At 42.0% G+C, this 288,358-nt stretch overlaps 1 long non-coding RNA gene across 2 annotated transcripts; it reads left to right on the forward strand.

Moving 5' to 3' along the window:
• The first annotated feature begins 34,727 nt into the window (after positions 1–34,727).
• Positions 34,728–241,908, forward strand: LOC117362335. Of its 2 annotated transcripts, XR_004539867.1 has the most exons (5): positions 34,728–35,028; positions 35,250–35,473; positions 79,403–79,494; positions 197,743–197,803; positions 241,768–241,908. It is a non-coding gene; the product is annotated as an uncharacterized LOC117362335 (long non-coding RNA). The 2 variants fall into 2 exon arrangements; XR_004539869.1 differs by lacking the exon at positions 35,250–35,473.
• The last annotated feature ends 46,450 nt before the right edge of the window (positions 241,909–288,358 follow it).

Raw genomic sequence — 288,358 nt, forward strand, 5'->3', positions numbered from 1 at the left:
TATATATATATAGATATAGATATATAGATATAGATATATATATATATATACTATGTACTGAATATAAAATATTCCTTAGACTTTAAACCATTTGGACAAGAAGATATTCTATATGCTATATTATTGTGTAATGTAACTCCTTTACCAAAGCTAATGTATTGTAACACCTTAACTGAAGCTCATGCAAACTGCTCTGAATTGACTCCCCAGTCATTAGTAATGGTATAGAAGCTTCCATAAACATAAACATCATCTCTGTAACATAACATAACATAAAATCAGCTTATAGACCGCATAACCTTGAGGATATAAGTGGTTTACAAAAGAATAACTTGTGATTATAAATGGAACAATTAAAAAAATTTAATCACCCCCAAATCTAGAAAATAGATGAGTCTTCAAATGTCTCCTGAACTCCAGGTATGAAATAGATACAAAGAATAGTTGTCTAACATCTTTGTCCCATAAAGCAGCCTGATATGATAATGTATCTTCATGATGTTTTTTAAATTTGTAACCCTTCACTGATGGATAACTGAAAAAAGCACGAGCTTTGCGAGAGTATTTTGGGTTAGGGATTGTAAATATGTCTAACATGTAAGAGGGAGCTTGGCCAATTATGACTCTATAGTAAATACAGATGAATATGAAAATAATACGGCCTTCCATGGGGAGCCAATGCAATTCATGGTAAAGTAGAGATACGTGATCATATTTTTTCAAATCATAGATCAATCTTACCGCAGTATTCTTCTGTATGAGTCTCAATCTGGTAATATTCTTCTTTACCCTTGCTAGATAGATTATATTACAATAATCTAGATGTCCCAAAACCAATAACTGAACTAATGACTTAAATCAAAATAAGCTCTGCCAGTCCGTAATTTCCATAAAATATGGAAGACCTTGTGAACTACCATGTCAATGTGGAGCATAAGTGGATTACTGAGAAAATAAATGGTTCCACTCAGGCTTATCTCTCTTATGGATGAAGTTGCCTCATCTGGCACGCTGGTGGCAAAAAAAAGTACAACTGAGGACCTGCACTCCAGATACAAAATCCAAAGTAAATTTTATTATGCTAAGGTCTCGAAGAGCACATCAATAGAAAACTCTCAGAGGCTAGAAATAATCCTCATACTACTTATTTAAAATTGTTTACAATCTATCTAGTTTTTCTTCAAGGAAATCAGTATGGGTAATGTCCTGATTGCAGCAGTTTGGGTTTTTGTTGATTTGTTTTTTTGATGAAAAAAAGTCTTCTCTGTGTAGTGATCACTTTGGCCCTGATTCTCCAAAAGTGCGTCCCGATTTTAGGCAGCTGTAGGCGTCCTACAGCTGTCTAATCAGCCAATCGGGATGCACGTTTTTTTTAAAAAAATGCTCCCCAGGCAGGCCGCCTATATTGAAGGCGAGGCCCGCAAGACACCTAGGCCCTGATTCTGTATAGGACGCCCGGGAGAGGCGTCCTATTCAGAATTGGCCTAAACTAAACCCCGATTCTGTAACCGGCGTCCATGTTACAGACGCTGGTTAGAGAATCGGGTTAGATTAGACACAGCCCGCTGCACTTATCGCGGCAAGGGATTTCTCTGCCGCTATAAGTATAGCGGGCCGCGGCCCCCTGACCGATCGCTGGCAGGAGGGTGCCCAAACCCTCCTGCCAGAAGATCCCACCCCCCCGACACTACCGACCGCCCCCCCCCCGACACTACCGACCGCCCCCCCGACATTACCGATCTCCCCCCCCGACAATATCGATCGCTGGCAGGAGGGTGCCCAATCCCTCCTGCCCGAAGACGCACCCCCCCAGCGCTAATAACCCCCAAACCTCCACTCCACCAAACCTGTTCTTACGGCCAGATGGGTTTTGCACGTCCAGCCGGCAGGCACGCCTCATCGAAATGAGGCAGGCCCGCCCATTCCCGGCCCATCCCGCCGAAGCCTAAGGCCTGATTGGCCCAGGCTCTAGAAGCCTGGACCAATCAGGCCTTAGGCATAGCGGGTCCGCCCATCCCCACTTAATCTAGACCTTAGACTTAGTGGGGATAGGCGGACCCGCTATGCCTAAGGCCTGATTGGTCCAGGCTTCTAGAGCCTGGACCAATCAGGCCTTAGGCTTCGGCAGGATGGGCAGGGAAGGGGCGGGCCCGCCTCACTTCGACGAGGCATGCCTGCCGGCTGGATGTGCAAGACCCATCTGGCCAAAAGAACAGGTTTGGTGGAGTGGAGGTTTGGGGGTTGTTAGCGCCGGGGGGGTGCGTCTTCTGGCAGGAGGGATTGGGCACCCTCCTGCCAGCGATCGATATTGTCGGGGGGGGAGATCGGTAATGTCGGGGGGGGGGCGGTCGGTAGTGTCGGGGGGGGGCGGTCGGTAGTGTCGGGGGGGTGCGTCTTCGGGCAGGAGGGATTGGGCACCCTCCTGCCAGCGATCGGACAGGCAGCGGCCCGCTATACTTATAGCGGCAGAGAGATCCCTTGCCGCAATAAGTATAGCGGCCGCGTCTACTTACAATGTAGGCCAGCATTTTGCTGGCCTACATTTTAAGCTTCTCCTCTACTAGGGAAAGGCGTAGGGTCGCCTAGGGTTGCCTAAGGCCCTTAGACGAGCTTAGGCATCTTGCGGATCTCCCTAGGCTCCCGGAGGTGCCTTCAGGCCTGTCTGGGGAGCATTTTTTTTTAAAAAAAGTGCATCCCGATTGGCTGATTAGACAGCTGTAGGACGCCTACAGCTGCCTAAAATCGGGACGGTACTTTGGAGAATCAGGGCCTTTATGTCTTTAACAGATATAGGTTCTTTGTTGCCTAGAGATGTGATTAACTCTCAAGAACAGACTTCTGAAGTTACCTGAAAATGGGATTAGTTTAAGTTTCAATTACTGACGTAGAACAGATTGTATACTCTATAAATTCATAAGCTCTTCAGTTAGATGTTCCCTTTCAAATTCTTTCTTTCAGCAGGAGGGTAGTGGCTCCCTTCATCAGCCATATTGTTAATTTATCCCTGAGTACAGGAATTGCTCCAAACTTAAGGAGACCATTAGTACTCCTATATATAAAAAGGGAAAGTCAGATTGTGATGAATATGCAGATATTAGACCCATTTCTAATACTGTATGTCACTATTAGCGAAGAGTGGAAAAGACTGTTTTGGGATAGTTAGTTGATTTGTTTGGAGGAAAATAAGATTCTTCACTCTTAGCAATTGGGTTAAAGAAGTAACCATAATACAGAATCATTGCTGTTAGAGATGACAGATGAAATTATGTATAAAACTGAGTTGGGTTTGGCTGCTCTATGGGTACAATTTGACAAAATTACTGCAAAGACTTAAAGAAATGGACCTAATTTCTATTGTAATAAATTGGTTTGTTTCTTATTTGACTAATTGGTCATATTCTTTTTTGGGAAGAGTGAGTTGTTATCTAAGGGTTCTATAAGGTCTGCTTGAGACCTGAAGTATCAAGTTTCATCTTTTTGCAGATGCCATTCAGTTGCTTGTTTTCATTGGTAAAAATCAAGGATTGGTGGTTTCTGATCATATGCGAAATTGAATCAGTTGTGTACCTGTCTCACTGACAACCATTTGATTTTGAATGCTGAGAAATCTTCAGTAATATGGATTTCTTGTAGTCACTCAGATTTGAGAATTATGCCAGAGATAGGTGGCAAATCGCTGCTGCTTCTCTCTCAAATCACAATTTTGGAGATTCATTCTGATTCAGAATTAAACTTTAAACCTCAAATCAGTCATGTTGTGAAATCATGTTTTTTCCATCTATGATTTTTGCCTGTGAGAAAGAAGTCAAGCAAAGCAGGCCATGTCTACATAATTGAAGCAATGTCTACATTTTAATGCTCCCTACAGTCATATCTAGTGTTTCTATGAAATATAACTCCTGTCTTATCGGTAAAGGGTTACATAACACTTTTATCTTCAGCACTAGAACAGATAAACATGGATTCCTGGGCTTTCAACATTAAGAACAGATATCTTGCCATAATGGGACAGACCAAAGGTCCATCAAACCCAGAATCCTGTTTGCAACAGTGGCCAATCCAGATCTCAAGTAACCGGCAGAATATCAAAAGATTAACACAGGTTTTATTTAGGCCCTTCAAGTTTCAAGTTTTTATTAGACTTTGATGAATAGCTTATTTAGTTTTAATAAGCGAAATACACTGGGCGGGGGCAAGACACTGCCATTTTGAAGAGGTGGGCCCTGAAGGAGGAGGGATTAAGCATCCTTTCTGACGCTCTTCAGAACAAGGTGCGGGGGGAGGGGGGGTTGGCAGGGGGTCATGGCCCATTTGGCCCCTACAGATAGCTGGGGGGAGGGTTCTTGAGTTGGGGGGGTTTGCCTGACCTGGCTATTAGACCACCAGATAATGCATGATCTCAACACAATTCACCCCTTTAGTCTCAATACAGAAATTGATTATAGTGTGTTTTTATGATAAGTAACATCCAGTTCATAAAACCATATCTATTTATATATTGTGCAGGAATGGTCATTTTATTTCTCATTCTCTATGTACAGTGCTCCCCCATTAATTCACAGTCTGCGATTCATGGTCCCGGTCATTCGTGGTATTTTCTGACCATGACTGACTGGGCAGGAGAGGGCAGCCGGAGAGGCAGGAGAGGGCAACCAGAGCATCAGTGAGTGAAGGAAATCACTAGCGGTATGCTTCAACCGCCTCTTCCTGTACTAAAGTTGGGCCTTACCAATCAGGAGCTGCTTTGACACGTAGCTCCTGATTGGTGAGGCCCGACTTTAGTACAGGAAGAGGCGGTCGGGGCATACCGCGAGTGATTTCCTTCACTCGCCAGTGCTCTGGCTGCCCTCTTCTGTCTCCCCTGCTAAAAAATGTATTCACGGTTTTCCAGTATTCACGGGGGTTCCTGGAATGGAACCCCTGCGAATATTAGGGGAGTACTATATTACTTTTTGATGTATATTATTTGTTAACATTATAATGTGTATAGATATTTATCAGTGCCTTACCAAGGGAGGGGGCAGTCCGCCCCGGATGCACGCCCCAAGGGGTTGTACAACTGGCCACCCACCGGGGAATAGGCTGTCGCCGGGGAATAGGCTGCCACTGCCGCCATTGGGAACAAGCTGACGCCGAGTTCTCCCTGCTTTTCTTCCCCGCGGGGCCGACCAACTCTCGCCATCCGACGTCAATTCTGACGTTGGAGAGGACGTTCTGGGCCAGCCAATCACTACCTGGCTGGCCCGGAACGTCCTCTCCAATTTTAGAATTGTGTCGGCCCTACAGGAAAGAAAAGTAGGGAGGGAGAACTCGGCGCCGGCCTGTTCCCGATGGCTGCAGGGAGAGAACGGAAACCCGAAGGCCTTGAGCATGTGCAGATGCTCATGGCCCAGCAAAAAGAAGGCAGATCTTCTGGCACCAGCACCGGCATGTCCTGTGCATTGGTGCCGGTGCCAAATGGGGATAAGGAACGTGATCGGATGGGTGGGTGGGTGCCTGTGGGATGCCGGATCACGGCGGGAGGGGTGGCGACGTGAGTTGCTGGATCGCAGGGTGGGGCGCCATAAGCGGGGGGATGGTGGATCACTCGAGGGGGGGGCGACACGAGCGGGGGGATGGCGGATCACGCAGGGGGGGCCTTCATGAGCGGGGAGAGCAATGCTGGTTCTTGGGGGGGTAAAGCAGCGCCGCTGGCCTCGGGGGTGGGGGTGGGTGGGAATGAATCAATCGAGTTTCTCTTAGTTCCTATGGGGAAACTCGCTTTGATATACGAGTACTTTGGTTTACGAGCATGCTTCTGGAACGAATTATGCTCGAATTCAAGCAGACCACAAATAGTGCATTTTCATGATCCAGCTCTCTAGTTTATATAATTTGTATTTCCATGGGGATATACACAATGACAGAGATTGAGTGAATTATGGGTGGGGGCTCAATTGCATGTGTAATTTATAGAATACTGTAAATCAGATGGGTATCTCAGAGCTTAGGCCAGGGTTGGGCAACAAAGGCCAGAATCTAGTTGGGTTTTCAGGATTTTCCCAATGAATATGCATGAGAACTATTTGCATGCACTGCCTCCCATTGTATGCAAATTAATCTCATGCATATTCATTGGGAAAATCCTAAAAAACCTGACTGGATTCCAGCCCTCATTGCCTATCCCTGGCTTAGGCTCTAAGAATATGTCAGCCTTTAAATCCTTAAATCTTACCTGTATAGAGAAGTCTGTGATTTGGATAGTTCGGTTCTATTTGCACATAGGATAACTAAACCCTTTCTTAAGCTGATGCCTCTTTTTAGATGATACCAAAATCTGCAATAGAGTAGACACCCCAGATGGTGTAAATAACATGAAGAAAGACCTAGCACATCTTGAAGAATGGTCTGAAATTTGGCAGCTAAAATATAATGCTAAGAAATGCAAGGTCATGCTTTTGGGCTGCAAAATCCCAAGGGAACAGTACAATTTAGGGAATAAAAAACTTATGTGCACGACAGAAGAGCAGGACTTGGGTGTGATTGTAAGTGATGATATTAAGGTGGCCAAACATATTGAAAAGGTGACAGCGAAAGTTAGAAGGATGCTAGGTTATAGGAAGAGGTATGGCCAGTAGGAAAAAGGAGGTATTGATGCCCCTGAATAAGACTTTGGTGAAACCTCATTTAGAGTACTGTCTACAATTTTGGAGACTGCACCTTCAAAAAGATATAAAAAGGATGGAGTTGGTCCAGAGGAAAGCTACTGAAATGGTGCATGGTCTTCGTCATAAGGCAAATGGGGACAAACTTAAAGATCTCAATATGTATACTTTGAAGGAAAGGCGGGCGAGGGGAGATATTGGCGAAAATGTGCATGAGTTGAATCTCTTTCATTTGTTGCATTACAGTAAGGGTCATGCTTCTCCCCTTTTCATTAGATTTCTTTACACATCCAGGGAGGGTGGGTGGGGAGAGGGAAATGTAGGTTGAGGAGTTAAATTATTTAATTATAATATTGAAATGATATCATATGTATCATTGTATTAATAATTAAGATGAGAATGAGAGTAAATGATTGTTTAATGTAATAATTGTATAGTTAGTGTGTTTTATGCAGTATTTATGATTTACCAATTGTATTGCACTATCAAAGTTTGAAAATCAATAAAGATTTAAACATGAAAGGAAGCTCTTATGAGAGGGAATATGATGAAGTTAAGAGGTGATAGGCTCAGGAGTAATCTAAGGAAATACTTTTTTACAGAAAGGGTGGTAGATGCATGGAACAGTCTCCTGGAAGAGGTGGTGGAGACGGAGACTGTGTATGAATTCAAGAAAACATGGGATAGGCACATGGGATCTCATAGAGAGAGGAAGAAATAACACAGGCCAACAACAAAAAAATGTTTTTGATGCCTTGGGTTTTTTTGACCTGTTCCTGGGGTTATTTTGGTGCTGATTCAGAAAATTGCATTGGATAGACCGCATCAGCTCTAGTTTCTTAGATATGGTTGAATTTATGGCTCTATTCCAATCGGTTATGCCACCAGGATGAAATAAGAGTACAAGGCCATCTCTTTAGTCTTGGAAAAGATAAATTACCAAGAACCTCAATGGATGATTTGTGAAGACTTGAAGATGGTTAATTTTCTTCTTGTTCAACAAAGTTGCTACACAAAGTATCCTTGCTTTTTATGCCTTTGGGATAGCAGAGCCAAATATGAACATGGGGGGGGGGGAAAGATTAGCCTCCGAGGGAATATATGATGGTTGGAGAACAAAATGTAATCAATGAACCTTTGGTAACATGAGAGAAAATTATACTGCCAACACTACGTATAAAGCTAGGTCCGATGAAACAATTTGTAAAGGCTTTGAATAATGATGGTTCGTGCATTGAATATGTGGAGGGGCATAATCAAAAGAAACATCTAAGTCTGATTTGCACATATGAATCTAGTTGTTCAAAGTCGTCAGCGGCAAAATGTCAATTTTTGAAAAATACGTCCAAATGTAGTTTTTTCCCCAAAAAATCATCTACCTGAACGTCTAGGTTTTTAATCACCCAGACTGCAACTACGTCTATCTTTATACCACATTTTGAACCAAAAATATGTCCATGTCCCAAATGCCCTGAACAAGATCTTTTACACATGGGATGCCCAGTCCCTCCTGCCATAACCCCCGAAGCTGGCCCCCCACCCTTGAATATACATGGAAAGAGTGTCCAATTCCTCCTGCCGCCACCTTGCCAAGGCATCCACTGGCAGGAGGGATGCACAGTCCCTCCTGCTGGTACCTCCCCTCCCCCACAGAAGGGTATGCTCCCCGACCCCTCCCCAAGCCCACCACAGTACCTTTTTTAAATTGGCCAGCCTGAAGGATGCTTTCTCCATCCATCTGGAAAGCCCACCTCCACTGAATGGTGGGCCTGCCCCTTCCCAGTGCATTGTGGGATGTACCAGGGAGGGGGGTCTAAGGATCCTAGGGGGTGACCTAACAGAGCTGACCAATCAGAATCTTAGGTCACTCCTAGTGCATCCCACTCCTTCTGCTGCTGCTACTCCTAGCACATCCCAAAATGCATTGGGAGAGAGGCCTAAGATTCTAGTTGGCCCAGATGCCTAAGGCCCCTCCTATAGGAGGGGCCTTAAGTACTTGGGCCAATCAGGCCCTTAGGCCCCTCTGTGGTGCATCCCATGATGCACCAGGAAGGGACAGGCCTGCCATTCAGTGGAGGCTGGCCGGAGGAAGGAAGCATCCATCTGGCCGGCCAACTTAATAAAAGGTACTCTGGAGTCTAGGTAGGTTTGGGGGAGTTTGGAGATCAAGCCCTTTGGTTGGGGGAGGGGAGATACCAGCAGGAAGGACAAAGCATCCCTCCTGCTGATGATCTTAAGGGGGTTGGGAGGTACCAGCAGGAGGGACTGAGCATCCCTCCTTCCAATGATCTTAAAGGGGGATGGTGGTTCCGGCAGGAGGGACTGGTCATCCCTCCTTCTTTTGGATGTCTCAAAGAGATGGTGGCAGGAGGACTTGGGCACTCCTTCTGTGGACATTCGGGGATGGGGGGATGTCTTGGGGGGGTAGGAAGGACTATGTATCCCTCCTGCTGGGGTTGTGTTGGGGGTGTGGCAGCAGGATGGACTAGGCATCCCTCCTGCTGGGGGGGATGGGTTCCTGCTGCAGCTGCTAAACTGATCACAGCAGGGAGATTCCCTTGCTGTAATCAGCTCAGGGACAACCCAATTTTCTAACTGACGCTTATGACATAGACATTTGTTAGAGAATCATGGTGTTAGGTGATTCTATATAGGACATCTGTGAGCTAATCTTAAAAGCTGCTTAGGCGGCATCTGTGACTGGGTGTCCTATACAGAATCTGGCCCTTAGACCTGGTTTTACATTGTCTAAATCACAACATATAAGTTCTGTCCAGGCAGCCTCATCAAACTTTCAGTTATCCCTGCAGTACGACTAACTGAAGGTTGGCCCACATCCTGCCCATCTCCTACCCTCACCACTCCTTCAAAAATGCCCCTTTCTGCTCTGGGCGCAGAGCAGGATTCAGAGGCCTAAAAAGTCTCTGGATACATATAAAATCCTATTTGAGAGGGTTTTTAGACGTATTTTTGTTTTGATTATGAGCCCCATAGCGCATATGTTACCTGGGCTTACCATGGAAATACTGAAGGCAGGAATTTTCGATGGTCAACAGATCAGATGATCCACATTTCTTAGCATCACTGAATGAAATCAAATCATGTGCCTGGTCTTTATTTGTTCTTGTTGTGAAAATCTTTCTTGGCAACAAGAACACAGACAACTATACACAATTAGTAGAGGATATGCTCTTTCATTTTAACAGGCTTGGCTGGAATTTGAGTGTTAAAGTCCATTATCTGCACAGCCACATCACTTTCCAGAGACCCTTGATGAGTTAAGCAAAGAGCAAGGTGAAAGATTTCACCAAGACATAAAAACAATGGAAGCCAGATACCAAGGAAGATAGGATGCACACATGATGGTAGACTATTGTAGGAATCTTATGCGGGATTTTCCTGGCAGATCCCACTCTCGGAAGTCTTACAAAAGGAACTTCTTGTGTGTTGAATGACTGGAAAGTTTGTATCATAAACTTGTGTTTTCAGTATGAAATAAGTATATTTTCATGTTGTACACTTTTCTTTTAGTTTTTAATATGTTTCATTCATGCTTAAAAGATATTAATTTAAACACTACATTAAAATATCCTGATTTTTTAATGGGCAAGCAGAGTGAAGAGTGGTACATGGCGCATGTTCTGTATCTCAAAAACTAGAGCTGGGGTTATAGTGTCCGAAGATCTAAAGGCGAAAAAACAGTGTGACAAAGCAGTGGCTGCTGCCAGAAGGATGCTGGGCTGTATAAAGAGAGGTGTAGTCAGTAGAAGGAAGAAGGTGTTGATGCCTCTGCACTGGTGAGGCCCCACTTGGAGTATTGTGTTCAGTTTTGGAGACCGTATCTGGCGAAAGACGTAAGAAGACTTGAGGCGGTCCAGAGGAGGGTGACGAAAATGATAGGAGGCTTGCGCCAGAAGACATATGAGGAGAGACTGGAAGCCCTGAATATGTATACCCTAGAGGAAAGGAGAGACAGGGGAGATATGATTCAGACGTTCAAATACTTGAAGGGTATTAACGTAGAACAAAATCTTTTCCAGAGAAAGGAAAATGGTAAAACCAGAGGACATAATTTGAGGTTGAGGGGTGGTAGATTCAGGGGCAATGTTAGGAAATTCTACTTTACGGAGAGGGTAGTGGATGCCTGGAATGCGCTCCCGAGAGAGGTGGTGGAGAGTAAAACTGTGACTGAGTTCAAAGAAGCGTGGGATGAACACAGAAGATTTAGAATCAGAAAATAATATTAAATATTGAACTAGGCCAGTTACTAGGCAGACTTGCATGGTCTGTGTCTGTGTATGGCCGTTTGGTGGAGGATGGGCAGGGGAGGGCTTCAATGGCTGGGAGGGTGTAGATGGGCTGGAGTAAGTCTTAACAGAGATTTCGGCAGTTGGAACCCAAGCACAGTACCGGGTAAAGCTTTGGATTCTTGCCCAGAAATAGCTAAGAAGAAAAAATTTTTTAAAAAATAAAATTTAAATTGAATCAGGTTGGGCAGACTGGATGGACCATTCGGGTCTTTATCTGCCGTCATCTACTATGTTACTATGATAGGAGAAAACTGGTACAATTTTTGGAATCAGCAGGTCAAGTATACCCAGAAACAGGTCTAACATTTGAGGCATCAAAATGAGTGTTGGCCAGTGTAATGGTTACTGCTAATGGGCAGACTGGATGGGCCATTTGGCCTTTATTTGTCATCATGTTTCTTTGTTTCTAAGATAGGCCATTAGTGGGTCCTATCTGAAATCCTTAAGCCCAGTAAAGACTGTAAGGAATACAGAAAATGCATAGTAGGTCGTACCATTTTAATCTGGAGAGTCTTTTATAAATAATGTTTTTTTGTTTATTTCGGGGGGGAGGGGGGAGGATATTTTGCATCAGTTTCTATCCAAATATGAATAATTTTTTTCCCCCTTGTCTTGGCCAAATTCCTTTGCAAACCTGGGCAGCCTATGTTTCACAATGTTGAAAAGAAGCTTTTGTTAAGTAGCCTACTTGAAATGATTGTACCTGTTATATAAATAACGCATATAGAGATGATTAACTTAATGACATCTTGCATAACCATTCATAGTTGCCTACAAGGCATAAAACTAAAACATGCAAACCAATGGAAAACAAACAATCAAGAAAAGAAGTCTTTCAAGTTTCTACTTATGAAATAAAGCATTATTCATTCTCTGGTTTGATGTGTTTGCAAAGCATTCATGGTTCACTAGATACATTTTCTGTGGTCTTTTGTTCCGGTTTTGTTTACAGTAATTACAAAATGGCTTTCTATTTTTTTTGTTTTTTTCACTGTAGATCCCCTCCCATCTTAGGTGTTTGAGCCAGGCCTGCTTCCTTGACAGGTATTTGATTTCAAATGCATCTCCGAGGTCAGTGTAGGATAAAGTTCTAAGATTCTGCTGGTACATATGACAGCTGTGTTTAAGTGGGCGTGAGATGCTAGTATGATAAGAGATATGAAATGAGCAACTAGATTGAAGAAGGTTGTTACATTGTGTAATAATGTAGGAAGTACTGATTCTTTATATTGGATAAAAATAAGCTTCCAAAAGGCCCTACAAGCATTGAAATAGATTTTATATGTATTTGCACACAAGTGCCAGTGAGTGCTGCATAATGATCACCAGTATTACTTGTATCCTTCCCAGTGTCTGGTTGCTTTTAAGCTACACTCAGCAGTGGTGACCTACAGGTAGGCCTGGGTGGGAGCAGAAGCAATCTGTGGGTGGATCTGAAATTGGGGCTTATTATGTTTTGTGGGGAGGAAGGAAGTGTGAATTCCTTCATTAAGGGGGGTGGGGAGGAGGAGAACCACAGAACAGAGAACAAAGGCACAGATTCACTAAAGATAGCGATTCAATTGCTGTTGGCCGATTTTGAAAGGGCGATTGATTCACTATCTTTTTTGCATGCAAACTCCCCCGACTCAGTCGCTCAGTGAGCGATTGAGTCGGGGCAGAGCCCTGACAGTAGTGACAGGAGAAGCAGCCTCCTGTCATTGCCGTCAGGGCTTCTGCTGACTTTTTTTTTTTTTTTTAAAAGAGCAAGGATTAATTGTGGCTTACAATAAGATTAATGGATTTTCATTACTGTTACATTAAGAATCATAGATCATATTGAGTTTGCTTCCTGATTAATAAATGTGGATCAGTTTAGACATTAACAAAATGTTTTTACTAAGCCGTGATAGAGGTTTCTATAGTGGCCTGGAACGCTAAATGCTCTGACGCTGCTTCAACGCTCATAGCATCAGAGCATTTAGGGCTCCTTTTACTAAGCTGTGATAGCGTTTTTAGCACACGCAGGATTTTAGCGTGTGCTAAACCCACGCTACGCAGCTAGAACTAATGCCAGCTCAATGCTGGTCTTAAAGTCTAGCGCACGGGATAATTCAGCGTGCGTTAAGTGCGCACTAAAACCGCTATCGCAGCTTAGTAAAAGGAGCCCTTAGTGCGCTGGGTCATGGTAGAAACCTTTACTTTGCCTTAGTAAAAGATAGTCTTAGTCTGAGTAATTTGGACTACAAGATTTATGCTAAAATAAAGAGCAAAGTTGGTCTTGAATGACAAGGGAATCTCTCCTTAGTTTTTTCCCCCCAAATTACTATTACAGACTGAAAAATTACCAGTTGATGATTCAGGCAGTTCCATAGATTAGCATAACCATGTAAAGAAAGGGAGAGGGACTTATGAAAAATTCCATAAAATACTACAGTTAGACCATGTGGGCTAATAGCAGCGAGTCTGTGGTTGATCTGTTATTATTGATGTGTTATTATAGATTGGAATTTATATATTATTATCAGCCTGATTCAACATCAGAGTTTTCACTGTTGATAGAAAATTGATTACTACCCCCCCCTCCCTTTTACAAAACCATAGTGCGATTTTTTTTAGCGCCAGCGATGGTAGTAACATCTCTGACACTCACAGGAATTCCATGAACATCGGAGTTGTTTCCACCGTGACTAGAGCTAAAAATTTGAGCTCAATTTTGTAAAAAGGGGAAAGGGGGGTAAATTTGTCATTGTGTGAGTACCACAGATGAATACAATTTTAATTTTGAATAATCTTCTCAAAAAAAGAGGGACTTTTACTAAACTTTGTGCTAACACACACCTAACACAGCTTAAAATGGTATATTGCACAATGCGCTCAGGCATCCTATGGTAAGTGCTAGCAATGAGCTAAAAAGTATATCATTTTTTAAGGGGGATGTGGCTGGGGGATGGAAAGTGGGCATTCCTATGCTAATCGGTTAGAACAGGTGGTAGATGCGTAAAATAGTCTCCCAGTCGAGGTGGTGGAGACAAAGAGCTAGATTCACAAAGGGCATGGATCGGATCAGATCCGTGAGGGATCCGATCTGTGTCTGGGGGGGGGGCTGATTCACAAATTGCCCTCATGCAAATGAGGGGGCTCAGAATCACGCCCCCCCCATCTGACTGTCAGAATCGCTTTCTAGCAATCCCGATACATGCGCAGACCATCTGTAGATGGTCTGCGCATGCTTAAGAGCTCCAGTCCAGTTTTTTTCAGGAGATCCTGCTCTCCGCCTGCTCTCCCCAACCTTTGGGCAGGTGAGGTTAGCCAATCAGATTGTTCTTGCCAGGTACCGGATTCTTTCTGGAGACCGAAGCGGGGCTTCTGTTGAACCCACAGTATCTTTTCCAAACTACACACACACGAGCACAAAAAAAAAGAGAGAAAAGAAAAGCCAGCTTGCATGGAGCTCTGCGGTTTTCTTCTCTTTTCCCTGGAATAGAGTACAGGGCGTTCAGCTCTGGCTCTCATTTTGGGGTTTTTTTTCTTTTGGATAGTCTTTGCGCACAAGGACAGCTCGAAAACATCCTAAAACCATGTTTCAACCAGCAGCACCCTTTTTTAAAAAAAACAAAACAAAAAACAAACAAACTGGTTTTAAAACTTTTCTGCGAACCCGTGGTTTTAACCTGCTTTAAACCCGCGGGTTAAAACCACAGGCTTGCACTGCGGAAAGGGCAGGAGAGATTTGGGGTGAGTTGGGGTGGTGAGTTAGGGTGGCATGAAAGAGCAGGAGATCGGGGCAGGGCAGGGCAGAGAGCAGGGCAGTTGGAAAAGGCTTGAGCGACTGGTCCTCAGTAATCGCTTGTTTGTGATTGGCCAACCCAGTCTTTGTTGCAGGGTTTTGATTAGTGAATCGCGTCCCTGCCTACGTTGCATGCCATTCCCCTCATTTGCATGTGCGAATCATGGTCGGCAGAGAGGTAAGTGAAATGGGCTGGATTCAAATAGGGTCACAAAGGGGTCACAATCCGTTCGGTACACAATCAGTTTGCTTAGTGAATCTAGCCTAAAGACTGTCTGAATTCAAGAAAGTGTGGAACAGTGTGGAACGTGGGATCTCTTAAGCAGTGGAGGAGAAAATGGATGCTGTGGATGGGCAGACTGGATGGGCCATTTATCTGCCATCATGTTTCTATGTTTCTAATAGCTGCATGCCTGTATTCTAACTGATTAGCACAGGAACGGCACATGAGCCCTTACCCTTATAGAGGCTCAGTGCTGATAACAAAATACAGAAATAAAGCCATTTTTATGACTGTGAAAAAATGGCTCTAGAGTGCAGGAAAAACCTTTGTGAGTGTGTAGTAAGTCTATTTTTTAGTAAAAGGTCACAGCTTAGTAAAAGGATCCCATAGTTAGTTGTACTGGCTGCTGTGGTTATCATTCCATCCTCATCAGTTTTTATTGCATGTATTTTATTCTTAATTCTTTTCTTTCTTTAAATAGTTGGTAAATAATGTCTCCTTTATTGCCAATGAAGTAATATTGGGCTCTTTTACTAAAACACACTAAAATCTGTCATAGCATATATTAATGTATGATATTGTCCTGCTCTAAGCCCATATTTAGGGTGCTAGTATTTTAATTTTTTTAGTTTGTTTTTTTTTGTTTGCATATCTATGCTAATTATTCCTTCTGTTAAGGAGTTGCTAAATGCTGCCTGTGTTATCCAGTTAGTATTTATGCACTAATGTGAATGCACTAGATGGGTAACACTTCCATGTCCATTTGCCATCCCTGCCAGACTATGTTTTCCAAAACAAATTTCAAAAAAATAAATAACAGGTAATTAGTGTGCACTGATAGGCAAGTTCCACAAAATGCTTTAATGTCTTTAGTAGTAAAACGTTTTTTCCTGCATTAGGAGCATCTTAGCACCTAAAGGAGTTTGGTATAAGAGTCCCATTGCACTTTTAGAACAAAGATATGTTTTCCCACTCTCAATAATTTATTGTACTCAAATTGTATCAAGAACTTGCTGTCCGGATTTCATAGGCAAGAGCCTCTATACTTTTTTTTTAAAGGACTCGTTTGCCTAGATCTTTCTCTATTTTTAAAAGCTGTTCACCTTAATCTGAGATTCCAGTAGATAGAAACGAAAATTATGGCATGATCAGAAACCAGGATGGGATATATCTTTGATATTGGAATAGATGGGAGTAAAATACTGGTAATTAAGACATAAGCATTCCTAGATATGTTAAGAGAATGAAAGTGGAAAAAAAAAGTGTGAAAAGCAATTCTGTAACCTGGCACAAACATTAAGGTTCCAAATGTGCATTTACCTGTGTGTTTGGCACTAATAATTGGCAGTTACAGTTACACACATACAAGGGGGTGCTGAAAAGATCTCAGCCCAAACAACCAACTTCCTAAATTCTGAATGTTATTTTGCCACTGTAGCAAAAACAGAGTGTTATCTTATTTCATTGTATCAATGCGCAGAAACAAAATTCTATGTTTTGACATTTTCTTCTTGGTTAGGCCAGAACTTTTCAGCACTCCCTCGTAAATGCCAGGCACTATTCTATAAACAGTGCATCAATATTACAGGGCTAATAACGAGTTCCATTTTTAAAACTGTTCTTAAGTTTAATTTGTATGTAACTCAGATCCTGTTTCTCTTCACAAAGCTGCGGATGTCTGATCTGGAAGCCTTCCTAAAATATCAGAGGGAAGGTTCCGGGTTGGCCATGGGCCACATGTAGGAACCGCTGTCCGTGGCTTTGTGAAGAGAAATGAGTGCAGCCGGAAGGAGGAGGAGGGAGCCAGCCACAGCAGGCAAACACTCACTGGAAGGAGGCACAGAATTGGGACACAGAATGGAGGGAGGGAGAGGGGTGAGATGGGACACATGGGAGAAGGACTCTTATTTGTTAACTACAAGTCCAATGTAACTCAGATGTCCGTAATCCAGGGACTGCCTGTATTTAGCACTCAACTATCAGTGGGCATACGTGTGGGTGGAACATGGGCGTGTCACTGACACGGACAATAAAACTTAAAAGGGATGAGGCAAAAAACTTACTTGGTAATTTTTCTGCCTCATCCCTTTTAACTTTTATTGTCCGTGTCAATTGGAAGTTATATTTTTTGTACTTATACTGTATTTCATCATTGTATTTAGTTGGATTCAATTGGACCAGGTTTTATCTGTTTAGGCTATTAGGTTAACAACTTTTTGAGCCTAATCATCAGTTATTTTGTCCACAAAGAAAGGAATTTTCACTGCCAAAACCTGGACCTTTGTTGGGACTATAGGATTATCATATTTATAAAATGAAGCTTGTTTGAATTGTGTTGAACATCACACTTGCCTTTTTTTTGTTCTGTCTAGAATATCTGAAAACATATTGATAGGTAATATATGCACAAAAATGCCTCTATATAATTAATTCTTTAATGATATGATGCTCAAATTATGCTAGTCGGTCACTAAGATAAAAAAAACCCACCCAAAAAACAATCAACTGGGGTTGCAGGGAGTTGAGGTGATATCATTATGGAGGCAGTGTTGAAGTAAAAATTTCCAAAAAGATTATAAACTACTATGTAACATCCAAACAGTTAAACATTTTACTTGAGAGGTATAAGCTAATAGACAACACAACTAAAACATAGGCAAACCTTATAACAACTTAAATAAGGACAGTGTTCAAAGACCTACAATTCCAAGGAGACCACTCTGAATAAGATGAACTGTACATACAGTATGAAAAGGAAGGAAAGAGGAAGAAAAATTTAATTTTTCCCTTTTTTTTAATAAGGGAAAGAGGAGAAGGAATGGTGGACAATGGTTTTATTTAGTGATAGCTGTTATTAATGTATAAGCGGATGCTGCGAGATTCCAACCTCTGACTATTCTTCCATTCCTCATGTCATCGCCATGCAGACTTTTCATCCAAGAATGTTTGCAATGCTTCAGGTGAATCAACCAACTTAGATGGATTGTTCTCTTATCTGATCCAGACAGAAGTAGAGCAAATTGAGCCCTTTCATTGTGCCCGCATGGTCAGAAACTTTTTTTCTTTTAATGGGTGTTAAATATAGGTAGATCAGGCACAATATGAATCTTCTTCCCATCATGCTACAGAGAAGCACTATGTTTTTCATTGCCAACAAAATTTATAATGTTTAAAGATAGTAGATTAGTATCACAACTATTAGTTTGGGAAAATGTGCATTTTTAATTAAGAGAGCATTCTGTGTATGTTCTCAATTTTCAAGTCCCTTTCGAAACATTGATTAAAGGTTTGTGGAATCCAGTTGCCTAAGTATACAATCATATCAGCTGCTTCAACACCCTCACAGAGATGCTTGTTCTCATGACATTTAACCTCAAACAAGTAGACATGTTCTGGTGCATCTTGGCCATGTTACCTCCTGAAACCTGTCTAACTCCTCTTCCTGGGATGGCCTCCCTCCCCTTGTTACTTGTCTCTCTCCCAAAGCATCGTTTCATATTCTTCCTAAATAAATATGGTCATACTGATAGACAGCTCCTATTCTACAGTATAAAAAAGTTCATTGAAAATAAGATAGTTGTTATCGAAGATTTTTGTACAGAACAAAAGAAAACATATGGATAACATGTGATCTTAAAGATAGTTGTTATCCAGCCCTCTCCAATGTGGTCACACAGGCTGTACAGTGCAGCCCTTAACTCAGTCTCACCTCTGCCAAGGGTCACATAAATCTGTGACAAAAAACAAACAAACCTTTGTTCCCTCTCTGATGCAATCTGTTTTATTAAACCATTGTATGTGGTTCATGGACAGATGGATTATGAAGTATTTACCCCGTAAGAACACGTGGAGGGGCATAATCGAAAGAAATGTCTAAGTCTGTTTTTGTCTAAGTCACAAGTCATCCAAAGTAAAAAAACAGCCTAGGACACAGTTTTGAAAAATACATCCACATTTTTTTTCATTTCAAATATCGTCTAAGTATACGTCCTGCCGATCTGATCGTCCATCTTTGTGACTTAGACCATGTTTTAAATGGTCTAAGTCACAACGTCCCAGTTCTGTCTATGCTGTGCTGTATAACTTTCAGTTATACATACAGTATGACTAAGTCTAAGCCTGTCCATGTCCCGCCCAAATCCCGCCCTTGACACTCCTCCTGAAACGCCCCATTTAGCTATGGTCGTTCAGCAGCACTGTGAAGGCCGGTGAGCTTGATTTCGGTTCCAGGTAAGATGATGAAAGCACTGATTAATAATAATAATAATAATAACTTTACTTTTCTATACCACCATAGTCTTGCGACTTCTAGGCAGTTCACAATAAAGAAAACCTGTACAGTCAGCAAATTACAATGTATAAATAGATAAGAGGACATTGAGCGGTAAATGATTACAAGGTGCAAATTGGTTAGAAGAAAAATATACATAGGTTACAGAATAAGAATTAACTTGTTTTCATATTACATTGAAAATGATCGGGCACCAGCGAGAAGCTGGGTACAATTGTAAGGAGGACATTATAGCAGACAGAGAGTAAGGGGTGCCTATATTGAGGAATAAAGATTAAGGACAGCATCTGTGAGCACATAGAAATAAATGGGCAGCTGAGGGCGAGCCAGCATGGCTTCTGCAAAGGAAGGTCATGCCTCACAAACTTACTATACTTCTTTGAGAGAATAAACAGCCAGATGAACAAAGGGGAACCCATATACATCATTTACCTCGACTTCCAAAAAGCCTTTGACAAGGTACCCCACGAACGGCTGCTTAAGAAGCTGTGGAACCACGGGGTGGAGGGGGATGTTCACCAATGGATTAAACACTGGTTGGCCTGCAGAAAACAGAGGGTTGGAATGAAGGGCCAATACTCAGACTGGCAATGGGTTACGAGCGGAGTTCCGCAGGGGTCGGTGTTGGGACCGCTCCTGTTCAATATATTTATAAATGATCTGGAGATGGGGACGAAATGTGAGGTTATCAAATTTGCAGATGACACCAAACTCTGCAGCAGGGTTAGAACCACGGAAGACTGTGAAGACCTGCAAAGGGACCTAACGAAACTGGAAGAGTGGGTGAAAAAGTGGCAGATGCGTTTTAATATAGACATATGCAAGGTCATGCATGTTGGGAAAAAGAACCCGATGTTCAATGGGGGGATCATTGCTAGGGATAAGTAACCTTGAAAGAGACCTGGGTGTGCTGGTGGATACAACAATGAAAGTATCGGTGCAATGTGCGACAGGCTCCAAGAAAGTGAACAGAATGCTGGGTATCATCAAGAAGGGCATCATGACCAGGACGAAGGAAGTCATCATGCCACTATATCGTGCAATGGTACGCCCGCATCTGGAGTACTGTGTCCAGTATTGGTCACCGTACCTCAAGAAGGACGTGGCAATACTTGAGTGGGTCCAGAGAAGAGCGACGAAAATGATAAGAGGTATGGAAAACTTTTCATATGCTGACAGGCTAGAAAAGCTGGGGCTGTTCTCCCTGGAAAAGCGGAGACTTAGAGGAGACATGATAGAAACTTTTAAGATCCTGAAAGGCATAGATAAGGTAGACAGGGACAGATTCTTCAGGCTGTGGGGAACAAGTACTAGGGGCCACTCGGAGAAATTGAAAGGGGACAGGTTTAGAACCAATGCCAGGAAGTTCTTTTTCACCCAGAGAGTAGTGGACACATGGAACGCACTCCTGGAGGTTGTGATTGGGCAGAACACACTGCAGGGATTCAAAGAAGGTTTGGATAAATTCCTGAAGGATACGGGGATTGAGGGGTACGGATAGAAGTAGTGATAGGTTATAGGGTGAGTCAGGGACCACTTGACAGGTCATGGACCTGATGGGCCGCCGCGGTTGTGGATTGCTAGGCGCGATGGACCTCTGGTCTGACCCAGCAGAGGCAACTTCTTATGCTCTTATGTTGTTTTTAAATACATCCAAAACACGGCTTTATTATCAGCACTTGGACATTTTTGACTGAGGATCGTCAAAGTGCCGACTTATGCCGGTTTTTGGACGTTTTTCCCCACAGTATCCAGATGAAACAACAAAAATTTATTATAGAAAAAAAAAATCTTCATTGTAGCTATCAATCTATGCACAAGAATAGATGAGAATAAGTGATGTGAATAGGAACCAATACAGTCAGTACTTTGGCAATCAGTACCTTCCTCAGGAGTTCGGTCTTCTAAAGTATCGTATCAAACCAATTTAAAACAGTTTATCTTTTTAGGGGTTTGATGATCTGAAATTTGTTGACTCATGAACAAAAACCAAAGGGAATTAGGGAGAACACCTTGTTAAAGATCATAGAACTCATTCAGTTTTTGTAAGCGTGTTGTTAGCTTTGCTTTAAAATTTGGGGGGTATAAGATAAATTGGTGTAAATCAGAGGTTCTTCAATTGGATTCTACAAAAGGTTTATTTGAAGCGTTCCCTTTCCTTTGGAAGGAGGAAGGAATAAAATATTTAGGCATTATGATTCAAAAAACAATAGAAGACACTATGACAGTAAATGAAAAATCTTTATTGCAAAAAGTCAAGGAAATGTGTGAGCAATGGAACCCTTTACATCTTTCTTGGTGGGGGAGAGTTCAGACTGTAAAAATGATGATTCTTCCTGTGGTCTGTTACCAAATGAGCATGTTGCCAGTTTACTTTCAGGGGTCCTTTTATAAAAAGTTAAATAGTATCCTGATAACATTTATTTGGCAAGGTAAAAAGGCTACAGAAACCAATTGCGGCAGGAGGGGTAAATTTTCCAAACTTCTATAGATATCATCAAGCTTTTATCATGAGACAGGGTATATATTGGATCCTTCCTGATGTCTTGGAACATCTTCCAGATTGGCTATATTTGGAATGACAACTCCTGTCCCCATTGCGTTTGGGACATGTTTTGAGTATCAAGATGCCTAGGCTTTATAAGGACAACAAAATATTAGTTTCCACATGGCAAACAATAAAATCTTTAAATGATTTGACACCGATTTCAATTCATCAGTCCACTTGTCAGTCCCTATGGTTGAACTCCAAGATCCAAAATGGTGGATATAAAGTTATTTGGAAGCATTGGATGCAGGCGGGAATACGTATGCTTGATGATGTGATATCAAATGGAAAGATGCTTGAGTTTTCACAACTGCAACAATCTTTTGGTATTTCAAAGTTTCAAACATTTAAATGAAGCAGGCAATTCAGAAAGTGTTCCCTGAATGGCGGAATTTAAAAGATCAGTATAGTTTGCCGGTTCTATGCTTCCAGATAGATTTCCTGGGACATCAGGCTGCCCAGTGGCATAAATTAATATCTGAATTTGTGAATAAAAAGCCAAAAAATAGTCTTAAAGACATTTGGAGCATTGAGACAAAGCAGCAGATTTCATGCTTCTCAATGGCCATGAATTTGGAATTGGAGAATGAGATGTACAGCTTCAGCATCTATGAGACAGACCTGTTTTTTCTTGCTGCATAGATCTTTTTGGACACCTGTTAGGTTACAAAGGTTAGACAGTTCTAAATCTAATTAATGCTGATACTGTCATCTTGATGTAGGGACATTGGATCATTTGCTCTATCATTGTCCTTTGATACTCAAATTCTGGAAATCCATTTGGGGTCAAATTATCACAATATTGGATGTTCCACTAGCATTTTATTACCCAAAAAACCCAATTAATGCAAATCAAAACAAATTGACAGGAGTATCCATGCAATTGATAATGAAAAACTGAAAAAGTTGGGATAACTTAAATTATAGTTTCTGGTGGGAATCCCAATGCCAGATTTATAAGTTTGAAAATATTAATTCTTTACAGTTGGGACCTCATTTCCAAAAGGTTAAGAACATAAATGGAAATACACTACTTACACAACAGTTATCCTTCAAGTAAATGGGCATGCCTGGTGCACAATCTTGATATCACTGTGACATCATCAATATGCACCTTCATGCAGACTGTCATAAAAAAGGGGAAAAAGCAACAACAATTTAGAAGCTCTTACTTAGGCGTAAGCATCTGTGGCTCTGTGGTTAAAGGCACCTCTTCCATTTTTCAAAGGTCATGGGGTCAAATCCAACCCCACCTATCCAGTACCTTCACAGCTTCTTATTTGCTCTCATTGGAGCCTTAAGCAACCTGGGCCAGTTAGAGCCTTTGGCCCTTGCTGGCGCAGGGGCCTAAGGCTCTGATTGGTAGGTGGCATCCCTCTGGCCAGCCTTTGTAAACAAGGTAAGTGGGCAAAGGGTCATCGGGGGTACAATGGCAGTGGGGGGAGGGAGTGGATATCCCTCCTGCTGCTGTGGAATGTTAGGGGGTTGCTTGTTGGCAGGAGGGAGTGGGCATCCCTCCTTCTGCTGGATGTTGGGGGAGAGGGGTTGCTTAGCATTATCCTGCACATGTGACAGTCACTATCACCTGCGATTGGCATATGCAAATTTAGCAACCCTTCATGACTCTTCAGAAAGCTCGTTTGCATGTGTGCATTTTTTAAAGAATGATTCGCCTTGTTGAAATCATTACAGTAGTGGCCATGGCAACAGCCTGTCAGATTTTACTACAAACATTTGAGAATCTTCCCCTTAGTTGATATGGTTTTCAGGCATTCAGTTCCATAAAGTTTCCTCCATTCTTAGCGAAATTAGATTATCATATGAAACAGAATCAATCAACAAAGATGAGTTCTGTCTCATTAAGAATGCAGTGTGATAGCCGTGAAAACTGGGGAAGTTAACACCTCCATTTGACTTATCTGCTTGAGCTTGTTGAGGGAGATACAAGGTTGTTTTTTGTTCCATAAAATGTTTACTAACATAGACTCATTTAACTTTAAGTTGTAGCTTTAAATAGAACAGGCAGCAGAGCAGAGAGATTAAATGAATTATTTGCTTTAATCTTTACTGAGGAAAATGAGAAGGAGCTACGAGTGCCAGAAATGGTATCCAATTCTGATGAACCAGAGAAACTCAAACAATTCTCTGTAACACTGATGATGTAATGGGTCATTTTGACAAACTGAACAGTGGCAAATCACCTGAACTGGATAGTATACATCCCAGAGTGCTGATAGATTTGAAAAATGAACTCACAGAGCTATTGCTAGTAATTTGTAATATTTCTTTAAAATCCAGCATAATGCTGGAAGACTGGAGGGTGGCCAACATGATGCCAATTTTAAAAAAGGGTTGCAGAGGTGATCCAGGAAATTATAGACTGGTGAGACTGATGTTGGTGCTGGGCAAAATGGTAGAGACTATTATAAAGAACAAAATGACAGAACATATACATAAGCATGGATTAATGAGAGAAAGCCAACATGGATTTAGTCAAGGGAAATCTTGCCTTACCAATCTATTGCATTTCTTTGAAGGGGTGAATCAACATGTGGATAAAGGTAAGCTGGTTGATATTGTATATTTGGATTTTCAAAAGGCATTTGACAAGTACCTCATGAAAAACTTCTGAGAAAATTAGAACATCGTGAGATAGAAGATAATGTCCTATTATTGATTAAAAACTGGTTAAAAAACAGAAAACAGAGAGTAGGTTTAAATGGTCAATATTTCAATGGAGAAGGGTAAATAGTGGGACAGTTGAAGAAACAAAAAGAATGAATATTTGTTGGTGTCCATTTAATATGCAATGTCAACATAAACGTTAATATAAATATAAACAAACTTGATTGAAGGTAATTAAGAAAGTGGAGGCAGGAGGATTTTTGAACTGATGCGGTTTGTTCCTTCTCTAATCTGCATGCAAGATTAGCTCTGGTGGCAGATGGGGATCTGAGGTTTTTTCCTTCTTTGGAAGCAGCTGTCCTTCCAGTTTCAAGTATTTTCGCCAAGAGGGCTTAAAACCTATGGGATATAAAGAATTTTGAAGGTTATATTGAGGTTGTATGATATAGTAGTAAATAGTGGGATTCCCCAGGAGTCTTTGCTGGGACCGCTGCTTTACTACATATTTATCAATGATCTAGAGATGGGAATAATTAATTAATAATTTAATTTTGCTGATGACATAAAGTTGTTAAATCACAAGAGGATTGGGAGACTGGGAAATTGGGCGTCAAAATGGCATATGATGTTTAATGTGAGCAAGTACAAAGTGATGCATGTGGGAAAGAGGAAACTGAACTATAGCTATGTGATGATGGGTTCTATGGTACGAGTCACTGCCCAGGAAAAGGATCTAGATGCCATTGTTGAGGATACATTAAAACCCTCAGCTTAATGTGTGGCTTCGGCTAAGAAAGCAAATAGAATGTTAGAAATTATCAGGAAATGAATGGATAGCAAAGATGAAAATGTTGTAATGTCTTTGTAATCGCTCTGTAGTATGGCCACACCTCAAATACTTTGTGCAATTCTAGCCACTGTATCTCTAACCTGTAACCTGTCACTAAAATCGTCTGTAGTGCCTAAAGTTTGGAGGGTGGCCAATGTTATGCTGATTTTTTTAAATGGTTTTGGGGAGATTTGGAAAATTACAGTCCAGTTAGCCTGACTTTAGTACCAGTCAAAATGGTGGAAACAATTATAAGAAAAGAGAAAGCAAAGCAACAAACTTTCCTCAGTAAACCACACAACAAAAGAGGCAAGTAATATGGCTTAAACCAGCCAAACATAAAGTTTATTAGTCCATAAAACAGTTCAATGGATAGAGAAGCCTCTCTTCTATATGTGGTCCCAACTAGGATTCCAGTTTCGGCAAAAGTGACGGTTGTTTTTCGGCAATTGTAATGCTCATCAGTACCTTACTAGTCCCCTGAGGAAGGCTTTTCCCGAAACTGGGATCCTAATTGGGACCACTTATAGAAGAGAGGCTTCTCCATTGAACTGTTTTAAGGACCAATAAACTCTGTGATTGGCTGGTTTAAGACATCTCGCCTACCACTTTTGTTGTATTTGCTATGTTGGAAACAATGATAAAAAATAAAATTGTGGAACACGTAGACAAACATGATTTAATAAGACAGAGTCAGCTTGGGCTCAGCCGAGGGAGATCTTACCTCACCAATTTGCTTGTTTTATTTGAAGGTGTGAATAAACATGTGGATAAAGGTGAGCCAGTTGATATAGTGTATCTAGAGTTTCAGAAAGCTTTTGACAAAGTACCATATGAGAGGCTTCTGAGAAAATTAAAGTCATGGAATAGGTAGAAAAGTTCAGTTGTGAATTAGGGATTGGTTATTAGATAGAAAACAGATGGTAAAGTTAAATGGTCATTTTTCTCAATGGAGGAAAGTAAACAGTGGAGTGCTACAGGGATCTATACTGGGACCGGTGCTATTTAACTTATTTATATATGATCTGGAATTTGGAATGACAAGTGAGGTTATTAAATTTGCAGATGGCACTAAACTGTTCAAAGTTGTTAAATGCATGCAGATTGTGAAAAATTGCAGGCAGACCTAAGGATATTGGAAGACTGGACATCCAAGTGGCAGATGAAATTTAATGTGGACAAATGCAAAGTGATGCACATTGGGAAGAATAACATGAATCACAGTTACTGGATGCTAGGGTCCACCTTGGGGGTTAGTGCCCAAGAAAAGGATCTGAGTGTCATCATAGACAACATGATGAAACCTTCTGCCCAATGTACAGCGGCAACCAAAAAAGCAAACAGGATGCTAGGAATTATTTTAATAAAGGAATGGTTAACAAGACTAAGAATGTTATAATGTCCCTGTATCGCTCCATGGCGTGACCTCACCTTGAGAATAGCATTCAATTCTGGTCTCATTATCTCAAGAAAGATATAGCAGCAATAGAAAAGGTTCAAAGAGCAACCAAGATGATAAAGGGAATGGAACTCCTCTCATATGAGGAAAAACTAAAAGGTTAGGGCTTTTCAGCTTGGAAAAGAGATGGCTGAGGGGAGATATGATTGAAGTCTACAAAGTCCTGCGTGGAGTAGAACGGGTACAAGTGGATCTATTTTTCACTCTGTCAAAAATGACAAAGACTAGGGGACACTCGAAAGCAATAGGAGAAAATATTTTTTTCACTCAGAGAATAGTTAAGCTCTGGAATACACTGCCAGAGGTTGTGGTAAGAGCAGATAGCGTAGCTTGTTTTAAGAAAAGCTTAGACAATTTCCTGGAGGAAAGTTCCATAGTCTGTTATTTCAGAGACATGGAGGAAGCTACTGCTTGCCCTGGGTCGGTAGCATGGAATGTTGCTATTCCTTGGGTTTTGACCAGGTAGTAGGTGAGGACGGGCTACTGGGCACTGGGCTTGATAGAACATTGGTCTGGCCCAGTAAGGCTATTCTTATGTACATAGAAGGGTGACAAAAATGATAAAAGGTATGGGTTGACTTCCCTATGAGGAATTGCTAAAGCAGCTAGGGCTCTTCATCTTGGAGAAGAAACAGCTCAGGGATGATATTATAGAGGTATATTAAATACTGAGTGGAGTGGAAAGGGTAGATGTAAATCACTTGTTCACTCTTTCCAAAAATACAAGGACTAGGGGGACATGCAATGAAGCTACTAAGTAGAATATTTAAAACAAACTAGAGAAAATATTTCTTTACACAGGGGAAATTCTCACTTAAAATGTAGGCATTGCAAAAGCAGATCTACATTTGAGCGTTAGTTGGGTGTGAGTTAGGTGGACATGACTTAGACGTCACTTAGATGTGCCAGAGGCGTCCACATATAGGTGAGCAGGGCTTCTTCTATTTTTGGGAGTATAGAGGACTCCAGTTTGATATTAAAGTCAAAAGATGTTTAATAATGCATTACTTAAACATAGCACATGAATATATATACAGTGGAACCTTGGTTTATGAGCATAATTCGTTCCAGAAGCATGCTCGTAAACCAAAATACTCGTATATCAAAGCGAGTTTCCCCATAGGAAATAATGGAAACTCGCTTTGATACGTTCCCACCCCCCCGAGGCCAGCGGCGCTGCTCCCCCCTCCACTCGCAAAGGCCTCCCACCACTGCGTGAACTGGCACTCCCCGCCCAAACAACTTGAACTTATCCCCCTGTCTGGCACCGGCACACAACCCACAGGATGTGCCGGTGCCGCTAGAATATCTTCCTGCCTCTGCCGGGCCTTGAGCATGCGTCTGCACATGCTTAAGGCCTTCTAATTCTCCCTCTCACTGAGATTCTCGGAGATCTCTGAGAATCTCGGCGAGAGGGAGAATTAGAAGGCCTTGAGCATGCGCAGATGTATGCTCAAGGCTCAGCAGAGGCAGGAAGATCTTCTAGCGGCACTTTCACGTCCTGTGGGTTGTGTGCCGGTGCCAGACCGGGGGGGGGGGTAAGTTCATGTTGTTCAGGCGGGGGATGGCGGTTCACGCGGGTGGAAGGGGTTTCGGTTCGAACGGGGGGGGGGGCCTTTGCAAGCGGGGGAGGGGGAGTGATGCCGGTTATCGGGGGGGTGCTCGCAAATCGAGTAACACTCGGTTTGCGAGACAAGTTTTGCAAGAATGTTTTGCTCGTCTTGCAAAACACTCGCAAACCGGGTTACTCGCAAACCGAGGTTTGACTATATATAGCATACTAAACCTATTTGGGGGGGTAAAGAAAACTCTACTTTGATAATAATAGAAAAAGATGTTTAATAATTCATTTCTCAAGCAAAGCACATGAAATATATAAATATAAATATATTTATAAAAGGTTATGAAAATAAAAAGAGAAACCCTACTCACAATGGCTGTCATTCAGAGCAAGTGGACATGTCTGAAGCACAATCTTGATATCATTGTGACATCATCAATATGCACCTAGATGGCAGAATATCACAAAAAAATAATACCTTTGTCTCAAAGGAAGCACCTGTGGCTCAGTGGTTAAACCTTCTATGGTTTATGGATTCAAATCCACACAACACCCCCCCCCCACCCCTCCCTACCCCAGTACCTTAACAGCTTCTTTTTGGTCTCATAAGAGAGTATGGGTTATGGACTTTGCCATTTACATTTGCACTCTGCCCTTTCCAGTGTCCAGAGTACGGAACACCCCTGTGAGACCCTCCATCATTGGACTCTAAATTCTCTGTAAAGAATCAGGCTTGGGTAAAGGAAAAACAGGCCGAGCATAAGGACATGGAAATTATGTACAACATGGACTCTGTGTATCTGCAAACTTCTAACAACCTTGTCTTACTGACAGTTTCTAAGCCACAGATGAGGCAATTTTAGAGTAAGCACTAGGACATTTCTACAACCTCACTGGACATCAGATAACACTTGAAAACAGCACAGAAAAACAGAAATAACTACATTTGCCTTGACCTATGGAAACTTGCACACCAGCTGGCCTGCACGTACTCACCCACAGCACTTTGCAGAAGAATGAGGAACTAGGAGAGGGTGGGGGCCGCTTAGGAAGATTGAGGTCATGCTTAGATGATCTTTTGTGGACAGCCCCAGAGACAGGCTGTTGGGGACAGATAAGATAGGTGCTTTTCAACCACCACCCCAATTTTGATAATGGCATACGTCAATGGTAATGACATACGTCAATAAAGGACAAAGCCAATTAAGAAAGTAAATATATATCTATAGCCAATCAATTAAATATCAATTAAGATGTCAAGGTAACTGCCAATCATATTAGCTTAGCATCATTGTAATGGATTTATAAAAGATAAAAGTAGGCGATCGAGGAACTTTTGGGAGCCTGTGGTTTTAACCCTCTTAAGCCTGCAGGTTAAAACCACAGGCTTGCAGTGCGGGGAAGGGTGGGAGAGTCAGGGCAGGCAGGCAGGGTGTTCAGGTTTGGGGCTGGAAGGAAGCACTTTTACGTTCTCTGGCTGGTGTTAAAAAATAAAAGAAGAAAAAAAACAAAAAACAGCTCCGACGGTCTACACATTTATCTCCTGCAAACAATCAGAAAAACTAGAAGCTAAAGAAGATTATCTGGCCAAGTCTAGAGCTGTCAAAACAGTAGACAGAGAGGCCAAACTCCAGATGGAAGAGAATCTAGTAAAGAACATTAAAAAGGGGGATAAATCCTTCTTCAGGTATATTAGTGACAGAAAAAGAAACACAGATGGGATAGTGCGTCTTAGGAAACCAGACGGGAACTATGTAGAATAGGTCTCCGATAAAGCCAAACTACTAAATGAATACTTCTGCTCAGTCTTTATCTGCGAGGCGCCAGGATCCGGTCAACAGTTGCAGAAAAGGGAAAGCTCGGAAGACCCGTTTCAAAATTTTGAGATTACAGCCAGCAGCATCTACTATGAACTATCAAGGCTTAAAGTGAACAAAGCCATGTGACCAGACAAACTACATCCCAGGGTGCTTAGGGAGTTGAGAGATGTCCTGGTGGAACCGTTATCCGTGCTCTTCAATCTTTCCCTAAGGACTGGAAGAGTCCCATTAGACTGGAAAACAGCTAACGTCATTCCACTCCACAAAAAAGGATGCAGGACGGAGGCCGCAAATTGCAGACTGGTGAGTCTCACATCGATAGTGAGTAAACTTATGGAAACACTAATCAAACACAAATTAGATATGATCCTGGACGATGAAAATCTACGAAATCCCCATCAACATGGAATTACAAAGGGAAGGTCCTGCCAATCCAATCTAATCAGCTTCTTTGACTGGGTAACGATAAAGCTGAATATGGGGGAGTCCCTGGATGTCGTGTACTTGGACTTCAGTAAGGCTTTTGATAGTGTCCCACACCTCAGGTTATTAATCAAGATGAGCTCGATGGGATTAGGAGGAACATTAACTGCATGGGTTGAAGACTGGCTCAGGGGTAGACTTCAGAGGGTGGTGGTGAATGGTACTCTCTCCGAAACGTCGGAAGTAATCAGTGGAGTGCTGTAACATAGAAACATAGAAACATAGAAATAGACGGCAGATAAGGGCCCATGGCCCATCTAGTCTGCCCACCTTAATGTCCCTCCCCTACCTTTGCCCTGTGAAGAGATCCCATGTGCCGATCCCATTTGGCCTTAAAATCAGGCACGCTGCTGGCCTCAATCACCTGTAGTGGAAGACTATTCCAGCGATCAACCACCCTTTCAGTGAAAAAGAATTTCCTGGTGTCACCTCGTAGTTTCCCGCCCCTGATTTTCAACGGATGCCCTCTTGTTGTCGTGGGACCCTTGAAAAAGAAGATATCTTCCTCCGCCTCGATGCGGCCCGTAAGATACTTGAACGTCTCGATCATGTCCCCCCTCTCTCTGCGCTCCTCGAGCGAGTATAGCTGTAATTTGTCAAGCCGTTTTTCGTATGGTAGATCCTTGAGTCCCGAGACCATCCGGGTGGCCATTCTTTGCACCGACTCCAGTCTCAGCACATCCTTGCGATAATGCGGCCTCCAGAATTGCTGAACCAGAACGTATGCAGGTAGGGTAGCCTCAGTTAGGGCACTGGTCTTTGACCAGAGGGCCACCGCGTGAGCGGACTGCTGGGCACGATGGACCACTGGTCTGACCCAGCAGCGGCAATTCTTATGTTCTTATGTATTCCAGGTGGGGCCTCACCATGGATCTATACAATGGCATAATGACTTCCGCCTTACGACTGACGAAACCCCTTCGTATGCAGCCCATGATTTGTCTTGCCTTGGACGAAGCCTGCTCCACTTGATTGGCAGACTTCATGTCCTCACTGACGATTACCCCCAAGTCTCGTTCTGCTACCGTTTTTGCTAGGATCTCACCATTAAGGGTATAAGACTTGCATGGATTCTGGCTGCCCAGGTGCATAACTTTGCATTTTTTGGCATTGAAGTTGAGTTGCCATGTCCTAGACCATCGCTCCAGTAGGAGTAGGTCGTGCATCATGTTGTCGGGCACTGAATCTTCGTCTGTTGTGCATTTGCCCACTACATTACTCAGTTTGGCGTCATCGGCGAATAATGTTATTTTACCTCGAAGCCCTTCTGCCAAGTCTCTTATAAAGAAGTTGAATAGGATTGGGCCCAAGACTGAGCCCTGTGGTACTCCACTAATCACCTCCGTCATTTCGGAGGGGGTGCCGTTCACCACCACCCTTTGGAGCCTACCTCCAAGCCAGCTCCCAACCCATTTCGTCAATGTGTTACCTAATCCTATAGAACTCATCTTGCTCAGTAACCTGCGGTGTGGTACGCTATCGAATGCTTTGCTAAAGTCCAGGTACACGATGTCCAGGGACTCCCCAATATCCAGCTTCCCCGTTACCCAGTCAAAGAAGCTGATCAGGTTGGATTGGCAGGATCTCCCCTTAGTAAATCCATGTTGTCGGGGATCCCGTAGATTCTCTTCATCCAGGATCTTATCTAATTGGTGTTTGATTAGAGTTTCCATTAGTTTGCTCACTATCGATGTTAGACTCACTGGTCTGTAGTTTGCTGTCTCCATCTTTGAGCCTTTCTTGTGGAGTGGAATGACGTTAGCCGTCCTCCAGTCCAACGGGACGCTGCCTGTACTAAGGGAGAGGTTGAAGAGCGCGGACAGTGGCTCCGCCAAGACATCACTCAGCTCCCTAAGCACCCTGGGGTGCAGGTTGTCTGGCCCCATTGCTTTGTTAACCTTGAGCTTTGACAGCTCACCGTAGACACTGCTGGGCGTAAACTCAAAGTTACTAAACGGGTCAACTGAGCCAACCCTTGTCTGTAGCTGAGGGCCGAGCCCTGGCGCTTCTCGGGTGAAGACTGAGCAGAAGTATTCATTTAATAGTTGGGCTTTTTCTGAATCCTTTTCCACATAGTCTCCGTCTGGTTTCCTAAGACGTACAATCCCGCCTGAGTTTTTTCTTCTATCACTGATATACCTGAAGAAGGATTTATCTCCCTTCTGGATGTTCTTTGCTAGAGACTCCTCCATGAGGAATTTAGCCTCCCTGACTGCTGTTTTGACGGCTTTTGATTTGGCCAGGTAGTCTGCTCTAGAGTCCTGCTTCCCTGATTGTTTGTAAGAGATGAATGCTTTTTTCTTCTCCTTGATCAGGTCTGAGATCTCCGCAGTAAACCAATGTGGCTTATTGTTCCTTCGCCGTTTACTTACTGATTTTACATAGCGGTTTGTTGCTTCTTGTATGGTTGCTTTCAAAGTCGACCACATGTCTTCCACGTTATCGGTTTCTTCTTGGCTTTGTAGCGCCTGGTGAACGAAGTCTCCCATTTCTTTGAAATTTGTGTCCTTGAATTTGAGGACTTTGGTTAGTGTAGTAGATTTAGTGAAACCTTTCCTGATATTGAACCATACCATGTTGTGGTCACTGGAGGCCAATGTGTCGCCCACCGAGACCTCTGTGACACTTTCTCCATTGGTAGAGCTCGGTCCTGGATCTGATCCTATTTAATATCTTCGTAAGAGACCTGGCTCAGGGGCTTTGAGATAAAATTACATTATTCGCCGATGACGACAAACTATGCAACATAGTAGGCAAAAGCACAGTGCCCCGACTGTATGATGCAGGACCTACTCTTACTGGAACAATGGTCCATAACTTGGCAACTAAGTTTTAATGCCAAAAAGTGTAAGGTCATGCACCTTGGCAGCAGAAATCCATGCAGAACTTACACCCTAAATGGTGAGACCTTAGCAAGAACTGCAGCAGTTCGAGACTTGGGAGTGATCATTAGTGAAGACATGAAGACTGCCAATCAAGTGGAGAAAGCTTCATCCAAGGCTAGACAAATGGGTTGTATCCGAAGAAGTTTCGTCAACTGGAAGCCCGAAGTTATAATGCTGTTGTACAGATCCATGGTGAGACCTCATCTGGAATATTGTGTACAATTCTGGAGGCCACATTATCAAAAAGATATACTGAGAGTTGAGTCGGTTCAATGAAAGGCCACTAGGATGGTCTCAGGACTCAAGGATCTCCCATATGAGGAACGGCTGGGTAAGTTGCGCTTGAGGAGCGCAGAGAGAGGGGAGACATGATTGAGACATTCAAATATGTCACGGGCCGTATTGAGGTAGAGGAAAATATATTTTTTCTTAAAGGACCTACGGCGACAAGAGGGCATCCATTGAAAATCAGGGGAGGGAGATTTCATTGGGACACCAGGAAGTATTTCTTCACCGAAAGAGTCGTTGATCATTGGAATGATCTTCCACTGCAGGTAATTGAAGCCAGCAGTGTGCTAGATTTTAAGAAAAAATGGGATAAGCATTTGGGATCACTTCAAGGAAGAAATTAGGGGGGTGGATCATTGAAGTGGGCAGACTTGTTGGGCTGTGGCCCTTTTTCTGCCGTCATTTTCTATGTTTCTATGCATGGAGATTGCCCTCATCTGCATGTTAGAGTTTGCAGAATTTGTCGGACCTGCCTGGATCGGGCCCTATCGGGCAGGTTAGTGAATCCTGGCTTTAGTCAGAGCAGAGAGAAAGCTCCACAGTCTGCAGTTGTGGTTAGATTTTTCTCTGCTTCACAGAGATTGCTGTACCAGTATCTGTTTCCAATTTTGTATGCTGCTACTTGCTTTATAATAAATTCATATATCTGAAGAAACAGCAACTGTGTGAGGTCTGTGTCATTGTAGAACATTAACAGGGGTTTGCAGCGCCCTTATTAAGAGGGAAGCTTATTTTTAGCCTGAGATGGATATGATCTCCTAAGGTATCATCGCACACTAAAAAATAGGTTTAGTATGCTATTTATATATTGTCACAAGCCCGACTCCTGTTACGGCCTTGTGCCAGTTAAGAGCCCCAGAAATCGCCTGGTGAAAATGATTAGAGCCGACCAGTATGTTCTTGATGTGCAGGAACAGGACCAGCAAGCTCAGGCTGAATTTAGACAGGACTGAGTACATAGCCCTGGAAAAAACAGTTTTGTACCCTTTAAATCCTCCATCTTGGAAACCGTTGACCAAACAGGTTAGAAGGCAGCCTCAGATGCAGAAAGCCCTTCCCCCGTGGAGGGCTGGGCGTGGCACAGCAGCTCTTGAGCACTTAGAGAGCTGGCAGTCTGGAAGGAGAGGGCAGTCAAAGGAAGCTCTCATGTTGGAAGAGCCTGCACCTCCTCCAGAGCCCGCTGATGTGGAAATGTTAAACCCAGAGTCAGAAGAAGCAGTCCTGATAAATCAGGAACCTGAGGAAATGGACTAGAGTGCTTTGCCAGAATTTGTGCTTGCTGAAGAGATGGAAGTAAGCTGATTGAATTGTGGGCTTGTGTTTTTGAAAAGTTTTGTTTTTGTGAACTTTTTGGGTTTTTGGATGTCTGATTGCTGGGACACTAATTTAACTACTGTGATGTTTTGAAGGAAGTCACTGCTGAATAAGTGAATTCTCTGTGTATGCTAGCAGAGGGAAGTGTGCTAGTAATTTATTCTGCTTGTCTGACAGTTGTTGTTTTTTTTTGGGCCAAGATGGCTACTGCAAGCTGAGGCTTGGCTGCAGTGAGGAAATACTAGCAGTGTCCTGCTTAGAGTTGGAAAACCCTGAAGGCTGAGCCAGGATCTGCCCAACATCTGTGCGAAGGGATTTAAGGGTTCATTTTTCTCCTTGTCCTGATAAGGAGCCATTTTTGGCAAATCCACCAACCTTCTGCTCTGGAACTCTGAGGAGAAGGGAAGATCTATGACATTGCAAGGTAATAAGGTTTTTTTTTTCTGTTTGCATTGAGGACTACAAGAGACTGAATTAAGTTTTGTTGCAGTACTGTTACAAGGAAGTAAGACTTACCTGGGACATAAGTTGAACACTGAGAATTAATCAGACCAGGCTGATGAGTGCAGCATTATTGAACTGTCAGTTGATGTTACTGTTATTTTTGCACTTTTGTTTTTTCCTTGCATTCTTTTTTTGGTCCTGATTGGATAATAAATAAATTTAAGTTTATCCTTTCGATACTTACCAGTGAGAGGCCATTCTGTTCAGTGTGCACAGTGTAAGCTATCCACCACAGGACTTCCTTCCATTTGAGGAAGCACGCATGGGCTATTTAGTGGTTGTGTGCCGGTCCCAAAGGGACGGCCACGCTACTATATATATATATATATTTTTTTTTTTTCATGTTTTTTGATTGAGGAACACAGAGGTCAAAAGAGGAAATGGACAAGTGTTAATGGTACATGTTTGATATTTATCCTAGAGAAATTACTGCTTATGAATCAAGATGATATAAGCTTGGCTTTTGAATTGACATGTGGCTTCATGTCTGAGCATGTGTAGTGCAGTAGTTAGAGGTACAGCCTCAGTACCCAGAGGTTATGGGTATAAACCCTTCACTGCTTCTGTGATCCTGGGCAAGTCACTTAATTCCCTTGAGCTCACCAGGACATAAGGGAAATATGATAAAGTAGCTGCAAGCCATTTTACTGCATACAATTTTAATGAAAACCAGCATAAAATTGCTGTTCTAATGATATCATAATGCTAAAATGTGATAACGTTATAGATGTTGTGAAGACATCTATGTGATGCCTAAAACATGATTCTATAAAGCACACCCAACTATATAGACACACTTACATTCATTGAGCACCGCTGAGAGCAATTCTCTATTGTGTGTATATGCTAGAATTGCGCTCAGCATTGTGCTGCTGGACATCTAAATGCTGCCTAACTTTTAGATGTCCTATACAGAATTTGCCCCACAATGTATAATTAAACTCTGGAATTCATTGCTGGAGAATGTGGTGAAATCAGTTAGCTTAGCAGGGTGTAAAAAAGATCTGGATAATTTCCTAAAAGAGAAGTCCATAAGCCATTACTGAGATAGCTTGGGGAAATTCACTGCTTATTCCTAGGATAAGCAGCATAACATTTGTTTTACTATTTGGGATCTAGCTAGGTACTTGGGACCTGGGTTTTAGCCATTGTTGGAAACAGCATACTGGGCTTGATGGACCTTCGGTCTGTCCCAGTATGGCAATTCTTATGTTCTTATGTTCATATTAAGAATGTGATTTATTTTTTGGAGTGCTCTTCATTTTGATGGTATCTAAATTACTCCACCATGATAAATTTAATGGTGACCATCTCTGTGTTAATTCTTTCATAAATTTTAAGATGTAATCAGTTGTATTGCACACTTTTCTTCACCCTTTTCATTTCAATGGTATGAAATGAAACAAAAAGTGTCAAGAAAAGTGTGGAACAACTTGTAAGTTTCATGGCTCTACATCATTCTCTTCTTAGTTGGGCTAAGTTTTAAGCAGCCTCTCATAGTAGTAGGTTTTAAGTACAAGACTTAATAATATTAATGAAAGAGGTAAACAATCCAAATCATTGTAATACTCAGAATAGAAAAGGTCATTCAATACAAACACTTTCTCAGTGTTAAGACCGATGGCCACCAGTTTTTGATTATTGTGTACAAGGTATGTTATTATATAACAAATATTCTTGTGTTGTTATTTGAATATCTGTTATACTGTATATAAAACCACATTGATCAGGAGCTATTATTTTGGGAATTACTTTTTGTAAATGGGTCGCCAACAATTTTGCTTTTATTTTGTATCAACATTTATCAATGAAGATTGTCTATAATTTTCTATTTCTTGAGTGCTTTTCCAGGGTTTAGGTGGAACTATTATAGTGGCTTCTTTAAAAGTACCTATAACTTGATTTTGATCAATGATATGAGTAAAAAATTGTAGAAGGTGAGGAATAAGCTCTTTATTGGAATCATGGTAAAATTCAACTGTAAGACCATCTGGTCCAGGAGCTTTGTTTGGGACCATGCTTTTAATGGTAGAATAAAGTTCAGCAGCAGTAACTGAGGAGTCTAATAATGAGTTGTCTTCTTGTGAAATAGCTGGAGGAACAATGTTGTACAAAAAGTCAAATATTAGTTTGTTTTATTGATTCCAGATGTATATAATTGTTGGAAAATGGTTTGAAGCTGTGTTAAGATATCTGTGGATTTTGTTACAATTTTTCCATCATTGTTCTTAATATACGTAATTGTTTTTAATACACATAATTGAATTATGTTCTCTGTTTTTAAGAAGGATGCCAATAAATGACCACATTTGTTATTTTCAGCATAATAATTAGCAGATTGGATAAAAATCGACTTAGCTGCTTGTTTACTCAATAGTGAATTATATCTGTAACGTAATTTCTTTAGTTCATCTAGTAATAACATGCTTGATGAGTTATTCAGATGACATAATTCTTTCTGTTTTATTAAAGTTTCCAGTATAGTAATTTCAGCTTTGTTTTGTTTATACAGTTCGCTGAGAAAGATATAATTATTCCTCTAATATAGGCCTTAAAGAATCTCACAAGATGAACCAATTAGTATGTTCTGTTTTTTATATATCAAAAAACTCAGTTATAGCAGTTGTTATATGTTCTTTAAAACCTTTTTCATTGAGTAGCGCATAATTAAATCTCCATTATTTTATATTAGGTGGGATTAAGAGGCTTTCTGTTTTTAAAGTTATAGCCACATGGTCTGATATGGATATTTCTTTTATGTCTGAATGGACTTAGGGTTATGCTTATTAAGAAGTCCAATCTAGGGTATGAAGAATGTGGAGGAGAAAAGAATGAGTATTCTTTGGAATTTGGATGTGGTGTTCTCCAAATTAAACTGATTAATTAATCTTTCAATGTACACCAGTGGCAACACCAGAGAACATTATCTCCGATGCTTTGGACTTTGACTAATTTTAATGTTGTTGAGACCACACTTGGACCCCTGAGGAAGACACAGAGGTTTAAACACGGACCATTTTGGGTTCCCTTTTCCAAGTGGTGGATACAATTTATTGACTCTTCTAATTGGAATAAAAGATCTTCCAGGTTCATTATTTGTTTCAGTTCCTCTGTATCATCATCATCATTAAATACCATTTCAGGAGGGGAGAAAAGATAGCGTCTTGAGCAGTGCACATATTGGAGTGCTCTCCATCTAAGGGACAACTTTTTCGGAATAAATACAACTTTCTAAATACCATTTCAGACATGAGTGTTTCTGTTACATCTTCCTCAGCAAAGACTGAAGAAAATAATTAACTTATTCTCTTTGCTACAGGCTTGTTTTCTAGAGTGTTCCTTTTACCAGGTGATCATCTAATGGTCCAACAGACTCCTTCAAAACTTCCTGCTCAAATATACCTGAAAAAGTTTATATATTTTTTAATCTCTTTGGCAAACAACATCCATTGTTATTCAGCACTATCTACAAGATATAGAAAAAAGGAGAAAAGACCTCAGTGTCTATTAGGGGTTCCAAAAAAACTGCCAACATAGACAAGCTAATCTCAAAATCACCACTTTGAGACAGCAGACACATCTTCGGTCAAAAACTCCAAGATAAGTGGAATTACATAAACTAACACAGTCTTTCAATGTCTTTCAATATCATCACTTATCTGAAAATGTCATCTTCCAAATGTTCTTTGATGTAGTTCTTTTCAATACGTTTATTTGTGCTTTCTTTTCTTTCACATATTTATATATATCTTTAAATAATGTAGTAGATTGGTGAAGCAAGACTTCCTTGATTAAATTAACCTTGACTATCTAGTGTATATTTATTTATTTGGTTAGTTTTATATCCCGTCCTCCCCAACAAGCTCAGCATGGGTACATAAAGCATAAACAAACAAATTATGAATTTATGGGCTCCTTTTATGAAGGTGTGCTAAGCATTTTGGCACACGTAACAGATTAGCGCATGCTATAGCGTGCGCTAGCCAAAAATCTGCTACCGCTTGCTTAAAAGGAGGCGGTAGCGGCTAGTATGCGTGGCAATTTAACGCGCGCTATTCCGCGGCTTTGTAAAAGGAGCCCTAAATTTGTACAGTAATGTTAGATGTTGCAAAGTAATTTTCTTCACAATAATTTATACTGGAATTGATTGATCGTTTTGGTAAATTTTCTGGTTACAAGATAAATTGAAGTAAATCAGAGGTTCTTCAATTGAATGTACAATGTGTAAAGGCTTTATTTGATCCATTCCCATTCCTTTGGAAGGAATATTCCTTTGGTATAAAATATTTAGGGATAACAATTCAAAAAACATTGGAAGATACCATGAAAATAAATGAAAAATCCTTATTATTGAAAGTCAAAGAAATAATAATAATAATAATTTTATTCTTATATACCGCCATGCCCATCGAGTTCTAGGCGGTTCACAACAATTACATTAGGATCCGCATTGACATGCCGATTTACAAACAATGTACTGGATTTACAACACCTTCCGCCGAACATGGCTGAAGAAGCGGAAGTGGGAAGAAGAGAAGGAGGAAAGCGGTCAATAGAGGGGGGGCAGGGCCGAACGGGCCAATTTACCACAATTTATTGGATTTACAACAACTTTAGCCGAACTTGGCTGATGAAGAAGGAGGCGGAAGCCAGCGATCAATAAAGGGGGGAAAAGGGTCGAACGTGTGGCCGGGTGATTCAGAAGAGGGGGCGTTACGGGGCTTGTTTGTTGAATGTGTGAGCATTGGAACCCATTACATCTTTATTGGTGGGGGAGAGTCCAAACCATCAAAATGATGATCTTGCCTATAGTTTGCTACCAAATGAGTATGTTTCCAGTTTATTTCCAAGGTTCCTTTTATTAAAAAAAACTGAATGGGATTCTTACAAAATTCCTTTGGCTTGGTAAAACTGCTAGAATAACCTTAGGGCGGTTTAACGCGTGTAATAGCGCGCGCTAATTTTTCAGCTGAGCTAGCTGCTACTGCCTCCTCTTGAGCAGGCAGTAGTTTTTCAGCTAGCACGGGGGTTAGTGTGCGCTAAAAAGCTGCATGCGATAAAGCTGCTAATGCGGCTTCGTAAAAGGAGCCCTTAGTATCTTTACAAAAATCACAATCGGCAGGAGGGGTACATTTTCCAAATTTCTACAGGTATCATCAAGCCTTTATTTTACATCAGGGGATAGTAATAATAATAATTTATTTTTATATACCGCCTAACATAGCGGTTTACACAATAGGTACTCAGCATACAATATAATAATAACATCATACATAATAAAATTCAAAGTAACTAATACAAGCATTAAAACTAATGAATAAGGAAAACACAATATAAACTAAAATAAGTATGGATAAAAAGATAAAAAGTACATTATAACTTAGTAACATAGTAACATAGTAGATGACGGCAGATAAAGACCCGAATGGTCCATCCAGTCTGCCCAACCTGATTCAATTTAAATTTTTTTTTTTTTCTTCTTAGCTATTTCTGGGCGAGAATCCAAAGCTTTACCCGGTACTGTGCTTGGGTTCCAACTGCCGAAATCTCTGTTAAGACTTACTCCAGCCCATCTACACCCTCCCAGCCATTGAAACCCTCCCCTGCCCATCCTCCTCCAAACGGCCATACACAGACACAGACCGTACAAGTCTGCCCAGTAACTGGCCTAGTTCAATCTTTAATATTATTTTCTGATTCTAAATCTTCTGTGTTCATCCCACGCTTCTTTGAACTCAGTCACAGTTTTACTCTCCACCACCTCTCTTGGGAGCGCATTCCAGGCATCCACCACCCTCTCCGTAAAGTAGAATTTCCTAACATTGCCCCTGAATCTACCACCCCTCAACCTCAAATTATGTCCTCTGGTTTTACCATTTTCCTTTCTCTGGAAAAGATTTTGTTCTACGTTAATACCCTTTAAGTATTTGAACGTCTGAATCATATCTCCCCTGTCTCTCCTTTCCTCTAGGGTATACATATTCAGGGCTTCCAGTCTCTCCTCATACGTCTTCTGACGCAAGCCTCCTATCATTTTCGTCGCCCTCCTCTGGACCGCCTCAAGTCTTCTTACATCTTTCGCCAGATACGGTCTCCAAAACTGAACACAATACTCCAAGTGGGGCCTCACCAATGACCTGTACAGGGGCATCAACACCTTCTTCCTTCTACTGACTACGCCTCTCTTTATACAGCCCAGAATCCTTCTGGCAGCAGCCACTGCCTTGTCACACTGTTTCTTCGCCTTTAGATCTTCGGACACTATCACCCCAAGGTCCCTCTCCCCGTCCATGCATATCAGCTTCTCTCCTCCCAGCATATATGATAATATGAAAATCAATAATGTATATTATATTGTTTAAACTAGCTGATGCCCCGGCGTTGCACGGGTATTTAATTATAGCAATAACACAGTAAATGGATTCAAATAAAGATACTTTATAGTGGTGAATGAAATTATATTTTTACAGCTTTATCAAAAGTACAATATTCAAATTATAACGTGAAATATTTGACAAAATGATTACAATACAACAAACACAAAACTTGATTATAAACAATATTTTTAGTTTCACCTCCAGGAGCAAGAACATATAAATTCTTGGGTGAAGAGACCCCCAGAACATATCACCCCAGGTAGTGAGGGATCTGCATACCAAGTTTCGTTCAAATCGGTCAAGCCGTTTTTGAAGTACTGTGAGAATGGCAGCTTTTTACTTTTTTTCCATTGACATGAATGGGTGAAATCTGATGTTCTATTTGTAGCTCTGCCCACGTGTGCAGGTGGGCCGAGAGACCCCCAGAACATATCACCCCAGGTAGTTGGAATTACTGTGAGAATGGCAGCTTTTTACATTTTTTCCATTGACATGAATGGGTGAAATCTGATGTTCTGTTTGTAGCTCTGCCCACGTGTGCAGGTGGGCTGAGAGACCCCCAGAACATATCACCCCAGGTAGTTGGAATTACTGTGAGAATGGCAGCTTTTTACATTTTTTCCATTGACATGAATGGGTGAAATCCGATTTTGTGTTTGTAGCTCCGCCCATGTGTGCAGGTGGGCCGCGAGACCCCCAGAACATATCACCCCAGGTAGTGAGGGATCTGCATACCAAGTTTCGTTCAAATCGGTCAAGCCGTTTTTGCGTGATCGCGGCACATACATACCTCCGATTTTATATAGATAGATAGATAGATAGATAGATAGATAGATAGATAGATAGATATAGATAAGTGGGTTTTAAAATCTTTTTGAAATTGATAGTAAGTAAGAAATGGAGAAACAAGAAGATTCAAACATAAATTCATTAATCCTTCTTGGAATGACATGCATTTGCTGAAGGAAAATAAAATCGACCAGATCTACGAATATTTTTCTTAGAAATAAAAAAAAAACTAAAATGAGAAACAAGGTAAGCCAGTGCTAAACCAAATAAAACTTTAAAACAAATGCATCCAAATTTAAATGACACTCTAGCCTCAAACGGTAGCCAGTGAAGCTTTTGATAATATACACTGATATGATTGTGTTTTTTCAAATTAAAAATCAAACAAATAGCTGTATTTTGTATGATTTTTAGTCTGCTATTGGATCCTTCCTGAACTCATGGAGAATCTGCCGGATTGGCTGATATTGGAAAATCATCTTATGCACTATGACATCTTATCTTTCTAGAATAGATAAGGACAATAGTATTCTTCTTTCCACCTGGAATATATTAAAATTTATTAATACTTTAACTCCTACTCCAATACAATAATCCACGTGTCAATCCCTATGGTTAAAATCCAAGATTCAAATTGGCGAGTCTAAAATCCTCTGGAAACATTGGCTGCAGGCAGGCATATGTACTCTAGATCAGTGGTTCCCAACCCTGTCCTGGAGGAACACCAGGCCAATTGGGTTTTCAGGCTAGCCCTAATGAATATGCATGAAGCAAATTTGCATGCCTATCACTTCCATCCTATGCAAATCTCTTTCATGCATATTCATTAGGGCTAGCCTGAAAACCCGATTGGCCTGGTGTTCCTCCAGGACAGGGTTGGGAACCACTGCTCTAGATGATGTAATTCAGAATGGGAAAATGGCAAATTTATTACAATTGCAACAATCATTTGGCATTTCAAAATCTCAGGGTTATAAATGGTTGCAATTGAAACAGGCCATTCAGAAAGGGTTCCCTGAATGGAGTAACTTAAAAAAAATCAATACAGCTTGCCGGGCCTATGTTTCCAGACAGATTTGCAAGGGCATCAGGCCGCCAAGTGGTACAAATTAATATCTGAATAAAAAACCAAAAACAAGCTTAAAAGATATTTGGAGTATAGAAACAAAGCAGCATATTTCTGCTACAGAATGGCCACGGATTTGGACTTGGAGGATGAGATGTACAGCGTCAACATCTATGAGACAAACTTGGGTTTTTTTGTTACAAAAGTTGGATAGTTCAAAGTCTAATAGATGCTGGCACTGTCATCTTGAAGTAGGGACACTGGAACATTTGTTGTTTTATTGTCCCTTGATACTCAATTTTTGGAAATCACTATGGGGAAAAAAGAACATGGTGCTCGGCATATCCATACTATTATTTTATCATGTGGTTATTTTTGGGACATTGTTAAACCAGAAGGCCTGGATTCTGTATAGGACGCCCATCCCGGCAGGAAGGGTTGAGCACCTTCCTGTCGGCGATCGTGGTGTTCTGTGGGCAGGAGGGGTTGAGCACCCTCCTGCCGCGATCGTCGGGGGTGGGGTGTCTACCGGCAGTAAGGGTTGAGCACCTTCCTGCCAGAGATCATGGGTTCTGTGGGCAGGAGGTGTTGGGCACCCTCTTGCCGTGATTGTCGGGGGGTTGGGGAAACTGGTGGCGGCAGCTGCAGCCGCTATACTAATTGCAGCAGGGAGATCTCTTGCCGTGATTAAGTATAGCAGCCGTGTCTACTTACCATGTACATTGTAAGCATCTCCCACCCTACTAGAGAGACGCTTAGGGCCGCTTAGGTTTGCCTAAAGCTACTGCCTAGCCTTAGGCGGGCTTGCGGGCCTCCCTAGGCTCCCAAAGGCACCTACAATATAGGCAGCCTGCCTGGGGAGCATTTTTTAGAAAATGTGCCTCCCGATTGGCTGATTAGACAGCTGTAGGATGCCTACACTTGCCTACAATCGGGACGCACTTTGCAGAATCGGGGCCTAAGTGTCCAATTGATATACATAAAGGCAGACTTCTTCTTGTTATGACGGGAGTTGCCATGCAGTTAATAATGAAAAATTGGAAGAACTGGGACAGATTCAACTTTGCTTTTTGATGGGAAACTCTTTGTCAATATTATAGGTATGAAAGGATGTTATCAGAACAATTGGGGACTAGTAAAAGATTTAAGGATATTTGGAGTCCATTATAGGGTTTTGTTAGACAATAGATTGATGGCACTCTTATTTAATTTATGGTTTTGATTTCTACACACATTCAGGAAGGGGGGGTGAGATAGGGGAGGGGTGGGGTTAAAATATTTTCTAATATATTTTTGTGCTATGTTCTATAACATTGTATGTATGTATATTTGATGGCACTTTTATAAGTTTTGAAAATGAATAAAGAATTAAAATAATAATAATAATTTGTACCACTTTTGCTGGCATGGATGTTAGGTTCACTGGTCTGTAGATTCCTGGATTACCCTTGGAGCTCTTTTTAAAAATTGGCATTAAGTTGGCAACCTTTCAATCTTCAGGTTCTTATAGACAAATTTAATGATAGATTAGAAATTACTAACAGTAGGCTTGCAATTTCAGTTATGGGTTCTTTCGTTGTACTTGGGTATAGAAATTATTTTCTTAGGCTGCATATTGAAAAGGTTGATTTTTCTTTTTTTTGTAAGATGAAAGTGTATTTGCAATTTAATTAGCTAGCCTTATGATCACTCAGTCCTAGTAGCGGTTAAATGAACTTTTGTTGATGGAAGGGGCAAAAGTGCATTAACATTGGATGAGATATTGACCTGTTTTTGTAATATCTATAGATTTTTCATAAACTGTTGAAACTGTTCCACTATAGAAACGTGTATGTGTGTGTGCGCACATGCGTATGTGTGTGTGTGTGTTCTTACTAATTATCATGATTAGTGCTACCAAGAGAAGTGATGTGGTCACTTCTTTATTCAGTCTGCTGCTAAGACTGATTAGGAAGTCATTTAGAAAATATTGTTACATTATTGTGTTCCTCTCTGCTTTTGCACCTGAATCTATGAGTCCTATGGTGGCATGCACAAAACTGAGAACTCATACATGAAGAGTCCAACAAAATTCATTAGCCACATGTATCTTCCTACAAACAGTAAGTCTGGAAATGGTGTCTGATTTAAAACTGGAGATGCCATGATGTTGTTACCCACTTTGAACATGAGGCACTTTGATTCCTCTTTGATGTATTAACACAGCTCTGGGTGCTGACTCGGCACAGTAATTTGCTTATATCAGTGCTCAGGCACGTCTAGCTCTCTCTGGGTGTAGATGCCTTCTGGTCTTTCCAAAGGAGTGTCTCTCTTCCCGATCCTATCTTTCTCTAAGTACAGGAACTTCTCTTTTAAGCCACCTTCCTATAGTTTTAGGGCTTTTCTAAGTCAAAAATTAATAATTCCTAATTGCCTCTAAATATGCAGTAAATTAGCAGATTACAATTAACAAGTCCTGCACACTTGTATAGTGAGGGACTGGGTATCCCTGCTGCCGCTTTCATTGGAGGGGGGGGTTTCTGGGCAGGAGGAACTGGGCATCCCTTCTGCCGCTTTTGTTTGGAGGGGGGTTCTGGGTAGGAGGGACTTGGCATCCCTCCTGCCATGTTCACTCAGGGGTGGGGGGTTCCGGCAGGAAAGATTGGGCATCACTCCTGCTAGGAGTCTTCACGGGGGGTAGGGACAGGTTGCCGCTAAACTTATCATGGAAGGGATATCCCATGCGGCAGGATGAGCTCAGCAGGAACCCGATTCTTTAACCAGCATCTGTAACATGGACGCCGGATTCATTTTAGGCATGATTCTGTATAGGATGCCCATCAGCTTCTGAGACCGGGCGTCCTACACAGAATCTGGCCCTAAGTCTTTTCAGTTTTGTTCTCAGTATACTTTTGAGACCTTCATTCAGCTCTCCCATCCACATACCCCCTCCCCCAATAGGTCTCTCTCTTCTATGATTGACTGTATCCATTGTGTTTGTATACAAACACTGGAAAATTATATATAGTCTACCTAAAGTTAGTCACTTACATTGGCACACTTAGCTGATGTAGGTGCCTGATTGATTAATGGCTATAATCGGCACTGATAACTGGCATTTTAATTGGACTTAATTGTAAGTTAGGTGCCTAACTCAAAAAACATGGTTCCATAAAAAGTAGGCGTCTAGTGCAGGGGTAGGCAATTCCGGTCCTCGAGAGCCGGAGCCAGGTCAGGTTTTCAGGATATCCACCATGACTATGTTTGAGATGGATTTGCATGCACTGCCTCCTTGAGATGCAAATCTATCTCATGCATATTTATTGTGAATATCCTGAAAACCTGACCTGGCTCCGGCTCTTGAGGACCGGAATTGCCTACCCCTGGTCTAGTCCAAAGCACCTTCCTAAAGTGAGAATGGTTTCAATTTAGGAACCTCTTTGTGAATTAGGTGCCATTAGACAACTAACTTGGATGCAAGTTTTTAGGTGAAGAAAACCCTAGCAGAAATTGGGTACGCCTAAACAGCATTATCTGAATATCATCTAACAGTTTGGCCAAAGGTATTAAATAGCAGATTAAAAAGTAAGGGTGAAAGGAGTGACCCCTATGGAATTTCAGATTTTAGGATAGAGTTCCCTGAAAATTCATAATTCCAATGAACAGTTTGTATTCAATTTTAAAAATATGATTGGAACCAATGAAAGACATTAGAACAAATGCCAAAATCTTGATCAATTTCAGTAACTTTGAATGATAAACAGCATCAAAGGCAGCTATCAAGTCAACTTGAAGCCATAAGGCATTATACCCTTGATCATTCTTAACCAAGACATCATCAAATATGAATGCTAACAATGTTTCAGTCTTGTGTAGTTACCTTTAACCTGATTGACACTGATGTACCAGTTGTCCTCTATTAACAAAATCTATTAACTGATCAAACACAATCTTCTCAAGAAATTTACTCAAGGATGGCAGGTTGGATACTGGTTTATAATTGGAATAACCCTCACTTAGTGATGAGTTGAAATAACTGCTATTTTCAGTTTGTCAGGAATCTGGCCTTGCTTCAGAGAAAGATTAATTAAATATGCTGCAAATGGAAGAAGAACCTCCTTAGCATGAGATAAAACTGAAAAAGATAATTTATCTAAATCTGCTGTTGAAGATTGCAAATATTGTAATGCCTTTACAATGTCAAAATCTGATACAGGCTTAAAATCCACCCAACAACTGCTAATCACTCTCCTCCCCCCCTCCAGAGCCAACCAATTTCCACCAATACATTAGGAATCTTCAAGCTATTGATCCTTACACTATCTCTACCACTGTTTCATCCCTCCTTTCAACCATTATGTTATACAAGTCTGTCAGTGAGGCTCTCTTCCTATAATACTATTCTCTCCTCTGCTCTAGATACCTTTGCTCCTCCCATTCTACATTCTGTAAGGCATACCAAACCCCAGCCCTGGCTGACCTCTAAAATTCACTACTTACATTCCTGTGCCTAGTCTGCCGAACATCTTTGGTTCAAATCCTGTACTCAAGCTGACTTCATACATTTCAAATTCCTGCTGACCTTCTTTCAGTGTGATTTTTCATTTGCCAAAGACTACTACACCCATTTGACTAACCCTCCTGGCTCCAACCCTCACAGTCTCCTTGCCACACTGAACTCTCTAAAGTGCCTTCGCCTCCAATTCCCCCCTTCACTTTCTCCTCAGATTGGCTGAGTACTTCTACAACAAAGTTCACAAGATTAACCTTGAGTTCTGAACCAGGTAACCTCCACCTCTCCTTCCTCCAGTTCATTCTTGCAACCTTCCTTCAGGCCCTGCCACTTTTTCTTCCTTTTCTGAAATCACTGAAGAAATTGCACATTTTCTTTCCTCCTCCAAACTCACTACTTGTTCCTTTGATCTGATTCCTACCCATCTAATCAGCACTGTCTTTCCTACTGCCAACCCTCCTATCTGTTGTATCCTCAATCTTTCACTTTCTCACTTTCCACCGCAACTATTTCTGATGCCTTCAAACATGCCATAGTTTTAGCACTCCTCAAATCTTTTTAAAATCCTGCTAAGCTAACTGCTTTTAATACTTTCTCTAGCAATGGATTCTAGAGTTTAATTATATGTTGAGTGAAGACATATTTTCTCTGGTTTATTTTAAATGTACTATTTAGTAGCTTCATTGCATGCCCCCTGATCCTAGTATTTTGGGGGGAAAGAGTAAACAAGTGACTCTTATCTACCTGTTCCACTCCACTCAGTATTATATAGACCACTATCATTTCTCCCCTGAGCTATTGCTTCTTCAGGCGGAAGAGCCCTAGTGTCTTTAGCCTTTCCATACAGGAATGTTGTCCCCCCTCCCCCCCTTTATCATTTTTGTTGCACTTCTCTATACCTTTTCTAATTCTGCTATATCTTTTTTAAGATGCGATGACCAGAATTGCACACAGTACAATGTTCGCTTCTCTGTTTCCTGTTTGTCTTCATCATCATAAGTACCTGCATACAAACTGTCACCAGAAATGTCAAAGGAGTAAGAGAAGCCATGATGCTTCAGTTGAAGGACACACTGTTTAATCATAAGAGAAGGTGGTGAAGGACCATTCTTCAGGGAAAGAAAAGATGATGCATGGTGTCAATTTTTTTTTTTTTTTATTAATTTAATATATATTATCTGCAAGCCCCAAAACTATTGAAACTCTGTACATTCAGGTACATTGCTGTCCCTGACACAATTGAGGTTAAGTGATTTGCCCAAGATCACTAAAAGCTGCAGTGGAATATGGACCAGGTTCTCCTGGTTCTCAGCTCACTGCTCTAATCATTAGTCAATGCCTGCCAGGATAAAAGATGGCAGCTGGAATCTTCTAGATTTGACCATGAAGAGGGGCCGGATTCAATGAGCAAGAAGCAAGAACCAAGCTGACTATGTTTGCTAAAAGCATCCTCAAAGAAAACAAGAGGATTTCATCACCCTAGAAATTAAAGCTTACCATCCAGGAGAAACAATTGAAAAAAAAACAAAAATGTACAGCAGGGCATCTATAGGTTATCTCAGCAGCAGCATATATGCCAGTATTCTGGTCATTTATGTGTATTCTTGATGACCCATCAAATGCGCACAGGACATTGGCATGCTGACAATTCCACCCCAACATTTGTGCACAGGACAAATGCGTGCTGCCCTAAAATCTTCATTTTTTGCTCTCAGGGGGGTTTGGAGGGGAGTATTCACACTTTCGTTGAGGGTTTGTGTGTGGGGAACTTACTACTTCCGCTGTCCTTGTGCTCTGACCCCTTAGAACTCGCTCTGCCACCTGTTGCCTTCCCATTTCCGGTCTGAGGGGGTGTGGGGGGGGAACCTCTCCACTACACTCATGCTTTCATCAGGGGGCTCTGAATTTGAACAATGCCGCAACCCACCCTCCACACTAGACTTACAATTGCACCCCAAAAATCCTGCTCCCTCACTTGGCGATGCATGCATTTGTCACAGCGGATTTGTCGGGGCTATATTGTCCTGCGTATTACTGACAGTGTACCATATTTTTGGTGCTTAAATATGTGTGCCCTCTTTATAAAAATAGTTCCTAAATGTGTTATTCAAGGGTGTCAAACTCAAATCACATAAGGGGCTGAAATCTAAAACGCAGGCTAAGTCGTGGGCCAGATTTTTTATTAAGATACTTACCCCCTTCTTTGCTGACGCACAGCATGAGCCCAACGCCGGTGGTGGCTCCAATGCTCACAAGACTTCTGTGATCATCGGATCAATCGCCGCCGCCAAAACCAAGCTGCATGCCAGCAGATGAGGGGGTTAGTCTTAGTAGAAGCATAGGGATACAACCTCTCCAACCCCACACTGGCTACAAAATAAATAAAAAAGACTTCCTCTCTTTTAGGTCCTAGTTCACGCTTGCTGTCTAACACCAGCTCTGGCAGGATACACATTTCAAATTTGACATATTTTAATCACAAAATAGAAAATAAAATTATATTTTCTACCTTTTGTTGTCTGGTCATTTTGCTTTTAGTCCCAGTTTCTCTTTCTGATTTTGGCTATCTTCTAATTTTCTTTCCAGTGTCTGCTGTCCGTTTTTTTTTTCTCTTCTTCACTCTTGCTCCAGTCCCTGTCTTCAACATATTGATTTTTCCCTTTCAACTTTTCTCCTTTTTTCTTTTCTGCCTCTGCCCACTAAAACCTTGCCCTCTTTTTTATCCTTCTCCTTTTAAATTTTCAGCTACCTATCTCTTATTCTGTAGATCTTCCATTTCCCATCTCACTCCTTTCCCAGTCTCCTATTTCCTTCAATCTCTCCTCCTCTCTCGTCTTCTTCCCTCCCCCCTTGATGCTGAACAATGAGATGGAAAGAAAAAATAAAAGATGCTGCATCTCTCTCTCCCTTCAACCCCCAGGCCTACCATTTCTCCCTCCCTTCCATCTCCAGATCCATCTTATCTCCCTTTGTCTTCCCAACTGTCCCCATTCCATCTCTCCCCCTTTTGCCTGCCTCCCTCCCCTTCCCCCCCAGTCCACCATTTCTCCCTTTCTCTTCCCAACGGTTCTCCCTTCAAGTATCTTTTTCCCTATTTCTCCACACTACCCCAGGTACAACCTCTCTCCCTTCATCTCGCTCTCCTTATAGCCCAGCATGCCTTTCCCTCCAGCACCAATCCCTCTCTCCTTACAGCCCAGCATGCCTTAACCTCCAGCACCGGTCCCTCTCTCCTTACAGTCCAGCTTGCCTTTCCCTCAAGTGCCGGTCCCTCTCTCCTCACAGCCCGGCATGTCTTTCCCTCCGGTGCCAGTCCAATGTTGCCTCCAAGCTGAGGAATCTGCCAATCTCAGCGATTCAGGAGTGTTGTACGTGGCTCCTCCTCCTGTTTTCACCTGCTTTGGTCTGTTTCCAATGACACACAACTTCCTGCTTCTGACGGGTGGACCGCAGCAGTGGAAGGCAGGAGGAGGAGCTACGGACAACACTGCCGAATCACTGCCAAAGCTGGCAGACTTTCCAGCATGACAGCAACGTCGGACCGGTGCGGGTTGGAGGACACACTGGGCTCTTAGAAGGGGAAGTTCAGGAGCATTGCCGCAGGCCACATAAAAAGGCCAGGCGGGCTGAATTCGGCCTGCGGGCCTTGTGTTTGAGACATGTGTGTTAATTAGTATATGCTAAATTATCAAACCATTAACACAGCTAAGCACTAGCAGTGCAGACTAACTTATCTACGAATATAAGAATACCGGTAACCATACTGGATCAGATCAATGGTCCATTTAGATAAATATCTTGTTTCCTCAATAGCCAATCCAGGTCACATATACCTGGCATAACCCCAAGTAGTAGCAACATTCCATGTTACAGATTCCAGAGCAAGCAATGGTTGCCCCCATGTCTGTCTCATGTTCCTCCAGGAACTTGTCCATACTTTGTTTAAACTCACCTATGTTTACTGCTATTACCACATCCTCTAGCAACAAGTTCTAGACCTTAATTATTCTTTGAGTGAAAAAAAAAATCCTCCTGTTTGTTTTAAAAGTATTTCCCTATAACTTCATTGAGTGTCCCTTAATCTTGGTAATTTCTGTTGGAATAAAAAAATCAATTAATTTGTACCTTTTCTACACCACTCAGGATTTTGTAGTCTTTAGTCATATCTCCCCCATCTTGGTCAGTCTTTTTTGAATCTTTTTTTTAACTCTGCTACATATTTATTGAGATACAGCGACCAGAATTGAACACATTACTCAGGGTAAGGTAGCACCATGGAGTGATACAGATACATTATAATATTCTTAGTCTTGTTTACAATCCCTATTTGCTTTTTTGACAACCACCACACATTGGGCGGACGGTTTCAGCATATTGTCTATGCTGACTCCTAAGGTGGACCGTAGCATCGGGAAACTATGGTTTGTATTATTCTTCAAGAGGCAAACAGAGAAGGTGACCTCTGTGTTCAATAATTTTATTGGTTAAAAGATTTGACACATACGTGTTTCGGCCAAACCGTCTTGCATAAATACATATATAAAAGTACATGAGTCATGTACAACTTTAAATGAAATAAAAAACATTTGTTTTAAAAGAGCATAAAACAAAATAAAATTACTAATTTGAATAAAATGAAATGAAAAGGAATGACCAAATGAAACAAAATGTAAATAAACCAAAAAATAAAATAAACAAATACAAAACATGTGTACAGATGAACATAAACATTGAACTTCAATACTGTAACAATCTGACGATTGCTTATAAATATATTACATACATATAAACATCTGTTGGTGCTAGAAAAAAAATCATTATACAACCAATAACAATCACCATTATTGCACATACTGTGAACTTATGTTAAACTTTGTTTATGATGACAAAGCCTGTATTCACCATTATGATTATAAATGATTGTGCAAATATTTGAATGAAAACCATACCTTGATGACTCTATGGAGGCATTAGCGTGAAGCGCGCGCTAAAACCGCTAGCACAGCTTAGTAAAAGAAGCCCTATAATTCAATAACCCAGTTATCATATGGGGTTGAACACTCTGTAAGAAATATATCAATGCGACATATTTCAAAGTGCCTAAAAAAAGAAGAGAAAAGAAAAAAGAGTTGCAGTAAAAAGTGGCCTTAGTGCCCCCTTACAAAGGAGACTCAGTTGTGCTAAGGTCATTTTTACCGCAGCTGTAAAATATCTGATTTTCTATTTTCTCATTTAATAGCCATGCACTAATTGTAGCAAGTAGTGCACAAAGTCTATGGATGTCTTAGCATTTAGTGCACGCTAAATTGGTTAAGGGCTCCTAAATTAGCACGTGAGCACTTATTGACACCTATTTTGTAGGAGGCAAGGTTTTACACGCTATTCCTGCACTAATCAACAAACCTTAATGTAGCTGCACTGACTGATCAGCACAGAAACACCAGTTTTCTACCCCCAAAGCAACCATCTTCTAAAAAAAAAAAAAAAATAGTGCATGGGTTGTACACGAAGATCTGCTATTGGGACAGACATGGGGGAAACCACTGCTTGCCTTGGGTTTGGTAGCATGGAATGTTGCTACTATTTGGGTTTTTGCCAGGTACTTGTGACCTGGATTGGCCACCAAGAAGAACATAAGAACATAAGAATTGCCGCTGCTGAGTCAGACCAGTGGTCCATCGTGCTCAACAGTCCACTCACACAGCGGCCCTTAGGTCAAAGGCCAGCGCCCTAACTGAGACTAGCCTTACCTGCATACGTTCTGGTTCAGCAGGAACTTGTCTAACTTTGTCTTGAATCCCTGGAGGATGTTTTCCTCTATAACAGCCTCTGGAAGAGCGTTCCAGTTTTCCACTACTCTCTAGGTGAAGAAGAATTTCCTTACGTTTGTACGGAATCTATCCCCTTTCAACTTTAGAGAGTGCCCTCTCATTCTCCCTACATTGGAGAGGGTGAACAACCTGTCTTTATCTACTAAGTCTATTCCGTTCATTATCTTGAATGTTTCGATCATGTCGTCTTTCAGTCTCCTCTTTTCAAGGGAGAAGAGGACCAGACTCTCTAATCTCCCACTGTACGACAACTCCTCCAGCCCCTTAACCATTTTAGTCGCTCTTCTCTGGACGCTTTCGAGTAGTACTGTGTCCTTCTTCATGTACTGTGACCAGTGCTAGATGCAGTATTCCAGGTGGGTGCGTACCATGGCCCAATACAGCGGCATCCTAACCTTCTCTGATCTGTTTATGATCCCCTTCTTAATCATTCCTAGCATTTTGTTTGCCCTTTTCGCCACCGGGATACTGGGCTAGATGGACCACTAGCCTGACCCAGTAAGGCTATTCTTATATTATGTTCTTACCATAGAATGCCTGAGCGCCTCCCACGTATGCCATTCTAAGCTTTGCAACTTAGTAAAAGGATCCCTAAATTCATTAATTGATATTTAACCAGAAATTGAGTTTTGTTTTTACGTCGTATGTCTACTACCCTGTGTATACCATTTATTGGTTTATGCACATCTTCTTTATGGAAATGCTTTTATAAATCTCCCTGGCACATATTGCATTATGCTCCCATGGAGACATTACATAGATGCTGTCAATACATTCTCAGAATAATAAACAAAACCCTATTCATGGCTAAACCTTTCTAACATGCAGTGTATCATATTCTTAACACCCACGTACAGCATGCTTCACAACAGCTCAAAAGGTGTCAGGCTGTGAATGCCAATTAAGAATTATGAACAAAATGCAGATATTGTGCATCAAGTTTGTTCCCAGACTGAAATGAAGTATACAGAGCTGCAATGGAAGCCTTCATTCAGTGCTAATTCGGTGTCAAACAGATAGGCATATTGTTAATTTACATATGTAAAATTTAGTGCAATAACACTGTATTAGCACTGAATAATACTGCAGACAAGTTCAGCTCCATAAGGTTGTAACACTGAAATGGCACTGATTCAATAATAATTTCAATTTAGATGGCACCTTGTATTCAGATAGAATTCCAACGTCCCTCATATTTCAGAGCCATGATTGCAGGCACCTCTGGGTAGAGAATAGATACTTCTTCTCTAAAAGCTAGCAAAATTAATCTCAACCGCTTTTAAGAAGCGATCTCCATTTCAAATGTTATATCCCCCCACCTCCCTTTTCTTTTAAACTTTGTTTTTAATAATGTAATTATTGACCCTCCCTTCCCCTTATTACCCTCAAGTTCATGTTTGTATTTGTAAATTGTCTTTTCAATGTTCACTCTTCCCCCTTCTATAATTATTATTTTACCTTTTTTTAATTTTTTTTTTTTTAGCATTGTAAATCAGCCAGATACATGCTGATGGTCAGTATGTTAAAAATAATAAAACTTTAAAACTTTAAACTTTAAGCTGAAAGAAAGAACGATGCTATTATTATTATTATTATATAAAGTACAAAAATACCTTGTTTAAGAGTGGAATCAGATAATATTCAATCCACAGAGATAACCAATCTCAAGTGTCTGCAGTCAGACCTCAGAGCAATTCATGAGGAAAAACCTCAACGCAGACTATCATTGATCGTTTTTATCTCAATTTTTTTGTCACAGTTTTGTCAAGTGCTATATATTTATATTTATAGTTGAAGTGAAATAGTACTTAACTTGACGGAAGATCTCCGTTTCACCCCAAAAAATGTATTACATCGGGCTTCTTCACGAAGTTAATCACTGTAAGCATAGAATACAAACCGTTAAGTGACCTCAAAGTCATAAAGCACTTATTACATTCTAACATTATAATATTCTTAATATTTTTAGAAAAAGCTCATATCCCGCTTTTAACCTCATTAAACAAACCACGGCAGTTCAAAACAGACTACCCTGGAAACCCTAATTGAAAGATACACACACAGCTTCACTTAGTAGGTCCCGTCGTAAAGTAATGGGGAATTAATTTAATTAAGATAAGTTGTTAATCACTTAAGTTTAAATTTATCTTTGATCATAAAGCTATTTATAGTTAAAGTTAAAAACTTAGAGGGGCATAATCAAAAAAAGTGTTTAAGTCCCCTTTTGGCCTAAGTCCTTAAACGTTCAACGCAGAAGCAGGGAAAGTGTCCATAACTAAAACAAACGTCCTTGTTTTGATTATGGCCTTCCTCTGCCTAAGTGCCCAATCAACACTACGTCTAAAAGTACACCCACACGACGTCTACACTTTTTAGCCATAATGAAACAAAAAAATGCCTAAGCCCCAAACATCCAACAGAAGGGCTTTTAGGCGAAGGAGGAGCCAGTCTGTCAAAAACAACACCGGTTACAGAATACCCCCCCCCACAACCATCCAGGCAGGAGAGTGCCCAAGCCCTCCTGTCATGTCAAACCGCGACCCCCCTCCTCCCAGCAACATCGGGCAAGAGGGAGCTCAAGCCCTCTTGCCTCGGCCAACCGTGGCACCCCCGACGATATCGGGGCAAGAGGGAGCCCAAGCCCTCTTGCTCCGCCGATTAACATCGGGCCAGGAGAGAGCCCAAGCTCTCCTGGCCCCGGCGACCCCCCCGCCACTACTTGAATGGGCCAGGAGGGAGCCCAAACCCTCCTGGCCCTGGCGACCCCCCTGCCGCTACTTGAATGGGCCAGGAGGGAGCCCAAACCCTCCTGGCCCAGGCGACGACCCCCCCCCCTCCACGACTCGTTCGGGGCCAGGAGGGAGCCCAAGTCCTGCCCTCGATGCAACCCCCCCTCCCCCCAACGAGCACCCCCCAGGACCCCCTATGGCCCCCCCCAGCCGACCCGCGACCCCCCGGCGTTTAAACAGCTGAACGTAGAGGCAGGCCATTATTTTAAAAAACCTCCTTTTGGACGTTTTTTTTGATTATGGACATTTTCCCTACTTCTACTTTCAACGTTTAAGGCCTTAGGCCAAAAGGGGACTTAGACGTTTTTTTTATTATGCTCCTCCACGGGACTATCTATTCTAAGGTGGAGTACAAGGAGTGTGACTAGCTAACTTAGGTGAAAAATTGGAGAAACAAGAAGAAAGTTTAAAGGAAGTAAAGCCTGTCCAATTGGTAATGGTTAAGGAAAGATCTTTTATTTCCCCCAAGTTGGAGAACTTTGAAAATTTGCTTAGAAAAAATAACTTAAGGCTTTTGAACTTTCCTAAATGTTCAGTCATCTCACCAGTAGAGATGGTGAGAAAATATTTTCAAGAAATCTTAGCCATTCCACTGGAAAATCTTCCTCTAATTGTTAGGGCTTATGATTTGGATATTAAGAGACCTTAAGGGGAATCTACTTCTAATGAAAAACTAAAGATAACGTTGATATGAATTTGTCTTTATTTCTGAAAAGTTCCCTTGAGGTGGTTACAGATAGAACCACTCTATTGTTGACTTTAGCATTGGAAAGTGATAGGGAATATGTAGTACATTTATATTTCCGCTATATTAAAGATAAGTTTATGGGCTCAAATGTTAGAAATTTTCCAGATTTAGCTCAGAAAACCCAGAGGCGTATAAAGGATTTCTTGGTCTTGTGGCCAAGGGTCCTCACCCTTGGGGCTATTTTTTGTTTAAATTTTCAGCAAAATGCTTTATTTCTTATCAAAATAAAAATTTCCTGTTTCTTTTTTTAGCCCAAACAGATGTTAGATTTTATAGGACCAAAAGAAGGGTTGGTATCTTAGTCCATTGATAAATGATCTGTTTAACCGGCTGAAGGATGGATAACCGTTGTGTCACTCTAATTTGAATAATGGTGTTTAATTTATTGAAATTTATTTCCTTTCTTGATTCCAATATTGGTGGACTAAATAGTAGATTGTATTTTCATGTATACACTTTTGTGTAATTATATGTTCCTTTTCTTTTTTTATACTTCTGATCTCTTTCAAGATTGTAATGCTTGATGATAAATTGGAAATTGTTATTAAAAAAAAAGGTACAAAGGTGGTGTTGGGTGTTGGGGATGTTGAGGTTTGGGGAGTGTCAAAAGTTTGGGGGTGTCAGCAGGAAGGAGTGGGCATCCCTCATGCCGCTTTGGAGGTTCTGTGGTGGTGGGAGGAGTCCTCAGCCACAGCCGGCTCAGATGATCACAGCAGGGATATTCCCCCCTCCCCCGATCAGCTGATCCAGCAGGACTCTATGAAACCACAGCTTTGAGTAGTCCTGCCGGCTCAGCTGATCCAAGGTAGGGAGAATGAGAGGGCACTCTCTAAAGTTGAAAGGGTTTAGATTCCGTACAAATGTTAGGAAGTTCTTCACCCAGAGAGTGGTGGAAAACTGGAATGCTTTTCCGGAGTCTGTCATTGGGGAAAACACCCTCCAGGGATTCAAGTCAAAGTGAGACAAGTTCCTGCTGAACAAGGACGTACACTGGTAGGGCTAGTCTCAGCCTCAGTTAGGGTGCTGGTCTTTGACCTAAGGGCCGCCCGGTGAGCGGACTGCTGGGCATGATGGACCACTGGTCTGACCCAGCAGTGGCAATTCTTATGTTCTTATGATTAGGGATTCATGCTGCGATCAGCTCAGCCAGCCATGTCTATAAAGGTCTATAACTGATGCTTGGCATTAGTTAGAAAATTGGGGGTTAGGTGTCTGTCTGTTAGGGCAGATGCAATTCTGTTTAGAATGCCAGTACTTGATTCTCAACCACTTCTTAGGCGGCTACCAAGTCCTTTATAGAATCAGCCCCACAAATGTACCATTGTAAGTGTTTTGTGCTTTGGAAATGAGCTCCCAAGTGTAGCTATCTGGGTTCCACCACTGAAGATCAGCTGTACATGGGTAACTCGAGGAGGCAACTTCAGACACAAGCTTTTAGTGCCAGTAATCAGATTGAGGCCAACATTGAATATTCATTCTAATTCAGCTGAAGGCAGTACCGTATTTTCACGCATATAACGCACGCGTTATACGCGTTTTTACCTACCGCGCATACCCCTCGCGCGTTATACACGTGAGCGCGGTATACAAAAATTTTTTTACATAGTTCCCACCCCGCCCGATGCCCGATTCACCCCCCCCCAGCAGGACCGCTCGCACCCCCACCCCGAACGACCGCTCGCACGCGCTCCCACCCACACCCGCATCCACGATCGGAGCAAGAGGGAGCCCAAGCCCTCTTGCCCGGCCGACTCCCCAACTCTCCGACAATATCGGGCCAGGAGGGAGCCCAAACCCTCCTGGCCACGGCGACCCCCTACCCCCACCCCGCACTACATTACGGGCAGGAGGGATCCCAGGCCCTCCTGCCCTCGACGCAAACCCCCCTCCCTCCAACGACCGCCCCCCCAAGAACCTCCGACCGCCCCCCCAGCCGACCCGCGACCCCCCTGGCCGACCTCCACGACACCCCCACCCCCCTTCCCCGTACCTTTGGTAGTTGGCCGGACAGACGGGAGCCAAACCCGCCTGTCCGGCAGGCAGCCAACAACGGAATGAGGCCGGATTGGCCCATCCGTCCCAAAGCTCCGCCTACTGGTGGGGCCTAAGGCGCGTGGGCCAATCAGAATAGGCCCTGGAGCCTTAGGTCCCACCTGGGGGCGCGGCCTGAGGCACATGGGCCCAACCCGACCACACGGAGAGTCGGGGCAGTGCACGGAAAGTCAGGGCGGGTGAACAGAGAGTCGGGACAGCGCACGGAGAGTCGGGGCAGTGCACGGAAAGTCAGGGCGGGTGAACGGAGAGTCGGGACAGCGCACGGAGAGGCGGGGCAGTGCACGGAAAGTCAGGGAGGGTGAACGGAGAGTCGGGACAGCGCACGGAGAGGCGGGGCAGTGCACGGAAAGTCAGGGAGGGTGAACGGAGAGTCGGGACAGCGCACGGAGAGTCGGGGCAGTGCACGGAAAGTCAGGGAGGGTGAACGGAGAGTCGGGACAGCGCACTGAGAGTCGGGGAGGGCGAAAGGAGAGTCGGGGTGGCCAGAGGAGAGTTGGGGCGGGCGAAAGGACAGTCGGGCTGCATGCGCGGTGTACCCGTGCGCGCGGTATACAAAAGTTTTTGTACATAAAATCGTGGTTTCTGCGCGCTATACCCGTGTGCGCGTTTTACACGGGTGCGCATTATCTGCGTGAAAATACGGTAATCCTGCTGGCTGAATACTACTTTCCACATTATTTTTGATGGTCTAGAGTTCAACACACTGGTAGTAATATTGGATTTGGGCTTAAATCTAAGTGGATTACAGTAAGAAATACATATCACAAAAATTTCAAAACATCATAAAATACATTAAAAAATATTACAAAAATGTTAACTGCTATGACATCCTTTTGATTACCCAATTCATCTATGTTTATTAAATAAAATAAGGACAAACCCTTATCTGAAATTTAGCTATGGTAGTAGATCATGGGCGTGCACAGTCTCTCTACAACGTAAAATAATGGAAAAGAATTACAGATCTTGATAGGATAGAACCAGCCATACTAAGGACACACACACAAACATAATATATACTTCATCCTTCCTAGCAGAAGAATTTGTGCAGCTTTAAGAAACTGTTGAAATATCACTGTTCTGTAAGATGAAATATGGACATTTATCACTCTAGTGCAGGGGTCTCAAAGTCCCTCCTTGAGGGCCGCAATCCAGTCAGGTTTTCAGGATTTCCCCAATGAATATGCATGAGATCTATGTGCATGCACTGCTTTCAATGCATATTCATTGGGGAAATCTTGAAAACCCGACTGGATTGCGGCCCTCAAGGAGGGACTTTGAGATCCCTGCTCTAGTGGGACAAGATGATGGTTTTGATGTATTTAGTATGTTTTCTGTTTTGTGTTGTGTATTTTATTATGTATGTTTTGTTGTAATATGCCTTGATAAAGGCAGAATATTAATAATAAACCATAAACCATGAAGTAAGTACAACCTTTCTTCATGTTTGCTGAACTCACTATATCAATTCAAATCTTCTCTGCCTCCTTAGCTTTTTGAATGTTAATGGTCTTTTACTAAAAATAAACACCAAAATAGTCACGTGTAACTTCTGAATCCAGTACCCATCTGAATTGGTATTATTGCCAGTCTGAACTGGTATTACTACCAGTCAATTGTTTGACCATCTGATATAGCTTCAAAGAAAGTTCAGATGGTGCAATCTGATTTACTGTATCCTGCTTTTTCATCTTTTATATAGCTTCTTTACATTTCCTTCTAAATATTCAACACAGCGATGCATTACTCTCTGATTTAAGTTTGTACCATTTTCTTTCAACTTGACATGCATGCTGTTTCAAAAGTCAGAAACCAGCATGATGCTCGATTTGAATTTTTCATGGTTAAGGAGTTCAATTTTCAGAGGTACCACTTTATCACTATTTATTAAGCTATATTAGATTTTTAATGCAGCTTCTAATTCATGCTAACAGCGAGAGTGGCATCACATTAGCAAATAATATAGTACCACATTAACAGTTAACATAACACATTCAATGTTAGTGTATGCTAATTACTGTGTTAAACACCTAATATATGGAAATTCCAGTGAAGAAGTGTGGTATGAGCAGGAAATAAGTGGGAGATGCACCTTGCAATTTACTATATTGCTCTTTTTGATAGAATTCTTTTTTAGTTTTTACTTCAAAATTTTTTTTTTGAGTTTAGTATATAAAGTACAATAAATGTTAACATGGCAAGAAACATGCACACTGTACCAATGCAAAGAGTCACAAAATATTATCTGTATAATGTAATACAGCAGGCAGACCCATGCCTATCTAGAAGGAGGAGAGTAGCAGCACAAAATGCAGCCCAAAATACATGTAATATCCAAAACACAGAGAGACACCGGAGCCATACACTTAGAGCAAAGCACCCTAAACCAGACCCACCATCTCCAGCTAAAGATCACAACCCTGAAATTCCGGATGGCAGAACAACTCAGACAAATATTGGCACTTTTATCCAAAAGTAAAGAAGCCATAAAGGACATTAAAAATTAGATATCACATCTTACTTCTTGAATGGCAGCAGTGGATACTAGACTGACCACTTTGGAGCAAAAATATTTATTTCTTGATGCCATCTCTTCATGCCAACAGACAGATTGTAAAGTCTTAAAGCAAATGAAGAATGTGATTGAAGACTTGGGCAATAGAAATATGCAAAATAATAGCTGAATCATAGTAACATAGTAAATGACTTGAGTGGTCCATCCAGTCTGCCCAACCATACATGCTCCAAAAATTAATTTAGTTTAAATGGTCCCTTTTCTTAGATATTTCTGGGCCAGAAACCCAGAGCCCTGCCCAGTAGTGTGCTTAGGTTCCATCTACTGGAGTCTCCATCAAAGCTCACTCTAGCCCATCTTAACCATCCCAGCCATCAAAACCCTCCCCAGCCTATTCTCAACTGAATGTCCATATAAGGGACACAGGCCATGCAAGCCTGCCCAGTACTGGCCTTAGTTCCTTCAAAGTAAACCCATTATTTTCTGATTAGAGATCCTCTGTGTTCATCCCACGCTTGTTTGAACTCTGTCACTGTTTTCTTCTCCACCACCTCCCTCAGGAGTGCATTCCACGCATCAACCACCCTCTCCATAAAGAAGAATTTCCTAACATGAAAGAACTGAAAGTGAAAATACGATACAATTTTTGGAGTCCTGGCTGCCTAAAGTTTTAAATATTTCTTTTGACAGAGCCTTTGAGCTGGAGCAAGAGCACTGGGTACCAGCACATGCACCAGTGGGAAATCAAAGGCCATATGTGATTGTGGTAAAAATGTTTTGGTATTGGCATGTGGAAATGATTCTTGCCAGAGTGAGATCCATGAAAAAAGATAGTTTGGCAAAGACAGAATATATTTTTTTATTCTGGATTTTACCAAGGACACAGTATAATGTCAAAGAAAGTTTATTGTGCTGTGGCCCTGCTTATAATCTTTGGCGATGTGCTTTGAGCTGTTCTTACCAGCACCTATGAAGATTACCTTTCAAAACCTCACTAAGACATATACCGACCCTAGCTACTATGGACACATGAGTAGCTATTGGTGGTAGTTATGTTTCTTTGTTTTGCTTTGCTCCAAATACCTGTTTCGTGTTCATTAGTTCACTAGTGTGATATTTAAAGCATATTTGACTATTTCACATTTCTGATTGGGTAGCTCTTGTAGGAATGATTCTAGCTTAGTTCTAATTTACTGTTTTTGGCAGTGGGTTCAGCGGGTCTGTTAGTTACCCTCATCTGGGTTTTTACCCCACCCCCACCCCACAGGTAGGTATTGGGTATATGTTTAGCTATGATTATAGACTGCTGGGAAGGAGGAGGGGAATGTGATAGTGGGGACGGAGGACTGAGGGTTCTTGGTATATATGTGATATATGCATGGGCTCTTATTATTACAATGAGCTAGATCTACAGTATATGCCAGAAACCTCATTTTGCTTTTACTATGCCTTCTTTTTCCAACTTAACATGGGGGTGACATGCTGACACGCATGGCTACCACTTTCTTTTTCCTTTATTGTGATTATGTGTGACTATTTTATGTGTGTTAAATGCATGAACATCCCATTAAATGTAAGAAAATCCTGCTTTATTGTAAACATTTGCATGCAGCTGAAGTATTTCTCTAGGAAACACATTTATGTTATGCTATGTTAATCAGGTTTTCTATTCCGCCTTTACCTATTCAGTTCATGGTCAGATTATATTACAAGAGGTTGGATCAGATACCCAGGAAGTTGCAATGGACAGTTTGACATGGACATTCATTAGAGCTGCTATACAGATATATCTGGAAAACACCAGAGGAAATGCAATTCTGGACTTACTTCTAAATGGACTACGAGGACCGGCGCAATATGTAGAAGTAGAAGGGACACTGGGAAGCAGTGATCATAATATGATCTGCTTCAACCTGGACACGGGGGTGAAACAACGATCCAGAATGACGGCCACAGTGCTGAACTTCTGAAAAGGGAATTATGAAGGGATGAAACTCATGGTGGGAAAGAAGATTAAGAAATGGATAGGTGCTGTAAAAACACTAGAGAAAGCATGGTCCCTTTTCAAGGACACAGTCACCGAGGCACAAAATCTCTATATACCGCATATTAACAAGGGATCCAAGAGGAAAAAGAACAAGGAACCGGCGTGGCTCATTGTAGCAGTGAAAGAAGCAATCGGAGATAACAAGATTTCTTTTAAAGTATGGAAAATGTCAAAAATGGACGAAAACTGGAAAAAGCACAAGCAACATCAACGCATGTGCCATAAGGCGGTAAGAGGGGCCAAAAGGGACTATGAGGAAAAAATTGGCAAGGAGGCAAAAAACTTCAAGCCATTCTTTTGATATATTAAGGGAAAACGACCTGCAAAGGAAGCGGTGGGGCCATTGGATGACCATGGAATAAAGGGAGTGCTAAAGGAGGACAAAGCCATAGCCGACAAACTGAACACGTTTTTTGCATCTGTATTTACAGAAGAGGATATACACAACATACCGAAGACTGATAGGCTATACACAGGAAATGAGGACGGGAAACTGACAGGGTTGATGGTCAGTCTTGAAGAGGTATGCAGCCAGATTGATAGGCTTAAGAATTATAAATCCCCGGGACCGGATGACATCCATCCGAGGGTAATCAAGGAACTGAAAGGGGTTATAGCTGAAATGCTTCAACTAATAGCCAACCTGTCGATCAAATCGGGCAGGATTCTGGAAGACTGGAAAGTGGCGAATGTTACGCCGATCTTCAAGAAAGGTTCAAGGGGAGATCCGGGAAACTACAGGCTGATGAGTCTGAACTAGGTATCGGGAAAGATGGTAGAGGCGCTGATAAAGGATCGCATCGATGACCACCTTGATGGACATAATCTGATGATAACCAGTCAGCAAAGGAAGATCTTGCTTGACGAACTTGCTGCACATTTTCGAGGGAGTTAACAGGCAGATAGACAAAAGTGACCCAGTTGACATTGTATATCTGGATTTTCAGAAGGCGTTTGACAAGGTCCCGCATGAACGACTACTTCAAAAAATTACGAGCCATGGGATTGAGAGTGAAATACACACGTGGATCAAAAACTGGTTGGCAGATAGAAAGCAAAGAGTGGGGGTAAATGGACAATACTCGAACTGGAAAAGCGTCACCAGTGGAGTGCCCCAGGGTTCGGTGATTGGGCCTGTGCTTTTCAACATATTTATAAACGACATGGAAATTGGAACGACGAGCGAGGTGATTAAATTTGCAGATGATACGATGTTATTCAGAGTAGTAAAGACGCAGGAGGACTGTGAAGACCTGCAACAGGACATAAACACACTCGAGAAATGGGCCGCAACATGGCAAACGAAGTTTAACGTGGACAAGTGTAAGGTGATGCATGTTGGGAACAAAAATCTTGTACACGAATACAGGATGTCTGGTGCAGTACTCAGAGAGACAAACCAGGAAAGAGACTTGGGAGTACTGGTCGACAAGTCGATGAAGCCATCCGCGCAATGCGCGGCAGTGGAAAAAATGGCAAACAGAATGCTTGGAATGATTAAGAAGGGGATCATGAATAGATCAGAGAACATTATCATGACACTGTACTGGGCCATGGTACACCCCCGGTGTACCATGGAATACTGTGTCCAGCACTGGTCGCCGTACTTCAAGAAGGAAACAGTACTACTCGAAAGGGTCCAGAGAAGAGCGACTAAAATGGTTAAGGGGCTGGAGAAGTTGTCATACAGTGAGAGACTGGAGAAACTGGGCCTCTTCTCCCTTGAAAAGAGGAGACTGAGAGGGGATATGATTGAAACCTTCAATATAATGAAGGGAATATACTCAGTAGATAAAGACAGGTTGTTCACCCTCTCCAAGGTAGGGAGAACGAGAGGGCACTCTCTAAAGTTGAAAGGGGATAGATTCTGTACAAATGTAAGGAAGTTCTTTTTCACCCAGAGAGTAGTGGAAAACTGGAATGTTCTTCCGGAGGCTGACGTAGGGGAAAACACCATCCAGGGATTCAAAACAAAGTTAGACAAGTTCCTATGGAACTAGAACGTACGCAGGTAGGGCTGGTCTCAGTTAGGGCACTGGTCTTTGGCCTGGGGGCCACCACGGGAGCTGACTGCTGGGCACAATGGACCACTGGTCTGATCTAGCTCCAGCAGTTCTTATATTCTTATGACATTCATTAGAGTTGCTATACAGTTATATCAGTACAGTTATTAATGCAGTTAAGTCATAGTTAGAAAAATGTAGTTAGAAGTTCAAGTAGATCATAGTTGGCTCATCATTATGTCCCAGGAGTTGCATTAGACCAGTGGTCCCCAACCCTGTCCTGGAGGACCACCAGGCCAATCGTTTTTTCAGGCTAGCCCTAATGAATATGCATGGAGCAGATTTACATGCCATGTCATTTCCATTATATGCAAATCTCTCTCATGCATATTCATTAGGGCTAGCCTGAAAACCCGATTGGCCTGGTGGTCCTCCAGGACAGGGTTGGGGACCATTGTATTAGACAGTTTAGAAATGGGCTTTTATAATTACTATTTCAGTTACTTCAGGCTTGGATCCCTGTCTTGGTATAAAAATACTTTTAAAAGTTTTCTGAACAAGATTGTAGTATAAGTGGTAGTTGGTTCTAGCATTTTTTTAGGTGATATTGGATGGATAAGGTAATTTGCCTGTGAGAATTTATATTGTTGCATGCTGGGAATTTTAATTGGAAAAGATTTCTGATGGAATATCTGTTGGAGGATCCCTGGAGTAAGATGGTCAACTCTGTTAAGAAGTTGGGGGGGTGTCCTGTCAAGATCTTAAAGGCAGTGATGCCTAATTTAAACTTGATCCTTACAGTTATAGGTACTCATATAGTATTCATATAGTAGGGCTGTAGGTGTTCTAATTTATGTAATCTGTATATGAGTCTTACTGCTACATTTTGATCTAGTTGTAGATACGATAGCAATGTTTTAGAGCAAAGAACTAGTTTTACATTACAGTATAGTTGAGATCAGGGGTCATATAGTATAGTTGAGATCAGGGGGTATATAGAGGATCAGGGATTGCACTAAAATTTAGAAAGTCTCTGTTGTGAATTACTTTCTTATGGATATTAGCTTTCTCATCACAAAGAAAGATTGTGTTATGATTGATTCTATGTTGCTTTTCATGGATAGATGGTTATCAATTTCTACTCCTAAGATCTGGGATTGTAGTTCTAATGGAAAGTCTGTGTTGCCTACTATAATCCTTAGAGTGTAACATGGGTTAGTTGAGGGTCCTAACCCAAGGAATTTGGTTTTGTTCTTATTTAGTTTGAGGTGGTGGGTTGAGGTCCAGTTTTCTATGATGTGGACACATATTTTTTTACAGTGATGAGGGTATTGGCTAAATCAGCCTTTACAGGTAGCATTATTGTTATGTCATCAGCATAGGTGAAATGTTTTATTTGTGTGAGATCTAGGCTGGCTTCCAAGGATTGTATTAGATGGTAAAAGTGGGAATCCTTGGGGGTCTCCTCTGAAAGGGTGCCAGCAATCAGAAAGTTCACCATCCTTACGTACAGAATAGTGCTGAGTAGTTAGGAAGCCTTGGAACAAGGAAAGAACTGGGCCACTATATCTATAATCACTGAAGATCTCAGACATTTGATCGAAGTCTACTAGGTCAAATGTGCTGCTTAGGTCAAATTGAATTATTATTGTGCTATGCCCCTTGCTTAGTAGTTCTTTGTCTTATGTTACAAGGGCTGTGACCACTGTCTTGGTGTAGGATTTTTTTTTTCTGAATCCCAGTTGTAATGGGTGGAGGATACTGAAGCATTTTAAGTATGGCCGTTTGGAGGAGGATGGGCAGGGGAGGGCTTCAATGGCTGGGAGGGTGTAGATGGGCTGGAGTAAGTCTTAACAGAGATTTCGGCAGTTGGAACCCAAGCACAGTACCGGGTAAAGCTTTGGATTCTTGCCCAGAAATAGCTAAGAAGAAAAAAAACAAACAAACAAAAAAAAATTTTAAATTGAATCAGGTTGGGCAGACTGGATGGACCATTCGGGTCTTTATCTGCCGTCATCTACTATGTTACTATGTTACTATGTTACTAAGTAGCATTTGAGTTGTGCTGTGACATACCCTTTTATAATTTTGTTAAACAGGGTATGGAAGCTACTGGTTGATAACTGGTCACATCAGAAGGGCTGAGTTTTGGGTTCTTGGAAATGAGCGTTGAGATAATTCCTCCTCCTGATTTGGGGAAAAGGCCATTTTTTAGGTGATAGCTGTTTGTTAAATTGAGCTAAACAGCTGCCAAATGAATTAGCACAATAAATGTCATCTTTTAAGGGAGTAATCCTATTACCGGGTACCTCCATTTAACATGCCTCAGGTGGCACAGTGGAAGCCTATTTTATAATGGAACCAAAACATCTAAATTCTGTTATAGAAATGTCTCACAATCTTTATGAGCTGTGGCACACTAAACTGGCAGCTGCAGCTCGAGGGCACTCCAAAGTACGCGGACGTCGCTGTGATGATGTCACATGCATGTGCGATATCTTCAGTTTGACGTCTACGCAAGCGTGGAGGCCCTCCAGACAGGGCCCTGAGCTGTCAGTTGGGGGTCCTGAAAAAGAAGAGGCGCGGAGAGGAGAGATGCCAGGGAAGAGGAGAGGCACTGGCAATGACTGACCAGCTACAGGATGTACCTCTCGCCATGAGAGGCATGTCCTGTAAGCAGTCAGCTGGCACTGGTGCCTTTCCTCCTTCCTGGCATCTCGCGGCACACCTGAAATCTCATGGGTCACACTAGTGAGCTATGGCAGACAGTTTGTGACACACTGTGTTATAGAATGCAAGCATAGCCTGGTTTAAGTGTGAGTGCCTAAATATGGCAGGAACATACATAACTTACAGTATTTGATAAGTTAAGCAGGCAAATGGGAGCCCCACCCATGTCCCATCCATGTTCTACTCATGCGTATGCCTTCTTGCTATGCAAGATAGAGGGATATTTAAAGAATAGTGCTTGGATGGAACCTTTACATATGCGGACAGGTATGAACATATTTGCACATATGATAATATTCTAAACATTTACATGTGTTACATACGCATAAATATTAGTTCCTAGTTTATAGATTTCCCTTCATGTACTTACCATGGTCAGGAGTAGGCAGGGCCTTGCAGTTAGTGCATATTGAGTTACCATGCACTAACACTGCGGTAGATATTGGTAGAGCAATAAGGGGTCTCTACAGCTTTTTGGAAACCCCACACCTCTTGAATGACACTTTTCTGAAACTCCTCATCCCCAAATAGATCTCCTAAAACTCCTACATCTTCTTACCAAGTGGTCTCCCTAGTAGGCATTGGGGGTTTAGCAGTGATGCCCAGATGCTCCTGTCCAACTGGTTCCTGAGTTGGTCTTACTGTGCTACCTTTCTTGTATGGTTAAATATCCACATATTGTGTGCATAGTTTGTCAGCATAAAGAGCGCAATTAAAGCCAGAAGTATAGGAGGCAACACAACCGACAGCAAAAAACTGTTCCATCTAGTATGACAACTGACATCCCCCAAACCAAGAATCTGCAACCTTCTTTAATAAAATCTCAGCCCAAGAACTTGCAGATTTCTTCCTCAACAAAGTCAAGTTGGTCCAATCGGAAGTTGCTAGGACAGCCTCAACAAACACTTCCCAACACAACTATACGGTGTACACTGAACCAATAAAAGCAGACCACATCTGGTCCTCATTCACTAACCTATCCATCGCTGACACCAATAAGCTAATATCAAACCTAGACTTATGAAGCAGCCCCCTAGACAACTGTCTTCCATTCCTTCTTTCAGCTGCTCTGCATCATATCATCAACTGGCTCAACAACCTATTAAATAGTTCCTTGAACCAAGGGCACCTACCCAAAGAAATAGGAAAAATAGCCTTAACCCCTATACCAAAAACAGCCCAAGCAGACCTCTCCATAGCATCTAACCACAGACCGATTGCTGGCATTTCGATCCTCACTAAAATCCTCGAGTCCCATGTCAGCAAGCAGCTAACCTCTTACATAGAGCAACTCTCCTGCCTTCATACATCCCAATACAACCATTGCATCGAGCTCCTCATCATCATCACCCTAATCACTAAAATCAAACAGTTGCTAAGTTTGGGTCATCAGGCAATATTACTCCAATTTGATATCTCCGCAGTCTTCAACTCAGTGGACCACCTCCTAACCAACTCTCAGAAATCGGTATAACAGGAATTGTACTGAATTGGTTCACCGACTTCCTACAAAATCGTGACTAAATAGTCAAAAGGCAAGAATCATACTCCAACCCTTGGAAGGCATTCTGTGGCATTCCACAAGGCTCCCCATTATCCCCAATCCTATTCAATTTATTCATGAGCTCACTGGGTCACATCAAAATGGAAGATGAAACAGTACTATCGTATGCTAATGAAATCCTCCTCCTCATTCCCATAACTAATAACCATCCTAATATTGCCAAAAAAAAAATCTCAAACAATATAGATAAAATTCAAACCTGGACAACGAACAATAAGCTGAAACTAAATGCCACTAAGACCAAAGCCATTGGTTTCAGCACCGCACAACAGAATGTCATACCTAACCTCACTCTTCCATCAGGCATTACTCTCATAATGGAAAAATCCACCAAGGTACTAGGCTGCATCTTAGATGAAACTCTCACAATGGAACCACAAATATCTAACCTTCGGAAAAAGACCATCTACACTATGCGTCAACTGTGACTCACAAGATCATACTTCCACCCACACCACTTTGCTCTTATCGTGCAAAGTGTGCACTTTGCTGGACTATTGCAACTCCGCCTACCTTGGCATCAACACCTCTCTCATCCACAAACTACAACTCATCCAGAACACAGCAGTTAGACTAATCTACAAATTAAAGAAATTTGACTCAATCACAACCTTCATCAGGCAATTACATTGGCTCCCATTATCCCGAATAATTTTCAAATTGTCTTGTATCCTACACTAGATCCTATATGGAAGCTCAGCAGCCCCGCTCATCCAATAATTCTCTAATGTTTGGTCGACATCAAAAAGAATCCTTAACAGAATCCAACTAAATATACCATCCAAAAAACCTCCACTACAAGCAAATTTTTTATTCTATGCTAACTTATCTGGGTGTAAAAACTAAACTAAGCCTTAAGTTTATATATCGCATCATCTCCACGGAAGTGGAGCTCGACACGGTTTACAAAGCTTAAAAATATAGGAAGAGAGAGGAAAAAGATTTACAAGAGCATATGAAAAGAGGGATGTAAACAGGGGAATAGATGTTATATATTAGAGAAAAGCCAGGTTTTCAGATGTTTTCGGAATAGTTGGAGGGAACCCAGATTCTGCAGCGGGATAGTGAGGTCATTCCAAAGGCCCGTGATTTTGAAGAGGAGGGATCTTCCCAGTTTACCTGCGTGGAGGATGCCATGTAGAGAGGGGAAGGATAGTTTATGTCTGTGGGCTGATCTGGTGGTAGCAGGTGTCAGGGCGAGGAAGGATAGAGGGATTAGGGGCGGGAGGATGCCGTGAATGATCTTGAAAGCCAGGCAGGAGCATTTGAAATGAATTCTGGAAAGTACTGGGAGCCAGTGAAGATTGGTAAGTAGTGGGGAGACGTGATCAAATTTGCATTTAGCAAAAATCAGTTTGGCTGCAGTATTCTGGATAAGCTGGAGTCTGCGAAGACTTTTTTTTGTTAGGCATAAATAAATGGCATTACTGTAATCGAGTTTGGATAGGATGATGGATTGTACAAGGACAGTAAAGTGTTTTTGGTGAAAATAGGATCTAACTTTCCTCAGCATGTGGAGGCTGAAAAAACATGATTTTGCCAAGGAATTCAGGTGATCGTTGAGGGAGAGGGAGGAATCGATAGTAATGCCGAGGACCTTACCAGACAAAACCTGGAATGACCTACCAGAAGTTATCAGGACAGAGACAAACTACACTACATTCAGAAAAAACTTGAAGACTCACCTCTTTGACAACTAACTGTCTTAATTTCTGTATAACTCCCCCTACTTCTGGGTCTCCTCTCTTATTTCTCCATACTAGTGATGCCCGATTCAGGAAAAAAATTTTGATTCGATTTTCCTGCCCAATTGGGTGTTTTGTTTTTTTTCAAACATTCTGGTGGGTTTATTTTATAGCCTCTTCACCCCGTTTGCCTTCTCCTAACCACACTGGTGCTGAGGTGTAAACAAAATAAACAAACAAAAAAAGACTTTTCCTCTCTCTGTTAAGCTCATGTTTGCGGTCTAACCGCAGCTCTGGCAGAATACACATTTCAAATCTGGCATATTGTAATCAAAAAATGGAAAATAAAATTATTTTTTCTACCTTTTGTTGTCTGCTCATTATTCAAATCTTGTTGGTTCCAGGCTCTGGTTGTCTTCTGATAACTTGCTTGCCAGGGTCTCCTTCTTTGTTCTTTCTCCGTGCTAACCATCCATCTGCCATCTCTTTCTTCCCCTTCCATTTCCCTTCCCTCCCCCGGAGGTCTGGCATCTTTCTTTTTTTTTCGTCTCCATCCACAAATCCACCTTTTCTTAACTACCCTTTCATCCAGCACCACCCCAGGGTCCACCATCTCTCCCTTTCTTTTCCCAACTACCCTACTATCCAGTATCTCAATCCCCCCTCCACACCATCACTTGTGTCCAACTTCTCTCCCTTTCTGTTCCTTCCCAACCTAAATCCCATTGTCCATCATCTCTCTCCCTCTCCTCTATTTTTAGACCCATTATTTCTTCCCCCCCAAAGTCTGGCATATGCACGCCTCTTTGAAACCCCCTTCCCTCCCTCCCTCCATGTACTTCTATACCAGGGCCCCCCTCCCCTGAAGGTCTGTCCCCCCTGAAGACCTGCACCTCAACCTGAAGGCCTATCCCCCCATCCCTAAAGGCCTGTCCCCCCTTGAAGGCCTGCCCCCCCTTGAAGGCCTGTCCCCCCTTGAAGGCCTATGCCACCAACCCTGGCCATCCCTGCTTTGAAGGCCTGTCCCCTACTTGAAGGTCTGTCCCCCCTTGAAGGCTTATCCCCCCTTGAAGGCTTGTCCCCCTCCTTAAGGCCTGTCCCCCCTGAAGGCCTATGCCAACATCCCTGGCCTGTCCCCCCTTTGAAGGTCTGTCCCCCCCTTGAAGGCTTGCTCCCCTTAAAGGCCTGTTCCCCCCTTAAAGGCCTGTCCCCCACCTTGAAGGCCTGCACCCCCCCAAGGCCTGTCAAACTCTCCACTCTGAAGGACTGCGCACCCCCCCCCAAGAAGGCCTCCATGTTCCCCCTGGCCTCCCTGCACCGTTTACCTTCTAGTTGAAGCCTGCACAGAAGATCGCGGTTATAGCGTCTTTGCAAACTGCTTTTAGCTGTTTCATCTGCTGCAGTCCCGCCCCTCCTCTGATGTCAGAGGCAGGATTGCGGCGGAGGAAACAGCTAAATGCAGTTTGCAAAGACGCTATAACCGCGATTTTCTGTGCAGGCTGCAACTAGAAGGTAAACGGTGCGGGGAGGCCAGGGGGAAGCCGGATGCCAGGGTGGGAAACCGAATGCTAGGAGGGGAACCGGACGCCGGGGGGGGGGGAAGCCGGACAGTGGCACAGAAGCACTTCCTGACTGACCCTCCCTCCTCGTTCTCTAAAGCAGGTGCAGCAGCGGCCGGCCAGCAAGAGCAGCGCCGCACCTGCTTTAAAGGGCGAGGGGGGAGGGTCCGAATCGGAAAGCCAATTTTTAAAAATTTTAAATCAATTCGAATTGATTCACCCAAAGTGAATTGGTGAACCGATTCGAATCGTGAATCGGGCAGCAATACTCCATACCCCCTTCCTCCTTGATCTGTCACCTTGAGCCTATATAGGTATGTACGACGCACAAATGGAAGATTAGATTAGATTAGAATTTTCAAAGATAGAATCTATTCAAGTTACCGTATTTTCACGCAGATAACGCGCACCCGTGTATAACGCGCACACGGGTATAGCGCGCAGAAACCACGATTTTATGTATAAAAACTTTTGTATACCGCGCTTAAGGGTATAACGCGCATGCTGCCCGACTGTCCTTTCGTCCGCCCCGACTCTCCTCTGGCCACCCTGACTCTCCTTTCGCCCTCCCCGACTCTCCGTGCGCTGTCCCGACTCTCCGTTTACCCGCCCTGCCCTGCCCTGCCCCCCCCCGGCAGGACCACTCGCACCCCCACCCCGAAGGACCGCCGACTCCCCGACAATATCGGGCCAGAAGGGAGCCCAAACCCTCCTGGCCACGGCGACCCCCTACCCCCACCCCGCACTACATTACGGGCAGGAGGGATCCCAGGCCCTCCTGCCCTCGACGCAAACCCCCCTCCCTCCAACGACCGCCCCCCCCAAGAACCTCCGACTGCCCCCTCATAAATGCTTTTATTAGAAGCTTATGGCTTGCCCACTAAATATCCTCCCTTCTGGAAGACACAGCACAGAGTCTAATAAGAGCCCACGAGAAGAGACTGTGCAGCGAACTCAAATGAGTTACTGTGTTCAGGTTTCAGCTGTGTCAGCGGCACGGAAAGTTACTGCCATCACTTATCTGTATTGATTGCTGCAGGGAAGGGCTGAATCGGGCTGTTGTGATGACAATATCTCATTCCGGCGCGTGTACACACACGCACGCAAAAATGGACACACGGGTAACCCTGAGTTAGGCATGAGCACTATAAAGACATGAGCACTATAAAGACAATGAGTTAGGCATGAGCACTATAAAGACCCGCGACCCCCCTGGCCGACCCCCACGACACCCCCACCCGCCTTCCCCGTACCTTTGTGTAGTTGGGACAGACGGGAGCCAAAACCGCCTGTCCGGCAGGCAGCCAATGACGGAATGAGGCCGGATTGGCCCATCCGTCCCAAAGCTCCGCCTACTGGTGGGGCCTAAGGCGCGTGGGCCAATCAGAATAGGCCCTGGAGCCTTAGGTCCCACCTGGGGGCGCGGCCTGAGGCACATGGTCGGGTTGGGCCCATGTGCCTCAGGCCGCTCCCCCAGGTGGGACCTAAGGCTCCAGGGCCTATTCTGATTGGCCCACGCGCCTTAGGCCCCACCAGTAGGCGGAGCTTTGGGACGGATGGGCCAATCCGGCCTCATTCCGTCGTTGGCTGCCTGCCGGACAGGCGGGTTTGGCTCCCGTCTGTCCGGCCAACTACCAAAGGTACGGGGAAGGGGGGTGGGGGTGTCGTGGGGGGTCGGCCAGGGGGGTCGCGGGTCGGCTGGGGGGGCGGTCGGAGGTTCTTGGGGGGGGCGGTCGTTGGAGGGAGGGGGGTTTGCGTCGAGGGCAGGAGGGCCTGGGATCCCTCCTGCCCGTAATGTAGTGCGGGGTGGGGGTAGGGGGTCGCCGTGGCCAGGAGGGTTTGGGCTCCCTCCTGGCCCGATATTGTCGGGGAGTTGGGGAGTCGGCCGGGCAAGAGGGCTTGGGCTCCCTCTTGCTCCGATCGTGGATGCGGGTGCGGGTGGGAGTACGTGAGAGCGGTCGTTCGGGGTGGGGGTGCGAGCGGTCCTGCTGGGGGGGGTGAATCGGGCGTCGGGCGGGGTGGGAACTATGTAGAAAAACTTTTGTATACCGCGCTCACGCGTATAACGCGCGAGGGGTATGCGCGGTAGGTAAAAACGCGTATAACGCGCGCGTTATGTGCGTGAAAATACGGTAATCATTATTGACTCTATTGGACACCACTGAAAACTGCGCTCTTGATAGAAGAAACTCTTGAAAAATAATGCATGCTATGTTGAGCAAAATTGTGTTTTCTCTGTGCAATTAATATGAACCCTTCTGCTTCACTTGACTACTTCTTTCCACACACAAACCAAAAAAAAATAATACTTATATGAAAAAATAAATGAAGAAATTGTGTAAAAGTCCTAGTATCCTCCCTCCCCCCAACGACCGCCCCCCCCCCAAGAACCATGTGCCCAAGGCCCCGCCCCCAGGAGGGACCTAAGACTCCCGGGCCTTTTTTTTTTTTTTTTTTACAAAGCTGTGCTAGCAGCTACCTTGTGGCAAAACTCCCAAAGCTCTTTAAATCCCTATGGGCTTTGGGGCAGTTACCACAGCAGCAGTTGCTAACACGACTTTGTAAAAGCGGAGATTATCTCAGGGTAAAAAAATAAATCCAGTTTTTATTATGTTAGAAATATGGGATACAAAGGATAACTTACAGTCTATGATCTCTAGAGTCTGAAGTTCTCCGAGTTTCCTGTTGTGAACTGTTTTGGTAGGGGTTGGGGTGGGGGGAAGTAATATGGGTTTTTGATCTATTCGTTTTCCTTTTCCTACAGGTTTGGGTGGCTGTGGTCCTATCAATGGCTGTTATTTAGTCTATTGTTTAACACGGTGGATTCGCCCTGGTCTGGGTGGAGGATGGGGAGGGGTTGCATGCTTTTTATTCTTGGTTATTGCTCAAAGATGTATGGACTTTTATCTGGTCTGGGGCTTTGCCCGGTGTGTGAATTTGTGATTTATTTGAAATCAATAAAAAATTGTTCTACCTTAAATGAATCAATAGGAACTATATTTGAGTTAAAAAGAATGTCAACATACAGCTGCCTTCTACTTCAGGAAGCAGATGAAAGCCTGACACTTCACTCAAGTCTTTTACACATAGGGTGATTGACTATATACTCATTATGCATGCACCAGGACTAACTCGATACACAAACTGTAACTAAATCAGTTCCTTATATCTTGTTTAACTATATAATCAACTTGTCTGATTTTAGCCTACGATTTGTTTATCCCAACAGACTCTGTACCAGACATCTTGTACCCACCTAATATCTGCATTTGACCCCTCGGCTATATAAGCTGTATTCTAGAAAAGCATTAGCATCATATCTATGTTATTTGAATGTTCTTATGTGTGCTTATTAGGTGTTTCATAATTATTATGCTGACATTGTATTATATCTCTCTTATTTGAATTTCATACTGTTAAAAACTTTGATTTTTAAACTGTTTCATGGTAGTTCTATTATTAAGTTTCAGTTTGTAGATTTTGACTTTACCTCATTCATTGTATTTATGTTTATATTTGGTCTTTTTACTACTGTTATGCTGTTAGCAAAATTGTAAGCTTTACGTTGAATTGTATTTGCTGTACATCACCTTGGGTGATTCCCTTCATAAAGGTGGTTAATAAATTCCAATAAATAAACAAATTAAGTTTGAGTTGATGATTTTGAAGCCAGACAGTGTCAGGTTACAAACAATGCTGAAGTGGAGTAATCATCAAAGCCGTACAGTGTATCAATAAAATGTCATCCTCATAAAAGTAAAAATAGATTTCGTAGCCTTGGATGAGTGTTCCACTAGGCCAGGGGTAGGCAATTCTGGTCCTCGAGAGCCGGACCCAGGTCAGGTTTTCAGGATATCCACAATAAATATGCATGAGATAGATTTACATCTCAAAGAGGCAGTGCATGCAAATCCATCTCATACATATTCTGTGTGCCTCCCGAGTTTTCAGGTATGCCACGACACAATGGTGAGGAGGAGAGTCGTCCACACCACCGGACTGCCTACAGGACTTGCCTCTCGTGGCAAGAGGCATGTCCTGTAGGAAGTCAGCTGGCACAGATGACTCTCCTCCTGGCTGGTGTCTCTTCTCCTCTCCCCATACCTCCTGGATCCCTCCACCGAAGTGGGTTACAGCCAGATGGGCCTCCGCGCATGCGCGGACTTCGGCCAGGACACTGGATTTAGTGTGCTGCCGGCCAGAAAGTTTGCAAGACACTGGCTTAGACAAAAAAAAACACAAAGATTTGATTCTGGTCTGTAATTGGCTAGATCCAATGAGTTCAAAGTGCCTTTTCAAGATAGGGCAAATTACAGCTGTTTTCCAAGAGGATAGAACTTTTCCAAGTGTTAGTATCTTATAAATAAGTATAAGAACAAGAGAAAGAAGCCCATGTGTAGGAATTGTGATCCAAGCAGAGAGTACAGGATCCAATAAACAAGTCACTTGATTAATTGATATAAAAGCCTGCATCAAGATGGTAAGAGAGGGCAGTTGAAAAGATGTTCAAAGTTGTGCAATGAGAATGGATGGTGTCAAGCAAGAATCTGATGAAGTTAAGGACTGTGATACCTGAAAAATAGCAAAAGACTATTGCAATAGCGCAACTTTCTGTTCAAAATGATTCACTGAGGCACCTGCTGATGGCATAACAATAGTCAACTCATTTTTAAGCCTCATAGTTAAATGGAAAACTAAAGCGTATATTGAATGTGTTAGATTTGGAAAGGTTTATATTAATTGATCATAATATGTTTTCCGAGCAGGTCTTAAGTTAGTAATATAAAAACACTGAAGAGCTTACAAAGGGAACATATTTTGCAAGTTTTAAATTTCCTCCATTTACATTCTGTATTTCTAGCTTGACATTACAGGTGTCCGAAGCCAGGGTTAAACCATGGCTGCCTAATAGAGGTCTTGGGGGATGTGGCTGTAGAGGGACTAGAGAATCTAGCGCTAATCACAGTGAAGAATCCCAACATAGAGCCTGATCATTGAGTTTTAGGGAGCAAAAAGAATATAGAAACATAGAAGTATAGAAATAGACGGCAGATAAGGGCCACAGCCCATCTAGTCTGCCCACCCCAATTACCCTCCCCTACCTTTCTCTGTGAATAGATCCCACATGTCTATCCCATTTGGCCTTAAAATCAGGCACGCTGCTGGCCTCAATAACCTGAAGTGGAAGACTATTCCAGCGATCAACCACCCTTTCAGTAAAAAAGAATTTCCTGGTGTCCCCGTGCAGTTTCCCGCCCCTGATTTTCCAAAGAGGGAAACAGGTATTTAGTTCTGTTTGATGAAGCTTTTGGGATGGACCATGGGAAACATCCTTACCGGAGACACAAAAAGAAAGTTTTACTGAAAAAATAATGAATGATCTGATCAAGTAACAGGTAAATGTATAAATATTTAAAACTGTTAGAAATGATGCACAATGAGATAATACCAAGTCTTGAATACGACCCGTTAAAATGTTGCAATAGTCCTAGATTTTCTGTAAAAGTTAGAAAGGATAGTGCATATGCGATATCATCAAAGCGGACTATTTGGATGGACATGGATGTTAAAATCACTTTGAATTTCAATGCTTCTTTAGAGCTGGATGTGGTCCTGGAGTTCTAGAAAAGGGCAGATCTTGTCCCTCCCCACAAAAGAAGAAGTGAGGAAGAGGTTGGGACCTACAGAACAGTAAGTAAATGAATGGAAATGTTTTTAAAGTATAGTAAATGTTTTGGAAACCAATGGGATTTAATGGGCGTCAGAGCATTTGCCACCCTGCAGTTGCTACTGCAACTTTATAAAAGGGGGGAATATTTCTTCCAGTTGGCATTTAATATAGAGGCCCCTCTGGATAGATTCGGGGCTATCGTCTGCGTCAGGTTATCGGGGGAGAACAATAGGTGATATTCTAAGTTATAATTTTGTTTGAATGACTTGTGCTTATGTTTTTAGGTCTGTCCTATCTGTTTTATGGAGAGGTTTTTTTCCTATGATTTTTTTTTTTTAATCTTTATTGATTTTTAATCAAAAAACAGTGGCAAACAAATAAAAGAACAGTATATATTATATACATTGCATTATTATCTATACAGGTAACTTATGTGTTATTCAAGATTTTCAAATTTCCTCAATATAATAGTAATATAATGTGACATAATCTTCTATATATATAAAATTGGAGGTATGTATGTGTGTATGTATGTGTGTGTGTGTGTATGTGCCGCGATCACGCAAAAACGGCTTGACCGATTTGAACGAAACTTGGTATACAGATCCCTCACTACCTGGGATGATATGTTCTGGGGGTCTCGCAGCCCACCTGCACACGTGGGCGGAGCTACAAACAGAAAATCAGATTTCACCCATTCATGTCAATGGAAAAAATGTAAAAAGCTGCCATTCTCACAGTAATTCAAACCCGGCTTGACCGATTTGAACGAAACTTGGTATGCAGATCCCTCACTACCTGGGGTGATATGTTCTGGGGGTCTCGCGGCCCACCTGCACACGTGGGCGGAGCTACAAACAGAAAATCATATTTCACCCATTCATGTCAATGGAAAAAATGTAAAAAGCTGCCATTCTCACAGTAATTCAAAAACGGCTTGACCGATTTGACCGAAACTTGGTATGCTGATCCCTCACTACCTGGGCTGATATGTTCTGGGGGTCTCACGGCCCACCTGCACACGTGGGCGGAGCTACAAACAGAAAATCATATTTCACCCATTCATGTCAATGGAAAAAATGTAAAAAGCTGCCATTCTCCCTGTAATTCAAAAACGGCTTGACCGATTTGAACGAAACTTGGTATGCAGATCCCTCACTACCTGGGATGATATGTTCTGGGGGTCTCGCGGCCCACCTGCACACGTGAGCGGAGCTACAAACAGAAAATCAGATATCACCCATTCATGTCAATGGAAAAAATGTAAAAAGCTGCCATTCTCACAGTAATTCAAAAACGGCTTGACCGATTTGAATGAAACTTGGTATGCAGATCCCTCACTACCTGGGGTGATATGTTCTGGGGGGTCTCGTGGCCCAACTGCACACGTGGGCGGAGCTACAAACAGAAAATCATATTTCACCAATTCATGTCAATGGAAAAAATGTAAAAAGCTGCCATTCTCACTGTAATTCAAAAACGGCTTGACCGATTTGAACGAAACTTGGTATGCAGATCCCTCACTACCTGGGGTGATATGTTCTGGGGGTCTCGTGGCCCACCTGCACACGTGGGCGGAGCTACAAACAGAAAATCAGATATCACCCATTCATGTCAATGGAAAAAATGTAAAAAGCTGCCATTCTCACAGTAATTCAAAAACGGCTTGACCGATTTGAACGAAACTTGGTATGCAGATCCCTCACTACCTGGGGTGATATGTTCTGGGGGTCTCACGGCCCATCTGCACACGTGGGCGGAGCTACAAACAGAAAATCATATTTCACCCATTCATGTCAATGGAAAAAATGTAAAAAGCTGCCATTCTCCATGTAATTCAAAAACGGCTTGACCGATTTGAACGAAACTTGGTATGCAGATCCCTCACTACCTGGGGTGATATGTTCTGGGGGTCTCGCGGCCCACCTGCACACGTGGGCGGAGCTACAAACAGAAAATCAGATTTCACCCATTCATGTCAATGGAAAAAATGTAAAAAGCTGCCATTCTCACAGTAATTCAAAAACGGCTTGACCGATTTGACCGAAACTTGGTATGCTGATCCCTCACTACCTGGGCTGATATGTTCTGGGGGTCTCGCGGCCCACCTGCACACGTGGGCGGAGCTACAAACAGAAAATCATATTTCACCCATTCATGTCAATGGAAAAAATGTAAAAAGCTGCCATTCTCACTGTAATTCAAAAACGGCTTGACCGATTTGAACGCAACTTGGTATGCAGATCCCTCACTACCTGGGGTGATATGTTCTGGGGGTCTCGTGGCTCACCTGCACACGTGGGCGGAGCTACAAACAGAAAATCAGATATCACCCATTCATGTCAATGGAAAAAATGTAAAAAGCTGCCATTCTCACAGTAATTCAAAAACGGCTTGACCGATTTGACCGAAACTTGGTATGCTGATCCCTCACTACCTGGGCTGATATGTTCTGGGGGTCTCACGGCCCACCTGCACACGTGGGCGGAGCTACAAACAGAAAATCATATTTCACCCATTCATGTCAATGGAAAAAATGTAAAAAGCTGCCATTCTCCCTGTAATTCAAAAACGGCTTGACCGATTTGAACGAAACTTGGTATGCAGATTCCTCACTACCTGGGATGATATGTTCTGGGGGTCTCGCGGCCCACCTGCACACGTGAGCGGAGCTACAAACAGAAAATCAGATATCACCCATTCATGTCAATGGAAAAAATGTAAAAAGCTGCCATTCTCACAGTAATTCAAAAACGGCTTGACCGATTTGAATGAAACTTGGTATGCAGATCCCTCACTACCTGGGGTGATATGTTCTGGGGGGTCTCGTGGCCCAACTGCACACGTGGGCGGAGCTACAAACAGAAAATCATATTTCACCAATTCATGTCAATGGAAAAAATGTAAAAAGCTGCCATTCTCACTGTAATTCAAAAACGGCTTGACCGATTTGAACGAAACTTGGTATGCAGATCCCTCACTACCTGGGGTGATATGTTCTGGGGGTCTCGTGGCCCACCTGCACACGTGGGCGGAGCTACAAACAGAAAATCAGATATCACCCATTCATGTCAATGGAAAAAAATGTAAAAAGCTGCCATTCTCACAGTAATTCAAAAACGGCTTGACCGATTTGACCGAAACTTGGTATGCTGATCCCTCACTACCTGGGGTGATATGTTCTGGGGGTCTCGCGGCCCACCTGCACACGTGGGCGGAGCTACAAACAGAAAATCAGATTTCACCCATTCATGTCAATGGAAAAAATGTAAAAAGCTGCCATTCTCACAGTAATTCAAAAACGGCTTGACCGATTTGACCGAAACTTGGTATGCTGATCCCTCACTACCTGGGCTGATATGTTCTGGGGGTCTCGCGGCCCACCTGCACACGTGGGCGGAGCTACAAACAGAAAATCATATTTCACCCATTCATGTCAATGGAAAAAATGTAAAAAGCTGCCATTCTCACTGTAATTCAAAAACGGCTTGACCGATTTGAACGCAACTTGGTATGCAGATCCCTCACTACCTGGGGTGATATGTTCTGGGGGTCTCGTGGCCCACCTGCACACGTGGGCGGAGCTACAAACAGAAAATCAGATATCACCCATTCATGTCAATGGAAAAAATGTAAAAAGCTGCCATTCTCACAGTAATTCAAAAACGGCTTGACCGATTTGAACGAAACTTGGTATGCAGATCCCTCACTACCTGGGGTGATATGTTCTGGGGGTCTCACGGCCCACCTGCACACGTGGGCGGAGCTACAAACAGAAAATCATATTTCACCCATTCATGTCAATGGAAAAAATGTAAAAAGCTGCCATTCTCACTGTAATTCAAAAACGGCTTGACCGATTTGAACGAAACTTGGTATGCAGATCCCTCACTACCTGGGGTGATATGTTCTGGGGGTCTCGCGGCCCACCTGCACACGTGGGCGGAGCTACAAACAGAAAATCAGATATCACCCATTCATGTCAATGGAAAAAATGTAAAAAGCTGCCATTCTCACAGTAATTCAAAAACGGCTTGACCGATTTGAACGAAACTTGGTATGCAGATCCCTCACTACCTGGGGTGATATGTTCTGGGGGTCTCTGAGCCCACAACTCTATGTTGCTTGCTCAAGGGTGGGTTCACCCAACAATTTATATGTTCTTGCTCCTGGAGGTGAAACTTAAAATGTTGTTTATAATCACGTTTTGCGTTAGTTGTATTGTATTCATTTTGTCAAATATTTCACATTATAATTTGAATATTGTACTTTTTATTAAGCTGTAAAAAAATAATTTCATTCACCACTTTAAAGTATCTTTATTTGAATCCATTTACAGTGTTATTGCTATAATTAAATACCCGTGCAACGCCGGGGCATCAGCTAGTATATAATATAATTGAAAAATAAAGTTACCTAATTGCCATCAATAATTATTTCCCTCCCTCCAACCCCCCTCCCCCCATGGACGTGTAAAGGTAAATGAACAAAAGGAATGATAAAATAAATAGACATTATTATAATTCCACAAATATAGTCAATGGGCTCCAAACTTTGTTTTTTTTTTGTTTTTTTTTAAATATTCTTTATTCATTTTCAAAATTACATTAAGTGTTAAATATATTCATTCAGATTAACATTAACTACATCACTTACAAACAATCATTGATATATTACATAAAAACATTTCCCTTCCCTTTTCCCACCCCACCCACCCACCCTTATATTCCATTATCATATAAAACATGTAATAATAAAATCCCCCTCCCTATCCCTTAAATCGATAAGTATAAGGGAAACAATTTCAAATTAATCTTTACAATACTTTGTTAATGGTTTCCACACATCCTGAAACTTCTTAAAGTATCCCCGTTGCAATGCAATAAACCTTTCCATTTTATAAATATGGCATAATGAGTTCCACCAGAAGTTATAATTTAATCTCCTCCAATCCTTCCAATTATATGTAATTTTCTGAATGGCAACACCGGTCATTATAAGTAGTAATTTATTATTATTCGCAGAAATCTGACTCTTTGCTCTCATTTCCATACCAAATATCACAGTATCATAGGATAACTTTGTTAAATACACTACTAAATCCTCTGTACTCCGTAGTACAGACATTTACCCACCAAAAAGTGTAATTTAATCTGTCATGGTTTCTCCAGTTACTCGTAATCAATTGAATGGCTATGCCTGTCATGATCATAAAAAGTTTGATTATAACAGCTTGGATCTATTATTAGCTAAAGCGGTATATTCGATTTTAATAAATATAAATTTGTTCTAAATCAATTAGTGTGCCTTAGTAAAAGGAACCCTATGGGCCTGTTTTACAAAACCGCACTAGCGGCTGCAGCGCAGTAACGGCCCCGAAGCCCATAGAGATTTAAAGGGCTTCGGGGCTGTTGCCGCGCAGCTGCCATTAGCACGGCTTTGTAAAACAGGCCCTACACGTATATTTATTTATTTATTTTGATTTCTATCCCGTCCTCCCAATATTAATGGTGTTAGCATGAGCTAAGACAATAGCCCAGATTAGCATCTCTAGTTTGCCATCAATGGCCCATTTTTGTAGTATAAACTCATTGCATAGAATGAAATCAGTGGCAAACTAGAATGAATTAATAGCATTAGTGCATGATAATATTGTTGCATGTGTTAGTAACACTGGCTTTTTTTTTTTTTCCTATTTCTGAAATACATCTCTAAAATTCTGGAGCCAAAACACTCCCAGTTAGGGAAACACATTCCCATTAGTGACTCTATGATGCCACCACACAGAATACAAGGGTATCTAAGGAGAGAAGCATGTGATGGAAAGTTGGAAACATTGGTTCATATGATTGCAAAATCTTTCAACTTTTTCGCTCCGAGTTGGTCAAAATCAGATCATGGCTCTCCCCTCTGATATGAATCTATTGCAAGTCCTCCTGGTGGAGCTCCCATTCTCCTGTCAGCCAACTGGCTTAAAATTCTCTGCCAGATGGACAGATTTAATGGCTCAAAGGTGGCGTTCTGCCCGGATTTCCAGCTTTCAAGGCTCAGGTCATAAGGATGAGCTTTCAGTCCCTTTCCGCTCCTTCCCCAAATGCTTGTGTTTACATAAGACTGTATAGACATATTTCCTGTTTTGTCTTCTTGAAGAGCTACAGTGTCATTGTTTTTGCTGTGGCACAGTTAGGCTTTTTGACATTATTCAGTTGATTTTTCTAGTCATGTCTCAGCCTTCTGTATATGTGGTAGAGTTCTTTGAATTGGCAATCACTTTTTATTAGAATGCATATTGCTCCATATTGGAGGCAATTGTCTAAATATTTTTGGCACATAAAATGGTGACTTAAATGTGTGAAAGAAATCATATAAAATTAGGTCACACCTAAAAATATATGCAGTGCAAGTAGACAGATCTTTTTATAGACACAGCATGACAAAGTCATAGTTTATAAAATATGTGAGTATCCTCTTGATGTTCAGATCGTGGGAGATTGTCAGTGATCTCCTGTAGTCCACAGCAATACCAGAAATTCAATGCTGGTGCTGTATCTGGCCACCAACATTGAATTTCCAGTCTATTTTTGGCTGGCTGAGACATAGCTGGCTAGTAGAGAGTGATGCAAGGACAAGGATTCATTCCCATTCCCTCCCCACAACAAAAATATTTTTCCCATCCCACATAATCCCCACAGTGAAGCATATTTTATAACCCTATCCCCGCATTCTCTGTCCTTGCATTTCTCCATATCAACTGGAATGTGACTGTGCTATTTGGTGATGCAAATAAAGGTGGACCTCAGCAGATTGTATGAATCAAATATTTTGCCCTTTTTCACCTGAAAAGGACACAGGATTATCTTTTGAAAAATATGGTTGCTGGAGAATCTCCGCCTCACTAATAATACTCTTTATGGAGCACTTATGCAGTATCCAGCATCTTCCAGTTGGCCATGTGATGTGGTCCTGGAGCCGAACAGCCACCAAGTTTCAGATCTGCTGCCCTTTAGTTAATTGTTGAGTTACCAAACATGTTTGGATTATGTATTATCAGTACTAGTTGTACATAATGTTTAAAGTGGACTGAGAACCAGAGAAACCAGGGTTCTCTGCTGCTCCTTGAGATCATGGACAAGTCACTTAACCCTCCATTGTCTCAGGTACAGACTTCAATTGTAAGTCCTCCAGGTATAAGCTTAGGGGTCCTTTTATCAAGCTGCAGAAGGGGTTTAACGTGCGTAATACTGCGTGTTAAACCGCCTGCCACGCTAGCCCCTAACGCCTGCATTGAGCAGGCGTTAGTTTTGTAGCCGGCCGCGGGGGTTAGCGCGTGATGAAATGTCTAACACGCTGACCCCTCTAGCGCGGCTTGATAAAAGGACCCCTTAGTGTACCTGAATATAATTCATATTGATGTGAGCTAAATCAAAATCTAGTATTAGGTATATTGTGAAATAATAGGCATATTGTGAAGCCATACAGGAACTATAAAGAAAATCTACCATACCATCATAGCACTTACTTCCAAGAGTCACACAAAAGGACCTATAAAGGAAAAGGTAGCACTATAAACATATCAGTGGACACAACATTAATATACCTGCTAAACAAACTGGATTAGTACAGATTAATTCTGCATAGAATTGAATGTCTATCAGAATAACTGGCCTCTTTCACACAGACAGACCCTCGTCAAGCATAGGATTTTAGGTAGTTTCTTGTGGGTATTTATTTTCTTGATTACTAGGTGGAAGGGTGGGGGAAAATAATTGCTTATTAATATCTGTAAGTTTATTGTAATTTTCTTGTAATATTATATGTACATGAATTATTTGCATGCATAATTGTAGTTTGAGAATTTAATAATGATTAAAAAAAAAAAGAAATGTATGAACAAAAATTAAACTAAAACTCCAAGAAGCTGGACTTTGCATACACTATAATTTCAGAGATCTAGAAACAGTAATACATTTCCCTTCTGTACTGTGTAAAACATAAAAGTTATTTGGAATAAAAAAAATTAAGTCATTACAAAGTAAAACTGTTTAAGAAGAACGCATCTGTACCAGAATGAACCACATGAAAATTAATTCTAAATTCTACTGGCAACTAGAGGAATAGCAGCTTTGGCAATAAAACATGTTGAATCCTGTCTCCAGGTCTGAATTATAATATGAGCAAGAACAATAACTATCACCAACAGAACCTAGCATTTTACTGTTACTATTATCTCTTAGAATAAAACGCTAAGCATGCATGTACACTCTCACCGCCGTGTTGCCTGATCTGTAGTTCCGTGGCTGGCAGAGTGCGCATGTGCGCTTACCACGCAACTCTCTGTCTCGCAGCGGGGTTGCCGGCTCCGGCCAGACAAAGTTCAGATGTGCTCCAGGTCGAGCCGTGCCTTGCGCGAGCGCAGCGATTCAATGGTGTCTAGGATCCATTCCTGGTAGCGGGGTGGTCAGCGCCGGGGCCAGGGGGGAGGCGGTGGCAGGCCCCGGGGAGGAGGAGGAGTTGATGAGGAGGAGGAGACACGGGGCGCGAGCACAGCTGAAGGGAGCTGTTGGGGCTTACGCGCGCCGACCTCTGGGCACGCGGGCGGGAGTCGTTGCCGCTGAGGTGAGTGAAAGCAGCTTTTAAGGTGGACTGGGACAGTTGTAGCCAGGCGCCCTGGCGGGTTTCCGTTTTCATCCAATAGGGAATAGCTTATGGTCCACCGGTTCAAAACTGCTAAAATTGCCTCTTTAGAGGAAATGATTTGATCAGTAGCTCTTGCAGTTTTAGCACAAGTCCCACTTTGTTACTAACAGTAAAATAACCTTTTATATATATATATATATATATATATATATATATCTACTAGCACCCGTAACGGGCTAAAACACTAGTTATTTTATAACCTCCCTTTTACAAAACCATAACGTGGTTTGTAGTGCTGGCCACGGCAATAACAGTTCTGCCATTGAACTCAGAGGACTTTCTTAGAGATAAGATTCCACAGGTGATCCTTGAGAGGAGGAATGCTGGCCTAGTGCCTAACCCTCAGTAAGCATGGTTCTATGAGAGGGGTTGTAGAGGCTCAGTATTAAAGATAATTTTCACAGCTACTTGTGAACTGCATATATAATTTGCACATATTTGCTTGAGGAGAGAGCTGTTGACTAAAAGGCTTCTTTGGATCTGTTTAGGACTTTTTTGAGACTTTGGGAAGTAGTAAGTGGGAGAGAGGCCTGGAAAACTTTTAAAGTTAGGCCAAGTGTGCTATATTTCATGGGGTGGGAATCCTCTCACCCTAACTTAAAAATGCTCCTTGAGGAGAGACCTCTGGATGGTTTCAGCCTCTTAGTTTGAAACTGAACTCTGAGGATTTTCTTAGAAATCAGACTCCACAGGTGGCCTTTGAGGTTAATTCTTACCTGCCCACCTAAAGGCAGAGATTTTTGGCTCTTCAGCCAACTAGGAGCAGGGAATTGCTTTGGTAGGATTTTTCTGTACTTTCTTATTTCTTCCAGGTATAAGTACTTTTGTATGGCTAGGAAATATCGTATCACCAAAGCTGCTGCTCAGGTTACAGCTTCTGTCTCTGTGCAGACAGAAAATGTTACCCAGACAGAGTGAGTGGTTCCAAGTTCAAGCTGTCTTCAGTTAGAATCCCTCATTAAGGAAGTAAAGGAACTGAGAGAGGAGGTGGCAAGACTGAGAAGCATTCATGAGAATGAGAGGTACATCGATTAAATGGTTCATGAGGCCTCAAAGATTTACAGCAGTGGAGATGACAGCTGGACTCAGATTACGGAACCCTGCAAGACTGGTACTGTAACTCCACCCGTACTTGAACTGAACAACCGGTATGATGCCCTGGAAGTTTAGGAGATGATAGCATCCCAGGGAGGGGAAGGACCAAAGCTTGAAATCCCTAAAATTGCTGGACCCATGGCCACTAGGAGGTGTAAAGTAGTGGTGGTTGGCAGTTCCCTTCTGAAGACCAGATATGATGTCCCAAGAGGTATGCTGTCTGCCTGGTGCCAAAATCTAAGATGTTACAGAGAAATTACCAAGAGTCATCAAGTCTGATGACTATTATCCAATGCTGTTTATCCACATTGGCACCAGTGATACTGCCAAGTACCCTGCAAATGTATCAGAAGTGACTTTGTGGCTCTGGGAGAGAAGGTGAAGCAGTCAGGTACACAGGTATTCTCGTCCATCCTCCCTGTTGAGGGTAAGGGCCTGGTCAGAGAAGCATGCATCCTGGAGACGAATGAATGGCTATATGGATTGTATCATCAAGAGTGTTGTGGCTTCCGGGACCATGGGATGATTTTCCAAGGGCTGCTGAGCAGGGATGGTATACATCTATCAAAGAAGGGAAGAAGTGTCTTCGGCAGCAGGCTGGTTAATCTACTGAACTAAAAGTGATGGGGCAGGGTGATCAAAGTCCCTAACTGAGTATAAGACCTTGGGTAAGTAAATCACTGAATATCTCTACATGGATGGGAAGAGGGGGCAATGTTTGGAAAGTAGTACATACTAATGCTCGAAGTATGAGAAACAAGATTCTGGATCTAGAAGCTGTGATGGAAAAAGATGAGTTAGATATAGTGGCGATCACATAGACGTGGTTCATGAAGAACCATGACTGAGATGTAGTTATACCGGGCTATAATCTGTTCAGGAAAGACAGGGTAGGAAGAAAAGGAGAGGGAGTAGCATTATATGTTAAAGATCTTATTAAAGCCACACAATTGCAGGATCTGCAGGGCAAGGAAGAGGCACTGTGGATCAATTTGAAAAGAGGAATGGTAAATATATTTACATTGGTATGATATACAGACCTCCTTCTCAGATGGAAGAAGTGGACAGAAATTTAATAGTAGACATTCAGAATATATCTAAAAAAGAGGAAATTTTACTAATAGGTGATTTTAACATGCTGAATGTTGATTGGTGTATCCCTATTACAGAATCTTCTAGAAGCAGGGAGATTCTGGATTCTCTGCAAGGAGAACTGTTCCAGAAGTTGGTAATGGAACCCACGCAGGATTGGGTCATACTGGACTTAGTGCTTACAAATGGGGAAGATGTTTCTGATGTCAGTGGGTAATCATCTGGCATCCAGTGATCACTGTATGGTATGGTTTAATATTAAGATGGGTATGGAGAGGACTATTGAAAACGTAAAGATTCTAGACTTTAAAAAACTAACTTTGTTCAGATGGGGGATTATGTCAAGGAATTGTCTGGATGGGAACATCTGGAAGGAATAGAAATGCAGTGGGCAAAACTAAAATGAGTTATTGTAAGAGTGACAATTCTTTTTGAGGGGCAAGTAAATAAAAGAGGAAAAGGCTGCTTTGGTTCTCAAAAGTAGTAGCTGAGAAGGTAAGGAATAAGAGGTTAGCTTTCATAAATTACAAAAGATGGCAGAAAAAGGAAGGCAAGCAAAAATATCTGGAAAAGTTAAGAGAGGCTGGTCGAATAGTCAGGAAAGCAAAGATACAAATGGAAGAAAAATTAGCTGACATGATAAAATGGGGGAGAGAAGACATTTTGTTTAGATATACCAGTGATAGGAATAACTGCAAAAGTGGTATTGTGAGACTCAAAAGTGAAGGGGAGGAATATGTAGAAGCTGATAAAGAAAAGGCTGAATTGCTTAACAAATATTTCTGTTCTGTGTTCATGGTTGAAGATCCGGGAGTGGGTCCGAAGAAGACAAATGTGAATAGGGATGGTGGATTGGTAGATCCTGATCGATTTTCAGAGGATTGTGTTCGTGAGGACTAGACAAAGCAATGGGGCTGGATGGTGTACATCCGAGGGTGCTGACTCCATTGACTGACATTGAGGCTCCATTGACTGACATTTTCAATGCTTCTCTATAGTCAGGATTGTCACCAGAGGACTGGAGAAGGGTGGATGTGGTCCCTCTATACAAAAGTGTTATTAAGGAAGAAGTAGGGAATTACAGACCAGTAAGTCTGACTTTTGTGGTACGGAAATTAATGGAAACACTTTTAAAACAGAGAATGGTGAAGTTTCTAGAATCTGGTAGATTATAAGACCAGAGGCAACATGGATTCACTACTGGTAGGTCTTGTCAGCCAAATCTGATCAATTTCTTTGACTTGGTGACCAGAGAATTGGGTAGAGGGAGTACACTAGATGTGATGTATTTAGATTTTAGCAAAGCCTTTGACAGTGTTCCACACAGACGTCTAATAAATAAACTGAGTGCCCTCAGAATGGGTCCCAAAGTGACAGGTTGGGTCATGAACTTGAGTGGAAGGTGACAGAGGGTAGTGATCAATGGAGATCGCTCTGAGGAAAGGGATGTTACCAGTGTTGTGCCTCAAGGTTCTGTTCTTGGGCCTGTTCTTTTTAACATTTTTATAAACGATATTGCTGAAGGGCTGTTGGGTAAGATTTGCCTTATTGCGAAAGATACCAAAATCTGCAATAGAGTAGACACACCAGATGGTGTGAATAACATGAAGAAAGACCTAGTGAAGCTTGAAGAATGGTCTGAAATTTAACAGTTAAAATTTAATGCTAAGAAATGCAAGGTCATGCATTTGGGCTGCAAAACTCTAAGGAATGGTTCAGTTTAGGGGGTAAAGCACTCATGTGTACGACATAAGAGTGGGATTGGAGGGGGCGTGGCTGAGCCAGAGCGAAATGGCGGCTTAATCTCCTTGCTCCCGTGCTGCTCCTCACACCCCGGCAAACAGGTGTAAAAAAAAAATTGAAACCGAGTCGCAACGGTAAGCGACAGAAAATCCTGCAAGTGTCACCGACCTAAATCGAGGGTTGCTGACCCAGAAATAACCGCCGGATGTCGGACAAAAAGGTTGGGAAGCGGCACAAGCCTGAGCCGCTTTCCCCATCAAAGGCACCGCTACCACCTTCCACCGGCGATTCGGGCCGTGAAATCCTGGCAGAGCTGAGAGAGCTCAAAGAGCTGGTAACGGAAACAAAGGCTTCTACAGATGAAATAAATGAAAAAATCACAGGTATGGCTGAGGATTTTGCACAGCTCCAAACACGTGTGAACACATTGGAATCCAAGATGGAGGCTAGCACCATACAAATAGCTGAGCTCAGGAAACAGGCCACCCGCATAACTGCATTAGAAAGAGACTTGGAAGATAGTAATGACCAGTCTCGAAGGTGTAACATTCGTATATTGGGGCTCCCGGAGAATGGCCGAGATGGTGAGCTTATTAAAATTCTGGAAGCTCTAATCCCTCGCCTCCTTGACCTTACTTTCCATAGATAATTTGAAATAGAAAGAGCCCACAGGGTACCCTCCTCTTCTACAGGAGACCGTCACCCCAGACCGGTTGTTCTCAAGCTGCTCAGATACCAACACGTTATGGAGATCATGCAGAGGGCTAAGATCAGAGCTCCAATCAAGCATGAGGGTTCCACCATTCTATTTGTACCTGACCTGAGCAAAACTACTGCACGTCGTCGGAAGCTGCTTCTCTCCTACAGACCACAACTAAAAGCTTTAAATGCAAGATTTGGTCTACTATACCCAGCTCGTATGAGAGTAACACTGAATAACACAACCAAGGACTTCCTGAACCCTGAGGAGCTGGCTTCATTTATTGAACTGCATTCACCTTCCCCAATAAATCAGTTTGATTGTTTGATAGCATGGTATCTCACCAATTGCTGTATTGGATGATATTATTCTGTCTACACTTTGCACAACAACTATTTACTACCTTTTCTTACATGAGAATGTTGTGACACTTTTAGCTCTTGCCAGGGCACTGTTTTGCTGTTAACAACTGTTTGTATGTTAAACTCTGACACAAATGAGGGCACGTTGGGTTTTGCCTGCTGTTATGGCTCCCTCAGCTACACTCACATGGTTATTACATAGCAGTGACTGTTTTGTCACTCTTTTCAGTTCAGGGTGTTTCTCAAAAGTTTTGGAGTATTATTTTTCAATGAGATATATACTGATGTGGTTTCTTTCTCATACCTGGTTTTACTTCATAAGCCTGTACCATTGGTCACCTTTTACACTCAAATATCAGTGTCTCATGCTCTTTTGTATTTCCAACAACTGCAATGTCACTTAAAATTATATCTTTAAATGCAAAGGGTCTAAATAACAAGATTAAGTTGAAAAAAGTTTTAACATATCTTGATAATCTTAAACCAGATGTTATAATGCTACAGGAGTCACATCTAGATGCTTCTGCTTCAGCTAAAGTTTTTCTCCCATGGGCCTTACCGCCATATTTTTCTCCTGCCATTGATAGAAAGGGTAGAGTTATTACTTTGATTCGGAAATCCAGTAATATTTCCATAATTTCCTCTTCAAATGATCTCAATGGACGCTGGGTCAAAGTCACAATTGCTAGCGCAGAAGAGGTTTATTGCTTATTTAATCTGTATGGTCCGAATCTTGACAGACCAGATTTTTTTCATTCTGTACACGAATCTCTGCTGGATGAATCAACGGCTAACCTGATTGTCACTGGAGACTATAACATGGTTCTGAATCTGAGTATTGATAGAAAATCAAATTGCGTGTATAAGAAAACCAAAGCCTGGTTTGCATTGCAGGATCTCATAACTGATGTTCACCTTTTGAATATATGGAGACATTTACACACTGACAAAGAGGCATTCACCTTCTTTTCTCCCCCTCATTCATCGTACTCGAGGATTGATTTTTTTCTTGTGAGCGAAACTTTGTGTTCTTCCATAACAGATGCGGATATTCTACCAATCACTATATCGGACCATGCGGCCATTACAATTCAACTGAAAGTTAAAGTCTCTTCTCCAAAAACAAGACAATGGCGTTTTAATAATGCCCTATTACAGGATGAACAGTTCTGTGAGCTGATAAGGTCTAGAACACAGGAATTCTTTCAGCTTAATACTCCGGCACAAACTTCCTGGTATTGTTGTTGGGATGCATATAAAGCTTTTATTTGAGGTATTATAATAACGTATTCTGCTCATAAAAGTAAACAACTGAAAGAAAATCAATGTAAGATAGAGAATGAAATCAGAAACCTAGAATCTCAACATCAACAAACTCCTAGTGACATAGATCTTCTGATGAGATTGAACAGAACACGCTTCCACTACAATTCCATCTTAAGTAATAAGGCCTCGCATGCGATATTCCAACAATCTGCATCTTACTTTGCTGAGAATAATAAATGCGGCCATTTATTGGCTAATCTGCTTAAACGACGGGAGGCTAAACATAATATTGCCTCCATCAATTTGGAATCAGGGATCGAAGTTACCAGAGCTAAGGATATCTCTCAAGCATTCATGACCTTTTATAAGTCACTATACACTGCTGAGTCTAGTAACCCACAATTAACTTCTGAATTTTTGGCAAATATTCCTCATCCCTCTTTAGATGAGACTGACAACGAACATCTAAATGAACGGATAACATCGTCTGAAATTTCCCTGGTTATTCACTCAATGGCTCTCAAGAAATCTCCTGGACCAGATGGTTTAACGGTTGAGTTTTATAAGGCATTTCAAGAGGTCTTGATCCCGTTTTACCTTCCATTTCTTGAACATCTCATCTCCACTGGAGAGGTATCTGGTCCTTTCACTGAAGCTACTATAATTGTGCTGCCCAAATCAGGTAAAGATCCGCGTCACATAGCCAATTACAGACCGCTTTCTCTAATAAATGTGGACGCAAAAATTTATGCTAAACTATTATCAAATAGATTGCAACGGGTCATAACTAAACTAATTCCATCAACTCAAAGTGGTTTTATCACTGGCCGGTCCTCTAGCGACAATACTCGAACATTCTCGCATGTAATAGCACACGCACAAAAACAGAAAAAAGAATTGCTTGCGGTTGGACTGGATGCGGAGAAAGCCTTCGATTGTATTGAATGGCCTTTTCTTTTTAATACCTTACTCTGGTTTGGCTTCTCGGAGGACTTCATAAACAAAATTAAGGTGCTCTACTCAAAGCCTACCACTAGAACATTTATAAATGGTACATTATCTGATGCCTTTTATCCCAATAGAGGTACCAGGCAGGGATGCCCTTTATCCCTACTACTGTTCAATCTTGCATTAGAGCCACTGATACAGACAATACGTACAAATCCTGATATTACAGGTTTCAGACTCCAAGAACATGATAAAGATATTAAAATCTCTGCATACGCAGATGATATTTTACTTTATATAACACCTGCATCTTTTCCCTTTCTGCTAGCTGACATAGCTCGGTATGCGAAAGTCTCTGGGTACAAACTCAATATGTGTAAGACTGAAGTGATGCCTCTTAATTGTCCGGCAGCGGAATCTGACAGAAATTTGTATGGAATGAAATGGTCAGCAACATCCTTAAAATATTTGGGAGTCCTGTTCGGACCGAGTATTGATGAAACTATCCTACTTAATGTTGAGCACATATTAGACATTATTAAATCTTACATTTCCAAATGGTCTCCGCTAACACTGACGTGGTGGGGCAGAGTGGAAACGATCAAAATGATGATAGCACCCAAGATAAATTACATATTATCTATGTTACCCTTTCAGTTACCACTCACCTTTCATAAACAAATGGATTCTCTGCTTACGAAATTTCTGTGGAAAAACAAGCAGCCACGTATTGCTCTTGCTAAATTAAAAGCACCTCGTATTTTAGGTGGAGTCAATTTCCCTAGTTTCCTACACTATCACCAAGCCTTCATCCTGAAACAGTGCTCATCGGGATATCACAGGCCCAATACATATGATTCTCCTGTTTGGCTCTCTGTTGAAAATGCATTATATGGAGATAGACGTATTAGACATTTAGCTGGAATCACTCTCTCCAAATCAGACAAGCAAGATAAGATGTTGGTAGCTTATAAAATAGCGGTGGATAGCGCTGATTCCACTTTCTCATCTCGATGGTCAGACTCCACCTTAATCCCACTATGGAACAATGATCGGTTCAAGATAGCGGAGTCTCCAATCTCATGTCCGGAATGGCAAAAATGTGGCATTTACCTGGTAAAAGATCTCCGAAACAAAGATGTCTGGACATCCTTTTCGGACCTATCCTCTGAAAGTGGTCTACATAGATCTCAATATTTCCGGTGGCTTCAACTAAGTCACTGTGTTCAACACTCAGTGCAGAAAGATGGCATGCAGTCAGCGGATCCTGATATGCTTCAATTCTTACGTTCTCTCCCAAATGGTAATGTCAAAGCTTCTACTTGGTATCGTTTACTACAAAATTCCTCTTTTTCTGATCCTTTGGAGTTGGAGGTGAAATGGTGCAATGACCTCAAACTACCTTCTGATGCCATTGATTGGGCATCTTTATGGCAAATTTTTTTCAAATCCATCCGCTCAGCATCTCTACTACAATCCATATTCTTTCTCTTGCACAGAGCGGTATGGACGCCTATTCTGTCGCATAGGATAGATCACTCAATGTCCACTCTATGCTGGTCCTGCTCTACTGAAGATGGTACTATAGAGCACCTTCTCTTCTTGTGCCCACTCCTAAAGGAATATTGGAACACAGTGTGGAACATAATATGTGAAATTTTAGATATTAAAGAGCCCCTGACCTATCCCATTCTTATCATAATGTCACAAGCGATTATTGCACCTATGAATTCAGACAATACTCGTTTATTTACTATTATGGTATCTCTGGCAATACAGACAGTGTTGTTTTGCTGGAAAGACTTTACCAAAATAGATTATCATATGTGGTGGAACATTTTCTGCCTTACAGGGAAATATGAAAAAGTATATGCGGAAAGGACTGACTCTATGCCTAGATTTATGGCTATATGGAAGCCACTTCTCCTTTATTGTAATATATAACCTTTGCATTTTCTTACGCTTTTGTATACTAGCTTGCTTGATATCTTAATAGTTATTCTATTAGACAATGCATCTAGGGCATGAGTATTGCAATTGTGATCAATATGTATTGACATTATACTAGAGTATTGCCTCGTATTCATACATTCATCAGTATATTTTGTATATGAATGTGATTTATACCATGAACTGTATTTGTATTTATCTTTGTTTTTGTTCTCTTCTGTACATTGAAAACTCAATAAACAGTTTTGAACTAAAAAAAAAAAAAAAAAAAGAGTGGGACTTGGGTGTGATTGTATGTGATGGTGGCCAAACAGGTTGAAAAGGCGACGGCGAAAGCTAGAAGGATGCTAGGGTGCATAGGAAGAGGTATGGCCAGTAGGAAAAAGGAGGTATTGATGCCCCTGTATAAGACTCTTGTGAGACCTCATTTAGTATTGTGTACAATTCTGGAGTCCACACCTTCAAAAATATATAAAAAGGATGGAGTCAGTCCAGAGAAAGGCTACTAAAATGGTGCGTGATCTTTATCATAAGGCATATAGGACAGACTTAAAGATTTCAAGTCAACCACACCTATTCTCTGCCCCTAACCATGCCTTCTTTTCAGATTGGTGTTAGAGGACAAATCAACTTTTGCGTCATTAGGCATTCTAAGATTTTCACGCTGAACTCTTAATTGCTGACTTACAATTTTTTTTTTTTTGCTTTGCTGAAAACTGGCATGATCAGTTACCACACCAATTTTAAAAATAAGTTATGCGCTGATTCCAAAGTTAGACATAGCTATGCGTCTTTGATTAGGGCGCTCAGCGATACCTAATGTAGGCCCTTAGGGACCTTGTACTAAAATGGCCTAATGCAGGATGTGCTAAAGTGTTCCATGAGCATGATTAATTTTTCTTTATATTTTGAGTGGGGGGGGGGTCATCTAGCATGCTGATATTACTGCCACACTAATTGGTTTGCACATCCTTAGTACCTCCTAAATAGCAGGTGGCTTTCCACAGTAAATATTTTAATGGCCATCACTAATGCTAACATTAGCACATTATCAAATAGTAAATAACAACAAAGAGCCCCTCTGCTATTGAAGTTATTTAAAAAAAAAAAAAAAAAAAAATCTTCAAAACATTATGTAGGTAAATATGGAAAAAAGAGAAAGCTCAGTCAGACATAGGTAAATACAACCTTCCCAATATTCAGCCTGCAGTGGTCAGCATTTTTTATGTATTAATTGCTTTAGGCTAAATTATGCCCCAAGATTCAGGTCAGGGCTATGTCCAGGCACCGGCACTAAATATTAGGATATAACACAGGCCCAACTGATATTCAGCCATATCCACCACAGAGCGATACAAGGGCATTAAAATATTTTCATCTTTGTTTTCCCCTCCTTTCCTGATAATTCCTAACATTCTATTTGCTTTCTTAGCCGCTGCTGCACATTGAGCTGAGGGTTTCAACATATCCTCAATGATGACACCTAGATCCTTTTCTTGCTCAGTGACTCCTAACGTGGAATTCTGTATCATGTAGCTATAGTTCGGGTTCCTCTTTTCCTCATGCATCACTTTGCACTTGTTCACATTAAATGCCATCTGCCATTTTGATGCTCAGTCTCCCAGTCTCACAAGGTTCTCTTGCAATTTTTCACAATCCTCTTGTGATATAACAACTCTGAACAACTTTGTGTCATCAGCAAATTTAATTATCTCACTAGTTATTCCCATCTCTAGATCATTGATAAAAATATTAAAAAGTAGCAGTCCCAGCACAGACCCCTGGGGAACTCACTTTACAACAATCTCAGATACTCTTCACATGTCTCTTTTCAATTGTCTCATGTCAATAGAATCCCACCGACAGTGGCCAGCCAGAATTTCGCTGAAGCTGCGTCAGGGCAGAGGGATAAACCAATCTGTTCAAAAAGAATTTTGATGTAATTTAAATGTAACAACCATCAAAAAATACTTTATATTACCTTTAAAAGCTAAAACCCTTTCAGCAGTTACTCACTGTTGTCGGCATTCAGTCTTCGTGCACACTGGCGTTACAAAGAGAGCCACCCTTGAAGTACAAATTTGGCATTTGACATCATTACATAATGCTCCTCCAGTAGCAATACTGCAAATGAAAAAAAAAAAAAAAACCTACCCCTCTTCATTTCACTGAAACTAATTTTTGAATGGACAAAAAGTTAAACAGTTTATAGGGAATTAAAGTCACCTTTACAAAGAGTCTATTTACCAAAAACCTGAAAGAGTTTTATTGTGAAAGATATATCAAGTGTCAAGTGTCAATGTGGCCTCTGGTGATGATAAATGATGGTATTGTTATTGCCGCAGTTCCATAGAAAATGTGTTTGTTCCATAGTAAACTGGTTGTCAAAAAATTGAAACCCAGTTTTTATTCATGTTGTAAAATTCTTTCTTAATGTACCACAAAGTGCCCTGTTGACACCTTTCATATCCAAGATGGGCTGAAAAGACTTCTCTTTCTTGGACAGCACGAAGTAAATGGAATACCTGCTGGTACAAAACTCCTGAGGAGGCACTGGGACTACCGTTTTGTGGTCCAGCAACCTTTGCAGTATCTAACAAAACCCCTTCTTCTTCAAAGTTGCTTGACATGGAGAAGAGAGGAAATGATCTGGGAAGGGCTGGGAAAATGCTAGAGCTTAGCTGTCCCAAATCACCTCTAGGACCCACTGATCTGTTGTGAAGTCAGCCCACCTTTGGGAAATCTCCCACAACCCAGCTCACACCAGAACCAGGGGAAGGACCCGCAACGAGTCATTGAGCCGGATGGGCAGAGGAGGAGCCACCGGAGGAGTCAAGACTCCAATTCCCCCCACCCCCTGGTCAGGCTCCCTGAAAGGATTGTATATGCTGAAAGAAACGTCCTCTGGAAGGAAAGGAAGCCACACCCTGGCCAGGGTGGTACCAATGAAAATCACACAAACACCCATGGGCAACACCACCCTGTGTCACCTGGCAAGGATGGTCCTCTGGAAGTCATGGCACCTTAGAATTTCTCAAGGCCTGAACAAGCTTATCCAACTCCTTCCCAAAAAGGAAGGAGCCCCGAAAAGGAAATTTACTGAGCTTATCCTTAGAGACCGCATCCATCAATCAACCCTGAAGCCACAGGGTACAGTGAGTGGCCACTCCAAGGGCCATGGACTTAGCAGATGCCCTCAAAAGATCATACATGGCATCTGAGAGATAAGAAGCGTCGAGCTTGATCTTAGCCACCTCCTAATCCACTACGGACCAGTCATCAGACTCCCAATCAATGACCCACTCAGACCACTAGAAACAAGCCCAGGCTACTAGACTGCCAAAAATTGCCACCTGAACAGCCAAGGCAGCCACATCAAAACTCTGCTTAAGAAGAGACTCCTTCATATGATCCTGGGAGTCCCTCAAAGCTGAACAACCTTCAACTAGCACCATATTTCTACGTGTGATAGGTGAGACCACCACATCAACCACAGGAGACTTGAATATATCCCTATCCCCCATCAGGAATGGGAAAGAGCCAACCAAGCGAAAAGGCACATCCGGAGTCTTCCACTGTGCATGCACCACATTCTGAGGCTGAACGGATTTCCCGAAACAGAGGGTCCACCACACATAGAGGGTCTTTCACTTGCTCCTCAAAGTGCAAAACCGAGGAAACCTGAAGAATAAGCTCCTGCAGCTCTTCCTGGTGAAAATGTGTACTACCGATTCATCCTCACCAACCAGAAAAACAGCATCTCAGAAAAACAGACATCCACATCTCAGAAAAACAACTGCCAACTGCCCCCCCCCCCCACCCTGCACCCCACCCGAGATCTTGGGGATCCATCAAAAGGTCCAAGTCCTCATCAGGCGAGAAACGTAATCGCAAACAAAAAATCCTCATTCCACAAAACCCACAGCCACTTGGATGAATATTGGGGGGGGGGGGGGAGAACTGGCCAGGAGCCGACACTGAGGGGGGCTGAATTGGGGCAGACAAGGAAGGCAAAAGCCCCTCCAAAAAAGAACCAAAGACTCCCAGAGAAGAAACAGGACTGCCGCCTGTAAGTAAACCTTGTACATGGCTATAACAAAATCAGGGGCAACCCCTCCCTCCTCTCCTCCCCCCCCCTCCCCGTGGTGGCAAAGAAGTACTCACTTTAGATGCAGAAGAAACATTTAAAACCAGGAAGGTCACCTGAGGCCACAGGTAAAATGGCAGAGCTTCCTGCCAAAACCAATGAAAAGCCCACTGAAAAAACTCCCCTGAGGCCTGCAGTGGCAAAGAGGCCTGAACAGACCCAGCTGCTAAAGAAGGAGAGCCAGCTGCAGTAGCTACAGTGGTAAGGGAGTCCCCAGCACTATCGGCGGTAAGAGAAACCTTATTTGCCTGGCTGTCTGCAGCTGAGGAAATCCCTGTGTGGGTGGTAGGTGAAGCCTGGTGCACATGCGAAAGGGAACCCCGCTCACTGGCACCCGAAGCGGCTGGAACACTTAGTACACATGCTGTCCACATCAACTGCACAATGAGCACTTTTTTAAGCTTGTTAAAAGTGCTCATTGCGAAAACTGTTAGGAGTAAAAACAAAAGTGCCGGTTAGCAATTAGTCAATTAAAGCTTCCTTTCAGACCGAAACTGCCTCAGGATGGTTGTTTTTTTGGTTTTTTTAAACAACTTTAGGGGTCCTTTTACTAAGGTGCGCTAACCGATTTACCATGTGTTAACTGATTTAGCGTGTGCTAATTAATTTAGCACATACTAAAGATTAGCGCGTGCTAAATGCTAAGGTGCCCATTATATTCTATGGGCACTTTAGCATTTAGAATGTTCTAAATCGGTTAGCGCACCTTAGTAAAAGGACCTCTTAGTGAACAAGAGAGCAGACCCCTCTGGCTCTCAAAGCTATATGCCTTGTCTGAACAGTGGCATGGCTTACAGCTGAGGCACCTCTAAGTAAAAAATTGGGGGAAGTTGGAGGAAATGGGGGGAGGCATTTGAGTGTGGCACCCCCGAGGTTGGATAGACCCACAAAAGGGCCCCCCAAGCTCAATCCGGCACCACAAACAGAGAGAAGAAGACCACTAATCCAATCCAACAAGCCCTACACTAACCAAAAGAAAGACTGTACAGGCTTACCACCACAAAAGACCTCTGTATTATTATTATTATTTTTTTTTTTTTAATTAAAATATATATATATATCAGTAAATTTGTGAATTCAGACTAGAGAGTTGCGCGGGGACAGAAATCCTACCCATCCCCGCCCGTCCCTGCCAGGATCCTCTCCGTCTCCACCCATCCCCGCAAAGAATTACCTCCATCCCCGCCCGTCCCCATAAAAATCAGCAATTACTTCTGACAGGATCATCAATTCCACAGTTTCTTTTGTGTTTGCGCTGCTGTTTTCCTTGTGGAATCTCTTTGGTGGAACCCTTTTTTTGTTTTCTGTTCAGGTAATTAACTTATAAATCCCCTCTTTTACTAAAGCTGACGTGTCCATTATATTATATGGATGAACCCTGCTTCCAAAGCCTTTCATCCCCGTGGGAGTCCTGTTAGCTTGAGGGGGGTCCCCATGGGAGTCCCGTGGGCCAGAGGGGGGTCCCCGTGGGAGTCCCGTGGGTTGGGGGGGATTCCTGCGGGACCCACGGGATTCCCACGATCCCCGTTCCCGTGCAGACCTCTAATTCAGACCAGTGGGTTCTTCTGAATTCAACCTAAATATCCATTCTTGTTCACGCTTCAACAGTACACCTTTTTTGCCCTCAGTGGTTTTTTTGTAATTTTGTTTAATCCACTAGAGCAGTGATGGCTAACCTTTTTGAGCCCGAGTGCCCAAACTGCCGCACAAAACCAAAGAATTTCCTCAAAGTGCCAGCACGTCAATTAAACCTTAATAACAAGATTTTAGTATCTAAAAACTCTTTATAAAGTTGCCTGAACTATGTAACATCATTTTTAAAGGTTGGAATCTTTGTATTGTCAGAGAATCAATTTGATTCACAATCCTTTGGTTTTCATTTCAATTTATTGGCAATTTATAATGTTTTAATGATTTCATTCAATTTAATGAATTTAGGAAGAATTTGATTCAGTTACACAATATATTTTAAATGTATTATTCACATAACATGTCAAATGTATCCTGAGTAAAAAAAAAGATAAACTTCTTAAACTGTTAACTGTGTCAAGATTCGGTGTGTATTCCCAAAGAGTCTATACATGTTTTTTTGTAAAATTTACAATCAAATTAGAAAATAGTTAAATCATTACATTTCTAATAATATGATGTAAAGAAAACAAAAGAGCTTTCAATTAAACCAACCGTTTTTATTGGAAATTCCAGATTGGAATACAACAGGGCCATGTAAAGTCCCTTTTTTAAATAACATCTTTAAATAATATTTAAATAACTTAGAAAGTGTCTTAACTGCAAACTGAAAACACTGCTTCATGTAAACATATGCATTGGGCATGCTCTGAAAAAAATTAATGTGATTTTTGTTGTTGCATGCATGCTGATAACTTGTCAATCCTTGGCTCATAGTGCGTTAATTTCAGAGCAACACATGCAGCACTCATGTCATCCGTTAATCTGTTTCTAGCATCAGATTTTATATGATTCAAAGCCGAAAACAGCTGCTCACAAGTATAGGATGACCCAAAGTAAGAAGAGCAATCCCAAGTGCTTTCATGGACTTAAAATTGTCTGGCAGAGAATTCCACGCTTTTAGGATTTCATTTTCAGAACTGCTAGCAGTGATTTCATTTGTCACCCTTTCACACTCAATACGTTCAAGAGCTGCACGCAGGTCATTGAATTTACTTTTCCAGATAGAGCTTTCTTGAAATTCCAGTAGCTCCATTTCCAAATTTTGAATATCCAACCACTGTAAGCAGGAAAGATCAAGATCTTCAAATGTGGACTTTTCTGGGGAAGTTATAAATGAAAGGGTTGTCTCCATCTTACGGAACTGAGAAAATCTTTTACTAAAATTCTCCTTTGCTTCGGCTACAATGGTGGAATATGCTTTGTGGATTTCCTGGTGTTTTTTTATGACTGTCCACAAATGTTGTAGAATTATCCAAATGTATTTTTAGGTTGGGAAAATATTTTAGCTGTCCACTCTCAAGGTCTTTTTCAAAAACATGCAATTTTCTCTCAAAAGCTTTGATGTCACTAAACATGCTTTCTGCTGTTTTTCCCATGCCTTGTAATTTTTTGTTTAGTACATTAAAGTGGTTAGTAAAATCTGTAAAGAACATGAGGTTGGTAAGCCAGGCCATGTTGGTGAGTTGAGGATAGTCTTCCCCCTTTTCGTTCATAAATAGCCTAACTTCTTCTAAGCAGGCCACAAATCTCTCTAAAACTCGTCCTCTGCTCAGCCACCGAACATTATTGTACATCAGTAAAGTGTTATATTGTGCCTGAACCTCATCAAGAAGGGCTTGAAATTGTCGAAAATTAAGAGCACGCGCCATGATGAAGTTCACCATTTTTGTTACATCTTTGAGGACATCGTCAAGTTTTTTGCTGCTTTCTTTGGCACAGAGAGCCTCTTGATGTATTATGCAGTGAAATTGAATCAGTGGATGTTTTGCTTCCTTAGCAAAGAAATGAATGAATCCTGATGTTGTCCCCACCATGCTAGGTGCTCCATCGCTAGTAACTGAAACCACTTTTTTTGGACTTATGTCTAGTGATGAAAAAGCCTCCATCACAGCATTGTGGATATCTATCCCTTGTGTTCTTCCAGGCCAAGACAGCAGTTTTACCAGCTCTTCTCTCATGATGTCACCAGTAGCATAATGCAAAATGAGCGCTAGTCTTGCATGGTTAGTAATATCTGTACTTTCATCCAAGCACATGCAGTAGAAGGGTGCTTTTTGTAAGTCGCAAGTAAGCTGTTGACTAACATTAGCAGCCATTTGCAGAACCCTATCTTTTGCAGTATTTCTGCTTAGCGGCATCTCAGAGATGCGCTGCACAATTTTATCCTTGTTTTGGAAATCATGGAAGAGTGAATTACTCCCAGCCAAAATTGCCTTTTTGATAAAATCTCCATCAGAGAGGGGCTTACCATGTTTTGCCATGCACAGTGAAATTTGAAAGCTGGCAACTGTAAGATGATTAGTTTTTGAAAGATAGTTGCTAAAACTAAGAGACTGGGAGTGATATTTCTTTAATTTTCCTACAAGGAACTCTTTTCTTTCAGCAACACTGTTATGGTTGGTCTCAAAGTGACGTTTGACACTTGATGTGCGAGACACAACACTTTCATTACACATAATACACAATGCTTTCCCACTGCGTTCAATCACTCCATATGTCTCTGTCCAGGCCTCTTGGAATGGTCTTCCACTATCTGTTTTTGCATTTTTTGCTGTACTCATTTTCTTTGTTCAAGACTTCAAGTCTACAAAAAGATAAAATTTGTATAATAAAAAAAATCTAATGAAGTGCTGTATACAAATCCGTCCCCATAAAAAAAATATGTGATTGGGGAATTTTACTAATTGTAGACATCCATTTTGGTCAAAAAATATACTGTCCGGGTGAAAACCGGACTTGTGCAACCTGAGTGTATGGGAAAAGGACTTTTATTTTTCATTATTGGAGCCTTTGTTATTTTATTATGATGTTTACAAAAGCACTGTGAAGGGCCACATATACACTTTACTGTTTTTTGCTATATTGAGTTTTCCATAAGGTACAGCGCAGAGGATTAGTGTGTTGGTTGTTCACAGAGAGCCCAGCCCTCCTCTCAGCTTACTGAACTTCTCTATGCAATCATCATAAGCAGCTTTTTTATTTCCTCGAATATAGCATGTCCCCCATGGAAGATACAGAGGTTTTTACAGAGGAGCACATTATTAGACACATTAACATCCCCCCATATCCTCACCTCTCTAGCATGGGAGCACTAGGAACTGTTCCTGATTACAGATGTCACATGTGGAGTCACACTACAGCCTCACTGAGTTCCTGAGACAGACTCAGTGTGAAGCTTCTCTTCCTCCCCCCACTTCCCCCTCACACACTGCCTGGCTCATAGGATACTAAGGGGAAGACAGGTAGGCTAAACATCCACTCACAGGACTGCAGCCAGCACAGGAGGATGGGCCGCGGCCCACCGGGACAATGCCCGGTCCTCCAAATGGCCAGTCCGGCCCTGTTGCCAGGTGAGCTGCAAAGCAGACACCGGCACACTCACCTCCCGCCGCACCGCATATCTTAATTGCGGACTAGAGAGTTGCGCGGGGACAGAAATCCCACCCGTCCTTACCTGTCCCCGCCAAAGTCTCACCCATCCCCACCCGTCCACGTGAGGAATCCCTCCGTCCATGCCCGTCCCCGTGAGGAATCTCCTCTGTCCCCGCCCGTCCCTATAAACTTCAGAAATAGTTATTTCATTTAATTATGCTACTGAATTAAAGGCTCTGGTAGAAACCCATTTACAAATAAGCAAAAAGACTTTATTAATTTGGAAATATTAATTGGGAAGGATACACACTTTGTAAACGGGTTTCTACCAGAGCCTCTTATGTTTATGAATTTTTATCAACACAACTAATATACTACTTTATCCTGAAGCAAAAAAAAAGAAAAAAAGAAATAGAATTCTTTTCCTACCTTTGTTGCCTGGTTTCTGCTTTCCTCATGTTCTCATTCAGTTCCTTCCATCCACTGTCTCTCTTCCTTCTGCGTCTTCCATTTGCTCTGTTACTGTGCCTCTCCCTTTCACCCCCCTTCCAAATTGGTCTGGCACCCATCTTCTTCCCTCCGCTCCCCCCATAGTCTGGCATCTCTGTCTTCTTCCCTGCCAGCGTCTTCTCCCCACTCTCTCTTCCCCATTTCCTTTCAGCATCCTTCTCCCCCCTCTGTCTTCCCCATGGCCTTTCAACGTCCTTCTCCACCCCCCCGTCTTCCCCATGGCCTTTCAGCGTCCTTCTCCACCCCCCCCATCTTCCCCATGTCCTTTCAGCGTCCTTCTCCACCCCTTTGTCTTCCCCATGTGCTTTCAGCGTCCTTCTCCCCCCCGTCTTCCCCATGTCCTGTCAGCATCCTTCTCCCCCTTCTGTCTACCACAAATGCTTTCAGTGTCCTTCCCCCCACCCCGTCTTCCCCATGGCCTTTCAGCGTCCTTCTCCATCCCTTTGTCTTCCCCAGTGCTTTCAGCGTCCTTCTCCCCCCTCCTTCTCTCCCGCCCCGTGTGCAGCACAGCTGGCCAGGTCCCCTTACTTTTGTGGCGCTAACCCGACCGACCGACAACAGCCCCGGTCTGACAAACCTCCCTGCCCTTAACCGCGAATCTAAATTTCCTTCTTACAGCAGCTTTGTTTAAGCCCTCCCTCCCCTCCGACGTCAACGCTGACGTTGGGAAGACTTCCGTTCGGCTCTGTGCTGCAAGCAGAGCAGGTAGGGAGAAAAGCCGCGCGACTTAGTACATCCAGCCCCGCAGGAACCCCGCGACCCTCGGAGGCGTCCCCACAGGATCCCCGCGACCCTAGGGGGCGCCCCGTGCAGCTCTCTATTGCGGACCTTCCCGCGTGCCAGCTGCAAGGCCTTCGCGTGCCACAGCTGGCATGCGTGCCATAGGTTCGCCAGATTTTAACCTTGTTAAAAAGCTGCAAATCTCTGTTAATGAACTTTGCCCTTTTTGCAAGCACTCCCTACAACCATGGCTGGATAATCACTAATTACCACTAATTGACCTTTTAAACCTACTTTCTGTTTTCTATTTTTCAACCAGTTCTTAATCCATAATAGGACATTACCTCCTATCCAATGACTTTTTAATTTACTCAGAAGTCTTTCATGAGGTGCATTGTCAAATACCTTTTGAAAATCCAAATACACAATATCAACTTACCTTTATCCACATGTTCATTCACCCCTTTTAAAAAAATGCAGTAGATTAGGGAGGCAAGACTTCCCTTGACTAAATCCATGTTGGCTTTCTCCCATTAATCCATGCTTATGTATATGTTCTGTCATTTTGTTCTTTATAATAGTCTCTACCATTTTGCCCAGCACTGATGTTAGACTCACCGCTCTATAATTTCCTTGATCACCTTTTTTGAACCCTTTTAAAAAAATCAGCATTATGTCTTCTGGTACTATGCTGCATTTTAAAGAAAAATTACAAATTACTAACAATAGCTCTGCAAGTTCATTTTTTCAATTCTATCAGTACTCTGGGATGTATATTATCCAGTCCAGGTGATTTGATACTATTCAATTTGTTAAATTGACCCATTATATCTTCCTGTGTTAAAGAGATTTGTTTGAGTTTCCCTGATTCATCAGAATTGAATACCATTTCTGGCAATGATAAATCTCCCACATCTTTCTTGGTGAAGTCCAAAGCAAAGAATTAATTTAATCCCTCCGCTATGGCCTTGTCTTCCCTGAGATCCTCTTATATCCCTCAGTCAGTCATCTAGCAGTCTAACTGATTCTTTTTCCGGCTTCTTACTTTTAATATACCTAGAAACATTTTTACTGTTTGTTATTGCTTCCAGTGCAATTTTTTTCAAGGACTCTTCTTGCCTTCTTATTTGCATCTTGCATTTGACTTGCCATTTCTTGTGATATTTATAATTATTTTCTGTTGGATCCTTCTTCTACTGTCTGAAGGATTCTCTTGTAGCTCTAATAGCTTTCTTCACATCACTCATTAACCACGTTTGGTCTTACTTCCTCCTTTTTTTAATACATGGAATATATATACGGTAGTCTGGACTTTACAGCTCTCCTCTAAGTTTCTTTTTCTACCATTCTCCTCATGTTATCATAGTCTTCTTTTTTAAAGTTAAATGCTTCTGTATTGGATTTCTTGTGTGAACTTACTCAAGGGATTATATCAAATCTGATCATGTTATGATCACTGTTATCATAACATAACATAAGTCTTTATTTATATTCCAGGCATATGCCTTGCAGTTCTGACCGGTGTACAAAAACAGAATACATCATGAAAAACTGTTAGCATTAAAGATAGATAAATCGTACCTTAGTATTAAGGCACATAGATATTCCCTATCGATCCTTGATGGGATCACAATGTATGCTGAGCAGCCTAAAAGTAATGGTAGGAATTACAGTATATACATGAAATAGAAAGAAGAAAACAAGATGGCACTTGTGTTTGTATGTATTCCACCACTGCTAATAAAGTACATTTAAAAAAAAACCTCAATAAAAGAAAGAAAGAAAATGGAATTGGAAGGAAAAGCAAAATGTAAGAGAAAATTAAACTGAAGTAAAATAGAAGTCCAATTTGGCTCAGTTCAGTGTAAGGCAAGTGGCCACAGCACCATTACCCCCTCACTAATTCATGTGCTCCACTAAGAACTAGGTATCTGATCGCCCCCCCCTCCCGCCTCTGATCATCTCCCTCCATCTCCGATCACCCCCTCCCTGGCCACCAATGATTGCCTCCCTCCAAGTCCCGGGGCCATTTTTTTTTCATTACCAACGAGCGATTCTCGGGGGGGGGGGGGGAGCCTGGGGAAAAAACGCAAATGATCAATACCGCGAACATTGAAAGTGCTAATAGAGAGGAGGAAGTGTACTCAGTTTGTTAGCCTCCCTTATTTCTGATAACATTTCAGCATCTGTCCATTCATCCTGGTCAGGCAGATGGTACTATATTCCTATAACTCTCCTTTTCCCCTTTACACATGGAATTTCTACTCATAGGGATTCCAAGGTGTATTTCTGCTCCTGTAGAATTTTCAGTTCATTTGATTCAAGGCTCTCTTTAACATATAATGCTACAACTGCACAATTCAATCCACCCTATCACTGAGATATTGTTTGTATCCCTGTATGATAGTGTCCCATTGGTTATCTTCCTTCTACCAGGTCGTAAACGTGAACGATTGCATGTCGCATAGGTCGTAAGTCGACGACGACCTGTACTCTTAAAATAACCCACTGTGCCACTGAAAAGCTTAGACATTTTCACAAAAATTGAATAAATAAATAAATAAAGATTATGCACATTTACTTTGGCACTCTGCCTTGGGTAAAGACAGAATAAAATGGAAATAAAATGATAAAAAGAAATAGTTTATATTTCTCATATGGAGCATTATAGGCTGCCGACTGATTCTGATTAGAAAAAAAAAAAAAAAATGATCCAAAGCAAAACTGTCTGAATTCTGAGAAGGGGAACTAACAAGCTGCAACCAGTAAACCCAGAAAAGGGTTGCAAATGAATGGACAGACCTTTACAAATTTACTCTGCATTACATTTCAACTGCATTACATTTATGTATGTAATTTACACAATGCATTCCTGTTTTTGCCTGTAAAATCAATTTATAGCCCTAGGAAACAAAAATGTGTGTGCATAAATACATGGGTGAAATGAATGAAAGATATGGGGAAGCAAAAGAATTGTGCCCTTGCAAAACCTTAGGACTGTGCATATGCCTATTTGAAATTCTCTGACCTCATCTTCTGGAGTTCAGAAAGGTCTGTACAGAACATAGATTTTTCCAATAACAAACCAATGGGTGACCAAGTATTACAGCCATATGGACAGCACTGCAGAGATACAACTTTATCTTCTTGGTTTCAACCCTTTGCCTGACTTAGGGCAAGATTATCAGAAAACCGCATTAAAAAGTGACGGTCTGCTAACGCAGCTATTTTGATAGTGAAGTTTAAAAAGTGAGACATTATCCAAAAATCATGCATGCAAATGATGTCGGCAGACAGCAGGGAAGATTCACTAAATTTACATGCATCAAGTTGCTGGTGCTAGTGACCTGCACGTGGGCAGAATATACAAGAAAAGAGGCGTGAATGTCCCTGGAAAGCAACGCAATGCAATCAGCACCATCCATATTTTAACCCAAAAAAATACAAGCAGCTCAGAAACAATTCTAAACCATGGGCATTTGAATTCTGGAATTGCGGGACAAATCCCGGCATGCTTTGTGAATCTTCCCTGCCGTAAAGCATCAATGGTGCCATATAAGCCGTAAGCGGTGTGTCAATCTTAGGCATACAAGAGCTATTGGACAAATGGGAGGGGAGAGGAGGAGAGAAGCAATGTCAACTTTTATCAATCGTGCATAAAACATGCCTTTCTCTCCAAAAAACTACTATAATTCAGGTAAATCTTATAATTTGTTTTTAATGTGAAATTTAATCAGGTCCTACAGCCAGAAACACACAAGACAAGCGTATCATACACACACTCAAGAAGAAACGTTGGCTTTTAACAAGCGCGCATGAAACATGCCTGTCTCTCCCAAAAACTCAAAAGAAGCCTGATTTTACTACTAATACTATCTAGATACACTTTTTTTTTTCCATTAGCCTCAGTCAAAACACAAGTGCTGGCACTGTAATGGCACCCCTGGACCAGTCACTGCTTTTTGTCACCAAAAGCCGACACTGCTCTTCAAAAATGACCAGGCAATTTTTAAGAATCCACCGGAGGGCTCATTTCAATGTTAAAAAGCACATTTGCATGACATTGTCAGAGACTGCTATAAACCTCGCTAAAGACAAAGGTAATCGGTTTTGATAATCTGCCAATAAAATGCATGCAGGCTACACTGCCAGAAAATAGTTTAGCGACGGCGTTAACTTTTGAGAATCTTGCCCTGACAGGGGGACAATATCCCAGCGCTTCTTTTGATTTGTGAAGATTGTGAAAAGAATTAAGGTTATGAAGTGAATGTTGCAACCCCTGAAGCAGTTGTTAGTAAAACAGAAAGTCCCTGAACTTTTTGGTATGGTTCTAGTTGAGAGAACAGTTTAAAAGAATGTTTTGGCAAGGCTGGACTGACGGCTTTGGAAATCTGGAACACAGCTAAGTTGTCATTTATTCACTGTGCTTATACTTTTATTAAACTGGACAGAGTGAAACCTGTTTCCTAAGATGAATTTAGTTTTTAAGACTAGAGATCTGCACGGGAACGGGGACGACGGGAATCCCGCGGGACCCACGGGCATCCCGCGGGTTCCCCCTTCAGGTCACGGGGTTCCCGTGGGGACGCCCGTAGGGTCACGGGGATCCCATGGGGACGCCCCCTAGGGTTGCGGGGATCCCGTGGGGACGCCTCCGAGGGTCGCGGGATTCCTGCGGGGCTGGATGTACTCAGTTGCGCGGCTCTTCTTCTCCCTACCTTCTCTGCTTGCAGCACAGAGCCGAACGGAAGTCTTCCCGACGTCAGCGCTGACGTCGGGAAGACTTCCGTTTGGCTCTGTGCTGCAGGCAGTGCAGGTAAGGAGGAGAGTAGCCTCGCGGTTCGAGTGGCTACCAAGGGAGGGGGGCGGTCCGCCCCGCCCCGCCACACCCCGCTCCGGTTGCAGCACAGCCGGCCAGGTCCCCTTACCGACCACTTCCCCGACCGACCGACAACAGCCCCGGTCCGACAATCCTCCCTGCCCTGTAGCCGCGAATCTAAATTATCTTCTTACAGCAGCTGTAATAAGGTAATTTAGATTCGCGGTTAAGGGCAGGGAGGATTGTCGGACCGGGGCTGTTGTCGGTCGGTCGGGGAAGTGCCACAAAAGTAAGGGGACCTGGCCGGCTATGCTGCACCCGGGGCGGTAGAGAAGGAGGGTGGAGAAGGATGCTGAAAGGACATGGGGAAGACGGGAGGGGGGGAAGGACTCTGAAAGCACTTGAAGACAGAGGAGGGAGAAGGACGCTGAAAGCACATGGGGAATACAAAGGGGTGGAGAAGGACGCTGAAAGGCCATGGGAAGGGCGGGGGGGGGAAGGACTCTGAAAGCACTTGTGGAAGACAGAGGGGGAGAAGGATGCTGAAAGCACATGGGGAAGACAAAGGGGTGGAGAAGGACGCTGAAAGGACATGGGGAAGACGGGGGGGGGGGTGGAGAAGGACGCTGAAAGGCCATGGGGAAGACAGAGAGGGAGAAGGACGCTGAAAGGACATGGAGAAGCAGAGGGGGGAGAAGGACACTGAAAGCACATGTGGAAGACAGAGGGGGAGAAGGACGCTGACAGGACATGGGGAAGATGGGGGGAGAAGGACGCTGAAAGGAAATGGGGAAGAGAGAATGGGGAGAAGACGCTGGCAGGGAAGAAGACAGATGACAGACTATGGGGGGAGCGGAGAGAAGAAGATGGGTGCCAGACCAATTTGGAAGGGGGAAGAAAGAGAGAAGCACAGTAACAGAGCAAATGGAAGATGCAGAAGGAAGAGAGACAGTGGATGGAAGGAATTGAATGAGAACATGAGGAAAGCAGAAACCAGGCAACAAAGGTAGGAAAATAATTATATTTCTTTTTTTTTAATTTTGCTTCAGGATAAAGTAGTATATTAGTTGTGTTGATAAAAATTTATAAACATTAGAGGCTCTGGTAGAAACCCGTTTGCAAAGTATGTATTCTTCCCAATTAATATTTTCAAATTAATAAAGTCTTTTTGCTTATTTGTAAATGGGTTTCTACCAGAGCCTTTAATTCAGTAGCATAATTAAATGAAATAACTATTTCTGAAGTTTATAGGGACGGGCGGGGACGGAGGGGATTCCTCACGGGGACGGGTGGGGATGGAGGGATTCCTCACGGGGATGGGTGGGATTCCTCACGGGGACGGGTGGGGACGGGTGGGATTTCTGTCCCCGCACAACTCTCTATTTAAGACCCATGAAGCAGAACTGAGGTCTTTTTTTCTTCACATTTTTTTCTGGTTGTTTCTTGTTTGAGTAAGGACAAGTGGGGAACAGGTTCCTGTGTCTGGGTGAAGAGTATGTCCTATTTTGTAAATATAAAAAACAAACAAACACAAAATATAAGATTACTGATTATGATGGCCAGAAAAGAAACAAACAAATGTGCAATTTTTCTGACTGCAGTGCCATAGCATTTCTATCACACTGTACCTACAATTTTCTCTTTAATATTGATGTTTCTCTATGTAGTTACTTAACAAAATGGTGTGATCCATTCACTCTGACCTCACTTACTCAATCAACAACAGTAATCAGTAGTCTGTCATACCTGAAATTATTTGAGGACATATTGGCAGTATTTTTACCATGCTGCAAAAGCACTTCAGTCCTGATTCTGTATAGGACGCCAGTCTTGGCAGCTGCCTAAGAAGTGGCTGAGAATTGCAGAATAGCATCTACCTGAACAGACACCCAATTCTCTAACTGGCAACCATGTCAACCAGCGCCAGTTAGAGAATCGTGCCTGCCTGATCACAAAGATAGGTGGCTTAGCCACCTTTGCTGAGGGATCCTTACTATCAGCTGATTTAGGCATGGGAATCCCCAATGAGCTAAGCTGGCAGGACACCTCAAAACTGTGGTTTTTGGATGTTTTTCTCTTTCGATTATGAGCCCCTTGACCTCCATATAACTATAACAATTTCATCTCAAATATTTCATTTGGTAAAATAGATGATATTTCAATAACTTTTTTAACGTATTTATATTTTTCTGACTTCTAATATATAAAGGGAACTTGTTCCATTCTTCAGGTCCTATAAAAAACAAAACAAAACCCAGTTCTTACAGTTTACAATTTCAGATCTTTCCTGGTAGGTATTGACAAATTTTGTCAAATGGCAGACAGTAATTTTGATAGTGAATGATATGGGGAGATACAATCAACCAGGTTTTTGGACGATGAACCTTTCACACTCAGATAGAGTAGTACCAGTAGTTTGAATTTAGTCCTAAATTCCACCTGCTCTATGGCTGGTTATGAAGGGATTTTTATGTTGTTGTTGGTTTTTTTTAAATTAAAAAAGAGCAGTTGTGGACCTCAGTCCAGGTTGTGATGCTTTTACTAAATTACATGAATACAATCAGGTCAACAGCCTCTAGGAGGCAGCAAAGAGCAATTGCAGTCAAAGCAAAACAATGGATTTTGACAGCCACACAATATGTAAAGAACCATCAGCGTGTATAAGAACATAAGAGTTGCCTCCGCTGAGGCAGACCATAGGTCCATCTTGCCCAGCGGTCCGCACCCGCGGTGGCCCATCAGGCTTATTGCCTGAACAGTGCTCCCTGACTAATTTTATAACTTACCTCTACCTCTATTCTTTTCTGTACCCTTCTATCCCTTTGTCCTCCAAGTACCTATCCAAAGCTTCTTTGAAGCCCTGTAGCGTGTTCCTGCTCACTACATCCTCCAGCAGCGCGTTCCATGTATCCACCACCCTCTGTGTGAAGAAGAACTTCCTGGTGTTTGATCTAAACCTTCCCCCTTTCAATTTCTCTGAGTGCTCCCTTGTACTTGTGGTTCCCCTTAATTTGAAAAGTCTGTCCCTGTCTATCTTTTCTATACCTTTCATGATCTTGAAGGTTTCTATCATGTCTCCTCTAAGTCTCCGCTTTTCCAGTATATTTGAATGCAGGGAGAATGGGCAATTTTCAAACGGCCAGTTGGATAAATGGCTTTTGGAATTTCCCTTATTATGTGAAATGATGTCAATTTTGTGCAAAATGAAATCTGGAATCATTCTTGTCAGCAGCTGGATAGTTTCATGAGCAAAATGAGCATGTGCGCTGTCTTGCCGAAACATGTAAAGTTTACATTGTCAACAATAAGCCAAATGGCAGGTAGCAGTTGATGTGATAATAAAACTTCACAATTGATGAAGAAAAACTTGGTGCATTCCATTGGGATATACATCCCAGAGTATTCCATTGTGGATACTCTATTGGAGATCATGATTGATTTGCTGAATATTGATAGGGTACGCGGAAGATGAATGGCAGCAATATTGTACTTCTTCACTGCAGAATGTATAAAATCAGTCATTTTGGGTATTGTTAGGTGGCTTAACCATCTCATCTGTAAACCAAATGAAATCAACAGCATATAGGGGGGGGATGAAGGGGGGAGCGAAACTTGTGTGAAGTTGCTTGAACTGTCATATAAGCAATGTGGTTGTTTTTGGTTAGCTGTTGCACTCATAAGAATAGACTTGCTGGGTCAGACCAATGGTCCATCTAGCCCAGTCTGTCTCCATTTAAGAAACCATAGGTCAAGATCACAGTGGATGATTCAAAACAGCACTGACAGAGAAATGCCAGTTGCTCAACTAATTTGCCAAATGGACTTGTGAGTTTTAAGTGCATCCTCTGGACTCACAATGCTATCTGTAGTATGAACTGATTGGGCCCTGCCGCTTCCTGACTTGTGATCAGTAAAGCTTGTTTCTCAAAATTTCTTCAAAATGTATAGGGGCATAATTAAAAGAAATGTCTAAGTCCGATTCAGATGTATGGCGCTAGATGCCCAAAGTTGGCAGCAGTAAAATGTCCATTCTCAAAAAATATATCTAGAATTTTTTTTTCCTGAAAATCGTCTATCTGAACGTCCAGGCCATTGATCGTCCAGACCGCCAGAACATCTGTCTTTATACCACATTTTTTGACCAAAAATTTGTCTAAGTCCCAAACACCCAGAACAAGACCATTTAGATGTGAGAGGGGCCAGCATTGTGATAGCCTGGCCACCCAGACATGGCAACAGAGCAGTAGGGGCACCGTAGAGAGCACAACTGTGAACTTCACAAAAAGGAAACCACATAAACATCTCACCAGATCTCCAGCATAGGATATGGTGAGCCCCCCCCCCAAAAAAAAAAACCCACTATGCCCACCTGTCTACAACCCCAATAGCCCTTATGGCTGCAGGTGGCACCTATATGGCAGTAGAGTAGAGTTTTGTTTTTTTTGGGTGGGATCACATTTTCCACCATAAAAGTAGTGGTTAGAGTGGCTTATGGACCTCTCTATCGTTCACTAGCCAGACTACTTAAGACACCTATATTCAGTTCTACTAGGCTTTCCTATAGCAGGTGCTGTAAAAAGAGGTGGAGGATTGGCAGTAATATTCAGGGATTCATTAGTGACAAAGGTTGATAACTCCACAGGTTATGCTTCAATTGAATATCTCCATCTTACCATACAATCAAAACCCAAAATAGATGTATTATTAATTTATCTACCTCCTCCAGTAAGTTCAGAAAACATTGTTCTTCTACAATCTTTACTTTTCGAATTTGGTAGTTCATCTTTAAATCCACTAATTTTGGGTGATTTTAATATTCATTTCGATGACCAATTGAATAACTTCTCTAAGACCATCCTTTCCTATATCAATCAATTAGATTTATGTTCATTAATAAATCAGGCAACTCACCAAGCAGGTCATACTATAGACTCGGTATTAGTTCCTCTTTCAGAAAAGAATAATTTTACGTTAAATCAGTGCCTTCCAGTTCCATGGTCAGACCATTTTCTGATCTCCCTAACATATAATACTCATAACATTGACCAGAAAATTAAACGCCAAACAATTAGTTATAGAGATTTTAAGGATCTTTCATCCGAATCTCTACAAGCCACATGGGATCTTGACTTCTCTGAATCTTCCACTAACGCAATAGATGATCTAACCAATAAATGGAATATAGCTATTCAAACCACCTTAGATAATTTGATTCCGATTCAAACTAAAACCATCTCTGCCCGTAAATTTGGTAATCCATGGTTCTCTTCAGAACTTTTACTTCTTAAAAGACAATTGAGATCACTTGAACGAAGATGGAGGAATAATAAAACACAAACTAATCTTACATCTTTTAAAGAACATTCAGAATTCTATAAAGCGAAAATAAATCAAACGAAAATGAAATATTATTCCGAGAAAATAGTTAAAGCTAAAAACCCTTCTATTTTATATTCCATTCTCAATAATATCACACCAAACAATAAAAAACAATGTGATTTAAATAGTAAAATTCCCACTGCTCAGGAACTTTCTGACTATTTTAATGAAAAAATTTCTAAAATTTCTAAAATTTAAAGAAAAACTTTCAAAAATGCTAATATTCAAATTGAATTAGATCAGATTAACCAAGATGTATTATTTTCAAAATGTTCACAATTTAAAATACCGAGCCTTAAGGAGATTGAAATTACTCTTCAAACTCTGAATATCAAAAGCTCAAAAGCAGACCAAATACCACCATTTCTTCTCAAAAAATACTTTGACATCTTTGGACCTTGGATTCATGTATTAGTAACAGAAAGTTTAAAACAACAAACAGTTCCACTAGATTGGAAAAAATCCTTTATTCGACCTATTCTTAAAGATAAAAATGCTAATCATGATGATTTGTCTAATTTCAGACCAATATCCAACATTCCATTTTTAGCAAAGTTAACAGAAAAAATTGTCTTTAACCAGATTTCAGAGTTTGTTGAGCAAACAAATGTGTTACATCCCAATCAAACTGGTTTTAGACAACACCATAGTACAGAACATTCACTAATTGGTATGACAACTTCAATTCAATATTTCCTGGATCATCATCAATCGGTGCTCTTAACATCTCTTGATCTCTCAGCAGCGTTTGATACGATTGATCACCAATTACTCCTTGCTAGACTTCAAACTATTGGGGTTAAAGATGATGTTCTAGCATGGTTTACATCTTATTTCAGTAATCGCACATCTACAGTAATTTTTAATGATTCTTTTTCTTCAACTTCACCAATATCATATGGGGTTCCTCAAGGATCAATACTTTCACCTTTACTTTTTAATATATTTTTGGCACCTCTTTTGACATTATGTCAATCTATAGGATTTCATGTTTTTGCCTATGCTGATGATATACAGTTATTGTACCCCCTTAAAGATAACGACATAAATGAAATTTTAACAATTAATGGAAAACTTGAGCAAATTCATCATTGGCTGGACAAAAACAGATTGGCCCTCAATATTAAAAAAACAAATATCATGTTGTTTCCTTGGAAGGAAAATCTTTCTTTAGTTGCTCCTATTTTGATTCATAATATTCCTCTTCAATTAGTTAAAAATACTAAAATTCTAGGAGTAATTTTTGATAATAAACTTAATTATCACGATCACATTAGTAGTATTGTCAAAACCACCTTCTATAGGTTGCGGAAAATTCGATCCATTTCTAAATTCCTCTGTCCCAAAGCACTTAATATTCTTATTCACTCTCTGGTGATGTCTAAAATCGATTATTGTAACTCATTATTTACAGGAATTGCGTCACAAGAAATTAAACGATTACAAATTATTCAAAATGCCTCTATTAAATTAATAACAAAATCCAAAAAATTTGATCATGTGACACCACTCCTTAAAAAGGCTCATTGGCTTCCAGTCATACATAGAATTACACATAAATTATGTACAATTATTTTTAAAACATTAGAAAATAAGACTCCAGCATTTTTATTCAGATTACTTATCCCATATTCAGTTAAAAGAACTTTAAGATCGAGTGAACGGAACCTTTTGTCAATTCCTTCGTTGAAGGTTATTAGCACAAGAAGACAATTTATCTTCTCTTGTACAGCTCCCCAGATCTGGAATGCGCTTCCCATGTTTTTACGGGAGGAGAAGGTGTTTGGGAAATTTAAAAGCGAATTAAAAACCTTTTTGTTTAAAGATGCATTTGCAAATTAATTAAACTTTTTTATAAAGTGTCATTCTAGTGAATTATATTGCTTTCTTTTGTTTTTTTTCAATTTCCTTTTGTATTCTCCCTGTATGTTCTTTCTTTACTATAAAAAAATGTATTTCATCCCCTCTTACCTTTTGTTTACGTTATAATTAATTAATTGTATGTAATGTTTTTGTTTCCTTACATGTATATTTTATTGTACATCGCTTAGAAATCCGATTAAGCGATTGAACAAGCCAATTAATAAACTTGAAACTTGAAACTTGTGCTGATGTTCTGGAGACAGGTATGTACATTTTTATTCTGATATTTGTGGCAGTGTAAGGGGGTTCAGTGATTACTGAGGGAGTGTGTGTAGGTCTTTACATTGTCTCTACAGTGGTTATTTGGTCACTTTGGATACCTTTTTGTCAACTAAGACTGCTCAGGCAGAGGAGCCATCTTGCAGCCGTTGCTGCCTAGAACCGCGACCCCCGAGCCAGCTCGCCGGGAGAACTGCACCTCAGCTGCCGACTTCCCTGCTCCCAGCCAGCCAGCCGCACCGATGCCGCTCTCACTGCTGGGCCTGGCGTGCGAGCTTGCTCCGCCCACCCAGACCCTACCGGGAAAACTTAAACTAAGACTGCTCAACGGCGCGCAGCCGTAGCACGCGCCTTTGCAAAGCGGCTGAGCGAAGCACAAACAGATCACCTTATAATCCTACCACCAGAAGTGATCCTTCAAGACGCCACAGCAAACGAGGAAACCTTCTACAGACAACAAATTTCCAAACGCCTCAACCCAGACCAGAATATTCCACCAACATCCCGGACCGACATCAGCTAAGTATTTGCATGACTCCATCTACTTGCATGCTTATTACCAACAACCTGGTCCGCCCCCAATTACCAATTTCTTGCTTGCCACAACCCTCCTGCATGCCTTACCAACCTGCATATCTTACCAACCGCATGCTACAAACCAATCAGGATACCACATACCCTATTTCATCTGACCAACTTATCACCAGCTAATATCATCCTCCACCAAGTCAATTCTAGCCCGGTACACCTGATTACTATCTACAGGCTATTTCAATATCTCAACCATTCCTACCTACCCAAAACCTCTCTCAACCAGCCTCCCTCATTGATCTAAACCTCCTCACCGCCTGTCTGGCTCCCTTACCAACCCAAAAAAGCGACATGTCCAACTTCACAAAAAAACTTCCAGCCCTCCTCCTCCTCTATCTTCTTAGCTCAAGACAATGGATCCCCAGAGCCTCAGCATTCGAACCCATCCCCGCCTACCACACCTGGAACAGAATCGCCATACCAGGCAAACCACCTCTATCCTTCAACACCCTCCATGACTACAAGGAATCAGGCCCCTTCCCAATCTCCGTGGTCAATACCTCCAGACACTTCCCTAGACCATCACAAAAAAGAAACCGACTCCTAAAAAGCCTACCAATCACCCAACACACAACCACTCCACTGGTGCCTATCTAAACATTCGCTCAGCCAGAAACAAAGCCCAACTGATTAAAGATTGGCTAGAAGAAACTCAACTCGACATTCTTCTCCTAACTGAAACATGGCTAATTTCCGATCAAGACATCATCATTGGAGATCTACTCCCTACAAACTACAAAATCATTCCGCTATCACGACATACCAGAAGAGGAGGTGGCCTAGCAATAATCCTCAAAGATCACTTCCAATTCCAAACCCTAGACTCCAAAATGACCAAAGACCTGGAAATCCTCTCCTGCAAATTATCCAAAGCAGACTGCAAAGATTACCTGACTATAACAGTATTCTACACCCCCCCTAACAAATGGAACCAAGCTAAAGAAGATCTCTATGAATTCCTCCTCGCAAATTCCACTGCCGGCACCCACACCCTTCTTGCTGGCGATGTAAATCTCCACCTGGAACAGGCAGAGAATTCCAACGTTTCAGATCTTTTCTCCTTCCTAACATCCCTAGGATACTCTAAACCACCCCCAACCAAAACACATACCAAAGGACACCACTTAGACCTGATCTCATTCCTCCCCAATTCCTCCCATTCCTCCCCTACCCCCCCCCCAGCATAAGCTTCAAAGACGAAACCTGGACCTCCACACCTTGGTCAGATCACCTCCGATGCAACTTTAACTTACACTGGCTCAAAAAACAAAGCCAAAGGATCCCAAGAACTACTCACAAAGAAAAAACAATATGGACTAGAGGTCAACTAGATCCAGAAAAATTCTGGTCCCACTACAACCCAACACCCACCACAGACCCAAACCCCAACTTCATCCCAGGCTGGAATAACTTCAGCACTCAGGTTCTAAATGACCTGGCCCCACTGAAACCCTATAAGAAAAAACACCGCTCATCTGCCAACTGGTTTGATGCCAACCTACTAGCTCTGAAACGAGAAGTACGCAAACTAGAAAGACTCTGGTGCAAATCCGGCATAGATACAGATAGATATGCCTGGCGTACTAAAGTCATCGAATACAAAAAAATGATCAAGGAGAAACGCTCCAAATATTATGCCCAATCAATCAACACCCCAACCCTGAACAGCAATAAACTTTTCAGACTTATCAACTCCTTATTTGACATCAACTCATATAAAAACTCCCCCACAGACCTTCCACCCTCCCCAACAAACCTAGCCGACTACTTCGCCAACAAAATTCATAACTTAAAAACCTCTCTCGCAACAACAAGCACCAGCCCATTAACCCTTCCACCTAACCCAAACAATGAAGTTATTACCGCCGACATGACCTAGAAACGCTTTAAGAACCCAGACTGGAACCAATTCCTAGAGCTATACACTAAATATGCCAAATCAAACTGCCTTCTAGACAACTGCCCACCCTCCATCATGAAAATAGCCCCACTCCCCTTCAAAGTGGAGCTCTTCAACTGGATTACCCTCTGCCTGTCCACTGGCTACTTCTCGCTGGAACTGGGCCACATCCTCATATCTCCAACCATCAAAAACCCCAAAGAACCACTCTCCACAACCACCAACTATAGACCCATTGCCAACATACCCTTCTTCCTCAAGATTATGGAAGGCCTTGTAAACCAGGACCTCATGTCTTACCTCAAAAAATTCAACATCCTTCATGACTCCCAGTCTGGATTCCGCACTAACTACAGCACGGAAACCGTCCTAGCCTCTCTAACCGACTACCTCCTCCAACTATTCTCACAGGGAAACAGTGCCCTAATACTCCAGTTTGACCTCAGTAGTGCCTTTGACCTGGTAGACCATGACATTCTACTCAGCTACCTCGATTCCATAGGCATTTCGGGTCTGGTACTAACCTGGCTCACAGGCTTCTTAAAAAACCGCACCTACCAAGTACACAACGAGGGAACCTACTCCCACACCTGGTCTAACCCCTGTGGAGTTCCACAAGGCTCCCCCCTATCACCTTCCTTATTCAATATCTACATGACTTCATTGGGACACATGTTATCTGACCAAAAGCTGAAATCCTACATCTACGCAGATGACATCACAATTGTCATCCCCATCTACTCATTCTCACAAGAAACAGAACAACACATCTCATCATGGTCGAACACTGGACCACTCAGTCCAAACTGAAACTAAATCCAGAAAAGACTAAACTCTTCCTAGCAAGTCCCAACCACAAACTAACGAAGGACCGAGATTGTCCGGCAAAGTTACACGAGAAAATGGAGTAGATTCTGCGCCGTTCACGGAGGAGGGTGTTTATGAGCAACTTGAAAAACTGAAGGTGGACAAAGCGATGGGACCAGACGGGATCCATCCCAGGATACTAAGGGAACTCAGAGAGGTTCTGGCGAGTCCTATTAAAGACTTGTTCAACAAATCTCTGGAGACGGGAGTGATTCCTGGGGATTGGAGGAGAGCGGATGTGGTCCCTATTCATAAAAGTGGTCACAGGGATGAAGCAGGAAACTACAGGCCGGTGAGCCTCACTTCAGTTGTTGGAAAAATAATGGAAGTGTTGCTGAAAGAAAGGATAGTGTATTTCCTTGAAACTAATGGGTTACAGGATCCGAGGCAACATGGCTTTACAAAAGGTAAATCGTGCCAAACGAACCTGATTGAATTTTTTGATTGGGTGACCAGAGAGCTGGATCGAGGACATATGCTAGATGTAATTTATTTGGATTTCAGCAAAGCCTTTGATACAGTTCCTCATAGGAGGCTGTTGAACAAACTTGAAGGGCTGAAGTTAGGACCCAAAGTGGTGAACTGGGTCAGAAACTGGCTGTCGGACAGACACCAGAGGGTGGTGGTTAATGGAAGTCGCTCGAAGGAAGGAAAGGTGACTAGTGGAGTCCCTCAGGGTTCGGTGCTGGGGCCAATCCTGTTCAATATGTATGTAAGTGACATTGCTGAAGGGTTAGAAGGAAAAGTGTGCCTTTTTGCAGATGATACCAAGATTTGTAACAGAGTAGACACCGAAGAGGGAGTGGAAAATATGAAAAAGGATCTGCAAAAGTTAGAGGAATGGTCTAATGCCTGGCAACTAAAATTCAATGCAAAGAAATGCAGAGTAATGCATTTGGGGATTAATAATAGGAAGGAACCGTATATGCTGGGAGGAGAGAAGCTGATATGCACGGACGGGGAGAGGGACCTTGGGGTGATAGTGTCCGAAGATCTAAAGGCGAAAAAACAGTGTGACAAAGCAGTGGCTGCTGCCAGGAGGATTCTGGGCTGTATAAAGAGAGGCGTAGTCAGTAGAAGGAAGAAGGTGTTGATGCCCCTGTACAGGTCATTGGTGAGGCCCCACTTGGAGTATTGTGTTCAGTTTTGGAGACCGTATCTGGCGAAAGACGTAAGAAGACTTGAGGCGGTCCAGAGGAGGGCGACGAAAATGATAGGAGGCTTGCACCAGAAGACATATGAGGAGAGACTGGAAGCCCTGAATATGTATACCCTAGAGGAAAGGAGAGACAGGGGAGATATGATTCAGACGTTCAAATACTTAAAGGGTATTAACGTAGAACAAAATCTTCTCCAGAGAAAGGAAAATGGTAAAACCAGAGGACATAATTTGAGGTTGAGGGGTGGTAGATTCAGGGGCAATGTTAGGAAATTCTACTTTACGGAGAGGGTGGTGGATGCCTGGAATGCGCTCCCGAGAGAGGTGGTGGAGAGTAAAACTGTGACTGAGTTCAAAGAAGCGTGGGATGAACACAGAAGATTTAGAATCAGAAAATAACATTAAAGATTGAACTAGGCCAGTTACTGGGCAGACTTGTACGGTCTGTGTCTGTGTATGGCCGTTTGGAGGAGGATGGGCAGGGGAGGGCTTCAATGGCTGGGAGGGTGTAGATGGGCTGGAGTAAGTCTTAACAGAGATTTCGGCAGTTGGAACCCAAGCACAGTACCGGGTAAAGCTTTGGATTCTCGCCCAGAAATAGCTAAGAAGAAAAAAAAAAAAAAATTTTAAATTGAATCAGGTTGGGCAGACTGGATGGACCATTCGGGTCTTTATCTGCCGTCATCTACTATGTTACTATGTTACCACCTTACAACTCAACGGCCTAACTTACCCTATTAACCCCACCATCAAAATCCTCGGAGTTATCCTAGACCGCTGCCTGACCTTCGAAGACCACACCAACGCCCAGGTCAAAAAATGCTTTTATACCCTCTGGAAACTCCGTACCATCAAACATTACTTCGACTTCCCCTCCTTCAGACTGCTGGTCCAATCCCTAATCCTAAGCACACTGGATTACTGTAATATATTTTATATGGGCTCCTACAAGAAAACCACCAAACGACTGAGACTTATCCAAAACACCGCAGTCCGCCTAATCTATGGCCTCAAAAAGTCAGACCATATCACCCCTTACTATAGAAAACTGCACTGGTTGCCAATAGAAGCGAGAGTCATCTTCAAATTCGCCTGTCTCTGCTTCAAAACCTTATCTGGCTTGTCACCGATATATCTGTCCCACCACTTCGTATTCCCTGGAACCACTCGCACGCGTAATGCCAACCTGTTTACCTACCCTTCCCCAAAGGGATGCACCTACAAAAGATTCCTCAATAGAACTCTCGCATACCAAGCTGGCAGATGGTCAAACTGCCTGACCACCCTCATCTCATCTGCCTCATCTTACTCATCCTTCAGGAAATCTCTCAAATCTTTTCTCTACGACAAATTTCTTGAACCCCCCTCATCACTAAATAATCAAATACTTCCATCCTGTAATTGATACTGGTTGTCTTCTCGACACTCATCACCCTGCATTGGTTTTGAACACTGCTTTATTCTTTATAAGCCTCTCGCACTGCCTCTCCACTATATTATCTCTGCTGTATATGTACAGTCTCCTGCATGTTAAATCTACATTGTTCTTCGCTGTATAAACATCTTTTACTAAATTATGTACAGTCCTCATTGTATCTTCGCTGTAAATGTACAGTCTCTTACACTGTAAACCGCTCTGAACTATTTGTGGTACTGCGGTATATAAAATAAAGTAATTATTATTAAAAAGTTATTATTATTATACCTGCTTTTACACTGTCTAACTCACAATGTGTAAATTTCATCCAGGAAGTCTTGTGAAACATTCAATTATCACTGCAGGATAATTTAAATCTCTATGGGCTTCAGGGCTGTTACCGCGCGGCTTTGTAGAAGAGGGGATAAGTCTAGTCAGCCCTCATTCTGCCCAAATACCATCCTAACCACTCCTCCAGATATTCCCCTTTTAGCTCTGGGTATACAGCGGCATTCAGAGGCCTAAAAAGTCTCTGGAAAAGCTCAGAAAGTCAGTTTGATTATCTGTGTTTTAGGTCGTCCAAGTGCCAGCATGGATGGGTTTTTAGACAAGTTTAAGTTTTGATTATGAGCCCCATATTCTACACTTTTCCTCTTCCACCTCTTTTCTAGAAACTTTCATACCAGTCTAGTAGAGTTATAACCTTTCTCCAGATACATTAAAAAAAAATAAAGTAAAATAAAGATCAGACATTCCTGATTGAAAACTGTCTCTCTATGTTTTAATGTACAGTGCTGTGTATGTCTAGTAGTGCTATAGAAATGATAAGTAGTAGTAGTATGTTTAAAACAAAATGACACCCGCACATATCAGAGTTATAATCATTAAGTACTGGCAATGGGCATTTAGGTGAGGTTGCAGGCGTGAGTGTAAGCTTATTTCAAATATATTTGGGATAATATATCGGCCCCCCACCCAACAACCCATGAGACCCCCCCATCTCCAATCCCCCTCCCCGTACCTGTAAGATTCGTTGGCCGGACGGATGGGTGCCAAGCCCGTTCGTCCGGCCAGCCAGCCATCCCTCAAATGGCTGGCCTTAGGGCTTGATTGGCCCAGGCAGCTCAAACCCCACCCACAGGTGCCTGGGCCAACCGGAATTGGCCCATGTTGTTAGGGGGTTCACAGTTCGACAGGGCAGGAGGGCTTGGGCTCCCTCCTGCCTGGATCGTTGTAAGGGGGGTGATGCATCACGGCAGGAGAGTTTGGTTATCTCCCCTGCCGTGGGTCATGGCAGTTCAGGTAGAAGGGTGATCGCATGGCGGCAGGGGAGATGAGCCATCTCTCCTGCCGAGATGGTTGCAGTAGGGGGGTGAGTAGGTTGCCAGGCCACTGAGCTGATTGTGCCAGCCGCCATCAGGTCAGCGGGCCCTTTTTCGGCACTTATACCTGTTTTGACTTGGTCTTAAGTCAAAACGTATAAGTGCTGACTAGGCAACCGGTCATAGTGTTTGGTTATACCTGATGTATGCCCAAGGGTAGGTCGGCCCACCTCCCGCCCTTTCCCCTCCTCTAAAAACGCTTCTTTTCGCTCTATGCGTTTAGAGGCAGCGGAAAGGCCTAAGCTGGTTTTAGTTTGGTTATGGGTACTTGGACGATCAGGCTTTTTGATCGTCCAAGTACCCATTTAGGCCACTTTTTAGACATTTTTTTTATTATGAGCCCCATAATATATACTGTAAGTAGCTAAAAAAACACAACTATAGAGCCAGTCAAAAATACACTGCATTTTTTTCAGGGGAGGTGAGGGCGGAAAATTTAATTTTTGTAAACTATCAGTTGACTATGCAAAGATAGATAATTTTTATCAATTCATCATAGTGTTTTCTTCATCTGAGCATGCACCAGAGGAAGAAAAACACAATTCCTTCTAGTCAGCAAGTTTCAGCTTCATTAGCTGCTCTCTCAGACTTGACATCATTAAAAATGCATCAGGAGGCCGTGTAAGAAGAGTTAAGGATCTTTACAGGAATCCGAAGCCTAACCAAGCAAAACTGAATGTGGTCTGTGAAAATGAGGAGGATTTCCATTACTAGTGGGGTCTACCTGACTTCTGGCCCACCAAAAGACAACACCTTCTATATATGACATCCTGACTGAATGGCCATCAGGCACAATCAAGACGTTTTATATCTTTTTTTTTTTTTAACTCTAGCATTTTAGGTCAGACTAACTGTTTCCGAAATGTTGGGTGGCATCATTCTTAAGTAATATGCCCCAAATATCCAAATTGTGCCCTGGACATTTTGTAAAATGTTTGATTATCGCTGTCCAGATCATAAGCCCGCTCTAGTTCTGCCCAAAACATGCCTCCAACACATCCCCTTGAAACTTAGATGAACTACTGGCAAACAGCATAGCAAACTATCTAGAACAGTGGCTCTTTAACCTGTCTAGGGGGACCCCCAGCCAGTCAGGTTTTCAAGATATCCCTAATAAATATGGATGAGTGAGATTTGCCTATAAAGTGGATGGTAGGCATGTAAATTTCTCTCATACATATTCATTAGGGATATCTTGAAAACCCAACTGGCTTGGGCGTCCACCAAGGCAGATTAAAGAACCACTGATCTAGAAAATAGGTTTCAAAAATGGTTGTTTGGACATTTTAGCGATTAAAACGTCCAAGTGCCACTTTATGCTTTTTTCTGGACTTGTTTGTCTTTTGAAAATGGCCTGATAGGCTTATAATAATAATAATTTATAGACCGTTAAAGCCATGAAGTTCTAATCAGTTTACAATAAGAGAACCAGTACATTAACTGGGATATTACAGTAATAGAGGTATGACATTGGTAAGATGGAGAGTTACAATTAGATGAAAAGAAAAAATGAAGTGTAGCAATTAGGTGACAGCGAGTTATTTTAAATTACAGATTGTTGGGTTAACCTCTTCTTTAAATGATTCATGTCTTGGATAAATTAGATTTTAGCTGGTGCCTGATTGTTTGGTAGGGGTCTATATGAGTTTCGTGTTTGGAGACATCCTTCCAGATTGGCACTGCTTGATAGGCCATTAATTTCTCTGTGTATCTATGCATAAGAAAATTTGTGATTCAAAAGAGCATCCTGTTTACTCTGGTACTGTGTCTGTGTACAGTAAACTGAGTTGCTGGAACAACTCACCAAACAATGAAACAATATGAATGGACCTTGTGGAGCTTGGAATTATAATACATCTTGAACCCTAACATTGGGGGATTTGTGGAGAAATAAAGCAAGATGGGATGTTAGAAGCTTCATTTTGTTTTTTGGTTTAGAGTGATGTGGTCTTAGGAATTTGTAGTTATCTAAATTAAAAAAAAAAAAACAATTATATAGCGGATTTTCTTTTCATCTAGATTCATATGTGTCAACTCCAAATTCAATATCAAATCAAGGGACCTAGGGAGAGGAAGAAGTGATACGGATTGCTCTGAAAAGAGAAGATGGAACTTCTGTCTACGTGGATGTAGTCTACAGACCTCCAACTCAATCGCAGCACATTGATAGAGATCTGATTGTGGATATCCAAAAGTTTGGAAAGATGCGGACTGGAAAGTTCCATCTGCGGAATTGGAAAGAAGTAGGGAGATTGTGGATGTCTTTCAAGAGGCTCTGCTCAGACAAATGGTCAGAGAAACCATGAGGGAAAAAGTGATATTGGATCTGTTCCTCACAAATGAAAAGAGTATATCTAATGTACAAGTGGGTGCTCACCTGGGAAGTAGCGATCATCAAATGGTTTGGTTTGATATAACGGCTAAAGTGGAGGGCGGCCGCAAGATACTAAAAGTGCTAGATTTCAAACATACGGACTTTAATAAAATGGGAGAGTACCTGAAGAAAGATCGGTTAGGATGGGAGGACATAAGAGAAGTGGAAAACAGTGGGCTAAGCTGAAAGGAGCTATAAAAATGGCTAGGGAACATTAAGGGCTCCTTTTACAAAGCCACGTTAACGGCTTTATCGCATGCAACTTTTTAGCACGCGCTAACCCCTGCGCTAGCCACAAAACTACCACCTGCTCAAGAGGCGGCGGTAGCGGCTAGCGCGGCCGGCAAATTAGCGTGCCCTATTACACACGTTAAACCACTAACGCGGCTTCGTAAAAGGAGCCCTAAGTGAAGAAAATAAATAAAAACAAGAGAAAAAGGAAATCAACATGGTTCTCTAAACTAGAGAAAATAAACAGAGAAAATAAAGGCAAAAGAGTTGGCGTTCCTGACATATTAAAAAAAAACCAAGAAGACGAGTACAGAAAGGAGTACCGGATGAAACTGAAAGAAGCCAAGAGGGTGATCCGCCTGGCGAAAACGCAGGCGGAAGAGCAAATGGCTAAAAATGTAAAAAAGGGAGACAAAATTTTTTTCAGATATATCAGTGAAAGGAGGAAGATGAAAAATGGAATTGCTAAACTAAAAGATGCTGGGAATCAATATGTGGAGAGTGATGAGGAAAAAGCAAACATGTGAAACAAATACTTCTGCTCTGTGTTCACGGAAGATAAACCTGGAGAAGGGCCAAGATTGTCTGGCAAAGTTACACTAGAAAATGAAGTAGACTCCGTGCCATTCATGGAGGAAAGTGTTCATGGAGGAACAACTAGAAAAACTGAAGGTGGACAAAGCGATGGGACCAGACGGGATCCATCCCAGGATACAGAGAGGTTCTTGCGGGTCCTATTAAAGACTTGTTCAAGAAATCTCTGGAGACGGGAGTGGTTCCTGGGGACTGGAGACTGGAGACGAGCAGATGTAATCCCTATTCACAAAAGTGGTCACATGGATGAAGCGGCTACTCCGCTACGAAGCATGACTGCCATTAATACTTCTCTTGAGGTTATGTTAAACACAGCTACACGACCGGCAGTAAAACCTATGGTAGCTACTTAATGCAGCTTAGAAAAAGGCCCCTTAATGCATTCTGAATTGTATTTTTGAGATAGCAGAATGTAAAAACCTACAAGGGTATGAAGACTTTTACAATGCACTATAAACAAATATGACCCTCTAAAAGGAACTGGCACACCTGGAAACTGAGGACTGATTAATTGCAGTTTGCAACCTACTTCCTGACAGGAAAAAATAATAACTTGTTAAAATATATCTGACTCCTTTTCTAAATATAAGATTACTGATGCGTGAAATGCACATTAAACTATTCATATGAAAATGAACACTTAACTATTTTACATAATGGTGTAAGAACTTGAAATCACACCAAATATTAAAAAGTCACAGCGGCTTACACAATAATCAATCCTATTATAAAATACAGAAAAGGAACACCAACTATATAAAAAGAAAGAAACAATCAGTCAAGATTCGTACAAACTCTAGAACCATAAAAAGAAAAAAGAAACTAAAATTAACTGTTCTAAAATTTACAGTTCTTGCAACTCTCCAAAGAAGCTTTCCCGAATCAGAAAAATTACCCTTAGAAAATGTGTTGGGGGGGGGGAACAGCAGCACCAGAAACCAAGATTGGGTAAGCAAAGGGAATGGAAAGCTGCAAAAGCAAAAAATAAAAACACATTAACACACTAAAATCAAGTTTCAAGTTTATTTAAAATTTCTTTTACCGCCTAATCAGACTTCTAGGCGGTGTACTATAATAATAAAAACATACATTGACTATAATACAAACTTAAAATTACTAGACATCTTTAGGGGTAGTTAATACATCCAAGGACACTTTAACCGGGGACAAACAGGAACAGAGGGTAAAAAGGTAAGAACTACAATATTCTAGAGAAAGAGAGAACAATTAAGGAAAGTACACTGGAAAGGGTTGCTGCGGAGGAAGGCAGCGTGTTTTCGCCCTTACAAGGACAGTTAGGTTTCAAAGGCATCGACAAATAAAAAAGTTTTAAACTTTGTTTTAACTTGGTTTAGAGATGATTCTACGCGTAGTTAGGAATGGAATTCCAAAGGAAGGGACCAGTCACTGTAAAAATGCTTGATTTCATTGTGTTTATATGCTTCAGAGATGGGACTGAGAGAAGATTCTGGGTCATGGAGCAGAGAGTTCTAGAGGAGCTATGTGGAATTAGGAGTCTGTCTACAAATTTGGGTTGATTATTTTGATGAGTTTTAAATGTTAATAGCAGGATTTTATAACTGATTCTATGTTCTACTGGAAGCCAATGCGCTTTGTGCAATAAGGAAGAGACGTGGTCGTATTTTCTTGCATTAAATATGATTTTTACTAAGGTATTCTGAACGATCTGGAGGCGTCTTATTTCTTTTTTTATTATGCCCTTGTAAAGGGCGTTGCCGTAGTCTATGCAAGAGATCACTAATGAGTGAATCAGAGTATTCAAAGAGGACGGATCAAGTAATTTGGAGAGATATCTGATCATTCTTAGATGATAGAAGCAGCGTTTGACTATTGTGCTGATGTGAAGGTGATAGGTAAATTTTCTGTCCAATCAATTGCTAACCCCACTCAGGCAAAGTGCCTGTATAAATATGCTATGGTGAGAGCTCAATAATGGCCCACTGCATTATAAGTCTCCTTCCCCACATGTAATGCAGGCTAAAAAGTGTCCAACTTAAATGTCCATAATGTGATATCCCAACAAACAATCATATACTTACATAGTAACATAGTAAATGGCGGCAGATAAAGACCTACATGGTCCATCCACTCTGTTCTACAGTCACATTCATTATCAAGGTAATGTTGAACCGACAAGTCAGCATATTATTACATTTTACTTGCTAAGTTTCCCTGTAAGATGTCTTCCCCTCCCCCCTCGATATATAAAACCTGTACTCAGGAGATACTTGCTTCTGATCCAACCTTGCATTTTCAAGGCTCATAATAAAACCAGCTACGTTAACCGCTCTTACCACATCCTCTGGCAATGCGTTCCAGAGCCATGCATGAGAAAGATTTGCATGCCCTACTCCATTACATTTAAAATTTATCTCATGTATATTCATTATTGCTATCCTGAAAACCTGACTGGCTAGGTGTGAGAACTGAAGGCATCATTCGGAGGCTGGCCCAGGTAGGCGGGCAGAAAGCTTGCGCCTGCTGGCCGACGCTGAAAACACCATTCAGAGGGCGGCGCTTACACTGCTGAACCACCAGGCAATGGGAGAAGCTTAAGGAGGTGTGGAACAGGACAGGAAGAGGTGGTGCAGGCCCAGGCTTGCGGGCAGAGGGCTCACGCCTGCCGGCCGATGCACCGCTGGACCACCGGACAATGGAGGAGATTTGAAGAGAGATGGGACTGGTCAGGGGGGGTGTATTTTAAAAAGGGATGAGGGTTTAAAAAGGTACTGTATGTGTTTTTAAAAGGCTAAACCAGGGAAAGGGAGTATTAAAAATTTATATCTTCGCTACTGGATGGGATAGGGGTGTTTTAAAAAGGGACGGGGGTTAAAAAAGGTTGTTTTTAATTTTTGTTTCATTGTTCTGCATACTGGAGGATGCTCCCTGCTCTAGGTTGGGGTGGGGGTTCATGCTGTGGTTTTCTTGATTATTGTTCCAGTCTTGTTTGGGACTTGTTTCTGTTTTGGGCTATGCCCTGTTTGTAATTTATTTTGGAAACCAATAAAAAATGTACCATAAAAAAGAGAGGGGGGATTAAAAAAGGTACTGGGGGTAGGCTACAGGACAGGGCAGTGCAGTGGGACAGGGTAAAGAGCTGGCAAGGAGTGTAGGGTTGGGTGCAGAGCCTGGCATGGAGAATTTGGTTACAATTTTTTTTCTTGTTTTCCTCCTCTAAATTTAGGGTGCATCTTATGGTCAGGTGTGTCTTATGGAATGAAAAATACGGTAATTTCCATTGCCATAGGAGGTTTGGGTCAGCCTTCTCTCTGGTACTTTAATCTACTAATTCTATGACAGCATCTCCTCAAGTTCAAGTTTGATTAAAAATGTGATTAAATTGCAATATCAGGTTTCAAAGCGATGTAGAATTTGTATAAAATAAGGGGGAAGCTAATAACATTTTAAATCGAATACAAAGACAAACATACACAAAAAGTAAGTGGAGGGAACTACAATAAATTAAAGGAAAGAAAATAAGAAAGGAAAAAAAACCCCATAAAGGTGGGGAATTGTATTTATTTCATTGTTCCCTATAAAAGAGGCCTCGTATAAATTTAAGAATCAAATGCATCTGTATACAAGAAACATATTAGTATTCCTTTGAATTTATTAAGGGTTTTTTCTTCACTCTGTTATGTGTGATCACTCATGAAAAAAAAGGGCCACATTATATTAATATATGTCAGTTGTCTACAAATCATAAATGAAAGAGTTAATTTACTACGGTGTGCCAGTGGATTTAGGGGCTTCTTTTACTGTGAGAACGGACTACTGGGCATAATGGGCCATTGGTCTGATCCAGTAAGGCTACTCTTATGTTTTTATGGGCATCAGAACATTTACTGTGCGGCAGCTGCTATTGCAGCTTTGTAAAAAAAAAAAAAAGGGGGGGTTGGAAGAAAATATGTGCTATTGAATGTGCATTAAGGGCTGAATTCTACAAATAGCACTAATATCGGCAGCCCCCCAAAAAATATTGAAAAAAATTTAAAAATTAAAAATACATAGAGGCTGATGAGGAGGCTGGCTGCTGGTATGCTCAAGTTTTACATGAATTATGGGACTTGAGTGTAACCGCTGAGGCTAAAAATTAAATGAAATCAAATCAAATTAGAGTGAATGAAAAAGTGATAAGACTGCTGAATTTAAAATGAAATTTCTGTGAAATAATGAAACAATACTATGAATAAACGAAGATAATAGAGTGTGGTATTGATTGAAACTGAGTTTATACTGTCCTCACTCAATGAAGTAAATATCTTTCAAGCCAATTTAGATAGCTATGTATTATATAACATTGTGTCCCCTAATGTTTCATAGTCTTTGTAATTTTTGATAGTATAAAAAATTGATCTACTTGTACCCATTCTACACCACTCAGGATTTTGTAGACTTTAATCATATCTCCTCTCAGCCATCTTTTCCAAGCTGAAGAGTGCTAACCTCTTTAGTCTCTCCTCATACAAGAGGAGTTCCATCCCCTTTACCATCTTGGTCGCTCTTCTTTGAACCTTTTCTAATTTCAGATTCAGCTCTAACCCTTCATTGTAGCTCCTTTCTTTCCCATCTCCTGTAAACCTCTACCTTTCATTGTAGTTCCTTTCCATCCCTTCTCCTGTAAACCGTGCCGAGCTTTATGAATGTGGAGATGATGCGGTATACATCATCTCACGCACTTCATCCTATTTAAACTTCAGGAAACTACTAAAAACTAATCTTTTCACCCGATTCATACCCTAAAACCCCTATGCCCACTCTGGCCCCTTCTATCTCACCATGTCCTTTACGCAGATTGTCTTGACCTTCTTCCTTGTACCATTTTTTTTTTTCATTGCCATAATTGTACCCATCTTTGCTGACTATACCATCCTTCGCCGATTGCACCACTGTTTGCTGATTATTCCATTTTTTTCTCTCTGTTTGTACCATTTTTTTCTCTGCCACCTATTTTCTCTGATTGTAACATTGTACCATTTTCGCTGATTGTCCAGCCCTTCTTCATTGTAAACCGCCTCGAACTACTATGGCTTTGGCGGTATATAAGAAATAAAATTATTATTATTATTATACAAACCTAAGGTTTAGTTTAGTTTAGTTTAGTTCTATCAGATGTCTCCTGGCCAAGAACCAGTGGTGTGATTGCTGAATGTTAAAAGGTGAAGCAAAAGAAATCTCAGTAGCAACATAACACAGCCGAGGCTGGTAATGATTGAATAAGAAGCCCAGGACAGGAAGAAGGAAGCTGTTATTTGAAATAACAGAAATGCATCATTCATCTAAACCTATAATACCATCTATTTTTCATCCATAATTTAAGTGGTAATAGCTGGCCGAATTACATACCAACAGTACATTAATATTAGTCACACATGACTAGATTTTGGGCATCCTTTATCACGAGGTATGAAAGCAGTCTTTGTTTTCAGCTTATTGTTGCACTAACTAAAATACATCAACACTCTTACCTTTGCCTCAGAGAATTGTAAAAGTATGGTGTTGAAAAATTATTTCTTGAAAAAAGATTTCCTCTTTTGTGGGCAGAAACTACAAATGTTTCCAGACGTTTGTAGAGCTATTCAGTTTAGGCGGAAATAATTTCTTCAATATAAATCTCGAGTATTATCATTGGGAGCAACTTAAAAAAAAATTTCCCGCTAAATGCATGATTACTTGTTTAAATATGTCATATGCCTTTTTCGAACCGGATCAGTTGGAAAGATTCCTGATAGATAGGGAAACGGGTGTTCAAACTAAAACTTAAAATAGAAATATACAGGCTTTTTTCTTTTTCTTGTTGGATATGTTGGTTTTCTTGTTGGTTTAAGAATGACCTCTTTCTCTTCCTTGATGTGAACTCATATTACTTTAGAATACTGTATGTATTATAATCGTTATATTTAAATAATTTAAAAAAAATACATCAACACTCAAGAAAATGAAAGATAATGGACTGAGGTAGGACAGTGAATGGCTTATAGAGGGAACTTACAGAACTTATGGAGAACAAAAATTTATGTCTCATCTTTTACAAGTCACTGGTGGTATTTTGTAGCCATGGCCTTAAAACAGAAATAAAGTCTTCTGTAAGAGGACCTTGAAAAAATTCCCTTGGCTATCAAACTGTCACCCAGTCACTGGTCATATAACCTTAATGACACCAACTTTCTTTTTGGACAGCTAGGCCGGGATTCTGTATAGGATGCCCTGTCTCAGAAGCCGACGGGTGTCCTATACAGAATCGCGCCTAAAATGAACCTGATTCTCTAATTGATATCCATATTACAGACACCGGTTAGAGAATCGGGTTGAGAAGTTTAGCGGCCGCCCATCCCACCCAAATGATCGCCGGCAGGAGGGATGCCCAATCCCTCCTTCTGGAACCCTCCCATAGATTGCCGGCAGGAGGGATGCCCAATCCCTCCTGCCAGAACCCCTTCCTGAATGAAAGCGGCAGGAGGGATGCCTAGTCCCTCCTGCCCAGAACACCCACCAAACAAAAGCAGCAGGAGGGATGCCCAGTCTTTCCTTCCTGGAACACCCCCCCTGAATGAAAGCGGCAGGAGGAATGCCATAACACCCCCACTCCTGCCATAACACCCCAACTCCTACTCCCTTAGATTGTGCTGCCCCCTCACCCGGACCCCCCCCAACCGACACCCCCCCTACGGATCCCCCTCTAACCTTGTTGGAAGGCCAGCCAGATGGGTCTTCCCTCTGGCCAGAAGACCCACCTCCATCTGCATGAGGTTGGCCTGCCCCTTCCTGGTGCATTGTAGGATGTACCAGGGAGGGACCTAAGGGCCTGATTGGCCCAGGGGCCTTAGGCACTTGGGCTAACCGGAATCTTAGGTTGGCCCCACCCATAGGCATATTTTGCTGGTCTACATTGTGTGCATCTCCTGCTGGCCAGGGATATGTGTATGGCTGCCTAGGTCCACCTAAGGCTACTTCTGGACCAAACTATGCCCGCGCCCAGGCTTAGGCAAGCTTAAGCTGGCTTGCTCACCTCCCTAGGCTCCCGGAGGTTCCTCCAATGTAGGCGGCCTGCCTCGGGAGCTTTTTTTCTAAAAACGTGCGTCCCGATTGGCTGGTTAGACAGCGGTAGGGTGCCTACTGCTGCCTACAATCAGGACGACGTTTATAGATTCCAGGCCCTAGTGCCTGAGAAATGTAGAAAATGCATATATGTTAATTCAGTTATATAATGAGCACAATTTTCAAAGCATTTCAGCTGGATAGCTAGTGATGTTCCTAGGTAAAATGACTCAGCTGAAAATGGCCTCTTTTAAAGTAACTAAAATTATGTGTGAGCTTCCAAAACACGGGCAGTTTTTGGCAGTAGGAAATAGTGGCATTCCTGAGGGCATGTTTAGATGTGGTGAGGAAATTACGTGTTCACTCAATTTTCAAATGCCAGCTCCCTCTCTTCTGCCACTTGCAGATGTAGCAAAAGAGAAAGTAGATGATTTTTCATAAGAATAGCCACATTGGGTCAGCCCAAAGGTCCATCTAGCCCAGTTTCTTGTTTCTAACAGTGGCCAATCCAGGCCACAGGTACTTGGCAGAAACCCAAAGTAGCAGCAACAATCCATGCTACTGATCCAGGGCAAGCAGTGTCTCAATAGCAGACTATGGACTTTTCCCCAATAAACTTGTCCAAACCTTTCTTAAAACCAGCTACGCTATCCGCTCTAACTACAACCTCTGGCAACGCATTCCAGAGCTTAACTATTCTCTGAATGAAAAAAAAAATTCCTCCAATTGGTTTTAAGAACATAAGAACATAATAAATGCCTCCGCTGGGTCAGACCTGAGGTCCATCGCGCCCAGCAGTCCGCTCACGCGGCGGCCCATCAGGTCCAGGACCTGTGCAGTAATCTTTTATCTATACCCCTCTATCCCCTTTTCCAGCAGGAAATTGTCCAATCCTTTCTTAAACCCCAGTACCGTTCGCTGCCCTATAACGTCCTCTGGAAGCGCATTCCAGGTGTCCACCACACGTTGGGTAAAGAAGAACTTCCTAGCATTCGTTTTGAATCTGTCCCCTTTAAAAGTATTTCCTTGTAACTTCATCGAGTGTCCCCCTAGTCTTTGTAATTTTTGATGGAGTGAAAAATTGATCCACTTGGACCCGTTCAACTCCACTCAGGATTTTGTAGACTTCAATCATATCTCCCCACAGCCCGTCTCTTTTCCAAGTTGAAGAGCCCTAACTGTTTTAGCCTTTCCTGTATGTGTTTTGAAAACTTTGAGTAGTACGAATCAAAGTGAGTTTCCATTCATTCCTATGGGGGAAACTCGCTTTAATATACGAGTAACTTGGTTTACGAGCATGCTTCTGGAACGAATTATGCTCATAAACCAAGGTTCCACTGTATTTCCTTAGATTACTCCGGAGCCTATCACCTCTTAACGTCATCCTGTGACCTATCATTGCAGAGTTTCTTTTGAAATGAAAGAGACTCAAATCATGCCCATTTTTATTACATAGGTATTTAAACGTGTCTATCATATCTCCCCTCTCTCACCTTTCCTCCAAAGTATACAGATTGATATCTTTAAGTCTGTGCCCTACACCTTATGATGAAGACCACACACCATTTTAGTAGCCTTCCTCTGGACTGACTCCATCCTTTTTATATCTTTTTGAAGGTGCGGCTTCAAGAATTGTACACAGCATTCTAAATGAGGTCACATCAAAGTTTTATACAGGGGCATCAATACTTCCTTTTTCCTACTAGCCATACCTCTCCCTATGCAACCTAGCATCCTTCTAGCTTTCGCCGTCACCTTTTCAACCTGTTTGGCCACCTTAAGATCATCACATACAATTATACCCAAGTCCCACTCTTCTGTCATGCACATTAGTTCTTCACCCTCTAAACTGTACTGTTCCCTCGGGTATTTGCAGCCCAAATGCATGACCTTGCATTTCTTAGCATTAAATTTTAGCTGCCAAATTTCAGACCATTCTTCAAGCTTCACCAGGTATTTCTTCATGTTATTTACACCATCTAGCGCAGGGGTGTCAAAGTCCCTCCTCTAGGGCCGCAATCCAATCGGATTTTCAGGATTTCCCCACTGAATATGCATGAGATCTATTTGCATGCACTGATTTCATTGTATGCTAATAGATCTCATACATATTCATTGGGGAAATCCTGAAAACCCGACTGGATTGCGGCCCTTGAGGAGGGACTTTGACACCCCTGATCTAGCGTGTCTATACTATTGCAGATTTTGGTATCATCCGCAAAGAGGCAATTCTTACCCAACAACCCTTCAGCAATATCCTATATAATAAAACCCTAGAGCGCTCATGCACTCTTGAAATTTTGTGATCCCTGCTGCCGTGGCAGCCAATCCGGCGGCAGGGAACATTCTGGCCACTCCCCTCCTCCCGCCCTCACTCACCGTGGAAGCCAGGCAAGCTCTCTCCCTGCCCGCGTCCTCGGCAGGGAACACACCTTGGCCCTCACTCGCCACCGCCGCTGCTGCTGATCCTCCTGTAAAGAGCAGCCTGCGATGGTGGCCGGCTTTAGCGAACCTCACAGGCCGCTCTCCAACTCGGTAGCACGGGATCGCGTTAGAGGGAACGTGCTACCGAGTTGGAGAGCAGCCTGCGAGGTTCACTAAAGCCAGCCACCATTGCAGGCTGCTCTTTAGAGGAGGATCAGCAGCTGAGAGGAGCCGCCGCCGGCACTTTTAAAAACTTAAAACAAAAATCTTCAGCCGCAGCAGGCCAGCCCACGAGAAGGGAAGGGGGAGGGGCCGAACGGAGCAGGCCAGATCGCAGGGAGGGGCTGAAACGGAGCAGGACAGCTCAGGTAAGAGAAGGGAATTGCTTCAGCAGGGACCTGGAGGGGAAGGGAAATATCACTGCTGCTTCTGCAAAGGAAAGTGGGGGGGGGGCGGGAATAGAAGGGAATGGGGGGTGGGGGAAAATGCTGCTATTACTTCACAGGATCTGGAGGGGAAGGGAAATACCACTGCTGCTTCTGCAAAGGAAAGTGGAGGGAGAGAAGGGAATGGGGGTGGGGTGGGGTAAAATGCTGCTACTATTTCACAGGATCTGGAGGGGAAGGGAAATATCACTGCTGCTTCTGCAAAGGAAAGTAGGGGGGGAGAGAAGGGAATGGGGGGTGGGGGAAAATGCTGCTACTACTTCACAGGGACCTGGAGGGGAAGGGAAATACGCTGCTGCTTCTGCAAAAGAAAGTGGGGGGGAGAGAAGGGAATGGGGGTGGGTGGGGGAAAATGCTGCTACTACTTCACAGGATCTGGAGGGGAAGGGAAATATCACTGCTGCTTCTGCAAAGGAAAGTGTGTGTGTGTGTGGGGGGGGGGGAAAGAGACAGAAAGAAATACAGACAGACAAAGGAGGCCAGGGAGAGAGACAGACAGAAATAAAGACAGGGGACAAGAGAGACAGACAGAAAAAAAAGACAGACAGACAAAGGGTGCTAGGGAGAGAGAGAGAAAAATAGCAGGAGGGAGAGAGACAGAAAGAAAGGAAGAAAGAGACAGGAGCAGGGGGAGAGACATAAATAAATAAAGACAGACAGGCATATATTCTAGCACCCGTTAATGTAACAGGCTTAAACACTAGTTGTTTATAAAAATGTTAAATAGATCAGGCCTGAGAACAGAACCTTGAGGCACACTACTGATAACATCCCTTTCCTCAGAGCAATCTCCATTGATCACTACCCTTTGTTGCCTTCCACTCAACCAGTTCTTGTTTGAACCATATCCACACCATTCTCTTCTTGGTTGGATTGAGAAATTTTCAGCACCCCCTTGTACAGTGAAGAGTTTCAGTCTCTGGTAACCAGAGCTAAGATTGTGATGTCATAATGCCTCATTCCACAAATAAGAGCCAACCTCATCAGTGATGACACAATGATTGTCCTATACTTGGCTCACTTTTATCACACGGGTGGAGGCGCTGAAAAGTGTTATTTTGCTACTGTAGCTAAAAAGAGTGTTACCTTATTTTGTTAAGTGCCAAATTGCAGAAAATTCTATGTTCTTGACATTGTTATAGATCATTGATTGAACCATGTTCACACCATTCTCTTCTTGGTTGGGCTGAGAACTTTTCAGCACCCTGTAGCATTTGCCTATATTTTTTTAACATTTAAAATGTAGTTTGTACTTTTTTCATCTATCTCCTATTTCTTTTAACTCTTTTTATTTATTTATTCCTTTCTTTTTCTCTTTTCACATATATTCTGATGGTTTCTTTAAAACAGTAGCTATATACAAATTTGATATAAGCATTTATGGAGGGAACGTCTTGAGAAGTCTTTTGTTCTGCACCATTCAGCCTGTTATTTACCGAGGGTGAACTTCTTGTGAGTTCTAGTTGCCATTCATTATATTGTTATTGAGGCATGATGAAGTACTCTGATCTTGAACTGTATTTTCTTCTTCTTACAGCAGTGGTGGTAGATGAAAACACAAGTGTGGTTAAAAATATAACATATTATTACTGTTTATGGATTCACTTAATTAATCCATTCAATGAAACTGGGTGCCACAGAATGCCCATGGCATACATTATCCTGTAAAAATGAAGCAAAAATGTAATGCTTATTGTAAAGAAGTTGAAGCATCAATTATCTTATTACAAGAAACCCATCTTCCTGATGCTAAGCTTTCGATTTTAGAAGCATACAAAGAAAGAGGGGATGTGAAAACACACATCCAGAGAAAGTTATAATAATTTAAAGCAAATATATATACTTGAGATACACCTATTTTCTATTCATTTTTTTCAAAGAAATTCTGGGCTATGATCCCCTATCCATTGTTACTGCAAGCCTTCAGACATATGGCTAGATCACCAATCATAGGCTCAGATACATCCTTTCAAATCAGCTATTATATTCACTTTTTATGGCTCAATATCATTTAGAAGAACCTTGGAACTTCAATACGCTGACAAGAATGGAATATGCGTTTTTTAACACCCTCGGATTTTTTTTTTTTCAAATAGATTATAAATCTGATATTCTCATATAATCAGTCATAAATACTACATTGCATATTATTTTGATATAAGACCATGTTCCTATTTCTTTGTCATTAAACTTGTCATCAATATATCTTTCACATCGTCCATTAAGGATATGAAATACTCAGGGGTCAATATTCCAAAGGGTTTAACTAGGCAAAAAAAAAGGCTGACTGTTCAGTCGTCTAACAGATACTCTGTGGTGCTGAATATCTCCACTAATCAGCCATTCCTAAATGTCCAGGTTAGAGGTAGCCAAAAGAAAGAAATCACAAGGGGATGGAGACCCCCCACAGACAGATCAAAGTATAGTTCTGCAGACTGTGTGGCGCAGTGGTTGGATCTACAGCCTCAGCACCCTGGGGTTGTGGGTTCAAACCCCGCGCTGCTCCTTGTGACTCTGGGCAAGTCACTCAGTCCTCTATAGCCCCAGGTACGTTAGATAGATTGTGAGCCCACCGGGACAGATAGGGAAAATGTTTGAGTACCTGATTGTAAAAACCGCTTAGATAACCTTGATAAGCGGTATATCAAATCCTAATAATAAACTTAATAAACTTAAAAAGATATAAACAGGATGGAATTGGTTCAGAGGGTAGCTACTAAAATGGAAAGTGGTCTTCATCATAATGTATGGATGGGCAAACTGTACAGATCTCAATATGTATACTTTGAAAGAAAGGCAACAGAGGAGAGATATGAAGAGATGTTTAAATACACAGGAGGATAGTCTCTTTCAGTTGAAAGGAAGCTGTAGAATGAGCCAGGCATAGCATAAAGGGGAAAGGGCTCAGACTCAGAAGTAACCTATAGAATCAATTATTTATGGAAAGGGTGGTTAATTTGTAGAAGGATCTTCTGGTGGAGATAAATACTGTATCTGAAATCAAGCAAGCTTGGGACAAGTATATATGATCTCTAAGGGAAAGGATAATAGATGCCATGGATGGGCAAACTGGATAGGCCATAATAGTCTTTATCTGCTTTCATTTTTCCCTGTTTTTATGATGTGTGGATAGCAATGGCATAACCATGGGTGGGCAGGGCACACACATTTGGGTTCAGGCCCATCCAGCAGTAGTGCACATGACTGGTGTAGCTATCAAGGATCCCTGAGCCCCATCTGCTGAATATCCCTTTTGCCAGAACCGCTGGACTCATTGAAAACTATCAAAGTTAGTAGTGCACCGCCAGTAGCATATATTATCATTCCCTGTACCTGGTCAGTTCTTGCCTTTTACCTTTTGTTCTTGTTTGTCTTTTTTTTTAACAGTTTTTAAAAGTTTTTATAGTTACAGTTTGGGGACGTATTGTCACCTCAAACTTGTATTTTAGTTAAAGTTTGTTTTCTGTTTTTACAAATTTGTACACCGCCTAGAAGGCTGATTGGGCGGTATAAGAAATTTTAAATAAATTTGAAACTAAGTATTCATGGTGGGGAATGGGGGTGGTGGGGTGGTTGGCATTAGCAGCTGGGAGTGTGCCACTGACTTCAATAATGTTAAGATGGTCCAGGAAGTTCCAGAAGTGGAGATCTTCAGCTGGCAGTGCTGGAGTATTCCTAGCAGATGGAGACGAAATGTGTGGGCCCACATATTCCACTCTGACCTCACTCAGAAATTGACTTCTTGGTAGGCTACTGGTAGGAAGAGGTATGAATAGGGGAAATAACATTGGGTAGGTGGGCAGGTAAGTAGGGATGAGAACTGAAGGAGAAAAAAGCTTTGAGTGGGTGGATTGGGGTGAGAATGGGGGAAAAAATCATCAAGCAAGTAGATGGGTGGAAGAGAGATAAGAAGTATCTCTAGTGAGATACTCTGGGGCTATGACAGAGGAAAGAGTCTGGAAGGAGCATGGAGAAAAATTATGAAATTCAGAGAGCAGAGGACCTAGGAAGCAGTGTTAAGAGATGAGACTATGATATGTAGAGAGAATATGAAATGAGACTGGAGAGAAGCTGAAGAGGAAGAATTGGAAACTGGGTAGGGGATATGAGATAGAAGAAAGAGCCTAGATGTCAGAAAGATGAATTAGAAGGAAGGAGTTGAGGATGGTGAAGGATAGGGTTACCAGATTTTACTTGTGTAAAATCAAGACCTATAAACCTGCCCCCAGGCACCCCCAGTTCTACCCCATTATGCCCTCACCACGATCTAGCCTCGCCTCCCAGCTTCACCCCCCTCAACCTGTTCTCATTGGTCGGTTGGGCTTCCGCGCCCCTCCGACATGATCTGAAGAGGAAGCTTTTCAAAACCCAGACAAAGTGCCGGGTTTTGAAAATCTGTCCGGACGCCCAGACATGTCCTCTATAAAGAGGACAGGGCCAGGTAAATTCGGACATCTGATAACCCTAGTGAAGGATAATACAATTAATGAATCATTTTATTGATTATATATTTTTTTTCTTCCTTTATGGGACAGATTAGGCTTACTTCATTCTTGAAGTCTTCTACATTAGATCATTCATCTACTGCTAGTTATCGTCCAATCATTAATATTCCATTCTGAGACTCTATATAGTTTGTAATCTCTTAGTTTAACTAAAGCATAGGTGTTCTCAAACCCCCCCACCCCCCATATCATGTGTGTCATATAAAAATAATGTGGGTACTGTTCCTGTAGCTCATTATTGATCCTGCAGCATGTAGATTAAAACATAGAGACATAGAAGATGACGGCAGAAAAGGGCTACAGCCCATCAAGTCTGCCCACTCTGCTTACCCACCCCCTGTCTATGCCCTAATGACCCAATTTTCTTATCTTAACCCTAACCTATGTTTTCTATCCGATAACCAATTCCTAATCCACAACTTAACTTTGCCACCTATCACATGACACTTTAATTTTCTCAGGAGCCTCTCGTGAGGAACTTTATCAAAAGCTTTCTGAAAATCTAGATGCACTATATCAACCGGTTCCCCTTTATCCACTCTGTCTCATTAAATCATGTTTGTCTACGTGTTCCACAATTTTATTTATTATAATAATTTCTACCATTTTGCCTGGCACTGAAGTCAGACTTACCGGTCTGTAATTTCCCAGATCTCCCCTGGAGCCCTTTTAAAAAATCAGCGTAACATTGGCCACCCTCCAATCTTCAGGTACTACAGACGATTTTAGAGATAGGTTACAGATCACTAACAGCAGGTCAGCAATTTCATGTCTGAGTTCTTTTAGTACCCTGGGATGTATACCATCCGGTCCTGGTGATTTATCACTTTTTAACTTGTCAGTTTGGCTTAATACATCTTCCAGATTCACTGAGATTTCTTTCAGTTCCTCCACATCATCTCCCTTGAAAACCATTTCCAGTTCAGGTAGATCTCTTACATCCTCTTCTGTAAAGACCGAAGCAAATAATTAATTCAGGCTTTCCACTATGGCCTTATCCTTCCTGAGCACTCCTTTTGCTCCTTGATCATCCAATGGTCCCACAGGTTCTGATGTATTTAAAAAAATTGCTATGAGTTTTTGCCTCTTTTGCAAGTTTCTCTTCATATTCTTTCTTAGCTTTCTTTATCTATGTTTTACATCTAACTTGCCAGTGCTTGTGTTTCTTCTTATTTTCTTCATTCGGATCCTTTTTCCATTCTTTAAAGGATGTTTATTTTTGGCTCTAATAGCCTCTTTCACTTCATCTTTTAACCACACTAGCTCTCATTTCCTCTTTTTTCCACCTTTGCTGTTACGTGGAATACATCTGGTCTGGGCTTCCACAATGGTATTTTTAAATAACATCCACACCTGGTTTACAGTCCTAACCTTTGCAACTGATCTTTATAGCTTCTTTTTAACCATTTTGCTTATTTTATCATAGTTACTCTTTTGAAAATTAAATGCCCCTACAGTAGATTTCTTTTGCGATGTTACTCCCAGTATCAGCTCAAACTTGATCATGTTAGAACTTGATCACGTTATGATCACTGTTTCCCAGCAGACCCAACACAATTAACTCCTGTACTATGCCTTGCATTCCATTAAGGACCAAATCTAAAATAGCACCCCTACTTGTCAATTCCCAGACCAGTTGCTCCAAGAAGCAGTCATTTATGACATCTAGGAAATTTACCTCCTTAGCACTCCCCGATGTAACATTTAACCAGTCAATGTTGGGGTTTCAGGAAGGTACGTCAGGAGCCTGTGTGGAGAGTGGAGCCAGCAGAAAAACTGAATATCGCTGGATCCCTGCAGAAGCTAAGTCTCCCTTTCTGTTTTTCTGATATTCCGTGCTGTGCAGTTGTGATTAGCAGCACATGCTGATTCTAATCGATTTTCTGGAAATAGACTTTGAGAGAGTACCAGCTGAGACTGTGCTTTCAGAGCAATAATTTGCTATACATTGAAGAGTTTAAGACACAGAAGTTTATTGACCTGAGTGGCCTATTTTGGAGTTTTTTTTAGACCCATGAAGCCCTTTAACTGAGGTCTTTTATTCTCCAAATATTGATTTTTTTAGAAAGGTGCTCCTCAGGTTGAATGAACATTGCTCTTGCACTGCTCCAGTTTGGATTTGTTTCACCTCATGGTCTGGTATACCAGATAGACCAAAATAAGCATCTAGCATATGTGTTTTTTTAAAAAAATATATATGTAATTGAAATCACTCATTATTATACTGTTGCCCTCTTCTTTCTCCCTCTTCTCTCCACTTCCATCATCTGCCCTCTTCTCTCTCCCCCTTCTCCCACTTCCACCATCTGCCCCTTCTCTCAGTCTCTCCATCCACCACAAGCCCATCTCTCTCCCTTCCTCTCACCTTTCCGATTTTGGCAACAAGATCGGCAACACCTCCCCCTGCCCCGCCCCCGCAATGACACTTAAGATTGGCAACGGGCCTCCTTCTACCCCCGGCATCAACAGAACTTCAGATCGGCAATGGGGTGCTCAGTCCAAAGCTTCCCTCTAACTCAGCTTCCTGATTCTGCCCAGGCAGTTCAGTCAGAGTGAAGATTTGGACAGAGCGCTGCTTTGCTGATCTGAAATGCTATTGAGGCCGCGGGTTGAAGGAGGCCCGTTGCCGATCTTAAGTGTCATGGGGGAGGCCACCGATGCCGCTCATCGCCGTTGTAGCCCAGATGCTGCCGATGGCCCCAATGCGATCTTACCGGCCCTGCGCGGACCAGCACCGGACGACCTGGACCTGGCCGGCTGTGCACCCCCCCCCTAAGACGTGCACCCGGGGCGGACCGCCCTACCCTTGGTAAGCCACTGAATGTAGCTATTCAGAGCATTCAGAACCAGCAATTGTCAGGAAATTTTGGAATCGTGCAAAGGAAAAAAAGTTCAATTGTTTCTTAATTTGCCTTGTGGCTGCTCTGATTTATGCAATTGGCACTTAGAAGGTAGACAATATATACTGAAAAGGATTATGATTTTTTTTTTTTTTTTAGACAAGGATGAACTATTTTGAGCAATTCCTACAAGACAAGCATTCTTTCAATTGCAGGCATATATTTGTAATAAGTAATATCTTATTTCTTTCACACAATTACTGTTTTTGTTGCCAATACAAAGAAAATCTCACTGCTTTTACTTTACTGTCTTGAATATTGTAAAATAATGTCTTTTCTGCAAGATAATTTTCCAAATTTCCAGTGTCTTTGTGATCACTGATTAATCATCACTTCCTCTAAAGGGAATTATTGTTTGTTGTACAATAACATTTGTAGAAATTGTACCTAAAATGTAAAAAGAGGATGTGTTAAAGATGGAGAATAGATAAAAAAGTGAAGCTTTTCTACACTGCATTACAGTCCACTTATACAACATAACTTTAATATAAAATCCCAAATAGGGCTGTTGTGCGGCAAATGCTCCGACGCCCATTAAATCCCTATCGGCATCGGAGCAATTACCGCAGCAGCAGCCGCTACTGTGGCTTTGTAAAAGGAGTCCTTAATGCATAACCAAATGGCCCATCTAGTCTGCCCATCCATAGTAACCATTATCTCTTTTTCTCTCCAAGAGAGGCATGTGGAATCTCTAGGAAAGAGAAAGAGATAATGGTTATTATGGATGGACAGACTAGTTGGGCCATTTGGCCTTTATCTGCCATCATGTTTCTATGTCCTTCTAAATTATTTTTATTGACTAGGCCTCATATGTGAGTTGTTTCTAGATACAGCAGATATTAAGAACATAAGAACATAAGTATAAGAACATAAGCAGTGCCTTTGCTGGGACAGACCAAGGGTACATCATGCCCAGCAGGCCGCTCACACGGCAGCCCATCAGGTCCAGGACCTGTATAGTAATCCTCTATCTATACCCTTCTATCCCCTTTTCCTTCAGGAAATTATCTAATCCCTTCTTGAACCCCCAAACCGTACTCTGTCCTATCACACCCTCTGGGAGCGTATTCCAGGTATCCACCATCCTTTGGGTGAAGAAGAACTTCCTGGCATTGGTTCTGAATCTGTCCCCTCTTAATTTTTCCGAATGCCCTCTCGTTCTTGTAGTTTTCGAACATTTGAAGAATCTGTCCCTCCCTTCATGATCTTGTAAGTCTTTATCATGTCCCCTCTATCTCCGCTTTTCTAGGGAAAAGAGCCCCAGTTTCTCCAATCTTTCAGCATATGAAAGGTTTTCCATATCTTTTATCAATCGTGTTGATCTTTTCTCTCGAGTATCGCCATATCCTTCTTAAGGTACGGCGACCAGTATTGGACGCAGTACTTCAGATGTGGGCGCACTATCGCCCGATACAACGGCAGGATAACTTCTTTCAATCTGGTTGTAATACCTTTCTTGATAGTACCCGGATTTCTAATGAACCATACACTATATTTAGTTCATTCATAGATAATTCTTTTTTCATTGAAGTGAAAATGTAGGTATAGGAAATTAATATAAATAATAATAATAATAACTTTATTTTTGTATATTCCCAGAGAGTTCTAGGCGGTTCACAGCAATTAATTAAGATTACAAACAGTGAAAAAAAGCATTGGAATTACAATACTATAAGTGTACAATAGTAAGATAAAAAAGTTTATTTACAGGAAAAACCAGTCGCTGACACTTAAATTGGTTTGGTGGGCATAATAATTGGTTTGGTGGAGGTTAAGGAGGATTGAGGGGTATTAAGGAGGTAAGGGTGTGTTAGGGGTTCTGTTCGTGGAATAAGTGAGTTTTGAGTTTTTTTCTGAAGTCAAGGTAGGAGGGGGCGTCAAGTACAATTTGGGCAAGCCATGAGTTTAGTTTGGCCGCCTGGAAGGAGAAGGTTTTATCGAGGAACCTTTTGAGGTGACACAATTTTAGGGGGGGGAAGGCAAACAGATGAATTCTGCGAGAGTTCGTATTGTTGTGATTTAGCTTGAAGTGAGGGTTGAGGTAGCTTGGAGATAGACCAAATACAGTTTTGTAGCAGAGGCATGCGAATTTGAATAGGACTCTGGATTCAAATGGCAGCCAGTGCAGTTTATGGTAGAAAGGGGTGATGTGTTCCCGTTTGTTTAAGCCAAATATAAGGCGGACGGCGGTGTTCTGAATTAGTTTTAGTCTCCTAGTGGTTTTCTTCGTGGAGCCTAGATAGATGATGTTGCAATAATCCAGGATGCTGAGAATGGAGGATTGTACTAATAGGTGGAAAGAGTTGTCATCGAAGTATTTTTTTTATGGTGCGGAGTTTCCAGAGCACCGAGAAGCTTTTCCTAATGGTAAGATCAGTGTGCTTCTCAAGGGATAGGTGTTTGTCTAGGGTGACTCCCAGTATTTTTAGGGTTTGTTCTAGAGGGAAGTCCGAACCATTCATTTGGATTGAGGTATCTTTGATTTTGTCGTTGGGGGTGGCCAGGAAGAATTTGTTTAGTTTTAATCTATAGGATAGCATCCAGAGTTCTATCTGCCTGAGTAAGTTTGATAGTGAGTTGAGTAGCTCTAGAATGAAACTGGTTAGTGGGATGATTATCGTGATGTCATCTGCATAAATGAAGAATTTAAGATTGAAGCTGTGTAGGAGGTTTCCCAGGGAGATGAGATAGACGTTGAACAGGGTGGGGGATAGGGGTGAGCCCTGGGGAACTCCACAGGAATTGGCCCAGCTGTGGGAGAGAGAGTCATTCTTGATCACCTTGTATGATCTATTTCTAAGGAACCCTTGGAATCAGTTGAGAACCTGGTCGGAGATGCCGATGTGTGCCAGGCAGTCTAGGAGAATAGTGTGGTCAACTAGGTCGAAGGCACTGCTTAGGTCAAGTTGCAAGATCAGGGCGCTGGAACCCTGGCTGAAGAGTGAGTGCAGGTGGTCGAGTAGAGAGGCTATGATGGTTTCGGTGCTAAGGCCAGAGCGAAAGCCCGATTGGTTGCTGTGTAAGATGTTGAATTTGTCCAGATATGTGGTGAGTTCTGCATTTACCGCCCCTTCTGTTATTTTGGTGACTAGCGGGATGCTGGTGATAGGTCTGTAATTAGACGGGATGTTGGAAGGTTCTTTTGAATTTTTTGTGATTGGAGTTATCAGGATGTGGCCTTGCTCTGCTGGGAAATTTCCTGCGGCTAGTAAAGCATTGACCCATGTCAGCATGTTGACTTTGAAGTGGATAGGAGCAGTTTTCATGACATTTGGGGGGCAAGTGTCCAGTTTGCAGTAGGAGTTATTATATTTTTTGTAGTGTATGTTGAAGGATCGCCAATCTATGGTTTTGAAATGGTTCCAACTTAGGTCAGTTCTGGACCCTAGGTCAGAGTTGGATATTTTTGTGTCATGTAGGATTGGAAAGTGCCCGTGGGGATTGGCGGGGGCAGTAATTGACGATCTTAATGTCTGTATTTTGGAATTGAAGAAGTCTGCTAGGGTGCTAGCTGTTAAAGTGAGTTCCTCCTGGGTATCGGTGAGTGAATTGAAGTTGTAGAGGTCATTGACCAGATTGAAAAGGTTTTTACTGTTAGTTGTAATGTTTCCTATTTTTTGGGCGTAGAAATTTTTTTGTTTTTCCTTGGTGAGGTTTTTTGTTGATTTTTACTTTTGATCTCCATATAACCCTGTGTTCCTGAGTACCAGATTTAGTCCATACTCTTTCTGACTTTCTTAGGTCCCTCTTTAGCAGTAGTAGCTCGGAATCAAACCATCCCTCTAGATTTGTGGCTCTAATTCTGCGGGTTTTTATGGGGGCAATTTTGTTTAGAATGTTAGTGCTGTCTTCAGTCCAGGAGGACATGAATTGATCTGATTCTGCATTCTGATTTGTGATATTCTCATAGTGGGACCAGAATTCTGTCGGGTCGATCTTACCTCTGGAGGTTTGAGTTTTATTATTTCTTGTGTTGTTGTTTTTGCTGGGGTTTTTTTGACAGTCAATAGTGAAATTACATAGTCTATGGTCGGACCAAAGGGAGTCTGACCAGTTGTCTTCTTTCCAATAGAATTTGGGATTGGTTGGTACATTGGAGGAGAAAGTCACCAGGTCTAGCTGATGACCTTTTTGATGGGTTTTGGTTGGGGGTGGTATGAAGTAGCCTAATTGGGAGATAAGTAACCAGAGATCTGATATTTCTAGTTGGTCTGATTGCTCTAGGTGAATGTTGATATCTCCACATAGTAAGTTGTATGGGCATGATAATGAGTTGGTTATTAAAAATTCCGCGAAGTCCTCCTTGTCTAGGTTCCATTTTTTTGATGGGACATAAAACAGAATAGCTATTAGAGAGGCTGTTAGGGATTTTGAGGTGAGCGATATTGCTAATATCTCTAAGTTGGGCGATGATTTGGAGTTACGAACAGCGCAATTTAGGTGGTCTCTGAAGATTATTGCTAATCCTCCTCCCCTTCCCCAGGTTCTGGCTAGCGTTAGAATCTTGAAGCCTGGGGGAAGACAGTCTTTGATAATGATGTCGTTGTCAGATAGTAGCCAGGTTTCTGTGAGTAGAAAAAAGTCTGGTTTGGTTTCGTTCAGCCAATCTTTGATCAGGATGGATTTGTTTCTTATGGATCTTATGTTTAGGTAGAAACCTCGTAGGTTCTGGTGGGTGAGGAGTTCGTTTGTGGAGTAGTGAGAGTAGGCTAGTTTTTTTAGTGATCGTTGTTTTATAGTGCGGGGCTTGGATGAAGTGGGGGGGGAGGGAGGAGTTGGGAATGGGAGTGGACCTACCTCTGGGTAGTCAATTTGTTTGTAGGGTGTGGATGGTGGGAATTTAGTCTTGGCCGCGCGGTGTGAGGTGTAGTGAATTGGGATTGAGGTTGGGTATAATGGGTTGGCTGTACAGATTCTGGTACAGACCAGATAGAGTAGGAGCAATAGTGTGTATTGATGGGAGTTTGGCATAGAGATATAAGGTTTTTTTTTACTAAGCTGATTTAGCATGCACAAAATGCTAACATGCCCATTATATTCTATGGGCGTGTTAGCTTTTAGCATGCACTAATATTTAGTGCACGTTAAATCAGCTAACGCATCTTAGTAAAAGGACCCAATAGTTAGTTCCAAATAAATGTAATTGGTAAAAAAAAAAAAAATTGCAATAGAATCTTCTACTATAGATATAAAGCCACCCATTTATCTAAGCCTAGAATGGGTCTAGAGAGGAAGATCCTTGGTGAATAAGAGAGAGGAGGAAGATTCCTTATGTGAAAGCATTCAGGAAGGAAGTGAGAACAGGAGATTTCATCCCTAAAATTGTGAAGCGAGGAGAGAACCCTCTTATGGTTAGTATGGAGATTCAGGAACTGATCTTCCCATGTTTTCTGAACTCCTGGTACAGCAGTGTATTGTCAAACTAATGGGTTGAGGAATTGTGATTCCCAGGGGTAGATATTCAAAGCAATTTATACAGCTAGAAGAGGCCCCTGGTTATTTAAATGGCTTCTGTAGGGCTAACTGGGGATATTCTGCAGCAGTTAATTGGTTAGAGCAGATGAATATCCTTGCTAACCAGCCATCCCTTAACCAGATAGATTAGGTACAAGCTATGGGTGAAGCATGGGTAGAGCAAATTAGCTGTCCTAACTTTTTGCAGTGAGTTAACCAGGCATTGGTCTGAATATCGACCAGTGTCCAGTTAACTTGCGGGCTGGTAGCCATACCCGGATGTTCAGTGCCAGGAACCATGAATGTTCTGGCATTAAATGTATTTGGGGTTGGTTCAGTCTATGGCTAGAAGCAGCTTACTAGTGAGCTGAATGTCACCTCTTAGTTTTATTCCAGGCATTATACGAGGTGCTAACCAAAAGTTCAGGGAATTCAATTGTTAAAAAAAAAAATAAAAAAAAATTGCTTTCTGAAACTCCTAGTTTCCATTGTCTCCTTCAAATTATACAGCGAACCTAGCATTTTTACCATGAGTCCATGCATCTAGGGAAGTCATCTTGGATGAGTGCCTTGAGGACCTCCTGCGATTCTGCCTGGATCTCTTCAATCGTGTTAAAATAGCGCCCTTTCAGTTGTAATTTCATTTTGGGGAATAGGAAAAAAATCATAGGAGGCAAAGTCAGGTGAATAGGGAAGAGTGCGTAATCACTGTAATGTTTCTGGAAGTCAGGAATTGTCGAACAAGTGATGTGTGAGTGGGCGCATTTTCATGATAGAGCAACCAATTTTTGTTTTTCCACTTGTCTGTGCAGAAATGTGTCTCATGTTCAATTTGTCTGACAAAATTCATTGAACTGTCCCGTATGCTGTCCTACTATCTCACAAACATCGTGGATAGTTTGCCTATAATCTGCAAGGACAGTCTCACAAACTTTTGCTGTGGTTTCCGGTGTTGTGCTTGTTGATGGTTGTCCGGAATGATCATTGTCGTGGACAGATGTTTGTCCGTCCTTGAAGCGTTGGTACCAAAGAAAGGTCTTTGTCACATGGCATTAAGGTCTTTGTCACATGACATTATATCCAAAGGCTTCCTGGAGCATGCGATGGATTTCTGCAGCAGATTTTTAAAGTTTGAAACAAAATTTGATGCAGATTCATTGCTCAGCAAAATCTGTCACATCGAAATACCCCGAGTCACTAAAACACAACCTTACAAAATCACACAGAATACAACAATGCGACCACTCAGCTGCATGCCTGTTGGCACACTGATTCACAAAGCATACTGCTAGACACCTCTAGAGGCAGAAGGGCATACTATATCCAGTTTGTGCACACTGTCCACATTCCCCAAACTTTTGCATAGCACCTCATAGTGTATAGTTGTATTCATTCCTATTGTACATTTTGGAGGGAAGTTATCAGCATGGGCTACTGTTAAGACAGGTTATTTTACCACTAACTTGAGATATTTTAACTCGGGTCCCATTTTATGCAAAAAGATCTAGTTACTAATAACTGGGGTTAACAGTGAAAAAACATATCTGTCAGGTCCTGTGATCTGGATAGGCCACTGTTGGAAACAAGAAACTGGACTAGGTGGTCCATTGGTCTGACCCGGAATGGCTGTTCTTACGTTCTTATGGTAGTCCATGCTGATAACTTCCCTCCTAAATGAGGTTATTCATTTATGTTGCTAATGAAAACAGAAAGCAGATCCAAATGAAGCAAATGGAAAGGGTTTAAGCACTAGAATATTCAACCCTAGAGATCTAGCAATCTTTAAACATGAACCATAAAACCTTGCTATAGATCAGTTCTTATTTCTGCATTAGCCTTGTGAATGTTAAGTGATCTAGATTTAAGAAGTTGCATTCATACCATTAAGCATTTGTACACTTTTGGAGCTTAGAAATCGCAAGTGAATTAATGGGTCATACACATATATTAACTGCTCTATAGCAAAGTTTTTTGATTCAGCTTGTTAGCACTGCCATGTTAAATGTAAAGCCTTAATAAAGCAGGCCAAGAAAAGCATTTGTCACAGAGGCAAACACTAATAATGAAACCTTTCTAATACATTCAAAACATGAAGCCTATGAAGGAAGCGGTTGTCATTTTAGGCGACCAAACAGTAAAGCAGAAGCTCAATAAATACAAGACCATATGAGAAAACTGAAATAATTCTTGGCATTTGGCCTTTACCAAGGAAGATGTCAGGGAGATGCCCACACTGGAAGCATTTTTTTCCCCCGTGATGATTGAAAGGAACTGAAGCAAATCACTGTGAAACTGTGAGATGTAACATAGCCGAAGTGAAGCCTAGTCACCAGAACCAGCTAATATAAATCCCAGAAACCTGAAATAACTCAAATATGAAATGGCAGACCTGTTAGTAGTTACTTAAACCAATCATGAAAATCAGACACAGCATCTGAGTACTGGAGGGTAGCCAATGGAACACAAGCTTCAAAAAGGTCTCTAGTGGTGAACTGGGAATTTCTAAAACACTGAGCCTGATGTCTGTGACGGGCAAAATGGTTGAAGCTATTCTTAGAAACAAAATTACTGGCCTGAGGTACAGACGCGGCTTAAAGAGGAAGTGCCAACATGGATTTAGCAAAGGAAGTTATGTCTTACCAAACCATTAGATTTTTTCTTGAAAGTATTAATACATATGTAGTTAGGGTCAAGTGGTTGACATGTGGTTTCTTGCAACAGAAATTAACAAGTCAAGGAATAGAAGTCAATGTCCCATCATGGATTGGTAACCTGATAAAAGATTGGAAAAAGTGAGCTAAAATGATCCGTTTTCCCAGTGAACAGAAATGCAGTGTGGTGCCCTAGAGATCTGCACCGGGAAATGTGCTGCTTAGTATAGCCATAAATGAACTGGAAAAGGAACAGTGGACGAAGTAATCACATTTGCAGAAGACACAAAATGATTCCAAGTTCTTAAAATATGAATGGATTTTGATGAGTTGCAGGAGGACCTCAAAAGCTGAGGAAAGCAGACATCTTAACCAGGAAGGAGTGAGTAGGCATTCCTCCTATGTGTAGAACTCTACTGCACCACCAATGATTAAAAAGGCAAGCCTGCGAGAGCTTATGAAGGTGGGAAAAGGGTGTTCTGCCTTTGGGAGGGAGGATGAAGTACAGATCCAGATCAAATTGGGAGGGGGGCGGGGGGAGGAGTACTTTGGTACTTAAACAGGTCACAGCCAATATTCAGCCAGGATTCATATAAGCTCCAGCAGCCCCTGCAATTAGAATTAGCCCCAGAAATCCATTGCCAGTTCCCAGACATGGCCCAGTACAGCGATCAATGTTTATAAGAACACCAACTGCCACAAGCTAAATGCCATCTGGCATGTGTACAGGATTATTAACTTAAAGTAACTTGAGTACCTTGGTAAATGCCCAGATAGTGATGGGAACTCCTGAATAAATGGTATTTATTTAGTTGATAGCAGGTCTAAGGACAGAATTTACTAGGAAGCTGTAAACATCACTGCTCTCACTTCTTTCTCCACACTCACAATATACCAGTCTAATGCAAGGTGGTTGTTCTGAATAACAGTTAAAAATCAGTTCCTTGGTAAACACAATAACAATGTAGAAAATGCAAAACAGTAGCAACTCAATTATTTATATAATACAATACATCCTCTTATATCCTGCAATTTCGACTTATAATTCCCATTGCAGCTGCGAAGAGCTCAGGGACTCTGAGACTCTGATGCAGGTCTTAGAAATATGAATCAGCTAAGATATGCTTGATTCCTCAGGACCCTGTAGTTTTAAGATGATGATACTTTTCCTTCAAACCAGTAAATGTACTTAGGCCACCAAAAGATACAAAAATTTCAGGCTGTCCTGCTGGAAAATATACATGTAGCTCAGGATCTTCTTTCTCCTTAGTTTCTCAGATGGATGTAGAAGGTTCCATCAAGCATCCAATAGAGCAGATGCTTAAGTGGCATCTGTTTCCTGTATACTCCTGGATAGCACTGTACAAAATAGACTTTGTGGAAATAAATGGATAGAGTTTTAGCTGGAAGTGCTCTACCTTCATGTGTTTGGTTAGAGGCCCAGGCGATAAATAGAAGCATGTGAGCAGATAAAGACCATAGACTATCCAGTCTACCCATCCATGCTATCTACTATCCCTTCCTCTCCCTTAGAATTTATGTTTGGCTACCTTAAGATCATCAAATATGATCTTTAATTTCTTTGTTCACCCCCTACTACTACTACTACTATTTATCATTTCTATGGTGCTGAAAGGCATATGCAGCGCTGTACATTTGACATGTAATACACAGTCTATGCTCTGAAGAACTTACAATCTAATTTGGACAGACAGGACATATAGGGGTTTGGGAGTTTCTTTCAGAGAGAATGATAGGATGGACATATATACAGTATCTTTTGGTGAGTGGGAGTTAGGAGTTGAAAACAGCCTTGAAAAGTGGGCTTTTAGCTTGGATTTGAATACTGCTAGAGATAGAGTCTGACATAATAATGCAGGCAGTTTGTTCCATACATACTATGCAGCAAGATAGGAATCCATGGTGATGATAGATGGGATGGAGTCTGTAGTTGGCAGAGGAGGAGAAGGGCACATCTTAGATAAGAAGAACTTGCCCAATGAACGAAGTTCACAGGGGAGGAGGAACAAAGGGGGAAATAAGTGAGGAGAGATACTGAGGGTCTCCAGAGTGAATGCACTTGTAGGTCATTAAGAGGAGTTTGAATTTAGAAATGACTTGGGAGCCAATGAACTGACTGAAGGAGATAGGTAATGTGAGTATGGTGACTCTTGCAGAATATACTGTACGTGGATTGGAGGGGGGGGGCGAGAGATGGTTGAGCGGAAGACCTGAGAGAAGCAAGTTGCAGTAATCTAAGTGAGGGACCCGATGAGAGCGTAGATAAGGGTTTTGGTAATGTGCTCGTAAAGGAGAGGTCAAATGGGCAACATTATAGAGGAAGAAGCAATAGGCTTTAGCAGCTTGTTGGATCTGAGCAGAGAAGGAGAGAGGGCATCAAAGATGCTCCCAAGACTGAGAGTTGACAAGACAGAGAAGAAGGCAGAGAATGGGGGGAGGGGGGAGGTGAGTTGAGGTTGAAAAATAAGGAGCTCAGTCTCAACCATATTCAGTTTTAGATGGCAGTGAGACATCCAGGCAGGCTGAGACTCGGGTCTGGATTCCTGTAAAGCTATTTGGTGTGGGTAGGTAGATCAGGGAGTCATCAGTGTAGAGGTGATACTGAAAACCATGGGAGGAGATCAGTGTACCGAGCGAGTGGGTATATATGGAGAAAAGGAGAGGTTCCAAGACCTTGAGGTACACCGACTGACAGTAGGAGGTTATTGTAGCCCAAATGCATGACCTTGCATTTTTTTAGTATTAAATTTCTTAGCTGTAAATTCTGGACCATTCTTCAAGCTTCATTAGGTCCCAACCATCAGTAGTGTTTACCCTAATGCAGATTTTGATATGATTTGCAAAGATAACTTAACCAGATATACCTTCCACAATATCACTTTCAAAAATGTTTAAAAGAACTGGTTTCTGAATCACTGGTAGTATCCCTTTTCTCAGAGTGAGGTCCATTTACTATTGCCTGATGTTGCTTTCAATTCAACCAGTAAGTCATTGTAGGGCCCATATCAAGGGCAGCCAGTTTACTTGTAAATCTTCTATGTGGAGCCATGTCATAGGCTTTGCTAAAATCTAAGTTCAGCACATCTAGTGTTCTCTCTTGATCCAGCTCTTTGGTCACCCAGTCAAAGAAATTCATCAGATTTGTCTGACAAAACCTGCCTTTAGAGAAACCACAGATACCTGGCAGAAACCCAAATAGTAGCAACATTCCATGCTACCAATCCTAGGGCAAGCAGTTGCTTCCCCTCATGCTTCCTCTGTTCCTCTAATCTATGGGATTCAAGAAACCTTACTATTCCTAACCTCTTCCTTACTTCTGCTTTTGTGGAGAGGAACCACATCCACCCTTCTCCAGTCCCGACTCTAAAGAAGCATTGAAAAGATCAGCCAGCGGAGCTGCCAGAATTTCCCTAAGTTCCTTCGGTATCTGATGTATGCCATCCTGCTGTATTGCTTTGCCTACCTTTAATTTAGCTAGCTCCTCAAGAAATTGTCCTCTAAAACTTGTTCAGAGCATAACACACTTCCATTCCTATTTGTGTTTGTCCTCTGCATTCTTACTCCTGGGCCTTAATCTGTGAACAGAGAATAGAAATATTTGTTAAGCAATTCTCCCTTATCGTTTTTTTACATATTCCTTCATTTCATCCTTGAGTCTACTATTTACATTTTTGCACTTCCTCCTATTACTAACATATCTAAAAATGCCTTATCCCCCCACCCCACCCCCATTTTACTGCATAGGTTATTTGTATCCATCTTTCTCTTTTTTTAAAAAAAACTTTATTTAGATTTTAATATCAACAAAAAGTGCAATACAATTTACATACAAATAATAATAATCAAATAAGCACTTATAAGCAATCAGAATCTATACAAAAGATAAAAATTCCCTCGCCCACCCATCATTACCATCAGGAATAATACCAAAACAAAAGATATACCCCCTCCCGCTCCCACCTCCCCCTGGATGTGTGGGTGCAATACAATGGAAAATAAAGATAAAGGGCAACTATAACAAATCTCCTTCTTTCTGAGAGCTCTTATGAAGGTTAATCTCTACTTTTTTTTACTTTTTAAGCTACTATTTGTGAACCAAAGCAGCCTGCTCTTGCTCTTACTTGTTTCACAAAAAGTTTTATTATCCTTAAAATAACTCTTTAGTTTTGCCCACTATTTTCCTATTTTTTCCAGATGTTGCCATTCAGCTAAAAACTCCTTAAAGTAATCCTCCATCTCAATACAGTTAGTTTTTATGTTCCTAAAGTCTAGAACCATCACTTTTAAATGACTCCTCTGCATACATCTTAATATTGAACCACACTATTGAATAATCAGTGGAAGTCAGATGATCGCCCACTATAGAATCACGCTTTATGAGTTGTGTGCCTAACTTTCAATTAAGTCCAATTAATGTTAATTACAAGTTGTGAATTCAAATTATTGGTGCCAATTAAGCCTATTAATTAATTAAGTTAGGTGCCTACATAGGGCTAGATGCACTAAAGATAGCGACTCGATCGCTGTTGGCTGATTCTCTGGCCAGTTCTCCAACAGCGATTGATGCACTATCAAGTTTGCATGCAAACTATTTGCACGGAAGTGCAAATCATTTGCATTCAAACGCACCGATTCAATCGCTCAGTGAGTGACTGATGCATAAAACAGGCACCTTAATTCTTTCCTGTTTCTTTTAAAGTTAAAACTTTTATTTTCATACACTTCTATACTACACGGTCAAGTCACATTATTATTATTATTACTGCGTACCTCTGATGTCAGGGATGCATAGCATGATTTATCTCACATTGGAAAAGGCATGATCATTGGCTACTGGGACAAGAGCGGCAGCATATCGTAAATGGTGGAATTTGTGAACTGTACAAGGGCTGCTGTAGTTAAAGTATACTGTGAGTGGATTAATGGAGCCTTTTGATGACCCGTCATGCTTACGAGGGTTCATCACAAAAAACAGCTGCACATTTTGAGCTCCATTAAACAGATGGACATTTACATGTCAGGTGAGAAACCACTGAAAACAAACATCCAGCAATCACTGTTGGATGTACAAAAGCTGGTCTGGGGAATGTTTTCTTGGTATTGTCTGGGTACCTTGATACTTCTAGAACAGTGGTCTCAAACTCGCAGCCCGGGGGCCACATGCGGCCCGCCAGGTACTCTTTTGAGGCCCTCGGTATGTTACCATTGTTCTGGAATGTTACCCTCCTCACTGCTGTAACCTCACACAAGCGCTTTCCTGCATCTGTATGCGATTGTGAGGTGGAGTAAAGAGGATAATCGCGTACAGACGCAGGAAAGCGCTTGCGTGAGGTTACAGCATGAGGCGGGCAACATTCCAGAATGTCGAGTAACCATTGGAGGCAGTGCAGCTTGTGCATGTGTACGTAATTTCATGAACTCTCGCAAAATTCGGCACCACTCCTGCCACTGACTGCTTGATGTAAGATGGCAGTTGTCTGGTGCTGGAGGAGGTGAGAGCTGAAGGCGGTTGCGGATGTGGCCACCAGACACTTAAGACACAAGTTTTCTAGGCACAAGTCGGATATTGATTCTCCCTTCTACAAAAAAGCCTAGAAGACTACACCAAAATCTTGCCTCTTGCAGTTGATTCTTTGCAATCTAAATCACTTTTTTGCATGAGGTAACTCTTTATAGTTTATAATTCTTTCCTTAATTGCTTCTGATAATTTCAGCTATACACAGCTGAAAGCAGTGCAACATGCAGAAAGTGAAAAACTAATGAGTTTTACCTCGTGTAAAGTTGTCATTTCTTTAATAAGACATTAACTATTTTTTTCTGCGGCCCTCCAAGTACCTACAAATCCAAAATGTGGCCCTGCAAAGGGTTTGAGTTGGAGACCACTGTTCTAGAAGGTACTCTCAACCGATATGGGTATATCTCCATCCTTGCCAATCAAGTATACCCACACATGTTGATGAACTTCCTTATGGTTGAAGGGATCATTTAACAGGACAATGCAACATGTCATACCACCAGAATTGTTCATGAATGGTTCACAGAGCATGACCAAGACTTCCAGCTACTTCCCTGGTCTCTGAATTTCCCTGGACCTTAACCTCAATAAACATTTTCGACAACTGGATTCACCATCACACACCTGTCAGCAACTGTCGGATGCACTTCAGTCTGTATGGCTCCAGATACCTCTAGCAGCCATCCAGCATCTTACTGAGTCACTCCCATGGCATCTGGCTGCCATCCATGTTGCCAGAGATGGTTTTTCTAGATATTAACAGGTGATTATAATAATGTGACTCAACCATGTATTTTATGTGCACAATAACTAACCCCAGTTGTCTTACAAGAGGCCTCAACTCACTCAAATTTCACAGCATTTCTTTCTGTATCCATATCTAAGGGGCCTGTTTCCTCCTGCCTCTTCTTAGACTCATATTATTCTTTGTTCTGCATGTTCTTTGTTTCTGTACTGATAAGACATCACAAAAGAGGTCATAGGAAGGGTAAGAAAGTCATCTGTGACCAGAAGAGATGTGCAGAGCAATATACTCCCTAGGCATGCAATTAAAGGTATAGATTATCTAGCAGAGAGTAGCTTCAGAGACAGCCGAAGAGAGTCAGGAGGCGGCTGGGCAGTCAGAAGCACATGGTGAGCAAGCGGAGAGCGGAGAAATAGAAGAGAGAGGCTGGCAGGACATAGAGAGGGGCAGAGGTGAGAGATAACTCCGCCCACCCTTCCGACGTCAGTGGCACACTGCAGCCAAACTCCCTCATAAAAGGGGAGGAGCCAACGTCACAGAAACCACAGAGAGTAGCTTCAGAAGCAGCCAAAGAGAGTCGGGAGGTGGCTGGGCAGTCAGGAGCAAGCGGAGAGCGAAGAAATAGAAGAGAGAGAGGCAGGCAGGACATAGAGAGGGGCAGAGGCGAGAGATAACTCTGCTCACCCCTCCGAAGTCAGTGGCATACGGCAGCCGAACTCCCCCATAAAAGGGGAGGAGCCAACAGCACAGAAACCACAGAGAGTAGCTTCAGAGGCAGCCGAAGAGAGTTGGGAGGCGGCTGGGCAGTCAGGAGCACGTGGTGAGCGAGCTGAGAGCGGAGAAATAGAAGAGAGAGAGGCAGACAGGACATAGAGAGGGGCAGAGGCGAGAGATAACTCCGCCCATCCCTCCAACGTCAGCGGCACACCGCAGCCGAACTCCCCCATAAAAGTGGAGGAGCCAACGGCGCACAGCCATTCGGCGCGTGGCGAAGGCGAGCGACATAGGCGCTCACCTTAGCGAGAGCGCCTTTGCGAAGGGCCTCAAGAAGGGCAGAGTCAGTACACCAAGGAAGGGCAACAAGGTAAGGAAGCCAACAATTAACACAGCTAAACAACCAATAAGAACATAAAAGCAAAACCAAAGCAGACACAGAGGGCACTTACATACGTAACAACAACAGGACACACATAAACTGCTAACTTAAAGTAGGAACACCAGCCATCACAGAACACCACAACACTACTCAACACTAGACAAACGTGACACATTAGGAGTGGATACAGGGCGAAACATATAACAAGGGAATAAGGAAGTAGCAAGCAGCAGGCACAGAAGAACATACACACTCACACAAGTACAAAGGAACCAGTGAAATAAAAGAGAGTACTCCAAAAAGGCGGACAGCAATGGAAGCAGAGGGAATCCAGAAGATGAGTTTTCCAGTGTTCTGCACAGGCTGTCATATGTATGCGGTCAGTGTCAGGAGCTGAAAAGCTTGAAGAAGGAAGTCAAGCAACTGAAGGACAAGATACAGGAACTGGAAGGACTTTACATCACAGGGGACTCAATTAGGACAGCTGAGGACTTCATGAGCGAGAGACACATTGAGGAAGAAGTCAGGGAACTCGAGGAATTCTTTGAGGAATCCTACAGGAGGAGGAAGGAAGAGATCGAACTTCAGAGGAAAGAGGAAGTTACACCAACATGGAAGTGAAAACAAGAGAAAGATGACTCCAAAAGAGACGCCCACAGAGGAAAACCGCAGGAAGGGGAGGAAAAGGCTAGTCGATGCCCAGAAGAAGAAGCAGCGAAGCATTCCAAGGACATAGACCTGCGATCGAAGCGAAAACTGAAGAAGGGAAAGTCTGCGATCCTAGTGGGAGACTCAATCCTAAGGCATGTGGAAAGCCACATAGCAGGTGGGAGAGAGGATCCACTAGTGACCTGTCTCCCAGGAGCGAGAACAAAGGACATCGTTGACAACATTGGAAAGATCCTAGAAGGAGCAGAGACAAATGATGTCAGCAGGAGAGACTACAGAAGAAGTGCACTGATAGAACAGTTCAAGATTCTGGGAAGGAAGTTGAAGATGAGGACTCAGAAGATAGCGTTCTCAGAGATCCTACCAGTACCGAGAGCAGATGTGAAGAGGCAGATGGAACTACAATCAATAAATGCATGGATGAGGAGATGGTGTGAGGAAGAGGGGTTCCACTTCATAAGGAACTGGACAACATTTTGGGGCAAGAGCAAGCTCTTCAGGGGAGACGGACTGCACCTGAGTGCAGCGGGAACTAGACTTCTAGCAAACAATGTCAGGAGAGGAATAGAACAGTTTAAAACTGAAAAGAAGGGGAAAGCCGACAGTCGACCAAGTGTCGACAATTCGGAAGAAGGTATCCAGCAAAGATACTAAGGGGGAAAAATACTGGGAAGAAACAACTGGCAAAACACAGGAGTTGACTGACCCAGAAGAGGAGGACAAGAGGACTGCAGCACAAGAGAAGAAAATAAAGATCGAAGCACAGGGAAAGGAAATGAAGACAAAAAAATACCAGGACTTAAATTGCATGTATACCAATGCAAGGAGCCTAAGGAACAAAATGGGGGCATTAGAAGTCATGGCCAACACTGAGAGCATAGACATCATTGAGGTCTCCGAAACATGGTGGAATAAAGAAAACAAATGGGATACAGCTCTACCGAGGTACAAACTCTATCGCCAGGACAGGTCAAGTCTTAAAAGAGGTGGAATAGCTTTATTCATAAAAGAAAGCATACACTCGACCAGAGTGGACACAGCAGTGACGACCAACAAATTGGAATCGTTATGGGTTAAAATATTGGTAAGGCAAGGGCCTGAGATAAAAATGGGCCTGTTCTATCGTCCACCTGGGCAAGCTGAAGCTATCGATGTAGAGATGAAGTGAGAATGCAAAGGCGGTAACACGATTATTATGGGAGACTTCAACTATCCCGAGATAGACTGGAGTCTTGGAAGCTCAAAATGCGCTAGGAAGACAGGATTCCTGGAGGCTACACAGGATTGCTTCATGGACCAGCTTGTCAGAGAACCGACGAGAGGGAATGCCACTCTGGATCTAATCCTAAATGGGTCAAGAAGACCTGCGAAGGAAGTGAAAGTAGTGGGACCATTGGGAAACAGCGATTCTAATATGATTAAGTTCAAAGTTGAAGTAGAAATACCGAAGAGAAAGAGAACCATAGCAACAATTTTTAACTTCAAGAAAGGAAACTACGAAGCGATGAGAGTAATGGTAAGGAAGAAACTTAGGAACACCTCAAAGAAATGGCAGATGGTAGAGCAAACCTGGTCTTTATTCATGGACATGGTGAGCGAGGCACAAAAACTGTATATCCCCAGATTCAGAAAAGGGTACAAAAAGAGTCAAATAAAAGACCCGGCATGGATAACTAAAGAAGTGAAGAAAGCTATAGGTGATAAGAAGAACTCATTCAGGAAATGGAAAAGGGGCAAAACTGAGGAGAACTGGAAAGAGGAAGTATCAAAAAGAATGTCACCTTATAGTTAGAAACGCCAAAAGAGAATATGAAGAGAGGCTAGCCAGGGAAGCACAAAATTTCAAACTGTTCTTCAGATATGTTAAAGGGAAGCAGCCGGCTAGGGAGGAGGTTGGACCGCTGGATGATGAAGACAGTAAGGGAGTGGTGAAGGAGGAGAAAGAAGTGGCAGAAATACTAAATATGTTCTTTTTGGCTGTATTTACAAAAGAGGACACATCCAACATCCCGGAACCTGAGCAAATCTTCAAAGGAGACCAAGCAGAAAAATTAACATCCATAGAAGTAAGCCTTGAAGACGTATGCAGGCAGATAGAAAAATTAAAAACTGACAAATTGCCGGGCCCGGACGGAATCCACCCAAGGGTTCTGAAAGAACTAAAGGAGGAAATAGTGGAACTACTACAGCAAATTTGCAATCTATCCCTGAAAACAGGCATGATCCCGGAGGATTGGAAGATAGCCAATGTTACGCCCATCTTTAAAAAGGGATTGAGAGGTGACCCGGGGAACTACAGACCGGTGATTCTGACCTCGGTTCTGGGCAAAATGGCGGAAGCGCTGATAAAAGACAGCATCGATGAGCATTTTGAAAGAAATAAACTTCTGATAACAAGCCAACATGGCTTCTGCAAGGCGAGATCGTGCCTAACGAACTTATTGCACTTCTTCGAAGGAATTAACGAACGGATGGACAAAGGGGACCTCATAGGCATCGTATACTTAGATTTCCAAAAAGCCTTTGACAAGGTACCCCATGAACAACTACTTCGGAAACTGAAGAACCATGGGGTGGAAGAAGATGTATATAGATGGATCAGAAATTGGTTGGTGGGTAGGAGTGAAGGGCCACTATTCGGACTGGAGGAGGGTCACGAGTGGTGTTCCGCAGGGGTCGGTGCTCGGACCGCTGCTATTCAATATATTTATAAATGATCTAGAAACAGGGACAAAGTGCAAAATAATAAAATTTGCAGACGACACCAAACTATTTAGTGGTGCTCGGACTAAAGAGGACTGCGAAGAATTACAAAGGGACCTCAACAAACTAGGGGAGTGTGCGACGAGATGGCAGATGACGTTCAATGTAGAGAAATGTAAAGTCTTGCATGTAGGAAGCAGAAACCCGGGGTACAGCTATACGATGGGAGGGATGTTACTGAGTGAGAATACCCAAGAAAGGGACTTGGGGGTAATGGTGGACAAGACAATGAAGCCGACGGCAAAGTGCGCAGCGGCCGCTAAGAGAGCAAATAGAATGCTAGGTATAATCAAGAGGGGTATTAAAACCAGAACGAAAGAAATTATCCTGCCATTGTATCGAGCAATGGTGCATCCGCATCTGGAGTACTGCGTCCAGTATTGGTCGCTGTACCTTAAGAAGGATATGGCGATACTCGAGAGGGTTCAGTGGAGAGCGATATGTTTGATAAAAGGTATGGAAAGCCTTTCATACACTGAGAGACTGGAGAAACTGGGGCTATTTTCCCTGGAGAAGAGAAGACTTAGAGGAGATATGATAGAGACCTACAAGATCATGAAGGGCATAGAGAAAGTGGAGAGGGACAGATTCTTCAAACTTTCCAAAGCTACAAGAACGAGAGGGCATTCTGAAAAGTTGAAAGGGGACAGATTCAGAACAAATGCTAGGAAATTTTTCTTCACTCAATGGGTGGTGAACACCTGGAATGCGCTTCCAGAGGGCGTGATAGAACAGAGTACGGTATTGGGGTTCAAGAAGGGATTGGACAATTTTCTGAAGGAAAAGGGGATAGAAGGGTATAGATAAAGGATTACTACACAGGTCCTGGACCTGTTGGGCCACCGCGTGAGCGGACTGCTGGGCACGATGGACCTCTGGTCTGACGCAGCAGAGGCACTGCTTATGTTCTTATGTTATTTCCAAAGAACATGACACAATCCATATGGAAAAAGAGAGATATGAAAGACACACAAGAAAGTTCATAGCTAGACCATAGGTTATCAAAGCTAATAAATATGTATTTTCCTATTCTGGTCATGTTACAAAACAACATATGGGGGGACAGCAGAAGAAGGGATAAAGCCTCGAATATCAAAACAGTATACAAAGAGGCTTTTTATAGGGGCGTCAAAGTTGGTCCTTGAGGGTCGCAATCCAGTCTGGTTTTCAGGATTTCCCCAATGAATATGCATGAGATCTATTTGCATGCACTTCTTTCATTGTATGCTAATATATCTCATGCATATCATTGGGGAAATCCTGAAAACCTGGCTGGATTGCGGCTCTCAAGAATCGACTTTGACACCTTTAGGCTAGAGAGATGTCGAACACAGCCAAACAGTTACATTTATTGAAATACAAATAAAAGCATGGATAAAAACATAAATAAAGTTCTAGGTCTTAAAAAAGACCATATGTAATCCAACTAAGGAATCCTAGAACAGTCCCAACCAGGATCCAGGTTTTGGCAACTGAAGTCATCTTCCTCAGGGAACATTATGGGGTTCATAAAAAAAAAAAAGTCTAAAAAGTCTCCTAAATGGCTACTTGGACGATCAAAAAGCCTGATCGTCCAAGTACCCATAACCAAAGCTGGTTTTTAGACTTATCTAAAACCAGCTTAGGCCTTTCCCCTGCCTCTAAACACACATAGAGAAAAGAGGCATGTTTAGAGGAGGGGAAAGGGCGGGTGGTGGGCGGGAGGTGGGCTGACCTACACCTAGGCATGCAGCAGGTATAACCAAAACCTTAGGCTCCTCCTTCGCCTAAAAGCCCTTGTGTTGGACGTTTTGGGCTTTTGCGTTTTTTGGTTCATTATGGGGTATAAGTGTAGACGTCGTGGGGGTGTACTTGTAGACGAAGTGGTTGGCTGGGCGTTTAAACAGCTGAATGTAGAGGCAGGCCATTATCAAAACAAGGATGTTTGTTATGGTTATGGACATTTTCCCTGCTTCTGCTTTCAACGTTTAAGGCCTTAGGCCAAAAAGGGACTTAGACGGTTTTTTTGATTATGCCCCTCTATGTATACAATTAAAAGGCAAACAGCAGAGCCTGTCGTGTGAAGGCATCTCTATTTCTGGTGGTGCCAAAAATACTGCTGATGGCCTTAAATATAGGGCAGACAGATTTTAAAAATTGCAAATTATCTATGTAAACTGCTGAGCAAGGTATAAATAGGAATGACAAACATTGTTTGAAATGTCTGTATGCAAATACCAGAAGCCTAAGAAACAAGAATGGAGAGTTAGAATATATGTGGAATCAACGATCTTCATACAATAGTTTATTAAAAAGTCTTCACAATAAAGGGTGCAGGTCAATAAAACAATCTAATAATACACAGTGAAGATGTTGTGGTGTGGACCTGAAATGGTCCGTGTTTCATTCAAAAAGGCCTTCTTCTGGGGTCCTATCTGTTGTGCTCACAATATATAGTATGCTGATAAGCATTCAGAGTACTGTGTATGTGAGAACGTTGTGTTGCTGCTGCAGGAAATGCAATCAGTGGCTTCCCCCATGTCTAGCTCAATAACAAATATGGACTTTTCCTCCACAAACTTGTCCCACAATTTTTTGTAACCCAGACACTAACTATTGTTGCCACATCCTCTGGTAACAAATTCTAGAGCTTAACTATACTTTAAGTGAAATAAAATATTTTCTCCTATTTGTTTTAAAAATATTTCCATGGAATTTAATTGAGTGTGCTCTGGTCTTTGTACTTTTTGAAAGAGTGAAAAATCAATTATTTTTTACCTATTCTATACCACTCAGGAATTTATAGATCTCAATCATATCCCCCCTCAGCCATCTCTTTTCCAAGCTGAAAAACCCTAACCTCTTTAGTTTTTCCTCATAAAAAAGGAGTTCCATCCCCTTTATTATTTTGGCCATTCTTCTTTTCTAATTCCACTATATCTTTTTTGAGATATGGTGCAAGGACTAAACACATGATTCAAAGTGAGATTGCAGCATACAGCGATACAGAGGCGCTATAATATTCTTGGCCTCATTTACCATCCCTTTTCTAATAATTCCTATTTATTTATTGAATTCATTTTCTACCCTGTTTTCCCCAAAGAGCTCAGTATGGGTTGAACATATATAACATAGTTAACAGGTTACTATTTGCACTAGATTTGCCATAATTACAGTACACGTTTATGATACAAGTTTTTATCCTAATTTGACACATACTAGGGGGCTCATAATCGAAAGAGAAAAACATCCAAAAACCAGCCTAAGTCGGCACTTGGACGAACATTGTCAAAATACATCCAAGTGCCAATAATGAAAATGGGTTTTGGGCGTATTTCTAAATGACCTAGGCCTTCATAGTGCCACTGAACGACCAAAGCTAAACAGGGCATTTCAGGAGAAGTGTCAAGGGCGGGAGTTGGGCGGAATGTGGGACAGCTTAGACTTAGTTGTACAGCATTTATAACCGTAAGTTATACAGCCCAGGATCGACGGAACTTGGACGTTGTGACTTAGACCATTTAAAACATGGTCTAAGTCACAAAAACCCACCTAAACTCACCAGATAAGCACTGCAAACACATAATATAGACCCCCACACACTACCCTAGTGATCACTGACCCCCCCCAACCCCATAAAAATCGTAATCACACCTTTAAAATTCAGCCTCCAGACCATCATCACCTGGCAGCCTGGCATAGGAAAGCCTAGTCGTCCAGCACAGAGGCGGCTTAAGCTGTCTTGGGGGTAAGTTAGGAACCCAAGGAGAGGAGGACCCATGCCCATAAGCTCCTGTAATCACTGCATTGATACTTAAATATGTGCACTCCCCTATACACCCACAAAACCTTTTTGTACTGGCATATAAGTAGCTCCTGCAGCCATAAGGACTATTGGGGTGGTAGATAAGTGAGTCTAGGGGATTCTGGAAAATAGAAACATGACGGCAGATAAAGGCCAAATGGCCCATCTAGTCTGCCCATCCACAGTAACCATTATCTCTTTCTCTCTCCAAGAGATCCCACATGCCTATCCCAGGCCCTCTTGAATTCATACAGTCTCTGTTTCTACCACCTCTTCCAGAAGACTGTTCCACGCTTCTATCACCTTTTCTGTAAAAAAGTATTTCCTCAGATTACTCCGGAGCCTATCATCTCTTAACTTCATCCTATGCCAAGTTCAAGTTCAAGTTCAATTTTATTTGATAAATCGCCTATAAACAGAGTTTTCTAAGCGATGTACAGATGTACAATGCCCTTTCATTGCAGAGTTTCCTTTCAAATGAAAGAGACTTCACTCATACACATTTATATGTAGGTATTTAAACATCTCTATCATATCTCCCCTCTCCTGCCTTTCCTGAAAAGTATACAGATTGAGGTCTTTAAGTCTGCCCCAATACACCTTATCATGAAGACCATTCACCATTTTAGTAGCCTTCCTCTGGACCAACTCAATCCTTTTTATATATTTTTGAAGGTGCAGCCTCCAGAATTGTACACAATATTCTAAATGAGGTCTCACCAGAGTCTTATACAGGGGCATCAATACCTCCTTTTTTCTACTAGCCATACCTCTCCCTATACAACCTAGCATCCTTCTAGTTTTCGCCGTCACCTTTTCAACCTGTTTGGCAACCTTAAGATCATCACATACAATCACACCCAAGTCCCGTTCTTCTGTCATGCACATAAGTTCTTCACCCTCTAAACTGTACCGTTCCCTCCCTTGTTCTGATTTCCAGATCATTTATAAATATGTTAAATAGCACTGGTCCCAGTAAAGAACCCTGTTGCTCTCCAGTATTTAACTTCCTTCATGTGGTTTGTGGTGTTAATTTTGTGGCACCCCATTGAGCACCCTTTCTGGGATTGCTTCCTTAGTAAGTGGAATGTTCATAGTATTATATATTTATTTATTTAAAACTTTTTTATGCCGTTTACAAAAAAACTAAATGATTTACATCAATTAAAACATACATAAGATAAAACCAAACCATATCATAATAAAATCTACTTAATAAAACAATTTCTTCTCTTCAATTATCAACTAATAAATCACAAGAGTAAAATAGCAAACATGGTTAAATAGATTATTTTCTTCAAAAGCCAACTAGTAAATCACAAAAATGCAGTAACAAACAGCTGAGTTTCTAACTGCTTCTTAAATTAAAACCGGTTTGCATACAGTCACAATTGGCTCACCAGGGAATTCCACATTTTGACACCAGCAATACATAAAGTCATTGCTCTATTTTCTGCATAATTTCCCTGCACTATTGGAATTAATTGCTTTTGATTTTCAGATCATAAAGATCTATTAGGCTTATAAAGTGTCACAACTTGTCAAAAGTACCATGGTGATTGATGGATATATATAAATCACAATTGCAGAAATTCTGGTACCATTCTACATACAATCGGGCAACAGCAGCTGAATAAATTCAAAGTGTGGCATTTAAAATAGAAAAAAAAACATAACATAGTAAATGACAGCAGATAAAAACCCGAGTGGTCCATCCAGGCTGCCCAACCATATATGCTCCATAAATTAATTATTTAGTTTAAATGGTCCTTTTGCTTAAATATTTCTGGGCCAGAAACCCAGAGTCCTGCCAAGTAATATGCTTAGGTTCCATCTATTGGAGTTTTCTTCAAAGCTCACTCCAGGCCATCTTAACCATCAAAACCCACTCCAGCCCATCCTCAACTGAATGTTCATATACGGGACACAGGCTGTGCAAGCCTCCCAGTTCTGGCCTTAGTGCCTTCAATGTATACCATTATTTTCTAATTAAAGATCCTCTGTGTTTATCCCACGCTTGTTTGAACTCTGTCACCGTTTTCTTCTCCACCACCTCCCTCGGGAACATATTTCATACATCAATCACCCTCTCCATAAAGAAGAATTTCCTAACATTACTCTTGAATCTACCACCCCTCAAATTATGCTCTCTGGTATTACCATTTTCCTTTCTCTGGAATAGATTTTGTTCTACGTTATTACCTTTCAAGTATTTGAACATCTGAATTATATCTCCCCTGTCCCTCCTTTCCTCTAGGGTATACATATTCAGGGCTTCCAGTCTCTCCTCATGCGTCTTCTGATGCAAACCTCCTACCATTTTCGTCGCCTTCATCTGGACCGCTTCAAATCTTTTTATTTCGTTCACCAGATACAGTCTCCAAAATTGAATACAATACTCTATGTGGAGCCTCACCATCGACCTGTACAGGGGCATCAACACCTTCTTTCTTCTACTGGTCATGCCTCTCTCTATACAGCCTAGCATCCTTCTGGCAACAGCCACCACCTTGTCACACTGTTTCTTCTAACTGACAACCTTTAAAAACCAAGTTTTACATTAAAAAAAATTTTATTTAAAAAAATCTATAAATAAATAAAGTAAACAAATCATCAAAAAGCACACATAATGATCACCAGTAAATCCACACATGGGGAAGAAGAAATGCTTCATCCCAAAGGCATGGATGAGCGGATCATATACATATTGATCACAACTTTTCCTAGCATATTAAGAAAGAATTTATCACCATTCCTTGCATGATAACCTATTGGAATATTATCAACCCACCCCATGTCTTCAAGACAATTGTGACAAAAAATGTACAGTAGTCCCTTCACAATATGCTTTCAGTCAACTTAGAGCATTGGTTTCAAACTCAAACCCTTTGCAGGGCCACATTTTGGATTTGTAGGTACTTGGAGGGCCTCAGAAAAAAATAGTTAATGTCTTATTAAAGAAATGACAATTTTGCATGAGGTAAAACTCTTTATAGTTTATAAATCTTTCCTTTTGGCTAAGTCTTAATAATAATATTGTAATTTATAGCTAAAGAGACATATGATCAAGAAACTGTTTTATTTTACTTTTGTGATTATGATAAACATACCGAGGACCTCAAAATAGTACCTGGCAGGCCGCAAGTGATCCCGGGCCGCAAGTTTGAGACCACTGACTTAGAGGGATATCAGTGGTGATTCTAGACAGGTTTTCCTCATTTAACTATGGATATATTGGTCTTAACAGAGGGAAGCATTTTGTCTACATATATCCAACAGCAAGAACACATAATAAGTATACCACTGAAACTGAACTACAATCTGTAGAGAAAAGAAGGGGTAATTTCTATGAGATATAGGCTTTTCAGATTGTATCACTTGCTGCACAACTCCCAGATGGTGAATGACTCATCTGATGAAGAGTATGATCATTATCACAGTCCCTGATATAATATAAACTGGGGTGATGGCGGGAGGAGGATTCCAAAAATGACTCATGTACTCCTAACATTGACCATTACTGCCAAGTGATCTGACACAGACAACAGGCCTAACTTGAGAATGGGAAAAAATGTGATAGCATCATCAGTTGATTAAGGCTAAATGTTAAATAATAATATCCAGCAGGCTCGCTTGTGTGCTATTTTAACCACTTTTGTGCCAAAAAGCTAGCATATGGCTGACATGCCTGTAACTTACTGCAAAAATCTTCTGAAGTACAGTTAACAATTAGGTAAAGCTCTAATTTTGCTAGAGGAGTGGATGATGTCATTGAAAATCCAACTATTGCTCTAGCAAGCAGCTCTTATCCGATAAGTAAGGAAATGTGATTAAAAACTCAGGGCCCGATATTCTAATCCAGTGGTTCCCAACCCTGTCCTGGGGGACCCCCAGCCAGTCAGGTTTCAAGATATCCCTAATGAATATGCATGAGAGAGATTTGCATATAATGGAAGTGACAGGTATGCAAATCTCTCTCATGCATATTCATTAGGGATATCTTGAAAACCTGACTGGCTGGGGGTCCCCCAGGACAGGGTTGAGAACCACTGTATCTAGGCGAATTAAAATTTGAGAGATTAACAATGTGCTTAGGAGAATATAGTAAATAAAGAGCAAATCAAAGTCCTAAGGAGTAGGCTACTACAAGGAAAGAAAGAGAGATAGATATGCAGAACAGAGCTTGCATTTACAATTTCATTGGGAGCAATTAGGAAGAGTAGGACTGCTTTGTGTCATGTTTAATGTTAATTGTCTATAGCGGGGGTGTCAAAATACCTCCTCAAGGGCTGCAATCCAGTAGGGTTTTCAGGATTTCCCCAATGAATATGCATGAGATCTATTTGCATGCACTGCTTTCATTGTATGCTAATAGATCTCATGCATATTCATTGGGGAAATCCTGAAAACCCTACTGGATTGCAGCCCTCGAGGAGGGACTTTGACACCCCTGGTCTATAGAGTGAATTTCCTCCAAAATCTGAGGTAAGTGGTCTCGGCTTTGTAGGGAGTCTGTTCCCCATCTTCATACTGATATAGGTGAATAATGTTTTGCTGAAATTTAATACTGAGCCATATCTAAGCACCAGCTTTGAATTTCTGAGTTTATGGAGCCAGCTAACTCATAGCTGGTTAAGTGTGATATTCAGTACTTAATCAGCTATGGATTACTGCATAAAGATAGGACTGTCTTTAATGTGGCCCTATTTATGTGGTTAACCTGGTTGACTACATAGTAACATAGTAACATAATAGATGACGGCAGATAAAGACCCGAATGGTCCATCCAGTCTGCCCAACCTGATTCAATTTAAATTTTTAAATTTTTTCTTCTTAGCTATTTCTGGGCAAGAAACCAAAGCTCTACCCGGTACTGTGCTTGGGTTCCTACTGCCGAAATCTCCGTTAAAACCTACTCCAGCCCATCTACACCTTTCCAGCCATTGAAGCCCTCCCCAGCCCATCCTCCACCAAATGGCCAAATAAAGACACAGACCGTGCAAGTCTGCCCAGTACTGGCCTTAGTTCAATTTTTAATATTATTTTCTGATTCTAGATCCTCTGTGTTCATCGCACACTTCTTTGAACTCAGTTGGCACTTGGCCAGCCAAGTGTGAACACCACCCCCAAAACACCCCCAAAACAGCTGGTTTGCAGTTTGGCAGTAACTGGTTATTTTCAGCAGCACTAACCTGTTAAATGCCTCTGAAAATTAGCGGTTTGCCCCAATAGGCAATTAATTCAACCAGAAGCCATTTCTGGGCTGCTGAGTTGCCTTGAATATTGGCTTACAATACCAATAGTATAAAAAGCAAATAAAATAACCAAATAAAACTTGACATAGACAAAAGAGAAAGAACTACAGTTTGTGTTAGTATAGAAAGGGGAGGGGTTTGGTCTATGCTCTTACTGGCGAGTTCTAGAGTGCTTATAGAGTTCTAGAGTGCTTATAGAAGTAAGTTATAAAATACTTAAAAATAAGTATCAGTGAATAAGAATGTGTTAAGATCAGTAGGTACATGTGATTCAGATGTATTACATTATCTCTGTGGGTAATGATTCATTAGCCAAGGCAAGCAGATATATAAGTGAAGGGCAATTCTATAATCTAGGTGCCTGCGTTTATGTGAATCCTGCACATGTGGTAAGTGTCTAAAATACTAGCACTTGTGTGTGTAAGTGTACACTTACCCTTGAAAATGCTAGTACGGTGCTTAAATGCTATTTTGCCGTAACCCACTTGACTTTTATAGTGCATATCGTATGTACTCGAATATAAGACAAGATTTTTGGGCCCAAAAAATGGCCTAAAAATGGGGGTCTTGTCTTATACTTGGGTCAGCGCCCACCCACCCCCCTCCCGGACTTGTTGCAGGCCTCCTCCGGCCTGCCATATGACCTGGTGGGCCAGAACAGGAGGGATCCCTCCCGTCTCCTGTCCCTGTGAACTCTGACAAGTTTTTTTTACCTCCCTCCCACCTCCCCCCATGTACCTTTTTAAATCCCTGGTGGTCTGGCAGTGTATCGTGCAGGAGTAAACTTTCCATACTCTTTCCCCATACTGAGCCCCTCCCTGAATGGCTCCTTTGAGTTCTCGCGGCCCAGCAGTGTACCAGGCAGGAGCGAGCTTTTTGCGTTCCTGCCTGGCCCTGAGTCGCTCCCTGAATGGCTGCCACCAGTTGTCACAAGTCACAATATTCTATGAGTTATGTGTGTACATATAAGACCCGTCCATGTCCCCCCCCCCCATGCCTGCCTACACATACACCCTTCTATCACAGAATACCACTTAGGGGTAATTTGTATAAACGGCGCCTAATAAATCATCACTGGAAAAAGCGCTATTCTATAAACCGCTCTTAAAGTTAGGAGCAGTTTATAGAATAGTGCATATGCCTGTGAATCATGCTTAACTTTAGGCGCAATCATTTGTACGAACGAAAATGTGGTGCCAATGCCCATGCCAAAATGTGGCCATGGATGCCCTTATTCTATAAATGAATGGGACACCTCCTATCATGCCCATGCCCCCTTTTTTAACTCAGCCTAAATTTACACAAGTAACTTGTAATTTACACAAGTAACTTGTAATTTACACACATAAATTGTAATTAATTCTAATTTGCACTAATAATTTCTTGTTAAAAACCAATAATTAGCTTGTTGTTCAGTTCAATTACATATGCAAATCGTATGTATACCCAAATTTGCGCATAAAATTTTTATAGATTTAAGAGGTTAATGCCCAACTTACCCTTATGCACATGAATTTCATCGTATTTTCTAAACTTAGCTTGCAAATGGTTCTAAGAATATATAATGAGGGGGATGTTGGCTGATTCAGAGCACTGTTAAATAAAATCAGTGCATGATCCCCATGTGCTAGTCTCTTATAAAGCTTCTGATTGGGTGGTTTCCACCACTGTTCCCTCTAAGCTGAGCAGGAGTCCTCCACCCACAGTCTCACCAATAGAGGGTGCTGTTTTACTGTCACATTTTTCAATTGTGAGGGACAGGCAAGTTCTGCAGGACTCCAGGGAACATACCTGTCCTTAGCGACTGAAAATATTCCACCCCCTAGTGGTAGCAATGCAGCTGGAGGACACCTGCTCAGCTTAGCTTTCCACTAAAAAATATCCTGTTTTCATGTTTGGGAAAGTATTGTGGTGGTTTTCAATTGATTTAAAAAGCAAAGATTCCATATAGAAATGTAGAATATATAAATCAGAGTAGAACAAAAAAACAAACAAAGGAAATATTTGAAATAAATCACATGAAGAATGCAGTGCATTCTTTGGTTGGGTTCAGAAACTGACCAACTGCCTCTCAGGCTTAGCATTCTTCGTTGTAAATATTTTCTGGTTATCTGCAAAGGAGAGGTGATTAATTACAGAAACAAACCACATAACCAATCCCAGTATTTTCAGTAAGAAACAAGGGGAAGACAGTCCATTAAAGTTTCACTACACAAACATATCCAATTTGATGTGATCAGTAACAAAACATTTATTATGTCTGCTTTTGGAATTCAATTGTGTGCATAAGGAAGTAAAAATAAAAGAACAATCTCATTCTAAAGTCTGATTGGTTTTTTTTAAGGTGCTTTTAAGTAGCATGGTTACCTTCTTAGTGCACTTGAACATAGGGCTTAATTCATAGACAAAAAGAAATTGAAACTGCGGAGCCGGGGAAGGGAGCAGGCAGGACAGGGCAGGAGCAACAGGAGAAGAGGGGCATTAGGGAGCAACATGACTGTTCTCTGCTCTTAGAATTACCAGATTGGCAGAACAAAAGGGTGAAATCTGAAAATTCAAGGAAATTTGGAGTCCATTGGATTCTTTTGTAAACCATTTTTAAATTTGAAGGTGTGGTGTTTATTAATTCTTACCATACTTCATTTCTTATACACTTCAGTTAAAGGGAGGGAGGGAAGGATTTCTTCTTGCTTAGTTTTTACTTATATAGTATAAAAGTGCTTAGGTGATATTATTATTATATATTTTGTCTGCACTTTATGTTAGTTGTTTTTTTAAAAAAACAGTTAAACATAATTACCAGATTTTCCATCTGGTAAAAAAGGATGCATGGCCCCGCTCAGTTCCGCCCTTGGGCCTGTGGCGCACGTTCTACCCCCAGGCCCACCCTACTCTGCCCCCCCAGCCCCGCCCCACACAAACCTCATCTTTTCAGGCTGGGGCTGGTGCATCTGCGCATGATGTTGTGTCGCATCTGCACAAGCGCAGATACGCTCCAGACTCAGCCCTGTTTTCAGGGTAAATCCGGATGTCTGGTAACCCTATCTGCTCTGTTCTATACAGTCTCCTCCCCTGCAGGTTGCCTGGAAGGAAGGAACTGGAGTAAAACAACCATATTGCTCAGGGGTCTGTAAAGAAGTGGTGGAACTGAGATCCAGGCTGTTCCCCCCAAAATTAAGCCCTGTTTGAAGGTGGAAAATAAATAGGATTTGATAGCCTTTAGTTGTACAAATGCACATAAATGCCATTAATTGAGTTATTTGCCCACATAAGAGGCCTCTTACATACCTACATGAACACATAAAATACCAACTAGTGTGAAAGTGTGCATGTACATTTCAAGTTCATATTTTCACTTTAGGCATACACAGGAATGACTTTTGGGGTGACGGGATAATCGCGCGCCAGGCACCAGCGCGCCGACAATCCAGCGCCAACAATTCGGCAGAAGACAGAAGCGCGCGGGGGAAAGAATAATTTTTAAAGAGCTCCAAGTGGGGATTTGGGGTGGCAAACCCCCCCCCACTTTATTGGTTAGTGTTCGCGCTGCCGTTGCGAGGGGGGATGTGGGGGGTGAAACACCCCCCACCCCACACATTATAGATAAAACGGAACTTTTTCCGAAAAAAATCAGAAAAAGTTCCGTTTTCGCTATAATGGAGGTTTCCAACCCCCCCCCCCAAATCCCCTCCAACAGCAGCATGAACACTAACCAATAAAGTGGGGGGGTTGCCACCCCAAACCCCCTGTCGGAGCTCTTTAAAAATTACTTTTTCCCCCGCGCGCTTCTGTCTTGCGTCAAATTGTCTCCTCCCATTTGACATTTCTTCTTTTTCCAAGCTCACCATCCATCTTACATTACATTACATTACATTAGTGATTTCTATTCCGCCATTACCTTGCGGTTCAAGGCGGATTACATAAGATTTCTCAGGTTACAAGAATTGTAACTTTACATAAGAATTGCATAGGAATTATATAAGAATTTATGGGAACTTGATGTGATACATGTTGGGTAATTAGAAACATTTTAGATTTGAAAGGGGTAGAGAGTATGGTAGGTAGAGATTGGGAAGGAGCTGGTCATGTTAAATAGATTTTATGTATTTTTTGAAGAGTAGGGTTTTAGTTTCTTTTTTTGAAGGTTTTGTAGTCTGTGGTCGAAGACAGCAGATTGGTGATTTGTCTGTCTAGTTTTGCTGCTTTGGTGTCCATTAGATTGTCATATAGTTTTCTACATTTGACATTTTTGGTTGGTGGGTGTGTGAATAGTGAGCGGGTTCTTCGGTGTCAGGTCAAAAGCGTGCCGGGACAAAGGTGCGAGCAGACAACTGAGCGCAGCGCGGAGGCGCATGCCGAAGAAAAAAAACTATTTTTAGGGGCTACGACGGGGTGTGTGGGGGGGAACCCCCCCACACTTTACGTATTACAGATCGTGCCGCGTTGTGGGGGGTTTGGGGGGTTGTAATCTCCCACATTTTACTGAAAACTTAACTTTTTCCCTGTTTTTAGGGAAAAAGTTACGTTTTCACTAAAATGTGGGGGGTACAACCCCCCAAACCCCCCACAACACCACCGCGATATGTATTAAGTAAAGTGGGGGGGCTCCCCAACAAAACCCCCCATCGCAGCCCCTAAAAACAGTCTTTTTCTTCAGCGCGCGCCTCCATCTTGCGCTCAGTTGTCGGCGCGCGCCTTTGTCTTCTGCGTTACTGTCTATGAACCGGGTTCTTCTGTGCCTGGTTGAGGGGGATTGAGTTAGTTGATTGTTCCAGTAGGATGGGCTTTCTCCATTAATAGCTTTGAAAAGTAGGCAGTAGAATTTGAAGTGTATTCTTGCTTGTATTGGGAGCCAATGTGAATCGTGGTCTATTGTGAGTCTATTTATATATTTTCCCCCATGTTCTACATCTCCCTTCTCTGTATCATCTATACTTTCTGTTCTAGTATTTCCCCTGTGTCCATCTCCCTGCCTTCATCATTATCATTCTATGTCCCCATCCCCTCCCCTTGTGTCCAGCATCACTCCTCTGTGTCCCTGTGTCCCCCTAAGTCCACCATCTCCCTTCTGTGTTCCCATTCTCCCTCATGTCTAACCATCTTTCCATTGTGTCTGTAAACCCTCCTATGTCTGGCATTGCTCCTCTTTGTCCATTTACCACCTCTGTGCAGTATTCCCATTTGTGTCCCTGTCCCTGTGTGCTCTCATCCATGCCCATCATATCCCCTTTATTTTCATATATCTTCCTGTGTCCAGCTTCTCCCCTCTCTTACTCCCTTAAACCAACATGTCTTTTGTTCTCTCCCCCCTCCCTTTGCTGTGTTCAGTATTTTACTTCCTTCATCCGCTTGGTTCAGCATCTTCTCTTTCCCTTCCCTTCTCTCTCCTCCTTCCTGCAGGTCCAACATCTCTCTCCTTTTCCTCCAGCTTCAGCCACCCTGCAACATGGATCCAGCACCTCTCTCCCTTCCCTCCAGCTCGAGCTCCCCTCCCCCCCCACATGAGTCTAGCACACTGCAGGCCCAGTCTCTCTGTCCCTTCAAGCCCCAAGCCCCAGCTCTCCTCCCCCACACACATTCACACCAGAAGTTACATCAGCAAGGGACTTGGCAGAGGGAAGGCCTTGGTGCAGACCTTTGAAGATTGTTCTCCATGGTAACTGAGGCTAAAGGTAAAATAGGCAGAGGCCGAGATGGGAATTGAGGAGGAACATTTAGGTGTGATGACCCGGGGGGGGGGGGGGGGGCTGGGTTTGCGGAGATGCCAATCCAGGTGCAAATTTTTTTTTTTTTTGTACCGGGACAACAAGACCTTTTACTGCTCCCATGGGGTGGTAAAAGGCCTTGTTCCTGTTCTGGCAGTAGATGGCCCAATTTTCTTCCCATCCCCGCAGTTACACCACACTCCACTGTGGTCTGCTGCACTGTTCAGTCAACATGTTAATCTCTACTCTGCAGTACTCTAGGGTACCTGTATCTCCCTAGTGATTGAGAACACAATACTGAAGCACCCCCACCCTCACTGGCAGCAATGTGATTGGAGGACTCCTTCTCATCTTAGAGAGAATGACCCTCCCCTCTCCTACTTGAGATTTGAATCCACTTGACACTCTGATTTCTTTTTCATTGGTCTCTCTTTCTCTGGAATTCCCTTCCTCCTGACCTCTAAGCTGAACTACCCTATGTCCTTTTTTCCCTCAAGGCTTTTGATGGTATTCCATAGCTTGGCTGGTGGACTGGCAGAGCAGCAGACATTCAGACTCTCTGCTCCCTTTTGTACCTTGATTTCTTTCTCTCATTGTCTTTCCTTTACATTATTGTAGTTCTTTCTATTGTTTTAGTTGTTTATTTGATTTATGTTATGAAAGGCAGTATAATCTAATCTAATGCTTGGCTTTATATGCTGAGACATCAGTCCAAGAAAGCTCGACTCAGTTTACAATAATTAACTTCTTTTTTTTGTATGTCTTTATTGAATTTTTAAACTACAATTGTACAAGTAATTCATATACATATAATATTACAAGAAAAGCACAATAAACTTTTTAGACACTAATGTACAATTATATTTCCCCCCACCCTCCCACCTAATATTCAAATAAAATAGAAACCTTCAAGAAACTATCCATAAATTCCCTGAATCAAATTCCAATGCAACTTCCTTCCCCCTCCCCCCCCCCCACCCACCCTGGATGTGTATGTTTACAGGTCAATGAAATAAAATCAGTTATCATTCCTTACAAAATTTAGCCAATGGCTCCCAAACATCCATAAAATTCCTATAACGTCCCTGCTGTATGACCATGAAACGTTCCATTTAAAAAAATATAATAGAGGGATTCCCACCAGAATGTGTAATTTAACCTATCCCAGTTCTTTCAATTTTTATAAATAAGCTGCATGGCAACTCCTGTCATTATAAGGAGAAGTTAACTTAACAAATAAAAACCATAAAGAATAAGACTAAGGGGTCCTTTTTTTTTTTTATAATTCTTTATTCATTTTCACAAATTATATTAAGTGTTAATATTTTCATTCACAGTAACAATAAATAAATCACTTATAAACAATCATTGGTATATTACATATATTCTTATCCCTATCCCTCCCTATCCCTCGCCCATCCCCCCCAACCATATACTCCATTAAGGGGTCCTTTTTATCAAGCCACGCTAGCGGGGTTAGCACGTTGGACATTTCATCACGCGCTAACCCCGCGGCCATCTAAAAAACTAATGCCTTCTCAATGCAGGCATTAGCGGCTAGCACGGCAGGCAGTTTAACCCTTAGGGGGTCCTTTAATCAAGCTGCACTAGGGGGTTTAACGTGCGTAATACCATTAAACTGCCTGCAGTGCTAGCAGCTAACGCCTGCATTGAGCAGGCGTTAGTTTTTAGCTGGCCACAGGGATTAGCGCGTGATAAAATGTCCGACGCGCTAACCCCGCTAGCACGGCTTGATAAAAGGACCCCTAAAGTTTCGGAAGATTAATTTTCAAAGTGTTTAGCAAATAAAATGGTACAAGTAAACTAAGCTTAGTTTTAAAAAAATAAATGTATGTGTGTACTTGCGGAAAGTAAGCTCTAAGCCTTGGAGAAGGTCTAAAAGTAGAGGCTGCTTTCTTTTGCACCCATGCTACTATTTTATAAAATGGTTTTAAAATTAGCTCCAAATACTGTAGGCATATATGGTACTTGACTTTATAGAATAGAACCGTTCTCCTTAACAGTATCCATGACTATCTATTTGTCTATCTTGCCTGTTTGGATTGTAAGCTCTTTCGAGCAGGGACTGTTTTCTTACTCTTTATGACTCTTTGCAGCGCTGCATGCATCTGGTAGCGCTATAGAAATATTTAATAGTAGTTGTAGTCCAGCACATGAAAAAGTTCTTTACTTAGGCACATTTCAAAATTGCCTTCTATATGATTTAGCAGTGATGAGTGGCTAAGTGGCAGAACTGCTGCTTCTGCATCCAGAGGTTGTCAGATCAAATCCCAGCACTGCTCCTTGTGGCCCTGGGCAAGTCTCCTAATCTTCCATTGCCCCAGATTCAAAATAAGTACCTGTATATACTGTAAACCACTTTGAATGTGCAACCACAATTCTCTTTATAAAGGTCTGTGTCGAAAAGAGATTAAGCGCCTCCAACTCATCCAAAATACGGCCATAAAAATTATCACAAACTCTAAACGATTTGATCATGTTACCCCATTATTAAAGAATGCACACTGGTTACCCATTCAGCACCGTATTACATATAAAATTGCTTTACTAGCTTTCAAAATTCAAAAGACTAATGCCCCCGCTTTTCTAGACAGATTTTTAATACCATATGATCCCCCCCAGAACACTAAGGTCCGCCTCGCAACATAGCCTAAATATTCCTTCACTTAAAATAACCGGCACTCGTCGAGCCTCCATTTTTTCAGTCACTGCCCCTTTAATCTGGAATTCCCTCCCACTTTTTATCAGAGCTGAACAAAGTTTTGACAAATTCAAAAGTAATTTAAAATGTTTTTTGTGTGTAAAGATGCCTACAAATGAGATTTCTAATTCTTTATTTTTTTAATTTTGAAACTAACTTCCTACTCCTCTTTACCCTACTGTGTTATCTTTTCATATTTACTTTATTTAAGAATTGTAGTTCTCCCTGTTTCTCCTCTTGTGTACAACCATCCTTTCCCAATCAAGTATGTCCATTTATATGAAGATTTTGTCTACTACTTGTTGTTCATTTCCCCATTTTATATGTTTAATTTTTTAAATGTACAACGGTTATATCTTTATTGATTTTCAAAACTTCAAAAGTGCAAAATAACAAATGCAACTTATAATTGTACAATAAAAAAATTTACAATGCCTAGAATATTATGTTAAGCGTTTAATCAAATTTTTAATAAACTATGAAACTAAGAGTATACAATTCCCTTTCCCCCTTATTTTGTGGGAGCTGATGAAGAAAGTGCAAGCTCCCAAAATCTAGCCAAGAAAATAATTTAATTCAATAAAAGTGTGTGGTGCAGTGGTTAGAGCTACAAACAACCCAAAAAACTGAGAGAAAATAAATTCAAAAACAAAAGAAGGATTCACAAATAAACGCATATACCCCCCAAAGAATGCTCTCTAAAAATCACACTCTAAATTCATTCTGGCATTAATTTAATGTAACAAAATAAAACAATATAAATATGTAATATAATATATTTAGAATTTTATTACTAACATCATAAATTCATTAAAAAACATACACACACACAAAATAGACAAACAATATGCTTAGAAAATATATATATATATATATATATATATATATATTGACATGGTGGTATCTTTCATCGAGCTATAAAGAGTTTTTATAAATATTCAAATAAAATTTCATGCATCAAATTAGAAATGCATTGAGAGGTCAAAACCGGCACTTAGCTTTTAAGTGATATTCGCCGGTGTAATCCTCTATTAGTCACCCACCATGTCTGCTTTGTTGGCTTATAAACAATGATAAAGCTAACGCAGGCGTCTGAGAGCTTAAGAGACCCGTATCTATTTTGATGATACTTTTTCAAAGTCCTTGTTTGCATTTACTTGTTTAGGAAAGGACTTTATCCATTTTTTTGATTTAGTGATTATATATATATTGAGACAGACAAAGGAATTCACTCTATTCATTGAATGATAGTGTAGTTCATAAGTCACTTAGCTCAAAATGATTCAAACTCCAGCTTGAACAATATCTGTGATGAAGCCAAGATGACAGGTGAAAATCCTAAGCCATCCAGCAGGACAAAAAACACGCACAAGAAATATATGGAGTGCAATTGGTCTGAAAATCATCAGTCAATAAAGTGCAGGTGCAAATGCAATGGGAAATCCAACAGTGTTCCAAAGCAAAAGCACAAAACCGACAATACAACCAGTCTGCTCACTCCTCCTCTCCTCCTCAACACTGGCCGTGTTTTGATAACTTTCTTTATCAAGAAGAAGAACTAGGCGGGCAGAAAGTCGAAGCAAGGTACAGTGGTGCCTCGCATAACGAACGCCTCGCACAGCGAACGCTGCGCACAACAAACTTCATGTCTTGCTTCCTACAACGAACTTCGTTTCACACAACGAAGTCGCCCGAGCTGCATCCTTCCGCGCAGGCACTGCGCTTAACTGCCCTCTCTCCGCCTGGCTCCCTGTGCAGTGGCGGACCGTCGGCTCACAGGGCCCGGCGCCTACTGCTATGCGTTGGGGGGGGCGGAGCTACTCTCGCCGCTTCCCCGATGCTAGAAAAAAAAAAGAACAGTTAAGTCCCAGTTTTTGCCGCTGAGACTCTGCCCTCTCTCACTGTAAAATTAGACTCTACTTAGTCTGTCTTTAAATTTAAAAAATGTGTGTTGTTTTAAAAAACAATTATGTTTTTAGATGTATCTAAATAAAAATAATAACAAAAAATTTATCTTTTTTTATGTCATCTTAGCATATTTTATGCTACAGAACGAATTATTTTTTTTAACATGTATTGTTATGGGAAAACGCGTTTCACATAACGAACTTTTCGCATAACAAACTTGCTCCTGGAACGAATTAAGTTCGTTGTGTGAGGCACCACTGTATACCAGAAGCAAAGCTTAGCTTGCAGTCACCAAGCAAATGTACAAACATAGAGAAATAGTTTATTGATCAGCACAATGGGGTTGAGAACCAGAGAAACTAGTATTCAAGTCCCACCAGTGCTCTTTGCATCCTTATGTAACACATTGTGATAGAGTGTATGTCTCACACAAGAACCAAATCATCCCAGAGAAAAGTCTCTTAGAGCTACAGCTTCAGCACCTTGCGGTTGTGGATTCAAATTCCAAGCTGCTCCTTGTGAGCCTGGGCAAGACAAATAGGGCTCCTTTTATGAAGGTGCACTAGTGTTTTTAGTGCATGCACCGGATTAGCGTGCTAGCAAAAAAACTACCGCCTGCTCAAGAGGAGGCGGCATCAGCTAGCGTGCGCGGCATTTTACTGCGCGCTATTCTGCTTGTTAAGGCTCTAACGTGCCTTCGTAAAAGGACCTCTTAATCCCCCATTGCTCCAGATATATTAGATAGAGTATGAGCCCACCAGGACAGATAAGGAAAAATACTTGAGTACTTGAATGTAAACCACTTAGGCTATAAGTGATATATAAATACTAAAATAAATTAATAAACGGTAATTTACCTTTCACCTGCTTTTGTTGTTTTCTAATATGCAGCTAGATTTCAATATAGTGCGTCTTTTTACATGTTTAGACATGAACGTGAACAATGAAATATGTATAATCCAGCACATTTTCAGGAACCCAACCTCTTTGGAGTACTGCTCTTTGAATTCAGCAAATGGATGAACTCATTCAGAACAAGTCTTCCTATAGTCTCAGAAGTCTCTGCCTGGAATATGGTTACTTAGAAAAAAAACAGTGAAGTTCCTTGGAAAGGAAAAGCAAAAGTGAGTGAATTTACAGTAACAAAGAATTTGAGCAAATAACCACGGTTGGACAATAGAAAGGCCTCTAGAAATTAATATACAGTGTGTGTGTGTGTATATATATATATATATATTTTTTTTTTTTTTAATTTGGCACCTAGGTTAATAAGGTAGGAAGACAGCCATCTGTTTTAGAAACATAAATGGCTAAAAAATTAGCAGGTTAAGATGAGTATATAAATATTATGTTCTGAAACAGCAGCTTTAACATGTCGGGAAACAGAGAAGTTTTATTTTTCCCAAAGCTGTCACAGAGCCTATTATCCCTTGTCAATTTTGCTTTTTTTTTTTCAAGGGGGAGGGGAATTAAGGGGGCAATCTCCCTTAATCTCTCTAATAGAACACTGCTTCATATGAGTAAATTTTTGAAACCAAGACAATCAGCAAACAGGTGCAAATCCTGGCCTCTATCCATTTGGATAGACATGCATGCCTTAGATAGTTCTTCTCAAAACATGCCCAGACCATGTCCCATTGCCATATGTACATTTTAGAGTTTTAGATGGGTATATCTAGATTTTGTAAAATAGGGATTTAGAGATTTATGCAATATAAATGACTAAACGTTTTTCCTGATGAATCAAAATGGGCACAAGTCAGGCGTAAGAAATTCCTGGCTTATCGTCAGTCAGTTGTGAATTTAGGAGCGACTTTTCAGTTACGTTTTCCCTGTAAATGTTGCATTACATATCAAGCTAACAGATATATTTTTTACGAACCCGATCAGTTGCAATTTTTCCTTGAAGCAACTATAAGAATTCCAGAGACTTCCATGGAAATTGCTAATCAGGCCAATAATTGATTTCAACTGAGCTCTGTAATCTGCTTTAAATTAAAAATTCCTTAAAATCCAACTTCCCTTGAAAGTGATTGATCTCTTCTCTCCTTAATGTGGACTTTAGTTATAGTCACTAGTTTGGTATATTATGAGATTCAATTTCTTTTTAAATTATTATATTTCCTTTCAAGCGATGTATTTTCAACTTGTAAAATAATATAAATAAATAAATGACTAATCGCTAGTTTACAGAAACAACAAAAAGTGGAGATGGCTAGGGGGATGTCACTGGAGCAAAACTCCAAAATTAATTTTAGGGCTCCTTTTATGAAGGTGCGCTAGTGGTTTTAGTGCACACTTAGGCCCTGATTCTCTAAAAGTGCGTACCGATTTTAGGCAGCTGTAGACGTCCTACAGCTGTCTAATCAGCCAATCGGGATGCACGTTTTTTAAAAAAAAAATGCTCCCCAGGCAGGCCTGAAGGCGCCTCCGGGAGCCTAGGGAGACCCGCAAGATGCCTAAGCTCGTCTAAGGGCCTTAGGCGGGCCTTAGGCTGAACCTAGGCGGCCCTACGCGTCTCCCTAGTAGATGAGAAGCTTAAAAATGTAGGCCAGCAAAATGCTGGTCTACATTGTAAGTAGACGCGGCCGCTATACTTATCGCGGCAAGGGATCTCTCTGCCGCTATAAGTATAGCGGGCCGTGGCCCCCTGACCGATCACTGGCAGGAGGGTGCTCAAACCCTCCTGCCCGAAGACGCACCCCCCTCCCCGACACTACCGACTGCCCCCCCCCCCGACATTACCGACCGCCACCCCCCGACATTACCGATCCCCCCCGACAATATCGGTCGCTGGCAGGAGGGTGCCCAATCCCTCCTGCCCGAAGACGCACCCCTCCCGGCGCTAACAACCCCCACTCCACCAAACCTGTTCTTACAGATGGGTCTTGCACATCGAGCAAGCAGGCACGCCTCGTCGAAATGAGGCGGTCCCGCCCCTTCCCGGCCCATCCCGCCGAAGCCTAAGGCCTGATTGGCCCAGGCTCTAGAAGCCTGGACCAATCAGGCCTTAGGCATAGCGGGTCCGCCCATCCCCACTTAATCTAAGGCCTGATTGGCCAATCAGACCTTAGACTTAGTAGGGATGGGCGGACCCACTATTCCTAAGGCCTGATTGGTCCAGGCTTCTAGAGCCTGGGCCAATCAGGCCTTAGGCTTCGGCGGGATGGGCCAGGAAGGGGCGGGCCCGCCTCATTTCGACGAGGCATGCTTGCTTGCTCGACGTGCAAGACCCATCTGTAAGAACAGGTTTGGTGGAGTGGGGGTTGTTAGCGCCGGGGGGGGTGCGTCTTCGGGCAGGAGGGATTGGGCACCCTCCTGCCAGCGACCGATATTGTCGGGGGGGGGGAGATCGGTAATGTCAGGGAGGGGGGTGCGTCTTCGGGCAGGAGGGTTTGGGCACCCTCCTGCCAGTGATCGGTCAGGGGGCCACGGCCTGCTATACTTATAGCGGCAGAGAGATCCCTTGCCGCGATAAGTGTAGCGGGCCGTGTCTAATCTAACCCGATTCTCTAACCCGCGTCTGTAACATGGACGCCGGTTACAGAATCGGGGTTTAGTTTAGGCCGATTCTGAATAGGACGCCTCTCCCGGGCGTCCTATACAGAATCAGGGCCTAGGTGTCTTGCGGGCCTCGCCTTCAATATAGGCGGCCTGCCTGGGGAGCATTTTTTTTAAAAAAACGTGCATCCCGATTGGCTGATTAGACAGCTGTAGGACGCCTACAGCTGCCTAAAATCGGGACGCACTTTTAGAGAATCTGGGCCTTAGTGTACGCTACATTGCTATGCGCACTACACACTAATGCCTCCATAGAGCTTGCGTTAGTATTTTTCGTGTAGCACAGGGTTAGCGTGCGCTAATCTTTAGCATGCGCTAAAATCGCTAGCTCACCTTAGTAAAAGGAGCCCTTAGTGTTGACCTGATATGGCCTTTTTTCAGCATGTGCCTGTGTGAGAGGTCATTCAGTCAATCCAACAAAATACAGTGCTCCCCTGTGAATTTGCGGTCCATGATTCATGGTCCCGGTTATTCGTGGTATTTTCTGACCGCGAATGACAGGGCAGTAGAGGGCAGCCGGAGCGCCGGTGAGTGAAGGAAATCACTCGCGGTATGCTCCGACCGCCTCTTCCTGTACGAAAGTCAGGCCTCACCAATCGGGAGCTGCTTTGACACGCAGTTCTTTATTGGTGAGGCCCGACTTTAGTACAGGAAGAGGCAGTCGGAGCATACCATGAGTGATTTCCTTCACTCGCTGGTGCTCCGGCTGCCCTCTCCTATCTCCCCCATTAAAATCCTGGAACGGAACCCCCGCAAATATCGGGGGAGTACTGTACTGCTACACCATTCAAAATGGCATTGAGGCAGAAACTTTTCATTCCTTCATATTTTTTTACTTTGTCGTAGCAGACCACAAAGGAGTAAATTTGTGTAAATTTTGATTTGATTTATTAAATTTTGATATACCACTTGTACATTATTAATATTAAGTGGTTTATAATACTAATGCATTAAAATGAGGTAATGTTCTCTGTCCCTATGGGCTTACAATCTAAATCAGGGGTGCCCAATACATCGATCGCGATCGACAGGTCGCTCACTCAGGCGACCCCAGTCGATCACAGAGCGGGTTCCCTTCTTCCCTTCTCTTTTTTCCCCTCCTGACTGGCCCGCCTCTTGAAGAACGCCAGCCAATCAGAGTGCTGGCAGGGCGGGGTAAAGGTTGATGGTGTACCAGTGTTCTCCCTAGGGCCTTTTAGCTGGGCGGTCCGCCCAGCTATCATCCACTCTTGAATTCTGCTGCTGCCGCCGCTGCTCAACATTAAAAAAAAAAACGGCTTGGAGAACTTATGCTCCGGGGGCTAACGTGTGCTTGTACTGGCTTCCCTTCTCTTCCCTCTGAAACCGGAAGTTATGTCGGGAGGGGGGGAGAGAAGGGAAGCCGGCACGCACATGTTAGAGCCTCGTTCGCGGGCTAAAGCGGGAGACAGGTCAGTTAAGCTTGCGATTTGCTCTTCTTGCTGCCAGGTCCTGCCTACTTTCTGTTTCCTCAAAGGCAGGACCCGGCAGCATTTCTCCCAATAGGTCGATCTTGGGCCGATCAGCCTTCCTCTCCCCGACGTCAATTCTGCCGTCGGAGAGGAAGTTCTGGCCAGCGGAACTTCCTCTCCGACGGCAGAATTGACGTCGGGGAGAGGAATGCTGGTCGGCCGAAGCAGGGAGAGCTTGACTGGCGGCGGGCGGCTTTGGGGGCCTGTTATCCCATAGCAGCGGCAGTGGCAGTGGCTTGGGGGAGGGCAGGGAGGGAGAAAGAGGGCAGGCAGGGAGACAGAAGGAAAGAAGAGAAACAGAAAAAAAGAAAGGGGGCATGAAGAGAGAAAGAAAGAGAGGGCAGGGAGAGAGGAAGAAAACGTTGGGGGGGGGGGGAATGAAGTCAGGAGGAGAGGAAGCATACAGGCTAAAAAAGGGAAGAAAGATTGGATGCACAGTCAGAAGAAGAAAGTGCAACCAGAGACTCATGAAATCGCCAGACAAGGTAGGAAAAATGATTTTATTTTAAATTTAGTGATCAAAATGTATCTGAATTTATATCTGCTGTCTATGTTTTACACTATGATCCCCTTTTACTAAACTGCAATAGAGGTTTTTAGCGCAGGGAGCCTATGAGCGTCGAGAGCAGCGCTGGGCATTCAGCACAGCTCCCTGCGTTAAAAACTGCTATCATGGTTTAGTAAAAAGGGAGGGGGTATTTGTCTGTTTTTGTATGGTTGTTAGTGAGGTGACAGTGCATAGAGTCATCTGCTTTGACCTCTTTGAAAAACTCTGGAATAGGAATGATGATTAACATTTTCTATGCGTACAGTGTGCTTTGTGTTTTTTTTTAAAATTTTATTGTTGGTAGATCATTTTGACTTGGTCATTTTAAAAGTAGCTCGCAAGCCCAAAAAGTGTGGGCACCCCTGATCTAAATTGTAGTAAATATGGAAGTAAGAAAGACGAGAAAGAGGAGTAATATAGATAAGAGGCGTGTAAAAAAGAGAGAAAAAAAGGAAACTATAAAATCCAATGTGAAGCATAAAACAAAGGAAAATAGAAACAGAGGAGAAGGAAAACAGTACAATTAGATATACTCAGGATAAATAAAAAATGGAAAATTAAAGATTAAAAGAAAAGAAATCCCAGTCGATCACAGACAGTTTCCATGATCTGTGCGATTAAACAGCTCTACAGACAAAGTACTCGTCTCTTGGCTCATATGGTGAGGAATTTTCTGTCTCAATGCCATTTTCATTGGTGTAGCAGTATTTTGTTGGATCAACGGATTTATCCCTGATGCAGACACTTGCTGAAACATTAGGTCAGCACTAAAATGTATAACCTGAGAGTGACTCCAGTGACATCATTAGGGCATGAGGGGGCCTTTCATGTGTTGGGGAATTTGAGGACTATCTCAGGATCAAATTAAGATGGTACTGCAACAGATCTAACCCTTCTATATCTCCTCTGAGGTGATATGAGACATCTGCCTTCTGCTCAGCCTTAAAGTTTTCCATACAGCTTGCATCAAGGATGAAAAACTAATAGCTTCTTTTCAATGTGATGTAAGCTGGTATCCTATGTGCAGATTCCCACAGCATTATTGTATGCAGGAAACACCTCTCTGCATCATAAAATTGCATACAGAAGTCACACTAACCCAGCTTCAATGTCTGCGCAAGTTTCTGCATCACCCCTGAGAGTGAAATATGAATAAAACTGGATTAGTTGGAAGCACAAACAAACGGTGGTCAGGGCTTGTGTTAAGGGTAGGCATTTGTTGGCATACATTTAGTTCATTAGTGAAGCTTAAAATAAGCTTAAATTAAGTTAATGCATTCCCCCAAATAACCCTGGTAGCCTAATTTCATCAGCATGTGGCATCAGTGCTACATAAATGACTAGTAGTGGTAGAAATAATAGTTAGCTAATGAATTAAGGCATGTTCATTAAATGTATGTGCAATAAAATGTTATAAAATAAATTTAATGAAAAAAAGGATGTGTAAAATGAACAAAGAAAATGTCCAAAATTGGGTAAAACACCCAAATGAAACCAAATATAAAATAAAAATGGTGTCCTATACACATTTCTACTTTTTGGGATATGCTTGTCAAGAGCATTATAACAACCATCCCCAGATACAGCTTCATTTCCTGACAAACAGCCATTTTGCCCCCTTTTTTTTTTTTTTTTAATTCCATGCCTTCTTGATTTCTGTCCTTCTCTCTTCTCCCAGGTGTCCTTTCTTTTTATCTAAATGACACTTTTCATTTCATTACATATCACTGAAACAAAAAGTGTCAAGAAGATTGTGGAATAACTTGTAAGTTTCATGGCTCCACATTATTCTCTTGATTGGGCCGAGAACTTTTCAGCAGCCCCTCGTACCTGGCTATGTACACATGTAAATGCTAGCCAAGTTTGTCTGTAAAATTATGGGCCTGAGTAGGGGCAGGGTGCATCTGGCTTAAAAATTATCCAAAAGTATTCCGCTGCTTTATAGATATGTAGGTTAACTACCTAGTTTAGGCCTGCTGAACCCTTAACTTAATATGATCAACATATTGGTTTAAGGCTAACATTAATATGAATTTCAGGGATGAGCAAAGACAGAAAACAATTCCAGCTCATGGTCCAATCCCTAGTCCTAGTACTTCTAGACTGCTGCAACATCCTCTATCTCCCCTGCCTTGCAGTCATGATAAAACCACTACAAACAGTATAAAACACAGCCCTGAGACTGATTTATTCACTGAAGAAATACGACCACATCACCACCATATACCTCGACTTACACTGGCTCCCAATACAAGCAAGAATACAATTCAAATTTTACTGTCTACTATTTAAAGTAATCAATGGAGACAGCCCAGCCTACTTGAACAACTGCCTTATCAAACTGATACAACCAGGCAAAGGAGAACCCAAACACCATTCATGCACCCTCCAATCAGAGGCGTCAAATGCAAAAAAATGTACGATAGCCTACTGGCCACACAGGCAGCGAAACTTGACCACCAATTATCCAATTTACTGATGACGACACCAGACTACAAAACCTTCAGAAAAGAAATTAAAACCCTGCTATTTAAGAAATCCATCAAGACAAACTAACTCCACAGGAAGTATCTCAACCCCCCAAAGTAACCCACTCAATTATTTAATCTCTTCTGGAATTGTCCAGATAACCTCTAATGTAATCCACAAGGTAATGGCGGAATAAAAGTCACCAATGTAATGTAATGTCATTATTTTTATTTGAAAAGTTATTAACTCATAATTCCTCACAGCAAGACCACCTGTTTGTCTGGCTCCAATGGCATTATGCTAGCTCTTTAAGTAGTGTTCACCTGAGCAGAGGTTCTCAACTCAATCCTCGGGACACACCCAGCCAAAAAAAGTTTCAGGATACCCTAAGTAATATGCATGAGACAGATTTGCTTTGAATGGAGATAGTGCATGCAAATTTATCTAATGCATATTTATTGTGGATATCCTGAAAGCCTGACTGGCTAGAGCAGCCCATGGAGACTTTTTGGGTGGCCTGCGCTGCAGATCACAGTTCAAACCCCCCTCCCCATGGGATCCAATGCCTTTCTTTCCCAGCAGCTGCTCTTTCACTCTTCGAGTTGCTGGCAGCATGAATGAAGTAAATATGCTGCCTATGGTGGCCCAGAAGCTTCCCTGTGCTACTGTTTCCTGTCCCAAAGAGTGAAAGAGTGGCTGCCATGAAGGAGTAAGGTGAGCAAGCACCAAATCATGGGGAGGGAGATTGCAGGGAGAGGGTTACTGAATAAATGCTGGACTGTAGGGATGGGGAGGGAAGAAAGAAAGAGGTGCCAGACTTCCGGTGGAGGGAAGGGAAAGGGGAGGATAGAGATGCCAGACCATGGTAGGGAGGAGGAGGGGAGGTAAAGGAAAGAGAAGAGTTAGATACCAGACTACAAGAAGGGACAAAGGAAAGGAGAGAGATTTCAGACTACTGGAAGGGGAGGGAAGGAGAGAAAGATGCCAGACAAGGGAATGGAGGAGGCGAGAAGGGAAGGGAAGGAAAGAGATACCAGACCATAGGAAAAAAGGAAAGTGAAGGAGAGGAATGTTGTACTACTAGAAGGGGAAGGAAAGTAGGAGAAAGAGATTCCAGACTAACATAGGGAGGAGGGAAGGACAGAGAGATGCCATACCACAGAGGAGAGAAATACCAGATGACAAGAAGTGAGAAAGGGAAGGAAAAATATGGACTACTGGAGGGGGGATAGGGAAGGAGAGAAAGATGCCAAACCATGGAAGGGAGGAGGAAGGAAGAGAAGGAGAGGAGAGAGATACCAGACCACAGAAAGGGGAACGGTAAGGATAGAGATGGACTACTAGAAAGAGAGAAGACAGACCAGGGAAGAGACAGAGGAGGGAGAGATTCCAGATTAAGGTGGGGAGAGGAGGATGAGAAGGCCAGAGATATCCAGACCACAAATAGGAGGGGGGAAGTATGGGAGAGAGATGCCAGCCTGTGGGAAGGAGAGGAGAAATAGGTCAGACCACTAAAGTTAGTGCCAAAATTGGATGTAGGGCAGAAAATGAAGGAGAGAAAAATAGCAAATGGATAAGAAGGCCCTGGAAACAATTAAGAGCACAGATATAAGGAAGTGCAACTAGAGACTGGGAAAAGATGATTAGAAAAATAAAATCACCAGGCAACAAAGATAAGACATGATTTTATTTTCAATTTAGTGATTGAAATAAGAATTCACATCTGCTGTCTATATTTTACACTGTTCAGGAAGAAATGTAGTTATTCCTAGTTCTCTGGTTTTCGTACTGCTTGAAGAGTCTAACATCCTAGGGTTTCTATTGTGTATATTAGGACATTTAAGTTTGTGGTCCTGTATTTGCATGGAGGGGCATAATAGAAAAAAAAAACTTCTAAGTCCCCTTTTGGCCTAGGACATGAAAGTAGAAGCAGGAGGGAGCCCAAGCCCTCCTACCCCAACGATTCCCCTGACTTGATCAGGGCAGGAGGAAGCCCAAGCCCTCCTGCCCCAGAGACCCCTCCTACCCCCCATCCTTACTAAGATACGGGCAGGAGGGATCCCAGGCCCTCCTGCCCCTACACAGCCCCCCTCACGACCGCTCCCCCGAACCCCTGATCGGCCTGCTAAACTCCCTCACCCACTGACCCTTGAGACCCCCCCCCCCACCGACCCCGTAACACCACCCCCTTACCTTAAAAAAATTTGGCCGGATGGACGGGTCCCAAGCCCATCCATCCATCTAGCCCGCCATCTTCAGAATGGCGGGCTTAGAGCCGGAATTGGCCCAGGCGTCTTAGGCCCCTGCTGTGGGCGGGCCTTGAGGCGCCTGAGCCAATCAGGCCCTAAGGCCCGCCATTCTGAGGATGGTGGGCTGGATGGATGGATGGGCTTGGGACCCGTCCATCCGGCCACATTTTTTTAAGGTAAGAGGGGTGGTGTCATGGGATCGGTGGGGGGGTCTCATGGGTCGTTGAGTGAGGGAGTTTGGCAGGCCGATCAGGGGTTCGGGGGACCTGTCTGTCCAACTTTTTTTAAGGTAAGGGGGGTGAAGGGTGATGTCATGGGGGCAGGAGAGAATGGCTACCCAAACTGCCACAAACCGCAGCAGGAGAGATTGTGCATCTCTCCTGCTGCGGGTCACAGCAATTCGGGTAGAGGGGTGATCACCATCATGGCAGGGGAGATGAGCCATCTCTCCTGCTGCGATGGTTGCGGTGGGGGGTGGGTAGGTTGCCAGGCCATTGAGCTGATTGCGGCATATAAGTGCCGACTAGGCAATCTGCCTAAACTTTTAGTTATACCTGCTATAATCCCCCCTCCCACCCTTTCCCATCCTCTAAAAATGCCTCGTTTCGTTCTATGCGTTTAGAAGCAGGGGGAAGGCTTAAGCTGGCTTTAGATATGTCTAAAACTAGCTTTGATTATGGGTATTTGGATGATAAGGTTTTTTGATCGTCCAAGTACCCATTTAGGCCACTTTTTAGATGTTTTTTTCCCTTTGATTATGAGCCCCATAGTGTTTATCTGTGTTCTGCATGTATGATCAAGGCCAGATGTTCTGGCTGAAATGAATGTTGAGAAGTATTATTGGTGTCATGGCCCAAAGTAGGAACATATTTGTTGGTTCTCCTTCACACCTTTTGTACCCAAAATGACCCTCACTTAAAAATTAGTGAAGACCACTAGGCTAGAGTGATACAGTATAAATGGAAACTTTTAAAAACAACAAAAATCTTATGACAACCTTTTTTGATTTTTTGCTTGAAAACAAAAAAAAAAATCTTACTTCCAAGCATTTGTGGAATTTTTTTTTAAATGGCATTTCTGGCCTTTTTGAAAAACATTCAAATTTGAGCACATCTGCCACCTTCTTTCCTCCCCCCACTCTTTTCTCCCCCACAAAGAAAAACCTGTTTAAATTTTGCAGGTGTGACTCACAAGAGATGTAACATCTGTGCCTCACAGAAGGAAGTGATGAAGACGGGCAGGTGAGATCAGCTGCTAACAGCCAGCGCACAGCTTTGTAAGTCTTCACAAATTCACAAATAATAAATATGCAGCTCAGAGGTCAGTGCATCTTTCCAGCTGCACATTGCTAATGTCTATAGTCTCTCTGAGTCTTTGGGAGCTGCTGCTTGCATCCTCGTTTCTAACAATTAATTCATAATGCCAAATTTTTCTTTGTTTTATTAAATCACCTGCTCATGGTATTTATCTTGAAAGTTTTGCATGAAATAGAGAACTGCTGAGACGTGGTTTACAATAACTAAAGTTGCACAAAGGTTGGATACATTTGTATTTACATCCTGCTGCAGTGGCGTACCTCGCATATGTGACACCCGGGGCCCATCATTTTTTGGCACCCCCCTCCCCCATCTGTACGAAAAACATGATTTTTAGTAACAAGCCACACGTCACACATGAGTACCTAGGAAAAGGCAGCATCTTACATATTGCAGTGAGATACACCCATTGTAAAACTAAACAAGCCAGACTAGTGCAGATCAATCTTACACAGTCAATCCTAACAGAAAACCATGTCTTTCGAACACACAGAACACAGAAAACACCTTCGCCTAGTATGGAATATGTCATCACAAACTAACCCCTCCTACTTTTTAGCCACGGTGGTAACAGCTCATAGAATTCTGAGCATCAGAGCTGCTACCACCATGCCTGGCACTAAAAAACGCTCCACAGTTTTGTAAAAGGGGGATAAAATAGAAATACAAAGACAAAGGTTAAATTGAACTAGCAAGAAGCTAGACTCTGCATAAAATGCAACACCACAGAAACAGTGACACATGTCTCCTAAAGCAATAAATAAAAAGAACATTTTTGTTCTACCTTAGTCTTCTCTGGTTTCTGCTTTCCTCATCTTCTTGTTACTGCCTTCCTTCCATCCACTGTCTGCCATCTCTCTGCCCCTATATGGCATCTTCTCTCCTTCTATGCCCCTTCCAGAAACTGTATGCCTCTCCCTTCCATCTCTCCTTTAACCCCCATTGGTCTGGCATCTCTCTCCTCTCTTTTCTCTCCCACACCTCTCTTCTGCAATCCCTTTCTTCCCCTATTTCCCTTTTCAATTTATTTTCTGCATCCATCTAGATTACATTCTTACTACCCTCTCATCAATTTCCTTTTTTACTGTCTACCTACAGCTCGCCACCTCTTTCCCTTACCCCCTCCAGTATTTCCCTAACTCAATCTTTTTACCCCATCATCTGCCCTCTTCTCTCCCCCCACTTCCATCATCTGCCCCTTCTCCCTACTTCCATCATCTGCCCTCTTCTCTCTCCCCTTTCTCCCCACTTCCATCATCTGCCCCCTTTTCTCAATCTCTCCATCCACCTCAGGCCCATCTTGCTCCCTTCCTCACCTTTCTGATTTTGGCAACAAGATCTGCAACCCCCCCCCCCCACACACACATACACACTCCCCTACGATGATACTTAAGATCAGTAACAGGCCTCCTTCTACCCCTTGCATCAACAGAACTTCAGATCGGCAACGTGGTGCTCAGTCAAAAGCGGAAACAGGAAGCTGAGTCAGAGGGAAGCTTTTGATGTGAGCACTAGAGAATGACACGGGGGAAAAAATCAGTCCCCGTCACTGCACCATCCCCTTCACAACCCCGTCACTGCCAGCCTATTCACCGCCCCGTCACCATCCCCGCAGCATCCATACAAACCTCAGTACTGTAATATTTAGCTTATTCCTTCCTTATAAATCAAAGTTCTGGCTGCTGAACTATCCCAAAGCAAAAAAAAAAAAAAAAAGAAATAGAATTTTTTTTCTACCTTTGTTGCCTGGTTTCTGCTTTCCTCATGTTCTCATTCAATTCCTTCCATCCACTATCTCTCTTCTCTCTGCGTCTTCCATTTGCTCTGTTACTGTGCCTCTCCCTTTCTCCCCACTTCCAAATTGGTCTGGTACCCATCTTCTTCCCTCCGCTCCCCCCATAGTCTGGCATCTCTGTCTTCTTCCCTGCCAGCCTCTCCACTCTCTCTTCCCCATTTCCTTTCAGAGTCCTTCTCCCCCCCCCACCGTCTTCCCCATGTCCTTTCAGCATCCTTCTCCCCCCTCTGTTTTCCCCATGTCCTTTCAGCGTCCTTTCCCCCCCTTGCTTCCCCATATCCTGTCAGCGTCCTTCTCCCCCTCTGTCTTCCCCATGTGCTTTCAGCGTCCTTCTCCCCCCTCTGTCTTCCCCATGTGCTTTCAGCATCCTTCTCCCCCCTCTGTATTCCCCATGTGCTTTCAGCGTCCTTCTCCCCTTTCTGTTTTACCCATTTCCCTTAAGCGTCTTTTCCTCTCCACTCTACCTTTCATCCCTTTCTCCCTCCCTGCCCCTTACCTTCGTGGCGCTTCCCCCCCCTCCCGACTGACCGACAACAGGCCCGATCCGACAAACCTCCCTGCCCTGTGGCCGCGAGTCTAAATTACCTTCCTACAGCAGCCGGAGCATTGTAATTGCATATGGTTGCCGTAAAGGTCTTCTCTGATGCAACTTCCGGTTGCGTCAGAGATGACCTTTACAGCAGCCACACGCAGCTTCAATGCTCCAGCTGCTGTAAGAAGGTAATTTAGACTCACGGCCACAAGGCAGGGAGGTTTGTCGGACCAGGCCTGTTGTCAGTCGGTCGGGCGAGCGGTGGGGGGGGGAAGCGCCACGAAGGTAAGGGGACCTGGCCGACTGTGCATCCCCCCTAAGGCTGCACCTGGGGCGGATAGCCCCCCTCCCCACCCTTGGTACGCCACTGTCCTGCTGTGATACATCTTTGACAAAAGGCATGTATCAAGTGATACAAAAGTGGTTGGACCTTAAGTGCTGGACAGCTGCACACTTCATGGTTCTCTAGTTTAGCCTTGTGAAGACATCTCTTTGTGAAGTCCTCCTACCCTCACTAAGCAGCTATGTGCTTGCCAAGAATTCAGTTCTAAGAAGGTGATGTAGCCCATCGCAGGAGGAAAAAGGATCCATTCAAGCTATTTGGCTAACTTTCTCTCATCTTAGATAGGACTGCTCCCACAAGCAAGAATATAGTGTGTCAGTGAGGAAAGGCTACAAAGATGTCATTTAAATATGCCTATTTTTTAAATTATTCTTTATTAATTTTTATTACTAATAAAAAGTGCAACACCTTATTCACATCAGTAATAATAAATAAGCACTTAAATATAATCAGTATTAGTACAACAATATATGCCCTCCCCCCTACAATTATCTTAAAATCACCCTAAAGATACATCCCCCTACCCCCGAATGTGTCTGAATTACACCAATAAAAGAAGGCTAAACGAACTATAACAATTGTACATAAAATGTCAATGGACCCCAAACTAAGTTAAATATCTTAGAATGCCCTAAAATATCTGCATTCATCTTTTCATACCTGTAGCTTAAACATAAGCTCACCCACCAAAAGGAAAATTTAAGACGATCACAGTTTTTCCAATTTCGAGTTATCATATGTATGGCTACCCCAGTCATAATCAGAAAAAGAAGGCATTTATAACGATCCATGGGGGGCTTAATATACAGTAGTGTTCCACATATAATTACCTCATAAGTCAATGGGATTGTCGATTCCAATATGAGGTTAATCTGTCCCCATATTGACTTCCAAAAGTTGAGTATCAAAGGACAATAAAACAACAGATGATCCAATATCCTGATGTCTAGATGACAGTGCCAGCATCTATTAGATTTAGAACTGTCCAACTTTTGTAACTTAACAGTGGTCCAAAAAGATCTGTGTAACAGAAATAACCATGTCTATTTTGATAAAGGTGCCACTTAGAAAAAACATCATTGCATCTCCTTTTCATGCTGTCGTAAACATTATCTACTAGGCACTTGAACACTTGGATTCAGTTACTGTTCATTAGTTGTCTGGTACCTTGGTTCTCAAACCTGTACTGGGGGGATCAGATTTTCAGGATGTCCATAAGGACTATGTCTGAGCTAGGCTGAAGTACCCAGGTGCATATAAATAAAGAACAGACAGAGATAAATGATTCCAAACTACCTCATCAACTGCTATGCAAGCTGTGAATGCAAATAAGAAAGAGATTTCTAATTGCCTGTATGCAAATGCCAGAATTCAAAAAAAGGAATGCTGGAGAGTTAGAATGTATGATGTATAATGAAGATGTAGACAAAACAGATTGCCTGGATGTGAAGGCCACATAGGCACCTAGTTTATAAAGAATCATAGGTGACTATGGAGGTTATTGTAGATGCATCTCTACATGTTGTCAGTGGCATTTGCAGGCATCAATCAAATACATATATAAATGGCAATTTCCAAAAGCTGTTATTTCAGATGCAGAGATATATAGCATAGAAAGATTTCAAGAGAGTGTGGTGGGAGCATACTGTGGGCATTGCTTGGGTGGACTGAAAATTTATATGTGTTTTTCCCATTCAGAATGAGAATATTTATACATGTGGGAAGAATTCTCCCCATCAAGTTTTTCACCAGCTCAGATGCCTACACAGAGTTTTTAAAAAAAAGCTTATTTCACCTAAGACTTTAAAAAAAAAAAGAAGAATTAAGGGAGCAACTCTTTGTTATTTATTTCTACCTACAAAATGAACAAAATTTAAATTGTAGCCTCGCTACTTATTGGGTAGTATTTACATGGAAAGGTTTGTAAAATAGGCTGACCCCACATGGGAGAGGTACTCTTTACATGTGGAAGTTGCCATATCTCTACCTCCACTTGAAAGTGCTGGCTGCCACGTTTGTGCTGGCCTACATTGTAAGTAGACGTGGTCGCTATATTTATCACGGCAATGGATCTCCCTGCCACGATAAGTATAGCAGCTGCAGCTGCCTGTTCCCCCCTCCCAAACACCGGCAGAAGGCCGCCCACCCAACACCCCTGATCGCCGGCAGGAGGGTGTCCATCCTCTCCTGCTGGAAGGCCGCAAACCCAACACCCCCAATTGCCAGCAAGAGGGTGCCCAACGTGCCGGAGGACGCCCATCCGATGACCCCCCTAACCTCCCCCCTAACTAACCTCTAAATTGTTGGCTGGCTGGCTGGCTGGGTCTTGCTGTCATCCAGCAGTCTGGCCCACCTCGTCGAAATGAGGCGGGTCCACCCCTTCCCATCCCATCCCCGCTAAGCCTGAGGTCTGAATGGCCCAGGCTCTAGAAGCCTGGGCCAATCAAGCCTTAGGCTTAGTGGGGATGGGCCATCCCCACTAAGCCTAAGGCCTAATTGGCCCAGGCTCTAAAAGCCTGGACCAATCAGGCCTTAGGCTTACCGGGGATGGGCCAGGAAGGGGTGGGCCTGCCACATTTTGACGAGGCAAGCCGGACAGCCAGACAGCAGCAAAACCCTCCGTCCAGCCAACAATTTAGAGGTTAGTTGGGGGGAGGTTAGGGGGTCATCGCGGGGGTGTTAGCATGGGGGGGCGGTATTAGCGTATGGGGGCATTAGCATGGGGGGGGGTCCGGAGACGGGCATCCTCCGGCATGAGGGGTTGCGCACCCTTCTGCTGGCGATCGGGGTTGTTGGGTAGGCAGCCTTCTGGCAGGAGGGGTTGGGCACCCTCCTGCCAGACAATCAGGGGGGTGAGACAGGCAGCCGCGGCCGCTATACTTATCGCAGCAGGGAGATCCCTTGCCCCGATAAGTATAGCGGCCACGTCTACTTACAATGTAGGCCAGCATTTTGCTGGCCTACATTGTAAGCATCTCTCCTTCTACTAGGGAGACACGTAGGGCTGCCTAGGTTCGCCTAAGGCCCTTAGGTGAGCTTAGGCGGTCTTGTGGGGCCCCCTAGGCTCCCAGAGGTGCCTTCAATATTGAAAGCCTGCCTAGGGAGCATTAAAAAAAAAAAAAAAAGTGCATCCCGATTGGCTGATTAGACATCAGTAGGACGCCTACAGTTGCTTAAAATCGGGATGCAGTTTGCAGAATCTGGGCCATAGTGTTCCTTTTACTAAGGTGTGCTAGCAGTTTTAGCACACGCTATATACTAACGCCTCCATAGAGCTTGCGTTAGTATTTTTCGTGTAGCGCAGGGTTAGCACGCGCTAATCTTTAGCACGCTAAAACACTAGCTCACCTTAGTAAAAGGAGCCCTTAATGCCAAGCTTTCTAAAATTAATGTTTTTTGTTTGTTTTTTTTTTTTTACATGTGTGCTATATGCATGTGTATGGGAGAGTATTAACATGTGTATGAACTTCTAAAATAAGTGTCTTCATGTGAGAGGTATACAAACTAAACTTGTAGAAAAAAGTGATACTGGAATTGGATAAAATGAGATCTGATAACTTTTTATTGCAGGAAACATTTGTGCATCTGAAGCAAGTCAGCTTAAAGCTGGGTGGCTGGGGGAATCATATTACTCAGTGTGAAAGTCAATTGGTGTAGGTATGACAACATTAATTCAGAGGGTAGCATATGTAGGCTAGTTAATAAATGAAAAGAGAGAGAGAATAGGGATGTGAAGGATTAGCTCTAGCACTGAAACTGCAAGAAGCAGATGTCTGGTACCGAAGAAGGGACAAGTTCAATTCCTTCAAATAATAATTCAGAAAACATGGGCCTGGACTAATTCCCCTTTATATGATACGAGGAGATTTCAACTGTGGGATAAGGGATGGGATAAGATGATAAAAAAGGGAGGACGAGTTAAAAACAGAATTCAAACATTTGTTGACAATGAAAAAGTGATCTAAATGATGTGTAGAGACTTAAAAATCCAGCACGTAATTAAAAATAAAAAATAATAATAATCCTTCAATGCGGAGTTCATACGCTATTCCCAAACACACAACAAATACTCAAGACTGTTTTTTCATTGGTTAGTCTCCCTCTCTCGTATTCAAGTAGACTATCAGAAAGGTCAGATAGCTTGACCAGACCTTGCCCCGATGCAGTAACGTCTATGAAAGGTGGAGGCAGAAAGAGGGTGAAAGATGCAGGTGATGAATACAGTTTGCCCCTGCAGAGTACGCAAACTCAGTCGTTCGCGGTTTTTCAGTTTTCTTCTTTAAAAAAAAAAAAAAGCTATACAAGTGGCAAAGTCCCTGACTAGAGGCAACACTGCTGAGATTTTTGTTTTTTACAGCAACTGGCAGCCTCTTTAACCGAGTCAGGTACCACCAGGGGAGGGAAGCCCTTTGCTGCTGCTGCCATCAGCTAGTGGGAGGCCAGCAGAAACAGCCCACATCTGCTTCATCTTCTGTTCACGGTTTTTCAAAATTTGCGGACACTCCAAGAACATAACCCCCGCGAATTTTGGGGGAGTACTCTAAGTCTAATCTCACAGAACTATGTGCCATTGTTTGAAACAACATTTCCCATGTCATTTCACGTACGAGAGGCCGCTCAAAAGTTCTCAACACAACCAACAAGGTTGGGGCAGTCTCCATCGAGGGCTATACACTTACTGGTCCTTTTCCTAAGGTGTGGTAGCTGATTTGCCAATGCTAACGTGTGCCAATGCATCCATTATATCATATGGACGCATTAATGTGCATTAGCATTTATCGCGTGCTAAATCGGCTACCGCACCTTAGGGCTCTTTTTACTAAGCTGCGCTAGTGGTTTAAGCACGCTGCATTGCCGCATGTGCTAGACGCTAACGCCGTCATTGAGCTGGCGTTAGTTCTTGGCATGTAGCGTGGGGTTAGCACATGCGGCAATGCAGCACACGGTAAAATAATAATAATAATAATAACAGTTTATATACCGCAGTACCGTGAAGTTCTATGCGGTTTACAATGATTAAAAGGTATTACAGGTCAAGTGGAATAAACAAAGTTCAGAGTTGGTGAATAACAGTTCTAAAGAACATTTGTTGAGGACTAAGATTGTATAGGTCAGTTACCTAAGTACTTCAGGAATAGATGTGTTTTTAGGCGTTTCCTGAATTCCCTATAAGTAGTAGGAGCGAGCAGTTGTTCCAGGTCTTTACCCCATAATGCTGCTTGATGTGAGAAAAGATGTTGGTGATAACTTTTAAATTTACAACCTCTAACCGGTGGAGAAACAAAGTTCGGATGTGAAGTTCTCCTGAATTTGTTGGTTGTAAAGGAGAAAAGGTCTGTTATATATTTAGGGGCTAGTCCGTAAAGTACCTTGAAGCAAAAACAGCCAAACTTGAATATCACACGTGCCTCCATCGGCAGCCAGTGTAGAATTCGATAGGAAGGTGTCACGTGATCAAACTTCTTCAGTCCACAAAGTAACCTAACCGATGCATTTTGTACCAGTTGCAATCTCCGCATGTTCTTCTGGGAGAGTGCCAGGTAGGCGATGTTACAATAATCGAGTTGACTCAGTATGAGAGATTGTACCAGAATTCTAAATGATGGGGCATCGAAGTAAGCTCTGATGGACCGAAGCTTCCAGAGGGTGAGAAAGATCTTTCTAATCAGGGAATCTACCTAGTCTTTCATGGTCAGGCTCTGGTCCAGTGTTACTCCCAATATCTTCAAAGTGGGTTGAATTGGATAACTAAGGTTATTGATGCACAATAATGCTTTAGTGTCAAGTGGGTGTGGCGATGCTATGAAAAATTTTAGCTTTAGTCTGAATTCAGTCATCCATTGCTCCATCTGATTTAGTGCTGCTGTTGCTTTGGGAGTGACTTCTGAGACAGAGGTAGTAAATGGGATAATTATCGTGAAGTCATCAGCGTAGCTGAATAGTTTTATCCCCAGTTGGGACAATTGTGCACCCAATGAGGCCATGTAAACATTGAAGAGCAGTGGGGATAATGGTGATCCCTTGGCACACCAGATGGATTGCTCCATGTATCAGAGAGATCGTGATTAAAACGGACTTGGTAGCTGCGTGATTTAAGGAAGCCTCTAAACCAGTTTAATACATCTCCTCTGATTCCAATTGCATCTAAGCATTGTAACACTTTCCCATGGTCCACTAAGTCGAAGGCAGAGCTCATGTCAAATTGCATGATTAGGGCGTTGAGGCCCTTACTAAACAGGTAGTGCATATTATCCAGGATAGCCGCAACTACTGTTACAGTGCTAAACAGAGGCCTAAAACTAGATTGAGTTTCGTGCAGGAGAGAGAACTGGTCGAGATATTCCATCAGTTGGGTGTGTACCATTTCTTCCATAATTTTTACAATAAATGGGATGGATGCTACTGGTCTATAGTTAGTCACTGATGTTGGTGATTCTTTATGATTTTTTGGAATTGGGGTTATTATAATATGATCATTATTAGTGAGGAATTTTCCATTGTTTAGGTTATTGGTTAGGTAATTCATTAGAGATAGTTTAAAGCAGGGGTGTCCAACCTTTTGGCTTCCCTGTGCTGCATTGTCCGAAAAAAATGTTTATTGGGCCGCACAAACGCGCAAACGCTGCAGCATGACAGAGGAGGGAGCCGGCAAGATGGTAAACACCCGGGGGCAGCAGAGGAAAACACTGTATCGCCCTCAACCGGGGCCGCACAAAATACTTCACTGGGCCCCATGCGGCCCTTGGGCCGCAGGTTGGACACCCCTGGTTTAAAGTCTAATGTAACTGCTTTCATAATTTTTTTTTTTTTTTTTGGGGGGGGCAAGAGTCCAGGACGCAGTATGATTTAGAGTATTTGTTATATAACTTGATATAGTTATTCCATTCTAAATTGTCGAAGGAATTCCAAATCATGTCCACTGGTGTTTCATTTCTTTGTATATCGGTTGATTGATAAGAACATAAGAAGTTGCCCCCGCTGAGTCAGACCAGAGGTCCATCTTGCTCAGCGGTCTGCTCCCGCGGCGGCCCATCAGGCCTAGTGCCTGAACAGTGGTCCCTGATTAATTTTGTAACTTACCTCTAATCCCATCCCTTTAATCTACCTCTACTCTTATCTGTACCCCTCATTCCCTTTGTCTTCCAAGTACCTATCCAAAGCTTCTTTGAACCCCTGTAGCGTGCTCCTGTTTATCACATCCTCTGGTAGCGCGTTCCATGTATCCACCACCCTCTGTGTGAAAAAGAACTTCCTGGCATTTGTTCTAAACCTCTCCCCTTTCAATTTTTCTGAGTGCCCCCTTGTACTTATTGATCCCCTTAATTTGAAAAATCTGTCCCTGTCTATCTTTTCTATGCCCTTCATGATCTTGAAGGTTTCTATCATGTCCCCTCTGATATTCGTGTTCGGCAATTATCGAGTAGCTATTTCTTAGGTTTTTAATTTTTGAATCGAAATGTTATGCTAGATCATTTGCTGAGGGTAACTTGATGTTATGCATGGGTTGAGTGTAGCGTGTGATGTCAAATAAATTCGTTACTATGTTGAACAGTTCTTTAGTATTAGTTCCTTTTGAGCTAGTGTTTGATGAGTTAATTTTGGATGAGTAAAATGTTTTACGTTTTTCTTTTATCTGTTGTTTGTAGAGTTTTTTTTCAGATTCTTTCTAATTGTCTTACTGATTGTTTTATTGTTAGGAGTTCGATGTCAAACCATTTGTTGTATTTGTTTGAGCATCTTTTACTATTTCATTTAGGGGCAATATTATCTAAAATGGATGTGCTGGTTTTCACCCAGTGGTCATAGAAATCGACTCCTTCTTCTATCTTCGCTTATTGTAACTAATATTCCTCTGGGTTGAAATGGCCCCTTGTGAGGTGTTCTCTTTTTGTCCGTGGGCATGTCTTAGATTTTAGCCGAGTCCAGAATAGATTGAAATAATAATTGTAATGGTCAGACCAGATATCATGACACCAAGTACCGTACAAAAGAGAGATGGGAGGATTTATGATTTCCTTTATGGACATCGCTACCTTTTTCATGTGTTTGAGTGGGTAAAGAGAGATTGTAATTGCGTAAAGAGAGAAGGTTTTTAAAGTCGTTCGCTTCTAGATTGTCTGTTTCATCTAGATGTAAGTTTATGTCTCCTGCAATTAGATTATGTGATGAAGTGATTGAGTTATGTAGAACAAATTCGCAGAAGTCCTCTCTAGCTTTTGGCCAGCTTTTCAGTGGAATGTAGAATAATATACAAGTAAGGGAATCTTCTAGTTCCTTATTGCTAATTTTACAGGCTAATATTTCTAATTGGTTGGTCATTTTGGAATCTAATAGTTCAATTACAAATCCTTCCTTGGCTTCAATTGCTAATCCTCCCCCTCTTCTTCCATCACGATTTAGCATGTGAATTTTAAAATTATCTGGTAGTAGGTCATTTATTTTTTGGTCATCTTCAGACAGTAACCACGTTTCTGTTAGGAAAAGACAGGCTAATTGCTTGTTGATTATCCAATCTTTAATTAAAAATGCTTTGTTCCTAACAGATCTGGTGTTAAGATATGCACAGGGAACGGAAGTAGCTGTGCTAGGTTAGGTGGACGTAGTGGTTTTGATATGTTTTACTTCCCTTATTCTTTTATTTTTTGGGGTACGTTGATGTCTTCCGTTGCTTGAGATTACTTTGATATGGTTTTCTCTGTCTTCCTGTTGGTTAATTATAAGCCTGATGGGTAGATCAGGATAGTGGGCTGAGAGTAACTGTGGATAGAGTGACTTAACATCCTTGATGTTATTATAGATTAGTAGAATCAGTAGGAGATGCATGCTTGCGGAATAAACTGACTCCTATTTGTTTTAATGGCTATTTGGTGTTTCTGTTACTTCCAGTTTCTAGGGTAATTAATTAGCAGTGAGTCAGATAGCACTAGATCAGATTCTATATCAACAGTTAAATTAACAGTTAAGTTAGTTAAATAACAGTAAATCGGTTATCCCTAAGTCAGATTCGATAGCCACAGTTGAATTAATAATTAAATTAATAGTTAAATTAGCAATAAATCAGGTAGTACTGAATCCGATTCAATAGTAACAGTTTTAAAGTTATGTGCACCATAGGTTGTCTTGTATTACGAGTGCAGGCTGGAATAAAAGAACCAAAGTTGGCAAACTGAGGAGGTTAAGTTTGGTTCTGAGGTGATTCAGCCGTGTGTTCAAGCAGTGGTGGCGAGTGCGGGTTGGAGTAGATAATACAGACATGTTATCTAGACATGCAAATAATTAGGTTAACCCAGGGTAGTCCAACCTGTGGCCCGAGGGCTGCATGCAGCCCCATGAAGTATTTTGTGTGGCCCCGGATAAGGGCGATGCAGTGTTTTCCTCTGCTGCCCCCGGGTGTTTACCGTCTTGCCAGCTCCTTCCTCTGTCTTGCTGCAGTGTTTGCGCATTTGTGCGGCCCCAGAAACATTTTTTTCAGCCATTGCGGCCTAGGGAAGCCAAAAGGTTGGATATCCCTGGGTTAACCAGTCATGTAAATACTTATCAGTTTGACCAGTGGAAGGAGGCTTCTTGTGCTCCGCTCGGACGGGAAGTTTCCACTCTGCAGGGCTGTTCCTCGGCGTTGTCGGCTGGGCCTCTCTCTTTCCACTGCGGGTCAGGCTCCAAGGCTGAGCGGTCTCGCAACTGCCGACATCGAGGTTGGTGTGGGCGTCTTTTCCCTCCTCTGGCAAGTTCAAATCTGACTTCTGTAAACGAGCCGGGGTCCAAAATGCTCTATCTTGCAGTGAAAGGACCAGTTCTGTAGAGAGGTGCAGACTATTGTACTGGATGTTCGGTCTGGAACAGGTCCGGTCGGCTTCCCAGCAATCGCTTCATGAAGGTGCTCACTAAGGCGCACGCGCCTTTGCGGTGCGCCTTCGCCGGCGTGCCAAATGGCCGCGCGCCGTTGGCGCTTCCTTTTTATCTGCAAAGTTCTCCCCTGCTGGATCGGGGGAGGGCGGAGCTATGCTTTTGAACCCCACCGCTGGTGGTGCCCTGCCGCTGGTTTTGGTGCGGCCTCGGCGCTTCCTTTTTATCTGCAAAGTTCTCCTCTGCTGGATCGGGGAAGGGGCGGAGCTGTGCTCTTGAGCCCCGCCGCTGGTAGTGCCCTGCCGCTAGCGTACCTTAGTAAAAGGAGCCCTTAGTATAAGGACTCCTCAGTCCAGTGATTTTACACTTGTTTTTTTTTGTTCCATTGGAAAAATAGTAAATGAAAAATGTGTCAAATCGCTGGACTAAGCGTATAACCGCATCATATATTTTTGCCCCAACTCCTCCAAAAAAGCGATACACTTCTCCCTCATTATTCGCAGGGGATACGGGCAGAACCGGACCACGAATGGCGAAAAACCGCTATTATTCGGCTCTAATCCACCCCCACCTCCCTGCCGCCTTCCCGGCCTTACCTGGTGGTCTAGAGGGCTTTCAGGGCAGGAGCGATCTTCCTACTCTCCTGCCCCTTGCAGATCGCCATGAGGAATTGGCTGCTATGAGTTCCCGTAGTCTCTCGAGACTACGATGGGAACTCCCTACAGCCATTTCCTCATGGCGATCTGCACGGGGCAGGAGCGTAGGAAGATTGCTCCTGTCCTGAAAGCCCACAAGACCACCAGGTAAGGCCGGGAAGGCGGCAGGGAGGTAAAAAATATGTTTTTTTTTAATTTTCCCCCTCCCCAGAAAAAAAAATCGCGATTATGTGAAATCGCGAGTGCAGAAACCGCGAATGGGGAGGTTGAAGTATAAATAAATCCTAATAAACAAGGGATCCTTTTACAAAGCTGGCGAAGTAAATGCTCTGACGCTCATAGGAATTCTACCACTGCTTTGTAAAGGCCAGCGTAGATAAGTATACAACCTGAAATTTGAGGTGTTGGTCTTTGTTCTGTATGGTGTGAACTCTTTCCAAAACAGTACACTCCCCAAACAAATTAAAACACTCAAACAAAAGAAAAACTCCAGTAAATGACAAATAATGATTAATAGTGTAAATGAAAATAATAATTGAAAAATATAAAGATATATCGTAAATGAAAGGGCAGAAATAGGACTCTCCATGTTGTGTGATGCTTTAAAATTTGTTATTTTGATTAAGGCTTTTACTAAGTGGCAGTAAGCACTAACTTATGTTTACCACCGCCTAAAAATGACACTAGTGGGCCTAGCTCGGGATCCATATGCTAACTGCGGGTTTGGCGTGCATCACCCATGCATCAAAAAATACATTTTATTCTTTAGTGTGAGGGGGCATGTTTGGGTGCATAGAGTACTGACCAAACAGCACAATAGTTCAAGTTAAATTTTCTGTGAGAGTACAGCCCAAACTTCAGATTGGAAGGGTGTATATTCTCTTACCCCTTCTAACCCTCTTCACAGAAATAGTTCAACATTTATAGATCCTCAAAAGTACCACCTAGCGCTCATACAAATTCATTGTGTCAGGCTTTATGTACTACTTCCTCACCAATCTGGTTAGTGCACGGGCATTAGTGCATGCTGACCGATTACAACTAGTTATTATTTCTATAGTGCTACTAGATGTATGCAGCACTATAGAAACATATACAGTAAATATTTATGAAACAGTCCCTGATCGACAGAGCTTACAATCTAGTCAAGACAGACAAACACAACAAATTACCAATCCCTGCAGAGAAGCTGAAGAGGGTGAGAGATCGACCATTAACTTTTGATGCTCAAACTGATACTTTGGTTAAAAAAAGTTTCTTCTTATTTTGGAAACTTCGTACTATAAAATCTTATTTTGGTTTTTCATTTTTCAGACTGCGAGTCCAAATCTTTGATTCTAAGTGCACTGGACTACTGTAATATTATTTATCTTCGTTCTTATAAGAAAACCTTTAAGAGGATAAAAATCATCCAAAACACGGCAGTATGTTTGATTTTTAATTTGAAAAAATTGGGACACTTGACACCTTACTATCAAAACTTGCATTGGCTTCTGGAAGAAGCGACAATAATGTTTAAATTTGCTTGTCTGTGCTATCAAACACTGTTTGGCTTTCCTCCGAGTTATTTTTTTAAATCCCTTTGAATTATCTGAAATTAATCACCATACAAGTGGTATTTCCCTGTTCACTTTTCCATCATTACAAAAGATTTCTTGATAGGACTCTATCCTTCCAGGCAGGGAAATGGAATAAGAGTTTAAGTGGTTTGATACAGATTTCCTCTTCTTATCGGGTTTTTAGAAGGTCTTTGAAAACCTACTTGCTTAATAAATTTGTATAGTGATACTTGTCAATTTTAGATTGTGATTTTATTCTACACATTTTTCATGTATTATCACTGTGATTTTACAGCTTTTTTACTTATTATAAACCGTGCTGAACTGCAAGGCATTGCAGTATAAAAATAAAGTTATTTTTATTAAAGGTGTATCAGTGGTAGACCAAGAAAAGGTGATACCATCAGCAGAAGAGGAAGTAGAGGACAAGGATGACCTTGTGAGGAAGCCAGCAAAAGAAAGTTTGCAGCAGCTAGAGGAGGTCGCAGTAGAAGGCACACTAGCTCATGAGATTAGAGACCTTGAGCAGAAGAATAACATCTTTTTAGAAACAGCAAGACATATCCAGCATAAAGACATCCTGCTCAGAGTTGCTGCTGGAAGAGGATGGAGAGAGTCCGGCTTGACAAAGTAACAGGAACAGCTTCGGGGATTGGGGGTGGTATGGCAGGCATTTAGACAGGCAGGGAGGGATCACCAGCAGCGGCTTCAGCCACTGGCGGGCGGGCGGGCAGAGAGGGATTCCAGAAAGCAGATTCAATAGTGGGCGGGCAGACAGGGATCCCTGGCAGCCAGGCCACATACCCCCAACAAGCGGCCCGCGTGCCCCCAAGGATACACTTATCGCGTGTTAAGAAACACTGATTCTGACAACAATTCCTTGATGTATTCCTCCATTCGAACAAAGTTAATCTAGAACCCTTACTTTTGAATGAGCCCTCTTTATACCCATCTTAATATTAAACCGTACCATGCAGTGATCACTGGATGCCAGATGATCACCTACTTTAATATCAGAAACAGTCTAGCATTATCCCATCCCGCATAGGTTCCATTACCAACTGCTGGAACAGTTCTCCTTGTAGAGAATCCAGGATCTCCCTACTTCTAGATGACCCCACAAAAGGTATATCCCAATCAACATCCGGCATGTTAAATCACCTATTAGTAAAACTTCCCCTTTTTTAGATATATTCTGCATGTCTACTATTAAATCTCTGTCCACTTCTTTCATCTGTGAAGGCCTGTATATCACACCAATGAAAGTATATTTACCATTCTCTCTTTCCAAATTGATCTACAGTGCCTCTTCCTTGCCCTTCAGATCTGGCAATTGTGTGGCTTTAATATGATTTTTAAATATAACGCAACTCCCCCTCATTCTCTTCTAGGTTTATCGTAGAATCGCGCCTAGAGGCATTTATTGATGCCTAAGGTTAACTCCACCCCTAAACCTGCCTACTTAGGCATACTGCATCACTAAACGCTGCTAGGCACCTGGGTGTTAGCTGCCTGTCAAAGGAGGCACCTAGCATTGCCTAGGTTTGTTTTTTTTTTATTGCTTCTTTAATCAGCTTTTAATGGTACAATCAATTATCATACCACTTAAAACCAATTAAAACAATTAAGGTAGGCATCCCTTACAGAATTTCCCACAAAATGTCTTTTTCTGCTTGTTTTCATCAGGATTTTTTTGTTGCTATTTCCCATGCCATTGCAAATGACAGCCCATCCCTAATGAACTGTCTTCCACAAGGGTTCCCAAACTTGTCTCAGGGGATCCCAGCAAGTCAGGTTTTCTGGCTAGCAAATCTATCTAATGAATATTCATGGGGAATATCCTGAAAACACACCCCAGGACAGGTTTTGGAACCACAAATCTACCATTCAGAAGATTGCAGGATCTTATATATCAAGGTTTTGTTTATGCTTTTTTAAATCAGAGTAAGATCTTGCCAAATCTGATTAAATCACATAATCATTGCCTCTGCCGAGTCAGACCATAGGTCCATCATGCCCAGCAGTCCGCTCCCGCCGAGGCCCCCCAGGTCAATGACCTGTAGTGATCTATTATTCAAGAGCATTTTGTCTTGTATAGTAACCCTCTAATTGTACCCCTGGATTCCCTTACCCTTTAGGAACTCGTCCAATCCCTTTTTGAAACCCAAAACCGTACTCTGCTCAACTACCCCCTCTGGAAGTGCATTCCAGGTGTCCACCACCCTCTGGGTGAAGAAGAACTTCCTAGCATTTGTTCTGAACCTATCTCCCTTCAATTTTTTTGAGTGCCCTCTAGTTTTTGTTGCCCCCGCCAGTCTGAAGAATCTGTCTCTCTCTACCTTCACTATACCCTTCATGATCTTATAAGTTTCTATCATATCCCCTCTAAGTCTCCGCTTTTCCAGGGAAAAGAGCCCCAGCTTCTCCAGCCTCTCAGCATACGAGAGGTTTTCCATGCCCTTTATCATTTTTGTTGCTCTTCTCTGGACCCTCTCGAGTATCGCCATATCTTTCTTTAGGTACGGCGACCAGTACTGGACGCAGTACTCCAGATGCGGTCGCACCATTGCCCTGTACAGCGGGAGGATAACTTCCTTGGTTCTGGTAGTGATACCTCTTTCAATTGGTTGACTACGTAACTAGATTAAAAATATGTGCTAGAAGTAGTTTGGATTTCAGCAAAACTTGTATTAACGCTCTGTATAGGAGACTCAGCAATAAGCTGAGCAGACTGGCAGTTGGTCCCAAAGTGGAAAACTGGAATTGAAATTGATTGGAGTGATAGATAACAGAAAGCAGTGATAAATGGAATTCACTCTGAGAAGAACTAAAGGTAAACACAAAATCTTAAAATAATGCCTTTTATTGGATTAACTTAGTGCATTTGTGACTAGCTTTTGGTAGCTTGCATTCCCTTCCTCTCATGCAAACATAATAAACAATAGATGATACTGTCAGAAAACATAGTGAAACATAAAATGAAGTCCAATGACAGCAAACGAGAAAAAAGAAAGGGGTGGTGTGATGGATTATAAGGTTCAGAATATGACAGGCGGTAGAGATTGATTCGTTTTGTGTTAATATTCCTAGGTCTCTGTAGGGCCTCTCTTTTCAGTTCCAAGTGTCTGATCATTTTAATTTTTTTCCCAAATTATTTTGAATTTCCATTTTAGTATCATGGCCATAAGGCTGTTGATGCAATAGTCTAGACCCAAAATGCACTTCCCCGTGGAGGTGCTCCCTAGGTCATTTCTATGATGTTTCATGTTGTCTTTTTTTGTAGGATGATTCTTGTGGTTTACTTCTCTAACCTGTCTCAGCAGTGTAGCATCTTTCTACATATTTCCTGCATTGAATATACATTCAGTCTAAGAGGATCCTACTTATGCCTCACCTCTAATGCCGCATATATTTCCCATGTAGATATCTATGAGTTGTTATGCGCTGACAGAGATTGCAGCTGAGTGTATATGGCAGTAGAATCCTTCTTTTTAAAAGACTACTTTTTACTAATTTTGCTTCAGATTAGGTGGTTTCTAGAAGTCAAGGAAATTTTTTTTAAGTGGCTTATCCTCTTGGAGTCGATATTTGGGGTCGATATTGAGAAGATAGGAAGGGAGAGAGAGAGAGTCCTGTACAGGTGACAGGTGAAGAGCCCTCCCCTGAAATCCCCTAACATATTAGGCCAATAAACACTACTAAAGGCCAAAGATGTCTGAAAATGCTCTGACTAAAACTGTCAAGCCTTTGCACAATCTATGCTTGATGAATCAGCAAGCCAAGCGAAACTTATGCTAAAATGAGCAAATGAAACAAAACTTATTCCTTAATATGGCAACTGGTGTCACATCTGCTATAGTGCCATAAGAACAGGGAAGTGAACCTAAGAAGGAAGAGAACATGTCTTGACCAAGAATACAAAAATACATTATTTGTAAGAAATATCTTGGAATGGGCAGAGCCTTACTGGACCCAAGGGCTCAAAGCTGATGACCTAATATTGAAATGACATTTGACTGGAATAGTTATTTTAGTAAACAGGACACGCGTATGGTATGACACAGATATTATGAACCAATTAATAAACTGAGAAATGTAATGACGTTTGTAAGTGATCAATAAAAATTAACAATACGATATGTGCCAACGTGGCCTCAGACTGTCAAGAATTGTATAAGAGACAGCCTTTGTGATTATGAAAGTAGGACAGGCATCCAGGTATACTCAAGCGCTTGAGGCATACTATCTGTCAGCAACATATGCTGTAAAGATTTGCTCTTGTAACCTGTTATTGATTGTTAATAAAATATATATTAATTAAACCAGCATATTGAGTTTCCATGAAGCCAGGTATTGAAGGCCATAAACAGGCGGCTTTTCAGTGGTGACCCCGACTGAAAAGCTGCCTGTTTACGGCCTTCAATACCAGGCTTCATTGAAACTCAATATGCTGGTTTAATCAGAACCAGTCCAGCAGGGGCTTTTTGGTCATACAGAAGAATAATGAATAGTGTTCTTGTGAAAGATCTTTGGGAGACAGCCAGACATGCCATAATGATAATGGCACAAAGCGCTGTTCATAGCCTCTCCTCCAAGTTCACATGACAGTGGTGTTCCAGGGATGGTAGATGTCCTTGGCTGTGCACACACATATCTTGTAAACACATCCAGAATGCTTCAGGACAACAAAGATGGTTCTTAGCCTAAGTTCAGGCCTGCAGTTATCCAACAAGTAAAGCAGAAATCATCCCTACAAGATACTTCTCTACCCCTCCCCTCCTTGTTCTACAGTCTCCCTTTTCCAGGGCTTATCTATTAGTGTTTAAACCATAGCACTTATCAGCCTTGCGTATTAGGGAATCAACACATATTTTAGAGAATGGAGGCCCAGACTTTTGCATGCTTATATCTGAGCTCTGTCAGTATTTGACCCTGAATATGGTATAGCGCTCCCAGCAACTACTGCAGGTTTCTGTGCATGCCTATGACCTGCAGCTGGAGCTGGACTAGGGTGGCTCTTGTGGGGGAAGGGGGCTCACTGGAATATAAAGTCCTGAGTCCTGAGTGTGTAGGTCAAAGGACTCAGGCACTGCACACTACAAATAAAATCAATATAACAAGCTTATCCTTCCAGCTTCCTGATGTAGCTTAGTGAAACACAGACTGTGTTGGAGCCCTGAACTGACCTTTTCAGATAAGTGGTCTACTGTTAAATTGCCACTCCAGCAGAAGCAAGATCCCTTGCTCCATGCAATGTGTTATGATTAAAATCCAAGCACCTTTCCACAGCAGTTGTACCACTGCTGTGGTACCCTGCTGAAGAGCTTATGAGCACATTCAAATATTTAAAAGTCTTTAAATGTTATATGATTACATTAATTTGAGAGACTTGCCCAGTACTGATGAGAGGAGTTTTTTTGTTGTTGTTGTTTTGATCCATCCATCTTTAGCATTAACTTTTAATATTCAACTTTCTTCCATTTTTCTGCTTTCTTCTCAAAGTCTACTTTTCCATGCCTTCCCTTCCATCCATATGTACCATCTCCTTCCTCTTTCTTTTCCCCTACTCCCATCTATTCATAAAAAGCATTTCTTCTTATCTCTTCCCTGTCGCACCCATCGCTGTGCACCATCTCCTCCCTCTGTATCCCCTTCCCCTCCATCTCTATGCACCATCTCATCCCTCTCCCATGGTCAGACATCTCTGTCTTCCCCCTTCCCCCCTCATATGGTCTGGCATCTTTCTCCTTTCCCATGGTCTGGCATCTCTCTCTCCTTCCCTCCCTCTTCGCAAGGTCTTACATCTCTCTCCTCTCCTTTCTGTGGTCTGGCATCTCTCTCTTTCTGTCCTTCCCATTCCAGTGGTCTGACATCTCTCCCTTCTTTGAGTCATCTCTCCTCCGTCCCAGCGTAACATTTCTCCCTCCCTCCTCTCCACCACTATCATGTCCAACAATTCTCCCTCTTTCTTCCTTTCCCCATATACATCATCTCTCTTTCCCTCTTATGCCACATACCTATGTCCAACAATTCTCAGTTCCTTTTCCCTCCCCCACAGCAACATTTATTTATCTCCCTTCCTACTACTCTACCTGTGCATCATGTCACAATCCCTCTGCAGTGGCGGGCTGTCGTGTGACAAACACAAGGATTCTGGCGTGTCCCCTCTAACCAGGGGTACCTTCAGGACTTTTCAGGTGGCTCTAGGCGACTGCCTAGGCCTATGAGAGATAAGGCAAGCAAAGAGTTTCCAAATATCACCAATGAAACCAAGTTCTTCAAATAGGAATATGATGTTTATTCTGACCAGGTGGTCAAAAAGATGTAACATAAAATAAAGAACACTTTTGCATGTTTTCCAAAATAAAGTTAATTGCAAAAATAAAGCTTTAAAAAAACAGCAACTTCCTGTAGTTGGTTATTCCTGGAATCATGTGCTCTGACTCAGGATTGCTTTACCCTGGTGTTCACTCATAATTCAAACTTTCTCTCAGTATTAATATCAGAGGCATGTAACAGCAGATTTCAGCAGCCAAATAAAGTTTGAAATAAACCTTTGCTGTAAATCCAAATTAAACCAAACTCTAGGCAATATAGCTACAGCACACTCTTGCAACAGTTCAGCTTTTCCCTCAGCTCCCTCGTGCAGGCAAAACACACAGCTGAGAGAGATAAGCTAATTAGCTCCTCAGGAACGGGAGCCACGGCAGGATTTTCCAAAGTTCAAAACACCAACTTAAAGGTTCTATCTTGAGCTTCTTGTTCCCAAACTTGACTCTAAACCAATCCAATAGTTTAGGATTCAGGTAAGTATTATTCTTAAACTCAAAAATACTCATAAAGCCCAAACATATAACACATTCTTCAGGCTTGGTTTGCACAGCAGGAAAAACATAGGCAAAAGGGAAAAAAAACACAAATTTTTCCCAGTTACTCATTCCCTTCATTCAGTGTCCATACATTCTGTCTGGCTCTCTAGCATAGGGCCAGCTACTTGTACCTCCATGCTTTCCACACCATCTGTAATCTGGAAGTTTGAAGTGGGGAGGATTCTTCCAAATCCTGCATGGGCCAATCTGGCACGGTTGTCTCTCCTGTTCTGCTCCACAGCTCCTCACCTGCCTTGGGCTGTGAGAGTGACTCACCCTGGTCACTCGCTCCTCCTCCTCCTCCTGCTGCTTGTCTCAGCCTGCTTTTAAACAGCTCAGAGCCAATCCCCTTCAGCCTGTAGCGGGGGATGGGCTTTGGCTCTAAAGCAGCTTTTCTCTGCCTGGGTTTATCTAATGCAGCTATATTCCTTGTGGCTTCTCTAACTGCCCTAAAGCCCGGAGGCTGCTGTTGCCAGTCTGCCTGCCTCTGCTCCAGATCACTACTGCTCTGATCATAGGGGCAAGGGAGGTCAGCCTCAAGTTGAGCGCCAGAATCAATCTGATCAGCTCTTCTGCACCCGATCCTATTAGGGACCGAACTAGTGCTGGTGCTGGGTTTGTCACAATCATCTCTCTTTTCCTCCTTTCCTACCTCCCCCCAGCCCATGCATTTGTCCTTCCCAACCCTCTCCCAGTACGTGCAGTATCTGTCTTTCCAATCCCCCTTAGCATCTGTCCTCCCTGCCTTCCCAATTCCTTACCCCCTGCACCCAGCCTCTTCCTGTCAAGCTCTGTACCCAGCCCCCCTCCCTCCCTGGTCAAGCTCTTTACCCAGCCCTCTTCCCTCCCTCCCCTGTCAGACTCTTCACCCAGCCTCCTTCCTTCCCGCCCTCCCCTGTCAGACTCTGCAAGCAGCCCCCTTCCTTCCTTTCCTCCCTCCCCTGTCAGACTCTGCACTCAGCCTCCTTCCTTCCCAATCCCTGTCAGGCTCTTCACCCAGTCCCCTTCCTTCCTTCCCTCCTTCCCCAGTCAAAAAAGCCGCTGAGCGCCAAGCAGGCAGCGCTAAAGCGCGTTCCTGCTTGTTGCCACTCAGTGGCAGAAGAAATCAGCTGCCACCAACTGGGTTAGCAGTGGGCAGGAGCACGGAAAGCTCGCTCCTGCCCACTGCTCCTCTGGACCACTAGGGATCAAATTTTTGGGAGGCTACAACCCCTGTACCCCCTCCCCCCATTCTGGCACCTATGCCCATATATGCACACAAGATCAAATATATACCTAAACACAGTGCATATATACAAACATAACATGGAAACCTAATACCCACATACCCATATGAACATATAAATACATCCACGCACACACAAGCCAATATTCATGCATACCCATGCAAAGAAGGAGGGTAATTCTACCAGTTCTATAATATGAGACAAAATAAAATGTGATCTTTAATACAGCTGAGACCTGCAAGAGTTTGTCTGGTGTGGGAGCCTAATGCACATCTGCTTTGCTGAATGAACAAGGCAGAAACTACTGTAAGCAGAACACTTTTATGAGCAGATGTTTGGTACTGGGAAACAGATGGACTTGAAGTAATAGGAAATCTTGTAGCAGCTAAAAATGACAACAAAACAATTATTTCTACTGTACATCTCATATTTCATATAATGGTGGATTCTCAGTCCTATATAGTTTCCTACATGGTTTTTTTACCTTCTGTACAGTGCACAGTTTTGGAAAATAACTCTGAGAAATGCTTCAGTTCCACAGATGTATAATACAATCAGTGGAAAACCACTGGCAAAAGCTATTGTGCAGAACATGAACACACCATCCAGTTTGTAATGAAGAACCACAAATACATTACCCAAAATATCTATAAAAATCTGGTTGCACAAACGCAGCTCGGAAGATCAGCTGGACAGGTAATGTGGCAAAACTGATATACTAAGGGATTAAATTTTCAAATCAAGAATTAAAGTGTTCCTAATTCTGACAAGAGGAAAGATTTTTAGATATATTGCCGAGTCCCCATCAAATGCTGAAGGAAATGGTATTACATTAAACTGTCACACCCAACTAGTAAAAAGACAGATGTTTTATGCACATGTTCAGGCTATGGGGAGAATGAGATGCAGGGGTAGATTTCTGTATATTCCAGCATGCCCCCTTCCCCCACAAGAGCCACCCTAGTCCAACTCCAGCTGCAGGTCATAGGCATGCACAGAGACCTGCAGTATGAGCTGGGAGCGCTATACCACATTCAGAGTCAAATACTGACAGAGCTCAGATATAAGCATGCAAAAGTCTGGGCCTCCATTCTCTAAAATATGTGTTGATTCCCTAATAAGCAAGGCTGATAAGTGCTATGGTTTAAACACTAATAGACTGGGAAAGGGAGACTGTAGAACAAGGAGGGGAGGAGGTAGAGAGGGGTAGAGAAGTATCCTGTAGGGGTGATTCCTGCTTTACTTGTTGGATAACTGCAGGCCTGAAACTTAGGCCAAGAACCATCTTTGTTGTCCTGAAGCATTCTGGATGTGTTTACAAGATATGTGTGTGCACAGCCAAGGCATCTACCATCCCTAGAACACCACTGTCATGTGAACTTGGAGGAGAGGCAACTTCTCATCTATGGCTATAAACAGCACCTTGTGCCGTTATCATTATGGCATGTCTGGCTGTCTCCCTCTGAAACCTAGCTTTTGCCGTCACCTTTTCAACCTGTTTGGCCACCTTAAGATCATCACATACAATCACACCCAAGTCCCGCTCTTCTGCTGTACACATAAGTTCATTTGGATCATCCAGCCCAATTGGGGGATGCACAAAGCAGTAGTGTAGCCAGACTTACCATTTTGAGTTGGCCCTTCCAAAACTCTCCTCTCCCCTTTGTCCTGCATCTCTCTCCCACCCCAGGATTTAGCACAGTCCCCTCCCCTACCAGAGGTTTGGCAACTCCTTCTCTCCCTGCTCTATCTCAGAACTCTTGCTTGCAGCTGCAGCGATTCATGTACCCTGCTTATCTAGTCCCAAGTCTCACAGGTTTCCCTCTGCCGCATCCAGGCAGTGAGGAAATAGGAAATAACATCGTTGAGGGAGGGATGCAGAAGCCTGGGATCAGGCACAGGCAGTGATATGAATCATTGCCAGTGATGGTTCTGAGTGATGTGTGTGTGTGGAATATAAATGCTATAAATAAATATTCCAAAAATCCCATAATGGAGATACCAGTTGATCACTATTGGTGTTCTTTTAATTCAGTATCCAAACACCAAGTCTCCAAATTATGTGAAAAGTTGAGAAAGAGTAAATGCTACTGGACCCTTTTCCATCATATCTTTTTTTTAATATTCCTTCTCAGGCTATAATATGGCTGACTATTTTACTGAATTACTCATTGGAAAATGGATACTTTTCACAATCTATGGGGCAATAACATTCCTTCCTCTTCTGAAAAAATCAGATTTAGACCCTACTATCTCCTCTCATTATCGACCAATTGCTAATATACCTTTGATGACAAAGATGCTAGAATCAATTGTAGCTGGTCAACTTACCAACTACCTAGATAAATTTTCATTACTCCAACCATTTCAACATGGATTTCGTTCTAATTTTAGTACTGAAACCTTATTGATTGCTCTTCTTTCTAAAATCCAACAATTACGATTACAAAATAAATGTTCAATTTTGCTTCAATTTGGTTTGTCTGCAGTGATTGATGTAGTGCATCATGGTATTCTGCTTCAATTACTTTCAGATATTGGACTTAATCAGGTTGTTCTTGACTGGTTTTCTAAATTTCTACTGTCTCGTTCTTATTCAGTCAATATTGAAGGTGATATTTCCAATTCCTGGCAGCATCCTTGTGGTGTTCCCCAGGGCTCTCCGCTTTCCTCAATCTTGTTCAATCTTTATATGACTACTTTGAACACTTATAAGTTGTCAGCTTTGAACACTTATAAGTTGGGAAATGCTTTTTACCTATGCAGATGATATCTTTATACTGATTAAGATTGATTCAAATATTACCAATTTAGCCTCTAAAATAAACCACTGTATTTCTAAACTTCAAGCTTGGGCTATGTCTGTCCAGATGAATTTAAATGCAGCCAAAACTAAACTTTTGTAGTTAGGGCCTTCCTTCCACTGTGCTTTTGGATTCTGGGGCTTCCCTGCAAATCGAGTTCTCCTCCAAGATTTTGGGAATCCTTTTCATCTCCTCTCTTACCTTTAAGGATGAAATAAATTATTTGGTTAAGAAATGCTTTTACAGTTCACGAATGCTGAGGAAGGTTAGATCTCTTTTCCATCAACGTCATTTTTCTGTCTTGGTCCAATCAATTATACTATCTCATCTAGATTACTGTAATGCTATTTATCTTAAACTTCAATTAATGCCACACTCTATTATCCTTCATTATTCTAAATTTCATTTCATTGTTTCACAGAAATTTCATATTGTATTTCAAAAGTCTTAGCCCATATTAGACTTCTGTTCGTCTTCATTCATTCATTCAATTCAGTTCAATTCCATTAATGGCCTCAGCGGCTACACTCAAGTCTCATATTTCATTAAAACTTGAGCATACAAGCAGCCAGTCTCCTCATCGGCCTTCAAATATTTTTTAAATAATTTCCTAATAGTTTAAATAAATAATTTGATTTAAGAAAAACTTATCTTATTCTTATATGGATATACTGAATGGGGTTCTGCCATGAATTCAGCGTTTTGCATTCTGAGCTGTTTCAAGGAGTATTCCCCTATAATGTTAAAACACACACACCGTAATGTAACAATTGGCACTACTTAAACTTATTTATTCTTCATTAAAACACACACCTCAGCATATCAGAATATTCCATCTCTGTGCAACCACCCAATTTTTAAGATTCATAGAAATCATAAACTCACCATTTAAGAACTAACACCATTATCTCCATGTCTGTCTCAAAATGGCTGTGGCGTTTCTAGTTCCCTTTTTATTTCTAATTCACTAATCAAACATCCAATCACAGAGCCCCTTAGCAAACACTCCCCCATTCATACTAACGTCATCCACTCTAACTCTGCATTCAATTCCGCTGGAGAGACTGTATTTAATTCAAAGATCCATTTCTACTCACATACAAGTAGTCTGAAAGACATGAAAAAACCCCACATTCATTAGTGGAATTAGTTCCGTAGAAAAGATCACTCTCACTGTCTTCCGGATCAAACAGAAAGACAGGAAATAAGATTTACCAGATTTATCAGATAGAAAAAAAGTACTCACCAGAGGCTGTAGTCTTGGTCCAATATCAGCCTCACGGTCAGCTGCAAGAATAAATGATGGAAGTGAATGATAGGGTCACAGGGAACTTTCTGGCCTTGGCTTCCATACTTTTTTGCAGACAAGCAATCATTATAAACCACACGGGGCCCGATTCAGTAAATAGTGCTCAAAGTTAGATGCTGGGAAAAATTTGTGTTATGCATTGTTCTATAAAGGGCACTCTGGGTTGAGTGCCCTTTACAGAATAGCGCTTAGCATAGTTTCCCATACCCAGCATTTGGCATGAGGACTTATATGCCTGCTGAAACTTGGCATAAATCCTGGCTCCCAAATTGGGCACGTAACTCCGCTATTATATAACACTGCGTTGAAATTTTTGGAATGCCCCTCTCATGGTTTCGCCCCCTTTGGGGTTGCAGGTGAGATATTATGGACATGTAATGTTACAGAATAACGCATAGACAGATCCATGTATAAGTCCAAATTAGTACATTACATTACATTAGTGATTGCGGTTCTAAGCAGATTACAGTTAAAAGAGATCAGGACATTACCGAGAGAATTACATTACAACGATTTAATTAAATTACATGTTGTGGTATAGAAATACAAGTATAAGATATCTGAATTTATCGATAGAATAACTTGACAGGGTTCAAGTAGTTACAAGGTTCAGTGGGGAAAACAATATGGGCAACTGAAGAAAGATACCTAACTTTGAAGGAATCAGTTGAGTGGATACCTAAGGGAGATGCTTATTTAGGAGAAGGTTAAATGGATACCTAAGGGAGATACTTATTTAGGAGTTTGGATATTTTTGGTAAATGAGGTTCAAGGGGATGACTAGTGTGTTATTTGCTGGAGAGAGTGCATGTGCGATTGGGGAGGGGAATATTAAGTAAGGACGTGTTTTTTGAAAAGAAATGTTTTGATTTCTTTCCGAAACACTTTGATGTCTGTTGTTTTGATCATCAGTTTGGTGATGGTGGGGTCAATTTTCGCTGCCTGAGTTGCTAGAAGGCTGTCGTAAAGTTTCTTACGTCGGGTACCATTATGAGGGGGGAAGGTGAAAAGATTCTGAGTTCTTCTTGATCTGGGTAGTCGGTAGCGGCAAAAACGGTTGCTCAGGTAATTGGGGGCCATACCATGGGTTACTTTGAAAAGTAAGCAGTAGAGTTTGAATTGAGTTCTTGCTTTTATCGGAAGCCAGTGAGAGTCTACATAGGCGGGTGTGACGTGGTCGAATTTGCTGAGCGAGTAGATGAGTCTGATAGCTGTGTTCTGAACGGTCTGTAGTTGTTTTATCATAGTATTTGGGCAAGGTAGGTAGAGGCTGTTGCAGTAATCTAAGGAGCTGAGTATGAGGGATTGTACAATGATCTTGAAGTGTTCTTTGGAAAATAATTTTCTTATTTTTCTTAGGTTTCGCATGGTGAAGAATGCTTTTTTTATGGTTTTGTGTATTTGTGTTTGCATTGTGCAGCCTCTGTCTAGGTGTGTTCCCAGAATTTTGAGAGTATTCTGTATTGGATATTTGATTGTGTTTACTTCTAGTTCTGTTAGGGATGGTTTTTGTTCCTTCTCTAGTAGTAGGAATTTGGTTTTCTCCGCATTCAGTTTTAACTTGTGGTTTGTCATCCATTTTTCTACAGTTTCCAATGTTGTTTTCAGGCGTCCGTTGGAGGTGGGGTCTTGGATGTCGAAGGGGAGGAGGATGGTTATAATTGATAATTGATTGTTAACAGTCCATTAACTAATTAGCTCGTTCATAGATCATAGATCAGTGCCCAAATTTGGATGACCTTTACAAAATCCAGGGGAATGATGCCTGTATTTTTACACTTCATCCAAATGTGACTATCAAGGTGGCACATTAGTAGAATTTATAGGGCACAGTTATGATGATAATGTCTAGGCTATGCTGACCTAGACTCCAGGACAGGGTTGGGAACCACTGATTTAGAACATCAATCACTAGAGAAGGAATGAGATAACAGAGCTACAAAAGCTACTCTTTAGCCATCAACTGTGTCTACTCTATACTTTGGGAGCAGGGATATATGTATTCTCATTGAACTACACTCTCAAGGTGTATAGTGTCCATTTTGTAAAAGCTGACAAGAGTAGAATGTATGAAGGCAGAATTCCCTTAAGTGTGGCATGCATAATGTGACCATACATTCCATTTTGAATGGGATGTGCCGTTTTGAATGGGACCATCCCGTTTTTAGGTAGCCTACCCGTTGTCCCCAAGCACAGCTTCAAGATGCTGAAATGTCCCATTTTCAGAAAGAGCAACCCACTGTACCAATTTCAAAAAAAGGTGCTATGCTTGGGGACAATGGGATGTGATTTTATAAGTGGCGGGCCCACAAGCCTCCCCCCCCCCCCAGTCAATTCTGATGTCGGAGAGGAAGCTCCGGGCCAGCTGGCGGGGAACTTCCTCTCCGATGTCAGAATTGATGTCAGGGGGGGAAGGCTTGTGGGCATGCGGTTTGTAAAGTCACTGCACGCACCTGGCTTGTTGCTGTGTCGGAGTCAGAGAAGCAGTAAGAAATCGGTGGCGGTGGCTTGGAGAAATCGGCGGTGATGGGGGGTGGGGCAGGAAGAGAGAAAGAAATAAAGGATGGGCAGGGAAAGAGAAAGAAATATAGAAAGAAATAAAGAGGGTAAGGAGAGAGAGAGAAAGAAAGACAGATATCTACAATGTTATTACCTAAAAGTTAGTAGATGTCCCATTTTGAGGAAAAAAATAAATGGTCACGTTAGGCATGTATGAGGATTCAGGATAGGTGATACTATCATAAATTCCTTATTTGTGACCAATGCAATATTCCTAGTCCTACTAGCTTATGTTTTGATCTTGGCTTACCTTTTCAATCAGCCTGATAAATTATGTTAGCTTATGTGGAATAGAGTTATGAGCTTTGACCACTCGTTATTGTTATTGAGAAAGACATGGGGGAAGCCACTGTTTGCCCTGGATCACTAGCATGAAATGTTGCTACTTTTGTTTTTTTTGCCAGGTACTAGTGACCTGGATTGACCACCGTGAGAACGGGCTACTGGGCTTGATGGACCATTGGTCTGACCCAGTAAGGCTATTCTTATGTTCTTATGTTAACTGCTAGCTACCACCATTACTTGAGTCCTTCCTTTCCCTCACTCCTTTCCACTGCTTCTCCAGGCTTCTATTCCAAGCTTCTCTCACTATATGGATCTTGCTTTTATCCAGTTGTCTTTGTCTTCCATCACCTCTCCTCAGACTTATCACATCCTATTGATAATTCCATCTGTTCCTACATCTCATCTTTTGAACCCAGCTGCATCTATCTATGCCGCTGTAAGTAATACCTCTTGGAGCTCCATTGCTCACCAAACACAACAGGATGAAGGAGTCTTCAGGCATGCAATACAGAGATGCAGAGAAATGTAGTTTTGGTGCCTGTAAATACTTTTCTCCATCCCATTAGTCTGTACTTATTTAGAAAGGAAATGAGAGAAGAAGCAGCTACTGGAGACTGGGACCATATTCCTTTGTAATCATGCTAGAGATGCCAAGAAGGAACAATTTTAACTTTAAAAAAAAAAGTCTGTAGTATATCACTTTCCTTCTTTAGTTCTTCCAGAAAAATTATTTATTTGCACTTGGGACAACATGAAAGAACAAAGACAGCTACTGACCACAAACCTTGCCCTTACCATACAGTGTGTTTTTCTGCCAGTCCACTTGGCAGCTATATGAATTCCTTTTCCTCTATATCTTTCTCTCTTCTTACTACTTTTTCTTTCCTTCCTGAGGTTAGAATGGGCAGGAATCCATACCATCAGAGTTGATTCATTAGCCTTAAATTTAATTTGGCCAGCTCCATCTATGAAAGCATGGGACAGGCATATGAGATCTTATATGGCACCAGCCCATTGCAAGGGAAGAGTTAATGTTGGTCAGTGGAAAGATGAGAGAAAAGATGTGTCTTTCTCATGCATCCTCCTGTAGCTTATTAGTCAGGCCTTCCATTGCTAGCCAGTAGACCATGAGAAGTGAAAACAGCAGCACAGAAAATAGAAGTGCTCATTTTCTTTATCACCCCTATGGATACTTGCAGTTCTTCTCCAGAAGTCCTCATACTCTAAAGATTGCCAGGTCATTGATATTTTTCTCTATGTGTGTCAAAGTTGGTTATTTCTTCATTGATTTCTTTTGAGCAGGGTTAAATAATAATAATAATAATAATTTTATTTCTTGTATACCGCTATACCGTGAGGTTCAAAGCGGTTTACAGTAGATACAGAAGAGATGCAATTAAGTAAGATGAATTTAAATGAAGAAAAAGTACTTAGAGTTCCCTGACTGTCCCAAAGGCTCACAATCTTGCTAAAGTACTTGAGAAAATAAATAAATTAGGCTAGAAACATAGAATAGAAGAAGGCAGGAAAACAGTACATAGGAAAATTAATTTAGAATACATTATATAGGAGTTTTTTTCGGATACGATATATGGGAAGGATTTAACATAATAAACATAATAAATTATGTATCATTAAAAAATTAAATCTAGTAACATTACAAAGATTCTAAACTGAATTCCATACATTGATTGAGTAAATGGTTTAGTAAAAGATTTTAGAAATTGAAATTGGTTACATTAATTAAGAAAATTGAACCAGGTAGTAGACTAAACTTGGGAATATAAAGAGGAAATAGAAGTTGAAGAGTTTAGGTAGATTGAATATGCTTAGTGAATAAATGGGTTTTGATTTCTTTTTGGAAGGCTTTGATATTAGATGTTGTGATCAGCAATTTAGAGATTGAAGGATCAATTTTTGCTGCATGTGTCGCTAGAAAGCCATCATAAAATTTCTTACGCAGGGTGCCTTTGAATGATGGGTAGGAGAATAGGGTCTGTGACCTCCTTGTTCTGGTTGGAAGTAGATGATTTAGGCGATTATAAAGATAGGAAGGTGCCGTACCATAAATTATTTTGAAGAGTATACAGTATAACTTGAAATGAATTCTGGCTCAGATTGGTAGCCAGTGTGAATCTAGATAAGCGTTAGTTATATGATCAAATCTTCCAAGAGAATAAATCAATCTAAGAGCAGTATTCTGAACAGTCTGGAGTCGTTTGATCATATAAATGGGGCAAGGTAGATAGAGAATGTTACAATAGTCTACTAGTCCTAGTACAAGAGATTGAACCATAATCCTGTATTGGTCTTTATCAAAGAATTTTCTAATTTTTCTTAAATTGCGCATTGTGAAGAATGCTTTTTGGGTAGTTTTTTTTAATTGAGTCTGCATTGTGCAGCATCTGTCTATTAATACACTCAAAATTTTAAGGGAGACCTGTATTGGATACTTAATTGTTTTGAATTCCAATTCAGTTATGGATGGATTTTTGTCTCAGATGGATAAGTGTCTCAGAAATCATACAAACGTGGTAGTGTGAAAATAGAAGTGTGAGAAAATATTTATGGCTTCTTGCCCTTGGACCACACAGACTATTATAGTCCAAGTATGCTCATTTTGATTCCCTGTCACTGGGGCCCTTTAACCAAACTAATATGTGCTTATTGCTGCTTAAATTCTATGGCCGTGGGGAGTGCTCAGGCGCCATGTCCTAATTTTGGGCTCAGCATGCACCAACCTGAAGACCCTAGGCCTTCACAGACAGACCACTCAACTCTCTTTATGCTGTTACAAATAATATGAGTTTTAATAATCAAATAGTAATAGCTTACAGGAATAAATCACACAGCATACAGAGTGATAGAGCATACACCAGGCTGGCCAGACTGATGGAGAACTTCCAATGATTTCTGAATCCTTGGTTCAAGGAACTTTCTTTTATATGATTCTGGCAGCTCTGGCCCACGTTGGTGCATGTTACATTTCACACTTTCATTGGTTAATCATATTCATTATTTCATATATTAAGCTATGGATTGGTTAATATAATTGAGTGATTCTGTGCCACGCCTTTCCTAATATGCTTCTCCCTCACTTCCCCGTAAATGTCCTTTTAATATACCAAGTTCCTCTTTTGAGCACCTGGGCCTAACGGTTTTCCGGCTCTGTGGTTGGCTTTTTTATACACTTCTGTCTGTGGTTCGTCTTTCTTCTGATGAAACTTTCATAAAGTTATCATGCTACTTATATTTCTCATCAGAATTGTTTTTCTCTATAACTACGCCCTCTGTTTCTAAGAAAAAGCAGAAGTGCCTTTCAGAGTTCACAATTTCTAGTCAGAGAGCTCATTTTGCTTTTTCAGCATCCATTTTAAGTCTTAGCTGTACTGGCCTTGCTTTGGCCTGCTACTGCTGTGACAGGGAAATTCTCGGGGGTCTTCACCTGAGCTTACAGGACTTTTCTCCCCCTCCTCAAACCATGTACTAAAAATACTCCCCACCCCCTTTTACAAAACTGCAGAAGCGGTTTTTAGCAAAGGCTGGTGTGCTGAATGCTCTGAGCATTGGGATCAGTGCAGAGCATTCAGTGTGTAAAAAACACTTTTGTGGTTTTGTAAAAAGGGGGAGGGGGGTTGTATTTTAGCACTGGGAGTATGTTAAAGGATGGAGAATAGGCATGTCCTGTAATAATCAGGGCTTGGACACTGGCACATTCTGACCAGTTAGTGCAGGATTAGCATGGGATCCCTTAGAGCAGGGGTGTCCAATGTCGGTCCTCGAGGGCCGCAGTCCAGTCGGGTTTTCAGGATTTCCCCAATGAATATGCATTGAAAGCAGTGCATGCACATAGATCTCATGCATATTCATTGGGGAAATCCTGAAAACCCAACTGGACTGCGGCCCTCGAGGACCGACATTTTTATGAAGCCACATTAGCGTTTCTTTTATCGCTGGCCCTGGGAGGGGCTAAAGGATCTGGCCATTTGGAATCTTAAGCCACTCCCAGTGCTAGAATGAACTGGGAGTCAGGCCTAAGATTCAAATTTCAAGTCTATTCATGGTTTGATATACTGACCATCACATGTATCTGGACAGTTAACAATATTAAAAATTAAAAAAGTCTGATATAATTTTTGATTTAGGTGACATAAAATAAAAAGAGGGTAAACCTAATACTATGAAAAATTAAGACTGATTAGAAACGAGAGGTTTGGGCGGATAGGGAAGTTTTAATTACAATTATAAATAAAAATAAAAGGGAGGGTAGAGGGATGGGAAGTAACGAGAGGGAAACAGGGATATAGCTTCTTAAAAGTTTTTGGGGTTTTTTCTCCCACTTATTTTTTACTTATTGGTAGATTGGTAGATTCTGGTTGGCCAAGGAGCCTTAAGTGCATGGGCCAATCATGGCCTTAGGCCCCTTCCCAGTACATCCCATGATGCACCGGGAAGGGGAAGGCCCATTTTGGTGAAGGCAGGCCTGCCGGCCAGAGGCTGAAATGGTCCCTCTGGCTGGCCAAATACAAGAGGTGAGGAGGGTTGGGGTGGGCTAGGTGGGAGGAAGGGGAGAGGGGATTCCAGCTAGCCGGGGGGGTTCTGGCTGGGTTGGGGTTGGGATCAGGTGAGGCAGGAAAGATTGGGCATCTCTGCTGCCGGGGAAGGTTGCGGGGTATCACGGCAGGAGGGATTGGGCATCCCTGCTGCCGGGAAAGGTTGCAGTGTGTGTGTGTGTGTGTGTGGGGGGGGGTTACCTGGGCCTCTGAACTGCTCGCAGCAGCCGTGATCAGCTCAGCAGCCCGATCTGGAACTTATACCTGTTTTGACTTGGTCTAAGTCAAAACGTATAAGTTCTGTCCAAGCAACCTGTTAAACTTTTCGATTATGGCTGCTGGACGACTAAATCTAGGTCGGCCCACATCCTGCTCACCTCCCGTCCTACCCACTCCTTCAAAAATGCCACTTTTCACTCTGGGCGCACAGAAGCAATCAAAAGGCCTAAGCTGGTTTCGGATATGTCTAAAACCCTATTCGATTACTCATTACTTGGAAAATCTTTCTCTTTGATCATCCAAGTGCTGATTTAGGCAGGTTTTTAGATGTATATTTGTTTTGATTATGTACCTCATAATGTCCAAAGAATATTTGTTTAAAATTCTATTCCATTTGTCAACAAACATATCATCATCTTTGAACAGTTGTGGTTGTAAATTCACTCTCAAGCCTCTGGGTATCTGTTCCTTCCTACAATAGTATGCCATCGCTGATCCATTTAATTCCAGTCGTTTGATATATTTGTAATATGATATCAATTCTTCAATCTCTGTTTTTCCTTGAACACTGGAACTGGTGGTTAAAGATTCAAATTTATCCAACAGACCTTTTGCTAAAGTTAGAAGGGAAAAGATTCCATACAAACATAAGGAAGTTCTTCTTCACCCAGAGAGTGGTAGAAATCTGGAACGCTCTTCCAGAGGCCGTTATAGGGAAAAGGTTGGATAAGTTCCTACTGGAACAGAACATACGCAAGTAAGCCTAGACTCAAATAGGGCACTGGCCTTTAATCTAAGGGCCGCCATGTGAGTGGACTGCTAGGCACGATGGACCATTGGTCTGACCCAGCAGCAGCAATTATGTTCTTATCTCCATGGAGAAACTAAGACCAGTTTGCCAAGGTTTTTCACTCATCTTCAAATAACTAGGGTAATCCAAACATACAACTTAAAAATCTTAAATTACTCAAATTGCAATCTAAATGATGAAGAATCTTAGAGAGTAAACTTGTACAATGTTAAACCTAATTTTAGGACCTTATATGCCCAAGACACTAATCAAAATGTCTTTTGTGCCCTTATTGGGGTGGTGTATTCATCATTGGTCCATTTGTAAACTATTTTCAAATTTGGCTAATGTACCAACTCATATGTGCATCTGAAAGAAGAAAAAAAGGAGGAAGCACTTAACTTTTACAGATAGTGATGTTATTGAACAAAAAAAGCCTAGTCCAACTCCCCAATGAAAATGATAGTAGGTACATGGTATCCACATCCTGCACTGTAACAGGTGCTCCCAAATCCAGTCCAGGCCTAGAAGAAGAAAGTGCAACCCACAATACAGACATATTAGTGCTAAAATAATCCCCCAATTCATTTCCTAACACTTGCTTTATCAACAAGCATAATTTCCTGACAAGATTAGTAGATTCCATGATGAGTTTCATGTAATAGGAATGTTTGGCTAGCTTCCTCTGATGGTTATAATAATGCTGTAGAGCAGGGGTGTCCAACCTTTTGGCTTCCCTAGGCCGTATTGGCCGAAAAAAAATTTTCTAGGGCCGCACAAATGCGCAAACGCTGCAGCATGACAGAGGAGGGAGCCGGCAAGACGGTAAACACCCAGGGGCAGCAGAGGAAAACACTGCATTGCCCTCGACCGGGGCCGCACAAAATATTTCACTGGGCAGCATGCAGCCCTCAGGCCACAGGTTGGATGCCCCTACTGTAGAGTATAGATACCTACATATTACCAACTCATCAGGGGTCTGAAGTTCTGTAGGTGCTTTTCTATAACTTTAAGTCCATCATGATATTAATGTGAATGTCTAGGTTGCACAGAATGTCTTCCCTGCACCGTTGCAAACTCATCCGTTTTCTTGTATAATGCAGCATTTAAAAAAAAACAAACAACCCTCTAGAAGCTCAGTAACTAAGGAAGGTTGTTGCATTCGATTAAGGGCAGAGGCAAACTCCCTCACTTTAAGGAAAAAAGCTGAAAACATACTTGGTGGATAAATTCCTTACAACTCAGTCACTCAGCCTTCCCTCCAAATCAAGAATCATCTACATTTTATTACCTCATTTGTCTTTATTTCTGCACACTCCTTATTCCATTTGGGAATCTGAAATTGATTCATCCTTGTAATTGTACCATCCTTCTATGTTAATGTAACTATTACTTCACTTTGCCTTTATAGCCCCTTTTATGGCAAATCTGACTGGAGCCTATACTTTATTTATTTAATTTTCTATATCGTTCTCCCAGGAGAGCTTAGAACTGTTTACATAAGATTATTCAGGTACTCAAGCATTTTTCCCTGTCCGTCCTGGTGGGCTTACAATCTATCTAATGTACCTGGGGCAATGGGGGAATTAAGTGACTTGCCCAGGGTCACAAGGAGCAGCATGGATTTGAACCCACAACCCCAGGGTGCTGAGGCTGTAGCTTTAACCACTGCACCACACTTATCTGATGGAATGTAACAGCAGTTCCCCTTTTTAGCTTGTAAATCACCTTGAACCTGTGCTAGATAAGTGTGATACAGAAATTCAGATTAGATTTGATTTGATTAGATATTCTAATCAAATATAATTGGCACCTAACCTTAGGTGACCTGTTAAATAATGAGGGGGGGGCAAGTCTTTTCATGTTATCTTTCTGGCATTATAGCAGAAAGTACATTCCTCCCATCACACCTTTTCAGGAAAACCTTTCTATGGAAATACCTGGTGGGCCTCGGTAGGCACTGGCCTACCCATTCTTGGCTCAGGCTCACCCTGTCTGGTGACCAATGAGACCCTCAAAATACTTCCAATAGCAGCCACTTTGTTCCTCTTTCTCTCCTTCTCCTCTTCCACTGGATCCATCATCTGCTCCAAACCTGTCCACACATGGCAAATCCTCCTCTCTCTGAAATCCTCCCCCCCCCTCACCCTCCACACACACATCACTCAGTGGCAACGATTCATATCACTGCCTGTGCCTGATCCCAGGCTTCTGCATCCCTCCCTCAATGATGTTATTTCCTATTTCCTCACTGCCTGGATGCGGCAGAGGGAAACCTGTGAGACTTGGGACTGGACAAGCAGGGTACATGAATCGCTGCAGCTGCAAGAAAGAGTTCTGAGGTAGAGCAGGGAGAGAAGGAGTTGCCAAACCTCTGGTAGGGGAGGGGACTGTGCTAAATCCTGGGGTGGGAGAGAGATGCAGGACAAAGGGGAGAGGAGAGTTTTGGAAGGGCCAACTCAAAATGGCAGGTCTGGATGATCCAAATGAACTTATGTGTACAACAGAAGAGCGGGACTTGGGTGTGATTGTATGTAATGAACTTAAGGTGGCCAAACAGGTTGAAAAGGTGACGGCGAAAGCTAGGTTGCAAAGGGAAAGGTATGGCCAGTAGGAAAAAAGGAGGTATTGATGCCTCTGTATAAGACTCTGGTGAGACCTCATTTAGAATATTGTGTACAATTCTGGAGTCCACACCTTCAAAAAGATATAAAAAGGATGGAGTTGGTCCAGAGGAAGGCTGCTAAAGTGGTGTGTGGTCTTTGTAATAAGGAGTATGGGGACAGATTTAAATATCTCAATCTGTATAATTTGGAGGAAAGGTGGGAGAGGAGCGATATGAAAGAGGCGTTTAAATACCTACGTAATATAAATGTGCATGAGTCATCTCTTTCATTTAAAAGGAAACTCTGCAATGAGAGGGCATTGGATAAAGTTAAAAGGTGATAGGCTCCAGAGTAATCTGAGGAAATACTTTTTTACGGAAAGGGTGGTAGATGCGTGGAAGTCTCCCAGAAGAGGTGGTGGAAGCAGAGACTGTGTCTGAATTCAAGAGGGCCTGGGATAGGCACGTGGGATCTCTCAGAGAGAGAAAGTGATAATGGTTACCTGCCGTCATGTTTCTATAATTTGGAATCTGAAGAGAAGCTGAGCTAAACTAAAGATGACCAAACTGAAAATGTTTGCCATACACATTCATACTGAAAATATGCACCCACTACTAATTAAGCATAAACCCGCTCTGGAAATACCTCAAAGATGCAGCTTTTTTGACCAGCCATTTGGGTGCACTTTGTGAATTTAGGTAGACAGATAAAGTGATCAGTTGAAGGGAGCGGGGGGGGGGGGGAAGAAAGAGATCAGGGGAAATTTTAAACTTGGAGTTTTACTTGGCTAACCAATCCCCATCTTTTATGAAGCTGTGTTAGGGTTTTTTGTCACTGGCAGCAGTGGTAAAAGCTATCCACGTGGCTTCATTAAAAAAAAAAAAAAAGGAGAGGAGCAGGAGGGCAAATGTGATCTATGGAATTTATTATAGTTTTTTTATTTTCACATAAGAGCATAAGAATTGCCGCTGCTGGGTCAGATCAGTGGTCCATCGTGCCCAGCAGTCCGCTCACGCGGCAGCCCCCGGGTCAAAGACCAAGGCTCTAAAATGAGTCCAGCCTCATCTGTGTACGTCCCAGTTTAGCAGGAACTTGTCCAGCTTAGTCTTGAAACCCTAGAGGGTGTTTTCCCCTACAACAGACTCCGGAAGAGCGTTCCAGCTCTCCACCACTCTTGGCTGAAGAATAACTTCCTTACGTTTGTACGGAATCTCTCACCTTTCAACTTTAGAGAGTGTCCTCTCGTTCTCCCTACCTTGGAGAGTATGAACAGTCTGTTTTTATCTAAGTCTATTCCCTTCAGTATTTTGAATGTTTCGATCGTGTCTCCTCTTTTCAAGGGAGAAGAGGCCCAGTTTCTCTAATCTCTCACTGTACGGCAACTCCTCCAGCCCCTTAACCATTTTAGTCGCTCTTCTCTGGACCCTTTCGAGTAGTACCGTGTCTTTCTTCATGTACGGCGACCAGTGCTGGACACAGTACTCCAGGTGAGGGCGCACCATGGCCCGGTACAGCGGCATGATAACCTTCTCTGATCTGTTCGTGATTCCCTTCTTTATCATTCCTAGCATTCTGTTTGTCCTTTTTGCCGCCGTAGCACATTGTGCAGACGGCTTCATCGACTTGTCAATCAGAACTCCCAAGTCTCTTTCCTGGGAGGTCTCTCCAAGTACCGCCCCGGACATCCTGTATTCGTGCATGAGATTTTTGTTACCAACATGAATCATTTTGCATTTATCCACATTGAACCTCATTTGCCATATCGCTGCCCATTTCTCGAGCTTGATTATGTCACTTTGTAGATCTTCGCAATCCCCCTGTGTCTTCACTATTCTGAATAACTTTGTATTGTCCGCAAACTTAATCATCTCACTCATCGTACCAATGTCCAGATCATTTATAAAGATGTTGAAGAGCACGGGTCCAAGCACCGAGTCCTGCGGCACCCCGCTGGTGACACTCTTCCAGTCCGAGTATTGTCCATTTACTCCCACTCTCTGTTTCCTATGCTCCAGACAGTTTTTAATCCACGTGAGTGTTTCATCCTCGATTCCATGGCTCGCAATTTTCTGAAATAGTCATTCATGCAGAACCTTGTCGAACGCCTTCTGAAAATCCAGATACACAATGTCGACCGAGTCGCCCTTGTCTATCCGCCTGTTTACTCCCTCAAAGAAGTGCAGCAAGTTCGTCAGGCAAGATTTGCCTTTGCTGAAACCGTGCTGGCTGGTCCTCATTAAACCGTGTTCATCAAGGTGATCAATGATGCGGTCCTTTATCAGCGCCTCTACCATCTTTCCCAGATCTCCCCTCGAACCTTTTTAGAAGATCAGCGTAACATTCGCCAACTTCCAGTCTTCCGGAATCTTTCCCGATTTGATCGACAGATTGGCTATTAGTTGAAGCAGTCATCCTTATATAAATGTGTGGCATTTTTAAAAATTTCTCAAAAATACAAGTTAGAAAGGAAATGTAATTATGGCAGTTATTTTTCCACAGAAATATAGATTTTATTTTTTATTGTATTTTTCTTCTTTTTTTCCCACTGAATGCTAAGTAGAGGGGTACACAAATACTGCTAAGCATATTTAAATGAGACAGTGTGATAATTAAATTGGGCTAGTATTCTGGATCTTTCATGATGGGAGCATGCTTCCAGATGTTGATGACATAAGGACAGAGACTAATGCATATTAAAATTGATAATATATCAAACAGTTCCAAGTGGAGCTAGTCTAAACACTAAAGTAAAAGAGCTATTCTTTTCTACTGTGTTATGTAGTGACTCTGAATGAAGTATTATACAGTACAACAGAAGATGTTAATATTCTTATATGAGAAAACTTAACTTTTTCAGCTTTGGAGCGGAAAAGCAGTCTAGTGGTTAGAGCAAAAGACTGAAAGACAGGGTTCAAATTCTATTTCTGATCCCTGTGACCTTGGAAAATTACTTAACCCTTCATTATCTCAAGTATGAACAAACTGTAAGCTCTCTTGGGATAGCAAAACACCCATGTACTTGAATGCAATTTGCTTGAGCTATTGAGAAAGACACGAGCTAAATCCAAGTCTAGATTTCCGACAAGGAACTTTTTGGTAGGGATTCTCAACTCAGTCCTTGGGACATACCCAATAGAGAATGACATGGAGATGGGTATTCACAGGTGCCCACAGAGTGGGGACAGGGATAGAGCCCAAGAGAGAATGGGGCAGGGATGGGGACAAAGCCTGTGATGACGCCTCTCCCCTTGTCTGGCGTATCTCCTCCTCCCCATGCCTCTTCTTTTTCAGGACCCACCCTGGTGGCTCAGGTCCCCCACAAGTAGCACATGTTGATGTGATGACATCACGCATGCACGTGACATCATTGCAGTGACGTCTGCGCACTTCTGGATGCCCTTGAGCCGCGGCCGCCAGTTTAGTGTCCCCTGGCTGGTAAAGTTTGCGAGACACTGCTCTAAACCTTCACCAGTGTGAGCAGCTTCTCTGCCTGCTGCTTGCGCTGGCTTTTACTCTGATGTCATTCCCTGACCCGCGACCCAAAATTGATTTCAGAGGGAGCCAGGTCTGCAGTTAGAGCAGTTCACGCTGGCAAAGATTTTAAAGAGGTACAGGGGCGGGAAAGGGAGGGCGCAAGCGTAGCATGGGGAGGTGGAGAGGTTCTGGTGCCCCCACCAAGACGGTGCCCCAGGCGGTCCACTCCCCCTTTACTAAGCCACTGACAGTAGTCCAAGTACAGCAGTAGCATTGCTTGACTGATTGTCCTAAAGTTCACTCAAGGCAGAATATAGCAAGAATAAGTCAAACATTTATTTATTTATTATTTATTTATTTTTAACATTTCTATACCGTAAATTTAAGATTAATTTAAAAACGTTCCTTTTCAAAGACGCTTTTGATTAATAACTTTTAATCTGGAACACAATGATTCAATATTTAAAGAAAATAAATTCCTACCTAATGTTTTTGCCCAACCTCCTTTTAATTATATTTTGTAGTTCTTATCCCTTTTTTTCCCTAAATTCATGTCATGTCATGTTTTTTTGTCTCTTTTACATTTATTTTTACTATTATGTATAATTAATGTTTTAATTTTTGTTTTTAAGATTGTAATTTTAAATAATTCTATTTATATATATGTATGTTCATCGCTTTGAAAAATGACAAAGCGATTAATCAAAAATTTTAATAAACTTGAAACTTGAAACTTGTCTAAGTCCTAGGCGGTTTACAGTATATCCACGTACATAATAGACATAAGCAATAGACAATAAGAGCAGTAAAACTATTCAAATTACAACTACATTACAATGTTGACACAATACATAGTAAAACATTTTAATAGACAGAATAGGATGTGAGCAAAGATGGAGCATATAGATAAGATTGTGTAAGCAGGTGTAAGAAAAATAAGAGGACTGTTTTAAAGAAGATGCATTTGAGAATTCTCAGCTAGGGTAGGAGAGGATAAACATGTCCTGATTTGCACACTAATGGGGCTGGTTTTGGGAACTCTTTTATATAAAGCACTTAGGCTGCCTTTATAAAACCGATATAAAATATGCACTTTTATGGAGCTGTGGGAGTGTGTGGTGCAGTGGTTAGAGCTACAGCCCCAGCACCCTGGGGTTGTGGGTTCAAATCCCACACTGCTCCTTGCAAGACATTTAATCCCCCATTGCTCCAGGTACATTAGATAGAGTGTGAGCCCGCCAGGGCAGATAGGGAAAAATGCTTGAGTACCTGAATAATTTGTAATCCGCATAGAATTGTAGGATATGTGGAATATAAATAAATAAATCCCATATAGGTATCCTGTTGAAAAGAAAATAGATCTCAAACCATGCACCAGTTGAATTTCTGGCAGTACTGCAAACAGACTTCAGCTGCTCAGTCACTGAAATGCATAGTTTCAAGTTTTATTAACATTTGATGAATCACTTATTAGAAACACTAAGCGATGAACAGAATCAAAAATAAAGTATAATACGTAAAGACATACAAATTAACAAAATTCTTTCATATAATACAAACATGAGTAGGGGGGGAAAGAGGAAAAGTTACAATTTTTGTCTTAGAAGAAAAGAACGAGAAGAAAAAAAAACAAAAGGGAGTAGGGGTAAATAAAACTTTGATGTATTTAGAAATTTATATTTAAAAATTTAAATGTTAAAAGCATCTTTTAAAAAATTAGATTTTAAGGATTTTTTGAAAGATGTAAGATCTTTTTCATTTCTAATGTATTGTGGCAAAGAATTCCACCATTGAGGGCCCATCACAGAAAACATGTCCGATCGTCTCGTGCCTACTATTTTCAGAGACGGGCTTGTTCACAAGTATAGAGTGCTAATACCGCACGGAACCTGCCACTGTCATATGAGCCCCATTTGGGAAACACAGTGAGAAGACTTTTAGAGAATGTTAACATGATTTGGCAGCAGCAGCGTTTGAAATGAATGTGGTTACGAGGTTCCTCAGTAACATATGCTTTCACTAAGCTGCAGTATTCTTTACTTTCATAGCCGGAGCTTCTTAAACTATTACTTTACATTTTCCAAGATTACAATGCTAAGCCAAATCAAAGTTGTTAACTCTGGATATAATCACCATATTATGAAATTAGAGTTCATCCTGAGCAGTAAACTGATATTTAAATGTGACCTCCAAAAATGAAAGAAAAAAACTGGTATGTCTGCTTCTGATTATGAGTTAAACTTTGAACTTTTTCTATTGTTCCGTTCACGACTTTGCTAATATAAATAAAAGGCTAAACCTATGAAGGCATTTGAAATAGTGTTACTGTAAAATACAAACGTCTCTTCTGTTGGCGTTAAACTACTGTTGATTTAGTCATACTTATATGGTAAAGCTAAGACTTAGACAACATAATTTGTATGCCTAGTTTACAAAAATAATCTTGTTTTGTTCTTTTCCTTTATAGGAGTGATGAATGACTTAGAGCTGGTGTTGTAAAGTTCAGACATGTCCCTAGCTGATCCACATTGTTTTACTTGCTCTATCTTCCTCCTTTGGAAGCTGAAATCTTTCCTTTTGTAAATGGGTACATTAAACAGTGTTATTAATATCAGCTTTCTTGCCTTTATGTATTGTACAATACGTCAACTCAACCACATGCCAAGACAGGAAGGGCAGAATAACAGAGCTCTTGCGTTGTTATCAAGCAAACATAACTGTGGTGGACAGTGTTTTCTGTTTCCTTTTCACAAGGTCGGGGAGGGAGGGTATACAAGGAGAGTCTTCCCAACGGAGCTCAGAAGAACAAAAAAAAAAAGTTACAAAATTCAATAAAAGTATGGGATACGCATACAGCAATGGTTCCCACACCTGACCTGGGGGACCCCAGTCAGTCAGGATGACAGAATATCTAACATGTATATGTATGAAATAGATGGAGCTCTTTAAATTATTGTAAACCATTACATGCAGATTTGTTTCATGCATATTCATTTTGGATATTCTAGAAATTCAGCTAGCCATAGAAGCCCTAGATTTTGGAACCACAGCTATAAAGAATCTTTGGTGATAAAGAACCAGAATCAAAGATGGAGATCACATAAGGTTTGCAGTATACAGGAAATGGCGTAGACTGGCTGATCTTTATCTACGTTCACAACATGGATTCAGAGATCTGTTTAAATTCTTACCCAAGGTTTGACATATGGGACTGAACTCTAAATGACACTCAAAACTGGGTGCCAAAAATGTGTGCCAAGTGCTCTTTTATGAATGGCACTCCAAGATGGGTGCTGTTTTTAGAATAACATAACATAAAAACCCACTTCTATACCGCATTACCGCGAAGAACCATGCGGTTTACAAAAGAGCAAAAAACAATCAAGAGAAATGATTTAGTTGCCTAGAAATGTGGTGAAAAAATATGTTTTAAGATGTTTCCTATACTGTTGATACGTATTAGCATTCACTATTAAAGAATTCAAATCCTTACCCCAGGACACTGCTTGGTAAGATAAGAAACGTTGATGAATTTTTTTTTGAGTTTAAATCTTTTAAAGGATGGAAATGAAAAGAAAGCGTCTGAATGTCTAGAACGTTTTACATTAACAAATGTAAAAGAATTCACCAAATATCCACAGGATCTTTGTGCAATTCCAAGCATGAGAATTATATCAATTGAACCCTGGTGTAAATCTCTGTGCCTAAATTAGGCATGGATCCCCCATATTCCATAACACTGCATGAAAATCCTAGATTGGCCCCTGACCCGCCCATGCCCCTCTCATGACCACACCCCCTTTTTGGATCCATGCAGAAAAAATTACATGCATATCGTTATAGAACAGTGGCTATAGAGATGCATAAGTACATTCCAATTATTGCTAATTAGTACCAAATATTGATTGATAGCACCCAAAGATCAGTGCTAATTGACTTGTAAAGCAATTAAATTGCGTGTACAATTTGTGTGCCCAACTGTGGCACAGTGGCTAAAGCTACAGCCTCAGCATACAGAGGCTGTGGGTTCAAATCCACACTGCTCCTTGTGACCTTGGGCAAGTCATTTAGTCCCCCCATTGCCCCAGGTGCATTAAATAGATTGTGAGCCCTAGGGAAAAAATGTTTGATATTAGAGCTCCAAAGGAAGAAGTGTAGATAGAAAAAAGAAGCTGTCTGAGGACAGAGCCCTGTGATCACTGACCAATAGCAGGATGGTGGTGGAGGAGAATCCACCAGAGGGAGATGGTGCCCAGATTTCAAGGCACAAATTTGGGTACCCTCCTAAATGCTGACTCACATTAATTGAATAACAAGCTCTAAACCATCAATAATTGGGTGCTAACACTTATTAAAGTGAATTGGTACCCATTAGAACTTGTGCATGTACCTGGCTGCACACTATTCTATAATGCAGTGCACTTAACTCCCATGGAGGGGCATAATCAAAAGAAACATCTAAGTCCAATTTGGACATATAATGACAGATGCCCAAAGTCGGCAGTGGTAAAATGTCCATTCTTGAAAAATATGTCTAGAATATTTTTTTTCCCGAAAATCATCTATCTGGACGTCCAGGCCATTGATCGTCCAGACTGCCAGTACTTCTATCTTTATACCACATTTTTGACCAAAAATTTGTCTAAGTCCCAAACACCAGAACAAGACCATTTGGACATGGGAGGGATCAGCTATATGAAGGGCCGGTCACCCAGACATAGCAACAGAACTGTGGGGGAACTTTACAGGGCACTGCTGTGAACTTCACAAAAATGATGCCACATAAACATCTCACCAAAACACCCCCATAACCCACTATACTCACCTCTCTACAACCCCAATAGCCCTTATGGCTGCAGGTAACATGTATATGGTAGTACAGTAGGGTTTGGATTTTTTGTGGTGGGCTCACAATTTCCACCATGAATGTAATGGTTAGAGTGGCTTATGGGCCTGGGTCCTCCTCTCTATGGTTTACTAGCACATCCCCCCCAGGCTACTTAAGACACCTGTATGCAGCTCTATTGTGCTTTCCTACAGCAGGTGTTGATGTTCTGGAGACAGGTATGTACGTTTTTACTCTATTTGTGATAGTTTATAGGGGGTCAGTGATCACTGGGGGAAAGTGTAGGGGCCTTTACATTATCCCTGCAGTGGTTATCTGGTCACTTTGGATACCTTTTTGGCACTTATACCTGCTTTTACATCGTCTAACTCACAACGTATAAGTTTCGTCCAGGAAGTCTCGTGAAATATTCAATTATCTAAGTCTAGGTTGGCTCACATCCCGCCCAAATACCACCCTAACCACTCCTCCAGATTTTCTCTTTTAGCTCTGGGTGCACTGCAGCATTCAGAGGCCTAAAATGTCCATGGATACTTCCAGAAATTCGATTTGATTATCAGCACTTGGACGACCTGTCTTTTAGGTCATGTCGGCTTGGGCGGATTTTTAGACATGTTTAAGTTTTGATTATGAGCCCCATAGTGTGTATCTGAAAGGGGGCATGGCCACAGGGGCATTCCAAAAAGTTGAATGTGCACTTATAGATATTGGGTCAGCGCAACCAACTTTAGCGCCAGCATTTACACCAGGTTTAAGCAGGTATAGGTCTGGCACTTAAAGTTAGGCATAGAAATCAGGGCTAAACATGATTCTATAAAGGACTGAACATGAGATTTTTCTGGCACCTGTTTTGTGGCAACCCAACCAAAAATAGGGGGGAAAAACTGATTGGATGAAAAAGAATCAGGAAAGGAATATCCAAGAATTAATATCATAAATAACCCAGTTCCAAACAAACTTTAACCTTTACGGCAGAAACACGCAGCTTCAATGCTCTAGCTCAGGGGTGCCCACATTTTCTGGGCTTGCGAGCTACTTTTAAAATGACCAAGTCAAAATGATCTATCAACAATAAAAAAATTTTTAAAAACACAAAGCACACTGTACACTGAGAAAATGTTAATTATTACAATTCGATCTTTCCGCTGCTTTTGATGTCGTCCACCACGACATACTACTTTACCAACTTTCCGAGATTGGAATCGACTCCACCGTCCTAATGTGGTTCTCAAACTTCTTACGCTCCCGTTCCTACACCGTCAACACAAATGGCACCATGTCCACTCCTTGGACTCCATCTTGCGGTGTCCCTCAAGGATCACCCCTTTCCCCTATTCTCTTTAACATCTACATGTCCTCCCTGAAACTCTTTCAACTATCCCCCCTGGAAACAATCTACACTTATGCAGATGACATCCTTGTCCTCCTCGAGACTGACCAGAACCTCACCAACCTCCACGAAAACATTACAGCTTGCATAATGAGACTCCGTGCCTGGTCCCTCTTGGTACAGATGAAACTAAACGAATCTAAAACAAAACTACTCTGGCTCGGCCCAAAATTCGAACACCTGCCCACACTTTTCGCACTACCCACAGGCAATACACTACAGCTCGAATTCTCATGCAAGGTCCTTGGTATCACTATCGATTTTTCTCTCTCCCTCAATGACCACCTCAACTCCTTGGCAAAATCATGCTTTTTCAGCCTTCACATGCTGAGAAAAGCTAGATCCTACTTCAGCCAACAACACTTTGCCATCCTTGTCCAATCCATCATCCTCTCCAAACTAGATTACTGCAACGCCATCTACTTAAATCTATCAAAAAAAAAAGTATTCTAAGACTCCAGCTAATCCAGAATACTGCAGCCAAACTGATCTTCTCAAAACGCAAATCTGACCATGCCTCCGCACTCCTTGCCAAACTTCACTGGCTCCCAATAATCTCCAGAATCCATTTCAAATGTTCCTGCCTGGCTTTCAAGATCATTCACGGAATCCTCCCTCCTCTTATCCCACTGTCTTTCAACTCCTCCAGTCCCGACTCCTCCAGAACTGCCCAAAGGCTTAAACTAGCCTTCCCCTCTCCACGCGGCATCCACTATGCAGGCAAACTGGGAAAATCCCTTCTCTTCAAAATCACAGGTCTTTGGAACGACCTCACCACCCCACTGCGGAACCTGAGCTCCCTTCAGTTATTCCGCAAACAACTGAAAACCTGGCTTTTCAGCAAATTGTAGCTCTATCCTTCCCCCCTTTCTCTCCCCCCTTCTACACATAAGTTCATGTAATCCTTTTTCTTCTTCTCTATCCACTATTTTAAGTTCTTGTAAACCGTGTCGAGCTCCATACTCATGGAGATGATGCGGTATATAAACTTAAGGTTTAGATTAGATTAGATTAGATTGCTATTCTGGGGTTTTTTCAAAGAGGTCAAGGCAGATGACTCTATGCACTGTCACCTCAGTAACAACCATACAAAAATAGACAAATACCCCCCTCCCTTTTTACTAAAGCACAATAGCAGTTTTTAGCGCAGGGAGCTGCGCTGAATGCCCAGGGCTGCTCTTGAGCTCATAGGCTCCCTGCACTAAAAACTGCTATTGTGGTTTAGTAAAAGGGGGGCCATAGTGCAAAATATAGACAACAGATATAAATTCAGACACATTTTGATCAGTAAATTTAAAATAAAATCATTTTTCCTACTTTTGTTGTCTGGTGATTTCACAAGTCTCTGGTTGCACTTTCTTCTTCTGACTGTGCATCCAATCTTTCTTCCCTTCTTTCAGCTTGTATGCTTCCTCTCCTCCAGACCTCATTTCCTCCCCCAACTTATTCTTCCTCTCTCCCTGCCCTTTCTTTCTCCCTGCCTCTCTTTCGTTTTTTTCTCTCTTTATGCCCCCTTTCTTTTTCTCTGTTTCCCTTCTTTCCTTCTGTCTCCCTGCCTGCCCCCTTTCTTTCTTTCTCCCTGCCCTCCCCCAAGCCATTGCTGCCACCATCGGGGAACAGCCCCCCAAGTCACTGCCATCGGGTAACATGTCCCAAAGCCACTGCCGCCCCAAGCTCTCCTTCCCTGCATTGGGCCGACCAGCATTCCTCTCCCCGACGTCAATTCTGCCTTCGGAGAGGAAGTTCTACCCAGCTAGGCAGCGATTGGCTTACCCGAACTTCCTCTCCGACGGCAGAATTGACGTCGGGGAGAGGAAAGCTGATCGGCCCAGTAGAATTTTCCAGACCTGGCCGGCTGTGCACCCCCCCCCCTAAGGCTGCACCCGGGGCAGTACGTCCCCCCCCCTTGGTACGCCACTGTCCTGCATAGCTAGTGTTACGCCCTTTGGATGAAATAACTGCAGTGAGATGCTTCTTGTAGCCATCTACCAGTCTCTGACATCAGTCTGAGGAAAGTTTGGCCTACTCCTCAATGCAGAATTCTTTCAGCTGTGAGATGTTTGAGGGGTTTCTTACATATACAGTCTGTTTCAAATCACCCCACAGCATCTCAATGAGATTAAGATCAGGGCTTTGACTCGGCTACTCCAGGACTCTCCATTTCATAGTTTTCAGACAGTCCTTGTTGTATTTACTGGAATATTTTGGATCACAGTCATGTTGCAGAGTCCAATTCCGCTTCAGCTTTAATTTTCTTACAGATGGTCTCACATGTTCAAGCACCCTCTGAGACACGGTAGAATTCATGGTGGATTCTATGATGGTGAGCTGGCCAGGTCCTGCTGCAGCAAAGCATCCCCAAACCATGACACTTCCACCTCCATGCTTCACAGTTGGAATGAGGTTCTTTTCCTGGAATGATGTATTTGGTGTATGCCAAACATGTCCTCTTTTCGGGTGTCCAAATAATTCAATTTTAGACTCATCTGTCTATAGAACACTATTCCAGAAGTCCTGGTGTTTGTCTACGTTCTCTCTGGCAAATTTCAGGCTGGTCTTGATGTTTCTCTTAGAGAGCAAAGGTTCCTCCTTGTATACCTCTCATGCAAGTTAAATTTGTGCAGTCTCTTTCTGATTGTAGATGCATGCACTTTCACATCAACAGTAGCAAGAGCCTGCTTTAGGTCCCATGATGACATTTTAGGGTTTTTGGAGACTTCTTTTAGCATCTTGCGGTTTGTTCTGGGGGTCAACTTGCTTGAACAGCCAGACCTGAGCATGTTGGCAGTTGTTTAGAAAGTCCTCTACTTGTACACTCTTTTCCAGACCGTGGAATGGCTAATGTCAAATTCTTTTGAGATCTTTTTAAATCTCTTATCAGACTTATAAGTTGCTTCTTTCTGAAGGTCTCTGACAGCTCTTTTGATCTCACCATGGTGGTCACTCTCACCGCAGCAGTCATGAGCACACCAAACTAAATGTCTGAGGTTTAACTAGGGCAAAATTCCTTCAAAGTGCTGAGTAACGATGGTCTAATCATGTGTACCTGATGTGATACATCTGTGTGTGATTGAGCCACTTTAAGTGGGAGGATATGTGGGGTGTCCTAATTTATTCCTCAGTTAGAATACACATTTTTGTGGATATCTTTTGTTTCATAAGTAAATCAAGGAAAAGTTTTGTTGTTTACCTGCAATTACATCACTTTCTTTTCCAGAGATTAAAAAAAAAAAAGATTTGACATTGATATGTGAACATTTCATAAGAAAGAACTTGAATATTTCATGGGGAGTCCTAATTTTACTGCAGACTACATTGGATTTTCTTTCTCCCTTTTGTGGATCCTAATTTTTTCAATTGACTCTCTCTCTCTCTCTATACATATATATATACAGTATATATTTATTTTTTTTTGCATTATAAAGTGCTCAGAAAAAAGGTTTATGAGAGACCAAAAAACTGGAGTCATGCCCCAAACAAAATCCCTCCGTTTTCAATCATAGCACTTGAAAGCCAATTCTCATCGCTAAGGTATGCTTTGCTTTCATCAGTCAAAGCATAATTAAAAATGTATCCTCTTATCTTTGTTGATCGTAGTCAATTTGTTAGAGGGTTCTGACGTGTTTTCAGAAAATCCCAAAACCACAATTCTATTTCTGTGTTGGTCTCACTCGGTGCTTCGCTTCTACTTTTTGGCACCATTTACTGAATCCTGATTCTATACACGTTGCCTAAACAATTGGTACCAATATGGCGCTAAGCGTGATTCTGTAAAAGTTACGTGCATCTTGTAGAATCACGCTTAGCGCCAGTGTGTATCATAACTTTAGGCACACCCATTTAAACCAGCTAAAATCAGAATTCAATGCCTATGCCTAAGTGAAGCGCTGACCTGTTAGTCGATGCATAACTTTTAGGAACACCCATGGTCTGCCCTCGATCCACTCCTGGCTCTACCCCCTTTTAGATCCATTTCCTTCTGTAAAGAGATGCAAATATAAGAAATTCCAGGAATGATTATTGTCCTTCCAGGCAGCCTCATGGATTAGGGATTTGGCTCATATATTTACACTTTCAAATTCGTATCAACAATTTCAACTTGCTATAAAGACACATATTTTTATAGAATCTTTTAGAAAACATTTTGTGCAATGTACTTGCCAAGTTGTGTGTGCAACTTTCTAATTGATGCAAATTATCATCAATTAATAGTTGGTTGTTATCAGCACCTATTAAGCCAATTAATTAAGCTGTGTGTGCTGTTGTGCATGTACAACCTTAGACACCATATACAGAATTTGGGGGATAGTGTGCAGTAGTCTCGATCCCTATAAGCATCTACATGGAAAGTAACAGAATTCTATCAGCAACAGCTTTGAGGATTTGCCAACCTTGGTAATCTACTGATGTACATACTGAATTAATGTTTAAAGCCAGCGATACTGTACATTGTGAGACCTTCTGAGAGGTGTAGATGTTCCTGCTTTATGATCCCCAGGGTATGTCAGTTCAAGTTATCACCTAAACTCTCCTTGCATCATGAAATCTTCACAGTGATGATGACTAGGTTTACTCAAAATGCTTTCCTTATTTTGTTGGTGTCTACCAACAGACTGCGGTCTCTGGCCACTGCTTTGGAAAGCTGTGCAAAATTCCATAACATATTCAACCAATCATGGCAAAATGTCAAAATCTAGCCAGAATCTGTAATATGACAGGGATTGCCATACAACTTATTTTGAAGAATTGGAAAATCTGGGATTGGTTAAATTGTACTTTCTGGTGGGAATCTCTATGCCATATTCTTAAAATGGAACGTATGATGGCCATACAACGCTGACAGTTCAGTCCATGATAGGACTACGCGTAGGCTCCAATTCTGAGGCCTTTTCCTGGATTAGGATTTAAGTTTGTGTTGCACTTTCTATATCTAGTGGGTTATATTCTTTATATATGGCCATACAACAGGGACATTATAAGAAATGTATGGATGTTTGGGAGCTATTGACAGAATTCTGTAAGGAGTGATTGTTGATTTTGCCCTTTGATCATATACGTCCAGGGTGGGTGGGGAGATACTTTTAATTAGAGTGCAATTGTTGGATATGTATAAAGGGGGGGTGATATATGTATTTGTCATAAATATTATTTGATAGAATTTAAGGGCTCCTTTTACAAAGGTGCGCTAGCAGTTTTAGCGTGCACTTAGCGTGCGGTAAAATGTTGCTGCGTCGCTCCTTTTAAGCAGGCGGTAGTTTTTTGGCTAGCGCACACGTGCTAAAAACGCTAGCGCACCTTCGTAAAAGGAGCCCTAAGTTTTGTTAAAGTGTAAAATGTCTGTAGCATATGTTGCACTTATTTTTGGCTTTAAAAGGAATAGAGATAGAATGAAATACAGACTCATAGCAAGTCGTACTGAATATGTTTTGTTGCTTATTAAGAAAAGGCAAAAGCTCAAATATCTTCTGGGATTTGAATCAGTTGACACATTATTTTATGCATTAGTTATGCTCAAGGTACTTAATAACATTAATGTTAAAATAATAATATCCTGAAAAATTAGCAATTAAATGCTTCTTTAAACCAAAACATTTTCAGCAGACTTTAAAAACTCTTTCAACCCCGCGTGACTCCAAGCTGTTCCGGGAGCAAATTCCACCTCTGGAGACCTCTTACGTAGAAGACTGAGGGCTCTTTTTACTAAGGTGCGCTAGCATGCTCACCCCGCGCTACGTGCCAAGAACTAATGCCAGATCAATGTTGGTGTTAGCGTCTAGCGCATTCGCAAAACCGCTCGCGCAGCTTAGTAAAAGGAGCCCTCAGTCATCTACGTAAGAGGTCTCCAGAGGTGGAATTTGCTCTCGGAACAGCTTGGAGTCACGCGGGGTTGAAAGAGTATCTCATTGCTTTGTTGGGATGTCTATGTGGCCAGTTCATTACTATGCTGGCCCCATCCGCACCCAAATGGTCAGGATTAAGACGTTTTCAACCTGGATGGTTTTTTTTTTTTTTTTTTAATTGATCTTTATTCATTTTAAAACCAGCAGAAAGTGCAACATATTATTCAAACAGTTAACAAATTAGACAGCACTCAATATCATCAAATGATACAGTAAATACATATTCCCCTCCCCAACCCCACCCACCCTTCCTAAAAATGTAAAAACGCTCAGGATAACACAAATGATCAAGATATACAACCTTACAAGCAATTAATAATTAAATACATATCTCCCCCTCCCATCCATCCATTCTGGATGTGCAAAATCAAAATCAAAAAGGGTAAAACTAATAATCAATTCTTGCAAAATTTTTTTAATGGGTCTCAAATTTCTTTGAACTTCTTATAATGTCCCAAATGCATTGAACTCATGCATTCAAACATAAGTTTGGCACAAAATTTCCCACCAGAAACTGTAGTTTAACCTGTCCCAATTCTTCATAATAAGCTGAATGGCAACTCCTGTCATGATGAGCAATAATTTATTATTATTTGGAGTTATCGGACCTTTGGGCATTAATAATGTACCAAACAGCACTGAATTGTATGTCATTGCCAGAGGAACTTCCAGTATCTTGTTTATTTGACCCCAAATGGATTGCCAAAATTTAAGTATCAAGGGACAAAAGAAGAGCAGTTGATCCAGTGTTCCTATATCAAGATGACAGTGCCAGCATCTATTTTACTTAGAACTATCTAATTTTTGTAATCTAACAGGGGTCCAATAAATTCTATATAACAGAAATAACCAGGTTTGCCTCATAGATGCTGATGCTGTACATCTCATCTTCCAAGTCCAAATCCGTGGCCATTGAGTAGCAGAAATTTGCTGCTTTGTCTCAATGCTCTAAATGTTTCTTAGACTAGTTTTTGTTTTTTTTATTCAGATGCTCAGATATTAATTTATACCACTTGGCTACCTGATACCCTAGCAAATCTGTCTGGAAACACAGGCCCGGCAAGCTATACTGAGTTTTTAAATTGCGCCAATCAGGGAACCCTTTCTGAATGGCCTGCTTCAACTGCAACCACTTAAATGCTTGAGACTTTGAAATACCAAATGATTGTTGCAGTCGTGAAAAGTCAAGCATCTTCCCTTCTGATAACACATCGTGTGTATGCCCGCCTGCAGCCAGTGCTTCCAGAAGATCTTAGACTCACCAATTTGAATCTTGGAGTTTAACCATAAGGACTGACATGTGGATTGATGAATTGGAATAGGTATTATGTTATTAATAAATGTTAATGTCTGCCATGTAGATAATAAAATTCTATTGTCCTTATAAATCCTTGGTAACTTGATACTTAAATGTGACAACCTGGATGTTTCTGATTGAAAATGAGGTATACAGTTAGACATCCCAGTGGCCAAGATGTCTAAGTAGACAATTTTCAAAAAAAAGTTTTACAGTATTTGGATGTCTAGCAGTTTGCCATTAAAAAAATGGCCATTTTTGTACCTCTAACTTTGGACTTTCAGCTGGAATCATCCAAGTTGGACATAGACATTTTTTTTTCTTAAATGTCCTTCTATGTTTTAGAATAGTGCTGATCCACATCTAACTTCCAGACTTTTACCTGTTTCTATAAGGTGCAAGTTTGGGGGCCCAAAGTTAGACCCAATCTGTTTGTTATGCCAGTATTCTATAAAGGTTGGGTGGCCTTTATAGAATAAAGGTTCAACATGGATATTTTCAGTGCCTAATTTTTGCTACTATATATAGAATCCCCCCCCCCCCATATGTGTAATGGATAAACTATCCGACCACTAACTGGCAGCTGAACCCCTTATTGGACAGTATTCAATTCATAGTTTCATATCTATACAACTACATGGAACAATCTTAAATAAAAAAAATAAAAAAAATGGTGATCCTGGCTCTGTTTCCAAACAATGCAATCAGCAAAATGATATTTTAACATTTCAAAGCAGTAAAATAAAAATCTACATATAAGGTACAACTTCATCGGAGCTGTCATGCCCTTGAAGTCCCCCAGCAGAGAAATTGAACTCTGACTTTAATCTCCTCTAATAATAATAATAATAATAATAACTTTATTCTTGTATACCGCAATACCATGGAAGTTCAATGCGGTTAACAATAGGAGAGACTGTACATTTACAGCGATGATACATATTACAGTGTTGTTACATTTACAGAGATGTTACATAAATAGCAGTAATAAAAAGGCATATACTAAAGAAGAGACTGTACGTATACAGCGATGTTACATGTTATAGCGGTGGTAAATGGAGGCAATGAAAAGGCAGGGCAATTAGATAAAATAGAGATTGAGAAAGAGAGGCCATAGTGGCTTGGGAGGGAGGCGTAGTCAGAGGGAATGGAGGCATGTCGAGGTCAGGAGGGTGCAGGGAAGGAGGGAAGGCAGCGTTAGCGGAATTTGTCGAAGAGGTAGGTTTTTAGTGACTTCCTGAACAGGTGGTAGGGCGGGGAGTTGGAGATGAGGGCGGTAAGGCAATTGTTCCATTTGCCCGCTTGGAATGCTAGGGTTCTATCAATGAATCTCTTGTAGAGGCAGCCTTTTAGGGAGGGAAAGGTGAATAGGTGGGCGTTTCGTGTGCGAGAGGGGCCTGCTATTTCAAGGTGCTCAGACAAGTAGATTGGGGAAGATCCTGTAAGAGTTTTGAAACAGAGGCAGGCGAACTTAAAGATGATCCTTGCCTCAACTGGAAGCCAATGGAGTTTGGTGTAGTAGGGGCTAACATGGTCGTATTTTTTGAGATCATAGATGAGGCGGACGGCCGCATTTTGGACTGTTCTAAGACGTTTGATGGTATTTTTATAGGATCCCAGGTAAATAATGTTGCAGTAGTCTAATATGCTTAATACCAGAGATTGAACGAGTAGACGGAAGGCTTGGTGGTCGAAGTAGCGTTTGATGGTGCGCAGTTTCCAGAGGGTACAGAAACATTTTTTCACCTGGGCACTGGTATGGTCATCGAAGGTTAGGGTGCGGTCCAGGATGACTCCAAGGATTTTTATGGTGGGTAAGATAGGGTAATCTAGCCCATTCAATCTGAGGGAAGTGTTTGTTAATTTGTGGTTGGGACTCGCTAGGAAGATTTTGGTTTTTTCAGAGTTCAATTTTAATTTGAGTTTTGAGGTCCACAGTTCTAACTTGGTGAGGATAGATGCGATGAGTTTTTCCGTTTCTAGAGTGAGTGAGGTAATGGGGACAATGATGGTGATGTCATCTGCGTATATGAACAATTTTAGGTTAGAGTTTGCTAGGCTTCGTGCCAGAGGGGTCAAGTAAATATTGAATAGGGAGAGGGATAGGGGAGAGCCTTGTGGGACTCCACAAGGGTTACGCCAGTGGTGGGAGAAGGCTCCATTACTGTGGACCTGGTAGGTACGGTTTGTTAGGAAGCCTGTGAACCAATCTATTACCTGTCCGGAGATGCCGATGGAGTCAAGGCAGTTGAGCATAATGTCGTGGTCGACCAGGTCGAAGGCACTAGAATCCTTAGTCTATGGCAATCCTGTTTACAGTACAGCATGCAATACTTCAGGATTATTATACACTCTGAGCAGCACACACATTTGTTTGGCAGTATAAAAGCACAGTTGCTTCCCTTCCTTAAAACCTGAGTTCAGCTTTCCTTCTGGGTCCTCCTAAGCTTCCATCCAGATGCAGCCTCCAGTTGTAGCCAGATGGTATTTTGCTGACTTAACAGAATCCAGATTTCCTTTTCACAAATGTTGTTTTTTATTATTATTATTTCAATTCCTTCTTCAATTTAACTGTGTAAGGATTTTATTCTCTCAAACTTTTGAAAACCACCTTAGAGGCATCCCAAATATACCATAAGCATATGAGAAATTGGATACTGTTTTTTTTAAATCAAGTTCTAGAAAAATGTGAGAAAATATGTCCAGTGGTTAATACACTGATGATCTCAATCATTTGTTCCCCCCACAAACCCAAGGCTGAAACGGTGACTGTATATTCAGTAGCCCTCATAGTTGCTGTGATATTCAAGGCAAACATCAAACAAGGTTGGGCTATGTAGACAAGAATCGTACCCTTTCACTTCTCTTGCATTTACTAGTAAATATGGCCATTTTTCATGCCCTAACACTTAGGCCCAGATTCTGTAAGGGCTGCCAAAAGTTAGGTGCCCTCAAGTGCCTACTGGTGCCTAACTTAAAAGTTTTAAGTGGTGCGATAATTGGTTGTAACATAGTAACATAGTAGATGACGGCAGATAAAGACCCGAATGGTCCATCCAGTCTGCCCAACCTGATTCAATTTATATATATATATATTTTTTTTCTTCTTAGCTATTTCTGGGTGAGAATCCAAAGCTTTACCCGGTACTGTGCTTGGGTTCCAACTGCCGAAATCTCTGTTAAGACTTACTCCAGCCCATCTACACCCTCCCAGCCATTGAAGCCCTCCCCTGCCCATCCTCCTCCAAACGGCCATACATAGATGCCATTAAATGAACAATTTAAAATGCATATAATAAATTAGGCATCTTCTGGTAGCAATGCCTTGATCCATGGCACCTAGCAGTGCCTAGTGACACCAGAACCCGGAAGTGGGTATGTTTCGCCCGAAGGGCTTTATCAAGGAAATCCCCCTTAGAACAAACGACTCATGCTTCCCACTGGTTAAATCTATAGATGCGGGAAGCATGAGTCGTTTGTTCTAAGGGGAATTTCCTTGATAAAGACCTTCGGGCAAAACATAGATCTGTGTCGGAGTGCCTACCCCCACCCGCGTAGATTAAGATGAGTATCTACACTTTTCTATAAAAGTTTAAAGTATATATATATATATATATATATATATATATAAAACAATTAAAAAATAGTTGAGATATTGAGACCAATGAGCACAGCGGGAACTAGACTACTGGCAGCCAATGTGAGGAAGGAGATCGAGAGGGCTTTAAACTGAGGAGAGGGGGAAAGCCGACAGCTGATCTGATGTTGACGCTTCGGACAACAGTATCCAGAACAGATGCTGAACGGGCTGACTACAAGGAGGAAGTAGAGAGACCGGTGGATCTTATGATCAGACAGCGAGGGAAACATCAGGTAAGGGGAACTTGCTGGGAGGAGATTAAGGGGCATGGAGACACAAGGGGACTGGGTGGCATGAGGGCAAAAGCTGAGGGCAATATAGAGGTGCCACAAGGCAAGGGGGATCAAATGGAGGCTCAAGGGATGATAGCCCAGGAGGGGGCCGGTAGGGCTAGAAAACCCAGAGGAAAAGCGGGGAAGTGGGGTGGCGGGAATGTGGGGAAACCGAAAGCTACGAGGGTAAAGGCTGAGGGCAAAGCAGAAGCACAGGGAACAGAACTGCCCAAAATTCAAGGGGAGGCGGCCCAGGTAAATACAGAAGTGGAGGAAAAACAACGGGACCTACGGTGCTTATACGCAAATGCAAGAAGCCTCATGGCCAAGATGGGTGAACTAGAGGTCGTGGCCAAGGGGGAGGACCTGGATATAATTGGAATTACAGGAACATGGTGGACAGAGGAGAATCAATGGGATGTGGCGCTGCCGGGGTACAAGCTCTACAGGAGGGACAGGACCCACAAGAAGGGGGGAGGCATAGCAATATATATAAAGGACTCTATCTACTCGGTCGGGTTGGATATGGCAACGAAGGAAGAGGGGCTGGAATCACTATGGGTCAAATTGCCGGGAAACAAGGGTGCAGGCATAAAACTGGGGCTGTACTATCGCCCACCTGGTACGCCGGAAGGAGTCGGACACGACTTGGAAGCTGAACTGAGACAAGAATGCAGGACTGGAAGTGTAACAGTGATGGGGGACTTCAACTACCCGGGGATTGACTGGAGTACGGGTCACTCCAACTGCGCTAGGGAAACAGGATTTGTAGAAGCTGTGAGGGACTGCTTCATGGAGCAACTAGTCAGGGAACCGACGCGAGGGAGTGCTACTCTTGACCTCATCCTAAACGGATTAGAGGGGCCTGCAAGAGGGGTAGAAGTGGGAGAACCACTAGGCAGCAGTGACCACAATGCGATCAGATTCACATTAGAAAGGGGGACACCCACAGTAAGGAGGACCGCAACAACTGCGCTCAACTTCAGGAAAGGGAACTATGCTGCTATGAGGGAAATGGTGGGGAGGAAGCTCAGGAACATCCTTAGGATGGAGACTGTAGGAAGCGCCTGGACCCTATTCAGGGACACCCTGCAGGAAGCACAAAGAATGTACGTCCCCAGTTTCAGGAAAGGCGGCAAGAACAAGCGATCAAAGGACCCGGTTTGGATCTCAACAGAGGCAAAGAGGGCAATAAATGACAAAAAAGTATCCTTCCGGAGATGGAAAAAGGACCCAACGGAGGAAAATCACCAGGCGCACAGGAAATGCCAAAAGGAATGCCACCGGGAGGTTAGAAAAGCAAAAGGGAACTACGAAGAGGGGCTGGCCAGGGAGGCGAAGAACTTCAAGGCATTCTTCAGTTACGTAAAGGGGAAGCGACCAGCGAGAGAGGAGGTGGGGCCGTTGGACGATGGGGATAGGAAGGGAGTGATTAAGGAGGATAAAGAGGTAGCTGAGAGGTTGAACACGTTCTTCTCGTCGGTTTTCACGAGAGAAGACACATCTAACATACCGGATTCAGAGGAGCTCATAAGTGGGGAACAGGCTGAAAAATTGGAACACATAGAGGTAAGTAAGGAGGATGTCCTCAAACAGATAGACAGGTTAAATGCGGCAAATCGCTGGGCCCGGACGGGATCCACCCAAGGGTTCTGAAGGAACTAAAACAAGAAATAGCGGGCACAATCCAGCATGTTTGCAACCTATCCTTGAAAACTGGTGAGGTACCAGAGGACTGGAAACTGGCGAATGTCACACCTATCTTCAAGAAGGGATCGAGGGGTGACCCCGGAAACTACAGGCCGGTGAGCCTGACTTCAATTATAGGGAAGATGGTGGAAGCTATGATCAAGGATGGTATTTGCGAGCACATCGAGAGAAATGGCCTACTGAGAACAAGCCAGCATGGATTCTGTAAGGGAAGGTCATGCTTAACGAACCTTTTGTACTTCTTTGAGGGAATAAGCAGTCGGGTGGACAATGGGGAACCCATAGACATCATTTACCTCGATTTTCAAAAGGCTTTCGACAAGGTGCCACATGAAAGGCTGCTTAGGAAGCTGTGGAACCACGGGGTGGGAGGCGATGTGCACAGATGGATCGAGCACTGGTTGTCGGGTAGACTGCAGAGGGTCGGAGTAAAGGGACAATACTCTGACTGGCGGGGAGTCACGAGCGGTGTGCCACAGGGATCGGTGCTGGGGCCGTTACTCTTCAACATATTTATCAATGACCTTGAAAAGGAGGCAAAGTGCGAGGTTATAAAATTTGCAGACGATACCAAACTGTGCGGCAGAGTTAGATCCAGGGAGGAGTGTGAGGACCTGCAAAGGGACCTGGACAAGCTGGAAGACTGGGCAAACAAATGGTAAATGCGCTTTAACGTGGAAAAATGCAAGGTCATGCATATAGGGAAAAAGAACCCATTGTTCAACTACAAATTGGGGGGGAGATTGCTGGGAGACAGCAGTCTAGAGAGAGACTTGGGTGTGCTGGTGGATGCATCAATGAAGCCATCTGCGCAGTGCGCAGCAGCCTCGAAAAAAGCCAACAGGATGCTGGGCATCATAAAGAGGGGCATAACAACCAGGACGCGGGAAGTCATCATGCCATTGTATCGAGCGATGGTGCGTCCACATCTGGAATACTGCGTTCAATATTGGTCGCCGTACCTCAAGAAGGACATGGCAGTACTTGAGAGAGTCCAAAGAAGAGCAACAAAACTGTTAAGAGGGCTGGAACACTGCCCATACGCCGAGAGGTTGGATAGGCTGGGGCTCTTCTCTCTGGAAAAAAGGAGGCTCAGGGGAGATATGATAGAGACCTTCAGGATCATGAGGGGCATAGAGAGGGTGGATAGGGACAGATTCTTCAGGCTGAAAGGGAAAACAGGTACGAGGGGGCATTCGGAGAAACTGAAGGGAGATAGGTTCAAAACAAAGGCAAGGAAGTTTTTTTTCACCCAAAGGGTCGTGGACACCTGGAATGCGCTACCGGAGGAAGTGATCAGGCAGAGTACGGTACAGGGATTCAAACAGGGATTGGACGGATTCCTGAGGGATAAAGGGATCCTGGGATACTGAGAGAGGTGCTGGGATGTAACAAAGGTATAGAAAGCTAACCAGGAAATAAGTATAGAAACCCAACCAGGTCGTGCATGTGCAAGACCGGAGGGTTAGGACTTCGATGGGAAGATAGGACTCAATGGGAAACCAAGGTGGCAAGGGGGCCCCTTCTAGTGATTCAGACAGGTCGTGACCTGTTCGGGCCGCCGCGGGAGCGGACTGCTGGGCAGGATGGACCTACGGTCTGACCCGGCGGAGGCACTGCTTATGTTCTTATGAAGAACTTTGGTGCATAGTTTCTGTATGTGTACAAAGTTTAATACACATATGGGTGGTACTACTGAGGTCTATAGTGATAGATAAGACTTGTGTAGTGATAATTTTTTGTGCGGTATTCTATAGCAGCATCTGGGCGCCTAGATGCCATTACAGAATAGACTCTGACACCATGGCATTGGAGCACCTAAATGGAGGCACTCACTTACACAGTTACCTCCTAGGTGTTTAATGCCAATTGTAATGCACATTAGTTAAGGAATTCTATGAATGGCACCTAATGTTAGACATTAATTCCATGCCCAACGTTCAGCCCGGAAATGTGTTTTAACAGATGGAAGACACCAAAATGGAACCGAAATGGAGATACATTTACACACGAGGATAGTGACTAAGGGCCAGATTCACCAACCTGCCTGATCGGGCCCAATTCGGGCAGGCCCAACTAATTCAGGAAACAAAAATATGCAGATGGAGACGATTGGAGGAATGCCCCCCATCTGCGGGCACAGATCGCAGGTCTGCGATCCCAACGCATGCACAGACCATCTGTAGACTGTCTGCACATGCGTCTAGACCCGACTTTTTTTTTTTTTTTTAACTTTCACGCGCGACGACTCTCCTGCTCTCCCCTTCCAAGCCCTGTTCTTGCCACATTCCCTGCAGTGCAAGCCCACGGGTTTAAAGCGGGGCTGCACTGCAGCATGCAGCTCTGCTTTAAACCCACGGGCTCGCACTGCAGGGAAGGCGGCAAAGCCAGGGGGAGCAGAAAGGACATGTCAGGCAGGCGTTCAAGCCAAGCAAGCCCAGGGGTGTGTGCGCGCGAGATACAGAGAGAAACACACGTCACTGAGCCTACCTGCAACCATGCAACTTCCCCAGTAATCGTCCCTACCTGCACGGACCCCCCCCCCCGATACATTGTGGCCTCTGGCTCCACGGAGACGGATTAAGAATAGGCCTTGACCCAGCTGCAGCCCCCTCTTTCTCTAGCTCTTTGGGCAGGCAGATCAGGGCAGCGGGAGGCATTCGGCATTCGGCGTTCGTGGCAGGCAGATCAGGGCTGCAGAAGGCGTTCTGGGCTGCAGGAGATTGGGGCTGACAGGGCAAAGAACAGGGCTTCAATAGAACAGGAGAGTTGGAAAGATGTTTTAGACTGCTCCTCAGCAGTTGCTTCTTCATTTGATCGGCCAGCCCAATCGGATGTGAATTTTTGTGTTGTGAATTGCGTCTCTGCCTACTTTGGATGTGTTTCCCCTCATTTGCATGCACGGATTGGAAACGGATCGCAGGAAAGGTAAGTGAATCAGACCGGAGGGAAATTTAGTTGTAAAGGGGTTGCAAACCGATCGGTACATGATCAGTTTGCTTTGTGAATCTAGCCCTAAGTGCATCCATACACAACTGCAAAGGGGGAATTTCCCTGGGAGGGGAATGGACGGGTCAGGGGCATTCCGGAAAAGTTGCACACAGTACTATAGAATACCGCAGATGTTTGCCAAACTTGCACACCAAGATTTGCACCTGGTTTCAGTTTGTGTAAGTCCTCACACCCAAAGTTGGGCATGGTGTTCAGTGCCCAATACCATTCTATTCAGAAAGCTCATTTTGGAATGCCCTTTAAAGAATAGCATTGGGTAGTGGCTTCTTTTTTGGTGCCGTATTTGGACAGCATTTACTGAATCCAGCCCTAACTGTAAATGTGGAGTTATTATGTCATACTAAGTATATATTAACTGCTACATTAAACAACTAAAATTTCCTATTGGGGAGAGAGGAGGAAGTGCACTTTGCAGTGGTTCTGGCGAGTCCTATTAAAGACTTGTTCAACAAATCTCTGGAGATGGGAGTGATTCCTGGGGATTGGAGGAGAGCGGATGTGGTCCCTATTCATAAAAGTGGTCACAGGGATGAAGCAGGAAACTACAGGCCGTTGAGCCTCACTTCAGTTGTTGGAAAAATAATGGAAGTGTTGCTGAAAGAAAGGATAAAGTACTTCCTTGAATCTAATGGGTTATAGGATCCGAGGCAACATGGCTTTACAAAAGGTAAATCGTGCCAAACGAACCTGATTGAATTTTTTGATTGGGTGACCAGAGAGCTGGATTGAGGACATATGCTAGATGTAATTTACTTGGATTTCAGCAAAGCCTTTGATACAATTCCTCATAGGAGGCTGTTGAACAAACTTGAAGGGCTGAAGTTAGGAACCAAAGTGGTGAACTGGGTCAGAAACTGGCTGTCGGATAGACACCAGAGGGTGGTGGTTAATGGAAGTCGCTCGAAGGAAGGAAAGGTGAGTAGTGGAGTCCCTCAGGGTTCAGTGCTGGGGCCAATCCTGTTCAATATATTTGTGAGTGACATTGCTGAAGGGTTAGAAAGAAAAGTGTGCCTTTTTGCAGATGATACCAAGATTTGTAACAGAGTAGACACCGAAGAGGGAGTGGAAAATATGAAAAAGGATCTGCAAAAGTTAGAGGAATGGTCTAATGCCTGGCAACTAAAATTCAATGCAAAGAAATGCAGAGTAATGCATTTGGGGATTATTAATAGGAAGGAACGTTATATGCTGGGAGGTGAGAAGCTGATATGCACGGACGGGGAGAGGGACCTTGGGGTGATAGTGTCCGAAGATCTAAAGGCGAAAAAACAGTGTGACAAGGCAGTGGCTGCTGCCAGAAGGATGCTGGGCTGTATAAAGAGAGGCGTAGTCAGTAGAAGGAAGAAGGTGTTGATGCCCCTGAACAGGTCATTGGTAAGGCCCCACTTGGAGTATTGTGTTCAGTTTTGGAGACCGTATCTGGCGAAGGACATAAGAAGACTTGAGGCAGTCCAGAGGAGGGCAACGAAAATAATAGGAGGCTTGCCCCAGAAGATGTATGAGGAGAGACTGGAAGCCCTGAATATGTATACCCTAGAGGAAAGGAGAGACAGGGGAGATATGATTCAGACGTTCAAATACTTGAAGGGTATTAACGTAGAACAAAATCTTTTCCAGAGAAAGGAAAATGGTAAAACCAGAGGACATAATTTGAGGTTGAGGGATGGTAGATTCAGGGGCAATGTTAGGAAATTCTACTTTACGGAGAGGGTAGTGAATGCCTGGAATGCACTCCCGAGAGAGGTGGTGGAGAGTAAAACTGCGGCTGAGTTCAAAGAAGCATGGGATGAACACAGAGGATTTAGAATCAGAAAATAATATTAAATATTGAACTAAGGCCAGTACTGGGCAGACTTGCATGGTCTGTGTCTGTATATGGCCGTTTGGTGGAGGATGGGCTGGGGAGGGCTTCAATGGCTGGGAGGGTGTAGATGGGCTGGAGTAAGTCTTAACAGAGATTTCGGCAGTTGGAACCCAAGCACAGTACCGGGTAAAGCTTTGGATTCTTGCCTAGAAATAGCTAAGAAGAAAAAATTAAATAATTTTAATTGAATCAGGTTGGGCAGCCTGGATGGACCATTTGGGTCTTTATCTGCTGTCATCTACTATGTTACTATGTTTACATGGTTGCCATTAACATGCTTTGACTGATAATATAGCAGATAATGTGTAACAGTCATTATCAAATTGTTCAAGATAAGTGCTGTTTTTTTCACTGAAGTTTGATGAATGCATCTTTGGATGAATTGCTCATTGGATGTTGAGCTATATCTTAAAAGATTCTATGAAGGTGTGTTTGACTTACCTATTATGGAAAAGCTATGAAGAATGAGTATATTTGTTGTAAAGAGTTTTTTGACCTGTGATTATATTGAGGTTGGGTTACAGTGCTGTTGACTATTTATCATTAATGCAGGCTGTCCCACTCGATCAGGTCTTTTTCTCTCCTTATTAAATAAGATTTAAGTGTATATGGCCAACCATTCCTTCAATGGTTTTCACAAAGGCCACGGTTGTTGGATTGATAGCAGTCATACAATGACAGGGAATAGAGACCAATGCCCCATATAGTGATATCACTGTCCTCTCCCAAGTACTAAGTACTGTAATATACTCCTATCCTGAAATGTAATTCTACTGGAAATGTCCAGATATCTTCTATAATGTAATCCGCCTAGAACCGCAAGGCACAGGCGGAATAGAAATCCCTAATGTAATGTAATGTAATGTACTAAGAATGCCTCCAACATATACATATACTGTAATGGTTTCCTAGCTATGGAGGGGAAACATTTGCAATTAACAAGTGTTAACTGTAAAATCTTAATGTGGTTTAAACAGAAGCTAATATGGCCTACCAACCCAATTACTCCCAAAATTGGGTAAAACAATTGTTTTCCTAACATTCTATTACTACTACTAATCATTTCTATAACGCTACTAGACACACGCAGTGCTATAAACAAACATGCAAGAGACAACACCTGCTTGATAGAGTGTAAAATCTATCAAATGTGGGGTTAAGATTTATAAGTGCCTCAAAACAGAGGGCTTTTAGCCTAGATTTGAATAAATCAGAAAGGGACATAAGAAGTCTATTTCAGTGATGTACCACAGCACGGTGGAAGCAGCAGGCTGAAAATGGAAGGGACAGGTGGTGAAGGAGAAGGATGCAGATAAGAGTGATTTAGTTGATGAATGGAGCTCCTGGGTAGGGGCATATGGAGAGATAAGAGAGGAGAGATACTGAAGAGATGTGGAATGAATGCACTGGTAAGTCGGTAAAAAAGGAGCTTGGACAGTATATGGTAATGGATAGAGAACCCCAATGAAGCATTGCTGGAAGTTGTCCAGCTGAATTTTGACTAATTTGAAGGAGAGAGAGAGATGGTTCAGTAGAAGACCTGCGAGGAGAAGTTTGCAATAGTCTAAGTAGGAGGTGATTCTGTTGCCCTGAGTTATGCTGTTGATTTTATAAGCACCAAATTACAGTATTCCTTTCTTGATTGGATATTGTGGCCTTGATTCTATAAAAGATACCTACAGTTAGGCACCTAGATCAGCATGTCTACCCTAGCCAGGTACCTACTGTAGCTTAATCTTTTTAATTGGCTTAATTGATGCTGTAACTGAAAACACCATTTATAAAAACAATTTTAAAAACATTAATTTGTAGGTAGATGCCTAACTCATTAGGCACTTACTACTTTGATGTAGGCATCAACACCTAGGCGCCTACTTGCAACTAGGCATGGTTAGGGGTAGAATTGGGGTGGAATTTGGATGTGGATTGAGTTAGGCACACTCATTTAGGCTAAAAAAACCCTGGCCTAAATAACATAACATAACATAAATCTTTATATACTATGAAAGCCTTTCGGTTCGAAGCGAAAATGGTAGTGTGCCTAAGGATTTAACTCCTACCGGTGCCTAAGAGCACTTAGGCACTAATGGGCATGATTCTATAAGTGACACCTAGTGGTTACTTGACAAATGGTGCCTAAGAGTTAGACACCATTTAGAATCAGGGCCTTTGTTCATTTTGGTTATATTAGGTACTCTTAATATATTCAGGCTCCAACCCTCCTCTCTTCATTTCCACTGGGACCTTTTGGTCTTACGATTCCTGGTTTCTTCCACATATTTCCCTGTATATACATTCTGCCTGAATTTTTTTGGGGGGAAGGGAGCACACAGTTACTGCTAGCATCAACCACACAAATGCTTTAGAATATTAACCAGAATGTCTTCAGACCGTCTATTAGCAATGGATTATCCCCAGAGAATGTGATGTCAGACAAATAATTCATCTACCATCTTTATGGCAGCAGAATTCTTATTCAGAGCAATTCATAATGTCATGCTGTTTTTGTCATCCCGGATTATATTGGGGAAACATAGTGCTTGAAAGTACATCAAAGAGACCACTAGTCGGATGCCAGATGAATCAAGCTTTAAAAAAAAAACAGATAATAGTGAAGTTTCTGAAATCCAGTGGATTACAGGACCTGAGGTAAAATGGATTAACTAAGGACTTGTCAGACAAATCTGATCAATTTCTTTCACTGGGTGACCAGAGAGTTGGATAGAGGAAGAGCGCTAGATGTGGTGTATTTAGATTTTAGCACACAGGTGTCTAATAAATAAACTGAGTTCCCTCAGTATGAGCCCCAACGTGACGAACTACATTAGGAATTGGTTGAGTGGAAGGCAAGAGAGGGTAGTGGTAAATGATGATCACTCTGAGGAAAGGGATGTTACTAGTGGTGTGCCGCAAGGTTCAGCTCTTTAACATTTACAAGTGATATCACTGATGGGCTGTCAGGTAAGATTTTCCTTTTTGCAGATGATGGTGTGGATAACATGAGGAAAGATCTAGCAAAGCTTGAAGAATGGTCTAGAATTTTTGCAGCTAAGATTTAATGCCAAGAAATGCATGGTCATGCATTTGGGCTGCAAAAACCTGAGAGAATGATACAGTTTAGATCAGGGGTTAGCAAACTTTTTGACTCGTGGGCCACAAGGGGTTCTTAAATTTGACAGAGGGCCGGACCAAGAGCATCTTTCTATCCCTTCATCCCTCTCATCCCCCTGTGCAGCAGAACCCTTGCCCAACTTACATCCTTCCCTCCCTCCCTCCCATCTCCTATGCAGCAGAACCCTTGAGCCCCCACCCCCACCATGCAGCTGAACCCCTGTTGACCCTCCATCCTTCCCTCCCATCCGAACCCCGCCGATCGTGAGCCCTACATACCTCCCTTCAGAGCAGCGTTGGGCTGGCAGCACTCTAAACAGGCTGCTTCATGGCCTTCTATCATAAGAGCCTTCCATGTGCCGTGCTACTGATGACATCATCAGTGATGTGGCAGAGGGAATTCCCCAATGAGAAAAGGCCACAAAGCAGCCTGTTTAGAGTGTTGGTAGCCCAACGCTGCTCTGGAGGGAGGTATGTAGGACTCGCGGTCAGCGAGGTTCAGATGATCAGCGGGCTGGATTAAAAAATTAAACAGGCCGGATATGGCCCGCAGGTCACAGTTTGCCCATGGCTGGTTTAGATAGTGAAGAACTTTTGTACATGAAAGAGGAATAGGACTTGGGTATGATAGTATGCAATGATCTTAAGGTAGCAAAACAGGTTGAAATGGTAATGGCAAAAGCTAGAAGGATGTTTTGGTACATAGTGCATAGGGAGAGCAACAGCCAGTAAGAAAAAGGTAGTGATGATGCCCTTGTATAAAACTCTGGTGAGACTTCATTTAGAATATTATATACAATTCTGGAGACCACACCATCAAAAAGACATAAACAGGATGGAGTCAGTCCAGAGGATGGCTACTCAAATGATAAGTGTTCATCATAAAGTTTATTGGGACAGACTTAAAGATCTCAACAAGTATACTTTGGAGGAAAGGTGGTAGAGAGGAGATATGACAGAGATGTTTAAATAACTATGTGACATAAATGCTCATGAAGTGAGTCTCATTTGAAAAAAACTCTGGAATGAGAGGTTATAGGCTAAAGATGAAAGAGGATAGACTCAGAAGTAACCTCAGAAAATATTTTTTCACAGAAAGGGTGTTGAATGCATGGAATGGCCTCCTGGTGGAGGCAAAAAGTGTATCTAAATTCAAGAAAGCTTGGAACAAATAGGTTGGATCTCTAGGGAGAGGAGGGGATGATAGATGGCATGGTTAGGAGGACTAGATAGGCCATAAAGTCATTATCTACCTTCATCTTTCTCTTTTTCTATGTTTCAGTCCTCCTTATTCAAATAATAGGTATGTCTGTGCCATGAGACCTTATTGAGACAGATTATCCAGCTGTTTGAGATGGGCTAGACCAGTGGCTAAACAATAAAGAATGTGGAAGATCCTAGTTTCATTCCTGGGCCCAGCTTCTGCTCTATGGCCTAGCCAAAACTATAGAGGCAGCAAATGCAGTGTTCACAGTTTCTGGGTGGAGGGAACCCAACAGGGAACGTTATCAACATGAACTACTATTAAGATGTGTTATTTTACTGTTAATCGCCCTTAATAGTAACAAGGTCTCATTTCATAAAATGGGACCTGTGCTAAAATAGCTGAATTAGTAATAAAATGGCATCATAATGGTAGCCTACATTGAGAATTTCCCCGCTTAGTCATACAATGGTGAGGCATACTGCCTTGATTCAGAATGCATATTTTTCTGGACTTGGAGGGAACTAGGGATATGCATCCCCCACAAAAATAAAAAATGGATTTGCCTGTGTCATGAGGTAGGGGGGGGGGGTTCATTTTCTTCCCTTAAGCCCTGAGACTGTGGATTCAAATCCTTCACTGCTACTTGTGACCCTGGGCAAGTCACTTAATCCCCTCATTGCCCAAGTACACTTATAGTTTGAGCCCACCAGGACAGATAGGGAAATATGATAAAGTACCTGAATGTAAACCACTTAGGATATAAGTGGTAAGAACATAAGAATTGCCGCTGCTGGGTCAGACCTGTGATCCATCATGCCCAGCAGTCCACTCACGCGGTGGCCCTCTGGTCAAAGACCAGCGTCCTAACTGAGACTAGCCCTACCTGCATACGTTCTGGTTCAGCAGGAACTTGCCTAACTTTGTCTTGAATCCCTGGAGGATGTTTTCTCCTATGACAGACTCCAGAAGAGCGTTCCCGTTTTCTACCACTCTCTGGGTGAAGAAAAACTTTCTTATGTTCATATGGAATCTATCCCCTTTCAACTTTAGAGCGTGCCCTCTCGTTCTCCCTACCTCGGAGGTATATAAATAAATGTTTTGCTATCCATTTTGTAGGCACAAGAACATTTTTCATGCACAAACCAGTTGTGTGAACTTTACATTTTTAGGTATTCATATAAACTAAATGTGAATTAACAAATGCAGATCCCTGTTGGGAGTTGTGACAGTCACTGTTACAGCAATGCTAGACAATGAGTTATGAAATGAGAGAAAATCGCCTGCTACCTGTGAGGCAGGCAGGTTTGACTGAGCTGGAGGACAAAAAGACTGTTCTTAACCCCTCCCCTACTCATCCCTCCCCCCACCCCCCTCCAAAAAACAAAACAAAACACTTTTGAGGCAGAGGTTGTGATTTGTAGAAAAAAACATGTTCTTGGAAATGTTAAATTCATTCTTCAATAAGTAGACATCTATATTTCCTCAGTGTGCAGCGGTGTTGATTTTTGGCACTTTCTAAAAATGCTGCTAAGAAACACATTTTGGGGTTCACTGCAAAGCTGATATGCACAAAAGACCACCCAGCTAGTGAACTGACATATCTTATTATGATTTTCATTGTCTAAAGAAGCCCTTAAGAGCTAGTTTTTTATGGAATTTTCCCCCCCCCCCCCCACCATTTTTTGTTTCATGTTTATAACAGGAAAAAGGAAATATTTCTTCAATTCAGGGGATCTGAATCATAATTCCAAGGGGACAAGCATTGTCAGGACAGTAAGTACTGAAATATAAATAACTTTCAATAAATTAAACTGAACTCGCTGCTTGCTTTTTTTTTTTTTTTTTTGTGGGTCTGGAAATGCTCAGTATTCTGAAGCCATAAAGTTTTTATGCACTATATATACTGTATACTTGTAGGAATGGGCTGTCATTTGCAACAACATGGGAACTGTCATTAAAACCAGAAAACAAATATGAAAATGTGTGATTTTTCTTTGCCAATAATAGTGTTTATGGTTTATAATTTGTTTATTTATAATCTGCCTTTTACAAGGCGAAGAACATAGAGCTTCAGGAGCATTTCACAAACATTTCACCAACATCTTACAAAATTAAAATTCTACATAAAATATAAGCCTGGCAATAATAGCATCACCAAACACTTCTCCTATGCCAAAAATCAATCTCAAACCCCCTAATACAACTCAGGTTTTCAACACCCATCCTCAAACTGTGTATTTCATACAACATAACAAATGTCGTTTTAACAATTTCTTAAAGGCATCCAAATTCTTTAGATGTTTAATGTAAGATGGGAGCTTATTGTGTCATTGGTTAAAGCTACAGCCTCAGCACCCTGAGGTTGTGGAATCTAACCCACACTGCTCCTTGTGACCCTGGGCAAGTCACTTAATCCCCCGTCACCCCAGGTACATTATTTATATACCACTTATATCCTAACTGGTTTGCATTCAGGTACTTTATCATATTTCCCTATCTGTCCTGGCAGGCTCAAACTCTATCTAGTGTATCTGGGGCTATGAGGGTATTAAGTGACTTGCCCAGGGTCACAAGGAGCAGCGATGGATTTGAACCCACAACCTCAGGGTGCTGAGGCTGTAGATCTAATCACTGCGCCACCAGGACAGATAAGGAAACTGTTCTGAGCTCCCCTGAGAGAACGGTATAGAAAATAGAATAAATAAATGTTATCAGGAGGAGTATGCCCTATTCCAAATAGCATATGCTCTTTACAAAGAGCGTGCAAGATACAACTTTGCTCCCATGAGAAAAAAAGATGACTAAATGAAGATGATTCTATTTCTCTGCTTGATGAGGACAGATGCTGCTACTTTGCAGAAGTGCTGCTTGATTTGTGTTTAGAAAAAGATTGCTTTAAGGGGGAAGTGTATATTAATCCCCTTTTAGCTTCAACCCCTGATGCAACCTTAGGTCAAAATGTGGCCATGTCAGATACCTGTGTTTTAATAAATTGCATACTTCCTGGTCTGCTTCATGTCTCTGCTTTAAAACGGTGTGCAGTATACAACTTTGCTGTCATAAGAAAAAAATGGCCAAACGAAAATGATCAAAACAAGCATTCCTTGATACAAGGAAAATGACATGGCACAAAAATTTTCAGATTTCTCATTTCTCACTTTAAGTCGTCTTGAGCCTATATAGGTATTGCGCGACACGCAAACACCAGATTAAATTAGTACATTATACTCTACCTAGATAGTTGATAGGCAAATAAGAAATGTATTACACATAAATAAACAACTGTCCTTCCTTTAAATATTGCTGTTGCAAGGATATTGGTCCATTCTGGTTTCACAGGAGGAGCTAATTTAAACCCCCCTTTTATGAAGCCATGTTAGCATTTTTTATCGCCGGCCATGCCAGAAAAGCTTCAACACTCATAGAATTCCTTTGAGCATCAGAACTTTAATTTTCTCAGGAGCCTCTCATGAGGAACTTTGTCAAAAGCTTTCTGAAAATCTAGATACACTATATCAACTGGCTCACTTTTATCCACATGTATATTTACACCTTCAAGGAAGTCAAGCAAATTGGTGAGGCAAGATCTCCCTTGGCTGAACCCATGGTGACTGTCTCATTAAATCATGTTTGTTTACGTGTTCCACAATTTTATTTTTTATAATGGTTTCCACCATTTTGCCCGATACTAAAGTCAGGCTTACCGATCTATAATTTTCCGGATCAGCTTAACATTGGCCACCCTCTAATTTTCAGGTACTACAGATGATTTTAGCAACAAGTTACAGATCACTAACAGCAAGTCAACAATTTCATGTTTGGGTTCATTTAGTACCCTGGGATGTCTACCATCCAGTCCAGGTGATTTATCACTTTTGAACGTGTCGATTTGGCTTAGTACATCTTCCAGATTCACAGAGATTTCTTTCAGTTCCTCCGCATCATCACCCTTGAATACCATTTCCAGATCTGGTAGATCTCTTACATTTTCTTCCGTAAAGACCGAAGCAAATAATTCATTCTGTCTCTGCTATAGCCTTATCCTCCCTGAATTCCCCTTTTGCTCCTTGATCATCCAATGGTCCCACGGATTCCCTCACTGGTTTTCTGCTTCTGATGTAGCTAAAGAAATTGTTATGAGTTTTTGTCTCTTTGGCAAGTTTCTCTTTATATTCTTTCTTAACTTTCTTTATCAATGCTTTTCATCAAACTTCACAATCGAAAAGCCTTAAGGTAACTCACTCACAGACCTCAGCGGTGCAGCCAGTATGAATATTAAACTTTTTCACATACGGCATATCAGCACCAAAATCGTCATTAGTCTCGTTTATTCATTTTTTATAAATATGATTTAAATATAATTTCTTTAAATAGTTTAAAGTAGAAAAAAATACTTTTAGATGAAAGTATGTGGAAAAAGTTTAATATTCATACTGACTGCACTGCTGAGGTCTGTGAGTAAGTTACCTTAAGGCTTTTCGATTGTGATGTGTGTAACTTCAGCCTTAATAGAGAATATCATTGAAAGTTTATAGCCAGTAGCTGCTTGCATCAAACTTGCCAGTGCTTGTGTCTCTTCTTATTTTCTTCATTCAGATCCTTTTTCAGTTCTTTAAAGGATTTTTTTTGGCTGTAATAGCCTTTTTCACTTCACTTTTTAACCATGCCAGCTCTCGTTTCCTCTTCTTTCTACCTTCTATGTGGTATGCATCTGGTCTGGGCTTCCACGATGGTATTTTTAAATAACACCATGCCTGATTTACAGTCCTAACCTTTGCAATTGATCCATTTAGCTTCTTTTTAACCACTTTCCTCATTTTATCATAGTCTCTCTTTCAAAAATGAAATGCCTCTAGAGCAGATTTCTTTTGCGATATCATTCCAGATATCAACTCAAATGTTATGATCACTGTTTCCAAGCAGACCCAACACAATTAACTCCTGTGCCATGCCTTGCATTCCACTAAGGACTAAATCTAAAATAGCTCCCCCTTTTGTCAGTTCCCGGACCAGTTGCTCCAAAAAGCAGTCAATTAGGCTAAAAGTGGTATATAAATGCTTAAATAAATAAATGGCATCTAGGAATTTTACTTCTATAGCACTCCCTAATGTAACATTAAACCAGTGGTAATTGAAATTGTGTATATTTTGCTTAGTAGATTTTGTTTAGAATTAGACAGTAATTTAAATCAAACATATCAACAGGACTTATGTGAATAAGCAATAAGCACGTTAATAAATTTTTAGTCTAACTCTCAGCTCGATGAAAGATATCATATTCCTGCTCATACTGAGTCAAAAAAATTTTTGATTGATCAGTGCAGGCATCTGAGAGCCCAAGAGTATAGAGTTTGATATATTTTGACCTCAATTATTTGCATAAGTCCTGATGATATGTTTGTCTTATAATACAGAGGACTTAGTCCATTGTGATATATTTAGTAATTTAAATCACCCATTATAATACTGTTGCCCAATTCTCCAGCTTTCCTAATCTCTGAAAACATTTCTTCATCTGTCTGCTCATTTTGTCCTAGGAGATGGTAGTATAACCCTACCTTTATATTTCATCCCTTCACACATGGAATTTCTATGTAGGCATGGTTAATGCTAGAAGTGGCACAAGGCATTGTAAGGCGCCTCTGTAGGCACAATTCTCATGAAAGGTAGGTGTTAGAAATGTAGGTCTTTAAAACCCTAGCTTCCATTTCCTATGAGCGTTGGAGCACTTACTTCGCTGATCCATGCTAAAATCTTAAAGTGCATCTTGATAAAAGGAGGCCTTAATGATCAGGGAATGGGGTTCATCTAGTGCAGGGGTGCCCAATACGTTGATCACAATCGACAGGTCACTCGCTCAGGCGACCCCAGTCGATCGCAGAGTGGGTTCCCTTCTTCCCTTCTCTTTTTTCCCCTCCTGACTGGCCTGCTCCTGAATTCTGCTGCTGCCGCCGCTGCTCAACATTTAAAAAAAAACCGGCTTGGAGAACTTATGCTCCGGGGGCTAACGTGTGCTTGTACCGGCTTCCCTTCTCTTCCCTCTGAAACCGGAAGTTATGTCGGGGGGGGGGGAGAGAGAAGGGAAGCCGGCACACACATGTTAGAGCCCCGTTCGTGGGCTAAAACGGGAGACAGGTCAGTGAAGATTGCGATTTGCTCTTCTTGCTCTTCTTTCTGTTTCCTCAAAGGCAGGACCCGGCAGCATTTCTCCCAATAGGTCGATCTTGGGCCGATCAGCCTTCCTCTCCCCGATGTCAATTCTGCCGTTGGAGAGGAAGTTCTGGCCAGCAGAACTTCCTCTCTGACGGCAGAATTGACGTCGGGGAGAGGAATGCTGGTGGACCCGAAGCAGGGAGAGCTTGGCCGGTGGTGGGCGGCTTTGGGGGCCTGTTATCCGATGGCAGCGGCAGTGGCAGTGGCTTGGGGGAGGGCAGGGAGGGAGAAAGAGGGCAGGCAGGGAGACAGAAGGAAAGAAGAGAAACAGAAAAAAAAGAAAGGGGGCATGAAGAGAGAAAGAAAGAGAGGGCAGAGAGAGAGGAAGAAAACATTGGGGGGAGGGGAATGAGGTCAGGAGGAGAGGAAGCATACAGGCTAAAAGAAGGGAAGAAAGATTGGATGCACAGTCAGAAGAAGAAAGTGCAACCAGAGATTCATGAAATCACCAGACAAGGTAGGAAAAATGATTTTATTTTAAATTTAGTGATCAAAATGTATCTGAATTTATATCTGCTGTCTATATTTTACATTATGGTCCCCTTTTACTAAACTACAATAGAGGTTTTTAGCACAGGGAGTGTCGAGAGCAGCGCTGGGCATTCAGCGCAGCTCCCTTCGCTAAAAACTGCTATCGTGGTTTAGTAAAAAGGGAGGGGGGTATTTGTCTGTTTTTGTATGGTTGTTAGTGAGGTGACAGTGCATAGAGTCATCTGCTTTGACCTCCTTGAAAAACCCTGGAATAGGAATGATGATTAACATTTTCTATGCGTACAGTGTGCTTTGTGTTTTTTAAAAATTTTATTGTTGGTAGATCATTTTGACTTGGTCATTTTAAAAGTAGCTCGCAAGCCCAAAAAGTGTGGGCACCCCTGATCTAGTGTATACTGTTTAAATTTTGTTTAATTGAACATTTAGATTCTGCTGTTGCACAGAACACCCATTCTGCCGTTAAATAAAATGTTGCCCCCTTGTTCATCACCCCTCATTATAAACATTCTTATGATCAAACTTTTTACCACATAAAAAAATAAAAATTTGGCACAGCATACTAATAGAACAAAATAATTGAATATTGAGTTGTACAAAAAAATACATTTAAATAATTTGTAGATACTCAAACACCAGTCCTTCAAGTCTGGTCAGATTAACATGTAAATACTCAGATAAAATACTGCCCTCTGAATATTCCAACTCCCTTTCTAGCCCATGAATCGTATCTAACACAAAAAGAATTGTAAAAAGTAGTGCTTTATATGAAAGTTATTATGTTTAGGTATACAGTATATTGTAATTATTTGTAATTGTACACTCATGGTGCAGGTTTTATGTATATTAAACATCACTTAGATCAGAAGTGTATCTTGTGTTAGTGGTATATGTGAAATTAAATTCTTTATGCAGATACAAATTAAAGGTAAAATGGTCAAGATTTCTATAACAGTGACTGCCTTTTACACTTCCAATGTTAATCAGATTTGTGTCCTACCTAATGGATCTCTCATTCTGGAAGATGCTTTATTTGTCTGGGGGTGGAGGGTTAATTAATATAGCACTCTAACCGGAGACTTGTAGAATGGATCTCTAAGGAATCAACAAGATATTCATTTACATTCAATCACCATCTTAAGAACTGTGGTTTAACAGATGCACGGAAACACTTGCGTTGTCAAACTAATTTCCCCCTGCTTTCTAATTCTTCCTCTTATACAAATGACTGAACTGGGATTGATACCTTGGTCAGTCCATGTCCCAGCATCAGCGATGTGCTCAGTTGGAATTAACAGGAAACGTTTTGGGAAACTAGGCGATGCTTCAAGTGGAATATTATGAAATATTCCAAAATCAGATATCAGAGGCAAAATTACTGTTATAAAAACAGCAACAAAGACATCTTAGGCTAATGCAGAGCACAATGTTAGATAGTGATTGATAGAACTGGACTATATTAACTAAATGTAGGAGTGGCAGAGTTAAGGTTACCATACTTTTGATGGGAAAAAAGAGAACACGTGTCCCTGCCCCATTCTGTCCCAGCTCTTTCCCCATACAAACCTCATCTTCATTCCTTCCTGGAGCACATAACCACATCTGGAAGGCCTCTGAGCATTCACAGATGTGATGCGATGATATCACATGCATGCGCATGATGTCATCGTGTAATAGCCTGGGGAATTGGGCTCAATTCCTTTTGCAGCTCTTTGTGACCATGGGCAAGTCACTTAACCCATCATTGCCCCAAATACAAAATAAGCATCTGTATATAATATGTGAACTGATTTGATTGTGACCAGAGAAATCTAGTTTGGCAAATCCCTTTCCCCTCCCTTATTGATTTTCATAGCTACAGGAAATGGTAATACACGAACTTGCTTTGTTAATTCTATGAGTAAATTCTGCCATGGGGCTAATAACACAGATTAGTTTCTGTTCTATAGATTAAGCTTTTTGGAAAAATAGCAAGGTGTATCTTTCTTGGACTGGTGGAGAAACCTAATGGTTGGGAACTCTGCTCTAAACTGAAGGTCATGACCCCAAATGGCATCCCAAAGTTTGGGGTTGCAACCTAGGAGTGCTGAAAATAAAATATATCACCCTGTGCTTCCTGTCAAGACTGTAATATAATTAGGCCTGCACATGCTCCATGGAAAGCAGGAGAGGATGGCTACATTGGCTGTAAAGCTGAAGGATGACCAAGAGTAGCAGAATGGAGGACAAGGTGGGCTTCATAGACACAGGAAATATGATAAATGATGCTTAATTTCAGTCAATTCTGTATGTGGCAACTGATGTAAGAAATAGTCCATCTTGGCAGCAGCTACTCCAATGGATGAACAAAACAGGATGCGATAATATTTCTCAAATTCCTTTGTGATGTCAAAAACATTGGTCACCAATGTAATCATCTTTGTTTGGGCCAAAAATTGAGCAGATGCCTAGATCAATTTAGTTAGTCTTTGGTGACTCACTGAAATTGATTTTTCATCTAGAATTATGGGTTTTATTCTGGATTCTTCAATCTCATGATATAATTAAATTAATAATGTTACTAAAAAATCCTTTTTCAGTTTATAGATGCTTAGAAGAGTATGTCATCTTGCTTTTCAGCAACATTTAGCAGTTTTGGTTCAGGCCATTATTTTTTCTCAGTTGGACCATGGCAACTCGCTTTATGCTTGTTTAAGCAAATGTAATTTGAGGAGGCTACAATTTATCCAGAATAAGGCAGCTAAACTGATATACGGTAAACATAAATATGATCATTTCATACCTTTACTGAGATCCCTTCACTGGTTTCCTGTTTACTGGAGGATCCAATTTAAATGTGCAACTGTAATTTCTCCTTTGGTTCCTGTCTCATTTAATTCACAAGAAATCTCTAATTCTAGGAGCTCTCAGAAATATAAACTTGGCTTTCCCACTGTTAAAAGAATAAAAACTATAGTCAATTTTTGTCGATCATTTTCTTTTTTATTCGTAAAAGTTTGGAATGACCTTCCTTCTATAATTAGAGTTCTCTCTCATCTACCCACTTTTCATAAAGTACTGAAGACATTTATTTCAGAAATTACTAATGATCCTTCTTTTTCAAATAATCAATCATAAAAGATAAAATTCTGGCCTAAAAGATATAGTTTCTGTTCTAATCTCCTGTATAATTTTATTAATATTTTGTTAACTGAGTCGAGCCCCCCTGTTGGGATGAATCGGTATAAAAAAAATCAAAGATTAGATTAGATTAGACTCAAAGACCACTTCTTTGAAGATGCTTTCAGTTCCAAACTCCAACCCACTTGCTAAGCACCAATATCTGTCTTATCATTCCCTCTGTAATTCACCCACCTAAGCACTGTGTATTGATGCACCTTGTCCAGTTTGTCAGTCTTGACTAGACTGGAAGCTCTTTCAAGCAGGGACTATTACTTCTATGTTTCGATGTACAGCGTTGCATATGTCTAGTAGCACTATAGAAATGATTGGTAATAGTAGTAGTAATAGATATCTAACCAAAAAGTATCCTGCCTTTTTCACTGAGACATGGTGACCACTTCTTTGTACTACAAGATTTTGGCATATCTTTAAACTACATAATTTGTTGTATTCATATTTCTTCTTCATGAGATCCATTAATAAATTGTGATTATCACTACACATATGTGTCTGTTCTAGTTGGTGGATCTCTCTCTCCATATTAGTTAGAAGTTCTGGGTCTGGATCCAAGATGGCATCTTTGTGAGTAGATATGTTTGCAGTTCCTCTTACCTCCTTGAGAGGACTAGATAAAGAGGAGATGATGACAGAATGGCTTAGCAACAATGTCTGAGAAGCCAGTAGGGATGAGGAAACATTTATGTAACAAAAGAAGGGAGAATGGCAGTATTCTATTCAAGAAATATTTCAACAAGAAAGCCCCTGTTTATGGGTAAACCCATTTCATGGCAACAATTCAAGTGGTGATGGACTCATTCCTCCAGCAGAGGAGCAGTATTAGAAAGGATATGTCAGATGCCAGCTGAAAAAGTGATATGCACATGCTATAACTATAACACCTATTTGTAGCTTCTGTTTCATACTTTAAGAGGAACTACTGGTGTCCAGAACTCTTGCATCTCTTGGCAGGAGTAGGGTTATGTAGATGGAGGAGACTGAATGTCACTACACTGAATATTTAGAGAAATAAGTTGAGCCACATGATCCTGAAATGGTTCCACCAAGCTTCATATTCAAATTTCTAGTCCTGGGGTGCATAAATAGATTTGGACACTGCACATTTATGTTGGTTGGAATGTGATACCCTATAGCCTATGTGGAAAAAATGCATCAAATCATGGAAATTATAACTACTTTATGCGGTGAGTTGTATAAAGCACAACTGTAGCAATCCAGACCTCTGAATTGACATTTCACTACTTCAAATGCGGGCAAGATGACAGAGCTAGTGGATATATGGTTTTCCTTGTACCTTTTGTCTGCCAGACTTTGGATGAAAATTACAAATGGGAATAAGGGGCCAGGGTCAAAATCCATGCATCATAAAGGAAGAAGGAATAGCATGGTGAAATCCTGGATACAAGCTTTCAACAATTGCCACATAAATGCGGCTGCTGTATCTGCTAATACTGTACATGTTGAACGTCCTTGTCCTATTTACCTTGTTCAAAGACTTGGCAGCAGAAGAAAAATATCTCTGCAACATGGTGGCTATAGCTAGGAAGATTTTCTGGCAGTTATATGTTGCATGAATGAGATTCATTGTGTGTAGGTTAAGAGTTTATCTACAAGAGGAATATTCAACCAGAAGCTAGCTTCTGTCATATCAGCTCCCCTCAAATTGCCCGAAGATGATATGGAGGCAGGAATAAAAGAATTATGGCAGAACGTCGGGTATCAGGCAACAGTGCTCAGAATTTTCATGTGCATGAAACCCACTAAGGATAAAACTACTTTCTGTTACAGAAGACCCCTTCCTTTTCAGAAGGCTGCATCTGAGTGATGTGTGCAGTTCATATCATGCACATAAAATTGGTTAAAAGTATTGTCATGTGATCACGCATCATATATATTCAAGTACTTGAGATCTCACTTAGTCCTCCATAGCCCCAGGTACGTTAGATAGATTGTGAGCCCACCGGGACAGATAGGGAAAATGCTTGAGTGCCTGATTGTTAAACTGCTTAGATAACCTTGATAGGCGGTATATAAAAACCTAATAAACTTGAAACTTGGTTAAATATTAGTTCATTGTCTCAATCTATCAGTCCAATCATTAGTCCATTTTAAATGTACAAACCATGTGTGAGGAAGAGGATTTCTGTGTTTCCTGAATGTAAGTGCACAGATTCAGCAGGCAGGCCTCTGATGTCATGGCAATGGGGAAATTGTCATGCACACTGTATGGATTGAATTCCAAACTGTCCGTTAATTTAAACATGTAAGAATTCATCATACTTTAAAAATGTGTGAAAGATATTTCATATATAGTCTGTGATGCATGTTTTTATGAAAGGTTTTTCTGAATTTTTTTGTGTGCTTTCTTTGGATAACTCTGTTTAAAATACTTTGACTTTATTTTGTGCAACTGATACCACTCATCCCTATAAGTATGCCAACTTTGACATGAAAACCCATTTTGAGGTCCTGCCATTGTGACTTTTGATTAGTATGTGCAATATAATTGCTAATTCATATTTCTATGACTTCTGATATCTAGTAGAAACATCTGGAGCACAGGCTGTAGGCCATTAAGCAAACTACAATCGCTGTGTTTTGGAAGGAACATGAAGCAAGAAATGCAACAAACTTAGGAACTTGACAAACCTAGCTATGGTATGACGCATGGTGATGATGGATCAAGGTTATCTTTGGAATTGAAGATCTGTCACTGTGGTACCATTGAAGGGCAGCAGCCAACAGGTAAACTACAGAGAAGGGCTGTGAAGGATGCTGGGACACCGACTGTATGGCTGACATCATTGCCCAAGTCTATGCTCCATCTCACAAGAGAAGTCAGTAATAAGCTGGAATAGTAGCCCTACCTGTTCAATGTGCTGGCAATAGGAGACTTGCCTTTCAACACTATTGAATAGAGCTGTAGCTAGGTATACATAGCCAGTGGGGTTGCACAGGGCACAAGGGAAGCTGGGACATGAAAATTGCACCCTGCCCATTGGCTTCCTTTGTGGGCAGCAGCTAGGATTATTGGGGGGGAGGGGGGAAATCAGACAGGGTGAATTCCAAGCTTGTGATCCTCCTGCTATTAGATTTTTGTTTTCTTTTAATTTGTGATAGACACTACCAGGCTGCTTCCCAACTGCATCTCTACACCTGCCAGAGGAGCAAGTCCAAGGAAAGAGATCTTTATGTAGCTCTTTTGTGAGGATTTTGGAGAATTGAGTGATTGGTATAGTTGCATGGGTTAGATAGAAGATTAGAAGAATGTGTTGGAAAGGAGAATGTGTTTTGGGGCAAGGCAAAGTATCAGGAATTTATTTTGGGAAAAAGAGTAGGAACTAGGATTTAAGTGTACATTCTTAAGAATAGGGAGGAAAGGAGAGAATGTGTAGAATAAGCAAGGTGCTAATGGTGTAAATGTTTGGGTGTGACTTATTTAAATGCTAGATCTATACTTAACAAACTGATACCTTATTTATGATTTAATCCTGAAATAGTTTTTATAATGGAGACTCAGATGTCCAATGGCAAGGGGAAAAGGGATTTCCTTTATTATTATTAATAACTAGCTGATGCCCCGGTGTTGCACGGGTATTTAATTATAGCAATAACACTGTAAATGGATTCAAATAAAGATACTTTATAGTGGTGAATGAAATTATTTTTTTACAGCTTTATGAAAAGTACAATATTCAAATTATAATGTGAAATATTTGACAAAATGAATACAATACAACAAACACAAAACTTGATCAGAAACAACATATATAGTTTCACCTCCAGGAGCAAGAACATATAAATTGTTGGGTGAACCCACCCTTGAGCAAGCAACATAGAGTTGTGGGCCGAGAGACCCCCAGAACATATCACCCCAGGTAGTGAGGGATCTGCATACCAAGTTTCGTTCAAATCGGTCAAGCCGTTTTTGAATTACTGTGAGAATGGCAGCTTTTTACATTTTTTCCATTGACATGAATGGGTGAAATCTGATTTTCTGTTTGTAGCTCCGCCCACGTGTGCAGGTGGGCCACGAGACCCCCAGAACATATCACCCCAGGTAGTGAGGGATCTGCATACCAAGTTTCGTTCAAATCGGTCAAGCCGTTTTTGCGTGATCGCGGCACATACACACATACATACACACATACATACCTCCGATTTTATATATATAGATAATAACTTTATTTTTGTATACCGCAGTACCACAACAGTTCAGAGTAGTTTACAGAGGAAGAGACTGTACACAGACATCGATGTTACATACAATTACATTACATTAGGGACTTCTATTCCGCCTATACCTTGCAGTTCAAGGCGGATTACAAAACAGCTAACTGGACATTTCCAGTGAAGTTACAACAGTTTTGGGGTTTTTTTTGTTACAAGGGAGGAGAGGTAGCTGGATTAATTACGGAAGAACTTGCAAATTGGATATTAAATTGACTGTACGTTACTGTGTGATATAACAAATAGATTACAGTTAGAGTACAAGTACGTTACTGTGTGATATAACAAATAGATTACAGTTAGAGTACAAATAAGATTACGTTACATTTCAGGGATCTGAATACTTGGTTGGTGTTTTGGGGAGGAAGAGATTATTTAAGTGGAGGTTTTGGGGGAGAATTTATTTAGGAGGAGGGAGAAGGGTTGGGTTAAGATATCTGGATAAATTTTTTGAAAAGTAGGGTTTTGATTTCTTTTCGAAAAGTTTTGAAGTCGCCCGTTGCCGTCAACAGGTTGGAGATGGAGTGGTTAAGTTTTGCTGCTTGCGTCGCCAGAAGGTTATCAAACATCTTTTTGCACTGAGTGCCCTTGAGTGGAGGGAAGGCAAAAGGGTTTGGAGTTCTTCTTTGTCTTGAGGTGAGGATCTGGTTTAGGCGGTTGTTTAGATAGGGGGGGCGGAGCCGTTTAATGCTTTGAATAATAGACAGTAGAATTTTAATTGAATTCATGCTTGCATAGGTAGCCAGTGAGAGTCTAGGAAGGCAGTTGTAATATGATCATATTTTCTCAGGGAGTAGATCAGTCTGAGGGCAGTGTTTTGTATAGTCTGAAGTTGTTTTATCATGTTGGCAGGACAAGGTAGATAGAGGGAATTGCAATAGTCCAGTAGACCTAAGACTAGGGATTGGACAATTAGCCTGAATTGTGCTGGGTCGAAGAATTTTCTTATTTTACGTAGATTTCTCATAATTAAAAAAGGTTTCTGGGATGTTTTATTGATTTGGGACTGCATTGTGCAGCATCTGTCTATCGTTACTCCTAGAAGTTTGAGTTTGGGCTGTATTGGGTATTTGGTGTTTTTAATTTTCAGTTCTGTAATGGTGGGAGTTTTGGCCTTTTCGAACAGAAGGAATTTTGTTTTATCTGAGTTTAGTTTCCGTTTGTGGTCTACCATCCATTTTTCCACTGCATCTAGGGTTATTTCCAGTTTTGCTGTAGTGGTGGGCTCTGATGGGTCGAAGGGGAGGAGTATGGTGATGTCGTCTGCATAGCTGAAGGATGTAACATTTAAGTTATCTAAAGTGGCTCCAAGGGAGGAAGTAAAGAAGTTGAAGAGCGTAGGTGATAGAGGTGATCCTTGTGGAACTCCGCATGGGTTGGACCATGGTTCTGATTTGATATTATTGGACTTTACCCTGTAGGTTCTTGATTTGAGGAATCCTTGGAACCAATTGTAGACCTTGCCTGAGATCCCAATGGCATCAAGTATCTGTAGCAGTATGGAGTGGTCGACCATATCAAATGCTGCGGAGAGGTCAAGTTGGATTAGCATCATCTTTTTGCATTCAGATTAGCTTAGTAAGTCGAGAGTAGTCAGGTATATCCGGAGGCATATCAGAGATACAAGGCAGGGAGGGAGTTAGAGAAATTTATCAAAGAGATAGATTTTAATTGATTTCCTGAAGGTTTGGTAGGAGGGTGCAGAGCATCAAATTATGTTTTAGTATCATTTTTTTCCATTCCTTTCCTGATAATTCCTAACATTCTATTTGCTTTCTTAGCTGCAGATTTCAACGTATCCTCAATGATGACGCCTACAGTAGATCCTTTTCCTAGGCAGTAACTCCTAATGTGGAACCCTGCATCACATAGCTATAGTTCAGGTTCTTCTTTCCCACATGCATCACTTTGCACCTGCTCGCATTAAGGCCCGGATTCTATAAATGGTGTCCCGATTGTAGGCGGCGGTAGGCATCCTTCCGCTGTGTAACCAGCCAATCGGGATGCATGTTTTTTTAAAAAAACCTCCCGAGGCAGGCCACCTACAATGTAAGTGCCTCCGGAAGCCTAGGGAGCCACGCAAGCATGCCTAGGCTTGCCTAAGGCTAGACGTGGATGTGGTTTGGCCTGGAAGTAGCCTTTGGTGGGCCTAGGAAGCCGTACACATCTCCCTAGGCCAGCGGGAGACATGTACAATTTGGCAAGCAAAAAGCTAAGCTTATCGCGGCAAGGGATCTTTCTGCCGGGATAAAATTAGCAGTTGCGGCTGCCTGGTTCTCCCCCCCCCCTCCGCAATGATTGCAGCAAGGGGTGGAGGGAGTTCCAGACTGGGCGATCTACAGGTGGTGGGGGATGAGTGGGTTCCGGCAGAAGGGATTGGGCATTCCTCCTGCAATCTAAGGGGGGTGGGGGATTCCGGCAGGAGGTATTGGGTATCCTTCCTGCTAGCGATCAATGGGGGGGTTCTGGCAGGAGGGTTTGTGCATCTTTGCGGGGGGGGGGGACATGTTGCTGCTAAACTTATCGTGGCAGAGAGATCCCTTGCCACGATAAGCTCAGTGGCAAACCAGTTCTCTAACCAGTGTCTCTTTTTAGGTGGGCTTAGGCGCAATTCTGTACAGGACATCCATTGGCTTCTGAGACCGGGCGTCCTATACAGAATCCAGGCCTAAATATCTTCTGCCATTTTGATGCCCAGTCTACCAGTCTCACAAGGTCCTTTTGTAATTTTTTACAATCCTCTTAAGACTTAACAACTTTGAATAACTTTGTGTCATCAGCAAATTTAATTATCTTACTAGTTACCCCCATTTCTAGATCTTACTAGTTACCCCCATCTCTAGTGGTGCCTGCAAATACCCCTGGGGAAACCCTGCTATTTACCCTCTCCCATTGAGAATGCTTACCACTTAACCCTACTCTCTGTTTTCTGTCTTCAACCAGTTCTTAATTCTTAATAGGGCATTACCTCTTATCTTAGAAGTGTGCCCTCTTTTGAAAAGAGCGCTCACATTTTTCTGAAACAGCTCACACTATATGCAAAAAGTGTGCACTACTTGCTTAGAGTTCACCAGTAGCATAGGCAGGCTGTTGATTTAGGGTGGCCTATGATCAATGTGGGTGGGCCAAAAATTTCATCTCCACCTCCCTCCCCCACTAAAGTAAATCTAAATTTAATTTCTGCTCCTCTCCCCCATAAAGTGGAGATCCCCAAGCCCCGCTAGTTGAAGACTTCCTCCCCACTGAAAGAGTTTACACATTGGACCACGGGCAGCTGCCATAACTGCCCTATATCCACCGCCGCAAGCCTCCCTGTGTGTATGCTAAGTTTCGCACATTAAAAATTAGCATGCGCTTGAGGGAGTGGCCTGAAACTGGCAGCAACAGCCACGGCTCCACAACAGTGTCAGCAGCTGCCCAGCTCTTTCTACAGGGAGGAGGTCTTTGGCTCATGGGGCTTGGGAATCCCCACTAGATGAAGTTTCGGGTGGGTCTCAGCTCAAACTCGGATGGATCCTGGCCACTAGAGTTCACATTATTCAAAACAGTGTGCCCTTTTTGCAAACAGTGCAAACAGTTCTTTCAGAAAGCGTGCATTCTTTCTTTATAGTGTGCATGGATGCACTATTGGGAAAAAGTGTACACTGTTCACAAATAGGGCACACCCTTGGTGAACAACGCACAGTCTTTCGGAAGAGTGCACACTATTGACAGTACACGAAAAATACAAAATGTCATGTTTTTTTCTGCTCGTTTTCATTTGCCAATGACATGGAAACTTTCATTGACATGAACTAAGGGGCTCGTATTCAGACCGCTGGAGTTGGCTGGCCTGACTTCCTCAGTTGGCACTAAGCCAGATATTCAATGCTGGGCTATTTCCGGTGACCAGCACTGAATATTCAGTTTATTTTTGACTGTTATAAACTTATCTGGCTAAGTTGATATCAAGCACTGACTAAGTTTATGGTGGCAAAAGACAGATCAACTATTTATGTGGCTTGATTCGGCTGCTAAACTTAGCCAATTAGCGCTTTAAATTTTGCATGTAGCGAGCTAAGTAGCATGACATAGGTTCCACTCGACATGTGAATTTAAAAAAAAATGGTGCTGTTTATGGAGTCACACCTAGCGATACCTAAACAGACTTAGGTATTGCTAGGTGTCTTAGACAAAGGCGCCGCTCCATCAGGCCAGATTTTCACTCCCCTAATTTGGTGGCACCTATGTCGGATGCCTAATGACACCCAAGTCAACCTATTCTCCACCCATAACCATGCCTACTTAACATGCCTACTTAACATAGGCATCCTTAGGCATGGGAGAGCACCTCCACTTAGATGTCTTTAGGTGTCCTAAGAGTTCAGCGCTTAAGTTGATTGGCTGAAAGCCAACATAGTCAATTGCCACGCTGATTAAGCCTACTAAAAATTAAAAATCCCAAGCATAGGCATTGCTAGATGGCTGCAATTAGGGTGTCTAATGTAGACACTTCTAGAAGGAGAGATGTAATTCATATACTGTGATATTAATTTAAACCTTTCTATACTATAATCACAGTGTCTTTTTTAATTCTTAATTAAATATAGTGAATATCTCAGAACCAACACCCGTGACTGGTGAATTCACCAAAATGGGGTTAATTGGGGGACCATCATTGAAATTCACTGTCCCCTCACCATCCTAATTTGTATAATTGAAAGTTCCAAAGTATGGTCACTTATCTTGTGGATCGGATGGTTAGATCTTGATGTTATTCCCCATCGGTGAAGTATTTAACTTATGTGCATAAAGTGTTAAAAACCACTGTAGTAACTCCTCCAAACATTATCCGGGTCCCCCCGACTCGAGTTTCGATAGATATCGTCTTCAGGGAAGGACTCTTATATCGGCTCCTTTTAGAGGCTTGGGGCTAACATCTGTTGCTGAATGAGGGGTCAGGGTGGTATGGAATCATGATAGAAGGAGAGAAAGAGGGCAGATACTGATGGAAGTGGGAGGAAGGGAGAGGAGAGAGTGAAATGTCAGACCATGGGGGTGTGGGAGAGGGAAGGAGAGGAGAGAGATGCCAGACCATTGGAGGAAGGAAGGGAAGAACATGGATGCCAGACCAATCGGGGTGAAGGGAGAGATGGAAGGGGGAGGCATAGAAGGAGGAATAGAAGGGAGGCATAGAAAGGGGAGAAGATGCCATATAGAAGGGGCAGAGAGAGGGTAGACAGTGGATGAAAGGAAGAGAGTGACAAGAAAATGAGGAAAGCAGAAACTGGAGAAGACAAGGTAGAAAAAAAATTCTATTTATTTATTTTTTTTGCTTTAGGGGAGATGCATCGCTGTTTCTGTGGTTTTGTATTGTATGCAGAGTCCAGCTTCTTGGTGCTTCAGGTTAATCTTTGTCTATGTATTTTTATTCTATCTCCCCATTTACAAAACTGTAGAGCATTTTTTAGCGTTGGCATCTGAACTATTACCACCATAGCTAAAAACCACACTACAGTTTTGTAAAAGGGGGAGGGGTTAGTTTGTGATTATATACTAGGTGAAGATGTTTTCTGTGTGTTCGAAAAGACATGGTTTTCTGTTAGGATTGACTGGGTAGGATTGATCTGTACTAGTCTGCCTTGTTTAGTTTTGCAATGGGCTTATTGAAGAACTGCTCACTGCAGTATGTAAGATGCTGCCTTTTCCTAGGTACACTCTCGTGTGACATATGGATTGTTACTAAAAATCATGTTTTTCATACAGATGGAGGAGTGTCAAAAAATGATGGGCCCCAGGTGTCACATATGCTAGGTACGCCACTGATTTAAAGTCTTACTTTTGACTTTCAAAGTGCTTGACAATGCTCCAATGTATTTATAAGAGGTTCTCCAGCAGTGTACACCTCTACATGAGCTTCTCATGTATTGCATTTATATGTGTAACAACTACTTTACTTGTGAGCTGGAGATTTGAGAAGGCCTATTTAAAATTTAGTAAGCTGGCTAACTTCAGAACTTCTGAATCTATTTTGTGACTTTGTTTGTTTGGCTTTTTTTTTTTCTGGTGTTCCTGTTTAGTTTGTTTATGGTTGTTTTATTTTTCTCATTTCTTATGTCTCTACTGTGTGCCACATAGGAATACGGATGTGTAGCATACAAATACATTTAGATAAACTAACAGATTGCCAAGATTTCAAACAATGATACTATATATTCTCTCACTTTCATAAATATTGAATTTTCCGTATTTCCATATGTAGCTCTAACAATAGCAATTAAGGTTATAAAAGGTCAGGAAAGACAGTGATAAATTCTTAAAGAATAGAGTCTTTGATCTAAAAATGGAATTAGTTCAAGTTCAAGTTCAAGTTCAGGTTTATTTTGATTAATCGCCTATATAAAACTTTCTAGGCGATGTACAATAAAATACAAGTTATAAAAAACATAATATCATATTAGTATTACAAAACATCCAAAACATAATCACAAGTAATTATTAATTAATTAAATAAAGTAGAGAAATAGAGTATACTGCATTCTGGGAAAGAAAAGATAGGCAGATGGATGATGAAATGTTAACAGAGATTAGGGAAGCTAGCAAATTTGGCTATAGTATAATAATGGATGATTTCAATTACTCCAGTATTGACTTATCAGGAAAGTAAAACACCTAGATGAAATGAATGATTGCTTTTTGGAGCAACTGGTTCAGTGTG

Source organism: Geotrypetes seraphini, chromosome 1 (genome assembly GCF_902459505.1).
Source record: "Geotrypetes seraphini chromosome 1, aGeoSer1.1, whole genome shotgun sequence".
Lineage (NCBI taxonomy): Eukaryota > Metazoa > Chordata > Amphibia > Gymnophiona > Dermophiidae > Geotrypetes > Geotrypetes seraphini.